This window comes from Mercenaria mercenaria, chromosome 2 (assembly GCF_021730395.1).
Source record: "Mercenaria mercenaria strain notata chromosome 2, MADL_Memer_1, whole genome shotgun sequence".
NCBI lineage: Eukaryota > Metazoa > Mollusca > Bivalvia > Venerida > Veneridae > Mercenaria > Mercenaria mercenaria.
Genome location: NC_069362.1, coordinates 44,395,532 through 44,683,889, shown reverse-complemented (window position 1 = coordinate 44,683,889; position 288,358 = coordinate 44,395,532). Strand labels below are relative to the sequence as shown.

Below are 288,358 nucleotides of genomic sequence, written 5' to 3'. Positions count from 1 at the left end.
AGCTGCCATTCTGTGATAATTTATTTCTCTTTTGCTAAAACCTTCCAGGATGTCAATTTTGTGAATTAAGCTTTTCTACATGCATTCAGACTAAAAAAACTGGTCCGCTTTTTTAGATTGAATGATATAAGCCCGAATTACTATGGTTTGTAATATGGTGTGGTGAGGTCCTCATTTGTTTTGGAGTCCTATACGAATGAGACTTGTGAAAGCTGAACGAAACCACCCAGTACCATATATTTTTTCATATGCATGCAACGTATGGTAACATTGGCTCTGTAAATATTAAATTTTACTCCAAACTGATACCGTCACACTGTCCTAACCAATAAACCGAATCGGCAGTGAAACCCTTAAAATTGTAGAATACAATCTTAATTTTAAAGATATATCTTCAATAATAGAGATGGACAAACACATAAGTCACAGTGTCACGATATTACAAAGGCTTATAATATCATGTGCACGCGGTTGCTACCTGCGTTGAGTCGTATACGGATGCGTTTCGTGAAAGGTGAAACAATAACTAGTGAAATATTTCTTTCATATGCAACCTGTCGTAACATTTGCTTTGTAAATATTAATTTTTTACTCCAAATTGATACCGCCATCCTCCTCTAAACACTAAACCGATTTTGCAGTAAAGCCCCTCCAATAGTAGATCAAAAGCTTCATACACAATGATATGTTTTCAAGGCCAGATAAGGACAAAAACTTAGGTCATAGTAGCCGGAATTACTAAGGCTTGTAATATCGTATGAGGTCCTCATTTGCGTCCTATATGGATGAGTTTTGTGAAAGCTGAAAGAAATCACCCAGTACCATATATTTTTCATATGCATGTAACGTATAGTAACATTTGCTCAGTAAATATTAAATTTTACTCCACATTGATACCGTCACCCTGTCCTAACTAATATACCGATTCGGCAGTGAAACCCCTCAAATAGTAGATCACAATCTTAACTTCAAAGATACATATTCAAGACCAGAGAGGGACAAACACATATGTCACAGTAGCCCGATATTACAAAGGCTTGTAATGCCGTTTGCACGCGGTTCCTACCTGCGTTGAGTCGTAAACGGATGCATTTTGTGAAAGCTGAAAAAAATAACTAGTGAAATATATCTTTCATATGCAACCTATAGTAACATTTGCTCTGTAAATATCCATTTCTTACTCCAAATTCCTTTCGCCATTTTCCTTAAACACTAAACCAACTCGGCAGTAAAGCTTCTCAAATGGTAGAGCAAAAGCTTAATACGCACAGGTAATTACTTGTGTTTTCAAGGCCAGAACAGGACAAATACTTAGGTCACAGTAACCCGAATTACTATGGCTTGTAATATCGTATGAGGTCCTCATTTGCGTTGAGTCCTATACGGATGAGTTTTGTGAAAGAAATCACTCAGTACCATATATTTTTCATATGCATGCAACGTATAGAAACATTTGCTCTGTAAATATTAATTTTTACTCCAAATTGATACCGCCATATTGCCCTAACCAATGAACCGAATTGGCAGTGAAACTCCTCATATTGTAGATCAAAATCCTAATATCAAAGATATATATTCAATAATAGAGAGGGACAGACACATAAGTCACAGTTGCGCGATTTTACAAAGACTTGTAATGCCGTGTGCACGCAGTTCCTACCTGCGCTGAGTCGTATACGGATGCGTTTTGTAAAAGCTGAAAAAATACTAGTGAAATATATCTTTCGTATGCAACCAATAGTTACATTTCTTCTGTAAATAGTAATTTGTTACTCTAACTTTGATACCGCCATCCTCCCCTAAACACTAAACCGATTCGGCTGTAAAGCCCCTCAAATAGTAGATCAAAAGCTTCATACACAGATATGTTTTCAAGGCCAGATAAGGACAAAATCATAGGTCATATTAGCCCGAATTACTAAGGCCTGTAATACCGTATGAGGTCCTCATTTGCGTTGAGTTTTGTGAAAGCTGAAAGAAATCACCAAGTACCATATATTTTCTGTATGCATGCAACGTATAGTAACATCTGCTATGTAAATATTAAATTTTACTCCAAATTAATACCGTAACTCTGTCCTAACCAATGAACCTACAGGTACATAAAACAATTTCAAATGTGTCTATCATGAAAAAGGCCCATATGAATCTGGTGTAATATATATTGATCGTGCATTTTGCATTTAAGCTGAACACTTAAAATAGCAGTGTTCAAGACTGATCGTGCATTTTGCATTTAAGCTGAACACTTAAAATAGCAGTGTTCAAGACTATGGTCATTTGATAACTATGTTATATTAAATATATTTGGCGCTTGGCAAACTATATTTCAGTATTGATGAAGCAATTAAGAATGCATTAGAAATGTTTAATAATACAGTAAACAAATAAACAACTTTTTTCATGTTACTATTTTAGCTACCATTTCAATTTTTTGTCTGTACTTAACGCATACACTATATTGATGACAGTAACGTTTAGTTAACAGCAGTTTGTAGTATATTTGCATTCATTATATGTTTTGTATAGAAAAAAAAAAAACGTTTACTTTCGTATAAACAACATTGTTGCAATAATATCAAGAGTGACCCATTCCATGAGACTGCACGCACGATCTGAGGTCATTCACAAAACATTTGAACGAAATGGCGTCTTTCGAAAAAATCTCAAAATATTCTAATAGGACATGAAACAAGAGATCACAGACTGACCTTGGCGCCCACCATTGAGCTATTTTTGAATGCTCCAAGTTTAAAGACTAGCTCAAATTCAAAATCAAGGTCAAAGTTCATTTCGGTACACAAAACTCTGCATGTGGCGCATGCATGTGGTCCAAATTAAGAAGTTGTAGCTTGAGAAATGTGAAAATATGTTACTAGATCAATTTCAAGGTCAAAGTTCATTTCGGTACACAAAACTATGCATGTGCTTCAAATTTGAAGACTGTAGCTTGAGAAATGTGAAAGTAGGTACTTGGTAAAAATCAAGGTCAAATTTCATTTCAGAACACAAACTATACATGTGGTCCAAATTTGAAGCCTGTACCTTCAAAAATATAAAAGTAGGTCACTATGTCAATGTCAAGGTCAAAGTTTATTTCGGTACACAAACCTATGCATGTGGTCCAAATTTGAAGGCTTTAGGTACAGAAATGCGAAAGTAGGTCACTAGGTCAAGATCAAGGTCAACTCATGTCAAGGTTCATCTAGCCACACAAAACTATACATGTGGTCCAAATTTGAATTTGAAGGGACAAGAAGATTTTTAAAGTTTTTCCCTATATAAGTCTCACTAAAACATGTGACCCTGGGGCGGGGCCATATTTGACCCTAGGGGGATTATTTGAACAAACTTGGTAGAGAACCACTAGATGATGCTACATTATAAATATCAAAGCCTAGGCTTTGCAGTTTTGGACAAAGTTTTTCCCTATATAAGTCTATGTAAACCATGTTACCCCCAGGGCTGGGCCATATTTGACCCTAGGGGAATAATTTGAACAATCTTAGATTGTTAGGACTACTAGATGATGTCGCATACAAAATATCAAAGCCCTAGGCTCTGTGGTTTTGGACAAACAGATTTTCAAAGTTTTTCCCTATGTAAGTTGGAACTACAAGAAGGCCAGGTGGACCTTTTTACCAAAGTCTGAGTGATGAGCTCTTTAAAACATCAGAGTGGAAGGCAGAGACATCAACCGGGTTGTCAAAGACTTCAACGCCAGTATACTTAAGGCTGCTTACAGCGGCATTCCAAGGGGAGTAAGAAAGGACTATAAGCCATACTGGAGTGATGAGTTGGAGAATCTACAGGCAAAATTATCAGAAGCCAGGGAGGAAGCAGAAAACAACTCCTCACAAGAAAATAACCTCTCTCTACAGCAAGCCAAGGCCAAATTCCTCAGGCACAAACGGGAAGTACAGAGGAAGAGCTGGAGAAACAAAACAGCCTCGCTCAACCTAGAGCGAGATGGCCAAAAGCTGCGGAGATTGACGAGACAGCTGAACGATGAAGAAACAGGAAGAGGCTCAGTAACTTTGGAAGAGAATGGTGAACTGTTGACGGGTAAACAAGCGGCAAACACTTTTGCCTCTAACTACAAAGATGTTTCCAACATCCCCATCAACAGGGAACGGCAAAGGGAAGCCCGAAGAGAAAAAAGGGAAAGGCAGAAAAGCCAAGTGACACCAGAATGCATGAAGCAGGGTCTTAAACTGGATGAGCTACAGACAGCTCTTAGGCAGTTGAAGCCAAAGAAGTCTCCTGGAACAGATGGTGTCACAAATGAAATGCTGACCCATCTAGGCACTGAAGCAATTTGCAAACTCCTGGAAATTTACAACTACAGCTGGACACAGGAACTGCTTCCACAGATATGGAAAGAGGCAGTCATGATCCCCATCCACAAGAAAGGGAAGGATCCAAAGAAGGCTGCAAGCTACCGCCCAATCAGCCTAACCAGCTATGTTGGAAAGACCATGGAGAGGATTGTGAATGCACGCCTGAGGTGGTACGTGGAGACTAACAACCTATTTGCAATGCAACAAGCTTGCTTCAGACAATTCCGCTCCACTGAGGACCAGACCACTTATCTATCGCAAGAGATAAAGGACGCCTTCCAAGAGCAGAAAGTCGTGCTTACAGCGTGGATTGATCTGCAGAGGGCGTTTGACAAAGTCTGGACTGATGGACTCCTCGTCAAGCTGATGAGGACTGGAGTAGGAGGTCACATGCTGAGGTGGATTAAGTCATACCTCCACAACAGGAGAGCAAGAGTCAGTTTAGAACATGCCAGCAGTAGGAAGTTCCTGTTGCGTCATGGTGTCCCACAAGGCGGAGTCTTATCCCCTACACTCTTGCTTTTCATCAATGATCTGGTGTCTGAACTGCCGAAAGGAGTTAAGGCTGCTCTCTACGCTGACGATCTGGTGTTATGGTGTAAGGAAGAACATGCCACTACAGCCACATACAGGATGCAAGAAGTCATCAACAAGCTTTCAGCTTGGGCTGAAGATTGGTGTGTATCGATCAAAACAGAGAAATCGTCCACCACACTATTCTCCCTGTCGTCAAAGCAGAGGGTGGGTAAAATCAAGATGGGAAATACTTCGCTGATTGAAGCAGACGAGGCAAAATACCTCGGAGTGACCTTTGACAAACGGCTAACATGGAAGCCCCACATTAGTCAAGCAGAAAGGAAGGCCCGTAGGGAGGTTGCCATGATGCGCAAACTTGCTGTAACAACGTGGGAAGCAAATGAGCAAATACTCAAGACAGTATATCAGGGAACAGTGAGACCCCATTTAGAGTATAGCTCAACTGCCTGGTCCACTACTGCCAAAACTAACCAACAGGCTTTAGACAAGGTCCAGAACCAAGCATTGCGGATCATGACAGCTGCTACAAAGTCTACACCAATCTCCTTCATGGAGAAGCTAACAGGCACACAGCCGTTACAAGACAGAAGACATGCAAAGGTTCTGCTTCAAGCAGAGAAGTTCAGGTCTTTTCAAGGCCATGAAAGACAAGCTAGATGGCTACACAAAGAATCGGCTCAAACGTAGCAGCTTCGTACATGAGGCAAAGAAACTCAACCGAGAGTTCACAACTGAGCTGAGCATACCAACGACTCCCCTAGGTAGTGAAGACATCATAAACCCAATAGCGAATGATCTGTCCTCAGTGACTGTGAGACTTGCTGTTCCTCGTCTTGACAGCAGGAAGCAAGAGGATGAAGGCAAAAGTAGCACTTCAGTGGATTCCATTGTGGACTTGCAGGCAATGAAGAGGCAGACAAACTGGCTAAGCTAGGAGCTCAGTCAGAACAACCAACAGAACCCGTGAGTTACAAGGAGAAAGTCACCATCATCAAGGCACTAACGAGACCAAGGATGGAGGAAGATGCTTTTTATCTCCTTGATCGGTCTGAACAAGTGATGATGGTCAGGCTCCGATCAGTGCACAACAACCTCAGTGCTCACATGTACAAGAAATACAGACTGACATCATCGCCAACTTGTCCATGTGGTGAAGAAGATCAGACTGCGGAGCATATACTTCAGAGATGTAAAAGGCATGACCAGGAGCGAGCTGCGACTTGGCCGATAGATACCTCAATCCACCAGAAACTGTATGGAGGCATTGAGGATCTTCGGCAAACCACAAGTTTCATCGAGGCTACTGGTCTGACAGTGTAGACGCGAACGACAAGAAGAAGAAGAAGGACAAGAAGATTTTCAAAGTTTTTCCCTATATAAATCTAAGTAAATTATAAAAATAAAGAAAGGGCAATAACTCACTCAAAAATTGTTGAACCAACTAGGGTACCAATACATCATTCTGACAAAGTTTAGTCAAAATCCCCCCAGTAGTTTCTGAGGAGATGCGATAACGATAAATTGTTAACGGACGGAAGGATGGAAGGACGACGGACCACGGACCATGGACGCAGAGTGATTTGAATAGCCCACCATCATGATGGTGGACTAATTATAGTTAACGTTTTGTTTGTTTTTTCTGGCGGTAAATGTAAAAAATTTATCACTTTTCCCTTAACATATCTTAAATAAAACTCATTAACTGTTTTCATCATAGGGCGAATTACAATTATTCAAAGAAGATAGGTCTTCTTTCGCTACTCTATTTAGATCGATTTTGTCTCTCAGATACTCATGGAAAGTAAACCACTTTTATAACAATTTACAATAATGATTGAATGCTGTTTTCTGCGTTTATACTGGTATAAATTTTATTAGGTCTTTTTGCTGGCGCGATTCGTGGTTTTGAAATAAGTCTCATTGAAGTTTAAACCCATCTAAACGTCTAAAAAAATAGCATTTAATTCTTTAAAAAAAACTTTTAATCACGTATAAACGTATTTTTGTAATTATAAATTGTACCAGATTTTTGAATTTATCTAATGGGATAGTGTTGATGCATTCTTTCAAAATGTCTAAATGTTTTGTTTTGTTTTGTTTTATACTTTTACACTTTAAGGTGTGTATTCAGTTGGTTTTAATTAAACCAGCTGCCCAAGATTATGGAAATTAATTATACCAAGTTCTTTGCGTTCAATTAATATTAATGTAAAAACGTCAAAAATGGCGTTTGTCTAATCTACCTTGCAATTTATATTACAATATATGATATGTAATGTTTCGATTTCAATTTACATGTTCTTATATGCGGTCATGTAGTGAGTCCGTATTAATTTTTTAACACGCATCTGCAAAACTGTCGGATAAATACCGGTAAAAGGAATGGCACTTGTATATGTACGGGTTCTGTACACATGTTGAAATGGTAAAATAGGGGCTTTAATAGTGTCTCATAAATGTATACAACTACATTAAATTCACATTAATGCAATTGCATTCAAAATTTAAATGCCATTTTGCATTAAATGAACTAAACGGACGTGCATTCGTATCTTTGGCATGTAACATTACCCGGTTTTTGTTATGATAGGTTTGTGTACAGCTTCAATAGCTCGTTGTTCAAGCTTAAATTAATTTGTATAGTCAAATCAAAATATACGAAAGTATTACAATGTACAGCTTCTAGAATAGTGAAAATGTTTTATGCAAAATTTAATGTCTTGATCAAAATAAATTGTCTTGCAAAGGTATTATAGCTTGTAGCGTACATATTTAAATGGTTTAGGTAAATTTATTTCATATGCATTATCTCAGTACAAAGAACATATTCAACCAAACAAGATGTAGCGAGCCAAAATGTTCTCCAGGGCGATTTTGTCATTAAACTCTATAAACTTCCATCACTTTATTTACATGATATAACAAATGAGTATTTATACGGAATCCGGGACACCTGGTTAAATAGTTAAATAATTTGAGCTCCATTACATTGCTAAGAGAGAGAGAGAGAGAGAGAGAGGGAGAGAGACAGAGAGAGGGGTGGAGAGAGAGAGAGAGATGAAAAATTGTATGACTGCCAAACAAACGAAAAAGAAAGAATGTAATCAAACGAAAAAAAACGAATACGCAGAACAGATATGTTTTTACTCTGAATGTGTATAAAAATAGAGGATATCAGTAAGCTGTAAAGCAATGTCGTAATGATAAAATGAGTATTTTAAATACATTGCTTCATAATAGCTGCCCAAACATCATTCATCTGAGTAACACTTTCAGTAACTTGGTATATATAACTGCAATTTGGCTTTCCCTGTTTCCAACTTCCGCAAGTTCCAATTTCTTTTCCTTTTATCTGTCTGTATTTCAGTGCAGGTATAAGATTCGTGATACCATTTACTACGTTTACCTCTTAAAATAATAGCTCGGGTATGACGTAGGCAATGCACATGATTCCGGTTCAAAGCCATCACGTGAATATCACTTTTGAATACTCGGAACATATTTATTACTATATCGTCGTCTGTTTTGATAACATATTTAGCATTTCTACATCGTTCAGTTGCCCATTTGTAGCCCATAACAGATTTGTGAGACAAGTTGTGATAAGAATCTATAAACGAACCCTGTACAATATCTCCAAAGAGCTTAAACTCTTTCTCAATGTTACCTTGAACTTTAGAATCATTAATGATGCCAAGAAGAAAGATAACTTTAATTGTTCCATACGAAGAATAAAGGCTTTCATTTGCCCAGGTTTCTCTGATTGTAATTCTTCTTTGAACGTTTTTAGTGCAGATAAAACCATAACAAGAATTGTTAAATTTGACACAGATGAGCAGTGGTTCTTATTTTCAAGAACATAAGATCCATTTACTATGAGAGCAAATTTCGGATTTGACGGATTTACAAGTTTCATTAAATCTGGCTTCATTTTCACTTTAAAAATGTCTTTCGATTCTAACGGAGATATACGCGTTGTTAAATTGATATTTTGTGATACCTCTGATTTCATTGTAATTTTATTAATTTCCTTGGATGCATCATATGTCATCCTAGATTTGAAACGTTTAGCTATATATTCTTTCACTTTGATCCTAAACGTGTAAACTTGTTCCTGTGATAAAATAGTTATAATGGCGACAAAATTTAATACAAGTAACATATATGACACAAACAATTTGGATTTATTACAACGAAATCCAGAATTCATATTGTCAATAATGTCGTTTTTGGTACGTTATCTTCCTTATGTAAGTGTTAATATCCATTTCCCTTTTATGAAAATTGTCCCTAGCTAGATAAATTTTATATCCCTAATGCAAGTATTAATGTATGTTTCCCTTGCATAAAAAACTGTCTCAAAACCAGAACGGTAGTATTGATGCCTAGTTCTTTTGATATAAAACTATTTCCATAAAAACGCTAGTATTAATGTTTATTTCCCTTGTATGAAAAACTGTCTCCATAAAAAAACGCTAATATTAATGTCTATTTCCCTTGTGTGAAAAAATGTCTCCATAAAAAACGCTAGTATTGGTGTTTATTTAATTCCCTTGTATGAAAAACTGTCTCCATATAAAACGCTAATAATAATGTTTATTTCCCTTGTGTGAAAATCTGTTTGCATAAAAACGCTAGTGTTGAAGTCTATATATATCCCTTGTATGAAAAACTGTCTACATAAAAACGGCCACTAGTTTTAATGTCCATTTCTTTCGTGTGAGACCTGTCTTCATCTGTCGAAATATTCGAACATGTTAAGTATATTTTCTCTGTAACGTACGTACTGACCGGTTGAAAGTATATAGTTGTGTTATTCTTGCAATACTATTAAATTGAATGTTTTAATTCAGTAAAAGCACATATATGAAATTTACCTGGAATAGCACTGTTAATGACACTTTGTTAAACCTTATTTCATATAACTCATTCTCCGTGTAAAACATATTTTGGCATATCCTCATAATTTTAGACTTGTTAACACTAAATCCCTGTCAGTTGCTTGTACAACTTTATATAATCTTTTTCTCTAGTCATTCAGAGTATTGTAAGTACATGTAGTATCCATATGTATATTCTACTTACTGTCAAATGTTACCTTTCTAGTCATTAAAGTAAATATAAGTATTTGCAACTATTGTAAAACTTACTTATTCCTATTATGAACTTTATAACAACCAACTATATGCATTCCACACTGATGTTTTATTTGTTATGTTATACCGTTATAGTCTCATGCATGTAATATGCCATGACTAAATGAATAAACTAAACTAAAACTAAACTAAAACCTTTCAAGTGCAACGGCTGAACTAGATATGAAAATTATTTCACGCCTGAAAGAATTGTGCGTTTATACCTTTATATAGATAGATAGATAGATTTATTCAGGTATAAGATCAAATACACGATTTAAAAATACAAATACAAGTATCGCATTATGTAAGATAAGGTTTGTAAGATATATAAAACTATGCAAACATTTCCTAAATCTAACATGTGATTCATACTTACATACATGTAGTATTGCATAACAAAGATAAAAACCATGAATAAATAGTTTTAATAAAAGTGATGAAAATGGACAATGATTTAATAATATATATATAATAATTATAAGTCATTTCAAGTTTGGTTCTGTTTCATAAATATTCTCTGCTGATCTTATACCAAGGATAACCCATGAAAGTAGCTTGAAAAGCACTTATTTCCAATGGGGTCCTCGACTCGTACAAGTAAGTAAAAAGAAAAAATCAAACAATGAAAATCTAACACACGAATGAAGAATAAACAAACAAAAAAAGCAGTAAAGAGAGTGTATTTTTAGTAAATACCTCAGTAATAACAATTAATAACAACTGAATTTGAAAATTACATACAAAATGTATTAATATCGTATGGTTTCGCTTTCCTCTAGTGATTTGCCTTCTTTAAAAAGATGTGCTTCTAAAGCAGATTTAAAATTTGATTTACTTGTTATATAATTTAGGCTGCTTGGCAGAGCATTCCAATCTGAAATTGCCTGATAGAAGAATGTCCTTAACTCAAAGGATGAAATTTTAGGAACTACAAAAATTGTTTTTACTGAATCTTGTCTTTGAATGTATCTCTTGACACTTTCGTCAAGTTTTGTTTCAAATAGTTTGGGCATTTATCGTGAAAAATATTGAATGCATGATTCAGACGGAGTTGCTTCGCTCTGTCACATACTTTGAGAGTACTGATTTTTTCTAAAACATAACTATGTCTCCCCCAGGAGACATATTCCGAGCAATAACTGGAGAACCACTTGACCTAGAACCTTCAAACTTCATAGGATTGTAGGGCTGCTGGAGTAGACGACCCCTATTGTTTTTGGGGTCACTCCGTCAAAGGTCAAGGTCACAGGGGCCTGAACATTGAAAACCATTTCCGATCAATAACTAGAGAACCACTTGACCCAAAATGTTGAAACTTAATAGGATGATTGGTCATGAAGAGTAGATGACCCCTGTTGATTTTGGGATCACTCCGTCAAAGGTCAAGGTCACAGGGGCCTGAACATTGAAAACCATTTCCGATCAATAACTAGAGAACCACTTGACCCAGAATGTTGAAACTTCATAGGATGATTGGTCATGAAGAATAAATGACCCCTATTGATTTTGAGGTCACTCCGTCAAAGGTCAAGGTCACAGGGGCCTGAACATTGAAAACCATTTCCGATCAATAACTAGAGAACCATTTGACCCAGAATGTTGAAACTTAATAGGATGATTGTACATGCAAAGTAGATGATCCCTATCGATTTTGGGGTCACTCCTAAAGGTCAAGGTCACAGGGGCCTGAACATTGAAAATTATTTCCGATCAATAACTAGAGAACCACTTGACCCAGAATGTTGAAACTTTATAGGATGATTGTACATGCAAAGTAGATGATCCCTACGATTTTGGTATCACTCATTGAAAGGTCAAGGTCACAGGGGCCGAACATTGAAAACTATTTCCATCAGTAACTTGAGAACCACTTGACCCAGGATGTATGAAACTTCATAGGATGATTGGTCATGCAGAGTAGATGACCCCTAACGATTTTGGGTCACTCTTTAAAGGTCAAGGTCACAGGGGCCTGAACATTGAAAACCATTTCCATCATAACTTGAGAACCACTTGACCCAGGATGTTGAAACTTCATAGGATGATTGGTTCATGCAGAGTAATGACCCTATTGTTTTGGGGTCACTCTGTCAAAGGTCAAGGTCACAGGGGCCTGAACATGGAAACCATTTCCATCAATAACTTGAGAACCACTTGACCCAGAATGTTGAAACTTCATAGGATGATTGAACATGCAGAGTAGATGATCTCTATTGATTTTGGGGTCAGTCTATTAAAGGTCAAGGTCACAGTGGCCTGTTCATGTAAAATCATTTTTTGGAAATAACTTGAGAACCACTTGACCTACAATGTTGAAACTTAATAGGATGATTGGACTTGCAGAGTAGATGACCCCTATTTATTATGAGGTCACTTGATCAAAGGTCAAGGTCACAGGAGTCTGAACAGTGACTTGAGAACCACTAGGCCAAGAGTGTTGAAATTTAGCGGGATGACTGGACATGCCAAGTAGATGATCCCTATTGCAGCCAACCATCAGTGTCTATTTGACTTTCGCTCCTGACCCCTATTGACTTCTTGCCTATAGGACTTTGCATTGGGGGAGACATGCGCTTTTTTACAAAAGCCTTTTCTAGTTAATACTGGATCTAGTGGGTAAGTCTAAAACAAATCTAGGTATTCTGTTTTGTGAAGCTTGTAGTATTGATTCAATTTCTTATTCAGACCGAAATACCAAGATAAACAAGAATAATCTAAATTGCATTGAACAAGGGCAGACGCTAAGGTCATGTTTGTTTTTTTGACTAAAGCACTGGTAATTTCTGTACAAATGCCTCACGTGTTAAAATTTATCAATCATTAGTAAAACCAAGATAAGTAACAGATTCTTTAGCAGATATAACACGATTGTTGCAAGCTACATGAAATTATTTAATGTTGTGTAATTTTCATGATGATCCGAATAGCATACAGTCTGTTTTGCCTGAATGTAATGATAATTTATTATCAATTAACCGTGATGAACAAGACTCCATAACATGTCCTAATTGATTTGATACAACGTCGGGATTTTTATGAGCAAAAAGTATTGCACTGTTATCCGCATACAATATGAGTTTACAGGATGGATCAATGCAGGTCGGCATATCATTCACATAACACGGAAAAAGGGGGGTCCTAAGATACTACCCTGAGGAACTCCACACGACATATTCATAGGTTCTGATAAACAATTGTTGATTTTAACAATTTGTTGTCGATTTGCCAAGTATGACTTAAACCAACTTGTACATAAAACGCCCATTTCTGATAACTTTTCACATAAAATTTTGGGATCTATGGTATCAAATGCCTTCTGCAGATCTAACATGACCATCCCATGCAATATAACGACCGTTTGCATTATTTTCACGTGTGTTTTACACTGGCAGGTATCACAAGTAACCGATTTGCTTGTTGCTATGACACCTTTCGAGAAGATTGTGCAGGGAAACTTTGGCGTTCAAGATTTACCATTCTGATTGGCAGCGTTGTCCTGCCCTGGATTTAACTGAATGTCACCAATTTGTAGGAGGAAGAGTAGTAACACACATTTTGCGCATGTTCATAAATACATTTTCACATTAAGTGACACATTCGTCCGTTCCATACTTTCGTAATTGTTATAACTGGATATGACGTGTGGCTTCAAGTTCATAAGTACATAATTTGACCTTTTTTGTTTAAAGTTTTGTATGTACGGTGTTCCGTTAGTGCCATTTTTGCTTCTACAGTACAAATCGAAGACACATAGATAAGATATAATTACGCCATATTATAAATACGGTGCGAAGACGTGAAAACACGATGCGAATATGCAATATCGTGTTTTTACATCAGATTATCGCAATATCACTCCCTTATGGTGGCTTATTTCTGCCTTTTCATCCTGGTGTGTGGGCGCGTTTGAAGAGCACAAAATCGCCGACACGCTAAAATGTCAAACCTACAAACCAGCTCGCCAGTACGAAAAAAGCCGTATTTGTCGTATCGGTGCGTTAACTTAGTTGTCGTTTTTGGCGTGTTGTCGTGTTTACGCGTTTGAAAGGCACAAACCCGTCAGAACGACAAATAGCGCGCCAATTCGACAAACCATATATTTTTCATATTGGGGCACTCATTGTCGTTTGGCGTATGGCCAAAGAGCGCCGACACGACGGAACGACAAAAAGGTGTTTTTATACGGTAAAGCTATGAATATACCTTCCCGGTCAGAAGGCTGCGAGGCGCCCCCACTCCCCCCAAAAGTTATAGCCGAAACGCTCAGTAAAGATTATTTAATTCATTATTTAATTGTGAACCAAAATCATGTACATTCATTACGTGTATGTCTTCCAGAATATCATTCAATAGACGTAAAATAATATGACTTCTGCTTATTAATTATAATGAAAATATGATATAAATCGTTTTTGCACCTAAGTTTGGGTATAATGAATCTATTCACGGCACGAAAACGTAACTGTTTATTTTCAACACATGAATTAATGCATCGTTCAGTGGTTTTTCACTCTGTAATAGAATTCTTTATAGGAAATGTAAATCCGAAGAAACTCTAGGTATTACCGTAACAGTATGTCTAGAAGATCTCTACGTTTCTTGAAATGAACTCTGAAAAATATCAACTAATAAGAACGATTATCAACATTTGTCACCAGACATGCGACTCTGTATCAAAATTAACTTGATTGTTTCCAAGAATCATATCGAGATACAATTGATGGTAATTGTAAGTTTTTGCTTATAGAAATGTTCATGTCAAGGACGTGGATGTAATGCAACACGTGGCAGATAATTTAGCAGTTACCTTCCTGATACTAGACTCAAAGATCATATTCGAAAATAAAATAATCTTATTTTGATTTAAACTTAATGTTATGTTAATCACTTTCTAATTGATAAAACAATGAGCACGTTACCTATTGTCTTCATCGCTTAAAACGTTCATTGCAAAGAGAAATAAGGTATGACTCTAGATCATATGTAAAATGTACACATAAAAAGTAATAGTCCACATCTTCGAAATGAAACCCACAGGTACAGTTACATGTAGAATTATCAAGTAAATTACTGTAATGCATTAAGACTGCTACAACTGATAGATCTACAGGTTCTCATGCATATTTATTAGGCATAGGAAATAGAGATCAATATAATTGCACCTTTACTAATCTTACCAGGTGTTCTGTATTACAAAAGTGCTTCTGTTGTGACATTTTGATACAAGCAAAACTGCATTATCTGCACTATTAATTACTTACTGGTATTTCATTTTATTATTGGCTTGTTAAAACTAATTTTTTACCATATGTAAGCTGACAGAATCATAGGAACCATGTTTTGAGGGGTAAATCAAACAAAAATGAATAAATCCTAAATGTTTTGTTGTGGAAAAAAGTATGATATTGTGTCTAAAACAGTTTTCATTTTCCACTCAGTTGTGTAATTGCAAGGGAAATAAACTAATATAAATATCTCTGCTTATAAGTATTAGCCCAAGGCAAGAGTTGTCATTCCTTGTGGATCATGACTTTAAATTAAAAATTAAAACTTCTGTAACTGATATTAGCAAAACTATCATAACCTTCACATTTGTGAAATCATTTGTGGTTATTTCAAGCAGGAAGGTCTAATACGGGGAGTAGAAACTCCGTATAAATCAATACATTTATCTGTATTATGCTGTCGTCCATACCTGTAAATATCGACCAGTCGTTAGCGATCGATATTTTGTTTTCGCCACTATCGATTAGCGTGTAATTAGCATATTACCTCATGTTAATCATGGAGCTATAACACTTATTGTTCAAAGGGTTTACCAGTCACATGTTAAGTGGCGATAATTAGATGATCAGAGATTGATCTAAAGGGATTCCAGCTGAAGCAAAAACAGCATGCGACTGCATGTGCTGATATGCTTAATTATTATGAATTATCTCGAGCTCACTTCCCTGAAGAAATATTTTACCACGTAACTTCAAACCTTTATCAAAGGGTCGATTTTTGTTGGATTTGAATAAAAAAAAAGGAAAATAACAGAAAGCTGACACTTTTCTTAATCTTGTAGGCCATAATTATAATTATTGTTTACTTTTCTCCCTGTGAAAATGGCTAAATCTAGACTTGTGTTCCGCCGAGAACTTTACCTCCGGAACTTTTGTAGAATGGGGAATCTAAGAAAATATATAGAAGAAAGATCAATCCTCTTTTCCAGCAAGTTTTATTTTATTATTTTCCTTCATAAGAAAGTTGGCAGAATGATCTCCTACATATTAAAATATATGTATGTCTGATAATAAACATAAACATATTTTGAATATACATATAATCCAACAGAAATTACTACTGATTTCTAGAATTAAATTTGCATGATATTTGCATAAGCAAAGTCACTAAGGTTACCCTTGTTATTTCATGATCTAATTATAAATAAGCAAAATATAAAATGAGACGGATAATTAAGACTTTTAGTTAACAAATGTTTGAACTGTAATTTTGTACCAAATCATTCACTTAACAATATTACCTTATAGATAATGAAATATTGTCAAAATTCAAGATATAAAGTTCTTTCAGGAACTTCAAGTTAACATACCATTATTACATAAATCTCAAGAAATCATAAAATGATATCTAGAAAAATATATATTCACTATCCATGAAATGACATATTAACCAAATTCAAGATATTTAAAGTTCAATCAGGAACTTTAAATTTATGTACAAACAACTTATTTACACCTTATTGCTTCTAACAAAAATGGTCAGAGCAATGTCAGATAACAACTTAATTTAATTTTCATTCTGACTTCTAATTTTAATTATTTTTCAAATATCAAAAACTCAAAGAGATACATAAGAACTCACTTACCTAAGAAAATATATAGAAGAAAGATCAATCCTCTTTTCCAGCAAGTTTTATTTTATTATTTTCCTTCATAAGAAAGTTGGCAGAATGATGTCTGCCTGCTGGAAAAGGGATCTTTTGAGGGTTCCTCTCGTTGGCCATTGGTCCTCGGATCTTGACCAATCCAAACGCAAAATTTCACATAATTTACATAAGGCGGAGATGTTAAATCTTTAGTTAAGTAGTAGAAAAAACTGTGAAAATCTTTAAGATGTTGTACATGTCAAGCCAGACAAACTATCACCTATGTTTTTAGAACAATACAGCTTAACATTTGCTAAAACAGCAAACATTTGATCACTTCCTTTGAAAGTAAGGGAAGTGTTAAGTGGCTTCATACCTAGCTACAGATGTCAGGATATTGAGACTTCTTAGTGTGATTACAAAAATTTAGCAAAGTAGTGCTTTTCTAAAAGATTACATTCCTGACTGTGGGAATATTAAGAAATATTAAAAGTGTAAAATATTTGTGGCCAAAAAGTAATATAGACCAAAGTTCAGAAACAAAGTATTTTACTAATAATAAATGAAAAATAAAATATAAGAAATTTACACAAAAATCACAGCATAACACCATCTCTTCTTTCTGCGGCCAACAGTTTTACAATCTAGCACTATAATCAGGAACAGGAACTGACAGAGAAAAGTAGAAGGAAAGATAACTTTTATTCACTCACATACAGAACACATACACACGCCTTGCAAATCAGACCTGAACCTTAAATTTATTGTTGACATCCCCGCATACAATTTCTTAGAACACAACATGATATGTATGATGTGTAAGAAAAATGGATACAAGTCTGCTTAGTATACTTATTAGAGTGAACAATCATAAGCTACACTGTGACCTGTCTTTATTCATTATGTCCCATTACAAGTTTTGTAAACAAAAGACTGATTAAGACATATAAGTATCTGTGAGTTCATAACAGCAACTAAAAAGTGTATACTGTAACAACGCTTTCTTTAACACCATTCCATTAAGACAATTTAGTTTTAACTTTATCAATCCACCTTAACACCTGGAATCAATATGGTTCCTTATTCATCCCTTCTTTTAAGATACCTCAGTTTCTTTTGTTTGTTTTTCTTGCGATTTTTCTTACGTGCCTTGCCTGTTGTTGTATGAGTTTTATAAAATGCATCTTTTAAAGCCTGTGAGACATCATCTTCTGCTTCCCATGAGCGTGGTATGTTGGGGTTTTTCCATTCAATATAAAATTGCTTTACATTGCCCCTAATTCTTTGTCTAATGATCTTGTTTGCCTCGTGCCATTTACCATCATAGTCGTTGCTATTGTTATTATTGTCATTGGTACTCTGATCTTCATTATCATTTTGAATATCACTGTGCTGGGACGTGTTTTCCCTTGCCCTTGACCTTGTGTTTGACCATAACCTGATGTGTCCGTATCATTTTGATTGGTATTGGCTTCAGGATTTTGGACCTCGTTTGAAGTTGGATTTGGTCTTACTTGAGATAGACCAGAACTTGGCCCTGGTTGGGGAATTGAACTGCCAGAATTTTGTGTGCTGCTTCAGGGAATTGTCGATAGTTTCTAGGATCATGGTACCTTTTGAGGTTCTTTGCATTAACCATACCTTTAACAAGTTTGTTAGTCTTGTTGTCTGCTATGCGGAAGGTATTTGGAGCTGACCCTTTCTCAGTGATGTGATATGGCCCCTTCCATTTATCTTCTAGTTTATTTGACAAACCTGGGGTGTGCTTGTTATTCTTTAACAGAACTCTATCCCCAATGTCTAAATCTGAATTCTTTGCTTTGACATCATGCTTTTGCTTGCTTTCCTTCTGTGTTAACTCTGAGTTGGTTTTTGCCTGACCATGTACCATTTTAAGGTTTTCAAGCATTTTGTTCTACAAAGGTCTTTGCTTCGGGGTTTAGTGTTTCTCTAGGAACTAAGGAGGTATCAAAGGGAAGTCGCATTTCAGTACCAAATAACATTTTGTAGGGAGAGTAACCAGAAGTTTCAGTGTTTGGTGCTGACCTAATAGCCATAAGGACAGTGGGTATGATAAGATTCCAGTTGTCTTGTCTTTTGTTAATATACATTCTTAAGGTTTGTGCTATAATGGCATTTTGACGCTCCACGCAGCCATTTGCTTGGGGATGATAGCTGGCGGTTTTATGCCTGGAAACTTCATAAATTTCACAAACGGCATTGACAAGTTTTGAGAGGAAGTTGCGACCCCTATCGGTTACTAAGGACAAACAAGCCCCATAGCGACAGAAGATCTCATCATGAAGAACTCTTGCAATTTCACTAGCAGACTGAGTAAACAGAGGAAAGGCCTCAACCCACCTACTGAAACTATCGACACAGACGAGAATGTATTCATGACCAGATTTTGTTTTCGTTAGAGGGCCCAGGATATCAACATGCATCCGTTCAAAGACCTTGACAATAGGCAATGGATTCAATGGCAATGAATGAGGATGTGAATTCTTCTTGGCCATTTGACACCTATCACATGATTTTATGAAATCAGTAACATCTTGAAGCATTCTAGGCCAGTAATATTTGTTTTGTAATGCACCAAAAGTTTTCTTTATGCCAAAATGACCATTAAAGTCATGATATGATTGCATCGCCTGTAAACGAAGTTTGGCAGGAAGAGCTATCTGGAAAATAAACTTTTCATGATCTGGCTTTTTCTTAGACCTAGGTTGATATTTATGCATGAGAATTCCATCAACAATGTCATAAAAATCTTGGTTGTAAACAACAAATTTAGAAGATTTTTCTTCGGATGGAAGTACACCAGAAGCCAAATAATTATAAATGTTTTTGAAGTCAGGGCACTCTTTCTGTAATTGTATCAATTCAATGTCATTTTCAATTTTTTCAGTGACTGGTGATTCTACATCTACAGATAAGACTGGGGCAAATTTAGAGTACTCAAAGGTTACTTCTAACATTTCATTTTCAGGAATTTCTCCTTTGTTTTCAGTCACAGGACTGGTTAAGTTAGTCACATTTTTATTTTCAGAATAATTTGGTAAGACTTGAGCTTCTGCTGAGTGTACATTTTCAGCCATTATATCTAGCGGATTCTCAGACTTAGAACTTTGGTTCAAATCTTCGTTATGACTTGTTTGTCCTGTTTGTGCCTCAATAGTAAGTCTTGATAAGGCATCAGCACTATTTTGTTTGCCTTTAATGTATTCAACTTTATACTGAAAGCCTTGTAAAAAGAGTGCCCATCTAGCAATTCGACCATTTGTTGACTCATTCATGGAATTTAAACATTTCAGTGCTTTGTGATCAGTAAATATAGTAAAACGGTGGCCTGTAGAAAGATATGATTTGTATGTCTTTACCCCAGAAACTATAGCTAAACATTCCAACTCAGATACTGAATAATTTTTCTCTGCTCCATGCAACGCTCGGCCACCATATTCAATAACTCGCTCTTTGCCATTTTCATCGAGCTGACCTAATATATAACCTAAGCCTGCAGTACTTGCATCACATGTGAGTATAAAAGGTTTGTTCATATTTGGAAATGCTAGAATAGGCGCAGATGAGAGAGCATTTTTCAAAGTTCTTAGTGCTTGTTCACACTCTTTTGACCATTCAAAGCGTATACCCTTTTTTAGTAGTTCAAAAATTGGGGCACAAAGTTTACTATACCCCGCGATAAATTTTTTATAATAGTTAGTTAAACCGAGAAGGCTTTTTACCCCTTTTTGATCTTTTGGAGCTGTTAAATTCTTAATTTTTTCAACTTTTCTCTCATCTGGCTCTACCCCTTCCTTACTGAACACATGACCCAAATAATTAAGTTTTTTCTGAGCAAAGTAGCACTTATGTGGGGAAAGTTTCAAACCTGCTTCCCTAAGACGCTTAAAGACCTCTGAAATGTGTGTCAAATGTTTCTGAGAAGGTACGAGAGAAAATTATCACGTCATCGACATAGCACAAGACGTATTTCCAACTGATACCACGTAAGACTGTCATCATTAGACTTTGGAAAGTTGCAGGCGCTCCTGATAAACCGAAAGGCATATTTCGAAAAGAAAAAATTCCATCATACGTGATAAAGGCACATTTTTCTTTACTTTCCTCATCAAGTGGGACCTGCCAAAAAGCCTTTCCCAAATCTAGTGATGTAAAATATTGGGCATTCGACTCCCCTACTGCATCTAAAATATCTGTGAGCCTAGGTATTGGGAAGTCTTGTTGCTTGCAAATTTTGTTCAACCTACGGTAATCGACCGCGAACCTGTACTCGTCTGAGTTGGCTTTACGGACGAGAACCACAGGTGAATGCCAGTTAGAATTGCTTTTCCTCTATATGACCTGTTTTTTAGCATTTCGTCAGTAAGCTCTTTAGTTTTGCGCCTCATTTGTGGTGATTGTTTGTAAAAAGGCAGTTTCACTGGTCGGGCATCTCCTGTATCTACCTTATGTGTAACTAAATGCGTCCTACCTAGATCATGTAAACCCTCAGAGAAGATATCAGAGTTTTCATTTACAATTTTAACAATCTCTCTTTTCATCAGGTGTCAGATCGGAATCATCTAAATTAAAAGACCACTTTTTTGTTTTAGGCCTATCTGAATCTGTTTACTTTGTCTTCAGTTAGAGGTTCTGAAAGTGCAAATATGTGGTTGTGGCTAATTTCAGAAGCTATTGCCAAAATCCTGTTTTCTTTTAAAGTAACATCATTTTCAGTTGGGTTAATCAGTCGAAAAAATGCCCTTCCATTTTTAACCTTTACTAAGCACTTAGCACCCATAACATTTTGATTTACTAGACTAGCTACAGGCTCTAACAGGACCTGTTCACCTGAATTTACTCTTGCAATCTTAACTTGAATGTCTGTTTCAGAATTTGCAGGTAAAATAACAGATTTCATAGTCCTAGCATATCCTGTGTTATGTACTAAGGTTACAAACAATGATGTCCCTGTTATTGTCATCCTGAAGATGTAGTTGTTTTGTCCTATAATCTATATTTGCACTGTAATCTTCAAGAAAATTATTTCCTAAAATCACTGAGTGATGTAGATCCTTTATGATATAAAAACGATAAGGAATTATTAAACCCTTAAACTTTACGTCTAAATGAACTAATCCATCAACTACATGGTATGTACCGCCTACACCTTTAATATGTTTTAGGGAGCAATTTTCAATAGTTGGTGCATTTTTGGGGAAAGCGTTATCAAAAAGGTTTTGCCAATACATGAAATTGCTGCACCAGTATCTATTAAAGCACTTGTTTTCCTTCCATTAATAGACACGTTTACTGTATTTTTGGTCATGTATGCAGTAAAATTAGCATTGATTTCCTCACAGTTTTCAATATCATTAGACTTTGAAGCACTACTTTTTTCACCTTTTTGTTGAGCAAACCTAACTTGCTTACATTTATTGTCATTATGAACATTCTTTGAAAATTTAGTGTTAAGGATACCTTTAGTCCTATCTCTGTGCCCATCTACATGATCGATTTTCTCGGTCTTGCAGACAGGCGCGAGTCCCTATTGCCTGCGCCCAAAAGAACGGTCCCTCCTACCCGAAGAACGACCCTTCTCGAGTAGGAAGAATCCCTTCTAGCATTTGATTGACCATTTTTTGGAGTAGGACAGACATTTGAAAGATGGCCACGGCCTTGACAATTATAACAAATCGTATTTTGCATTTGCATTGCCCTACAATGAGAAATAGAAGAGCACCTACTTTTACAACGTGAACAAGTGTCCTCTGCTCGCCTGTCATCATAGTGTTGTCTGTTCTGGTACTTGGGTTGTGGAGGCTGATGTTGGTTGGTCTCCATGGCGACTGTAAGTTTTGCTACGTTTGCAGTAAGAGTCTCCAGGGAGTTTTCCAGTTTGGAATTGGTGGTTATGACATTTACTTCTGGCTGTCTGAGTTGGCCCATTCTCGACACAAGTTTTCGCACATCATCCAGGTTGGCCGGAGCATGCGTTGAAATGGCTGCTCCGAGGGAACGTTCCATCCCATTCAATGCTATTTGAACCTGCACATTAGCTGGTACTCTTCCCTGAATACACTGAGCTTCAAGTCTATTTAAAAATGCATCTACTGACCCTAAAGTCCCTTGTTTTGTGTTATACACATTTAAGTCTATTGGCTGACTCCTCTTATATTTGTTTGTCAATAAAGTCTTTAGCTGATTAAGAGTGGTTGGCAAAGTTTCTAAATTCTCAAACCATATGCGAGCATTTCCATCAAGGTGAAGGGCTAAAGTGCCTAGAGTACGTTCATCAGGTATTCCAGAATATGAAAGATACTGGTCAAATCGTTTTAAATACGCGACAATGTCTTGGGAGCCGTCTCCGACGAAACTCTCAAGTCTGAAGTGTCCCACAGACATACCTGTTGGTGTGGTCACAGGAACTGTTGGCTGCTGATTTTGCTCGACAGGTGGTGTCGGATGCTGATTTGTTCTGTAACTGGTGCTTCTGCCTGCTGCTGGTCCTCTTGTGAGCTGTCCCACCTCTACGCAGATTATAGTTTGATGGTCTTGAAGTCAACACCATTTCATCACGCTTGGCTTAAGTGAAAGGTTCAGGATCTTTCGGTACCCACCACGTGTTCCGCCGAGAACTTTACCTCCGGAACTTTTGTAGAATGGGGAATCTAAGAAAATATATAGAAGAAAGATCGATCCTCTTTTCCAGCAAGTTTTATTTTATTATTTTCCTTCATAAGAAAGTTGGCAGAATGATCTCCTACATATTAAAATATATGTATGTCTGATAATAAACATAAACATATTTTGAATATACATATAATCCAACAGAAATTACTACTGATTTCTAGAATTAAATTTGCATGATATTTGCATAAGCAAAGTCACTAAGGTTACCCTTGTTATTTCATGATCTAATTATAAATAAGCAAAATATAAAATGAGACGGATAATTAAGACTTTAGTTAACAAATGTTTGAACTGTAATTTTGTACCAAATCATTCACTTAACAATATTACCTTATAGATAATGAAATATTGTCAAAATTCAAGATATAAAGTTCTTTCAGGAACTTTCAAGTTAACATACCATTATTACATAAATCTCAAGAAATCATAAAATGATATCTAGAAAAATATATATTCACTATCCATGAAATGACATATTAACCAAATTCAAGATATTTAAAGTTCAATCAGGAACTTTAAATTTATGTACAAACAACTTATTTACACCTATTGCTTCTAACAAAAATGGTCAGAGCAATGTCAGATAACAACTTAATTTTAATTTTCATTCTGACTTCTAATTTTAATTATTTTCAAATATCAAAAACTCAAAGAGATACATAAGAACTCACTTACCTAAGAAAATATATAGAAGAAAGATCAATCCTCTTTTCCAGCAAGTTTTATTTTATTATTTTCCTTCATAAGAAAGTTGGCAGAATGATGTCTGCCTGCTGGAAAAGGGATCTTTTGAGGGTTCCTCTCGTTGGCCATTGGTCCTCGGATCTTGACCAATCCAAACGCAAAATTTCACATAATTTACATAAGGCGGAGATGTTAAATCTTTAGTTAAGTAGTAGAAAAAACTGTGAAAATCTTTAAGATGTTGTACATGTCAAGCCAGACAAACTATCACCTATGTTTTTAGAACAATACAGCTTAACATTTGCTAAAACAGCAAACATTTGATCACTTCCTTTGAAAGTAAGGGAAGTGTTAAGTGGCTTCATACCTAGCTACAGATGTCAGGATATTGAGACTTCTTAGTGTGATTACAAAAATTTAGCAAAGTAGTGCTTTTCTAAAAGATTACATTCCTGACTGTGGGAATATTAAGAAATATTAAAAGTGTAAAATATTTGTGGCCAAAAAGTAATATAGACCAAAGTTCAGAAACAAAGTATTTTACTAATAATAAATGAAAAATAAAATATAAGAAATTTACACAAAAATCACAGCATAACACTTGTCTTACCCAGAGGGAAAGATGTCCTTTTTTACATGATATTTGCCTTGTTGATTCAGAGTATTTAGAACAAAAAAATTAGGACATATTTTAATGAAAATAGCAAGTCAAAACTGTAAACTGTTGCCTGAAAATATTTGTTTATGATATTGCTCTGTTCTTCACCATTTAAATGCGTGTTAAACCTAGATGATTTTCTGCAGTTTTATCTAAAAGTTCGGAATACTAAATGTAACTTCGTTGTCGGCCTTTTTTTTTTAAAAAAATATTGTTATTTTAATTTAAATACATTGTATTTTTCACACATCAGTTTTAAGATTAAATTTATTAAACTAATTTTTGGAGTTTAAACAACAATTTCGTTTGAAACATTCCCTACGTTCAAGAAGAATGTTTGTTTCTGTATGTAGAAATCTGACATTATAAACAATAATTATAATTATGGCTCTACAAAATTAAGAAAAGTGTCAGCTTTCTGTTATTTTCCAATTTTTTTATTCAAATCCAAAAAAAATCTGCCCTTTGATAAAGGTTTGAAGTTACGTGGTAAAATATTTCTTCAAGGAAGTGAGCTCGAGTTAATTCGTAATAATTAAGCATATCACCACATGCAGTCGCATGCTGTTTTTGCTTCAGAATCCCTTTAGATCAATCTCTGATCATCTAATTATCGCCACTTAACATGTGACTGGTAAACCCTTTGAACAATAAGTGTTATAGCTCCATGATTAACATGAGGTAATATGCTAATTATACGCTAATCGATAGTGGCGAAAACAAAATATCGATCGCTAACGACTGGTCGATATTTACAGGTATGGACGACAGCATAATACAGATAAATGTATTGATTTATACGGAGTTTCTACTCCCCGTATTAGACCTTCCTGAACGTAGGGAGTGTTTCAAACGAAATTGTTGTTTAAACTCCAAAAATTAGTTTAATAAATTTAATCTTAAAACTGATGTGTGAAAATTACAATGTATTTAAATTAAAATAACAATTTTTTTTGTAAAGGCCGACAGCGAAGTTACATTTAGTATTCCGAACTTTTAGATAAAACTGCAGAAAATCATCTAGGTTTAACACGCATTTAAATGGTAAAGAACAGAGCAATATCATAAACAAATATTTTCAGGCAACAGTTTACAGTTTTGACTTGCTATTTTCATTAAAATATGTCCTAATTTTTTTGTTCTAAATACTCTGAATCAACAAGGCAAATATCATGTAAAAAACGACATCTTTCTCTCTGGGTAAGACAAGTCTAGAATTAGCCATTTTCACAGGGCGAAAAGTAACATTAATTAGATATTTTCCATTTAAAAACAGATGCAGGCAATAATTTCATGGCAGAACTTTTGTTTTCAACAAAAAATTCAACAAATGCTTTCCCAGATTTTCACTGAAAGGACGAGTTAAACTGTAAGGCGTAAGTGTTTGAGTAATAGCAGAATAACCTACGGCATACGCTTCGATTCGACGGCAGCATAAGATAAGATAAATGCCTGTTTCAAGTCCCCGTATCAGTTGTTCCAGTTTCAAGGACTTGGAAATAAATTTCTAGACCTTACTTATGTATAACTATCATTGAAAATTTTAGGGTCTATTTCTCTGCATATTATGTATTTGAAGAAATCTGTCGCCAAGAAGTTCAAGAAGAACGGCTAAAAGTTTGTGGCGATTTATATTTGCATTTAACGATCTAAAGTGTTTGTTTTTAGTTCCTCTGCGTGTACGTAACATCGTTGTGCAACATGTTGCTCACAGTTTGTTGGAAGTGATTTCCCTTGAATGACGTCACATGGTTTCACAAATTGTTTCAAGATGGCGAACTATGCAGAGTCCGGAGGATTTTGGAATGCACCAAAGGTGCAGTACAGTCAGCAGACACATAATCTGTTGAAAGGTAAGTGCTATCTGTAAGGGGAATTTAGTTTTCAAAATAGTTTTAACTTCATTTTAAGATTTGTGTTTTACTTCAAGAGCCAGCTAATTTGTTGCCAAAAAATCGTGTTTCGTACTCAAAATTTATCGAAAACAATACTTAGAAAAAGTGTAGATTTTTGTATATGACAAATTGAACTTGCAGAACAACTGCAGTATCAGTCATGTTCAGAATGAGATACAATAATAAGTAATGTCAAGCATTGACCGAGTCCAAATAATTGTACTCGAGAATTGAATATCGTTATATTATTTTGACTTGTCGATATCCGCCTCCGAGTACAAACCAGAAAAGGTAAAGAATGTGGTAGCACTGTCCTCTTCTTTGCATAAGTAACACCCAATGGAATCCGTTGGGCGGGAATTATGTTATAATAATGCAATGGATAAAAAAAAGAAATACATACATAGAAAGCCTGTAATTTTTCCTTTTCAATGATGTATATATTACCGAGATTTCTTGAGAAAAATTCAAACTATGGCAGTTAAAAAAATGCCAAGGTTTAACACGAGTGTACTACATATTGGAAAATGGCCGATCACCGGTAAACACATTACTACACGAAGCGTTTTCATTGGTCACGCCTCCGACCGCCATTACATGAAGACGATTGAAACATTAGAGGTTTAAATTTTTTACAACAGAAATTCTTGATAAATATGTCCTGTTCTTATGTTTCTTATTTACTATTTATGATTTAAAACAACAGGTAAGCAGTTAGGACTAAAGAAAAATCATGACTACTGATAAATCGTAATTTCAATTGACCACAGTTTCCACCACAGTTTTGATTGTTTCTGGTTGAGACCTCTAGGTAGACAATGTAAAATATCAAAATGTAAAATCGGTCTGCCCGAGGTCTCATTATTTAGACTAGCATTGACCATATCGACATTATTGATAAATCCCGTTTTCTGGTATTTCCGTACATAGGGTCAGGGGGATTGGCGAGATTAACCGATATAAAGACCGTGTACAATATTCTACATCTACATCTACATCTTTCACCCAACCGTCGATTTCCGACTATCACTGGGCGGCGTTGTCAGAGAAACAGTTGTTAAAGAAATGATATGTTACAATGTTAAAATAATAAAAGCTAAAAAAGACAGTATGCTACAGTTAAAATGGGGCAGAGGCAATAGAATTACATACTGACCACCGCCAGCCTCTCTCTAAAGATACCGAGACTGGGGCTAAATTTAACATAAGTTGGTAGGGAGTTCCAGAGACGGATGGTCCTTGGGAAGTAGGAGTTAGAGAAGTACTGAGTGTGAGACATGGGGATTAAGTAATTTAGGTTTCTAGTTGGAATAAGATGAGATTGATCGACTGCAACTGTCTGGGTCCTTATTTTATAAAACATTACTAATGAGTGGTGTAACCTTCTATATTGGAGTGTATTCCATTCTAAAGTTTTCAGCATTTGTGTAACACTACTGGTGTAACTGTAGTCGTACATGACGTACCTAGCAGCTGACCTTTGGACATTTTCGACTTTGCTAGTGAGGGTTTTTTGCCAAGGATGCCAGATGCTTGAACAGTACTCAAGTTGAGGGCGGACATAGGTGTTATAGGCAGCAATTTTGACCTTTTTATTGTCAGTTTTCACATTCCGTTTAGCGATTATTTTTGCCAGAAGATAAGAATTTATGAAAGATCTTACTTTCTCACAATGGAAATACTATTCTACGACTTCGGCAACATTTTTTTTTCAAAAATAGTCTGTTTATCTTGAAAAATGCAAATAATTTCACACCTTCGGTATCGAGCCACAGAAGCGGCAGTGTAGAATAAAAGGTAAAATTTCAAAAATAAAGTAAACTTCGAGTATATTTTGGCTATATCTTAATTACAACAATATTTAATGATAATCTGCAATACTTTTTTTATTCATTTTCTTTGTTTAAAACTTTAAAAAAGGATAATCTAAACCAAAGAAGTATAAAATAAACAGAATGGCAACTCGCTGTAATCTCGCAAGAGCTCGTGTCAGAGTATGATTCGGCGTTATCTTACTAAAAACAAACATCGGCGAGCATGGAGTTACAATTTGTACCTTTAAAACTACATTTAAAAACATGTTAGCTTCTAAAACAAAATTAGTTTAATGTGAAATGGTCTTAATTAAGACACAAAGTACACGTTTTTGTTTTGCCACCGAAAGACACGTGGTCATACGGTGATAATTATTTTACCGATGAATAATTGCGTTTGCATACAAAATGGCGCGTGGAGAAACGAGATCTCGTTTTTTTGTCACGGGAGGTTGGCGAGATTTGCTCTATATGCCTTTCAAGTTGCAAATCTATTTATTTTTATAGCTCTTTCTCTAAACACTACCGCCATGTAGCGTAATGGCCGATACCCCCCTCACCGTGAAAACGGGAACGGGCGTTTATTAGTGGTTAATACCGGAAAACGGGATTTTATCCATAATGTCGATATCGAGAATTCTACATCTAAATCTACTGTGTACTGCCCAACAATCAATTCTGATTATAACTGGGAACAATATTATTGTATCAAAAGTATAATTTTACTGTAAATTATGGATTTAAGATGACTGGAAAACAGCTACAGTCTCGCCTGTCTTCAAGAAAGGAAACCGCTCTTCTGCATCCAACTATCGCCCTATCTCTTTGACTTCTGTCTCCTGTAAAATTCTCCAACACATCATCTTCAGCAACATCATGCCGCACTTTGATGCTCATCACATTCTCACTGACTGTCAGCATGGCTTCAGGAAGAGACATTCTTGCGACACTGCGACACAGGGTTGGCTGGAATTTCCCGGGGGCGGGAATTCCCAGCGGTATTTACCGGGAATTCCCGTACTGGAAAATACGCCAAAAATTGTAAAAAGTGGGAAATACTGGGAAAAAGTGGGAAATACTGCAAAAATGACTCCAAATTCAAAGAAAATTCTGCTTTAAGTTTTTTTGTGACTAAAACATCAAATATCTAAGTGACAGTGCGACACCCAACTAATCAACACCATCAACGACCTCGCCAAAGGCTTAGACAACAACGAACAAATTGATGTTATCCTACTAGACTTTTTCCATTCTCGACTTCTCCAGAAACTGGACCACTATGGCATCCGCAGTAACATCCATGCCTGGATCGAAGACTTTCTGTCATCCAGAACTCAACAAGTTGTCCTCCAGGGCACTTGTTCCTCTATCTCTCCTGTCACTTCTGGCGTCCCCCAGGGCAGTGTTCTTTCTGGCCAATATAAATGACCTAACTTCCAAGGTCAAATCCAGCACCAGTCTATTTGCCAATGATTCCATGCTGTACAAGAACATTCGGTCTCAGGATGACGGACACCAGCTTCAAACAGATCTTGATAGTCTCAGTACTTACGAGAAGGACTGGCAGATGGACTTTAATCCAGAGAAGTGTGAAGTCATCCACATTACAAAGAAGAGAAACCCTATCATCACAACCTATAGTCTACATGGAACAAACCTGAAAACTACACCTAGTGCAAAGTATCTTGGCATCACTCTTTCAGACGACCGCTCCTGGAAAAAACATGTTGACAATATCTCCAAGAAAGCAAATTCAACCATATCTTTTCTCCGTAGAAACATCCGTTCCAGTCCGGTCAGTGCTAAAGCCAATGCATACAAGACCTATGTCTTCACCAGCTTGGTGTCCCTTCTCCGAAAATCACATCCATCAACTTGAAATGGTTCAGTGAAGAGCCGCTAGATTTGTGTTCAACAACTATGCTCGGACTAGCAGTGTCACCAGCATGTTACAAGACATGAAATGGGACACTCTACAACACCCGCGAAACACTGGAAGAACAACCATCTTAGTGGACATCACGCCAGACCCACCACTTGTTCCTGCCAGATCCACCAGAGGGCACAACCAACGTCTTTGCCAAATCCGAGCTTGCACATCGACCTACCAGCATAGCTTCTATCCCACTACTGTCATTCTTTGGAACTCACTGCCTCAAGTCGCTGTTGACCAGACAACCCTTGAAGGCTTCAAGTCAGTGTTGGCCAACCAGTACAACAACTAAACTCCAACTACTTTTTTACCAGTTTTTAACTTGATGTAACATAGAGAACTCTTACTACACGGACCAAGCTAGAAACTTGACTGTATACTATAGGGAATCACCATCATACCAAACTACAGCGTTGTGTATGCATTAAATGTTGGCCAAGTAATGCGCGTGTGGACAGGTCGTACAGCTTACAAGGCCGGCATCTTAATGTACAGGGATATAAACTAGCTATTTTTACTTAGGGGCCCAGACTGTCAAAAATAATTTTTTAACATTAGGTAAATATATATGGGCATTTTCTCCAACAACTTAGGGGCCCAGCCCAAAATCTAGGAGCCATGGGCTACTGGGCCCCTTCTAATTTATATCCCTGATATACTGTACATGCTGCATCTTTTCCAATGTAAATACTTACCGATAGCTTTATGCCAGTCCAGCTGTACATAGAGACACTTTTGCTCCGGGCCAAGTCAGTCTTGCCTGCTACGCATGTGTACATTTAAAGTTTTAACCAAATTGCGAGTATGCTCTCGTAGAGTGAGGCAATTACTTAAGATGATGATGATGAAGTGATTACAGATGATAACACTAGACATTGTAATCATTTGTGAAGCAAGAATTTTGGACAATTTCAGCCGCTTCCATTTTTGAATGAGATAAATATATCTTGGGCAGAAAAATATTAAATTTGTATCATTATCCTGCCAATAAATCAAAGTATAAAACTGATATTATTTTAGAAGTCTAATGAAAATACAAGCTAGCTACCATTCAGTGATAATTTAGTTCTTTGTTGTTAAAACCTTGCAGGATTTTAGTTTTTGTGAATTGAACTTTTCTACATGCATTCAGACTAAATGTTTGTCCGCTTTTTTAGATTAAATGAAATTTATTAATTAAAATTATTAAAATTCTCATCTGTATATTTATTCAGAAACTTTATTTAGATATATGCCATAAAGTTTTACCGCTTCTACTTGCAGAGGCCATACAGCTGATATCATAATCTAGTAATCTTTGCTGACCATTCTGTAGCTTTTATGTTCTTAAAAACCTGTCATCTAAAGTCCATGGTAATATGTGTGGATTTATGTTACAGAAATGATGCAAGAGTCCAAACTTACAAATTTCCAGCAGAGACATCTAGAAAAGCAGCTAAGAGGTATAACTAAATATGATCAGTATAACTTTCATTGTTTTAAGTAGACTGTAATTGGTAATAGATTTGGCATTTTGGCCATAAATGGCCTTTACTATAATGAAAGATGTCATTAATAATTTATATATATTATGTATATGTCTATAATATGAAGAGAAGTATTACCGTTGAGTCGTTGACTTGATTCTAAGAGGCCAGTACTGGTTCTTCCAGGGAGATGGCTTCACTTGTATCGATGCTATATACCAGACATGTTAAAGAACTGCAGACTGTCTTTTCGCAAAGAGCTTGGTTAAGTTAGCCAGATAGGCTTGTATCAGATTCTAATGGATTTTTTCTGTCTCTGTTCTAGGGGCTATCTCTTACTAACACTGTCCCTCAGGTCAGGTTGCTTTGTCAGACTCTGTGTCCGTACAAGTAGAGTGACTGCCTTAGTATGTAAAACAACTTCAAACATGTCTTTCACCAAAAGGGTGCTATATGAACATGGTGTAATATAATACATGATCATGCATTATGCATTTATGCTGGATACTTATGTATGAAGTAGCAGTTGCTAGCAGGTTGGGTTCAAGACTAAGACTATTTTATAACTATGCTATATTTTATGATTAACTAATTCATTGTAACAGTTGTAGAATTCCTTCTCAAGCAAAACTTTGTATATTGGCCAGTTTTCAAAGTGAGAACAAGCTTCTTCTTTAATAATAAAGGAGAGCATTATTTGCAAGTAAATACTGGTAATAAAATACCACCAAGAATAATGTTGTTAAATATTAGTTTCTTTGATCTATTTGGTACTTTGACATTTTTTTTTCAACTTGCTTTATAATGTCTTTAATATTGCTGCTCTCCTGTAGTTTTAAGTTCCCCAAAGTCTGTGCAATCAACACAAATGCTAAAATTTAATGTCAGTAAAAAAAATTAAAAATTAGATGAACTCTTTTTTAAAGAATGTCGAAATGTAGCATTTCCATTGCAGGTGGGGGAAGTTTGCCAACCCAGTGCAATCCTACAACTAGTGCCAAAAAGAAACAACCAGCAGCTCCTGCAAAACCTCCAAAATACCTGACACCTAAGTAAGTTATAAATGTATGATGGAATACAGACAAAATCCCCACAGCCTGGACAAAATCCCTCTGCTCAATTTGACCAAGGTGGACAAAACCCAACATTTGATGTTTTTCAATTATTACCAGATTTTCACATCATTCTGTTTAAATATTGTTAATTGTCACCTTAAAATTGTAATTTTTAGCTCGACTATACAAAGTATGGAGAGCTGACTTCTTGACCTGGCATCAGTGTCCTTCAGCATCAGCACTTTTGTTAATGTTTTGATGCACTTTCTCTTTATCTCTGTGATTACTAGATGGATTTGTTTCAACTTAAAATAGTTATTCCACATCATGACACAAGGGGCATAACTCTCGCACCAATATTTCATGAATTATCCCCCCCCCCCCCCCACCTTTTTACTTAGAATTTCAGGTTAAAGTTTTGGTGCACTTTCACTGTATCTCAGTTGTTACTAAATGGATTTGCTTCAAACTTAAAACAGTTGCTCAACATCATCATCCACATCATATGACACAAGGTTCATAACTCTTGCACCAAAGGTTAATTTTGATGCATTTTCACTATACCTCTGTTATTACAGAAAGGATTTGATTCAAACTTAAAATAGTTGATCCGCATCATCACCCGCATCATATGACACAATGGCCATAACTCTTTACCAATATTTTATGAATTATGTCCCTTTTTACCCAAAATTTCAGGTTAAATTTTTGATGCACTTTCACTCTATCTCTGTTATAACCAGATTGATTTGATTCAAACTTAAAAAATAGTTGTTCCGCTTCATCATGTACATCATATGACATAAGGGCCATAACTCTTGCACCAATATTTAATGAATTATGCCCCCTTTTTACTTAGAATTTCAGTTTAATTTTGATGCTTTTTCACCATATCTCTGTTTTTAGCTCGACTATTCATAGAATAGTGAGCTATTGCACTCGCCCATGCGTCGGCGTCGGCGTCCGCGTCCCGATTTTGGTTAAGGTTTTGTATGTAAGCTGGTATCTCAGTAACCACTTGTGGGAATGGATTGAAACTTCACACACTTATTCACTGTGACAAACTGACTTACATTGCACAGGTTCCATAACTCTATTTTGCTTTTTTACAAAATTATGCCCCTTTTTCGACTTAGAAATTTTTGGTTAAGGTTTTGTATGTAAGCTTGTAACTCAGTAACCACTTGTGGGAATGGATTGAAACTTCACACACTTATTCACTGTGATGAACTGATCTACATTGCACAGGTTCCATAACTCTATTTTGCTTTTTTACAAAATTATGCCCCTTTTTCGACTTAGAAATTTTTGGTTAAGGTTTTGTATGTAAGCTGGTATCTCAGTACTTACTAATGGGAATGGATTGAAACTTCACATACTTGTTCACTATTATGATCTAACATGCACTAAGCAAGTCCCATAACTCTACTCTCTTTTTTTTCAAAATTATGCCCCTTTTTCGACTTAGCAGTTTTTGGTTAAATTTTTGTATGTAATCTGATATCTCAGTATCCACTAATTGGAATGGATTGAAACTTCACACACTTGTTCACTGTCATGATCTAACATGCACTGTGAAGGTCCCATAACTCTACTTGGCATTTTTACAAAATTATGCCCCTTTGACTTAGCAGTTTTTTGTTAAGTTTTTGTATGTAAGCTGGTATCTCAGTATCCACAAATTGGAAAGGATTGAAACTTCACACACCTGTTCACTGTCATGATATGATATGCAGTACAGAGGTTCAATACCTCTACTTTGCATTTTACAAAATTATGCCCCTTTTTCAACTTTTGTATTCATTCAATTGACAAGGCTGTTGAATAGTCGAGCGTTGCTGTCCTCCGACAGCTCTTGTTACTAAATGTATTTGATTCAAGCTTGTATACGGTGGTTGTTCCACTTCATCACCCACACCATATGACACAAGGTCCATAATGCTGGCACCAGTATGTTATGACTTATGCCCTTTTTTATGCCCCCCCCCCCCCCCCACGAAGGTGGGCATATTAAAATTGCACTGTCCTGTGTGTCTGTGCGTCCTTCTGTGTAAATTCTTGCCCAGGCTGTAACTCTGCCATCCATAAAGGGATTTTGAAATTACTTGGTATAAAATTTATGTTCATCATAATGCGACCCAGACCCCTAGCTCCAAGGTCAAGGTCACACTTAGAAGTCAACGGTTAACAGGGCTTGTTTCGTGTCCGGTCCATAACTCTGCCATTGATGAAGGGATTTCGAAATTACTTGGCATAAATGTTCCCCACAATGAGACGATGTGTCATGCCCAAGATCCAGACCCCTAGCTTAAAGGTGAAGGTCACACTTAGAGGTTAAAGGTTAACATGATCTGTTTCTTGTCTGGTCCGTAACTGCCATTGATGAAGGGATTTTAAAATTACATGGCATAAATGTTCCCTATATTGTGATGACATGTCATGCGCAAGACATAGATCCCTAGCTCCAAGGTCAAGGTCACACTTGGAAGTCAAAGGTGTTTCATGTCTGGTCAATAACTCTGCCCTTTCTCAAGGGCTTTGAAAATAATTTGACACAAATGTTAACCATATTGAGAAGGTGTGTCATGCTTATGACTCAATTATTTCTTTGAACTATGCAGTTAAGCATGTTTCTGATTCATTTGACACTATGATTCCAATGTTAAATTTTAACTGTCGTAAATTCCATTTTTTTTTTCTCACATGAATTTCATATACTTCACTGAAGGCTCACTAGTGACAAGAGATCTCTGATACATAATAGGTTATGTTTATAAATCTGAGTTATTTTAAAATGTTAAATAAGTTTTAAATGTTGTAATTTGTCTTTCAGGAACTACAACAGTAAGGTGAGGACGAAAGATACTATAGAAGCCTCGGGAGCATATGAAAGACCACAGTATGAACCTGGCCCGTCACATTGTAAGTAACTTTATTGTACCACTACATTACATGTTTTATTCATCACATTCTGTAGAATTATTTCTTCTTTGCTTCTTTTATAATAACATGGCATAAACCATTAGGTGTATGCTGTATCCTGTCAGGTAGAAGCCATAGTATGAACAGCCATAGTAGTACAGTATAGTATTTGATGGCTCAAGGGGTCCTTATGGCTGAGTGGTCAAGGCTGCTGACTGAATCGCCTTACATTGATACGGATTTGAAACCTTGCTTTGGGTGTAGAATTCTTCCTGTGAGGAATTCATCCAGCTGGTTTATGGAATGTTTGTAGTTCTAACCAGGTGCCTGCCCATGCCTGAAACAAGGCATAAAGGGGCACCTGGGGTCTTCCTCCAACTTCAAAAGCTGGAAATCAAAAGCTGGAAAAGTTGCCATATTACCTAAATTGTGTTGGTGTTCTGTCATCAATAGATAAGCACTGATTGTGATGAAACTTTGCATGAATGGGCATGCTGCAAATTGCAAATGGCTCAACAAAATTTCATTTGTATATATAACAATCTACATTGTATAGAAATGATGGCAATTAAATATTTGATGCTGTCAAGTCTAAATTTCCCTGGCCATGTTCTTTATACCTTTTTCTTGCACACTAGACTAGCGTTTCCAGTGATTTAACCCATGCCGGCAAAACCCATCTGGCACCCCCCATGCCAGATGCCTCTCATGCTGTTAATGACAACTAGTGGTTCATGCACTGATAATAAATTGTTTATGTAAAATACGAAAAAAGTAGGTACCTTGATAGTTTCTCTCCGTTCCTTATAGTATATTTCTCGATTCAAAATACGTTAGTTTATTGTAAAAACATAACGTTATGCTACAAACGATAAAACTAAAGTGGGGATCTTGTTGTTGTGCGTAACGCAAAACATCATGACGTCACTTCTGCTTACGGATGTTAATTTCCCGCGCTTTGTGTTCATTCTCTACTATAAGAAAGAGTGCTAAAAAGAAAGTATTTCTACCTTTTTTAAAATACGGTATGCAAGAAAAATAATCTGCCCGAATAAAATGGTAACATGTCTACGATATGCAAGAAAAAATATCAGTCATGTGTTTACGAATCGGATGGAAATATCCGTCCCTCGGCCACCTGCGCATGGGCGGTAATTCGGCAAGCCTCATTACCGCCCAATGTGCAGGTGCCCTCGGGACGGATATTTCTATCCGATTCGTAAACACATGACAGATATTATTAATGTTTAGATCACTTGAAACCCTTAAATAACAAGCAAGTATTTTACTCCATGTACTTTATATTTAGATCACTTGAAACCCTTAAAATAACAAATGAATATTTTACTCAACACCTTTTGCAACCTTGAGCAAGTAGTGTTTTACTGTGATTGGCATACTTCACTTTCAGGGTATAGAAATTCAGGGAAAGAAAAACAGAAACTGGCAAACATCATGGCATTTGGTCAGGACATTGATCCAAATGAAGAAAGACTGAAACGGCGGGCTCAACCAGTAGAATATGAAGAGGAATCTGAACCCGACAGATTTGATGAACGTAAGATTGTGTAGTATTTTTAGCCCAACAAGCAAAACTTTTTTAAACTGATGCACACGGTATTATGATTGGAATCTGCATGCACCATTAGGGCTTCGGCTGTCTGTCAAATTGCTAGGGCTACTGATATTGAAGTGGACATGTTTTCTGCCATTATTTAGCTGCAATTCAGCTGGCTAACAGAAATTGAGAGGAACCCATTCTTCCTCCCATTCCTAAAATATCAGTGAGACTGGTACCAGCTGGGTCTTTGTCCCAAATGAAAGGTGGGAAGTTGCAGCAATAATTAGAGGTTATTATACAGGACTGAAGCAATACTGGCATACTAGGAGAGGTATTGACCTCTTGTGTCAGTCTAATATAACCACACTAGAAGAGGAAGCTAGCAAAATTATGTAAAATAGAGGTTGATTCCTGCCTCAGCCATGCTGATTCAAAGTAGATAGTTACCTTTCCGAGGCTTTTTGTCGAGACTTTCGACTCCATCTCGGAGTCTTCTTCAGGACTGTGATGTCACGTGACAAAACCTTCTGATAGACTGGAGGAAGGTCGTAACCTGTATTTTCATTCGAATCGGGGGCCCCTTCCATGATTTCAATTGCTTCTTTGATATTCTGGAAGGTTGTGTCACATGACCACCATCGTCACGTGACATCACAGTCCTGAAGAAGACTCCCGAGATGGAGTCGAAAGTCTCGACAAAAAGATAAAGTTAAGCCTCAGAAAGATAACTATCTACTTTGGAATAGCAAAATTATGTTGTTTTAGTTTTATCGTTATAAAATTGGATGTTTTGTACACCTATAAGTGTGCCTGGTATCGTTGGAAGTGTGCAAAATCTCGATATCTGGCACACCCGGTCAAACAAACATTGTCATTGGCCTTGTGCTGCTCATATATCTTTAATTGCAGTGCAAATTTGTTACTATATTTAGTTAACATAATTATGCAGTAACACTACAAAACGATGCAGTCGGCTTGACAAATCACTCAGCAGTTACAAAGCAGACCATACTGTTGATTCAACTAGGACAGAACAACTGAAAAAAAAATGTCTTTAATTAATTTGCAACAATGACATATCTAATAATAAAGCCATGCATATTCAAAAATCGTAATTCATGTAACAGTCGGTATATATTAGTATTATAGGGAATAAAGTGCAGAGTAGACAGTTTCAAGTGTATTAAAGAGTAATTAATTTATTTCAGTACAACAAGAAATAGATGAAAGACGGGAGTTTTTACGACAAATGGAAGCAGTAGGACAAGGAGATAAACACAGACCACTCATAGAAACTCAAATATCTCAGGTAAGTTGATTATAAACATACCACTCTGTCCATTTATATACCATCTACATTTTTAGGCATACATTTATTACATTAGCACATCTGTTTCAGCTGTAACTTTTAAACATTTGAAGGGATCCCAATGAAACTTTACACAAATGTTGAGCAAGGTTATACATATCTCTTGCAAGAGTAACGGCAATACCTTCAAGGTCAAGGTCACAGACATGGACACATATGTAAGGGTTAGAATGCAACATTTGTTACTTATTGAAGAATGACTGCTTTTATTTCAATATTTTCTGTCCTAGGTAAAAATATACTTAATATTGATCAAGCAATTTCTTATAATAACCAGAGAATATACTCCAGATTTAAATGTCTATGGATTTCATAAATCTGTTCTACTTTTTACAAAGTCAGCATGGCAGATTGCATTCGAAGCTGTATAGCTAAATTTTTGTACCATAAAAAAGAACTTTGAAAAAAAGAATTGAAATAATAAAAAAAATTAGTTTATTTGTTATACACTTTAATAAGATTAAATTATCTTTCAATTGAGGAACCAGGTTCAACTTTCAGCCTATCACTTGTGTATTGTATGTAGCGTTTACTCGGTGAAGAATATTTCAGTTTTCCACTGAGACAAACCAATATCCTGTAATAGTTTCATCTTATATCATGTATATCGGGAAAGAAAATTTAATAATGGTAAATATGGTTTTGTGTTTTACAGCTTATCAGAGAAATGGAAGTGATAGACAAAAAGAGGACAAAGGAGCTGGAACAGTTGATAGCTAGAGAGGAAGCAAAGAAAATGAACAAATAACAGACTGTCAGTGATAGCTTGATACAGTATTAGACAAAAATCATAGTGTCCACTTGGGAATTGAACAAAACCCTTCCCAGACAAAACCCTTCCTGCCAATATTTCACATAATGGACCAAACCTCTCCTACACATTTAAGAAAATAAAGACAATTTAGCAAAGAATTCATAAAAAATATTGTATATTTCAGCATCAACGACTATTTTTTAACTCCTGAATTTAGTTAAATTGTCCTTGAAAATATTTTGAAATAAGAAACTGTGGAAAATTCATGGGAGTGGCTTTGTGCTTGAAGGGTTTTGTCCTGCATATGAAGTGTGAACAATTACAGAAACAGATCTGTGTGAACAATTACAGAAACAGATCTTGTTTTTTTTACACTCAAGATCTGTGTAACGTAATTTTTTTTTGAAAAACTAACTTACTAGGCTTGTTGATTTAGAAAACCACAGTTTTTGAAACTGGGACAAATAATTACCCAGTGTTCGAAATTCGCGGTAGTCCAATAGCCCGAGGCTACCAAATTTCAGCTCAGGCTACCAATTTTTCGCAGATACAACCCCGACCAGGCTACCGAATTTTCCTAATTTGATTAAAATTCTTGCTAAATAAACGAGTATAGCATCGTAATTTCATACGATCTCCATTAATAAACGCTAAGAAGGCATCACGCATCCTCCAGACTGAGGAACGCTTATTGAATTATTGTTCTTTTTTGCACTCTCGTGTTGACAATCAAAAGCAAAGTGTCAAAGACATAACTGCAACGCTAATTGGCTGAATACAATTACCTCTAGTGTAACGGATAATTTGATTAGCTTTCACACTTCTTGCGAAAGTCTCGCAAGTACCTGAAGTAGGCGGAGTTTAAATTATGCTATCAGCTTTTGTGTGTGTATTCAGCACTCATTTTGACATCTTCCAAATTGTCCGTCAGAGTAACAGTAATTGGTGAGTGCGGATCCTAAAAAAATCGGGCGTTTGAGTTTAGATTTCATTTGGCAAGGAGTGTCATGTCCGGTGCTTTTGGACTCTGGCGATGCTGATCTGGACTGGAGTATTTAGAGTTAAATTTTTTCCAAAACATAGCAGACATGTATGTCTTTTTTATTCCTTCAAACATGCATAGGAATGTCTGTAAAACAAAATGTCATATGATGCAAAACTTAAGTATCTTAAGGTGTTAAAGTTCGGGCTAGTGAAATTGGTGTCGGGCTTGGAAAATTCCCTATCTGGTAGCCCGAACAGGCTAGTGGATTCAGATCTGAATTTCGTACACTGATTACCTTCGAGTTTTGAGCTTAACATTGCTTTTAAAAAGGGGTGTGGCTTACTTTCTTTGTTATAATGAAGAGCAGTACAGTACAATTTTTATAAGTCAGTGAATATTATATGAACTGGAAACATTAGCTATGTAAATGTATAGCTATTTATTGGCATAGCCTTTATGCTACACACAAATATGGGTTTATTAATATAAAGAGTATAAAATATTATGATGCAATACCCTTTATATTTCATGTTTGCCGAATTTGTAATATGTAGTGTTGCATATCGAGTGAATACTTTAAATATCACAATGCAGAATTTTAATTACATGTATGGAAAGGGGATGCCTCTGAATATGTTGAATTGTTAAAAAATTTGGAAGAAGAAATCTACTGTCATTATTTTTTGTTAGCTATTGTAAATGAACATAATTATGTCTCCCACCTCACAGTGGTGTGGGAGACATATTGATTTACTCCTGTCTGTGTGTCTGTCACAAATCTTGTCTGCACTCTAAGTCAAACATTTCTCATCCGATCTTCACCAAACTTGAACAAAATGTGTTTGCCAATAAGTCCTCGGCCAAGTTCGTTAACTAGCCAAATTGGCCCAGTCACTTCGGAATTATGGCCCTTGAAACTTGCTTTTAATAATCAAAGCACTGAAAGTCTGATAAGGCAGTTGAGGTCTTGGTGCATGGCTGACTGATATACTACTATTCAGATGATTAGGCAGTTGTGGGAGACATGCGCTTTTCTCAAAGCAGCTCTAGTTTTAGAATAAAAAGGTCTGGTGAGATCTAGTGTTTATCTACATAACTCGTTTGTCTATGGAAGTATGTAGAAAATTCTCACAAGTGTTAGTGCACAGAACTATTGTGGCGTAAAATAGAAGGAATTTCATTGTTTTTTTAATACCATACTCGTATACTATCAAACTAAACAATACGGGTTTATGATTTTTGACTTACTGTTAAATCATTTGTATTCCTAAGGGACTAAATTTTCATTGATTAGGCGGTTGTGTCAATCAGTGATATTAAATTTCAACAAACAAATGAATTTGCAGTCTACAAATTTAAATCTCCATGAAATAGTCATTTTGAACAAAACTCTGGAATTTCATGACCACAAAATTATATGATTTTACAGTATTATATTTACGTTGCTTTTCGAAATTGTGATTTTTATCTAGAGGCATGCGCTTTTAAATATCAAGAAGAAATGTAATGTTTTTGGTGTTTATTATTATCCTACTTGTATGTTATGTGTTCATATAGTCACTTTACTTGTTAAAGGGGACATTTAGACACATGTCTGTATTATTTCATTTTACATTCCACCTATGCAAATTCACTGTATCTAAACTATAATTTTGTAAATTTAATCAACCCTTTGTACAGGTTACTGGGTTTGTGATGTTGGTCTCTTGTCTGCACACAGTAAAGTGTGTTGTTGTTTTTCTTGCATTGTTGAACGTTTTTATTGTCTATTAATTGCCCGTTTCTGATGGTAACTTGTCCGCAGTTGGAATGGAAAATTTGAATACATGTTTCTTAATTTGATCTTCATTTAATTTTTCTCTTAATTTTTTAATTTTGGTTTTATGGCACACCCAACACAGTATAGGTTATATGGCGCCAAACAGGACTGAAAATTTTGGTTTCACATCGCATTTACATCAGAATGAATGTATGAGGTATAAAATCAAAACTTGTATACCTGTTGGAATCACAGAGGTACAGCAAAACCAAGTGTTTAGCCTTTATCATGCTGGACACGATTAATTCTGCCTTTGTGACCAGTGTAGATCTTCATCAGCCTGCACATCTGTGCAGTCTGATCAAGATCTGCACTGTTTGCCATTCAGTCAGTATATTTTTGGTAAGCACAGAGACTGATAGAAATAGTTAAAACTGAGAAATAACAGAAGTGAAAATAGGCATGAAATATTTGTAAAAACTTGTTTAGCAAGTTAATTTGTTCTTCACTTCATATGCATCTAAGGTTTTTACTCCCCCTGAACCTTAACATTACAGGGTCAGTTTTCCAAGAAATATGTAAGAAAATTAAAGCTTAATTGCCATGTTTAAATCCAGTTTTAACAAATCTGTACTAAAAATTATGAACATATCACTTTAAACATCAATTTTCCATTCGTTTTCTGTACAAAAGTGTACTGGTTTTACTTTTAGCATGATACAATTTCCGTCCTGATTTTAAAATTTGTGTGTATGTTATGGTTGACTTTTACATGAAAATACCTCATAATTCAGTGAGAAAGCACCTTACTGAATATTAAAGGTAGTCCTATACATTTGATTAAACTAGAATTAATGGTGTAATGTTATTTCTTAGGAAAGTGCAAAATAAAGCCTTGACTTGGTGTAAGGAAACGATAATCATTTTATGATTAATGGCACTTTATGTGTCAATTTATTAAAATGACAATAAAATTTGATTTTTAATTATTTTAAAATGAGTTTTTAAAAATTCCTTAAATGTGCAGAACTACGTAAAACAAAACATACTCTTAATTTTGGCCAGGCAGTAAGCCTGTATAAAGTTATATGGACTGACGCAGAGCTGAGTTTAGATTAAATATTCGATGGTCTCCATTATCGGTGAAGATACATTTCGAAATAACACTGCAAACAAACAGATATCCTCTGTTTGTCATCCACTGAAAGGTAACACCACTCTGCTGCTCTTTCAGATACTTACTTGTAGTGTGTATGTCAACCGATATTTTTTACGCACAAAAATGCATAGAAATTCCACCTTGTATAATTATCTACCTATAATATATTTTTTCAACTTAAAATGTTTGATAAATTTTAGAAAATGTTGAAACAGGATTTTGCTCTACAGCCTGTAGAAAAGGCTACTACATTTTGTATTTTGTTGTCCATAGTATTTGGTTGTGATAAACTTTATTTGGTTGATCAGTCTCCATGTAAGAAACTTCGTTGTTGCACTGATAAGAGGTTTTATTGCAACAATTTTTTTTTTTTTTAAAAATGTGATAATATATCTATATGTGTTTCATATTTTTTTCTTTTATTACTTGTGATATTTTATGTGAAATAAATATGAGAAAAGTAAAAAAACAATCTTTTCATTTGTTTTCTCTTTTCAATAATTATGTCTGCTACCTTCTTCTTAATTCTCAGGTGCAAATGTTACAATATACACAAGAAATAACATATTGGTTTAATATCAGTATCTAATTAGAAAAAAAAGATTTTAGTTTGTCTTGTACATGTATTGTAATGAAAGTTGATCTGCAAGGAGAATTTATAATAGATCGTATGTGTATGTAAAAACTGAATCTGTTTTCCTGAAAACAAAACAACTTATCCAGCAGTATAGAACGGACAGAAAAGGCAATTTTTTAAAAAGCATAATGTTTGGGAAGATAGTTTGCTTCAATGGACCAAAACAATCTTGTACTAAAAAAGAGTTTAAGATTACCTGTGAAGATAAACTGATTGCTAAACTATTTGATCTGATCATTCATCACATGTATTGGAAAAGTTTGTGAATATAACCTATAATTGTATGAATGCTAGTTATTGGAGAGGGCCAAATTTATAGATATAATTTATGATGGCAATGACCATATACGGTTTGTGTCTGCAAAAAGAAGTAGCTAAACAGTCGCTGATGTGAAAAAATTCACGTTTCGTTCCAAACTTATTTGTCCTTGTGTTTCTAGGAAATTGATCATTTGCCACTAAATTTAGCATGGGTATGTTCATAAGATGCATCTTCACCCCACTACTTTCCCTGATTTTTGACAGAATGGTCCTACAGGAACAAAATGACAAAAAATCACTCTCTGATCTCCCTTGTTTTGTAAACATTGTCGAAGTACCTGCAGTACTGGAATCTAAGTGCCTTCAATCTTCGTCGGCACAGGTGGTACCGCACGCACTGTTTAGTACCCGTGTCTGTATCTCCTAAACCTCTTGAAGGATTTTAATATGACTTGGCTGTAATATTACCTTTATCAAGACAATGTGCAGAATTCAAAATTCACCCCTGCCAGCTTAAGGTCAAGGTCACAACTCGATTGTTTAATGTTTCCATCCAATACCATAAACCCTTTCACTATCCGTAATGATGGCAGGGATATAGCTGTCTTTCAGTCTGCCTTGTTTACTTTTGTTTTGGTGCACTTTCACTCTATCTCAGTTATTACTAAATGGATTTGATTCAAACTTAAATTACTGTTCCATATCATGACTCACATCATATGACACAAGGCCCATAACTGGCACCAATTTTGTATGAATTATGCCCCCTTTTTCCTTACAATTTTAGGTTAATTTTGATGCATTTTCACTATATTTGTTATTACAGAAGGGATTTGATTCAAACCTAGAAACAATTGTTCGACATCAACCAAATCATATGATGCAAGGGTCCCAACTCTGGCACCAATATTTTATGAATTATGTCCCCTTTAATGTCCCCGTAAAATTTCAGGTTTGTTTTGATGCATGTTCACTTTATATCTGTTATTATCAAACTCATTTGATTCAAACTTAAAATAGTTGTACCACAAGGGCCATACCTCTGGCACCAATATTTCATGAATTATGCCTCCTTTTTACAATTACCATTTCACTTCAAAAAAATAATTTACTTAACAAATTTCATTCAAACTTAAAAAGTTGTTCCACATTGTCATCCTAATCATATAACACAAGTTCCATAACTCTGGCACAAATATTTAGTGACTTATGTCCCCTTTTTACTTAGAGAGTTTCAGTTTGATTTTTATGCTTTTTCAATATACATGTATCTCTTTGTTTCTAAATGGAAATGGTTGTTCTACATCAGGTCACCCACCTCTCTGTGGAAGGAATCCCAGTATGCTCCAATGGGCATGATATCAGCACCAAGGTTGCCCTGGGGTCCGGTTCATTTCACGCCAAGTAGAAAATCGACCTTTGTTAAGACCTGGAATGTACAGTATCTGGGAGAGCTAGTACAACCATAACCACTTGGTGATAGAGCTACATTCTGACAAAATTTCAAATAGCAAACGAAAAATGAATTATTTCCCTATAAGGTCAGTCCAATTAAAAGAAGGTGAATAAACCAGGTTTTCCATTAGGTCAGTCTAATTAAAAGGTGGTGAATAACCAGGTTTTTCAATAGGTCAGTAATTAAAAGTTGGCAAATAAACCAGGTTTTTGACTAGTCAGTCTAATTAAAAGGTGGCAGATAAACCAGGTTTTTCACTAGGTCAGTCTAATTAAAAGGTGGCAAATAAACCAGGATTTTCACTAGGTCAGTCTAATTAAAAGGTGGCAAATAAACCAGGTTTTTCATTAGGTCAGTCTAATTAAAAGATGGTGAATAAACCAGGTTTTTCATCACCTCCCATACTTCATGAAACCAGAGTTTGCCGTTAGTCTTCTTGGTAGTGTTCTATGCTTCCAATTTAGGATTTTGTTTTACTAATTAACTATCACAACAGCAACTTCAAGTGCAGGTTGGCTGCGACAAAGAGTTGCCAAATAAATGTATTTATGTTATATCATTTCTAATGTTAAAGATCATGGAGTCCATTGAATATTCTCTTATTATAATAAATTAAGAGTTCAATAGAAGCCAGTGCTATATAGTGGGCAAGAGGAGTGTCACACTTTTCATTAACTCCTATTAACAGACTCAAATCAAGTCCTCTGGATTTTGCTTGGTTGCATGTTATACTTCCAAAGGATCTGACTGATTTAATTTACTTATCTTGATCAAAACACAAGCTGTCACAGGAATGACAAATTATACCCCCAAATACGGCTTTGTCACAGAGGTAAGCCAATGTCAAAGTCAAACCTCAAAATCAATAGGAGTCGACTGCTGGTCATGATAAACCTCTCTATTAAGTTTCGTGATCTTAGGCCCAAGCATTTCAAGTTATCCTCCAGAAACGATCAACTGTTCCTCGTCTCTGTGACCTTGACCTTTGACCCCAAAATCAATAGGTGTCATCAGCTGGTCATGACCAACATTCCTATCAACTTTCAGGATGCTAGGCCTAATTTAGCGTTCTCAAGTTATTGTCCAGAAACTAACTGTTCTGAGTCACTGTGACCTTGACCTACTGACCTCAAAGTTGAACTTGACCTGTATTTTATGATGTTACACCGGTGTACCAAAATTTATGATCCTTGGCCCAAACGTTGCTAAGATATCATTGGGAAACCATTTAACTGTTCCAGGTCATTGTGACCTTGACCTTTGACCTATATTTTATAATGTTACACCTATATACCAAAAGTTATTTAAACCTATCAAGCCTTTCACGAGTTACTGTCTGGAAACTATGAAAACCAACGGACCGACCGACCAACAAGCTAACTCCTATAAGATCTTCACCCCACAACCCCCACCCGCCTCACCCCCACAAAAAAAATAATATAATTAATAAAGCAACCAACTCACCAGGATTCTGTATACAAATTGAAAATACAAACACATAGTCAATGATAATAAAACTTTTAATAACAATGAGATTGTGCAATTTCAAAATAATATTTAAAATATTAAAAGCATGATTTGGATATATACAAGCTGGTATCACAGTAAAGAAATCTTTCTCGTGAAAAAAAGGAGACAAACTTGACCAAAAATTACCATTAAACACCTACATCACACTCATCAGTTTTTCATATCAGTTAGGTCTTTGTTTTTATCTCAGTAGGTGAATATTCTGTCTTTTAATGAAATATGTTTTCAAAATCGAAGCCTCTCTTCTGATAACAATGGTACACTGAATAGATTTATTCCGGTAACTGGTGTACTGGACCCAAATTGTAAAGCTTACTTCAGTTAAATTTTATGATAATTGTTTTACAAATTTTACACACCACTTTCTATGGTTTCTCTTGAAAAAAATGTGGATGATCGACAGATGTATATTCCATTTTACTGTTGAAAAACTATAAAACAGGTTTAAATTAAAATTGAAAAATTTAAGAAAATTTTTAATGTTATCTTATAATAAAGATATTTTCTACTAAGATGCTTCATGAATTTAGGGCCCTTCACTATTATACTGGATAACACATAATGTGCTGCACTGATAGTAATATAAATAAATATGATAAAAAAAATATCACCAAAAAAGAGAAAAAGAAAAATTAACCACATATAATGATATTAAACAGAATCATAACTGTTTTCTGGTAAAATCACATGTCTACCTGATCAGTTTATCAATACTTATTAAGTACAATGCAAAGAAAGCACGTATATCTATTAACAAGATCTCACTTGGTTATCACGAAGTTCAGCAAGATTTCACTAAAGGTTAACTTTATTTACAGTCACTCAGTAGAGCTTTTGAGCGACCCTATTTCAAGAACAGTTAAAACCAATTTTACCGTAACCCCCAGCAATTTGCTGGTACCGTTTTATAGCTGGGTTGACTGAGGCAACCGTGACAAAGTGCCTTGCCTAAGGACACAACACAATGGGAGTAGCCAGGAATCAAACCCGGGGCCTTCACCTCTAAAGGAAAGCATCTTAACCCTCTCGACCAATGCCTCCACATTATGCGGTCTTATAATAGTTTCAGATCCTATTTATTTTATGAATCTTTGATCATGAGCTCTGAACTGGTACATAGTAACAGTATTCAAATTCAATGTATTTCATTCATGTATTCTACGTTTCATTAACTTGGAATGATTAGATAGTATAATAATTTTTGTAAAAAAAATGACCGATAGAAATAATTAAACTGAAAAAAAAAGGTTTTCTTCCAGCTGGAATGACTACTGAAATTAGCATATATTTAACAAAAATAATTTAGATCACTGAATATGTGAAAACACACTGTGATATAAACTTTAAACAAGGCTTTGAACTGGAAAACAAAACATAGAACAGTGTTGTGAAAACTATGAATAACTGAACAGATAGTTACAGAAAACTGCCAATAATACATTTCAAAGCAAAAATGATATGTCTGTACAAGGTAGATCAAGAATACAATCTGGTTATGAGACAAAAAGAAATCTTGTAAGATCACAGAAAAAAAAGATAAATATATAAGTATTTCTCCTCATATTACATATACAAAGATCCTTATACATATATTTTTTTAATCTCTTGTACATTAAAAAATTGAAATATATTTTTATATAATTATGGCACATAATGAAGCATGAAGCATAAAAATATAATTTTGTTTGTAAAATAACAGACAGTTACTGATAAGGTCAATATCAAAGTTTACGAATCTGGGCCCAGTTTCATGAAAATACTTAAGTTATTGCTTAGTTAAGTCTGTTATTTCAAATACTTGTTTTTGCCATCATGCATCTTCAATGTTGACTTTTTCATCTATATCAGAAACGTATTATGAACTATTTCATAGATCAAAACACAACAATTCTGAATGTTACAGAAAATGAAGTATAGAAATAAGAAATATACTTAAGCAAATACCTAAGTTTGTTATATTGTGCTTAAACAGAAATATCATATTTGTGTGATGGAAATAAGTACTGCAGACAAATACTACTAACCATGGTATCATTTAGCTATAAAAAGTAAATTATTACAGAAAAAAATCAACATTAAATAACAATAACTTAAACAATAGCACAATTTTAAAATAACAAACTTAGCTAAGTAATTACTAGTTCTTTCATGAAATTGGGGCCTGATCAAGGTAAATTATAATCACAGAGGCCAATCGGTCAAGCTGAATTTCAACTTGGTCAAGTCCAAAGATTTCGATATTCACCGATACTGTCATACAGTTAAGTATTTCATTTTAATGACAACACTAAGAAAATTAATGCTAGATTCCCTACAAGAAAAAAATATTTACAGATAGTCAACCCTGTTCTACTAAAATGCTTGTAATGTACTTAAAATGCAAAACAAGAGCTGTCGGAGGACAGAAACGCTTGACTATTCAACAGCCTGTCACTAAATTAAGTTAAATTTATGAATTAATACAGAGTCGAAAACAGGGACAAGTCTGGTTAAAATGTAAAATAACAGTTATGGAACTTGAGCAATGCATGTCAGCTCATCAAAGTTGACAAGTTTGTGAAGTTTCCATCCATTTCAATTGATTGGTACTGAGATACAACCTTACATACCCAAAAATTGCTAAGTCTTAAAAGGGGAAAAATTTTGTTAAAAAGCAAAACAAGAGTTATGGAACCTGTGCACTGCAAGTCAGTTTATCACAATAAGTACAAGAAGTTTCAATCCATTCCCATATTATTAAGTGGTTACTTGGTTACCACCTTTACATACAAAACCAAAAACTAAATTTGGACTCCGATACCGACCCTGACAAATGGGTGAGCGCAATAACTAGTAACTTTTCTTGGATAAGTCTAGCTAAAAATACAGCCAAAAAATATGTATCACCACACTGAGAGGTGTATTTTATCCCTATACATGCCATTATATGCAAATATAATTTCCATGTGAAATAAACCTATATTTAGTATAGTGCACAGGTTTCTGTATACGAATATCATTTTTTGCAATGAATATCACTTTCGATGGACCTCCATGTAACCAATTACTGACCAATGAGATAAAGTGGAATTTATGAGTAATAATGCCAATAAGAGACAGAAAGCACATAAAAAACAAGAGCTGTCTCCATAGGATGACATATGCCCCCGATGGCACTTTGAATGAGTAGTTATGGCCGATGTTAGAGTTTAGGACCTTTGACCTACGGAGCTGGGTCTTGCGCGCGACACGTCGTCTTACTGTGCCACACATTCATGGGTAGTTATTTTAAAATCCATGCATGAATGACAAAGATATGGACCGGACACGCCCATCAATGCACTATCATGAAAAATGACCTTTAACATCTAAGTGTGACCTTGACCTTTGAGCTACGGACCTGGGTCTTGCGCGCGACACATCGTTTTACTGTGGTACACATTCATGCCAAGTTATTTGAAAATCCATCCATGGTTGACAAAGATATGGACCGGACACGCCCATCAATGCACTATCCTTTAATGTCTAAGTGTGACCTTGACCTTTGAGCTACGGACCTGGGTCTTGCGCGCGACACGTCGTCTTACTGTGGTACACATTCATGCCAAGTTATTTGAAAATCCATCCATCGATGACAAAGATATGGACCGGACACGCCCATCAATGCACTATCCTTTAATGTCTAAGTGTGACCTTGACCTTTGAGCTACGGACCTGGGTCTTGCGCGCGACACGTCGTCTTACTGTGGTACACATTCATGCCAAGTTATTTGAAAATCCATCCATCGATGACAAAGATATGGACCGGACACGCCCATCAATGCACTATCCTTTAATGTCTAAGTGTGACCTTGACCTTTGAGCTACGGACCTGGGTCTTGCGCGCGACACGTCGTCTTACTGTGGTACACATTCATGCCAAGTTATTTGAAAATCCATCCATCGATGACAAAGATATGGACCGGACACGAAAATTGCGGACAGACTGACAGACTGACAGACCGACAGACTGACAGACCGACAGACTGACAGACCGACAGACCGACAGACTGACAGACGGACAGACGGTTCAAAAACTATATGCCTCCCTTCGGGGGCATAAAAATATAAAACCTAGCCTACTGCAGATAAAAGCATTTTTTAAAAGCTTTAACATGTGGAAGTGCATTTTGTTTGCGTTTAAATATCACATACAGCAAGTTAACTGCATGCTCCTCAAACACATTAACACATACTCAATATAGAAATAGATATGTAAGTTAAAAGTATCATCAGTGCATAGCTGGGAATAAAATAAAATTGTAAAATCATGGAATGTTTTTGTAAAAATTTTCTATGGTCCCTATATCAGTTCCAACTGGTTCTTGTGCTATAAACCAAGGTGGGGGACCAGTCTCGAAATCAAACCTTCCTATTGGTCAGTTTCATGATTGGCTCAGAATCAACCAATCAGCAGCTAGATTTTCTAGACTGGCCTTCAAATCTTAGTTTTACAGTTTTGGGACCAGCAGACTTCTCCACAACTTGAGCACATTTACTGTCCTGTTTAATGATTTCCTCCTTCAGGAAGTTCACTATTTGTTAATCAGTTCAGAATTAAATTTAGCAGTCCAAAGGAACACTATATAATATGTGACTTAATTAATCTCTCTTTCAAAAACTGTTTGCACATCATTTTATTGACATATTTCATCCATTAAAAACGTTAAATTGCAACTACTTGCTAACACAATAATTCTGATGTTACAGAAAATATAAGTAAGAAATAAAAATCTTGCATATACCATTTTTTAATTGTGCTTAAAAAATCATATGTTTGATATCTAACTAATAGTTATTTACTAGTTTTACAGAACACATTAAATAACAATAATTAACAACACAATTTTTTTTATTTCATTCTTCATGAATGGGCTGATGAAGGTTATTATTTCACGGTCCAACCACTGATTCAACTCGGTCCCTATTTTCGATTTCACCATCTTATAACACCATTTGTATTTCAAAACACACTGAAAATACATACATTGTATTAAAATTATGCAATTTACAATATTTACAGATATAAGCCTTCCTATAACTAAGTCTGTATTATTACCATAAAAAGACTTCACAGAGAGCTTGACTATTCACATATACACGAAATAGAAATTAGAAAAACAGAGTGGCAGAGGCCTAATACTGTAACTGTTATACATTTCACTTGAGCAAGCATGTCCTCAAAAGACAAGTTTCTAAGTCCAATCCATCCAATGGGTAAGATCAATTACAACCAAAAAAATGCTAAGTTCTTAAAAGGTACAAATTTGTCTAAAAACAAACAAATTGGAACTGTACCACTGCAAGTGTTACACAAAAGTACAGAGTTTTTCCTTCCCAATATAAACACACCTTACTAAAAACAAACTATTTACTCTGTAACGTGAAAAGGGAAGGCAATAAATAAATTATTGTAAATTTGAACAGAAAGAATGATCAGCCAAATAAATTCCTGTTGACCATAAATGCAAATTATTTCAGTCATAACTACATTTAGTATATGCACGGTTGTATAGTATCCATTTTTTTGAAATGGAATATTCACCTTTGATTGGCCCCAGTCCAAACAAATGTCAATAATGGAATTTATGATAATAATCCATAAGAGACGAACTGCACATAAATATATATTACAATCTAGCTATTCAGATAAAAGCTTTTAAACCTAACCTTGGAATCATTTGTTGGAATCCAAGAATTAATTGTAATGTTTCAACACTTCATATCAATATAAAATAAATGAAGTTTATATGCAGGGCAAAGCTGAAAAAAATTAAATCATAATTTTGGTACCATTTATGGGCCCTAACTCATGGAATTCCGTGCTATAAACCAAGTGGGCCAGTTCAAAACAGAACCTTCCTTGTGGGTACAAGTTTTGCATGTTGGCTCAAAATCAACCGATTAAGAAAGCTGCTATTGATGCCTCAAATCTATTATAGCATTTTGGCCCTTCAGGGTCTCCAAACTCGAAGCCATTTACTGCCGTTAATGATTCAAATCTTATTCAAAATTGTGCAATTTGATTAAATTCAAAATAAAATTAGCTGAGTCACAAGGTCACAAAATAACTTAATTCTTGACCCTTTCAGGCAGAACTCTGGAACCCATTATTGCAACTTTTCCAGTTCATAAAAAATCAAGATCCTATTGTATCCAATTTTATTTTCATGAACTTGATTAAATTTAAATCTAAATAAGCATGTTTGTGCAGAACAAGGTATATACTAATTTCTGACTATTTCAGGCCATAATTGAATCCCATATTGTTTTGTTCAGTTCAGAATGTACTGAATCTTGATTGGTCACACTTGTGTCCAGTTTTTTGTTTTTTATAAACACATCTTGTAATCCCTTCAAACTGAAATAAATTGTTGGAACTGGACAGCATTAGAACTAAGCTTCCTAATACACGTACGAGGTATTTCAAAAAAGCTTACGGGGTCATTTCACTATAACGAATGGACTAAAAAACAAGTGACCAGTATTGCAGTGGCAATACAGAAGTCCCCTAACGGTATAAAACTTTGTTAGTGTTTGTCCCTTGTGGTTGTTGGCAAAAGCATTAAGACTAAAACTGCTTAAAGGCATTCAGAAGCTAAGTAACAAAAACTATTTTTACTTAAATTTCAATAGTGACCTTGACCTACAAGCATGGATCATGTACATGACACATTGTCTCATCATGGGGAACATTTGTGTGCAGTATTAAGATAATCCATCAATGCACATAAAAGTTAGGGAGTGGAAACAAATTTTCACTTCAAACAGTGACCTTGACCTTTAACTGACAAGCATAGATCATGTGTTGATATATTGTCTCATCATGGGGAACATTTGTGTGTACCACTATTAAAGATAATCCATCAATGCATACAAAAGTTATGAAGAAAAAACAATTTTTACTTGACCTTCAATAGTGATCTTGACCTTTGACCTACAAGCATAATTCATGTACATGCATTATCTACATATTGCACTCTATACACATACCAAGTTTTATAAACCTAGCTTGAACACATTTCGAGTAACTGCAGGATCCAGATTTGCTGATGGACAGATGGAGGGACGGAGGGCATTCCTATAGTCCCCTCTGGCGTTCCACCGGTAGGGGACTAATAAGTATGCATAATGACTGGTGGGCCATTTCAGATTGAAATCCTAGTTGGGTTATCAAATTTGTTCCAAATAGGTGAAAAAAGTTATATTTTTTCATTAGTAAAATGTAATGTCATTTTTGTCTTTGCTAATGCAAAACGTGAGTTTAAAATCATCCAGGACCCTCAGGCAATTCCTAAACAAGCTTGTAATATTCTCCAAATTTGTCTCTGTGTTTATGATTTATATGTAGCCATTTTCTTCTCCAAAGGCAACTTTGGTATTTTTGTGTTATTAAAATCCAAGCAATAACATATCATTATCACCCACATTTGAGTGATTTAACATATGTTTCTATTGATTATGCTATGCTTCTACACATTTTTACCCAGAGATTCAGATCAAAATTCTGAATGTATGCAAAAACCCATTGGTTTCGTTTCAATTACAGTTAGGTGTATATGTGAAATGGCCTTAAATGTTATTTATCCTCCAAAATGATGGTCTCAGGTTATAGAACTGCCAGAACTTTATTAATTGAACTTTCATTAATTCAAAACAATTGGAAAACCTGAAATATAAAACATAAACCTTACACTGTTTCTAACATATGATTGTAACTGATGTTTACCAAGTTGCTAACCCAATAACAGGGCATGCACACATTCTCAATAAAAAGGTCAAAAGTTTCAAAACAAACAGTAGCATTCATTAAATATTTTTAAAAAACTATAAATTAATATTATACAAGTCATAAATTTCTACTGTTTTACAGCACCAATTTTTGCATTCCTATCATACATTTTCAAGAGTACACAAGAATTTTAATAAAACATCAATGGATGAGAATTTCTAAAGCTATTGAATATACTTCAGCAATCTATTCATTTCTACTTTTGGGCTTTTATCTTCTAAAAAAAAGAAAATGAAATGAAAATAAAACTATTTGTAGGATGTATATAAGTATCTGAACAGGCATGCAAAATGATCAAACAAGTACAAGAAACAGCATGCATTGTGAATAACAAGCTATTAATACAAAATGTAATATCAATTTATCAATGTGCTTTAACAAATCACTTTAGTGCAGGACTCCTTATAAAAAATCAACAATCCATAATATGACCTGTCTGAAGGTAACACACTTCTTGGGCTTAAGTCAAAATTTGAGAGAAAAATCTGTGAAACTATATTCTGATGTCATGTAATGAAACAACCTATTGAATGTCTTGTCAGTAAACAGTCACAGTTATTGACTGGCAATAACTTTTTTTATAAAATAAACTGCTGGGCTTGACAAATCTACTTGTCCACTCAAATATGAGTAGAAATGGCTCCAGGAAAATGGAACTTGCTGTAGTGCTTCTTCTGCAAGACAAGGGCAATTTTAACCAAAAATATTATATTCAATGAAAAGTAAGCCTTGGAGAAGCTGCAACACGTTAACAATTGTAAAGATGATTCATTTTTCGAAATACTAAAATCTGTCCTGTTCTGATACATTACCATGTTATGATCACACATATTGTTTTCACAAAACGTCAAAACAGACGCTGCAGAAAATTTTTTATCTACAGTGAATTGCAGGATTAGTACAAATTGTAGCTCGACAAGTCAAAATTCTAAGCAGCTTTCAAACAACTTGTCAAGCCATAATACAATCCATAAGTAGTTTTTTTTGCTTTCTCTCAACTTGCAAACATACAATCCATAAGCAGTTTTTTTGCTTTCTTTCAACTTGCAAACATACAATCCATAAGTAGTGTTTTGCTTTCTTTCAACTTGCAAACATACAATCCATAAGTAGTGTTTTGCTTTCTTTCAACTTGCAAACATACAACCCATAAGTAGTGTTTTTGCTTTCTTTCAACTTGCAAACATACAATCCATAAGTAGTTTTTTTTGCTTTCTTTCAACTTGCAAACATACAACCCATAAGTAGTGTTTTTGCTTTCTTTCAACTTGCAAACATACAACCCATAAGTAGTGTTTTTGCTTTCTTTCAACTTGCAAAAATACAACCCATAAGTATTTTTTTTGCTTTCTTTCAACATGCAAACATACAACCCATAAGTATTTTTTTTGCTACCTTTCAACTTGCAAACATGCAATCCATAAGTAGCCTTTTTTTGCTTTCTTTCAACTTGCAAACATACAATCTATAAGTAGTTTTTGTTGCTTTCACTCAACTTGAAAACATACAATCTGTACTGGTAGGTAGTTTTCACTGCATTCTTTCAACCTGCAAACATACAATTGGTTTTAAAGCAGTTTTTATTGCTTTTTTCAACTTGCAAGTACACAAGCAATAGGCAGCTAACGCATTTGGCACATCAAAGCTTTACTGTCTGACACTTGGCACATCTAACATATAATAACTAAACACTGGAAGTAACAAAATTAATAAAACAAGAGTTGTCACTATTAGTAACAAATGCCCCTGAAGGGTGCCCAAGAATGCTTCAGTTGTCTGCGAAAAATATGCCAGAATAGTTTAATGTTCAAAGGTGACCTTGACCTTGGAGCTAGGGGTCTGGGTCTTGCATATGATAAATTAACTCATTATGTGGAACATTTGTGCCAAGTAATTTTAAAATCCCTTGATAAATGGCAGAGTTATGGACCAGACAAGAAACAGACCATGTTAACCTTTGACTTCTAACTGTGACCTTGAACTTGGAGCTAGGGCTCTTGGTATTGCACATAACATGTCATCTCATTATAGGGAACATTTTATGTTAAGTTATTTTAAAATCCCTTCATCAATGGCAGAGTTATACACTGGACAAGAAACAGACCATGTTAACCTTTAACCTCTAAGTGTGACCTTGACCTTAGAGCTATGGGTCTGGGTCTTGCGCATCACATGTTGTCTCATTATGGGGAACATTTATGCCAAGTAATTTCAAAATCCCTTAATGAATGGCAGTCATGAACCAAACACGAAACAGACAGTGTTAACCTTTGACTTCTAAGTGTGACCTTGACCCAGGAGATAGGGGTCTGGGTCTTGCGCATGACACATCCTCTCATTATGTTTAACATTTATGCCAAGTTATTTCAAAACCCCTTCTTGGATGGCAGAGTTATGGACCCCGACACAAATTTACACAGATGCACGGACGGACGGACAATGCGATTTTATTATGCCCACCTTCGGGGGGCATAAAAAGTATAAACAAGAGGACCATGATGGTCCTGAATCGCTCACCTCTTCCCACATGATCCAGTTTTGAGTATGACGTCGTTTTTTCTATTATTTGACATAGTGACCTAGTTTTTGAGCCCATGTGACCCAGTTTTGAACTTGATCTAGATATTATCAAGATAAAAATTCTGACCAATTTTCATGAAGATCCATTGAAAAATATTGTCTCTAGAGAGGTCACAAGGTTTTTCTATTATTTGACCTATTGACCTAGTTTTTTAAGGCTCGTGACCCAGTTTCAAACCTGACCTAAATATCATCAAGGTGAACATTCTGACCAATTTTCATGAAGATCCATTCAGGGGTATGGCCTCTAGAGAGGTCACAAGGTTTTTCTATTTCAAGACCTACTGACCTAGTTTTTGATCGCAGTTGACCCAGTTTCAAACTTGATCTAGATATCATCAAGATAAACATTCAGACCAACTTTCATACAGATCCTATGAAAAATATGGCCTCTAGAGAGGTCACAACGTTTTTTCATTATATGACCTACTGACCTACTTTGAGGGCACGTGACCCACTTTCGAACTTGACCTAGATATCATCTAGGTGAACTTTCTGACTAATTTTTATGGAGATCCATTCACAAGTATGGCCTCTAGAGAGGTCACAAGGTTTTTCTACTTTTTAGACCTACTGACCTAGTTTTTGACCGCACAAGACCCTGTTTCGAACTTGACCTAGATATCATCAAGATGAACATTCTGACCAACTTTCATGAAGATCCATTGAAAAATATGGCCTTTAGAGAGGTCACAAGGTTTTTCTATTATTTGACCTACTGACCTAGTTTTTGACGGCACGTGACCCATTTTCGAACTTGACCTAGATATTATCAAGATGAACATTCAGATCAACTTTCATAATGATCCCATGGAACATATGGCCTCTAGAGAGGTCACAAGGTTTTTCTATTATTTGACCTACTGACCTAGTTTTTGAAGGCACGTGACCCACTTTCAAACTTGACTTAGATATCATCAAGGTGAACATTCTGACCAATTTTCATGCAGATTTCATGAAATATATGGCCTCTAGAGGGGTAACAAGGTTTTTCTATTTTTAGACCTACTGACCTAGTTTTTGACTGCACGTGACCCAGTTTCGACTTTGGCCTAGATATCATCAAGATGAACATTCAGACCAACTTTCATACAGATCCCATGAAAAATATGGCCTTTAGAGATGTCACAAGGTTTTTCTATTATTTGACCTACTGACCTAGTTTTTGACTGCACGTGACCCAGTTTCGAACTTGACCTAGATATCATCAAGGTGAACGTTCTGACCAATTTTCATGAAGATCTTGTGAAATATATCGTCTCTAGAAAGGTCACAAGGTTTTTCTATTTTTAGACCTACTGACCTAGTTTTTGAGCGCACGTGACCCAGTCTCGAACTTGACCTAGATATCATCAAGATGAACATTCTGACCAATTTTCATGAAGATCTTGTGAAATATATGGCCTCTAGAGAGGTCACAAGGTTTTTCTATTTTTAGACCTCCTGACCTAGTTTTTGACCGCACGTGACCCAGTTTCGAACTTGACCTAGATATCATCAAGGTGAACATTCTGACTAATTTTCATGAAGATCCATTGAAAATTTTGGCCTCTAGAGAGGTCACAAGGTTTTTCTATTTTTAGATTTTTAGAATTTACCAAGATGAACACTCTGACCCATTTTCATAAAGATCCCATAAAAAATGTGACCTCTAGAGATGTCACAAGGAAAAGTTTACGCACGGACGGACGTACGGACGACGGACACCACCGATCACAAAAGCTCACCTTGTCACTTTGTGACAGGTGAGCTAAAAATAAAGAAAGCATGCAAACTGACGTTGGTGAACAGGAAATGGACTATCTGAAATATAAGCTACTCAACCACGTATGATACATTACTAATCTATAACACATCTTCAATCATTTCGCATTTCGTTTTATTAAAAGTTAGAATGGTCAGACATTTCAGAATTTTATGCAAGTCTATTCCCTGGTAGTGGGAATGGGACCAAATTTCAACTTCCGAAATGCATTGAACGAGTGCCATGTGTGCATTTATATTAAACAGTAATGAAAATCATTCAAAAAGATGGAACGCATGCATTATTATCGTGCTTTAAAGAAACATACTACATAAATGGTGTGTGTAAACATGGTGTGTAAACACAAAGGAAAAGGAAGATAGGTATACCTGAGTAAGCTACATAGAAGCATTACAATATCCTCACCTAATTTTTTCTTTTTCTTAGGCTTTTTGTACTGCTTACTAAATGCTTTAATACAAATAAAACACATGTATAAACAGATCAGATATGTGAGCAGCTAATATGGAGTCAGTACACAAGCACTTGTGCATAAATTTTCTCTTCTTCTGGTGTTGAGTACTTATGCTTAGATTTTTCACATCATAAGGTGCTTTTCCTTTCAATACAAACGTTCCAAGTTTGCTCTACAAGGTAATTCTTGAAGTAAGACGGGAACATAATTTTGTATTTCCTATTCATGAACTTAGTTTCATTTTCATTTACTCTATCCAATTAAACACTGCAAAAGGATTTCAAGGGTATCAGAAAGACATATTCAGACAAATTAAGTAAATAAGTATAGAAATTATTTCTTCTTTGGCATAATCTTACATATAAATTGAGTTTTATTTCATCACTTTTTCAAACAAAATTGGCACACTTCCCAAAAATATGGAAGTATACTAATCAAAACTTCTAATGCCCCACTAAGTCGTTATATCTGGTGATATCTTTCTAAAAGTGCATTTATCATGTTTATCAAATAACTCATTTAGACAAATATTTCCTTAATTAATAATGTATTTAGTTCAACAAAATTCAAATTGTGCAGTCATCATTTCATTCATTTTATGACCTCTACCATTTTTCAAATAATCACACAAAAAAAACACATAAAAGTAGTGTTTTTAAAAAACAAGCAAATATCATTTATAAGGATACAGAGGTGTAGATACAGAGGTGTAGATATTGATTTTTCACTGATATGTGGTCAAGTTTCAAATCAACTTTAGATTTATTCCCAAGATATGGCAAGATAAAGAAGTTGTTTTGTTCCTGTCAACATATTGTACATATTTATGTGCATTTTTGTGATTTATAAATTTAAATCGGTTGAGGACGCAAAATAAATAAAATAATACCAATATATCACCTGACTTTAATGAAATTTTCAAATACATATTTAACGTATTTTGGCTAAATATGTGAGAAATTTCAAAAATGTACTATTAGTAATATGAAAGATATTGACAAAGATATTGAAAGGATGTTATGAGTTTTGTTAAGTGTACTTAATGATATGAAACTTTTCAAAATATGGAGAAAAGTAATTTTTTTCTGTTATATGATCTGCATTTTGGGGCATATAATTATTGCCTTTTATCATACAGTCGAAACACGGTATCTTGAACTCCAAGGGATCGAGCGTTTTACTTCAAGATAACCGAAATTTGATTTAAAATGATATTTTGTGCACATGTTTTCGGGACAGGACTTGAAAATGTCTTTGAGATGACCAGAATTTTAGGTATTTTTATAAAGCGAGTTCGAAATATCACGTTTCAACTGTATAAGAAATAAGAAATTTATGGTTTCCGTTTATGAAAGAAGCAATCTTTTACAAACTGAAAAATAAACAATAATTTCAACTGAAACAGTATTACGCAAACCTACTCCCTACCACAACAAACTGATAATATCTGGTACACAACAGCCAATATGGTGTAAAGCTGTGCAGTAATGTAGCACAATATATAATGTATACCGTACCTTTCTGCTGCAGCATTGCTTCAATATGACTGTCTTCGTCCATATATCTGAATAACAGATTAATATCTCATCAAATCTTTCATATTATATTGTAAAGATGAATTTACAACTATTATAAGATTCTTTCACTGGTTGTAGGTGCAGATGGGAATTTCCGGCCTCGAGGGAAACTGTTTAGGCGGTAACAAGGCTCCTGTCAAGTTACCGCGTAAACAGTTACCCGAGAGCCGGATATTCCCATCTGCAGGTTCAGCCAGTGATGGAATCTTTTTCTTGCATACCGTATTCAAGAAATAGATTCTAATACCGGTAATAAAAATAAAATCAAATGAACAGATTTTTTGTTAGAACTATTTCTTATAACTGCGTATTAAAACAAAGCGTGGAAAACCAACGTCCGTAAACAGGAAAGACGTCATGACATTTCAATGACGAACAACAATGTTTAGTTCCGGTTCAGTTTTATCAGTTGCAGCGTAACATTACGAATTTTTGATAAAATAACGCTTTTTGAATCGAGAAATATACAATCAGGAACAAAGAGGAATTGTCAAGGTATTTGATTTTTCATTCCGTTTTATGAAATAAAATATTAATTACTACATGAATCTTCAACATACAGTAGATTTCCGCTATTAAGACCACCCATGGTTCTTTGTAAAACTGGTCTTATTAGCGGTCTGGTCTGATTAGTGGACAAGGCTATACGGGGAAGGTCTGGCAGATAATAACACATTGGAATACAATCAAGACGCAATAATGGCAAACACAGTGTTCAATTTATATGTAGCTTTATTTTCTTTAATTTCTTTAGCCTTAAATACTTGATCACTGTGTTAATCAAAGAATTACGGATCAAACTGTGTATTAATTAAGGACTCACTTAACTGATAATGATTTGAATTTTGTTCAATTAAAGACAATTACAACAATATCAAACCTTTTCAAACTTCACTCTCCGCTGAAATCCCAAACGTATTTACATTAATAACTAGAGCTATCACTAAAGGTGATGAATGTACCCCCCGCATGCACTGACAGTACATTGCAATTTGACGCACACAAGATTGCATAATTATGTGGACTGTATGTATATAGAAGGTATGTATACAGTATAGTAACAAAAAACAAAGTCCCATAACTATGCAGAATATTTATCTAAAAGAATGTAACATGCACCATGCACAACTAGGGTTGGTACTGATCACTTGTGTGAAGTTTCATTAAATTGTGTCAAGGGGATGAGGAGATATGGTGCGCACAAGATTGTGTCTATGTATATAGTATAGTAACAAAAAAAAAAACAAAGTCCCATAACTCAGCAAATTTTTTTTCTGAAAGAACCTAACATGCCCCATGCACAACTACTGTTGTTACTGATCACTTGTGTGAAGTTTCATTAAATTGTGTCAAGGGGATGAGGAGAGATGGTGTGCACACGATTGTGTCTATGTATATAGTATAGTAACAAAAAAACAAAGTCCCATAACTCCGCAAATCTTTTTTCTAAAAGAACCTAACATGCCCCATGCACAACTACTGTTGGTACTGATCACTTTTGTGAAGTTTCATTAAATTGTGTCAAGGGGATGAGGAGAGATTGTGCGCACAAGATTGTGTCTATGTATATAGTATAGTAACAAAAAAACAAAGTCCCATAACCATGCAAATTTTTTTTCTAAAAGAACCTAACATGCCCCATGCACAACTACTGTTGGTACTGATCACTTGTGTGAAGTTTCATTAAATTCTGTCAAGGGGATAAGGAGAGATGGTGCGCACAAGATTGCGTCTACGGACAGACAGACGGACAGACAGACAGACAGACAACCTGAAACCAGTATACCCCCCCTTACAACTTTGTTGTCGGGTGGTACAATAACAAACAAACACCGTTTAGATCTAATTAAATCCGTTTTAATCCAGTCAATTCGATCAGCGGGCATTCGTCTAATTACAAACAAATTAATTATTTCAACAATTTCTTACGTTAAAATAGCGATGTAAAACACCAAACATCTTTAAATAACAATTTCAGACAATCAAACAGTTTGATACGTTGTTTTGATAACGTTTAAAAGACTTGTTAGTTAATGGATAAATACACAATGTACTCGCTTAACGTGTTAACACGATGTCGCAAGTATTAATTCCCGCGGCGATTTGCGGTAACATACAGAAAAATTTGAGTGGTCGTAATAGCGGTGATTAATTAAGTGTTAAAAAATCGAACAGTTCTGAAATTGGTGGTCGAATTAGTGGATTAGCGGTCTGGTCGCATTTTCGGACAAACGACCACTGGTTTTAAGAAGGAGATATTCCGTTCTTTGCAAAATCGGTCGTATTAGCGGTGCGGTCGTAATTTCAGCGTGGTCGTAAGTAGGAATTTTACTGTATATAGTTCGTAATACGTCATCTACAGCACGAGAGTCATCTTACACCCAGGGATGTAAGATGGATTTTTCTAGCACCAGTAAAAATACTGGAAATCCCTGTACAGTTAAATCTGTATTAAGCTGCCAAAGGAGCAACACAATCAGGCTGCTTTAGACAGGTGGCTGCTTTAGACTGTAAAATTCTTTCACTGGTGGTAGGTGCAGATGGGAATATCCGGCTCGAGGGTAACTGTTTACGGCTGTAACGAGGCTCCTGGCGAGTTACCGCTTAAACAGTTACCTGAGAGCCGGATATTTCCATCTGCATCTACCACTAGTGATTGAATCTTTTTCTTGCATGCCATATTCAACAAATAATAGTAAAATTCAAACAAATGATTTTCTTATAGCACTTTTTTCTTAAAGTAGCGTATCAACAAAGCGCGGGAACTTTACGTCCGTAAACAGTAAGTACGTCATGACGTTACAAAGACGGAAACAACGTAATAGTTCCGCTTTTGTTTTATCATCTGCAGTGAAACATTATGTTTTTTTTTCGTAAAATGACATTTTTTGAATCGAGAAATATGTTATAAGGAACAAAGAGAAACTATCAAGGTATTTGATTTTTATTTCGTTTTTCGTAAAACGTTATTATTACTACACAAATCTACTATACAGATGTAGTTCCTTATACGTCATTTACAGCACGAGAGTAATCATACACCCCGGGGTGTAAGATGGAGTTTTCCAGCACCAGTGAAATTACCAGAAATTCCAGTCCGGTATGCAAGAAAAGTTGAAATTAGAACAATAAATTATTTTGGGAAGTTAGCTGACTGGTGTTTAAGGCAAGTGGCAGCTTGATACAGGTGGCCGCTATGTGTATGTACATCACATATTAAAGGTTGAAGATTGCAATTTTCTACTGAAACTGTTGGCAGAATAAGGACCAGATGAGTAAATCTTTATTGTGAAGAATGCACAGAACACATGTATAATTGTGAAAGCAATCTTTATAAAATAGATGAAAAAGCCTTCTTCAGGTGAAGTACTTAGAAGGTGAAGTACTTACTAGATAAACTGTGGATATACAGGTAGCAAAAAAAAATATTAATTGCGATATTATTAAAGAACAAAAATTTTTATGCAGTGGTTGCATGTTCAAATTCTGTCTGACAACAGTTCGCTAGTCTACTTAAAATGTGTGATAACTTCACAGAAAGTAGAAAATTAATGTTGAAGAACAACAGTTTTATCAAAATGCTTAGTCCTGTAATCTATTCTAAGTTAAATAGGTTCAAACTAAATATAGACAGACCTGATTCTATCTTCATCAATACTGTCTACAATTTTACTCCTCTGGTTGACCACATCCATTAACTTCTCCATCAAGTGTTCCTCTTCTTTAATATCTTCTTCTGTCTTTTCTATTAACAATTTTATACAGTCTTGTTACATATTTATTAACCTTCAGTCTGCCGGCGGCAAGTGACTTTGCCTTTGCGACCAGGGCAGACCAAGATCAGCCTGCACGGACATGGTCTGCACTGTTTGCTATTCAGTCAGTAAATTTTCAGTGAACACCCCTTTGAATAATAAATGGAACTACCCAAATTGAATGATAGACCACTCCATTTTACAAATACAGCTGGGTAAAGGTTAATTCAATTAACTGTAAGGTTAGACTGATAATTCATACTTGAAAGGATTGACATATATTCCAACAAGAGCTCGTAGAACACGAAATGTCCCCCTTGATGCATTCAGTAATTGCACGATGAACAGAAATTATTTGGTCACTGTACACAAAAGTTCTAATGTTTCAGGCCAATGTAACCTTGACCTTTGACCTATTGATCTAAAAAGCAATAGGGGTCATCTGCTGGTCATGACCAACTTCCCTATTAAGTTTCGTGATCCTAGGCCCAAGCGTTTTCAAGTTATCATCCGGAAACCATTTAACTATTCCAGGTCAATGTGACCTTGACCTTTGACCTACTGACCTCAAAATCAATAGGGGTCATCTGCTGGTCATGATCAACCTCCCTATCAACTTTCATGATCCTAGGCCCAAGTGTTCTTGAGTTATCATCTGGAAACCATTTAACTGTTCCTGGTCACTATGACCTTGACCTTTGACTTACTGACCTAAATATCAAGAGGGTCATCATCTGCTAGTCATGACCAACCTCCCTATCAAATTTCATGATTCTAGGCCCAAGCATTCTTGAGTTACAATCCAGAAACTGTTAACTGTTTCGGGTCAATGTGACCTTGATCTTTAGCCTACTGACCTCAAAATCAATATGGGTAATCTGCTGATCATGACAAACTTCCCTATCAAGTATTGTGATCCTAGGCCAAAGCATTCTCAAGTTATCGTCCGGAAACCCTGTAACTTTTCTGGGTCCCTGTGACGTTGACCTTCGACTTACTGACCTCAAAATCAATAAGGGTCATCTACTGGTCATGATTAACCTCCCTATCAATATTCATGATCCTAGGCCAAAGCGTTCTTGAGTTATTGTCCAGAAACCATTTAACTGTTCCGGGTCACAGTGACCTTGACCTTTGACCTACTGACCTAAAAATCAATAGGGGTCATCTGCTGGTCATGACCAATCTCCCTGTCAATTTTCATGATCCTAGGCCAAAGCGTTCTTGAGTTATCATATGGAAACTGTCTAACTGTTCCGGGTCACTGTGACCTTGACCTTTGATCTACTGATTTCAAAATCAATAGGGGTCATTTGCTGGTCATGACCAACCTCCCTATCAATTTTCATGATCCTAGGCCCAAGCATTCTTGAGTTATCATCCAGAAACCGTTTAACTGATCCGAGTCACTGTGACCTTGACCTTTGACCTATTGATCTCAAAATCAACAGGGGTCATCTACTTGTTATGACCAACCTCCCTATCAACTTTCATGATCCTAGGCTTAAGCGTTTTTGAGTTATCATCCGGAAACGCACTGGTCTACATACCGACCAACCGACCAGACATCTGCAAAACAATATACCCCTCCTTCTTTGAAGTGGGGGCATAATAAAGCATCTGAGGTGCTACAAATCAGTCCATGGAAAATTTAGGAAATTAGACATTTATAAAACACATGTAACACCTATTTTCAAAATAATCTACATTGTGCAGTGAGACACCAAATTAATTTATCAGTGATTTATCACTTGCTTTTAATACTACATAACTTATGCATGTATAATGAACTATCAACCTCTTCTGATTTTGTTTAATGTGGGAATAATCAATTCTACACTGGCACTAACCTGGTTTGTCTGCAAGTTCCCTCAACTGTTGAACAATCTGTTGTTGTTCCAACTCGAGTTCCTGTTCACGAGAACTGAAAATACAATAACTTATGCCAGTCTTTCTATATTTAGGTTATTTAATATCTTTATGTACAATACAACAACATATTTGAAAGAGTACGCATTTGGAGAAACATACCGTAAAATCTGACAGGCGAGTCCAATGCGTTTTCTGGATAAGAATGAGTCCAAATATATCCAGGATTGAACAAGACAATATTAAATAATCTTTTTATTCTATGCATATTTTTCTTTCAGGAAAAAAGGATAAACAACAAGATGGACACGCTTTTGTCTTCTGAATGTATATAGAAACATTGCATCGAACAATAACTGATGTTGATATTCATGCAGATACTTTTATCAGTCAATGACTTTTATCTCCTTTTTTTTTGGAGATCTGAATCAAAATTGTTGCAACATCCAATATGGAAATATACTGAACAGTCAGAAGGTACAAATGCAAATTGCAGGTTGGACAAGAAAAATTGGTATAAATAAATTAATAATAACAGAATGTTAAATGTCTGAACCCAAGACTTTCTCATGTCACAACCACACACAGGCTTTATGTAGAATGCAACAAAACAAGATAGCAGCAGACTAAAGGTTTGATTGCATCTCTTCATGAGAGGTAATGAAATGAGACGCGCCATGAGAAAACCAACATAGTGCGTTTGCGGCCAGCATGGATCCAGACCAGCCTGCGCATCCGAGCAGTCTGGTCAGAATCCACGCTGTTCGCTTTCAAAGCTTATAGTAATTAGAGAAACTGTTAGTGAACAGCATGGATCCTGACCAGACTGCGCAGATGCGCAGGCTGGTCTGGATCCATGCTGGTTGCAAAGTCACTATGTTGGTTTTGTCATGGCACGGCTCAAATGTGTAATACCTCTAGAAATAACTTACACATAGATATAATCACACTCTGTCCTGACAAGATTGTTTTTCTCGTTGACGAGTTGGAACCAGGCAATCATCAGGTCATCTTCTTCCTCGTCTTTAGCTGTAATACAGAAATATAATGTACTTTAACATTGCAGAACAGGTTAAATCAAAGACTATACCAAGACATTATTATTACATAGTTATTATAATTTATATTAAATACATTATGCTAAACAAAGGCATTCTATACAGGCAAGCTATGCCATGCAAAATGTATATGTCTGATAAATTGATGATATGTGTATATTTGACTGGTTACCATTATTTCCATCATTCTATTCAGCATCCAAGATAATAAAACTAAGATTTCAGACCAGTCTAAAAATGCAAGCATCTGATTGGTTGTTTCTAAGCACAATTTTGAAATTGTCCAATGGCAACATTTCATTCTAAGACTGGTCTCCAAATTCAGTTTTATAGTCTTTATAACCTGATTTAAGTTGATATATAAATGTATGAACTAATATCAGCTGTGCAGCAGTGTGGTTTTTTCTCGTTTTATTTATTCTATGAAACGTTATCTCCTTCAATTTAAAATGTAATCATGGATAAATTCTAAACGAATACTTCAGTAAGACAGCATATTTTTCATGTATGAAGTAGCATTCTGTTTTGTATACTTTTAGGATTTCTTGTAGTCGTTAAAAGTGAAAATTCTTGCTAAACAACCATAGCACTTTTTCAAATGTTGATCATGTGACCTGAAGCTACAATAGTAAATATTTCTTGTAAAATAAAATTATAGTAACATTAACATGGTTAAGCTGTGCTAGCAGTGAAACAATGTTTTGTTAAAAAGCAATGAAAAGCATTAAATGGCATTATAAGAACAAAGCATTATATATATAGCTGAATATAAGCAACTAATGGTACACTGATTTCCTTTACAACTCATAAAACATTATAATTTGAACAAAATAATATTTAAAATGTGCACTAATATTTAGAATGGCTGTGTATATACATTATTCATGTGTAAATACATTATTTGTATGTGTATGTTAACATAACTAATTCAAAATTTACCTTCTTGAGGTAACTGCTGGTATCCTAGTGCATAGATTATAATGAGTTTGACAACCAGTCTCAACATCTAGTTTTTGATTGGTTGTTTCGGAGCACAATTTTGAAATTGACCAATGGAAAGGTTGCGTTCCAAGAATAGTTACATATGTCAACCAAACTTATCTTGTTAATGATTGTCAGCAAAATGTAAATATCAAATAAATCCTGTAAGGTTTCTCTAAATGATATAGTACTGGGTATGTTTGGCAAGAAGCTAGTTCAGTTGCTATTTCACAAGGGCTAATACTGTCTATATCTGGCATATGTCTGGCATGAATGCTGCAGCATAAAATGTGAGGAACAGGATTACATCTGGTGTAAATTAAAATTATTTCAAATGAATTTTTTTTAATATAAGGACTAGCAGAATATAAGAGCTAACTATGCTTGAGCAACAAACAATTTTGTAAAGATTAGTACACTTAAAGCTGAAATTTCCTGTAAACATACACTGGGAGAAGGGTGAGTTTTTTTCTTCAGGTATAAGACTGATGGTTGTTAAATAAAACACCTACTTTCTTCTTCTAATTCTTCCTCTGTCTCTTCAGCAAGTGCTTCAAGGTTATAAATACTTCTTAATCACATTTTATTCTTATTGATATTACAATATGGAAGAAATATAGCATATAGCTGTAGAATCAAAGCAAAACTGTTGAAATGTATCTACATCTCCCGCAAGCTTGTTAAGGAAGGCAATGAATACATAATGGCAATTGGTAATTTCCATGTGATTACTAATTCTTGAATTGCATTTCCGCATTCTTTGGATGATGATGTAGTTTAAATGAGCACATGGCTTTCTGGTATAATGGAGAATGCAGAAATCACATGCGGTGATTAAATAAATAAATTTAATGGAGACTGACTGTAATGGAATGGACATTTACTAACTGTCATACAGGTCCACTACCTTAAACATGATAGTGCATATATTATCATGGATTTGTTGGTTTGTTTTGGGTTTAGATCCACATTTCAACAGTATTTCAGTTATTTAACAGTGGCAATTAAACCTAATCAGTGTTCCTGGATTCTGTACCAGTACTAACCTGTTCTCCACAAGTAACTGCCAACTTCTCCACATGAATCAGAGATGGAAGAAGGCTGATTTCAGACACAATATCTTTCATCAAATTGTCACAGAGAACATACACCTCACCTGGGGATCGAACTCGTGAACGTGCGCTCTGTAGACCTGAGATCTTCATATTGAGCTACGTTGAAGGGCTGATATCAAGAGAGCTGAGACTGATTTTAATTACCGTATAACCCCGTTTAAACGCCCCCGGGGGCGATGCATTTTACGAAAAATTTGATCCAAACAATGTCAGTAACTCGTATAAACGCCCCCCTATTCATCCCAATTCATGCACTGACATAACCCGATACGTGTGTAAAGTCGCGCGCTGAGTGACGTGATCCGAGTTAAATTCGATCAATACTTACACACAGTAGATTTATTTGTGCCATGCCTGTTGACATGTTTAAAAGTTTGTGTTAATAAAGTGTGTTTTTTTTTAAATTCATTTGTATTGTTATGGAATTGTTATTATCTGGATATTATTGTGTTGGATCTAGGACCAATTTTTGAAAGTAAGAATTTTTTATTTTCCCCAAAAAACATGGGGGGGGGGCGTTAATTAGAGGGGGGCGTTAATACGGGGTTATACGGTACATTATGAACTTTGTGAAATTAATAATCAAATTTTCTTCAATCTTCAATCTGAAAACTAGAAAGCCACTGCTTGTGAAAAAGCTATAATTCTTATCTTATCCGTACTAAGATTTTACATTATTAATCAGTATTTGAGATTTCTCTCATTTTTTAATGGTCTTGCCTATAATCTCTAACATTAACCAAGGTGATTCATCAGTTTAGTTAATAATATTATAAAATCTGAAAACTTTTAATCTATAATTCAGAAAATTCATCATTTAATGTATAAAAGTAAATAAAAGTATCTTCACTAAAGGTTTTAAATAAATTAAAATTTGGCAAAAAATTCTACCCTATATAAGGCAATGAAAAAATTAATTAGCAAGCATAAATCTACTGTACTGTACCGTTTCTATCTGAAATGCCCAGACTTTGTGAACTCAACAAATGATGTTGATTTTACATGCTTTGGCTATTTTAATGATGAATTCATACATACATCCCTATTTGCTCAGAATAACTATATCATATGCAGTTCTTGTTAATAACTGGCAAACTGATCTCTCAATATGAAGCAGGAAAAGTGATGGCAGGGGGCAAAACCTTCAGTTTATTACATTGCTAAAATATGAAAATTTTTTTGTGGGATAAGACTTGATTTTGCCAAAGCAGCTTTGTTACAGTCATGTCTTAATTTTGAATTCCTACAGTTCATTTCAGAACTGACTCATTTTCTGCAACTCCTCCACAAGTTCCCAACATGAAAACAAGGTGGAGAGGCTGAGCAACTGACTTTACTTGTTATATTTTCACTGTAAGCTTTAGGTATATTCGTTGTCAGCTAGTGATTTTGAGGAATTATTTTCAAATGATAAACACCTAGGGTGCAGGCCAACTTTGATCACTTTGTTTCTAGCGAGACCTGGCATGTCAAATAAAAACGACACAGTGTAATATTTACAAAAACTGCTACCAAAAAAATCTGAAGTTCTAAACCCTTTTTCTACCATTATTACAAAGTTACATACACAGTCAACTGAAGTGTGGGTTCAGTTAAAAGCAGGACACCTTCCCCTTTGAACAAATATTAAGATAGACTACTAGAGCCTTAAACAACACTTCTAAGAAGACAACAGGATTAATGCACAAGAGCTCTTTTTAACCTTCGTGAGTTTATACTAAAATCTGTGTAAGAATTTTTTCCAGGGTATCGATATCACAAACTGTCTGTTGCTAACAAGTAAACTGTTGAAATAAAATTATGACTCAAGTGTGACAGTTGGGATACTGAATAAAATTTAGTGCCTCGACTTATGTCAAGGCCGACTTATCTGCACACTGTACACCAGGTATCAGATTATTAAACCATTCTGGCCGACTAATCCATGAGTTTATACCTGGTGATAGATTTTTTAACCATTTTGGGTGATCTAAAAGTAGGAGTTGTTTAAGAAGTTCTAGCTGTTGTGAAAAAAGGGTTAGGCCAACTGCTTTTAAATCAGCTATTATCTTAATAACTTCAAAAGACTGTGCTTCGATAATTATAGTTTGTTATAAAGTCACAATTTCTAAACACATTGATAAAAACAGAATACCATTTCATGAAAGTCAGTACCAGATTTTCTTATATTTGTTCTTTCCTTGTGCCCTAGGGTAATAGTCAATAAAATACTGCTATGATATAAAATATTAATTCATTCCCTATAAAAAAAATCTTTAATTTGAAGGTGTTTTGTTTAATCATATACAGATACTCTTAGTGAATAAAAAAAATGACACATGACAAAAACAAATATCTTATTGGAGCTGTTCGTAAAACACATACACCCATCCCCCATGATGGCCTGTTGGACATAACTAAGAGAGTAATTTTTCAGTCTTAGGTATGCTGGGACCTTGAACTCTGGCCAACTAACAATAAGAATCACCTACTGACCATATATAGACAAGTTTGATGGCCAAAAGGTCCAATCATTTTCCAGCCATTGATCAGTAACTAATTTTTTCAGTCTTGACCTTGAACTTTGACCTACTGATACTAACAATAAGGGTCATTAGCTGACCACAGGCACTCATCTATTAAATTTGACAGTCATAAGCCCAAACATTCTTCTCCTATTGATTTGTAACATGTTTTCAATTCTGGCATCATTGTGACCTTGACCTTTGATCTACTGACCACAGGCAATCCTCATGTAAAAGCTGACCACTATAAGCCCAAACCTTATCCAGTTCTTGAACAAAACCTGTTGTCAGTTTTGAAATTTATGTGACTTTGACTTTTGAATTACTGACCCAAAAACTCATAAGGGTCATCTTCTGATCACAGGCATTCATTCCATCAAGCCTGAGGACTGTACGTCATAGTCTCTTCAATTATTCAGAATAAACTCTTTTCAGGCTGAAGGCCACTGTGACCTTGACCTACTAGTCTCTAAAATCACAGGGGTCTTCTACTGACAACAGGCAATCACCCTATGAAGTTTGAACACTTCAGGCACAGCCTTCTCTTCTTGAAAAGTCACTTTGACCATGACCTTCACCTACAAACCCTTTAAAACAAAAGTAGTCATCCACTGACATGCCATAATCCTGCAAAGTTCTACCACTATAAAATTAAAGTCTTCTGCAGTTAATATTCAGAAAGTGTTTTTTAGCCCAAAGGTCACTGTGACCTTGACCGTTCAACTACTGACCCCTTAAATAATGGAGATAACTTTCGAACCACATGTAATTATCCTATAAAATTTGACCATTGTTCTTTAGCTATTGATCAGAAACAAATGTGTCTAACAACCAACGGAACAACAGGCCAACAAACATGAGCGAAACAAAATACACCCCTCTTCTTGGAAGGGGGTAGAAAAAAGTGATTTATCTGTGATACAAGTGAAAATAAATGGTGTTGGGGAGATTTTCTGCCTCCATGCAGTTCAGGGGAAACTAAAAAGTACCCTTCACAATCACCTTATATCCTCCTCTATATCGCAGTCTTTAAAAATAAATATATGACAAAAGAAATAATATTTTATGAGACTTTTTTAATATAACCCTTTTATCAATATATGCAAAAAACTGACATGTTCATAACAGAAAAGATTTTTTTTATAGAAATTTTTAATTCATCAATATGCTAAATAAAGAAGCTAGCACAAAGTTGAAGAGGATGCCTGGAAGTACTTTGTTTTTAAGGGATTTTTTCTGCTAGAAAGAGAAACATTTCCTTGCTGTTAAATATATTTTCAAATTCCTTACAATTTATAGCATGTTAAAAGTTGGCTGTGAAAATGATCTTTGTACAGTATAAATGAGCAGCAAAAGAGCAAAACAAATGAAAGAATGCAACTGAAAGAGCAGAAAGAGTAACTGGAAGAAACACCCACCATTTCTAATAGAGTCCTCTAGTGTACGTCCCTTCAATTCAAGTTGCGTCAGCTTCCTGTCAATCTGCTGTAACTGTGTCTGTATCTGATATGCCGAGATGTGATGCCTGCCTGGTTTAAACTGGAAAACAGATCACAAATATTCTCATTTGTTTTTTATTTTCTCTCTGACATTAAGGTAATTTGCTTCACTATTTTCATAGTAAACTGGTGTCCTGTAAGTAGACTGCTATGACCCTAACTAGACATTCTTTTGTTTGCTTTTGTTGCTGTTCGATATTTGTCACATAGACACCTTTAAGCTTATATGGTGATTTTCCAGCCTTCCGTGGTGGAGAAAGACCTGAGAGGTCTTGCTTGGGCTATATTCACGAAAATAGAAATTTAAGGAAAAACTTAATATCTTAGAAATTTAAGGAAAAACTTAATATCTTAGAAATTTAAGGAAAAACTTAATATCTTAGAAATAATTACTATATCTTAGATGCTTCATGAATTTGGTCCCTGGTCATTATTTAACACACAAGCATGTACCTGGCAGTATAAAACAACCAACTTTCTAGAAACCATCTAGACAGCTTCTTCATGTGGAACAAAATGAGCCACACCATGAGAAAACCAACATAGTGCATTTGCGACCAGCATGGATCAAGACCAGCCTGCGCATCCACGCAGTCTGGTCAGGATCCATGCTGTTCGCTAACAGTTTCTCTAATTGCAATAGGCTTTGAAAGCGAACAGCATAGATCCTGACCAGACTGCGCGTATGCACAGGCTGGTCTGGATCTATGCTGGTCGCAAATGCACTATGTTGGTTTTCTCATGGTGCAGCTCAAATGCAATCCTAATTCTTAATTAGCAAAAATAACCTTACCTGTTCACCCTGAAATATTCTAATAATTTAACAATCAGGGGTGTAACTGTTTTAAGTTATGTAACCTATTTCAGTTACTTTTTCAAGCATTTTATAACCTGTATTAGTTATAAAATATAGTTTACTCAGGTAAGTTATTCAAAAAAAGTCTTTTTGCTGTTCTCACAAAGTGACCTTTGAAGTCAAATTAGTAGCAAACTATGGTTAATCAAATTCTCTTTTAGTCTGAGCATGACCTGATAAGCATAATGGGATAATAATGAGATATTAAGAGTTTTATAACTTTAAAGCTTTTGCATAAAACTTTATCAGCCTTGTGTAAAAAAATTTACTGCAAAGCTGGAAAGATAAAAGGTCAAGGATTCAGGAAATAATTGCATTAGTCTCATTCAAAATGAGGAATTGGCACAGGAGCGCTTTGTAATATTTTATGATAACTGAAACAAGTTATCAAAGTTTAACCAATAACTCAAATGGGTTATAAACTGCGATAACTTGAAACAGTTACACCCCTGACTGTTTAATGGCAAAGAAAAACTAGAAAATGCTTTTGTAAAAAAGCGCATGTCTCCCCAAATGCAAAGTCCTATAGGCAAGAAGTCAATAGGGGTCAGGAGCGAAAGTCAAAGAGACACTGATGGTTGGCTGCAATAGGGATCATCTACTTGGCATGTCCAGTCATCCCGCTAAATTTCAACACTCTTGGCCTAGTGGTTCTCAATTCACTGTTCAGGCTCCTGTGACCTTGACCTTTGATCAAGTGACCTCAAAATAAATAGGGGTCATCTACTCTGCATGTCCAATCATCCTATTAAGTTTCAACATTGTAGGTCAAGTGGTTCTCAAGTTATTTCCAAACAAGAGCACCGCCTTGCGGGTGCTGACGCTCATCTGATTTTTTTTGTATAATAGAAATATTGTCCTACCCATGATTTTCTTAGTCTAAAAAGGGCCATCATTCTTGCAAAAAGCAGGATAGAGTTATGTTTCTTGATGTACAGTGTCCACTTATGATGGTGAAAAACTGTTGCAAGTTTTAAAGCCATAGCTTTGATAGTTTATGAGAAAAGTATACTTAAACATAATACTCCACCAAGAAAATGATTTTCTAAGTCCAAAAGGGGCAATAGTTATTGCAAAAAGCAGGATGGAGTTATGTTGCTTGCTGTACAGGGTCAGCTTATGATGGTGAACAAGTGTTGCAAGTTTCAAAGCAATAGCTTTGATAGTTTAAGAGAAAAAGTTGGCCTAAACATAAAACTTAACCAAGAAATCTGATATTTTCTAAGTCCAAAAGGGGCCATAAATCTTGCAAAAAGCAGGATGGAGTTATGTTTCTTGCTGTACAGGGTCAGCTTATGATGGTGAGCAAGTGTTGCAAGTTTTAAAGCAATAGCTTTGATAGTTTAGGATAAAAGCTGACCTAAACATAAAACTTAACCAAGAAAACTGATTTTCTAAGTCCAAAAGGGGCAATAATTCTTGCAAAAAGCAAGATGGAGTTATGTTTCTTTATGTACAGGGTCTGCTTATGATGGTAAACAAGTATTCCAAGTTTCAAAGCAATAGCTTTGATAGTTTAGGAGAAAAGTTGACCTAAACATAAATCTTAACCAAGAAATCTGATATTTTCTAAGTACAAAAGGGGCCATAAATCTTGCAAAAAGCAAGATGGAGTTATGTTTCTTGCTATACAGGGTCAGCTTATGATGGGGAACAAGTATTCCAAGTTTCAAAGCAATAGCTTTGATAGTTTAGGAGAAAAGCTGACCTAAACATAAAACTTAACCAGGCAACGCCGACGCAGACGCCAACGCCGACAACCGCTCAAGTGATGACAATAACTCATCATTTTTTTTCAAAAAATCAGATGAGCTAAAAATGATTTTACATGAACAGGCCACTGTGACCTTGACCTTTAACTGAGTGACTCCAAAATCAATAGGGGTCATCTACTCTGCATGTTCAATTATCCTATGAAGTTTCAACATTCTGGGTCAAGTGGTTCTCAAGTTATTGATCGGAACTGGTTATCAATGTTCAGGCCCCTGTGACCTTGACCTTTAATGGAGTGACCCCAAAAACAATAGGGGTCATTTACTCTGTATGAACAATCATCCTATGAAGTTTAAACATTCTGGTTCGAGAGGTTCTCAAGTTATTGATTGGAAATGGTTTTCCATGTTCAGGCCCCTGTGGCCTTGACCTTTAACAGAGTGACCCCAAAATCGTTAGTGGTCATCTACTCTGCATGACCAATCATCCTATGAAGTTTCATCATTCTGGGTCAAGTGGTTCTCAAGTTACTGACTGGAAATGGTTTTCAATGTTCAGGCCCCTGTGGCCTTGACCTTTCACAGAGTGACCCCAAAATCGTTAGGGGTCATCTACTCTGCATGTCCAATCATCCTATTAAGTTTCAACATTCTGGGTCAAGTGGTTCTCAAGTTACTGACCGGAAATGGTTTTCAATGTTCAGGCCCCTGTGACCTTGACCTTTAATGGAGTGACCCCAAAATCGATAGGGGTCATCTACTGTGCATGTACAATCATCCTATGAAGTTTCAACATTCTGGGTCAAGTGGTTCTCTAGTTATTGATCGGAAATGGTTTTCAATGTTCAGGCCCCTGTGACCTTGAACTTTGACGGAGTGACCCCAAAATCAATAGGGGTCATCTACTCCTCATGACCAATCCTCCTATGAAGTTTCAACATTCTGGGTCAAGTGGTTCTCTAGTTATTGATCGGAAATGGTTTTCAATGTTCAGGCCCCTGTGACCTTGACCTTTGACAGAGTGACCCCAAAAACAATAGGGGTCGTCTACTCCAGCAGCCCTACAACCCTATAAAGTTTGAAGGTTCTAGGTCAAATGGTTCTCCAGTTATTGCTCGGAAATGAAGTGTGACGTACGGACGGAAGGACGGACGGACAGGGCAAAAACAATATGTCTCCTGTGGGAGACATAATAATTATAACTTACCCCTTCAGTTTTTGGAGGTGGTGGTCTGACTGGCCCATGACTAGTTGGAGATTTTGGACTCGATGGCTGAGTAGCTGGCCTTGGTGGCTTCTTAGGTGCTGGTTTCAATTCTATATCCTCAAATTTAAACTTATGATCAACTGTAATTTTCTTTTTATGAACTTCAGCTGGCTTTTGATTTTCATCAATTTTATCACCTTTGTATTCAATCTTATGTCTTTGTGGTAACTCTATTTTCTGTTCGGCTATGGGTGGCACATACTTATCTGAGATATCTTCTTTTTTCCTTCCAACAGGTGATAAAGCTCGAGACAGATCTAGTGCTGCGTTATTCCTATTTTCATCTCTGCCACGTTTTACTTTTTCTGGATCTACATACCCACCTTGTCTCGCTTCTTTACGTTTATCAGCCTCAATCTTCCATTGTGGAACATTCCCAATATCCGACTTTTCACTCAAAATATCTGCAGACTTAGGTCTTTGCTGATCTTTTTTTCTTTGTTCTAAAGCTCTTTTCCATTCAGGAACATCATCCTCTACTTTAGTAGCAGTCGTAACACTCTTAGTCTCTTCGCCTTTCGTTTTATCACCTATATGGTAAGTCACTACCGTAGTTTTAGTAGTCGTTTTCTTAGTAATATCAACTTTCACATTAGATTCTCTTTTCCCTTCTGAATCAAACAAACTTGAACTCTGGGACACAAATGATGACTTAGGTCTCTGAGGCACTTGTCTACCTTTATTCAAGTCCTTTATCTCCGGCTCGTTTATTTTATCCAACTTCTGTCTTAACCCGTGTTCTTCATGTATAGCACCATTTATTTTAACCATACTTTTGTTTTCTTTATCAGAATTAGCACCAGTAAGTTTACCTTTATTATCACTCTCAACATCGTACTTTTGCCTAACACCTGCCAAACTCTTGAGCAGACCACCAAATACTTCTCTATTCTTTTCCTCATCTTGAGGTCTATTGGGAACAACTATTGCAGCGGTATATTCTGTTTTAGGTCCTTTTATATTAGCCTTTGGAGCTACATGCATTTCACTTGTATCCATTGGACTTGTACTTCTGCCTTTATCTGCAAATTTTGATATTCGATCTTTATGAACCGGGCTTGGGCTTCTAGGTTTTTCTTCAACTAAAGTTCTTGGTGGTTTTGAAGGGGGTATATTTGATTTTATAATTGGTTTATCTTTATCAGTTGCTTTATTTTGTTTATTTGCTGTTCTAGGTGATGTAACAGGTGAAGAGTCCATAGACTGGTTTGAAAAGGGCTGTTTTGGAGGAGAGGATTTCGGCAATCTTGGTGGAGAATTTGCTGGCAAAGGTGGAGGAGATGATGGAGAATCTACCTTGTGTGCACTTACTGATTTACCTACATTGTTTGTTAAATTTAAACTAAACTCAGTTTTGTGTTTATTTGGAGGAGTTTTAGGCCTTGTTAAGTCATTCTTTTTAGTAGTTGGTGGAGATTTTGATTTATGATCAATTTTTCTTGGAGATGCTTTAGGCGAAAGCTTCTCATCTTTTTTCTGAAATCTTTGGACTGGCTTTGGTACATGAGATTCATTATTATCAGTATCCATTTTTTCAATTCTATTTAGTACATTCTGCCTTGGTTTTGCAACTGGAGACACCACTTTATTATCTACAGGCTTACTCTCAAACTTCTTCTTTGTATCACTTATATCCTTTTTATCTCTTTCTTTAATTTTATCAACATTTTTCACATGATCTGTATCACTTAAACTTTTCAAATTCCGTTGATCTAATTCTTTAAATTTATCTGCTAAACCTGTTTTGATTTTTGGCTCTTCTTTCTCTTTAGCACCACCACCATCAAATAATTTATCCTTCTTCTCTAAACCCCTTTTCCAAATTGGAACATCACTATTTACAGCTTGTGTAGTCACTTTTGGTTCAGGTTTAGATTCAGTTTTTACCACAGGTGTCTCGTTAGTTCTTTTACTTTCACTTTCCTTAGCTTTCTGCTGAGCTCGTCTTTGCCAAAAGTCTAAACCATCTTCCTTCGGCACATTTTTATCACCAGCAGAGTCGATTTTTCTATGTTTCGTACTTATTAAATCATTTTTTTCCTCAGCAAGAGGGCTATATGGCTGTCTCTTGAACACTTTACTGGTGGGTGAAAGTTCGCTCTTTCTAAAGCAAGACCTATGGTATAGTTTAGAGTTTTCTATATGTCGTTCAAGGAGGTAGACTTTCTCATGACAAATTGTACACTTATCTCCAATAGATTCCTGTCTCTCTGTCTTAAGCTGTAAACACAAGAGCACCGCCTTGCGGGTGCTGACGCTCATCTGATTTTTTTTGTATAATAGAAATATTGTCCTACCCATGATTTTCTAAGTCTAAAAAGGGCCATCACTCTTGCAAAAAGCAGGATAGAGTTATGTTTCTTGATGTACAGTGTCCACTTATGATGGTGAAAAACTGTTGCAAGTTTTAAAGCAATAGCTTTGATAGTTTATGAGAAAAGTTGACTTAAACATAATATTCAACCAAGAAAATGATTTTTCTAAGTCCAAAAAGGGCAATAATTATTGCAAAAAGCAGGATGGAGTTATGTTGCTTGCTGTACAGGGTCAGCTTATGATGGTGAACAAGAGTTGCAAGTTTTAAAGCAATAGCTTCGATAGTTTAAGAGAAAAAGTTGACCTAAACATAAAACTTAACCAAGAAATCTGATATTTTTTTAAGTCCAAAAGGGGCCATAAATCTTGCAAAAAGCAGGATGGAGTTATGTTTCTTGCTGTACAGGGTCAGCTTATGATGGTGAACAAGTGTTGCAAGTTTTAAAGGAATAGCTTTGATAGTTTAGGATAAAAGCTGACCTAAACATAAAACTTAACCAAGAAAACTGATTTTCTAAGTCCAAAAGGGGCAATAATTCTTGCAAAAAGCAAGATGGAGTTACGTTTCTTGATGTACAGGGTCTGCTTATGATAGTGAACAAGTATTCCAAGTTTCAAAGCAATAGCTTTGATAGTTTAGAAGAAAAGTTGACCTAAACATAAAACTTAACCAAGAAATCTGATATTTTCTAAGTACAAAAGGGGCCATAAATCTTGCAAAAAGCAAGATGGAGTTATGTTTCTTGCTATACAGGGTCAGCTTATGATGGTGAACAAGTATTCCAAGTTTCAAAGCAATAGCTTTGATAGTTTAGGAGAAAAGCTGACCTAAACATAAAACTTAACCAGGCAACGCCGACGCAGACGCCGACGCCGACACCGACGCCGACGCCGACGCCGACAACCGCTCAAGTGATGACAATAACTCATCATTTTTTTTCAAAAAATCAGATGAGCTAAAAATGGAATCAATTTAAAGGTATAACAATAATAAGAGTGGCCAAAGCTAGGGTTAACATACATTATTTATGGTCAGTTTACCGTTATGATTCTTAATGATTCTTAATGCATTTTTTTACATTAAGCACATACAAACTGGATATACTGAAGATTGGATAACATTCTTGTTGGTTTTAGTTTTGCTTATATTTGCTAACAGAGTGAAGGGCCAATCCACATAAATATTTAGCAGCATTAAGTTAAAACCCAACATGAAAATATACAATTTACAGTACACCAATAGTATATGCTGCATCTCTTCAGAAAAGTGGTATGTCTATGCTGTGATATTGATTACAGCCAGGCTGAATAACAGACAAATGAAGCTCATGATCATCAACAAAAATCCTCCATATAGATATTATTCTGTAACTGATCTTTCACAAAAATTCCTTGCAGAAAAATTCCTTGCAGAAAAAAGCACTCAGTAAATTTATCAATCTGAATGAATACTCAAATCAAACAATCCTAAATGAATATTACCTTATTCACATGTTCCTTTTTCAAATTCTGGTCGCTGCTGCTTTTCACGAGTATTTAAAATATATAACAGAAGTCACTTAACCTAACCAGTGTTCCGTGACATTTGTAGCAGTACAGACTTGTTCTCTACAGGTAACTGACAACTTCTCCTCATAAATCAGAGGTAAAGGACGAACGAGTTAGGACTTCAGACATACTGTCTTCTGTCAAATTGACATGAAGAATATACACCTCGCCTAGGAATGGACCTTGCAACCTGACTCATGGCCTAAAACTCTACCTTGTGAGTTAAGTGGGACCAGACCTTTAGTCAGCATCAGCAAACTATTTTACATACCTTTAGAACGAACATACATTATTCTGTCAAATTAAGCAAATAAGAAACACAAATACCTGAGCATTTCCAAGATTTGTTTTTGCAGGAGTAAGTGACTTGTTCACTGGTTGGGTTACGTTGCCTTTTGTCTTTGCAGATTTGTTAAATTTGTTCACTCCAGGTCCACCCACTAAAATGTGAAAAATTATGGGTAAATAATAAGAATTTTGTCGAGTGCAATATGGAAACTTATAACAAGAGTTGTTAAAGGAGATACAGAATAATTCATGAAATGCTGGTGTGAGAGTTATTGCCCTTGTGTCATATGATGTGGGTAATGATGAGCAACAACTATATTAAGCTTGAGCAAATCCATCGAGTAATAACACAAAGTGAAAGAACAAATTAAAACTTAAACCAAGGTTTAAAGGTGTGGATGTGGGCAACGATGCACCTAGGACAGCTCTCTATATACTTTGTATAGTGCGGCTGAAAACAATCAAATTTTAACCAGTTAGCAAAACCAAATTGTTTAACTGGTTAAGAATTATTACGTGTTTCTTTTCTGATTTTAATTTAATATTGATTAATATGGAAGATAATTCCTGTAATACATACACTGTGGTTTATCGTGGAAATAGTTGTAATACTGTGATACGTATGTAACAACGCTCAGTTTATCTGGAACTCTTATTGCTACCATATCTGCTGCCTCAAGGAATGCTGGGATATTCAACTGCTTTTCTGCTACCTCAAAAGCCTGAAAAAGATAAAACAATTTATTTTACTGTTGCTTCAAAGGCCTAAAAATGTATATGATTCTTACACTATGACATATCTTTGCAAAAAACATGTTCCACACTTCAAACTGAAAATGGTAAGTATATAACTTGAAACACGGTAGCTCGAAATCTCAAACTTGATTGTGTCGGAATTCCAGTTATCTCTAACAAAATGTCAAGTCTGTACAGAATTAACATTAGGTGCAAATATGTCCAATTTCTTTTTCTGCATTTATAACTTCAATATCTTTACATTTTGATTTTAATGTTAACCTTTAGCCTACTGGCGGCAAGTGATTTTGCCTTTGTGACACTGGTCGCTATTCAGTCAGTAAATTTTTTTTCTGAACATCCCTTTAAATAATAAGTGGTACTGCCAAAATTGAATGAGGGATCAGTCCATTTTTGAAGTTTAGCAGGGTAAAGGTTAAAGTCAAATTAGACGTACTGATCGAGACTACAGTTATGTAGAAACAAATATTGAAGTTCCATTCAGGTAAAATCAGCTGGTTTTATCTCTCAATTGTTTATGTGGAAAAAATAGTTATAATGCATATAAAAAAAATTGATTTCTTTAAGTACTATTCTTTGAATACAAAAATATGAAAAGTACCTTTCAAATTACTTATTTCTTTCAAAATGTGTTGTCATAATTTTATATACATGTTCATGAATAGCAAGCTATGACAGCACATTAATTAAGTGTAAGTACCAACACAAAGTTACATATTGAAGTCAGATTTCTGTTACCTCAAAGTAAATTGAATGGTCCCTTGGAATTCGGGATACAGAATTTCAACTGTACTCAGCATTATTTTTATCATCATATTTGCTTTCCTAACACAGTAATGCAATGATCATTATTATGTTCCAATTTACAGTTAGGTATTAAATCCATAGTTCTTGGAAAATTTGAAAACTTTTTTATATAGACAGACATTATATAGCTTAAATATACTAACCAGCTGATTGTTGTCAAACACATTTTCCTTCGACAAAGAGTCATAGTCACTGAAAATAAAATGACCAAAATATTATCAATATTGGCAAACTTTGCTCCTAAAACAGAGGATAGATGTATCATGTTACCTTGTCTAGCAGTCACTATTTCATCGGATTGGATTGGGTATCACACCATTTTTCAACAATATTTCATTTATGTCACAATAGTAACTTAACCTAAACGAGTTCTCCTTGATTCTGCACCAGAACAGAACTTGTTCTCTACAAGCAAAAGACAACTTCTTCTTAACATGAATCAAAGGTGCAGACACAACGTCTGTCAAATAGTCATGGAAAAAACACGCCTGTTGATCAAACTTGCAACCCCTCAGTTCATAGCCTTGTGCTCTACCTACTGCAGTAAAACTGTACAAATGCATTTGCAAATAAACAGGCAGCTGGGATGATAAAGAAAGAATTGATTTTATGTGGCCTTACAACTGAACAGCTGTTGGAATAAAAACATGTTATATATAATACAAATTAATATATATTAATAGTGTAAAAACATGACTATTAGCATGTACGCAGAATTTTAGAAATAACTGATAATTAGAATTCTAAAACTTTAAATTGTTTCATTCTGTCAATTCGACAGAGACTAAATTGTCTTTAACTTTTACCCTGCTAAAAAAATTGCATTAATGAACTTGTCCATCTTTCAATTTGGACAGTACCATTAACTGTTAAAAGGGGTGCTTACCAAAAAGATACTGACTGAATGGCGAACAGCGAAGATCATGATCAGACTGTATGGATGTGCAGGCTGATCATGATCTACTCAGGTCACAAAGGCAGAATCAGTCGTGTCCAGCATGATAAGAGTTAAAGGGCTGTAGATTATAATAACCGCTATTTCATGTACTGTGAAATCGTTACATTTTGTGGGCAAACAATCTATGGTTTGGGCCAAAATGGCTATTTCCTGGAGACATGAATTCAGGGATATCAAATGTTAAAGCAAATATACTATAGTTATATCAAGTTAAATCAATGTTCAACCTTTTTAACTTCTTAAATAGAGGATATTTATTTGTTTCAGTGTAAGATTGAAATATCTTTCACAAGTGAACACCAGACGCAATATTTTCACAAGTGGTATAGCCATGAGTAAAAATGTAACTGTAAGGTATGGTTTTCACTTGTGATATTTTTATCTTACATGCAAAACAAACAAATTTTCTTCTTATTTCATGTTTTGACTAAATTTATCCATTTTATAGTTTCTTACCAGTGAAAAATATACTCTACATAATTTTTCACTAACACTAGATATAGATCACTCTAATATTTCAATAATTCACTGAAAAACATGTAATGCACTAGAGCTGCTTCTGAGAAAAACGCATGTTTCCCACAACTGCCTAATCATTTAAATAGTAAGTCAGTCTTGATATACTGTTATACCTTTGAAGAGTAAAAAGGCTGATTCTGGGTAATTCAAGGGCCATAATTCTGAAGTGCCTAGGCCGATTTGGCTAGTTATCTAACTTGGGCTCCTATACTACAAGTATATATGTACATTCATCAAGCCAAAAGACCCCTATACTACTCATGTACTACTAGAGCGCATGCACATTCACGAAGACAAAAGGACCCCTATACTACTCTGAGTAGTAAAGAGGTCCTTTTGGCTTCGTGAATGCGCCTAAAATCAGAGTGTTTTTCGGTAATTCAAGGGCCATAGTTCCGAATTGCCAGGGCCAATTTGGTTAGTTATCGAACTTGGCCGAAGTCTTATGGTCAAACACATTTTGTTCAAGTTTGGTGAAGATCGGATGAGAAATGTTCGACTTAAGAGTGCGGACAAGATTTGTGACAGACACACAGACTGGAGTAAATCAATATGTCTCCCTCACCACTGTGTGGTGGGAAACATAATAAGGATATTAATAATGTTATCATCGGACACAAACAGGAAATGAATGGAACACTTTCTTTTTATCTCATGAGTTTGTAAATTATGTTTGTTTCCGGATAAGAAACTATCTCAACAATTTCTTTCGATTGGCAAAAATGTTGAATTTCTTCATCTTGACTTGTGATAAAACATAATGTTTGCAAGTAAATGAAATATTTAACTTGCCATATTTCCTCAGATAAATGTGCCCCTAAATTCTAGCATTTTTCAATGGGGTGGAGGGCATTATATGTCCTTATTTGACAAAATAACCAATTTTATCCATATTGTAGTTTCTTACCTGTGAAAAATAATTATATACTCAATATTTTTCACGATAAAAACACTAGATATAGCATTTCTTAAATCTCTTATTTTCTTACATTATTTAACTCTTTTATTTGGATGTGTATTAAATACAGGAATGATTTCAACATCTATTTTGTGTAACAAATATCAAGACAAATTAATAATTAGTAATAATTTTTTTTCTAAGAAAAAGCATTTATTAATAAGGGGGCTTTATTTGAACTTCTACAGTAGATTAAAACATCACAACAGTGGAATATTATGCTGATCAACTAAAATATTTCAAAAGTGTTGATAACCATGTATCAAAAGCATGTGAACATTTTTCTCATGAATATTTCAGCAATGTTTGGTAAAACGTCCAGTACGTTCTACAAACTGCGACAAAGACTAAAATTATTCATGTCGAAATTAGCATAAAATTTACTGTATTTAAAATTTTGAATCATTCATGACCGTCAATGAATTGCCAAACATTGGTATGAGATGAGTAATTCTGTAATTGTTTATTCATCTTTGTTTGTTCAATGGAATGATAAGTGGATACGGGAAAACAAAGGTCAAAACAATGTGCACAGGCTATATCATTTAAGCCTTTATTGACAAACAATTGACGTGCTATCAATTTGTGTCTATGTATGCATCGAAAAAAGATAAAATTAGATTAAAGCTTTGTCAAGTTCAACAATTTGACGACTTTACGATCACTGAATTTTAGAGTACTTAAGTAATACAACACCATAATATGTATAAATTGGTGGCCATTAAACTTAAATATTACACTAAATTATGCATTTCTACCCACACTTAAGATTCGAATATTGCTGAATAAACTTTATAAATTATGTGCATTTAAATTTAATTTTTGTAAATTTTTCTTATAACATTCCAATGTTGCAATCTTACAAATTCATTACAATTCAGCATATGTAGACAGACAGTAAGAAATATTTAAAATATTTATGTCGGATTTGCTTTGTTGTATTCAATGTCATTTATCGGCAGTATTTCAGAATAAATATTAAGCGAGTCAGTTAATCTAAATACATGCATATTTTTAGCAACAGGATCTCGAACCATACCCGATTCACTGTTCTCCTGTTTTCGTGGATTATTGCATCCAAGAAACACCTACAACACCCGTTATTGTATGTATTTTAACCCTTACCTTGCTAAATTTCTATAATGAACTTGTCCAGCTTTCAATTTGGACAGTACCATTAACTGTTAAAAGGGATGCTTACCAAAAAGATACTGACTGAATGGCGAACAGTGCAGATCATGATCAGACTGCACAGATGTGCAGGCTGATCATGATCAACACTGGTCGCAAAGGCAGAATCAATCGTGTCCAGCATGATAAGAGTTAATAGAACATGCCGAAGTCAAAACATTTTAATGTAGTGTATGCTTGGAATACCAAATTCTCATTTCATTGAAAAGGGTGTATTTAAGTTATAAATAAACTTCCAAATACACTGGCAAGAGATTTATAATAATGACTGTCAGGATAATGCTTACAATGTGATACAACAGAAATTACACGAGTCAATAACATTAATTACTACAATCGTCGTAGGCGATGGAAGAATCCTCAGATCCTCGGAGTCATCAGTTGACTGTTACACCGTCCCTTTCAACAAGCGAAAAACTTTTAGTGATAGAAGCTTTAGTACTATAGGGCCAAAGTTGTGGAACAATTTACCGCTGAACATCAGACAAAGTTCTTCAATTGACTGCTTTAAGAAAAAGATGAAAACGCATTTCTTCAGAGCCTACTTTGCATTAAGCTAGTTTTGACTGAGTTTTAAAACAGTGATGCTAGTGACAGTGATAGAAATTTAATGTTTGTCTGTGATAATTATATGTTAGTAATGTTTTAAAATATAGTATTATCATTAACTTTAAATTAATAATTGCTATTTTAATTCGTTTTAATTAATCTTATTTAAAATACTTTATATTTAATATTTTATTTCAACTTGTATTGTACAATGCCATTGAATATGTTTTAAATGTAGAAATAGGCGTTTAAGCAAATAAACCAGTTTCAGTTTCAGTTTCAGAAGAAGAAAAATTAGATTGGAAAAGGCATTGTTTAACAAATCAGCTGCCTACGCAGAAAAAAAGCAAGGCCTAAAGAAACAATGATAAAACAATGTTAAATGTATGCGAAATGAACGTTGAGAATCTTCGCATGACATGCAAACTGTTCATACATAAACCATCCTCAGCTGTTACGAACAATAACTTTTATTCACGATCAGTCACAAGTAACAATGTATATATCCTTCCTATCGGAAATGTATCAAATAATCTCAAAGTAACATATTTGCAACAAAATACCTTACTTCATTGTTTTTTATAGCAAAACAGATTTTATTTCTATATACATGTCATTGCTCTTTGTTCATTTTTAAAAATAAAAATAAAACAAACCAAGATTAAAATACATTGGTAAACCAACACTGTTATAGATCGTCTTTGTTTAATTTTCATTTAAATTTGGAAAATTTTTGGAAAACCAACATGTGCATCAATTTTATGACTTAAGTAAGCCTCTAATGGGAAACTTGTTCTATATACAGAATCTGACTTAAGATGAAAATAAAAAGTAAATGCTAAATTCCACCTCATAGTTTATTCGGAGAAGTTGTATGTGGAGAATCATAGAAAAATGTCAAATAAACTCAACATGAATGATAGATTGAAATACTACTAAATTCAAAGAATTACAGCCAGCTGCAGTTTGAAACAGCTGGACAGGACCCACTGCAATATTAGGGGTACTACAAACCAAAACTTATTCCTAATTATTTTCAGTATCTCGCAGCAATTTTAGGTGTCAAAATTTTACATGTTAAATGTTAATTTCAGGAATCAGCACAATAAAATGTTTAAAATTCTAAAGATACATGTCATATTTATATCAACATAAGAATACTGAGACAAAACCTTTATTACAGTCAAACCTGTGTAAGCGGTCACCTCTACTGGGCAACCACATGTCTTAAGTTAAGAAGCCAAATTTGCTATTTCCAAACTTTCAGAGCAAATTAACCTGTATTAAACAATAACTTATGTTAAAAGACCACTTTTGTTCCGTCTTGACTGACTGCTTAAGACAGGTTTGACTAAATTAGTTTTTGCGTATTCCACAGTGGCCTCAATCAATGATATCAATAAACCAATAAGGTGATAAATTTTGTTTCCTCTTAATTAATCAAATTTATAATCAACAAATCTATTTCTTTCAAAATTGCAATTTGAGTCATAATGCTAAATTTATGCCCCTGAAATTTTCATCTGTATAAAACAGAGTTCCACAACATAATGTGAGATCTTATTTCTAATCCACAAAAATCTGATATAAAGGCAGCAGCCAGGGGAGATAATATGAAAGCAACCAGGGAAGATAATCTGTGACAGTTGAAAAAAAGTGTCTATTACTGCAACAGCTTGATGTATGTGACATTGGGCATTTCCATATAGGTGTTAATACATAAAAGTCTTAAAATGCCAAAATAAATTAGTAATTACTTTCAAAATCAAACACTGCTTTTTAGCAGTGTGTAAATATCAACACTGAGCTAACAAACTCTTGAAATGTTACCAAAGTCAACATGCTGTGTACCTTATAAATGTCCGCAGTATAAACAGATTATCGAACTGTAATGTTCAGCTTATTTTGTTTTGATCGGTTTTACCTTGTTTTTCAAAGAGTTATTTCTTCAGTTATGTAAATGACAATTAACTAACCGGTGTTGCTGGATTCTGTACGAGTACTAACTTCTCCACCACTAACTGACAACTTCTCCACTTAACCTTTAGCTTGCTGGTGGCAAGTGATTCTGCCTTTCTGCTTTCTGATCAAGATCTGCACTGTTTGCCATTCAGTATCCTTTTTGGTATGCACCCCTTTTAACAGTTAATGGTACTGTCCAAATTGAAAGATGGACCTGTCCATTTTAGAAATTTAGCAGGGTAAGGCTTAAATCAGAGGCTGAGGACATATGACTGATGCACAGGAAACATACAACAGCACACTCAGGGATCAAACTATCAACCTCTCAATTTTCATTGTTTTGTTACCTACTGAACTACAAATGGGGCCGCAGTTACAAAAACAAACTATTATAACAATCTCATAAAAAATCCTAATCAATGTTTCACATAAGTGTCTTCATAATTAATGACTTGGGCCAGAAATAATCAATATGCTTGTAACCATATTTTCATTAGCAGATGTAACATACCGCAATCCTTTCATCTATCAGAAATCTTCATTAGAAATTCTCTATTGTTATCTGATTGTCTTCTAGTTTTGCAGCACACTCAACATGTGAGAACACACATAACGCTTCTAGTTTAGTTTAAAGCCTTTTATTTTACATAGTCATGTAGTTGAAAAAGTTATCTCGACTTAAATTTTGTTTACTATGTCTGGTGGCTACTTTGTGGAATTCTAGACTGCTTGCACCTTGGTAAAGGAGATTGTGAAAAGCGCCTTCAAATTCTGCTCTCACCAAGATTCAAACCCACAAACTCAGGCCAAGGAACTCTAGCATCATGTACAGTTCAGTCTGAGCCTTAATGTGTTTGCTGAGCAACTAGGTAATGTATCCCTAAATCAAGCTACCAAGTTTCACTACAGAAGCAAGTCCTTTACCGCTGCACTTTGTGAAATCCATCTCACTTTAAACAACTGTCACCAGACTTGTTCTTCCATATTATAAAGTTACAATTGTTCCTCAGCACAATGTAATACATTGATGTAGCTGTAGAGATACCACCAACAATGAAACTGTTCTTTTGTATGTTATAATGAACTTTCAAAACACAAACCTGTCTAGAGCATCCTTAAGAGAGTGAACAGATCTTTATTTGCAGGTTGTTTTCAGTTTAAACCAGAAATGAAACTAATGGCCTTTAAGTTAACCCTTATCATGCTGAACACTATTGATTTTGCCTTTGTGACCAGTGTAGATCATGATCAGCCTGCACATTCATGCAGTCTGATCAAGAGCTGCACTGTTCATCATTCAGTCAATATCTTTTTGTTAATTTGGTAAGCATCCCTTTTAACAGTGAATGGTACTGTCCAAATTGAAAGATGGACCAGTTCATTATAGAAATTTAGCAGGCCACAGATTAACAGAGATACTCTGTTCAAAGGTGGTCTCAAGCACCTGTTTGGTTGTAGAACAATATAAATCTTCCTTTAGAATTCAATGGTACTTACATCAAATCTGGCCTGAACCTATGTATGATAGCACAGAATGCCAGTCCACTCTTCCACGAGGCTGCCATATCTCGAACCTCCACATCCCGATAGCCATCCGCCATCTTTTTACACCATAACTGCAGTGCTTTCACTTTTGTCATCGCCATCGTGAATTTATTTATTTTTCTTGTCTTGTGTTACATATAAAAAAGTTAATTCCTTTTCTAGGTTAATGCCGATTTACCGGTAATCTCGTATACATACTTTTTTCCATCGTCAATTGTGACAGATTCAGCAGTGGCACAAATCTGTAACGGAAACAACGCAACAAAAGGTGAATCAATATGTATTACATTATAAAACAGACAAATTGAATAAGTAGTACTTGATGTCACACAGCATTATAGATTTACGACACTTAAAAAAGTCCAATATTAACAGTGAATTTCCAGCAAAACAAACTGATGACATGAAAACAGGCGAGGTTAAAATCCACATTTAGTACCTTGCATTTATGTTCATCATATATTTTGTTTTCTCAGCACCAAAAAAAAAAACTTGGTAAGTTATCAATATATGATCATGTCAGGGTGTGAGGAAGGGTGTGAGGAAACTAGTTTAAACCAACCACTGCCATACATTGTATTCAACTAAATGGGCATTAACCTTGAGAAACTTATTGAGGGACTTTATCTTTTCATTCCTACATCATCTTTAGATGGAATTAAGGACTTGCATGACACTTTCAAAATAAAGATACAATATATTAGAAGTTCAAACTTATACTGTGCAATCATTAATACCAGTACATGTGAGGGACTGATTTTGGTGAAATTAGCAGTTGCATTAATCCACACATTTTTAATTAAATCCCAATGAATGCATTAACTTCCCATTCATTTCATCTTCAATACATGAAATCCATGAATATATATACCTAAAAAATTGCTGTTTTGGTGTAAAAACCTTAAAATTTCTTGCCTACAAAATTAAATGATTCTAAAGTAAACTGTATTCAAAGTTTCATAAAGTTTCTTAAGTACTGGAATAATTCTGATAACAGTTCCTGGAAGAAAAGAGTTTTCTACATGTTCTAAGTGTCTGGGAATTTATTCTTATGTAGACACATTTTTTGTAACACATCTTACAACTACATATTTACACATACAATATACCATGCTTTAAAGCTGATGTTAAGCCATTGTAGTTAATACATATTAACACAAATTTGATTCATACCTTTTGATATTTCTATCAAAATTTTATCTTCCATAATATTTCCCTTGAAGTTATTTCAAGTTTTATTACACAACATACATTAAATTCAACTTTTATTACACATTAACATGCCTTTATATTCAAAATTTTATTTTCAATGCAACCACAAATATTTATAATATCATAAATAATTTCAAACTTTTTACTTCTCTGTACTCTACCGGTAATCGCTATTTAATTAATATCAACGACACATATAAATATTTAATTTAATATATTATTAAACTCACTCCAGCATATGATTATGAGACTATAGTGTATCCTGTTTACCATAAATATATCCTGAAAGTTTCTATTTTTACACAATGCATATTATAGTATCCCTTCCTGGTTTTCCCATGACAATAATCATGTACAACACCGTATTCATAAACAACCCGTAAAACGACATTACCAAATTCCTAGTCTGTATTAAGCAAACACATGACTAAGTAAGATGTGACAATATATATTTCCCGCCTCGTTTAATCCCTCAACTATTTCTACCTGACATGGGTTGTATGCGGTATCTTTATTTAAGTCTATTCTATTTACACCAGTTATTGACGCAACGCTTTAGGCCAATACAGTTAAACCCTGGTCTATGTTATCAAAATGTCAACAAATAATTAATTTAAACGTTGGTTTCTGGACAATGTCTTAAACTGATAATTATTTCAACATCTGTCACAAAATTTATCTTGTAATATTTTAAACTGATTTTATAAACATATAAATAATCATTTTGAAATTTCATGTGCATTGTAACCACAGTTTTTTTCCTTTTTCTGGGGAATGGTGGGCAAGAACCATTAACTGGGAAAAGTCAGATCATAATATATTAAGTAAAGTGGGAGTGGGGATGGGGGTGGGGGGTTGCGTGGAATTGCAAAATATGAAAGTTGATTTTTTTTTATAAATATATTATGCACAGGAAAAAAAATTACATAAATGCACGTTATCTTGTTTTTTAAATGGTATATGGAGGGGAATACTGCTCAGAAATGGTGGAAAAAAGTACTTCTTGTAGCAGGAAATGAATTTCAACCCTAACAATAAACCTAAAAACACTTCTACCATATTAAACTTTTTGAGGGGATGTCGACAGAACAAAAAGAAACCTGTGAAAACATACTTAGGTAGTTTAATCATTCTTTATGTCATGCCTTTTAGTGCTGAACTAAAATCTGACATTGGCAATGGTAAAAATGCGGAAAAAAATTTGGTAAAAATGCAAAATTTTTTTTAGTAAAAATTACTTTACGTTTTACAAGTAAAGTATAACTATCTTTCACACCAGGTTTTGCACTTACTTTTTATTACAGAAATTATTACATTTGGTGTTCACTCCACTGAAAAAAAAAATATCCTGGGATCATTGGCAGATATTACTATAATTGTATCACACAGAAATCAATTTTTGATATGAAAAATTCAAATTTCTTTTTATTACACTTCAAGTACTTAAAAGTTTAATATTATACTGTATCAATAAATTTGATAAAATTCTGTTTTAAAGGGAGATGTACATTAGCTTTTGAACAGGAATTTGTGAGTGTTGGGGTGGAGGTGGAAATGTTACAAAATAATCCATTTAAAAAAACTGACAATCAAAATAGAAAGAAGCGATATCTAAGGGGAAAATAACGGGAGACAACATTCCTACAAAATGTTGAATCTATATTTATCCACTTTTTCACATTGTGATTAAGGAGTTCTGTTAGTTTCTTTTATCATGGTCTTTAGCACATCAATTTTTAACATGTGTTAGTACCAGGGATCATGTGCCTAATTATAATTGTAATTTAATTAATTATAATTAATTACAAATTTTGATCTAATAATTAGGAATGTACAGAAAACCTGATATTGACAGGTCCAGGCTTACAGACAAAAATTTTGAGGCACTCGTGTTCTTAAAGTGCAATAAACCTTTATGAGTTGCAGGATACTGTCTCATATGAATGTCAGTGTGTACATTTGCATATACGAACTGAATGACTGAATTTCAATATGTTTTCTTGCTGACATTTGCTGATATTAACATGCATGTATTAAGTAAATGATTTGATTTGCTGTTTTTATGCACATTTTGTCAAAAAAGCTTTGAATTGTAAATAATTATGTTGAATAATAAAAACTGTTTTGCAAATGACTGAATTGTTACAGATAAAATAATTAATTATAATTAATTACTTTTGGCAAAATAATTGTAATTAATAATTAATTACTTTTTGAAAATGGCTTGTAATTTAATTTAATTAGCAATTTTCTCAATGTAATTGGAATTATTTTTGAAAATAATTAGGCACATCCCTAGTTAGTACATTTTTGTACTTGGAGTTGAAAGGTGACAGAACAGGGGAGATAATTTTGAATTGCATTAACATTGAAATTTCTATGTTAAATTTGATGAAACAACCTGCAAAATGCTTCTGATGTTCCATAGATATCACCTTAATCAAAAGCACTGAAATTGTTTTCAAGATAATTCTATGTTGATACTGCCAAGTATTGAAGGCATACGATAATGTATTGTACATTTGGTGACAGATAGAAATGTGACCTCACAAGACTGTTATCAATGTTTTGCATAAGACTTAGGTCCAGGTTATGGAAAAAAAAAATCATAGACAGAAAGAGTGGAAAATTAAACAGCATATAAAACATATATATAAGTTTACAAAAAGCATCATCAATTTGCTCACATATGTATTGAATGCTGGAAAGGAACTGCATGAAGAGGACCATACCTCTCGACAGTTCAACGCCTTTATACACTCGATCACCGATTTTAAAGAACTGTTACATTTCTTTGTTTTGATGCAATTGCGATAATGTACCAGTGCTTAAACTTCACATAACTAGCGTTAAACGTCGATCTGAACAACTGTTCACTTTTATTTCTTTACAAATGGCATTCTTTTATAAAGAGGGACAACTTATTTTTAGTATCCATTGGTACAGGACAGTATAAGACAAAAAGGCGAAAATCCAAATTTTGAAACCAAGTCATTAGATTTTCATGATAACAGGCACAGTAAAATTTGCAAGAACTGATGCCAATGTACTTACGAATTTGGCACCTGATGTGAAGTAAGCCTAACATAATTACCAGTCGTAACAGCTGTGCAAGTTCTAAACTTAAAGCAACGTGGGGTTTTTGGTAAAATAATTCATAATGCATCTTAAGAAATATTTTCTTTAAATTCATTAAAGGGAAAATACAACAATATTAGGGGAAAATGTAGCTATTTTTAATTTTTTAGCTAAAGGAAACAGCCTGTATTCTGCTGTAAAAAATCGCAAAAGAATCGCTGCAAGGGCAATAATTTAAATTGATTTTTTAAAAAGTTCTCTAACTTTGGTACATGTACAAGTATGTTTGATGAGTAAGGTTTCTTGTGTGAAGGCTCAATCCAACAATCCTATATATGTAGCTGTTATCAAAGTACAGATTGACTGTTGGACACAAAACTTCAGCCAGATTTTCTAAGAAGAAAAAGGGGCATAAGTTTTAAATGAATTGAACAAAGCAATGTCTATGTAGGTTTGATGACTTGGAAGCATTGTGTAAAGTTTCAATCCGATTAATATAGTTGTTACTTAGATACAGCTTGATAGCTGCCTGTTAAACGTTAACCCTTACCTTGCTAAATTTCTATAATGAACTTGTCCATCTTTTAATTTGGACAGTACCATTAACTGTTAAAAGGGGTGCTTACCAAAAAGATACTGACTGAATGGCGAACAGTGCAGATCATGATCAGACTGCATGGATGTGCAGGCTGATCATGATCTACACTGGCCGCAAAGGCAGAATCAATTGTGTCCAGTGTGATAAGGGTTAATCAAATATTGTTAACATTGCAATTAACTGAATTAAGTTCAACCACGAGTTATCTAACTGGATTATTTCAGGTCTGATGGAATAGTGATGATTTGAAACATTGTGTGAAGTTTCCAATACAGTTGTCATTGTATTAAGAGACCACCCAAGGGACTGCTAAAAAGTGGTCTCTTAATGGAATGGTTTCTTAATGAATTTTAGTCAGGTGAAGAGAACAGTTATTTTTTACTGTTAATATAGCTGTAATTATTATGAGCATACATATATCATATATGTATATATATTTCACAAACTGTGAACATTATAGCTGGATTGTTCGTCAGTTCGACTGTTACAAAAGTTAATTGCATTTAGGCAGGTGCAAAACGTACTCGCTAATTACACAGGTGAAGAATTGCCCGGCGGGAATTTGGTACCAGGTTGCTTAATAGATACTTTTGTTGAATATTGCACCAGTTGGACTACATTAATGTGGTTGCTAGTCGTTTAATAAAAATACCGTTTAATGGAATGAATTTATGTACCGAAAACGTTCGAGAGGGATTTTGACCGGTCGTTTAATACAAAAATCGCTTAAAAGAGGTGGTTGCAAGTACAATGTCGACTGTACATGCAATGGTTACTGAGATATTAACTTGTAGCAAATTTTTAACCTACACATGTGACATCGATGGCAAAACCGTCACCCTGGTGACTAGATCAACTCTTTCAATTCTTTGGAAAGTCAACCTAACAAGTGCTGTCACAGGAGACAGCACACTCAACTATTTCGATGCGAGATAGTGAAATTGGGCACATCTGAGGAAGCTGAAACTGTCACTGGTGTCTTTAATTACTCTAATGTGGATGAAGATATTGAATAGCTTAGGTCTGTCAAATTATGTATTTAGCAAAACGTTAAATAAGTATAAAAGGGACAAAATTCATGGAACATTTCTGCAAGAGTAATGCACCATGAGTCAAATCATGTTGCTAATAATATGGAACAGCAATTTAAAGTTTGAATCAAATCTACCTAGTAAAAACTAAGGTAGAGCAAAAGTGCTCGAAATTCTTAGTACAAGAGGGTCGTGATGACCCTGAATCGCTCACCTGAGTAATATCAGCCACATGTTTAAAATGGCAAACTGATGCTAAAATATTAGAAAGTAGGTCAGTAGGTCACATTCATGGTCACTGAAAGTCACTTTTAAGATTGGTGTTGTAAACTACACTAACGAGATATGAAAACACAACAAACATATGCCTGGATATATTTTTACTACAAAAAGCACCACCTTGAAATGTTCAACACATACACATCTCGGTTTAAATCATCACAACAGACTGTAAAATTAACACAATTTGTATAGAGTATCGAGATGTGTATGTGTTGAACATTTCAAGGTGATGCTTTTGTAGTAAAAATATATTCAGGCATATGTGTGTTGCGTTTTCATTTCTCGTCAGTGTATATGTCATCCAAATTTCAAGGCTGAAAGTAGGTCAGTAGGTCAAGGTCAAAGTCAAGTGACCCCTAATCGCCCAAATGGGGTCATCAGGTAATTATAATTAAACAGTCTAGGCAATATGATCTGATAATTTTTGAAGTATTTATTCCTATATAACTCATAAACAAGTGACCTCCAGGGAGGTGCCTCTTTTCACCCCAGGGGCATAACTTGAACATTCTTATTAGAGATCCACTAGGCAATGCTACATACTAAATATCAAAGGCCTAGGCCTTAAACTTTCAGACGAGAAGATTTTTATATTTTTTCCCTATATAAGTCTATCTTAAATTTGGGACCCCCAGGGCAGGACCTCTTTCCACCTCAGGGGCATAATTTGAACAATTTTGGTAGAGGACCACAAGGCGATGCAACATACCAAATATCAAAAGCCTAGGCCCTGCAGTTTCAGGCAAGAAGACTTTTAAAGTTTTTTCCTATATAAGTCTATGCAAAACTTGTGACCCATGGGGCAGGGCCTCTTCACCCCAGGATCACAATATGAATAATCTTCATACAGGACCATTAGATGATGTCACATGCAAAATATCAAGGCTCTATGCCTGCTCTATACCTGCGGTTTTGGACAAGAAGTTTTTTAAAGTTTTTCCTTTCGGTTGCCATGGCAACCAGAGTTCTGCATGGAATTCAATTCTTTGAATAATTTTGAAAGGGGGCCGCCCAAGGATTATTCCTGTGAAGTTTAGTGTAATTCTGCCCAGTGGTTTTCAAGAAGATCTTTTTAGAAAATGTTGATGGAAGGACGAAGCACAACGGACATCGAGTGGTCACAAAAGCTCACCATGAGCCTATCACTTTGGACACCTTATGTACCACATATATGACACTTAGTGGGTTATCATTTTTCATGATCATGTTGTGTTATATAATATGTTAAATTTACAAGATTTAATTGTCAATTAGGCAAATGAACAGTATGTAAATAAATTGTATGCAATTTCTATGTTGAGCTGATTAAATCAAAGCCGTTTTCACAGGTAATTATCACCTATTCAAGAAGATCTTTTTAGAAAATGTTGATGGAAGGACGAAGCACAACGGACCATGAGTGGTCACAAAAGCTCACCATGAGCCTATCACTTTGGACACCTTATGTACCACATATATGACACTTAGTGGGTTATCATTTTTCATGATCATGTTGTGTTATATAATATGTTAAATTTACAAGATTTAATTGTCAATTAGGCAAATGAACAGTATGTAAATAAATTGTATGCAATTTCTATGTTGAGCTGATTAAATCAAAGCCGTTTTCACAGGTAATTATCACCTATTCACAATGCTACACTACAAGATACAGTTACTATATAATATATAGGTGGTACATTAGGTGTCAAAGTGGTACATAAAAGACCTGATACATAAATGGACTGGTACATAAATGGCCACATGGGTTTTGAAGTAAACTGTTAACAAAATAAAAGCACCTTTTTAACTATACATAAATATTCAAATATAAGATTTTTTTTTTCAATTCAGTAAAACGTAGATTTTAAAAAGTACACTAGCGTTTAGGGACTTGGCAAGGACAAAAAACAAGTTGGCGATTTTTTTTTTTTTGCTCTGCAGTGCAGACGAAGTTTTGACTGTCCGAAACGGAGACACTGCAGAACCGCAAGAACTTAAAATTTGACAAAAAGATAAGGCTTGTTCTGTAACTATGGAATATAGGTCGGTGACTTCATACCTAACAGTATTTGCGCCATAAAAATTCAAAGGAACGAAAACTAAACTACTGAAAAAGATATGTGTGTGTGTTTACCACTTTCTTCTCCTTTCACACGTACAAAATTGGGACTTTCCTTTTGGCTATCCCTCTACCGTATACAATTATGGCTAGCGGTGAAAGGGTTCGGTTGTGTACCACTAAATTGAAATCTTCATACTATACTAAACTATGAGGCTTAGTTAATCCCCCGCCACGACAGGCTACGGGGGAGGGAAAGCAATGTTCTCTGTCCATCTGTCCGTACAATCTGTAACACTTTGATACTGATGATATAAAACAAATTCATGTGGCATTTTACCGTTTCTATCCATGGCATGTGAAATATCAAACAAAGCCATATTGCGTTTTACTATGTCTATCTGCGGCCTGTAAAATACTTCGATATTGATGATATCCTATAAATTCATTCTCTATAAAATCGCCTGTAATACGCTTCAATATTGTGATATGCATCTCTATTAATGATATAAAATGAAGTCGTATGTCGTCTTTCTACGGGTATTCATGGCCTGTAGTTTACTGGACACAACGAGCACAGCCATAGAACATATCACTGTGTCTATTCTTTTCACGGTAATATACATCCTAAGTGACGATATAAGGCAAAGAGATATGTTATTTCACTGTGGATATCCATGGCCTGTCAAAACGCTTATATATTGGTGAAATCAAATAAAGTAAAGTGTTATTTCACTGTGGCTATCCTTGGCCCGTTGTATAGAATATATTGGACAAATAGAAACAAAGTAAAGTGCCCTTTCACTGCGGCTATCCCTGGTCTGTTGTATAATGATATATTGGACAAATCGAACAATGTAAAGCGTCATTTCACTGTGGCTATCCCTGGTCTGTAATATACTTAAATATTGGACAAATCGAACAAAGTAAAGTGCCCTTTCACTGTGGCTATCCATGGCCTGTCATACGCTTATATATTAGTGAAATCAAATAAAGTAAAGTGTTATTTCACTGTGGCTATCCTTGGCCCGTTGTATAAGAATATATTGGACAAATCGAACAAAGTAAAGTGCCCTTTCACTGTGGCTATCCCTGGTCTGTTGTAAAATGATATATTGGACAAATCGAACAATGTAAAGCGTCATTTCACTGTGGCTATCCCTGGTCTGTAATATACTTAAATATTGGACAAATCGAACAAAGTAAAGTGCCCTTTCACTGTGGCTATCCATGGCCTGTCTACGCTTATATATTGGGGAAATCAAAACAAAGTAAAGTGTTATTTCACTGTGGCTATCCTTGGCCCGTTGTATAAGAATATATTGGACAAATAGAACAAAGTAAAGTTCCCTTTCACTGTGGCTATCCCTGGTCTGTTGTATAATGATATACTGGACAAATCGAACAATGTAAAGCGTCATTTCACTGTGGCTATCCCTGGTCTGTAATATACTTAAATATTGGACAAATCGCACAAAGTAAAGTGCCCTTTCACTGTGGCTATCCATGGCCTGTCATACGCTTATATATTGGGGAAATCAAATAAAGTAAAGTGTTATTTCACTGTGGCTATCCTTGGCCCGTTGTATAAGAATATATTGGACAAATAGAACAAAGTAAAGTGCCCTTTCACTGCGGCTATTCCGGGTCTGTTGTATAATGATATATTGGACAAATCGAACAATGTAAAGCGTCATTTCACTGTGGCTATCCCTGGTCTGTAATATACTTAAATATTGGACAAATCGAACAAAGTAAAGTGCCCTTTCACTGTGGCTATCCATGCCCTGTCATACGCTTATATATTGGGGAAATCAAACAAAGTAAAGTGTTATTTCACTGTGGCTATCCTTGGCCCGTTGTATAAGAATATATGGACAAATAGAACAAAGTAAAGTGCCCTTTCACTGTGGCTATCCTGGTCTGTTGTATAATGATATATTGGACAAATCGAACAATGTAAAGCGTCATTTCACTGTGGCTATCCCTGGTCTGTAATATACTTAAATATTGGACAAATCGAACAAAGTAAAGTGCCCTTTCACTGTGGCTATCCATGGCCTGTCATACGCTTATATATTAGTGAAATCAAATAAAGTAAAGTGTTATTTCACTGTGGCTATCCTTGGCCCGTTGTATAAGAATATATTGGACAAATCGAACAAAGTAAAGTGCCCTTTCACTGTGGCTATCCCTGGTCTGTTGTAAAATGATATATTGGACAAATCGAACAATGTAAAGCGTCATTTCACTGTGGCTATCCCTGGTCTGTAATATACTTAAATATTGGACAAATCGAACAAAGTAAAGTGCCCTTTCACTGTGGCTATCCATGGCCTGTCATACGCTTATATATTGGGGAAATCAAACAAAGTAAAGTGTTATTTCACTGTGGCTATCCTTGGCCCGTTGTATAAGAATATATTGGACAAATAGAACAAAGTAAAGTTCCCTTTCACTGTGGCTATCCCTGGTCTGTTGTATAATGATATACTGGACAAATCGAACAATGTAAAGCGTCATTTCACTGTGGCTATCCCTGGTCTGTAATATACTTAAATATTGGACAAATCGCACAAAGTAAAGTGCCCTTTCACTGTGGCTATCCATGGCCTGTCATACGCTTATATATTGGGGAAATCAAATAAAGTAAAGTGTTATTTCACTGTGGCTATCCTTGGCCCGTTGTATAAGAATATATTGGACAAATAGAACAAAGTAAAGTGCCCTTTCACTGCGGCTATTCCTGGTCTGTTGTATAATGATATATTGGACAAATCGAACAATGTAAAGCGTCATTTCACTGTGGCTATCCCTGGTCTGTAATATACTTAAATATTGGACAAATCGAACAAAGTAAAGTGCCCTTTCACTGTGGCTATCCATGCCCTGTCATACGCTTATATATTGGGGAAATCAAACAAAGTAAAGTGTTATTTCACTGTGGCTATCCTTGGCCCGTTGTATAAGAATATATTGGACAAATAGAACAAAGTAAAGTGCCCTTTCACTGTGGCTATCCCTGGTCTGTTGTAAAATGATATATTGGACAAATCGAACAATGTAAAGCGTCATTTCACTGTGGCTATCCCTGGTCTGTAATATACTTAAATATTGGACAAATCGAACAAAGTAAAGTGCCCTTTCACTGGGGCTATCCATGGCCTGTCATACGCTTATATATTAGTGAAATCAAATAAAGTAAAGTGTTATTTCACTGTGGCTATCCTTGGCCCGTTGTATAAGAATATATTGGACAAATCGAACAAAGTAAAGTGCCCTTTCACTGTGGCTATCCCTGGTCTGTTGTAAAATGATATATTGGACAAATCGAACAATGTAAAGCGTCATTTCACTGTGGCTATCCCTGGTCTGTAATATACTTAAATATTGGACAAATCGAACAAAGTAAAGTGCCCTTTCACTGTGGCTATCCATGGCCTGTCATACGCTTATATATTGGGGAAATCAAACAAAGTAAAGTGTTATTTCACTGTGGCTATCCTTGGCCCGTTGTATAAGAATATATTGGACAAATAGAACAAAGTAAAGTTCCCTTTCACTGTGGCTATCCCTGGTCTGTTGTATAATGATATACTGGACAAATCGAACAATGTAAGCGTCATTTCACTGTGGCTATCCCTGGTCTGTAATATACTTAAATATTGGACAAATCGCACAAAGTAAAGTGCCCTTTCACTGTGGCTATCCATGGCCTGTCATACGCTTATATATTGGGGAAATCAAATAAAGTAAAGTGTTATTTCACTGTGGCTATCCTTGGCCCGTTGTATAAGAAAAATATTGGACAAATCGAACAAAGTAAAGTGCCCTTTCACTGTGGCTATCCCTGGTCTGTTGTATAATGATATATTGGACAAATCGAACAATGTAAAGCATCATTTCACTGTGGCTATCCCTGGTCTGTAATATACTTAAATATTGGACAAATCGTACAAAGTAAAGTGCCCTTTCACTGTGGCTATCCATGGCCTGTCATACCTTATATATTGGGGAAATCAAACAAAGTAAAGTGTTATTTCACTGTGGCTATCCTTGGCCCGTTGTATAAGAATATACTGGACAAATAGAACAAAGTAAAGTGCCCTTTCACTGTGGCTATCCCTGGTCTGTTGTATAATGATATATTGGACAAATCGAACAATGTAAAGCTTCATTTCACTGTGGCTATCCCTGGTCTGTAATATACTTAAATACTGGGCAAATCGAACAAAGTAAAGTGCCCTTTCACTGTGGCTATCCCTGGTCTGTTGTATAATGATATATTGGACAAATCGAACAATGTAAAGCGTCATTTCACTGTGGCTATCCCTGGTCTGTAATATACTTAAATATTGGACAAATCGCACAAAGTGAAGTGCCCTTTCACTGTGGCTATCCATGGCCTGTCATACGCTTATGTATTCTTGAAATCAAACAAAGTAAAGTGTTATTTCACTGTGGCTATCCTTGGCCCGTTGTATAAGAATATATTGGACAAATAGAACAAAGTAAGTGCCCTTTCACTGCGGCTATCCCTGGTCTGTTGTATAATGATATATGACAAACGAACAATGTAAAGCGTCATTTCACTGTGGCTATCCCTGGTCTGTAATATACTTAAATATTGGACAAATCGCACAAAGTAAAGTGCCCTTTCACTGTGGCTATCCATGCCCTGTCATACGCTTATATATTGGGGAAATCAAACAAAGTAAAGTGTTATTTCACTGTGGCTATCCTTGGCCCGTTGTATAAGAATATATTGGACAAATAGAACAAAGTAAAGTGCCCTTTCACTGTGGCTATCCCTGGTCTGTTGTATAATGATATACTGGACAAATCGAACAATGTAAAGCGTCATTTCACTGTGGCTATCCCTGGTCTGTAATATACTTAAATATTGGACAAATCGAACAAAGTAAAGTGCCCTTTCACTGTGGCTATCCATGGCCTGTCATACGCTTATGTATTCTTGAAATCAAACAAAGTAAAGTGTTATTTCACTGTGGCTATCCTTGGCCCGTTGTATAAGAATATATTGGACAAATAGAACAAAGTAAAGTGCCCTTTCACTGCGGCTATCCCTGGTCTGTTGTATAATGATATATTGGACAAATCGAACAATGTAAAGCGTCATTTCACTGTGGCTATCCCTGGTCTGTAATATACTTAAATATTGGACAAATCGAACAAAGTAAAGTGCCCTTTCACTGTGGCTATCCATGGCCTGTCATACGCTTATGTATTCTTGAAATCAAACAAAGTAAAGTGTTATTTCACTGTGGCTATCCTTGGCCCGTTGTATAAGAATATATTGGACATACAGAACAAAGTAAAGCGTCATTTCACTGTGGCTATCCCTGGTCCGTTCTTCACTTATATATCGGTCATAACTAGTAAATTGAAGTTATATAGTTCACTGCAGCTATCAGTGGCCTGTAGTATATTTCCTTATTGGACAGATCGAACGAATTAGATGTTATTTAACTGTGTCCATCCTTGATTCCTAATATACTTCTATAATGAACAAATCGAAAAAAAAACAAAAGTGTTAGTACCCTGCAGCCGGTAATTTACTCATATCTTCGACAGAGAGAACAAAGTAAAATGTTAGTTTACTGTGGCTATCCTTGGCTTGTGATGTACTAACATACTGGTCTGATTGGATACTGTCATATGTCAGTTTAATGGCTCAAACTACAAGGAAATATGTATTGTCAAACCATGTCTATCTGGTAAGAAATGACAGTTTCAAGTGCCGCACCCACAAGGTAGAATCTGACAATATTTGACTTTTATATGATATAAAATTAATAAATCCACTGGCTCAAACCTCAAGGAAATGTATTAACCAAAACAAATCTATATGATAGTAAATGACGGGTTCTGGCGCAAGCCACAAGGAATAATATAAATGAATATTCAAGATCAATGGCGAAAGCCCAGTGTAGAATTCGACACAATTCCACACTAATATGAAATAAAATCATTAGTTCAACTTGCTCAAACTTCGAGGAAATGTATAAAGTAATAGCATATTTATATCATAATTAATAGTTTCCACTGGCTCAAACTTCGGGACATTTTCTTAACTGCTTTTTTAAAATCGATTCGTATTATATTTAAAATGGCATAACTTTTCCTTATCTTTAAGATGTAGGGACATTGATATGTTCTTTGATGAAAGTGAATGAATATCGAAGAAAGCTGTTGAAGTGTTCGTTTTTCAAATTTATTTGTCAGATAGTAAAGGCAATTAATAATCGAACTGACATGCATGTATATTCAAAGGGACATACACCTTTTAACAATTGACAGATAAGTCTAAAACATGTTTTGTACATTTACATATCATGTTTAAATACAGTATAAAAGTTTAATTTTATTTCTATATGGAGTAGGATATCGGTTTAAAGTAAGCTTCCAAATCTTACTTCTGCAGGGCATTTGCAAAAATATGTTTACAAATAACCCATATGCAAACTGGACTGCCTTACTATACAAACCATATAAAAATTTCAGATGTTATATTGGCAACAAAAATGCTGTTAATTGGGAATTCCCAAAATAACTAGAGCTATCACTAAAGGTGATGAATGTACCCCCCCCCATGCACTGACCACAGTACATTGCAATTTGACGCACACAAGATTGCATAATTATGTGGACTGTATATATATATAGACTGTATGTATACAGTATAGTAACAAAAAACAAAGTCCCATAACTATGCAGAATATTTATCTAAAAGAATGTAACATGCACCATGCACAACTAGGGTTCAGGTACTGATCACTTGTGTGAAGTTTCATTAAATTGTGTGCAAGGGTTTGGTAGATTAGGCATGCACAAGATTGCATATGCAGACTGTATGTAACATAGTATGTTAACAAGATACAAAGTCCCAAACTCTGCAATTTTTGTCACTGAAAGAACCTAACATGCCCCGTGCACAACTACTGTTGTTACTGATCACTTGTGTGAAGTTTCATTAAATTTTGTCAAGGAGATGAGGAGAGATGGTGCGCACAACATTGTGTCTATATATATAGTATAGTAACAAAAAAAAAAAAGTCCCATAACTCTGCAAATTTTTTTTCTAAAAGAAGCTAACATGCCCCATGCACAACTACGTTGGTACTGATCACTTGTGTGAAGTTTCGTTAAACTGTGTCAAGGGGATGAGGAGAGATGGTGCGCACAAGATTGTGTCTATGTATATAGTATAGTAACAAAAAAAAAAAAGTCCCATAACTCTGCAAATTTTTTTTCTAAAAGAAGCTAACATGCCCCATGCACAACTACGTTGGTACTGATCACTTGTGTGAAGTTTCGTTAAACTGTGTCAAGGGGATGAGGAGAGATGGTGCGCACAAGATTGTGTCTATGTATATAGTATAGTAACAAAAAAAACAAAGTCCCATAACTCTGCAAATTTTTTTTCTAAAAGAACCTAACATGCCCCATGCACAACTACTGTTGGTACTGATCACTTGTGTGAAGTTTCATTAAATTGTGTCAAGGGGATGAGGAGAGATGGTGCGCACAAGATTGTGTCTATGTATATAGTATAGTAACAAAAAACAAAGTCCCATAACTCTGCAAATTTTTTTTCTAAAAGAACCTAACATGCCCCATGCACAACTACTGTTGGTACTGATCACTTGTGTGAAGTGTCATTAAATTCTGTCAAGGGGATAAGGAGAGATGGTGCGCACAAGATTGCGTCTACGGACAGATGGACAGACAGACGGACAGACAGACAGACAGACAACCTGAAACCAGTATACACCCCCTTACAACTTTGCTGTCGGGGGTACAATAAGAGTTAATCAGAAATGACTGCAATACATATAAAAAACTTTATATTAATATCAGCCGTGCAGAAAAGTTACAATCATATCCAATTCTAAACATTTATTTGAATATGAATTTAATCCAAGGAACACCCATGCAAATTGTCACGACAGTCCATGCAGTAGTTAAATGGTGCACTTGAAATGAGGAATATAATTCTGCAAATAACTTATTTCCAATCAACACACTTGCATGATCACGCACAATCATGAAGAACATATGGTGTAACATCTTTCAACTGCATGGTCACGTGAAATAAATCTTTCAACATATTAGACAATGTAGAGCAATTGTTACAGCAGGGAAAATAAAAGTCCTGGGTACTTGACTTTAACGACCTCTAGTCGTATGAATTCAGATCAATATAGTGTCACAAATAACTTGTAATGGAGCAGATCATGCATTAATTCCTCTTGTGTAATTGGATGTACTTTTCTCTGTCGTTCATGATATCTGAATATAAATAAAAATGCACATTTCTTATATCTGAATAAAAATAAACATGCACATTTCTCACATAATCAGAATCACATAGAATATGTATATTCATAGAGATACATTTTTTCAAATTGATCACATTAATTGAATACGATAAACAGTGTGTACTAAAAGGGAATTGAAGTAAAAGATAAAAAATTTTTTTTTTTAATGTTTTCAGGTTTTACTTAGAAACTGACTGCACTTCAGGAAAGACATATATGTTTGATTTTGCTTATTTTTTGGATTTCTTTTTGTTTCTGGATTTAAAACCATTTCCACACAAGTATTTCAGTTATGTATCAGCAGAAACCAGTGTTTCTAGATTCTGTACCAGTACAAACCTTTTCTCCGCAAGTAACTTCCAAGTTACCCACAAGAATTATCAGAGGTTGAGGAAGAATGATTTCAGACACAATGTATTTTTCAAATAGAGCATATGCCCAAGCCGGGAATCGAAGTCACGACCCTGCTCTCCATGTTAAGCAAAGTGGGAGGACTACATTTCTGCATGAGTTTTATAAATGTGGTTTACTTACAATTCAACAGAAGTGAATTGGATTTATTTGTAGTTTTCCCCTCTGTTTTCCGCAGCTCCACGTCCACATTTTCATATTCGTCACCTATGGCCTAACAATGGAACAAAACTTTAATATACAATCCAATGTTCATTTTTTAAAAATTTTTTTGGTCACTAATAACTGAACTTAACGCAATTTTTAAATTATATGGTAGTGCATTCCAAAATTATCATAATGTGCTCCATGTTAATATATGGTAACTTGTTCTAGAAAATGCAAATCTCCTAACGCTAAATACACAAAGAGGTGGAGGTATGTAAATGATTTATCTATCAAAATATGAAATATTTATTGTAAATTGTCTTATAAAATACAAATATGTCTTTGTTCAAGTCTAATAGACCTCTCACCTCCTGCATTATTGTTATCATTGCCTCCTTCACCATCACTTTATAAATATAGTTCTCCGATTGACTGAAACAAAGTAATGTTACATTTCTGTATATATTCATAAAAGAATATAACCTGAAAAGTAGATCCACAGAAAAGCACAAAGAACAAGGTAAACTGTGAAAATAGAAGACTTTATTTGATTGATTTTGTTCATGAGCAGTAATGAAAATTGCAATACTGCCAACACCCCCTATCACCCACTTAAGCGGTATTCAATCTTGAAATCTAAATGAGTTGAAATCAATGATCCCAAATGACCAGAAAATACAGCAACACTGAAATGAAGTTGGGGTGACTTTTTATGGCCACAACACAGCACTTAACACCCGCTGTTATGAAGTAAATGTAATAGGAAAAGTATATCTTTCTTTTTCTCATAAAATGCTGTAAAGTAATAAATTGTCACTTCAAGAAGTCTTTAAATAACACACTGAAATAAAGGTATTGCTGCGTTTTAATTAATAGTAATATTAAATAATAAATCTGCTTACCCTGTTTCCTCTTCGAAAAAAGATTTCAAATCCTCATTTGCAACAGACGGTATCACATAATGCACTGAATAGATTGAACTGGAACTGGAAAAAGAAAAAAAAAAACAATTTATCATTTCTCCGTGGCTGGCCATGTAAATCACACACACACGCACACACACACACACACACACACACACACACACACATATATATATATAAATAATATTAAACATTATACTGACTGAAATTATTATTATAATCTAGAAACCTTTGACTGATTAACATACTGCTAAAATTCACTTCATACAAGATGAGTATTTAAAACACTGCAACATTTCTGGTGTAAAACAATGGGCATGACTAACCTCTATACCAAGAACTAACTAACAATGGCAAGGAAAGAGGGCATAAAAATACTTTGAAAAAACTAATAGTTCACTTACTCTTTCAACTTTTGGAATCTTTTCTTAAATTCACCTTATCATACAAATGGCCTGTAAAAGAATTTTGCAGTAAAGTGAAACATGAGAGATACACCAAATTATTTAACCAATCATTACTTAAAATGAATACAAAATTAACAACAGCTGTCAAAGGAGACAGGGGAGTGGTGGTCTAGTGGATAAGGTGTTGGCCGCTCAATCCTTGGGTCATGGGTTCGAGCCCCACTGGTGTCACGTCCATGACTTCTCATATGACACCAGTACTGGTTTTTCCAGAAGCGGATAGTTGTTAATATTAAATAAAACAAATTAGTAAAAACTAAAGGAGACAGCGTGCTCAACTTTTCGAAGCTGGATAGTGAAATTGGGCATATTGATAAAGCTGTAGCTGTCACTAGAGTGTTTATTGATTCTCATTTGTGGGTGAAGCTATTGTACAATAGCCCAAGTCTGTACAAAAAATATTAAGTAATAAGAGAGGTAAAGATAATTTATGTATTTATTTGGGTTTTACGGCGCACCAACACAGTATAGGTTATATAGGGCCAAACAGGACTATAAAATTTGGTTCCACATCTCATTTACATTGAAATAAAATTTGCATACCTGGAAGCGCAGAGTTACTGCAAAACCAAGTGATAAGACCCTATTATTCGCCTCTTACGATCCTGCAAGGGTAAGGCAGGGAAAGATAAAGTGTATCAAAACACTATACAAGTCAATGGTGTGGCTGATGATGTTGATCAACTATTTAAAGTTTGAATCGATCCATTCAGTAATAATAGAGACAGAATGAAAGTGCAATAAAAACTTTAACCTGAAATTTCCCCCAAGTTCATATGTATAAAATAAGAGGATAAAATTAGGATCTATTTATTATGGCCTTCCTTCTACACAATGGAAGGACATTTTCAACCGAATGAGTGACACTCAATTCTCTTTAAGAATTAGTTATCCTACCTGTGGACTGAACAAAGCTTCCCCAAATCCTTGTGAATGTGGTAAGCCTCTCTGTTTTGTGAACATTATGTGTCGCTTCATCCAAGGCATGTAGCTGAAATCAAATTACATCCAAGTCTGTTTAGGATGCAAGACATGTGTTAAATATTTGTTTGAAATTCGTTGATTATGATAATACTTCCATTAGAAAAAGTCTATATACATGTAAGATTGCGTTCATCACTATATAAACATATCAAACCAGGTATGAGCAGTTATTACATACTCATTTCTATTTCCGGTTAAGTTGCAGTGATACAGGAATGGACCATAATTCTGGCAAAAAAATTGTAGAGCTACAGTACTGGATGGGGCATCTAGTCAGCTTTTAATGGCGAATAACTGCTCTGACTTTTAAAGCAATACCTTTGACCATTCAGGAGAAAAGTTTACCTAAATACTAAACTTAAACTAGAAATCTGATATTGACTAAGTCCATAATGGGCCATAATTCTTGCAAAAAGCAGGATAGAGTTATGTTTTTTGCTGAACAGTGTTAGCTTATGATGGTGAACAAGTATTACAAGTTTAAAAATAATATCTTTGATAGTTAAGGATAAAACTTTACCTAAATGGGCCATCATTCTTGCAAAAAGCAGGATGTAGTTATGTTTCTTGCTGTAATGGTTCAGCTATTGATGGTGAACAAGTGTGGCAAGTTTCAAAGCACTAGCTTTGATACTTTAGGAGAAAAGATGACCTAAACATGAAACTTAACACGTAAGGTGAAACTCATCATTTTTCTTTTTGTTCAATAAATCAGATGAGCTAAATATGACAATAAAGTTGATAGATGCCTTTCTTACTTATTGTCTCCAAAAGGTTCAGAATATTTCAACATTAACATTTCATCTTTTTATGGGCTGAATACAGCGTGAAATTTACCGTAAATGTGGGGAACCTGCATATTTCCCTAAATACACATCTCGCAGGGCAACCAATTTTCTTAGAGTCTTGCATCAAAAACTTCTTTCCTTTTGTGTACCTGTGGTCTTCATCTCTCTAAAATAAGCATTACATGCTAAATCAGGACAGTTAACACTACAGTATTACTTGCTAGTTTACATTGAAATAAATGTATTTCATAACTCTACAGTACTATACTTCTTCCATTACAAAATAAACTTTTTTAACTAATATTAAATAGTTACTGATATGTAGAAGATCAATTGTTACATAGGTTAAGCAGTTCTAACAATTTATAAATACTGTCAATTTTTTTTAAAATTGTCATAAAGTTTTATAAAATTTAATGTGAAAATATATTCTAACGAAGTTGTTGCTTCTAACTATACATGTAAAGGATATACAAGAAAATTACCCTTTCAAGATCTTTTTGCAATTTACGTTTTTCTTTCCTGTTTTTACCAAACTGGCAGTCAAATATTTTCCTTCCGAGTATTACAAATGGTGTACCACTGAAATTAATTCTCCCATGCAACACCTCGGAAGGGTCTTCCCAAAACACTTTCTTAGCTGTCTCCAAACCTTTAAATAAAGAAAACAGATATTATTATTAGAAGAACCAGAGCCCGGCTAATAATGTTCTACAAAATTGTCCACCACGTTGTAGCTATTTTTCCATAAATGAACTTACTAATACCAGCTCATTCAAGAACATGGCATGGACATGGTAACCTATACAGCTTTAGACACATTGGCACATCAAATGATTCCTATATGTACATTTTTTCATAGGACAATAGGTCAGTGGAACATGTTGCCGACTGTCGCACATACAGCAGCCGCAGTGGACTGCTTCAGAACTCTTGTCACTGTGCCTGTCCTTATCTCTTCTCTAAATCTTTAAATACTGACCAATGTACAAAGTTTTATTAATGTAAAAAATTGGAACAGTTTTAATGTTTTAGCACATGTATAAATCTGTTGTAAAAACACGATCAAATTTTAATCACCACCTGAACATAATCTTCAGTTATGAAGGAATGTAGTAATTTTAAGAAGAAGGATCTGTTGATTTGACAGCGATCGATCAAGTTGGCAAATGCTTTGAAATAAAGCAAGGCGCAAACACAAGCTAATTAGAGATTACAGATCCGTACCCCTAGACACTTCCATAAATATAATGTAACAGATCTATGCAAGTAAATATCTACACATCCAGAATCTGTTTTTTCTTCTTCTTAAACATTTGGCAGCTAATGACACTAAACTAAAGAAACAAAACACAAAATATGCAACATTCCAAACGAATTTCGTTCGAGATTTCCTAACAGAACATATATTTTGGACATGAAGCCAGTAGAGGCTTTTCAAATATTTTTTCTTAATCAGCTAAGTCAATTTTTCTGATATAAGTAGACCATACTCATGATAAAAGTAAGACACATGTCATGTATCGCAGCATAATTTTATCCGGAAATATGTTCTATCCAGCTGCTACTAAACTTTTCAAACATGGGGAACGGAATGTAAGTGATACTTCATAATAAAACGAAAAAATTCAAATACGAACCAATCTTTCCGAAATCCTTTGTAACCTTAGAAGAAGCATATCTGCTGTTGGTCTGCAACTCGTGTTGCCTTAAATTTTCGTATGCATCTTGCACATTACTAAATTCCGCCATTTTTCAGGGGAAGTAATCCAGTTAGCTCAAAACAGAATTTGGTGGTACGAAACCGTACCCGTTCACCGATAGCCATAATGCATGCGGTAGCCGTCTAGCCAAAAGGCGTGTCCCAAAATTGAATCGTACACTCGGTCAATGGTTATTGACACGTACGTACTGGGGGCCTTGTTACATCGTGTGCAATGCTGTATGTCGGTAAATAGCTATACATAGCTAATGTTTTCATGTATATATATATATGCACCGACTTTAAATAACATTTGTATTGTATTGTATTGTATTTAGGATTCTCTTTTATTTAATATTTCTTTGTCTGCTTTTGACTTTAGATATTTCTAGAAATCATAAATCCATAACTTTTGTGGCGAGATGCCTCTATCAGGATGTTTGATATAATTTAGTCACCGCATACCTTATGATTCGTACCTAGAATAGTTAGACCCAATCATATTCGAACCGCCGATGATCCGTCATAATTCAATATTTTAGATGATAGACTAAATGAAATAAGCACTAATCTTTCATGAATTCCTAGAAAAGAAAGTTCTATCTACTGACACGTTAATTACGATAGTTTGAGGCTCTGATTACGGAAAATACACAAATTAAGGACAAATTACGCACTTCCATTATCAATGTACTAAGGAGCTTGATTTTGTCATAATCTTTGAGCGCTCATTAATTACAATTGGATAAAAGCTTATAAATACCGGGACAGCGCCCCGAAGAGATCAGAACCTGCCTGGCTACCGAGGAGTCAACAACGTCAAAGTAAATATATTATATGAATCTGCCAAGCTGCCGAGCGATAATAAATAAGAAATAATTACCATATACTATTGGGTTCTTGACCTCCTGTCATAGTCTGAGTTCTTACTCAAAACATTGCGTTTCGTTTAAGAGCCACGACGACAGGAACTTGACATCTAGTAGTATTTTGGTAAAATCTTAATGTATGGTATTCACCTCAGGCATAGTTTGTTGTGAATCGCCATACTACAAGAGATCCCATCCACTAATTTTGAGTGCTCGTCATCAGTAAAATTGAGATAGATTGATTAGCATTAATTATTTTATATTTCACCAATCATTTTAAGAATCATTTGTTTTCCAATCATTCGGCAAGGAAGCCCATAGGAAAATTATATTATATTTAATATACTGAGCTAGACCGTGCACGCTACAAAATTTGGCGCCCAACGGGGGACAATTCATAGCTTCATATAGGCTATCTTATCCACGCTAAAAGATGGCTGAGCACACTTTTGGGTTACCTCATCACGACGAAACCATGGTTGAAGAGGTTGATAGGTTGAGAAGACAAAATAGGATTTTGATACTTGAACGAGAGATTTCAAAGTTACAACAAGAAATAGATAAGACCTTGAGTGATATTGGCACCTCAACCCCAATACAGAGTGATAAAAAGTATGTCTTTAAAATGATACCACCAGGCAGACCTGACGAAGGGTTATTTACGATACATAAAGGACCATTGAAGCCTAGACGTCTGTTACCAGAAACACCTACATCAAAAGATAAAGGGGAGTCATTAAAACCAGATAGATTTGTGACGGTGCGCATAAAAAAGGTTGCCCATCCACCAAAAATCGAGGATAAGCAAACCTTAGATTCAAGTGATGGAACAAAAATATCAAGCTCCAGTAAGACGACTTTGGTGAAACCAGCCACATACGACGGGACAAGTGCATCGACAGATTATAAGGCACACTTTGATGCATGTGCTACTTTAAATGGCTGGGATGACAACAAGAAAGGCTTATATCTATCCCTATCACTACGAGGACAAGCCCAGGGAGTTTTTGGCAACCTTAATTCAAAGACTACGGATTATCATGAATTAATAAAAGCTTTAGAAGATAGGTTTTCACCGAGAAATCAAACCGAGTTATATAGGGTTCAGTTGAGAGACAGACAACAGAAAGCTACAGAGTCAATGGCCGAACTGGGACAGGATATCCGGCGTTTAACTAACTTGGCCTATCCTAATGCCCCAGCCGACGTTCGTGAGACCCTGGGTAAGGAACAATTCATCGACGCCCTTGTGAATTCAGAAATGCGTCTCAAGATTAAGCAGGCCAGGCCTACGGATCTAAACGATGCCGTCAGACATGCAGTGGAGTTGGAGGCCTTCTATCGAGCAGAAAAGAAAGAAGAGGGAATCTTTAGAAGCGCAGTAAATGAGGGACAGTCAAAAGAAATTGAAGATCTTAAACACGTAGTTTTGAATCTTAAACATAGCGTAGATAGTTTGATACGCCAAGGACAATACAATAAGACTGAAAATAGATCCATGCATAGACCATACGGTTATGATAGACGACGAGTACAACAAGGTAAATACAGACAAGCACCTTATCACCGATCAAATGATGATAGATTGAAAAGACGATACCATCATTCAAATTCGGGTGTTACAAACTCTCCTCCCAAGTATAGAAAACGAGAGTTCCATTATAACTTTAAACCAGGCAGCTCAGAACTAAGATCGGAGGCAGACAAATATAGAAATGACCGCAGATGCAATGAACCAAGCATGCGAAAATCAGGTTTATATGTCACAGCAAGTATTGACAGGAAGTCAGTAGATTGTTTGATAGATACGGGAGCAACTTTGACTCTCATATCCGACAAATTGTGGAGCTCAATTCAGCATAATCACACTTTGAAAGAATTTGACTTCCAAGTTTCATCAACGAGTGTGCATTATTTGAAAGTCAAAGGACAGACAGAGCTGTCAATTTTATTTGGTAACAACAGATATTGGCGTACTACTGTCATAGTTGCAGAGATCGACATGGACGTGGTACTGGGCCTTGATTTTATGCGGATGTATGATGTAAGCATAGACATTGTACAAAATACCATCCAAATCCGTGGACAAACTTTCAACTTGTTCTGTACAGGAAGAATAGGTTGTTACCAAGTTGGTCAGCCAGGACAAGTTGATGAACCGAATAAAAGACGGACACGCCGTAGGAAAAGAAAGGTTCATACAGACAGCGACAGTAAAGTCCAAAACGTAGACTCCTTACAAAATACAGATGTTTGCAAAGATATTAGCATGGCGGACAAGATGAAGAAACGTCAACTTTTGCCAATATGCCCAGTGTGCAGGACACATATACCAGAAGGTATAAGGTTTGAAACCCATATTGTCGAGTGTTCAAAGAAGAATGATTTAGAGAGGACATGTAACATATGTAATAAAGTTATGTTAAAACTTGCATACTTGAAAAAGCATATGAAAATGCAACATAGTAAAACTATTTATGAACCTTATTCATCAAGTATCAAATTTTACGTTGACGATAATGGCTAGATCTCAGTGGAAGTGCTGATGAACATGTGATTCTGATTATCATCTTTGAAATATGATGACAGTCTGAGATTTAGATAAACTGACTTTCAATATGCTATGTGATTGATAACAACTTAAGATTAAAGGAAAGATATTGTCTTATGTATGCATTGTTTCAGAGAGAAACATTTAAACAATGCCTCGATATACTCTGCATTTTTCAGTTTGTCGTAATTTATGAATACGAAGTTATGTTTCTAAATGTCATGCGGGGCGCATGAACTCGGAGGAGAGGGTAATGTGGCGAGATGCCTCTATCAGGATGTTTGATATAATTTAGTCACCGCATACCTTATGATTCGTACCTAGAATAGTTAGACCCAATCATATTCGAACCGCCGATGATCCGTCATAATTCAATATTTTAGATGATAGACTAAATGAAATAAGCACTAATCTTTCATGAATTCCTAGAAAAGAAAGTTCTATCTACTGACACGTTAATTACGATAGTTTGAGGCTCTGATTACGGAAAATACACAAATTAAGGACAAATTACGCACTTCCATTATCAATGTACTAAGGAGCTTGATTTTGTCATAATCATTGAGCGCTCATTAATTACAATTGGATAAAAGCTTATAAATACCGGGACAGCGCCACGAAGAGATCAGAACCTGCCTGGCTACCGAGGAGTCAACAACGTCAAAGTAAATATATTATATGAATCTGCCAAGCTGCCGAGCGATAATAAATAAGAAATAATTACCATATACTATTGGGTTCTTGACCTCCTGTCATAGTCTGAGTTCTTACTCAAAACATTGCGTTTCGTTTAAGAGCCACGACGACAGGAACTTGACATCTAGTAGTATTTTGGTAAAATCTTAATGTATGGTATTCACCTCAGGCATAGTTTGTTGTGAATCGCCATACTACAAGAGATCCCATCCACTAATTTTGAGTGCTCGTCATCAGTAAAATTGAGATAGATTGATTAGCATTAATTATTTTATATTTCACCAATCATTTTAAGAATCATTTGTTTTCCAATCATTCGGCAAGGAAGCCCATAGGAAACTTATATTATATTTGATATACTGAGCTAGACCGTGCACGCTACACTTTTAAATAAATATTTTATGGAGAAGCCTTAAAACCAGTCACAAATGCAAAATATCTAGGGGTGGACATTTAAAGACTTAATCATATTGGAATACAAACATCAATAAAGGCAGCACAACAAGCAAAAAACATTGAGGTGCATCCACAGAAACACAGTTACGGAAAATGAACATCCCCGATTCTTGCTTAAAAAACCCTTGTACTTCTTTTAGTATGCATCCACCATTTTGTAAGCTTACACTACACAGCACCGACTCCAAATAAATCTTATCTTAGCACGCAAGCCTATCTTGGCAAATGTGCCATACGGGGCCAATCTGGGACCCATTACGATATTGTAAGAAATCGCCCATATCGGACCCATTTGGGACCCATATGTATACAATATCTCAAATGATACTAAGTAAATCACTCAACACTGAATACTAGTCAGGATATCAGCCGCGACCGGAAATCGAATTCAGATTGATGGCCAAGCATTGTAATCCAATGAGCCAACTACTACATCATCGACGATTTAGAACGAACAAGTACGTACTTTGCTGCCTCGACTACCAAATGCCTAAAAGACTTTAGTAAGGTCAAATGTAGAATTTGCATCCCAAATTTGGAAACTTCTAAAAAAAAAATAAGTTTTTTTGTTACAAATGGTGCAAAGATGTTGTGAGCGTTACAAGAGATAAGATACACGAATTTCTACTTTAATTATAAGTCTAAGCTATTTTGATCGATTGAACGTTGACCAGTACCATGGAAGCGTCAGACATAATACAACATATCAACATTAGCTCATGATGTAATGTGTGAGACTCCATGACAAGCAGTTTAGATATCCAACCGGAACTGAGCTGTTTCGGTATCGGTCTTCTGGCCTGTTTTGTCTAGCCTTTCAAGGTATTTCTCTTGACGCTCTGTCTTCTGCAAAGGCGTTGAGTTTATGCATTTTTTCTTAAGTATTTTTTATATGAATTTACAAGAGCATTTGTGTGTTTAACATGTGATACCTTCTAGATATTGCCATCGCATGTGTTTAAGATTTAATAGTAATTTAAAGATACTTTTACGAGAAAATATCTCAAAACACGAATTTTATGGGGATATGATTTACAAACATCGTACTAGTTTGGGATGGCAATTGTCCAGTTGTAGTTCGTACAGTTATTAAACGTTTTATTAAAAGAGGTTATGACCCAGCTGTTTTGAGACACACCGCATGTTTAGTGTTAACCCTTTTGCAATTGGACATTGAATTTTGTCTGGCAGAAGAGGCGGATTACTCTATGATAAGTAGTTCTTAAATCCTAACGGGCCTGAGCTATTTCGATTTCTGTCTTCTGGTTTCCCTTGAAGGATGTTTCCCTTGTTGCTCTGTCTTCTGCAAAGCCATTGAGTACAAGCGCTTTTGGTTCTGTAAGATTGTTTTTATATGAATTTAAAATGTTTGTTTTGTGTGTGTGTGTGTGTGTGTGTGTGTGTGTTTAACATAACATGTCTGTTGCATTCGCGTTTGTTAGGGATAACTTTTATTTACACTGTCCTGTGGATAAGGGACATGAAGGGGTTAAGAATGGAGTTAGGTAAACAATAAACCGGTTAAAGCTACCCAGTGGTGTTTTTGCCACTGAACGTTCCAAGGCGGTGCCCCAATGTGTTCCTTTAGTTGTTTGTTTTGTCCTCTGAGAACAGATTTGTACTGGTACAGAATCCAGGAACACTGGTTAGGTTAACTGCCTGCCGTCACATAATTGAAATACTGTTGAAAATGGCATTAAACCCAGTTAAGGTATGGCCCATGTAATACTATACCTCCTTTTGAAGAGTATTCCTACAATAAAATCTGAAAAGTAGATCCCTCGGAAGCATCGAGAACAAGGCAAACAGTGAAAATTGCAGACTCGGTTTGATGGACTTACTTTGAATTACATTTTTTCAGGGAACATAGGTTCAAGTCCAACTGGGGCCAATTTTTTCCCTTTAATATTCCTTTTGTCTACTAAGTTTTTACTTTTTTAAGACTTTTTATTGATTTGTTGTACAAAAGTGAAAATTTTTCATTTGATAAGTGATTTCTTGCTGTTCAAAATGAGGGCAGAGTTAGACATCTTTAAAAATACTGAGTTACATGCGGTAAAAGTTCTCTATTTTGCCTTCATTCTTTAGGCTACATATTGTGGAAGAAATGTAGGTAGGTTTTACTTCTATCCCAAGGTTATTTTGAATGAAGTGAGCAAAATTTAAAACAGTCCCACAGGACTCGACCTTAATTTTTCAATGTTAAGAGTCAGAATTCTGTCTTATTAAATCCTTTTACTTGAGGCACCCTAGAAAAAATGATATTCACAGTTTTATTTTGTGTTTTATAATTGTTTACTAATAGTTTGCCGTTTCTTTTATCAAAATTAATGTTATAATGAATTCTCTGTTAACAGTGGCCATCACTTTGCATTTTGTCTCTACTTGAGCTTGAGGAAATATCATGAATTATACAATTCATAAAAAAACGGCACGGTAAAGGTTGTTTAAATTTTGCATACAGGTCTCTCACTGGATACAATATATTGCTGTAACAATGTTTTGAACATCTGAAATAGTCACCATTAGGTGGGTCATACCTTAAAACAAAAATAAAAAAACAACAACATATTTATCCTTGTTTCTTTAGGGGTTCACCAGGCGGGGATTGCTCTTATTTACACAGACCTGAGACCTTGGAACATGGTGAGGGTAAGAGTGAGGTAAAGTATGCACCATAAAACCGGTATAAGCTCCCAGACTGACCATTCCAAGGCAGTAACCCACTGTATTCATTTGTTCATTTGTCCTCGTGTGTTTGCTTTGATTTTGCCTGTGCGTGTGCTTGTTTATGTACCTGTGCACAACTGCTTGATCTATGTTGCGCTTTGGGAAGGCTGCGTTTTTGGAACTCGACTTTCGTCATTTTATTTTTATTTTCGGATAAACAGAAATGAACAAAGATAAAGCGGTTGAAAATGGTATAAGCTTGGGCTTGGGCAAATTTAAATATTGCAATGATCTAAATGTTAAGAATTATTAATTTGATTTTGTAAGCACATAAGAGGAACACATACAAATATGATACACATTAATTTACAAGAGAATAAATGCATGCACGTACAGTGCGCAGTGATTTGTTTTCCTCAGATGTAGTATCAAAGATATTAGATGTTCATGTAGAATCAACCTATTGATCCTTCAATCTATCTCCCAGTCTGTCTGTCTGTCTCTGTTTGTATGTTTGTCGATCGATCGATGGTCGGTTTGTCGGGCAGTCGGTTGGTTGGTTGGTCAGTCTGCCTGCCTGCTTGCTTGAATCCCCACTCTTCGCAGTAAGGATGTTTTGTAAGAATGTAATTTTGTAAGTGATGAAATGTAAAAGTGATGGAATTTATTGATCTGTTATAGCCTGTTCATGCATTCTTAAAAAGATCTTACAACTCGTGCACATACTGAAAGAGATTGTAAGTAATTCTTACAGTATGTAGGTTCCTGGCAAACTGGACAGAAAATGGGTCATATATGCATGCTTGCCTGTCCGTCCGTCTATCTGTCTGCCTATTTTAAAAGATGAAAATACATTTCGTATTGCTTTTTGGTCTGATACTTGAAGGTTGCCACACTCACATTGAAAGCATCAAGGTCAGTGTTGGTAAATGTATGGCCAGGCAGGGTGGGTGAAGTAAGGAGGAGAATTAATGGTAATCAGAGGTAACAGGTACTTGTCTTAAGCTAAGTGGATGCATTTACTTGGTTAATCTCAGCTGCATTTGAACGAAGGATTAGAACTTGATAGCAACAAACTGATTGTAGATTTTGTAAAACATTATCAGGCATATTAAGTCTATCTGTCTGCTTGCTAGTCTGCTTGCCCTTCTGCCCTTCTGCCAACAGGCCTGTCTGCTTTCATTTTCTGTTTAACTTAAATTATTAGCAGAGTGCAGTCAGTGCAAGAGAACGATTTATTATATTTATTACAGATCTGTTATATTTTGATCTCTTCAGATCATTCAGCTGGACATTTATGTTGTTTTAATGTACTGTTTAATTTTTCAGCTTTCAAGAACATTTCGGCCTGGTTGGTGCCAATACTCCCGCTTTATTAGCCTTGGGTATTGTTTAATCACCTCTTGGATATTGCGCCTGCTTTTTAATATTGTCGTTTGGCAGTTTCCGTGATATGCAGGCTCCATAACCTCAATTCCAGTTTGTTATAATAATAATAAGTTCCTCGTTTAGGACAAACCCATTATCTTATCTGGGGACCATACGCCGCTTTACATGGAATTGCATTCGATGTATCATTGAAGTTTCTATTCACACCGCCGTATGACAGGTGCGAGTGTTTTGGTACTACCGTCTATGAACGGCGCAATCAAACCGAGCCTGCAACATTTTCATTTTCGTCGTGTTGGGCGACCTGTGGTTTTTTACTATTTTCTCTATTTTAAAATTGCAAAACTGTTCACACCAAATTCACAGCAAATCTGATTTAAGCTGATATCCGCTTAAAGACATTTATTAATTAGCAAACAGTATATAGTGTCTTTTTCACTTGTCAGTTTCTTAAATAATCAATCTACTTTAAATTCGTTTTTAGATCAATTTTCTTGATCAGCCACATTTCCTCATCTCTTGGTATACTTAGTAAATATACATACAGTCGTAGCGGTATGAAATGTGCTATAAATCTGCTCTTCAGTGTAATTGTTCTTTGTGTATGTGGTATATGACTATGATTTAACCATTTCAAATTTCATTTCGTATTTAACTTGTATTCTTTTTGTCTGCAGGTTAAAGGACATTTTTGTCGGAAATATAGCTTCCGCTTTCTTGAGTTACTCTTACTATAACTGACATTAACTTAACATTATCTTATCTTATCTTACAGCCAGACGTCACAGTAAAAAGGTGAGGCTTAAAATAGTTATAAGCGTTAGATATACAGACAAAAGTAGTTCAGTTTTACAGGTTAAACAATCTTAATTTGCTGCAACTTTATAGCCGATTATAAATGGAATTTAATTTCTTGTTTCTTGTATCTAAAAATTGCATGTATGCTGTCATACTGCCTACTTGAAAGATTCAAGCATGTGAAGGAGAACATCTTCGGGTGGGCACTTGCTGTATAAGAATAAATAAGTTCTTGGAAAAAGTAAACTATATAATAATTGGAATCAGTTTGAATGTGTCTGTAGTCTAGGGTGTGTGTTTGTATGTGATGAGTTACTCTCCTGGGTTTTTCAAAACACGTTAGGACAGGAATAGCTACTAATGAATGGACAATTCAAGAGAATGTCAATCCAGACTTTCTGGCATGTCTATATAATAGTCTAGCTGGAAAATCTGGAAAAAAATTCTTTTGATCCATCGATTTCATCTTCAGACTTTGACAAATATAAGTTAATCTATACAAAGACCGTCGTATTCTTTATTTGTATTATACTTAAACTTGAATGAATAACTTGTCATTTTTTGTATTTAGTTTATTTAAGTAGATCTTTTACTATTAAACATGTATAAAGATTAACTCTAACACGTCATTTTAGTACGTGTCAATAGCAATGTTATATTTGTTGTTATCTCCCTTGCATTCTGACGTGGCTAATGGAGGGCTACCATTTTCTTGCAATTGACATAGCGTAGTGATAGTAAATCCAGCTCCATCGGCGTAAAATATATTCCATTTTTCTTGGAAGTTGTAAGATTTGAAGATGAAATTCGTAGCTATATGCATCGTTCTTCTGTATTCGGCAGAAGTTGCGCATACGGATGAACACAATCATATTGTAAGTTCTATTTACGGTTGTTTGACAACGTCAACAAACCTGTCATTTTTTTTATTTGTTTGAAATTTAATGTTTATGCAGAGTTTAGACCTATACGTTTAATATCAGTAGAGTAGTCATCAATTACAGCTTACAAACGAGAAAACCGCAACATTAAAAATTAATGATTTGGACGAAAAATTACAGGATTTTACTTGAGCCAAGATCAAGACACAGAAAAAATGACGAATTATCAATGTGCAGCAGTGGGTATACTAGTTTATAAAAAGATATGGAACTTTCATCAGTGTATATTTGGTGCACATGTATTCCTGGATACCATTTAGCTCATATTTAGAGTACCATAACATCAGGAAGTAAAGCACGAAACCCTCCAGTCAGAAGGGGGTTACAGAAGCCAGTACCAGCTGACTTTCATCAACGCTAAGACGTGGTCAATGGTAAATTAGTTTTACGTGGATGACAAGACAAAATATCACATTTTCTTTATTAATTGTTTTATGAAGGCTGTTTATACTGAAAATTTTGTGACAACCGACTATCTGAAAAGACAAAGAAAACAGTAGTGACAGAGTCAGAAAGCAGATTCCAGCTTATCTGATCAGCTCATGTGAGCTATTGGGGCCTGTGGACTGGTTTTATATTCTTTAGATTGCCAGTAATGTTGAAAAATAAAAGCAACACGTTAATTTGATTACAGAATTAGCAGATAATTTGATTTTATGACTTTGAAATCGAAACTTTCCTAACAAAACAAAAAAGATGGAAGTGTTTATTGGCACGACCGTCATGCCGATTATTTTTCTTATTCGTACGACAGTCATGCCGATTAGTATTCTTATCTGCACGACGGGTGTTTCGTTAGCATTCCTATTTTTGGCGTAATATCTTAGTTTAAAGAAAAACTAGCTATTTAAGCATCATGTTCATTGTTTAAGATATTAAATCAATAAACTTTAATTAGATGTTAAAACAACATGGCAACAAATACCGTTATTCAATAAATCGTGCGTACGTAATTCAACATAATGCGAGGAGGTGCATGCTAAAATTGTCAAATAATTTAATCGCCACTTTATGGAGATCTGATAAGCAGGGAAAACTTAGAAAAGATTGAAATGTTACATATGTATACAGTATTTTTAGTCGTATCAATAACAGAAATAATCGACATGACTTTCCAGACATGATAGTCGTGCAAGTAATGAAAATAATCGGTACGATGGTCATGCAGATGAGGAAAATTATCAGCACGACCATCGTGCGGATAGCCTCTGCCAAAAAAGATTGTTGAATGTTAATCTGTCTGCAGGAGATCCTCAAACAAATTTTAAATTTAGCTTGACTATACGAATTATATGGAGAGCTATCCTCAGTCGACGTCTGTGTCTTTCCGCATCCCCACCTTGGTTAAAAATTTTTTTTACACTTTTATCTTTTTTCTCCATATCTCTGTGATTACTGGATTGATTTGCTTTAAACTTAAAATATTTATTCCTCATCATTATCCTCATCATATGGCATAATAGCAATAACTCTCACACCAATATTATATGAATTATCCCCCTTTTTTACTTAGAATTTCAGGTTAAAGTTTTGATGCACTTTCACTCTACCTCAGTTATTACCAAATACTTAAAACAGTTGTTCCACATCATCTCCCACATCATATGACACAAGGTTCATAACTCTGGCACCAATATTTCATGAATTATGCCCCTTTTTACTTAGAATTTCGGGTTAAAGTTTTGATGCACTATATCTCAGTTATACCTAAATGGATTTGATTCAAACTGAAAGTAGTTGTTCTGAATCATCTCCCGCATCATATAACACAAGACCCATAACTCTGGTACCAATATTTAATGAATTATCCCCCCCCCCATTTTACTTAGAATTTCAGGTTAAAGTTTTGATGTACTTTCACTATATCTCAGTTATTACTAAATGGATTTGATTCAGACTTAAAATAGTTGTTCAACATCATCACTCACATCATATGACACAAGGGCCATAACTCTTGCACCAATATTTCATGAATTATCCCCCCTTTTTACTTAGAATTTAAGGTAAATTTTGATGCATTTTCACTGTATCTCAGTTATTACGAAATGCATTTGATTCAAACTTGTAGTTGTTCCACATCATCACCCACATATAACACAAGGTGCATAACTCTTGCACCAATATTTTATGAATAATGCCCCCTTTTTGCTTACTATTATATAGTGTTTTGATACACTTTATTATACGCCCATCTCTGAAAGAGCGGGGCGTATTATGTGAATAACCATGGTGGGCAGTGTCCAAAGCATGTTCGCTCTCTAAGTCGAACAGTTTTCATCAGATCTTCACCGAACTTGCTGACAATGCTTGTGGGCATAATATCTCAGTCAAGTTTGATAACCAGCCAAATCGCCCCAGGGACTTTTGGATTATGGCCCTTGAATTACTCGAAAAACAGCAAATTTAGCCTTGTCTGGTCTCAGTCAAACAATTTTCATCCGATCTTCACCAAACTTGCTGACAATGTTTGTGGGCATAATATCTCAGCCAAGGCACTCTTGGATTATGCCCCTTGAATTAGGCCAATTTGAAGAGGGGCGTATTTTGTGACAGTCTGGCACTCTTGTCTTTACCTCTCTTCTTACTTAATATTTTTGACACAGACTCAAGCTATTGTGCAATATCTTCATCCACATCGGAGTCATTAAACACTCCAGTGACAGCTCCAGTTTTCTCAGATGTGCTCAGTTTCACTATCCAGCATCGAAATAGTCGAGCACACTGTCTCCTGTGACAGCTCTTGTTGTATCTTGTTATGCTACATAGAAATGACACTTAATGATGTGAATTGACAAGTTCCCAATATATCAGATAAATTTCCCATGATTATACTTCAAATAAGTAAAAATCCTGAACTGTCCTATTACCAAAACAAGTTCAAAATATGACCATTTATTTGAAAGTTGACAGAAGTAGTAAATTTCGAAATGTTGCTTACCATTTCTGTGACATTAAGGAAACTGGATTAAAATTAAATGCGTTTATGGGAAGAAAGAGTAGAAAACCACTGATTATTTTAATAATTACATGGTAAGATTTCTTTTGAGTCAGCAAGACTACCACAAATTAACATAAGTTCTTGTGACTTTTTACAACCGACTAAACATATGGTGTCTAAAAAAGAAAATGATAAATAATGATGAAATTCAATTAGCATCCCTAGTGTCTCTGACTAGGATTCTTTGTTTAAAATACACATTATGACATCGGTCTAAGAGTCCAAAATTACAATTTTTGTAGGTTTTTATATAAAAAGTTGGCATTTAGTGGAGTTGGAAATATTAACAGCGAAAAAGCAGTTTTAGATTTATATAAAAACTTCATTCTGCTAAAAGTCATGGCTAACTTCTTTGTTGTAGTATGAAGATGCAGAAGAGGTTGTGTTGTGGATGAACACGGTAGGGCCATATCATAACAGACAGGAAACATATTCTTATTTCTCCCTGCCATTCTGTGCTGGACCAAAAGAGAGCATAAGTCACTACCATGAGACACTTGGGGAGGCCCTGCAGGGGACAGAACTCGAGTTCAGTGGTTTGGATATTGATTACAAAAGTAAGTACCAGAGCAGGCTTGTTGGTTGGTAGATTTCATACATTGTGTTGATTTGATGATTGCCAAAATGAACCTAACTGTGTTATATGAAGTGTTGAAGGTTTTAATAAAACTTAAGACATCAAGTTTTATACAGGTCTGGTTTCAAACGCCAATATGATGTGGTTTCTTCGAAGTTCATTAACCCGTGAGAAAAGGGAAGTGCAGATCTATATCCCAACTTTAGTTAGAGTAACTCTGTAGTACAAAAAAATTCAGGAACAGTATTGTTGTTCTGCCTTGGACAAGGTTGGAAGTCTGCACAATTACAAATAAAAAAAAAAATACTACATGACCTTCAAGGTCATAACCTTACAGATATTTTATCAATGTTCAGTCTTGAGAGTAATCAGACACCATAGATTGTAGTGTTAATCCATGTGAAGTTGCCCTTGATTTAGTGAAATATATACTTAAAAGGCCTGAAAGTTTGTGTCGCTCATATCTGTATATTTCATTACCTAGTTTTGAACCCAGATTGAATGAATTCTAACTTTATCTAGTCATAACATATTAGAAATATATATTGATGGAAAAAAGTTTGGAGCCACAAGGCGACAGCATTTTATTGAAAAACATGTTAATCAGTCCGAATGCAGTGTATTGTTCATGACAGTTTTTACAGATTTGATTTATTGATCAGTGCCTTTATGTATATTTACTTCATGTTTGCTTGATTTTGTTTTATTTGTTTATGGAAGAACTATTTTGTCAATTGCTTGTCTATAGAATTTTGGAGACAGCTGTTGTATTCTTTCTTGTAACAAACTGCTTTCTTATTGTAACTTAAGAAAATCATCGATACTTCATTATAATGTCTTTATGCTTGCCTTGATCCAGAAAAAGGACATGAAAAGGAGGGGTTGTGAAGGGAATAAGGTGCTAGTCATTCAAGGTGAATGTCACAGGTTTGAAACTTGCAGTGTCAAGATAGTACCGGTGTTCCATTTAGGACCAGTGAATGACAGACTAGTCTAGTGATAGTCCATTAAAGAAAAAATTTCCCAAAAGTAATTAATGTAATGACAGACTAAAAAGACACTCTTGTTTAGAAGTGATGAAGTAGACAAAACTTTGCAGTTTGTGCAAGAATATGATTGTCCGACCAAAAACGGTTTACGATCTGTTAGATAAGTTAGTTCATATTAAGGTTTGACAGAATGTTCTAAAGTATACTTGAAATAAGGAAGCATTTACCCATATTTTGTGCTGAGGGGATGATTTTATTCCATATCCACACAAAACATACAAATACTCTTTTATTTATAACTGAAAAAAAACAACAATGTTTGTTACAGGTGATCAGAAGCAAACAAAATACTGCACAGTGAAGCTGACAGAGGAGAATTACAAAGATTTTGTGTATGCTGTGAAGAATCATTACTGGTACCAGATGTACATTGATGATTTACCAATTTGGGGTAGGTTATTATACATGTGATTTTATTTGCTTACGATAGGAAGTTTCGCCTGGAATGCAGTAAAATGGGGCCGACAGAACTTATCAGTTCAATAAAATACTGTTGAATTATTATTTATAAATCATTTGAATTCGGAGAACATTTCGGTTATACTACTATCATTACAAATAGCCTGTATAAAACATTCCTGATTGCTCAAGTTCCCCCAGAATGGCACTTGCCCTATTCCCCCAGAGAAGAGAGGGTTTTAAATCCTCGTGCAACCCCCTACCCCCCCCCATTTATCAGTAAGTTGTTACATGGTTGTGAATTCTGCATCAGTCAGATTGAAAGTGGTCATTCATTCCTAGTTCTATACACCAGCTTGTATTTTGTTTATTCCTTCATACATAAATGGAGAAATCGTGCTGTGAACATACTGTCTGCTCATGTAAGGCATAGGGCCAAAGTGAAAATTTCTTGAATACTTATTTAATTTATTTGTAGAAAAAGGTAAGAGTTTATGAGGAAACTTCATTTTCATAATACACCTTGTAATTATGAGCATTTGTGTTGTAAGGCAGAAACTTACAAATACTTGGTTTTACCAGTCAGGAGTATCAGCAACAGAATTGGCAAAGTTGAAGCTGTCGGAACAGAAGTTTGTTAATCATTTTAAGTCATTCAAGGGTATATGAAACGTTGAAATACCAAGGTTTTAAAGAGGCTTTTCCCTGACGACTCCCACTAGGGCACACCTTTAAATTTTCAGCTGATTAGGCACTTTTACTAATCACAGGTGTGGTTGTTTGGATTTTTAAATACAGGAAAGAAGTATAAACATTTTTCCTATCAATACAATCTGTTACATGACTTGTCTCAACAATGAATGTTATTGTCAGATTGCTGAGATAAATTCAATGAGTTCACTGTTTACTATATTGTTATTTGGTGTGTGATTGCCTGTTTTGTGTAACATATTTTTGCAACGTGTTTCTGAAATGTCTTTAAGGCCAGCTGAAATGTCTAAATGAGATATTAAATGGATCTTCACCTGATCATAATGTATATGAAATGAGAAAATCCTTTGATAATTTTCCCAGAATGTGATAGATTTCCAGATATCCCTACTTGGTTAATGAAATTTAAAAGAAAGAGAAAGTCTGTAGACATTTTCAGACAGTCAGATACCATTTTTTAGCTATCAGCTACATTTAGCTCTGATAAATAATACAAAATTCTTGATTTGAAGTCGACAAGCTGACACTTCGCCATTGAGGCTCCTGGTATTGTATATTAGTATTTGTTGTTCTTTAGGTATTGTTGGAGAGATTAGCGAGGATGGGAAAGATTATTTCATCTGGACCCATAAAAAGTTTGATATTGGATTCAATGGCAAACAAATTGTTGATGTAAATCTTACAAGTGACAATAAAGTGAAGCTGGAAATTGGAGCAGATATTGGTTTCTCATATGAGGTAGGGGAAGATTTACATAAGTAATGAAAGTATCTCCATCTGCTTGTAGAATTAAAAATGGGATTACATATAACATGATTATAAATGAAAAAATAATAATCTGTAGATTTTCAAAAGAACAAGATTCGCTTTTTTATTGCCATGATTAAAGTAGGAGACCTTATATATGGAGTTGTTGAAATACTGATATAAAATCTCTTGTCTTTTACTGCCATTAACCTCTTGTATTTAGGTCAGATATTTTCATGGAATACTGCAGGTTCCTACAATAATTAAATTTCATTGCATTCTTTCAGCTTAAATGGCATCCATCTAAAGTGAAGTTTGAGGACAGATTTGACAAATATCTGGATCCAAATTTCTTCCAACACAGAGTAAGTAATCCCTATTGCCTCAGAATCTGGTTTGCTCTATTTTGTTAGATTGTTGCATACTGATACACAACAGTACCATAAGCAGCTGAGCTAAGGGTATGGATCAGTTACAATGACTGCCGTATATGATTTTAAATTATATGGCAAAAAAAAGAAAGATATATTATTCTCTTGCATCATTACTGATAAGGATGTCTCAGCATTAATTTCTTTTGCTTCATCAACAAATTCTCTCTTAGCAATATAAATTGATCTATAGTGAAATGTGTTGACTGCTTAGCCTGAAGGTCAGTGACCCAAACCCTTCTAGGTCATACCTAAAACGACATGGGTTTTGTTTTTTTCCTGAAATTCAAACAGTGAACCCATCAAGTGTTTCAAATATTACTTAGCTTCACAATTCTTCTGCCAACTAGAATAAATTAAGTGTATGATTATTTTGATTGTAGATTCATTGGTTCAGCATCTTCAATTCGTTTATGATGGTTATATTCCTGGTTGGCCTTGTCTCTATGATTCTGATGAGGACTTTGAGAAAGGACTACGCCAGATACAGCAAGGAAGACGACATGGATGATATGGTCAGTTGATATTTTAATCTTATTCACATCCATAATTATGGTTCTAAGGGCTGTAGAATCTGAGTAGATATAGCGCATTGTATTTTGATACATGCTTTGGCTCCTCCGTTATAAAGCATGATAATGGAGACTGGTCTGTAAATAGAATCTTACCATTGGTCAGTTTCGAGTTAGTGTTTTGAAGCAACCAGTGAGATGATGGAATAAGAGACTGGTCTTCAAAATTCACCCAGGATAACTATAGATGGGGAGAGCTTCAGACTCAATTTTCTAAATTAGTGGTGGCAAGTTTTCTTTTCCCAGCTGTGGCAGATTTTTCCTGCGACTCCTTAACATAAAAAATGATATTCTCATATTCTTATATCTTTGTTTCATGTGCAGTCAGTTATTATTGATTCAAAAGCTGTAAGAAATTAAGGCTTAAAGCGGAGATTTTAAGTATTGTAAACAGTGTTTAGCACAGTAAAAAAAAAAAATGGACAGGACAAAAAAAACTTTCTGTCAGTTCTTGAGAAATCAAGATACTTCCAAGAATTGTGTGAGAAAATCAGAAACTTGCTATAACCATTGATTATATGTTTGTGACTGCAATTTTCTTCTTAAAGTTTCCACAAAACAGACTCTCCTGCTTTAAGAACAGATGGTCTTAATTCAGTAGCAAGGAAAATAAACTGAAAGTGTTTTCTGATGCAGCAAAATCTTGATTGATATTTTCCTATTGATAAATTCTCCTTACATGAAAAAGACTGTTGAGGGACAATCTAAAATTTTGAAGGAAGTGTTTGAGATAGTACGATATTCTTTAATAAAGATTTGGTTCACTCTTTAAAATTGTCTGATTAAGATTCTAGCCATGAACAATTTTTTGTAAAAAATTGTATTGTCATTCATGGAAGTGAATTATTCTGAGGATTCATTGTTGAACTGTTTGATCAACCCTCACTCTAACATAAGAAAAACTGTAATATGTGAAAGTGAAAAATAACTTTATTTTTGTATTTTAGGAAAAAGATTTGGGAGATGAGTATGGCTGGAAACAAGTTCATGGAGATGTATTCCGGCCTGCTACACAGCCTATGTTGTTCTCAGCTCTGATAGGGACCGGGTACCATATAACAGTTGTCTCCCTTTGTGTTATTCTGTTTGCTATTATGGGAGAACTGTACACAGAGTAAGCTTAAGTTGATTTCACATTGAAACTAGAATAGAATGACTTTGAATCATTTGCCCTACAATGATGTAGGTTCTAGCATATAAGGAATCCATCCAGCTGGCTTACGGAATGTCAGTGGTTCTACCCAGGTGCCTGCCCGTGATGAAATAATGCATGGAGGGATACCTGTATTCTTCCTCCACCATCAAAAGCTGAAAAGTCACCACATGACTTGATCGTGTCGATGTTATGATAAACCCAGCAAAAAAACAAACAGAAAACTCTTAGTTTATAGGACTTATTTTAATGCAAAATTTACAGATATTTACTTACTTTACTTGGTCTGTAGAATCTTGACACGGTCCTCTCACAATTTTTCCAATTATAATTCAAGAAGGTTTTTGTTAACAGTTTTTGATTATGAAAAAAGGAGACAAAGAATTGTGACAGGATTCTTCAAGTTAAAAGGATACTTCTTTGTATAACAGATGTATTTAATACATTACAGACGAGGGTCATTATTGAGTACAGCTATATTTGTTTATGCAGCAACATCACCAGTAAATGGCTACTTTGGGGGAAGCCTGTATGCACGAATGGGAGGTTTGTTGATATGTTGAAATTTTACGTAAAAATGTGAGAAAACTTGTATTAAAAATGAAGTTTAAGCTTTAGCTTGCTGCCTCTGTGACCGCTATTCAGTCAGTAAGTCAGTAAATTTTCAATGAACTTCTTTTTGAATAATAAATGGTACTGCCCAAATTGAATAATAGACCAGTCCATTTTAGAAATTTAACAAGGTAAGAATAAAAAAAAACCTTTTGCAATTTGGTGTTTATAAACATTACACTTGAATGACAAACACTTGAAAGGTGAAACATTGATGACATAAAACTGGCTTATGTATTGTCTAGATAAACAAAATGTATTTCTGTTTTGCAGGTAAAGTTTGGATAAAGCAGATGTTATTGAGTGCCTTCTTGTTGCCAAGTCTAGTGTGTGGTACAGCATTCTTTATCAACTTCATAGCTATCTACTACCATGCTTCAAGAGCTATACCTTTTGGAACTATGGTAAATTCTTCACCTGCATTACTAAATTTTGTGTTTGTTATTTGATGCGATAGTTAAGCTTGATTTACAAGAAAGATATTTTATGGTTTAAATTCTGTTGGGAAAAGCTGCCTCCAGGTTAGAATCTAACTCGCTTTGAAAAAGGACTAGAAAGTTTTGTCTAAAAGTTGTGTCATTTTACCCAAGACTTTCTGGTCCGACTGCTTGGCTCAATAGGGAGAGCACAGGTGTACTGATCATGGGGTCATGAGTGAATCAACAAGGAAGGCGTATGTTCTCCGTGGCGATTTGCTAAAAGACAGTGTCTGAAGGTAATTTCCTCCTCTTACTCTGATTCGCGTGAAGTTGACAGTTGCAGACCTCAGTTTGACCTTGACCTCGTTTTGGACATAGGTTGCTTTATATGGGCCAGCTCTTGGTTAACCAAATGGGACCGTTTCGTCTAGCATCAGTACCCCTTACTAGAATGAATTTATACTAATGCAGATGTAACCTTTGACCATTCCTCATCTTCAGACATCAGTTTGACCTTGACCTCATTTTGGACTTGGGGGCACTTTATATGGGCCATCTCTTGGTTAACCAAATGGGACTGTTTCGTCTAGCATCAATACCCCTTACTAGAATGACTTAATACTATTGCAGATGTAACCTGTGACCATTCCTCATCTTCAAACATCACCTGACCTCGTTTTGGACTTGGGTGCAAAATCTATCGACAAGGATGCCACCAGGGGCATCAAGCATTTATTGAACGCAGCTCCTTGTTTAAACCATGTATGATTTTATGTTTGCAGGTAGCTGTAACATGTATATGTATATTTGTGATATTGCCATTGAACCTGGTTGGTACAGTACTAGGACGTAACTTGTCAGGCCAACCAGATTATCCATGTAGAATTAATGCGGTTCCACGTCCTATACCAGAGAAAAAATGGTTAGTATTCTTTGAACGTAAACATAAATATTCCATGATTTAATCATGTTCTTCCCTCTCTTAAATAATGTATGTCTGTGCAGTTAAGGCTGCTAACGTAGGATCAGTTGCCCTACACTGATATGACTTTGGAATAGCATTCTTCATATTTGGAAGTCGGACGGTTCTACCCAGGTTTCTGACAGACCCGAAATAATGCCAGGAGGGGCACTTGGGTCTTCCTCTACCATCAAAGCTGAAAAAGTCACAATATGATCTACATTGTGTTGATGTGACTCTAAATCTTAACAGAAACAGCTTTCTTTCATTCATTTGAGAATAGAGCTCCACTTTAAATATTCCTAAAATTAATTTATAAAACTGCTAGAACTAATATCATGTAAGTTAATAAACTGAATTGTATCTTAATTAGGTAGCATTTGATATATTATGAAAATACTGTCTTGAAATCATTGATTGCAGTGATATAATTATATTGAAATGGTAGGTAATGTTCACCTGTGATGATTATACTAGGATTTTGTATATTACAGGTTTATGGAACCAAGTGTTATCATTGTGCTAGGAGGTGTATTGCCATTTGGCTCTATCTTCATTGAAATGTAAGTGTCGTGTATTAAAGTGTATAGATAATTTTTTCTTCCTACAGTGTCCAGTAATGATTTGGTTTTGTTTGTAGATCTGAGGGGCAGAAAGAGGTTAATTTTCAAAAGAAGATTGGTCATGTTTCATTACAATTTCTCTTGCTGTCTCTCGGACATTAGGATACACAATTGAATACCTTATGTCATTCAAATTCTCCAGCCTTGTAGTTAATACTTACTTAAATTTTATGACTTTGGATTGTTAGATGTTGGTTTCAGTGGTTGACCAATCTCCAAAATTTTCAAACGTGGTTCTGCTTGTTATACAATTCTGAACCAAAGAGGAATGTTAATTTAAGTCCCAATACAGATTGAAATTTTATGTTTTCAGGTATTTCATTTTCACATCATTCTGGGCGTACAAGATCTACTATGTGTACGGATTCATGCTTCTAGTATTCCTTATCTTAGCCGTGGTAACCGTGTGTGTGACCATAGTGTGTACGTACTTCCTTCTCAATGCAGAAGACTACCGCTGGTAAGTTTCTTAAAGGGGCACAGCACTAGATTTATGCATAAAATCTAGGAAATCATAAAGTACTATATTCATTGGTAAATTTGAATAGAAGTAAAAACAGCGATTCATTGAATCTAGGAAGTACCCACATACTGTATGATAAATGCTCAGAAGTATTTAAAAGACTGAAAAATGTTAGAGAAACTGTAAAAATATAGCATTGAATGTACGTCAGCCTAGAAGGGGTTACGGTTGGGGTTGTTGACATTGAATCATTTGGCCTGTTGGAAACCTCACAGTGTGAAATTGTTCATAATTATGAGGGAGCCAATCCAGTTGGCTTACTGAAGTTTGGAGGTTCTCCCCAGGTGCCTACCTTTGCCTGAAATAATGCCTGGACAGCAATTGGACTTCCTTTTCTCACATGATGCCTCTCATCAAAACATAATACATGGTTTACACCAAACAAGAAAACCTGTAAGTGTATATGGATTCACGGAGACAAATTTTCACAGAACGGTTCATTTTCGGTATCATAGATATATTGGCGCAATTTTTAATTCGCGGAGACATAGGCTTTAAATCATAAATTCGCGCACGGCAAAATATCCACTTAAGGGAGGCTACTACAAGAGTTTTAGTTTGTATAAAACACAGACAAATTTGGGACAATGGCTTGGATAAGTCATAGGTATATAACGGTAGTTAGCCGAGCCGTGACATGCTATACGCCTCTGAAGTTTATAGACATAACAAATGTGTTTCAATCAACACCTACATATACAAACAATGAAAGGGGTATTGATTATAGTCAACATCTGTCGAGCATCATCAAAAAATATGCAAACAAAAATACCTGGGCAGTTAATAAAAGGATTGAATTGAAAACCGATTAAATCAACAATAAAAATTATATCTGAATAGCGAATGTTTTCACAGCTGATAGAAAGTGATCTAATGAATGCGGTGTTTGATACTTTTATTTGTGCATGTTCGCAAGTGTTTTGGTAAAACAACACGAAACAACAGTTGTTGTTTTTTATGCCCCCAAAGGGAGGCATATTAGTTTTCAACTGTCCGTCCGTTCGTTAGTTCGTTAGTCACAACGTTAGGTTGTTTATATATTCTTTATATACATGAAGGTACAAATGACAGCTCATGTATACTTTTAAAGACTAGATTGAGATGGTTCACATTTGCATAAAAATATGACTTATAAGAAGAAATTTGTGTAGAAATAATTGTAGTAATGATGAATTCGCGGACTGCCGATCACCGCGAATATCACGAAAACTTGAAACCTGTGAATATTTCTAACTTACAGTATATGTTTAAAGCCCTGCTCCGCGGCTATTCAAATTCTATTGTGTGTATGCAACCCATGATTACAATAGGTAACAGTTAACGGCCACGCGCCACACTTTAACACACAAAACCACAGGTATTTTATATAGAATTTTATATAAAATAGACTCTATTTTGACAGGCATCACTGTTTATAGTCAGGATTTTCATGCTTTTTCAGTGACAATTTAAGGTTAAAAGGTAGGACTGGAGCAGGTCTTTAAGTAAGGACATGTTGGTTTATTATCAATATGATCTTGCCAGAGATTATGTCTGTATCACATATCTATGTACATGATTGTATGGTTTATTACAGGCAGTGGACGAGTTTCCTGTCAGCAGCATCCACAGCTGGTTATGTGTATCTCTACTCATTTTACTACTTCTTCTTTAAAACAAAGTAAGTGTCAATGTTTTATTTATTTGGCACATGTAGTTTAAAAAATTTGATAGGAAATAAAAACATGGTAGAACAAGTGAATGGATTCCGTTGCTGAATGGTAAAGGTTGCTGGTATTTTCCCACTTTCGCATTTTGGTGGAATTCATTCCATTTTGGAGTATACTGGAGAATATTGCTTTAAATAACATTAGAATACCTTTATAATCATTTTAATTTAATAATTTCTATGATGGAAAATACATTTTGAGATACTTAGTTTTGTGTATTGTCAGCTGTCAATTTTTCTTCGCAGAATGTATGGGTTGTTCCAGACAATGTTTTACTTTGGTTATATGGCCTTATTCAGTTTAGCCCTTGGAATCATGTGTGGTAAGTACTGCATACATATATCTCTTAAACAGTCAGTTTGGTTTATTACCATTTTTAAATTACATAGATAGGCTTATAAAAATACCTAACATTGTTCATATAGTTGATCTGTGACATTAAATTGGCTAAAATCTCGAGAATATTGGATAATTCTTGTTTACACTTGTAACTGATGATACATGGTCACATTCTACTCAGAACAGTTAAATTTAGGGGCCTTTATGGCCCAGCTGTCAAGGTTACTGACTTGAAGCTCTTTGTTCTAACTCCTTGACACTATTGGTTTGAAACTTTGCCTGGATTGTAACATTCTATTGTGTGAGGAAGCCATCCAGCCGGCTTACGGAAGGTCGAGGTTCTACCCAAGTGCCAGCTTATGCCTGAAATAATGTTAGGACGGGCACTGGAATTCTTCCTCCATCATCAAAAATTGGAAAGCAATTATATGACCTGAATTTGTGTTGTTGTGAACGTACACCCAGAAGAAATCTACTGAAATACCAATAACATCAATATTTCTGAAGTTCTAAGTTACTGTTCAAAGAGCAGAATTGTAGCAAAAAGTGTAGTCTGTTTTGTATTAATTTATCAACTCTAGAAAAATGAGGTACAATAATTCATACGCTTTTCTTACCAGTATACTTCTGAAGGCATTTTTTTTTTTTTTGGCTAAGTGGATGAAAGCTAAATGTTTATTCATTTCTCTTTTTCTTCCCATCACAGGAACTCTTGGCTACCAGGGTACCAGTGCATTTGTGAGGAAAATCTACTCGACAGTGAAGATAGATTAAAAAAATGTGCATATCTTAATGTGATAAAAGATGACTGTGTAAAGACATTATTTGCCGTAAGGGTGATAGGTAGTCAATACTGTGGGAGAAAGACCTAGCATGTCCAGACATTGTTAAACAATGCAACAGGGGAAGTAACTAGGCTGGTGTTGCCTAATTCTGCAAACTTAAGCAGTTTTATTCTATGTTTTTGTGTATCTCAGTAGAAAGACTTTGATCCATTTTTTTGTCCAGTATCATAATTTCGTTAACTGTTAGGCTAGCTGGTGAAATGGAATGGAACCTTAAGTTTGTTAGTATTATATATAGCATTGCTTGTGTAATTATGTATTAAACAAGCGGTTAGTTAAAGTACGTAGATTGCTTATTTGTTAAGAAAGATGTGGTGAACTGTGTGTTGCAGGATGCCAAATCTGGCTACGGGGTTTTCTTGATGGTTTACATTCAAGAATAGAGAGAAAAACGACTAACTTCCATGGAAACATTAGTTTTTTTTTGTGAGATGGGCATATTTCAACCACACAAGTAGTCAAGCAGAGTAATTTAAACATTTCTTTCTGGGGGGAAAACATGCATGCATATTTAAGAGTTTTTTTTACTCTACCTGCATAATATTTGTAACGCTAAAAGTATATAGGTTAAAGACCTTCTAATGAAATCAAGTTTTGCTGTAACAGAGCGCAGCCATGTGAAAGCAATAACTTAATTGATAAGGTCAGTAAATGATCTATAACTTATTTATAGTTAAATAGGTCAATCTGAAAGTAACCAGTAGCAACCCCAATATTTGCCCTTTAATCTACTTAATGGTTTCACTTAATAGGTACTACATAATCTGACATAATAAATCAGGAAGTGTGACAGAAAATTGAAAATGTCTGATGTTATTATAAGAAGGCAGTATTCCATGCATACACTGTTGCCTCTGTACACCATTGTCCATATTCTAAATAATTTGCAATACCAATTGATTATTCTGAAATTTTGCTGGGCTTTCTGATTTTCTTTGCAGTATGTGTTAATCTGACAATGTCACTGAATTTCAGATTTAAACAGAGTGTATTACATGAGTGTCTTTTCATATTGAATTTATCAAACAAGTTGAATGAAATACTAAAATGCGAGGCTATGCCAAGCATTTCATCAATTTTATTAGACGAGTTTGATAATATTTTATGTGGAAAGACGCAAATGTAATATTCTTTTAATCACATACGAGCTTTTCCTGCTTAAACATCAAAATTTCGTCTTTCTTTAGGTATTATAGACAACATCATTTCGACCAACGCTCTGTTACTTAAATGACATCGGCATCGCAGCTTTATTACACTTCAGTAATACCAAACTTATAACAATGGCTTTATTTCACTCCCACGACCTCAAACATGACAAAAGATAATTAAGTGAGCCAACTGTATGGCAGTTATAAAAAATGTTGAATTTTGAAAGTATATGTTAGTGTAAGCAAATGAGCCGTGCCATGAGAAAACCAACATAGTGGGTTTTTATGACCAGAATGGATCCAGACCAGCCTGCGCATCCGCGCAGTCTGGTCAGGATCCTTGCTGTTCGCTTTTAAAGCCTACTGCAATTAGAGAAAAGTTAGCAAACAGCATGGATCCTGACCAGACTGCGCGGATGCGCAGGCTGGTCTGGATCCATGCTGGTCGCAAAGCCTATATGTTGGTTTTCCCTTGGCGCGACTCAAATATTTTTATCACTGCTGACATGTAATTTTTAGTTGCAGTATTTTCATTTGGAGGATATGTATTTCCAGTGTTAAGTGCAAAACTGTTCTAAACTCTTCTGCATTTGATATCAAGTTAGGACAGTATTGTGTCTGATCCTCAATTTAGAAGGAAACTATCACCTATTTGTCAGACGTTTTCTTTATATATAATTGTGAAAGTATGTAATAGATGTTAAATGTAGCACTCTGGTTTGAAAGTATTTAATGAATGTATAATTCAGCATTTATCTAGAAATCAGGGGTTGGATGGAAAACTGTGGTAACTCTTAATAAATAAAGAAGTTACAACAGTTTTGTATTTAACCCTGGAAAGTGTAAATGTTATATTTAGTAAATGATTAATGTGAGTGATGATGGTATACACGTATTTATGTAAATTGCTGTTAAAGTTATTTATTAAGAATTTTATTTCTGTATCTGTAAATATGTATATAGTGTATATATATATATATAAAGGATTCGTAAAATCATTTAATAGTGTTTGAATGAATGTGTAGCAGGTAACAAAATGGTCTTGTGAAAAAAGTTCCCGACTAAAGAACATATTTATTTAAAAAAAAGAGTTGCTTTGAGGGAGAAAGTTACATCAAAAACATGTTTATAAATTTGAGTCTGAAATATTTTAAATTTTGTTCTTTGAAATTCTGTATTGCAAATCTGTAAATATTTCACTCAATTTAAAGTGTGCTTTCAAGCTAAGTATTACATTGAAATCCTGCATTGTGTAATTCATACTAGTTAAATTAAGAGATGCTGCAAGTTCTCACTTGTATGGGTAGAGGATTTCAGTAATCCGGTGGTGTGCCAGAATTCAAAACGTTGCAAGTTGTTCTCGCAGTTCAGATGTACATGTTCAAAATGTGTTTGTGAAAGCAAAATCTGAAGTTTTAAAGATGTAGATTTTCATGTAAAGGAGCATTTTATGTTAAAAAAGAAGTACCATACATATTTTAGCAGACACGTGTTGTTATTTAGGGGCATTCACTTTGCATACTCATACAAATTCATGATGGTTATATGTCAGAAAAAATATATATACATGTATATGCCAAAGTAAACTGCTCCTATTTTAAAAGACAGTGATATTCACAAAAAGCTGTTTTGTTGACATAGTTCGTAATATCATAAGCAGTTCCATTTTTCACTTTAGATGTGTCTGAAGTGGTATGTCAACAATTAGCAAAACTTGGTGCATGTATTTTAAATCCATTCTGTTGTTCATGTGATTTTAAATGTGGTGGGGAATATAAAAGTGAGTATATCTTTAAACACTGCAGTAAAGCACAAAGTATAGCCTGTTGTATATTTCTGGGATGTATTGCCTTGTTGCCTCAAATCATTGTGAAGACCAGCCCACACATTTTGCTTTAACCAGTTGCATTGGCATGTTTTTTATAACATTGGATATTTAAGTATTTTGATATAGGGAATTTCTTTCATCTATTGACTATTCTATACAAAGGATATTGTTTGGCGTTTAAGAGGGTATCGAACACTATAAACTGTAAAAAAAAAAATCTTTCTTTTTTCTTTTTTTTTAATAAAAAGCCTTGAAAGTGACAAATAATTATCAACTGCTGATGTATAGCAGTGAATAGTTAAAAAATAAAATGTCCTATGTCTTGTAGATATACTGTACTACATGTATTCCTTAAATTAGTATATGACATCAAATGTAAAGTAGTTGAGACATTCCAATCATTTTTTCGTTAGTCTTTTCATTGTATTACACTGGGTGCATACATGTTGTTTAGTCATTCTCAAGTTAGACATTTTATCATACATTTATTTCCCCTCCCCAAGTTTGTATATAGGTACAAGAAATCATATATCCCTGTATTGTACATGAATTTCATTTTAATATATTTTCGCACACTAAGGTGGCGAAATTTGGGGTCCTGCTTATGGAAATAGTTTTTGCTTTTTTGATGATGTTTTAAATGATTGCACTAATGTGTGGCATCATTTGTATCTTATGACATTTGATGTATTGTATTTCTCTCGGAATTGAAGAGGAGATCTTATTATTATGAAAGTAATAAAAACATAAAACACCAGTGAAGTTGTGGTTTATAGTATAAACCCGGTCTATTTTCTAAGATCTTCAATGATTACAAGTGTTTCATTTCGCTGTCACAGAAAATACATTGCCAGAAATCTTTGGTATTGGTAATATTAAGTTTTAAAGCCTGTGATGCATCAGTTTTAAGAATTGTAGTGCATTTTTAGCTCACCTGTCACAAAGTGACAAGGTGAGCTTTTGTGATCGTGCGGTGTCCGTCGTCCGTCCGTGCGTCCGTCCGTAAACTTTTGCTTGTGACCACTCTAGAGGTCACATTTTTCATGGGATCTTTATGAAAGTTGGTCAGAATGTTCATCTTGATGATATCTAGGTCAAGTTCGAAACTGGGTCACGTGCCATCAAAAACTAGGTCAGTAGGTCTAAAAATAGAAAAACCTTGTGACCTCTCTAGAGGCCATATATTTCACAAGATCTTCATGAAAATTGGTCAGAATGTTCACCTTGATAATATCTAGGTCAAGTTCGAAACTGGGTCACGTTCCATCAAAAACTAGGTCAGTAGGTCTAAAAATAGAAAAACCTTGTGACCTCTCTAGAGGCCATATATTTCACAAGATCTTCATGAAAATTGGTCAGAATGTTCACCTTGATGATATCTAGGTCAAGTTCGAAACTGGGTCACGTGCCATCAAAAACTAGGTCAGTAGGTCAAATAATAGAAAAACCTTGTGACCTCTCTAGGGGCCATATATTTCATGAGATCTTCATGAAAATTGGTCAGAATGTTCATCTTGATGATATTTAGGTCAAGTTCGAAAGTGGGTCACGTGCCATCAAAAACTAGGTCAGTAGGTCAAATAATAGAAAAACCTTGTGACCTCTCTAGAGGCCATATTTTTCATGGGATCTGTATGAAAGTTGGTCAGAATGTTCATCTTGATGATATCTAGGTCAAGTTCGAAAGTGGGTCACGTGCCATCAAAAACTAGGTCAGTAGGTCAAATAATAGAAAAACCTTGTGACTTCTCTAAAGGCCATATTTTTCATGGGATCTGTATGAAAATTGGTCTGAATGTTCATCTTGATGATATCTAGGTCAAGTTCGAAACAGGGTCATGTGCGGTCAAAAACTAGGTCAGTAGGTCTAAAAATAGAAAAACCTTGTGACCTCTCTAGAGGCCATACTTGTGAATGGATCTCCATAAAAATTGGTCAGAATGTTCACCTTGATGATATCTAGGTCAAGTTTGAAACTGGGTCATGTGCCTTAAAAAACTAGGTCAGTAGGTCAAATAATAAAAAAACCTTGTGACCTCTCTAGAGGACATACTTTTCATGGGATCTGTATGAAAGTTGGTCTGAATGTTCATCTTGATAATATCTAGGTCAAGTTTGAAACTGGGTCAACTGCTCTCAAAAACTAGGTCAGTAGGTCTAAAATTATTAAAATCTTTTGACCTCTCTAGAGGCCATATTTTTCAATGGATCTTCATGAAAATTAATCTGAATATTCACCTTGACGATATCTAGGTCAGTTTCGAAACTGGGTCACGTGCGGTCAAAAACTAGGCCAGTAGGTATAAAAATAGAAAAACCTTGTGACCTCTCTAGAGGCCATATTTTTCATGAGATCTTCATGAAAATTAGTGAGAATGTTCACCTTGATGATATCTATGTAAAGTTCAAAACCGGGTCACGTTCCTTCGAAAACTAGGTCAATAGGTCAAATAATAGAAAAACCTTGTGACCTCTCTAGAGACCATATTTTTCAATGGATCTTCATGAAAATTGGTCAGAATTTTTATCTTGATAATATCTAGGTCAAGTTCAAAACTGGGTCACATGAGCTCAAAAACTAGGTCACTATGTCAAATAATAGAAAAAACGACGTCATACTCAAAACTGGGTCATGTGGGAAGAGGTGAGCGATTCAGGACCATCATGGTCCTCTTGTTTCTTTAGTAAATTTTGAGCTTGACTACAAAGTATATGGAAAATTATCCTACGCACCCGTTGGGTCTGTTAAGATTCCAGGTTCAACTTCAATGCTCTTTATTAGTACCACCGGTGTCTGGGGAAATGCAGGATTACTCTTTCTGTCAGTCAGTCCACAACGCTGCCATTCCAAGGGATTTTAATATTTTTTTGCATTGATGTTCCCCCATAATAGTGTCATGCACAACATCTATACACCTAGCTCAAAGAGTAAGTTGAAACTGAGGTAAAAGATTTTAGGTGATATTTCTTGTCCAGTTATTAACTTTGCCATTTGTGCATTGATATTCAAATAAATTGACAAAACTTTCTTTTAACAATACAATGTACTATGACCCAGACCCCTAGCTTAAAGGTCAATGTCACTTGGAAAGATTAGCAGGCTCTGCCTTGTGTCCTCTCGGTAGCTGTGCCATCCATGAAGGGATTCAAATGTTACTTTGCACAAAATTAATATGCTTGAACAGCTTCCCATATTGAGATGATATACCACATGCAAGACCCAGACCCCTAGCTCACAGGTCAAGGTCATACTTGGGGTGTCATTTTTTTCTCATCGAGCCCGAAGTCTTCTCGTGTACGCATAGATATGCAAATAACATTCAGCATAACAAGCTGATGTGTGGTGTCAAATAGACTAGTAAAACAAAAGTACTTATCTTTACTATGATGAAGTATTTACGCCCGTTTTGAAAACAATCGGGACGTAGTTTGGAATGTTTTGTGTCTTTTAGACTGAAAATGGTTTCAGGATTTATAAAGTAGAACAGTTGCAGCTTACAGAAACTAAACACAATGACAGAGTTCCACTGGAGGAAGATCCCTATTGACACTTGGTCAGTGGATCAAAGGTCACAGGGAACTGACTTGATTTCTTGTAATTTTTAATTCCCGGAATCTAGGAAAGTATAATAGTTACAACTTTCAAGATATGCGTGATAAATTAGAACCACAGGGGGTCAAAGGTCAAGGTCAAAGTGACCTGGAGACTGAAAAGTGTTTCAAGAAGTCTTACAGTATAAAGCTACAGCATTCAAACTCGAGACAATGAGTAAGTACCACTAGAAAAAGACCCCTTTTGTTATTTGGCTCAATGGTTTAAAGGTCAAGGTCACATGGACCTGACTTAGTATCTGGTAATTTTTAGCTCCACTACCGCGAAAGCTGTTCTGGACGTCTGAAGGGTTGCACTTTGGTTACATTTTTGCTTGGATGTTCTTATCGCAGTACTTCAGCATTACCATGTATTGGACTGAAACTTTACACCATGTTTCCTAAAGCTACGCCTAAGAATAACCTTCCACACGTAAAAATGGAATTTTCTAGCACTGCTGTAAAAGTGGAAACTCGAGTCCGGTATGCAACAGTTAAGATTATGGCCTGTATTCATCATTCAACATTGCTAGCCGAAGATTTAGTAATAGACCATTCACAAACTTTGACCCCGTTACAAGAAGTTCAGCAATTGGGCGTATTAGTATCAAGAGCGTTACTTTGGTTCTACAATGGCATCCAAATAGCAAAACTAGCTGTTCTATGAGCGATAGTAGACAGATTTTTCACTGTCTTGGGACTTCAGGCCACACATCAAGTATGTTAAATCAGAATGCACCTTATGGAGAAGGTTTTCAAATATCAAATTATAATTGCATGGAAAGTTGTATTCAACCTGACGTTGAGAATATACAATTTATTCACTCGTTGCAGTTGCAAATGAGAATAACCAAATTGGTGGGAGTTCGTTACGGCTGAGACTCGTTATCGCCAGAACAATAACTCCAGAACCGGTTGTTCCAATCTGCACCTAGAGCCAGCAGTAGAATTTTTTGTATGTCAGATGCAATAAAACCACCAGCCATTAGATAAAGGTATTCAATTCTGCATTGCTGCATTTCACGCCGCCCCATAAGAATCAGTGTACGGCTATTCTTTTAGAAAAAAAGGCAAACTTCTGCGAGCCTATTTGTTTCTTGTTCTGTAACCTAACATAATACTCCCAGCTGTTGTTCAAATTATTGTTACACGCCCGAAGGTATACCCCGTAGTCCGTCTGTCCGTCCGTTAGCAATTTCGTGTATGCTCTGTAAATCTTGAACCCCTTGAGGATTTCCAAGAAACCTGACACAAATGTTCACCACATCGGGACGACGTGTAGAGCACATGTTCTGGATGGCTAGCTTCAAGGTCAAGGTCACACTTGGGGATCAAAGGTCATATGAGTGTGTTTCGTGCCCGCTCTGTAACTCTTGACCCCCTTGAAGGATGTCAAAGAAACGTGACACAAATGTTCACCACATCGAGACGACGTGCAAAGTACATGTTCTGGGTGGCTCGCTTCAAGGTCAAGGTCACACTTAGGGGTCAATAGTCATAGGAGTGTGTTTCGTGTCCGCTCTGTAACTCTTGAACTGCATGAAGGATTGTAAAGAAACTTTGCACAAATGTTCACCACATGGAGACGACGTGCAGAGCGCATGTTCTGGATGTCTCGCTTCAAGGTCATGGTCACACTTGGGGGTCAAATGTCATCGCTCTGTAACTCTTGAACCCCTTGAAGGATTTCGAAGAAACTTGACACAAATGTTCACCACACCGAGCTCATGTTCTATATGGTTAGCTACAAAGTCAAGGTCACACTTAGGGGTCAAAGTTCATACCTTCGGGCGTATGTTATTCTGCATTGAGGAGCTGTTGTTTTATTTACTCAGCGATTAATATGCTTTTCGGGCAAATTAGATCTAAATCAAAAGGGAAATTACCGTAAATAAATGCTATACAAAAGTGGTTTATAAAAATAATGTACTATCTATTACTTCCTTAGTTACTTCAGTTTTCTGATAAAAGCACGAAATTGGACATAAATGCTGAGTTCGGTTGCGATATGGACTAAACGCTTGGCTTGGCATAAATGTAAAGTACCTCAAGAAATAAAACGAAAACACCATTTTAATCTTTTTTTTCAAATGTTTATTTCTGTAAATAGGTAGATCATTATATTATACGTAAACTATAACAAGAATCTGTAAACCAGCATATTCAAAAACACTTTAAAAACATGTACATTTGCATTGTCAAAGACACACCTTCTTGTTAAATAAATCTGTATTGCTTTTAGATTTTATTTTGACTTGGAGGAACGCATTATTTATAAGAATTACACGACTTCTTGTATAAATCACCAGGTGATAGCTTTTGCTGTTGACAGGTATATAGTTCAACACTAGATATTGCTAGGCTAAAGTCAAATCTTGAAGATAAACAAGTATGAAAATATATTTCTTATATCATGTAATAAAACACTTATTGGATGGCGTGCTGGTCAATATTCAAAACTATTTGACCAAGACCCTTCAGACATCGGGCAACAGTTTTGACTACTGATCGGCAAGTCATTAAATAAGTGTATACTTTGTCAAGAAATATATCATCCTGCTCCTAAAATAACGGCCGTGTTTCATCTTTCATATTATTTTTTATCTTCATGTCTTTTTGCAAAAATTTACTTATCTCAACACATTTTTAAAGTAGTATTTTGACAAATGGCCTTTGGTGTATGCACTTACTGAGATTAATATTTTCGAAGTGAGATCCGTGGGTTTCTTCTCTAAATTGCTAATACATTGCTTGTGGGTTTAATCAAGGTAGTTCTGCACGTCAGATAAACTGGAAGTAATGACATAACGTCATTAATTTTGTCTGGATAACGTAGAATCACGGGTGGTAAACGCGCAATCCAATTCCCGCCGGGAATACGCTTAAAATGGATTGCGCAACGTCCGGTGTTGGTGTTGCGCGTAAAAAAAGACGAAATTGAGGTATGTGAAGTTATAATTTTGCTTAGTATGAGACAAGAATAAATTTTCTCGAAAAAAGCAAAATGCTATTCGACACAGATATGATAATACATCATATGTGTAAAATATCTGGTTTGTAATTTATGATTCGGCTCTATTATCACAAAAACTCTGGCGTCACGAAACGTGAAAAAAGTATGAAATCAACAAAAATGGCAGTTTCTGACCTCATATGCCTAATCTGAGGACATCTGATGCTTTGTATGATAACTCAACTGTTATAAAGTAACGAATATCAAAATTATTTGTTTCAAATCCTGCTTACGAGGACATAATTGACAAAATAATCATCGGGAATGGGGTTGCGCACCGGGAATGGAGTTGCTCATATACATCATAATGTGTATAATGTATACGCGCAACTCTATTCCCGGGGAGCAACCCCATTCCCGATTATTTTTTTGCCAATCTTTCCCCCAAAAGCAACATTTCATTCAAGTGTATGTAATATTCATGACTGTTTTACATGTGTTTGATCATTCGAAGCGTCACATTTCCAGAAAGAAGGCACAAGAGTTCGAAAATTTGCATTTTTCATGATTCCATGCTTTTTTGACAGCTCGAGCCATCAGAGTTTTCGTGATAACAGAGCCGATTCTTAAATTAATAAATTGGTATTTCATACATATGATCCTTATTCATTTTTGTGTCGAATAGCATTTTGCTTTTTTTTCGAAAGCACTCGTAAATGTGTAATTATTTACAAAAACAAAAACCCACCTACCTCGATTTTGTATATATTGATGCGCAACACCAGCACCGGAAGTCGCGCAACCCATTTTTAGCGTATTCCCAGTGGGAATTGGATTGCGCGTTTACCACCCGTGAGAATAAAATCTGGACTCGGTATACGGAAATAAAAACCGTTAAACCGTGTGAGTGAATTTATTAAAACAGCAGTTACTATCTTTCTAAAGATAAAATATGATATAAAAACGTTAACACGTTAAATGTTCCCAAAAAAACAAGCACGTGGGACTATACATTTTATTTCACATTATTTATTATAGACCATGTACTTAATAAAGACTATTAAAAGTTTCATTAAAATCTACATTGTAGAAAAAGTTATATTTGCGAAAATGTTATCAAATTAAGTGATTTTCCCATACATGCCCATTACGAAAATTTGTTTGAAGTCTATTTTTTTTTCAAATATAAGTATTCATAATATCAATATAATTTTATATATATTCAATATACTTAGTATAAAGATAATTTCAAGTGTATTCTGAAGTTTAGAAAAATCAGGATATAATTAAATTCTAAATGGTTGAAAAACTGTTGATCCAAACGGCAAACGTGAAGAACTACCTCAAAATGCTAAAAACGTGAATTTGAGTAATGAATAAAATATAGCTCCGCCCATTTGCTTATATAACCCGTCATCTATGTGTTACGTATGTTGTCATTTGTTCAAAGGCAACAAAATATGATTAAACTAAATAATCAGCTGCAAAATCACTATTCTGCATGTCCAGGGTACTTACATATATATTAATACTGATTTTAACTTTTATTTGGTATTTCATCTTGGATGATAAATAATTTACCTACAAGAATACTGAAATTGTTAACATTATCTATGAATGAGTATTTTTTTTACAATTTTTTCCATTTTCATCTGAAAATAGCGCACCAAGATGCGGCTCAGACATCAACCTATTCAAACATCCATTTAAACGTAGCATATGCCCAAGTTTCAACTTGCATATTGTTTTGTACAGACAGAAATTTGAGAAAATTGTTATTGCGTTCTATTACAATCTACTATTACGATTTATCTCCCTTTGATTAAATAATTATTTAAACGTATGGACAATTTGCTTCCTGAATCAAATGCATCAGTTGCTTGTAAGTTTATCACGAGACACTACAATTGAGAAGTTGATATTTGAAACCTGTACGTATATATGACTGTACGCGCACGGGTACATGTGAACTGTCTACTTAGACGCCCGTGTTATACAGATTTCCATTAAAATACTGGTACAGATTTCCATTAAAGTACTGGGCATTTTTTAGGGTCGCCTATTGCTATGCATGAAAATATTTTACATGTACCCGTTCGCGTACGCGTATCAAAATGTCGACCTCTATATTTAACCGTAACATTTTACACAAACAACACATTCGACCAATTTTGTGATATAAATCACACTTGTCGGGTATATCTCCCTACAAATAAATAAATATACACAATCATTCACTAACCACTCAGTGTTTGTAACAATAACAATTATGACTATACAAATATTTTTTTACAAACGTCCACGATCTATTTCTCAGAGCATGTGCCAGTCGTCTGCAATTTGTGAGATTCGCGCGCTGCACTTCCGCTCCACTTGATTCAAAGGCAGAACACTCCTCGTCTGCATCTAATTTCAATATTATTTTTTTCAGAAAACAGATATTTTCTGATTCCCTTAGGTTTGGAACGGCAAAGGTAGGCCTACAGTTTTTACATTGTTACTGTGCGGGTAAGCACGATCTCCTTCCAAATAGACGGCAGAAAATCCTTTCCAGTTAATCGTGTCGTCAGATCGAAATCTGACCAATAAAAACTGTCCAGTGGAAGAAATTTCTGGAGGTAGCTGTAAGTAAAAAATTGTAATTCAATGATAACTAAAAGCAAACATTTTAAGATAAGTTACTGAATTATCAATCCTCGATTTTGATTGCTTCTCCATACGTATTTCAGCTCAAAACATCCACTGTCAGCTATTTCTATGCGTATGCAATTTATTATTATGCCAAACCGTTTCCGCGCAGCGGTCCCTTTATTCTGTTTTCAAACCAGTTAAAGTTTTACGTGAAATTAACCATCACGTTATATCTAAGTAACGTCTACATTTGTAGCACTGAAGCTTCACATAAGACACCAAGTAATAATTTAAATTATGGCCTTTATTTGATATAGAAAATTTGGTTGAAATTTTACATGAAAGTGTAATAAAATAACTAAGTTCCATAAGTCATGCGAAGTCTGTTTGTTTGGAGTTTAACACCGTTTTTCAACAGTATTTCAGTTATATATATGTAACAGCAGGCAGTTAACCTAAACAGTGGTCCTTGATTCTGTACCAGTACAAACCTGTTCTCCACAAGTAACTGCCAACTTCCACACATGAATCAGAGGCGGAGGACGATGATTCCAGACACAACGTCTTTTATCAAATCGTCATGGAAAACATACGGCCCGCCCGGGGATCGAACTCGCGACCCCTCGATCCGCGCTCTCCCTATTGAGCTAAGCGGGGTCATCCGAAGTAATGACCTTTGTTCAACTTAGAAGTTGTCGAACAGTTGAGCGCACTGTCTTATAGACAACTGTTGTTTTGTTTAGTCTGTACTTTTTATATGCATAGAAGAATATTCAAATAAGAGAGAATAAACTTTCACCATAACAAGCCGATGTAATATCTAATCATTTAAAGGTGAAATAAATATGTACGCTCATTTTCCTTTTCCAGTCCGTAACACCAGTTTCTGGTTCTATCGTCAGTGTCATTCCTCACAGGTCCTTCCATCAAACAGCGTGGGTACCCGTGTCCTGTGAAGACATTTCTAGTCTGTTCTAACGTTTCACAAAGTAAAGCTTTATGCGCAATGTCAAAAGTATTTGCCAAATAGAAAACATGGACTATATAATCTTTGTAACTTTTTGAACACCCCCATACTTACAGTGCTTCCGCAATAACGACCAATCAGCGTGTCTGTATCGTGCTGTCCGTCAAAAACTTCTACATTGTCATATCTGAAAGCAATTGTTGTTGTTGTTATTGTCAATATTGTTCTCAACTTTATTCTTCTTTTTTTTTCAGAATAAAATCTTGTAAGGGATGCAATAAAAACATTTTTCAACACAAATTAAAGTGTAGGCTGAAGACAAGTCTAGAAAAGTAGCATTTGACAAACCGAGTCGGTAGTGAGTTAGTCTATATTGTTTAGTTAGCAGTGCAAAGGATTATATATCATGTCCCCGCCTTGTAATCTTTTACCGAAAGTGCTCGCGTGATACTCTGCAACTATTTAGACTTCTGGCTGGTCCAACACTATTCAATATCAGTAACTCTGTAATTGATTTACTCGAAGTGCTCGCGTGATACCCTGCTACTATTTAGACTTCTGGCTGGTCCAACCCTATTCAATATCAGTAACTCTGTAATTGATTTACTCAGTTTTATCAATTATACATACCCGCAGTCTGTTTCATCTTCGATCTCGAAGGCATTGAAATAAAAGTCAATTTTGTACCCATCTCTGGCTTCTATGATCCAGTCACATTCCAGCTTATTATCGTAATTCTGGTCGCCATATCGAGCATGAGAGAACAACTGATTTTGTCGTTCTGTCGCTTCCAATTTACCACCACACACTGTAATTTTAGATCAACCATTTAGAACATAGGAAAAAAGAAACGTATCGTTGGCAGTGCACGCTTCGAAACAAGATTTTTTTTTGCAACAAAAATTGTTATTTATGATAAGAAGTAAAAACATATTGTGGAAATTATAACATGCACTATAATATAAATATAAAGAATCGAACGTAATTAGTTCTCAACTATTGGCACAATACCCATCGCAATGTAAATCACGTGCGTAAACCCTGAAGCAAATATACACAAAAACCATCCCTATATTTAGTTAACTGATTATACTGCATCAGAAGAATTTTTTTGCACCAACCTGTAGTGTGTGTTGCATGGAATCCTTTTCGTTGTACCGATGCATCGGAGTAGAACACGATATAGAGTTCATTTCCGGTGGAGATCACCTGATGTGGAATTTTGGCGCCGCAGAATCGTCCGAGGCTCGTCGCGTAGTTGTTACTTCCGTCAAAGACTTCTATATGATCGTATGTACATTCCTGATGTTGTTCAAGTTCGAAGTTTTCGAATATTATTTTGACCCTATGTCCATTTACTGTGGAGAAATGCCACACACAATCTTTCCGACTTGGATAAAAGTCTGGCCAATTTGGACTGCTGATTTCACCAGAGGGCGCTGTAATTTCATGCTGACATCCGCCTGAAATGGTAATAGACACATTCGTATCTGACAATGAAAAGAAAAGTAACGTCCTTACAACTACATTTTTGTATAAAATGAATTCCCGAAAAACAATAAGGCTTTATAGCAAAAATATGAAACTGAACGCTTCTCTAAGTCCACTACATGTTGTAGAACATTCTGACATAATTTTCGTATCCGGACTACACCGTTAAAAAGCAAACATTTTATAAAGCATATATTATATTTATTTGCCTCAAAGATATCAATCTCTCTACAACGATGCCCACTTTAAAGTTATATTTATAAGCTGATTAAAGCGATCCTGTTTAAAAGTACATTTTTATAATGTTTATTTCCATAGAAAATGTATGAACCTGTTTAACACTAGTATAGCTTTACCTTCTTTGCAGTCATGTTTATTTTCATGAAGTGTGAACCCATTGTGACAGGCACATTCGTAGCTTCCTACAGTATTCTTACATATATGCTGACATCCGCCGTTGTTCACTGCACACTCGTCTTTGTCTGAAACAAACAAAGGGACACGTATAGACTATGAAATTGCTGCTGAGCAAAACATGCAGACGTGTTTGAACTGTCTGTGTTGTCAAGCCTGCCTTAAGCAGACAACCAAGGCAGCACACAGGCACTGACTGCTGAGACAAGTTGAAAGTAGAACGATAAGTATGTTTTTTTGAAAGTTGACTTGCTGCTTAAGGCAAGTGGCCGCTTAATACAGGTGGCTGCCAGGTCAGGTTCAACAGTATTGAGATTAAACAAAATGCCGATAATATGACAATATTTGTTCGCCAAACAGGCGATATGGATGAAGACAATGAAAGAAAAACCTTTCCAAGGTCGATTTTCTTTGGTTCTAGTCTGCTACATTTACGACACATGAGCTTGAAATATAATGCCCATCGGAATATTTGAGCAAGCCTGAAAGTCTTCATATGACAATAGCAGATGCTGGGAATAAGTAGCCAACAAAAGAATGACAATGTATAATTATGATGTTAATGGTATTTTCAGGCGAATTGCAGTTACGCAAGAAGGTGACTTAAAATGGACGTAATATTGAGAAATATATGCACTTGCTTACTGAAGGCCGATGTTTCTATCCGGGTGCCCGCCCGTGATGAAATGATGTCCGGAGGGGCACCTGAGGTCTATCCGATTTGATAATCTGAGTATTCTTGATGTTACCTGTAAAGAATGAAGCAAAGAAACCGGTCTTCTGGACGGAGTTGTCCGAGTTGAACTCTATGGTGAGTGTGTTGCTCTCTGACGTTATTGGCATAGGAAGTGTGGAGCCACAGTACATACCATTGACCACAGACTCTGGTCCGGTACCGCTCGTTATCTTCACGGAGTCGTACTCGCAATTTTGCTATATTTAAATACATAAATATACATTACATGAAAATTCGAGAAAAGTTAACACCATCTTGAAACAACTATTTTTCTGTAAATGTTTGAAATGAAGAACACTGAAGAAATATCAGCGATTTTTGTGTCTGTGACGAGGACCCTATTTTCAATGATTTGAGCGCCGCTATGTGAAAACCAACGTTAGAACTTTGCTACCAGTATGGATCCAGATCAGCCTGCACATCCGTGCATTATGAACTGGATCCAATCTGTTCTCTTATCTGTTGTATACACGTGATTAAATGAGCCGCGCCATGGGAAAACCAACATAGTGGCTTTGCGACCAGCATGGATCCAGACCAGCCTGCGCATCCGTGCATTTTGAACTGGATCCAATTTGTTCCCTTATCTGTTGTATACACGTGATTTAAAGGAGCCGCGCCATGGGAAAACCAACATAGTGCCTTTGCGACCAGCATGGATCCAGACCAGCCTGCGCATCCGCGCAGTCTTGTCAGGATCCATGCTGTTAAATAACGGTTTCTCTAATTGCTATAGGCTTTGAAAGCGAATAGCATGGATCCTGACCAGACTGCGCGGATGCGCAGGCTGGTCTCGATCCATGCTGGTCGCAATGCCACTATGTTGGTTTTCTCATGGCGCGGCTCAAATTGATAAACGAACAGCACTGATGTGCACTTATCAGCATGTTTGCTGGCCCAAAAGTCCTAACGTTGGTTTTGCGCACAGCGGTGCGTATTGATGAGCTAACTGAGCAGTTTTAACGTTATTTGAGAGGTAACAGACCTGTGTGTCATTAATAAATAATAACTTAACAACAAATGCTATGGAGATAGATCTACTTCCCTGTAATATGTAAGAAAAATTATCTTATCTCTTAAAATTAAATTGCTTGTCATCACGTTAAAAGGGACCATCATGCATTACTGTTTAAACTTTCGATCATAACAGATTACCAAATAATGATATTTCTGTTGAATAAGGATTAATATGAAATTGGTCTGAAGTTATGATAAAGGTACAACAAAATGCATGAGATGAAACCTAAGTTGAATGACGTCATTTCTTGACGTAACTCTACAAGATGGCCCTTTTTACATGACGACTCACATTCAAACTAACGTTATTTCCTTCCAGCTCAAAGTGAGAGAAGTTAAGCGTTATCCTGTACTGTTCCGGTGCCTCTATCTGCCAAACACAGTTCTTGTTGGGAGGATATAGTTCCGGGAATGATGGACTCTGTACCGTACCGTTCGTATTGTCTATATATCCACCGCAAGCATCTGGAAGAAAAAAGAAATGCCAGGATTATCATAAAAATATTAAAACGTGTTTTAAGAGCAGATGTTTTCCGTCCATAAGGTTGTTGTTTTCATGGAAGTAATATTAGTGTGCTTGTCTGATGATAATTAATAAATACTTTTATTGATGTTTGCCTCTTTTCCATTTCAAATTTATCTTTTTTATTTCTCAGCGTATCAGTACTGAATGAAATAATAATTTTTTTTGAAGTTTTACAATTTAGTTTATCTGTAGGTGAAGACTGATTATGGCAATCCTAATCAGTCATAAAAAAATAGAAAATAAAGTAGACTGGATTTAATAATCAAACACGTGATATCTTTTCGTGTCGGTCGATATAAGCATTTATTGACCCTGGGAAAGTGATATCAATCTCGGGCTACTTCCTCGGCCGATCTCACTTTCTCTGGTAGATATCTTGGCCAGTATCACTTTTCCCAGATGAATAATACTTATATAATTTACCTTCTCAAGAATCTAAGATCCTCTATGTATACGTCACATGAATGTTTTGAATGAAGTCGAAAAGTGTTTCTTTTTTGGTATCAGTACAATGATTTTTGTTTTTGCAATATAATACGAGAGGCGAAAAATTGATGGGGATTGTGTACTCTTTGCAATGAAAATTAAACTATGGAATTTTGATAGTGATAATTTTAACATCTGTTTAATGATTTTTTATCCTAAATAAATCCAAAAGACGTTCTGTTCCCAGTTAAATTGTCTGACCATCGACATTCAGAATTTTATACATTACCTTCGCATTTCTTTCCATCCGAATGCAACTCGTATCCGATCTTGCATTCACATTTGAAGCTGCCCAACGTATTGACACATTCGTGGTCACATCCGTGTTTGTTAGTCGCACATTCGTCATATTCTGAAATATAATAGAATACTCATGTGCTTATCAGCTATTTATATAAATGTCCATAACTGTAGTGATTTTTTGTGTTATAACATTTGCAGAAAATATTATATATATAACAAGAAACAAACATGGTTTACGTTATTCTAGTACTTAACTTTTAAAAAGCTAGAATGACTATTATTCGATCAGCGTCATTAAATGTCCATGAAAAATGTGCGAGAACGTCAGCTTTGTCTGATAAGGTCCGTAGTACCTTCAGTACGTTATACAGAAAAAAAAATCGTCACTGAAGGCCCTGTTACTGTACTAAACTAAAATAACGTAAGTTTTAACAAAATTTTAAGTTTTTACTTGGTAACAGTGACGAGTCTAACCGTGTAGAATTCTTCAAAAGATAAGTATTGTATTTAGAAACATCACTCATCTATAAGTAATTAAATTGGAAATAACCTGCAGATTTTCCTTGGTGTGAGAGATGACTGATATGTGGTATATGATTTAAACAGGTCGCAAGTTTCCCATTTTTTAAATCTTACGTGCTTCATACATATGATTTTGCTTGTAGTTTGTATGATTGTCTGCACAGACATTGTCGACAAAATATAGAAGAGATGCGTTCTTCTGCAATTTGTCTGGCTAATTGAAAATAGTCGTATAGTCTTATTCCTTTTTACGGGTTTTTGACCTTAATGACCTATTCTAAGAGGGGACTTCGGACAACCCAGGGATCAACTGTTCAAATTTTGGCCAAAGCGTTTACGTCAATGAGTTGGCCTTTTGAAACGGTATGGTTTGTAACTATTATACATGTAGGGAAGTGTGGAGAATACAGTATTGATAAGATATTTTGAAAACAGTTCTAACAAAAGCTTGTGTAATCCTGAAAGCATTTTGTAAAAAAATAATGTAAAAATAATGCGAAAACAAGACAAATCTGACTACTTGTACTTTATATCGTATAGGGCAGTCTATTAAGGTTTAGTCGACAAATTAAATAATGAATCACATATATGTGTATTGACATACGACCCGTCTTATCGACGAAAATGTGCAAAATATTTCTCATAGCGCTTTAGTAAGTGGCTCAAACAATCGTGTATATATAATCTCCATAAAATTGCCACAAAAAATTAGATGTCTTATAAATAAAGACACATAATCCATATTTACCCTTGACAAAGCTTGCAGCAAAGCCGGCTTTCTGCACCGACCCGTCGGACACAAACTTCACATATAATTTGTTAGTCTTGGACTTAATGTCCTCTGGGATTTTATAGCCGCAGTATTTTCCGATGACCGGAGAAGTGTCCTCATGACCGTCTCTGATCTCGAGGTAGTCGTACACACAATTATCGTGATTTTCAATCTGTGAAAGAAATAAAAAAGACCCATATATATACGCTCTTTATTTGCTTCTATTACAAGTAAAGAGTTTTATATGAGGCCATCTATTGTTAATTTCAGAGAAACAATTTTCCCCTCGAAGTTATAGACAGGCAACTGATCTAGTTTTGGCAGTGACCATTCACTTTATGTTATACTTTGAAATCATTATATTGGTGTGGGACTAATTTTCGTAAATTTCATGATTGCGATAATCAAATTTAATCCGTACTAACAAATTAACTTCCTATACAATTTATCTTTTAAAGTTAAAATCAACGAATCAATGTCTCCACAAATTTGTCGTTTTTGGCCAAATCCACGAAATTTCATGCCCACGAAATTAAGGCTTACGTTTAGGTAACTATACAAATATGAAAATAAAAAGAACCTTAAAACGAAAATTGAACAGCAAATAAAAATGTGGTTATAATGTTAACAAAGAAGTGTTATTTCATCGACATGTAGAAAATGACTCCAGGGAGGAATCACAATTTCGGATAGTTGAAAGTTTTAAATACGACAATGTTCTAGTACATTTTTACACTGCCCGAACCCTAAGATGATAAATAAGTAAGTTTTTCGTTGATTTAATTATTTTGACTATTAGTTCGGCATATGCAATATTTGACAGATTGCCATTTGCAATTAAATATAAGGGAAACAACAATTGTAAACAGACATTAATATACGATTTTCATGAAATCGACATAATTCAGTCATAAAAAGAAGATTATAATTTCACAAGTCTTTGTATACGAACGACATATTTAACGAACAACATTCTAACCAACCATTTACCTGACAGTACATGTTTTACCATACCGCCCCGTACTGTCCCATATTACAGGATACTTTAATTATTTTTAGAAGTTGTCTCCTTTTAAGATTGAAAATAAACAATTTTTTTAACAATTTTCAAAATTTCTGGAGACGTTAAACCAAAAACGGATATTTTCAATGATGAGGTTTCAAAGGTGTTACACTATCCGAAAGTGTGGTGTCTCTATGTAGTCTTTTTCTGAAATTCCAGGAATATGGCAGTGAACTGGCAATCGTATTGTACAATTATTTACCCGTTTTATATGCTGTTCAATTTTCATGCAAAACAGTTCTTACTTTCAATGGTTTGATGAAGTTCAAAATTCTTGTAACACATGTGGACCTATTTGTTGAATAATTCCACAGAATTTCATATCTTTCGTATTTTATATATCAAATTCACTGAGGTGACTTAATTAAATTATGATTGCGCTTGGTTATCATTTCACACCATTAAATCAAGAACATATGTTATATGTATTTTCTAAAATCTGCTGTTTAAATCATCTGGTTTAGTTTTATACTGGGTTATAACCACAAATTTAAACTGATACGGTCGCGGTTTGTCCCTTCTTCCTTCCCCACCCTTATATTTTATTTCATCAGCGAAGGTGCAAAGCAATCACAATATCAATATCTGTATATGATATGCTTTTCTAGAAAATAAACGGCTTTGCCTAGATTTGTATCACATCTACTCTTGCATGTTTTGTTTTTCGAATTAGATCCACAGAATATATAACCGGTGTTTAACATTAAATCTCCGTGGTGTAACGTCTGGCGCGGCGTGATTCCACGATAATCTCGTGATTCGTAGACCAGATTCATGTTAATAGGTAATAAAATAAGTAATGATAAACGCTATCGGATAGAACGCCAAACTAAATAATTATCAAATTGATACGGCAGTTTTTAAAATCAAGGTTTTTGTATCCTATAAACTAATTTCGTGAAGAGAAGAGCAACACAATTCTGAATGCAATGTATTGAATGTGCACGTGCAATGCACGAGTTGCCATTAAAATAAAAATCTTTGCAAGATCAGTACATCTGGTGCAACATGAAGATTGTCTATAAAATGAAGTTTCAATGGTTTTGCTCATATCTTGTGTTATATTTGGGTGCTGTGGTTTTCTATCATGAAAGAACGATAACATCTGATTTTCAGAAAAGAAAGACTGAAACAATCTTTACTTTATACTAATGATAATCTTCGTTTTGATCTCAAGTGAAAAAAATGCAGATTGCATAGTGCATATTTTAATTACTCTCAAAGACTATTCCTTGACAAAGCAGCTGCTTCAATATTATTTGCAGCGTGTTGTATACTTTGGACAACCATGGCAGGCAAATATTTGATTGGTGTGATATCAAACATGCAATGTCATGCACCTTGTTTCTGGTATGTTTAGTTTTATTCATGTAACTGAGTAGAACTTGAGCTTAAATACTTACGAGTCGAAATACTTTTATTGTTAAACCATTGTTCTGATATAGAAGAAGTTCAATATTCTCTATGAAAATGTAACGATACAAGTACGAACGCTGTAACCAAGGTATATATACCTCAAATGACTGGAATTTAACGGCTACGGAGTAATCTTCAGGTACGGTTATTTTCCAGACGCATTCTTTGTTCGGTTTATAGTCATCCGGGTAGTTTGGACTCGTCAACTGACCTTGTTCTTTGTGTATTTCACCGCCGCAAATGGCTGAAAGAAATTCAGGTCAAACAATAGATTCCATTATTAAGTTAGGCAATGCAGCACTAGCCTGAGTAATCAAACAAACAAAAAACGTTATTTAGACAGTAATACTTTGAAGCTGCTGACCGATGTGCAATAACAACTCCGTAGAATTAATACTCGCTTAAATGTCATGTTATGTCAATAAATGAGCCGTGCCATGAGAAAATCAACATAGTGGCTTTGAGACCAGCATGGATCCAGACCAGCCTGCGCATCCGCCCAGTCTGGTCAGGATCCATGCTGTTCGCTTTCAAAGTCTATAAGAATTACAGATACTGTTAGCGAACAGCATGGATCCTGACGAGACTACGGGATGCGCAGGCTGGTCTGGATCCATGCTGGTCGCAAAGCCACTATGTTGGTTTTCTCATGGCACGGCTCAAATATTTAAATCATCAACACTTTTTTTATAGATCATTAGTAGTTTTTTTATTAGCATACTCAGTGAAAAGTACCGTCAAAAACGCCATCCTTTGAAGGACGGATAAGCAGAACGACTTAATTGTACCTTGGTACAGAATTCCGAAATGTCAGAACCGTGAATGGCCGACAAAGTAAGGATTTAATAAATCATAAGTTAGGCTTGCTTATATCACAAAATATAATTACATTTCCCCTTTAACTTACAGGGACTCATAATATAAACTTACCTTCGTATTTAGCTTCAAAGCCTTTACCACCTCCCGAGCTAGTCCTGTACTCCACCCACATGCGACTGTCTGTTGAGATCAATGTACCTGGAAGTTTATCGCCACAAAAACGTCCTGAAAGTTTGCAAGAAAATGTTATAGAACACCTCTTTTTATAATTTATAACCTTTATGACATAATGCTGCGTCTATTCTTGCATTCGATGTCCTATTAAAACACGTACGGACTGACTCTCTACCTGAGGGGTTAATATTAGCTTCTTGTGACATCGATTGACAGACAGTATGCATGTCTCTCGTGCACGTCAAGTCAATTATTAAATAACAAATAGTTTGGCATGACATAATATCCGTCTCTAGTCTCGGCATATTCTCAAAATTTTGAATTCATTTAATGGTCGACATTTGGTCTTGTTGAACTTTTAACTTACCAATACGATTTAAAATGACTTAATATCCGTATTTCGGTCTAGCGGCACTCTCTTAACATACCAATTTGTTTTAACATGGCATAATGTACGTCGGTGAAATAACGTACCAATAAGTTTTGACATGACATAATGCATGCCAGTGATATAAAGTACTAATAAGTTTTGACATGACATAATGCCTGTCAGTGATATAACGTACCAATAAGTTTTGACATGACGTAATGTCATTCGGTGATATAAAGTACCTAACAAGTTTTAACATGACATAATGCATGTCGGTGATATAACGTACCAATAAGTTTTGTCTGTTTGTTTGTTTGTTTTGGGTTTAACGCCGTTTTTCAACAGTATTTCAGTCATGTAACGGCGGGCAGTTAATCTAACCAGCGTTCCTGGATTCTGTACCAGTACAAACCTGTTCTCCGCAAGTAACTGCCAACTTCCCCACATTAATCAGAGGTGGAGGACTAATGATTTCAGACACAATGTCGTTTATCAAATAGTCACGGAGAACATACGCACCGCCCGAGGATCGAACTCACGATCCCGCGATCCGTAGACCAACGCTCTAACCTACTGAGCTAAGCGGGCGGGGAATAAGTTTTGACATGACGTAATGTCCGACGGTGATATAAAGCACCTAACAAGTTTTAACATGGCACAATGTATGTCGGTGATATAACGTACCAATAAGTTTTGACATGACGTAATGTCCGTCCCTGATCTCGAGGTAGTCTGTATCACATTGATCACCCTCTGAATGACGACCCGGGCTCTCAGTATGACGGCCCGTCACTGCTATGTCAAGGGCGGTTATATTAAGGACGATCTTTTCTCCGTGTGTGGCGGAGATTCTCCACTGGCACTGCTCCTCCTTTTCTGGTGTTGGGGCATGAGAAAACTGACCAATCGAGTCTTGTAATGTACGACCACAAGCTGGAAAAGACCGAAATTTTAATAATCAGGAAATCGGTACCTCGGATAAAGTCGTAAAACAATTTGGAATAAATACAGATCTAAATTTAAAGACAACAGCTTCGTTTCAATAAACTGTTCAATTCTTGTTAACCAGACATAAACATTTCAATTGCTGTGTGTCAAATATTTTTACCGTGTTTAATTTGTGCGGGAAAAGAAAGATTGAAACTAAAATGAAATAAGAAAATTATACATTTTAAAAGATTTGTCCATGGGAATTTTTACTTGAGAGTAAACAAGATTTGGAGGTCTAGTTCATTACGTTTCTTTATCTCTTTATTTCACAATTTAACTGCTTTGCTCTCAGACTTCCGTGCCAAGGGCAAAGAAGATGCAATTGTGGAGGAGTTAAATAGCTTTAGAAACGATAAGAAGGTACTGCCAATCCCTTCACATTTTTTTCTGTGCTCGCTCTCTACCTTTTTAACAGTTTTCGCTGCGATGCAAATTTCGTTTGGTTCACTGCTCCAGTTCTAAATTGCAGATTACATAAAAAAAATCAAGCAATTTTGCGCCTGATGAGGAAACCGTCATGACTCATTCTTAATATAATTAGACGCCCTTGTGATGCTTTCAGATACCTTTCCAAATGTTACAAGCTCTCTTGTGTAAAACTCTTTGGTTCATTTCTGCCAAAAACATCAAGAATGTAATATTGAAATTATCAAAAATGATGTTTTATGATTATTATGATGTATTTTACAACGCTCTACGGTCATTAAATCTGTAAAAACGCTTCGGTGGCGTTCAGGGTATGTTGTTCTCTGAAGAATCCGCGCACACGTATTGTATATAACAAGTTTGGCACAAGCTAAGCGAGAAAATTACATGATATGTTTACGGCGTTAATTTTCTGTTTTGAAATGTTGATTACGTCTGCAAGCCACGTGCACTTTTAGAAGGCAGACAGCGGCTACCTGTTGCAGAGCTGAGCATTGCAGAAATTATTTATCTGTCATTTGGCGATGAATTAGTTCAAGTAAATATAACAGGTTCGTTTTTTGTTTCGTTGAGATAAGCGACAGTTTTTTTTTTCAATGCTGGCAGCACTTGACTCGCCAATGAATGTTGGTAACATCAAGTTAGTTCAAGTTAGTTACAACTTCTCAACATGGAAAAGCTGGATTACTACAGGTACGATGTCCTCACTCTCGTGGGGCGAAAGTTGTATCTGCCTTTATTTAAACAAAAGAGGGAATAGATATATAATAAACAAGATGTAACACTTACAAGGGCATCTGTATAATTTGTTAGCCTGGGCTATATCTCCAGGGCTCAGCCTCACACGTTGTCCTATCTCAGGTCGAACTTCTATATTTGGCTTTTTTCTTGGTAAGATAGTATCTACATACGTTGCACGGGCAAAAGTATTTCGTGCGTAGTGCATAATACTACCATAATCGTAAGTTTCTCCGAGTGAATTTACTTCCAGTGATGTCAACTTGTTGAAATTATATTGCTGACCTGAAAAAGCATGTAATTTTGTGAATAAGTTCAATCACTTTTTGAGAGAACACACTGTTTTGACAGTTTTCAGGTACTAGGATTTATGACTTATATTTCTGTAAATTATTGAAATATTAGTATAAAATATATCCAGTATTTTCACAAAGAAAATATAACAAGAGGGTCATGATGACGCTGAATCGATCACCTGAGTAATATGTTTCAAATGGCAAACTGATGCTAAAATATTAAGAAAGTAGGTCAGTAGGTCGCATTCATGGCCACTGAAAGCCAGTTTAAAGACCGGTGTGCAAAACTGTACATGTCATCCAAATTTCAAGGCTGTATCTTAAAAAACAAGAAAGTAGGTCAGTAGTTCAAGGTCACAGTCAAGTGACCCCTAATCACTTGGGGACATCAGGTAATTATTATTAAACAGTCTAGGAAATATGATCTGATATTTTTCCTATATAACTCATATAACAAATGACCCCCAGGGCGGGGCCTCTTTTCACCCAAGGGGCATAATTTGAACAATTTTGTTAGAGATCCACTAGGCAATGCTACATACCTAATATCAAAGTCCTATGCCTTGAACTTTCAGACAAGAAGATTTTTATTTATTTTTTCCTTTATAAGTCTATGTTAAAATTGGGACCCCCAGGCAGGGCCTCTTTTCACCCAAGAGGCATAATTTGAATACTTCTGGTAGAGGAACACTAGGCTAAGCAACATACTAAATATCAAAAGCCTATGCCTTGCAGTTTCAGGCAAGAACATTTTAAAGGTGTTTCCTATATATTAAGTCTATGTAAAACTCGAGACAACCCACACTCCTCCAAAAGTGGCAGGGCCTCTTTTCACCCCAGGGTTATACGTTGAACAATTTTGGTAGAGGACCACAAGGTAATGCTACATACCAAATATTAATGGCCAAGGTCCTGTGGTTTTAGACAAGAAGATTAAAAAAAATCCTATATAAGTTTATGTAAAACTTGTGACCCCCGGACAGGGCCTCTTTTCACCCCAGGGGCACAATTTGAAAAATCATAGAGGACCATTGGATGATGTCACATGCCAAATATCAAGGCTATGCCTTGCCATTTTGGACAAGAAGATTTTTAAAGTTTTTCCTTTCGGTTGCCAAGGCAACCAGAGTTCTGAATGGAATTCAATTTTTTGAAAACTTTTGAAAGGAGGCCACCTAAGAATCATTCCCGTGAAGTTTGGTGTAATTCTGCCCAGTGGTTTTCAAGAAAGATTCTTTTTAGAAAATGTTGACGGATGGACGACGCACGACTGACGACGGGTGACGGACATTGAGATGTCACAAAACCTCACCATGAGCCTTTGGCTCAGGTGAGCTAACATATGTCTTTCAGTAGAATGTAACTACAAAATGGGTAAAATTTATTTTTTGTAACAACATGAAAGGAATATATTTTAAAGTAAGATAAAATTTCTTTTTACTTGTGAACACCAGATCTTAAAGTACTCGGCGAAAAATATTTCGATCTTGCACTGAAACAAACACATATCCCATATATCATCCATTCCCATGAAAAGGAAGGAGGCAAAGACACTTAACAAACGTCAGTTTTTTTTAAATAAAAACGTTTCGTGACGTCATCTAATTAAGCCATAACGTGTATTCTTACCTTTTATTTCAGAAAAAGTAAAATAAAAAAGTAGATAAGGACATTATACTACATATCTCTTATTTCCTCTTTTTCAGGAGAGTACTTATTAAAAATAAATTTTATGTGCACCCTAAAAGCATACTTGAAAGTCAGCCACCAGTCCACTTGTTGTGACAGGTGAAACACTCAACATTGTTTAGACGGAAAGACTTTTTCATAATGACGTGTTCAAGTATTCGCAAACACCAGTAAGAGCCTTGGCACAACTCAAACAACACTATTTTGTAAATAACAAAGTTATTTTAGGTAAAATAAGATAGCGAACAACATTTTATTTAGTAGGTTTATGCTATTCATGTGCAGTATGCATTGAATATTTGTGATTCGAAATGGGAAAGACCTAAAAAGTGATTTTGAGGACTAGTCTAAATACTCCAGTATCTGACTGGTTACTTCTAAGCACATGTTGGAATTGACCGATGGCAAGGTTGCATTTTGAGACTGGTCTCCAAACTCAGTTTTTTTTATTTGAGTCAAAAGATTCTGCGAAAATGTTTTACTGCTGAAACAATGGATTGTCGTGCAATTGTTTTTTTTTTCTTTAACGAATGGTATATATTTTATTTTGCCGTATATCTATTAAGCATTTCAAATGCTCTTCTGTTCTTGATATCATAATGAAACAAAACTGTGTGCACGAACAAAGTATGTATGCCCATCGAAACAAAATGTTCAACTCTAAATCTGACTGATTACTTGAACCCTTACGATGTATGTAACTGCTAAAGATAATGAACCTTTTCACCTGAACTCAATGATTGCACTTAAGCTGAAGTACATGTATCATAAACTACAAACTCTTTCGCTTCTGTTAATAATTCCCGGAAAGTGCTCTTAGTACATTCACAATGACGTAAAACACGGAAAGTTCTTTTGTGATAAAGTAATACTTGATAATGGAACACTTCTTAAAAGAGGTAATCAAAGAGGAAAATTTTGTATGCCTTTGTTACCCAGTGTCTGAACCTTACATATGATGTACGAATTCTCATCACGTTTTATGAGACATAAAAGTGGTGTTAACTAATTATCTAGGATGTTAATAATACGACTCTCATAATTTTCTTTCTGAAGACCACTGACTTATGGATATGCCATAAAGAAGTAATAATTTCTCACCTTGCTCATCAATGCAGAAATGACATAAGCCAATGTTTCTCTCGGGTCTATAACTATTTATGACTGGTGTATGTGCTCTAATGGCAGTTAAGCACTGTGGTTTAAAGAAGTGTGGTGTTATAGCTTGGATTAAGTCACGTTTCAAAAACAATAATATGATTTCTTTTTTTGAAAATATGTTTGATAATTTATGCGTATGAAGGGCCTTTATTTGAAAAACATGTTATGCGCTGACGAGAAGGTACAACACAAAATTATACCACATGTTACGTATGTTATCTAATGTATACATATCAATCTTGCGAGTTGCAGAACTTTTAAAAGAAAATCTGATTATAGTGTATGCATTGACAAACGCATTCCGATTACTGTTTTTAAATCCGCAGATCAAAAATCAATACACTTACTTCCTTTAACAGTACGGTTAAAGACCAATGATAGGTTAGATTCCTTAACTTGCAGAACCGTTTGCAGAACCTTCAATCGGCATCAACATATGATACATCGCTCATATTCTTGTTACTAGCAGAACAATTAGTGCGGAGGACTTAGTTAATACTAAATGCCATAAAGGGTCCTCATTTAACACTAAAGTAAGAAAAGCGTCGTAATGACCTACAGGTCGAGTATATAAGAACCATCTCCAATAATTCCTCTTAATTTCTTAACCAAAAATATGTATAAATTATTTCTTGAACAAAGAAATGAATTACAGTTTTATTAGCAAAGTCAATGAGGTGTTCTGACATAGTGGCACTTAAATGTCTTTCGGTGCTTTAGGTTTTATTTTGCGCATGCGCATGATGGTATCCATACCGCTTTGTACTTAAAAGAAAATGGCATTTCTGCAAACTTTTTAGACGATAATGATTTTGTTCCAAGCATTAAATGAGGTGGGAGGCAATAAATTATCTGCCTATTAATGCAGTTCAGACATGTAATTACGCGTGTACTGGATATAGCCTACATCCCGTAAGCTGATAGTTACTTATTTCATGTAATAATGTAATGTTCAGTTTGTTTTACGGTATCAAAACTGCACCGATGTCAAATGAGTAGGCACGACCAAAACTTATATCGTAGAAACAGCCTTCGCCCACTAACATTTTCATTAAATCACTCCATAACATATACACTCAAAATATCTTCTGCTTAGATTTCGGAATGATGCTTTATGAATTTTGATTTTATTCTCAGATTTATAAATAAGCTTTCGGGTAGGACTATTTGAAAGAAGTAATACAATATGCTGAGTTAAACACCCTCTTTTGAATAGCTGTAAAGACCAGATATGCAACTGTGCTACTGAAAAATTATAGACATTCATACCAACTGCCTTGTCCACCTTATCTTTGATACCAGTTTCTTTAAGGCTTTGATTTAGTAGTTGATAAAAAAGAGATGGCATTTCAGAATTTGTCTATTTGATAACTTGATAACCGACTGGCAATGATATGAAACCTTTCTTACAGTGTCATCATGACAATTCTGCGACTTAAACCTTTATCTATCCGGAATTTTTGAGTGAATGGTATTTTTGCAAAACGAGACGTCAGCGATTTATGGACTGGGCTTGTCTCATTCTTTGTTTGAGCTGGTCAAGTATAGATGTAATGTTCAGATGAATCATTTTGTCTATATCTAGACCGATACTACATATGTTAACAGGACATGCGCAGTGGAACAGCGTAAATGGTTTTGAATAATAGACGGGTTAACAGCTTTACAGTGACCGGTTAATTGCCTTTTCTCAGGCACAATCACGATTAATTTTTGCAGAAGGAACCAAAGATGGTATCGTATGGAGACAAATATATCATATTTGTACATCTCCGTCAGAAATTAGAGATGAATAAAAATGGATGGGTGTGTTTTAATACTTTTGTCTGCCCGAGAAGATGCTATATCCGACAAATGAGCTATTTTATGTTCTGTTTTTTAAGATAAAGTGTCTTAAGAAGTGAACAGACACAATAAAAATGAAACGTTTTATTTCATACTTTATAATGGATGTCCAGAAATAAATTTAGCGTTAAACTAAGGCTGCTTTAAAACCACTTCCTGTCTATTGTAGTCCGGTCTTATCTTCTTTTTTTATCAGAACAGAACAGAACATATATTAAAGAGATAAGTCTGTTTATAAAGTGTACAATGTTCACAATGGTGTTACATTTAGTTAGGCCCAATTTCAGATAACAAATCCTTAACTTATTTTAAAGAGTAATCATAAAACTGATATAAAAGATGACGAAAAAAGTTGGGGCCGTTTATCTTCTAAAGGATATTTTAGCTGTTGTATCTGTTTATAACCGAACAATAACGGAATTAACACAGCGACATAGTATTACTACTCGTACTGAAATTTCTCTTGTCTCTTATACATGACTGTATGGCTCAAGATCTACTAACACAATTTGGGCGCTATTACGCGACCATATGTTCTCCACGCTGGTTCCTGTCTAATTAGTAAAATACGTTTCATATTTTAAAAAAAAATCCTAAAATCTGTGCTTCAACACTTGTCCACTCTTTTCTCTATTTTTATGCCTAAAAGTAAGAATTGTCTGAAAACATACATGTATCGTTAAGTCGAGATTTAAGTACAGGCCTATATGAAAATAACGCTGACTTAAAACGGATATATTTTTTGCAATCAGGTTTCTGTTTCTGATGTAATTGGATCAAAATACAATAAAATGCTGATACTATCTTGTTCTCCCGTACTGACGTCAGTAAAAAGTTATTTACAGATATATTTTATCAAATGCATTTCTGTGGTTTACTGAAATATAGCTATAGATCATATCCAAAATGTTTCCGGCTAAAAAGATCATAACCAAATTTATACGTTCGCTGTCATTGATCATAATTCAATACAGCTTTAGATGCCCTTTGTTTCTTTTTAGAATAGGACACTTTACAAAGTATCGCGAGTTATTCAATTTAAAATGCAGAACAATCTTAAGTTTAATTGTTGACGTAAATATGGTGACGTCATGACGTTCACGTGACGTTGTACGGACACAATGGGCATATCACTGAAAAAACTTATAGTTCCCTTTCGTGTAAACTTGTGAACAACGAATATTAAAATCGTGAAAATATTATGTGCATCTGGTGTTCATTCGATGGAAGATATTTCGATCTTACATTGAAATAAACAACTTTCTACTTAATACAATTTACACTTATAATGAAAAAAATTCAATCTGTTTTTGAGTTGGGGCATTTAACACATGTATAAGGGCAGCAATACTGTGGTGCGAGATGGCAAACTTACTTACTTCAAGAGGAAACAAGCAAACGATGTTTTTGGAACGCTGGCACTGTCTTTTGTAATCATAAGAAACGTGGTTCATCATAATATAATAAAAACACACATGATATTATATTTGCATAGCTATAAAAGATAGTGCCGGGGTTCCATAATGGTGCATGACCTAAATAGATTGGTAATATATTAATAACAGCTAGTTTACTGCCTTCTTACCTGGCATTATATTTTTGTAAATGATTTTCACGTGCTCATCTCGATCAGGTCTCGTGTGCTCGTGCCAGAATCCTATCACGTGACCTAACTCGTGCACAACTATACCAAATTTATCACAGTTTTTCCCAATACTGATTGCTTGATTACCATTTCCGCGTTTTCCAACGAAGGAACAGCACCTGTAAAAATTAAAAAATACAGTAATTAATAGAATGTATTTCATAAAAACGTGCCTCGTAAAAGCAGAAAAACATCTGGTTGAAAATTAAGATGTCTTCACAGGTTTTCAAAATTATAGTAGATTTCATTGAAGAAAGTAATATAGTAGATTTCGTTGAAGAAAGTAGCGCTAAATAATTCAAACATAAATGTACATCTACTCAACATGTCCCCTTGTTTTAAAGGGGGTGCGTAAATAACGCATAAGCATTTGCTCCGTCTTAATACAAAGAAATAATTAACAGCAAAATTGAAACTGGCAGTTTCCTCGTGAAATCACGTATCATTGTGATCCAAACATCAAACACTAGACGCTTATTAAGTAAAGTGCAAAGAAAGCGTCTTCATTGATAAATACACTCTATGTACTTTGGAATATTTCAGATCTGTTTTATTTTGTAAATCTTATTTTAAAACTGTTTGCTTAGTTCCTGTGTAAGTAAAATTATCGGTATTACTTCCTAGTACTTATAACTCTGCAATTTGGACTTGAATGAATAGGTATTGCCGGAAGTTCTTTCCACAATAATTGCAGCAGCAGATATTTTACCTTGTAGGAATAAACAGTCTGACATGGAAAGAAGGGAAGTACAAAACAGCAAATAAAATGGAAGCAGTAGGTGCGTTTTTTTTTTTTGACGTCATGAGAAATTAAACTGGTATATTGAAGGAATCATTTCTGTGTGCACGCTAAATTCACTTACCCACACGGCCGCTCCGTAAACACGATGTAGTTCATATGTTCCGGTGTACGTTCTACAAAGGTGACACATGTGTAGTTCTCCCAATGCCGCATGGCCAACTTGAACAACGCCTTATGTGCACCTAGTCACCAAAAATAATAATACAGGTATAGACATTCATAGTTTGCACACGATACCAATGGTTTACAGTGCTTCATGTTCAAAAGAAATGCAGCTGAACTAGAAAAATATGCTGCCACTTATTTTTGTATGGTCACCAAATGATACATTTACAACTAAAATATATTACGTGCATGTACGACCAAAATATATACTGATACATGTACGACCAAAATTTGTTATGATACTTGTACGACCAAGATATAGTACGGTACTTGTACGACCAAGATATGGTACGAAAATTGCACGACCAAGATACATGTATAGTACGATACTTGTACGACCAAGATATAGTACGATACTTGTACGACCAAGATATATTATGATTCTTGTACGACCAAGATATAGTACGATACTTGTACGACCAGAATATAATTTTATTATGATACAATGTCATGTCCGACTAAAATATATTACGATACTTATACGACCAGAATATATTATGATACTTGTACGACCAAATATATTATGTCGGCATGTTGACATTTTAACTGAATAACAAGTTTCTGGTAATCGCTATCTGAAGATTTCAGTTTATAATGTTCTTTTGCAATTTCTAGCATTATTCTATTAGTCTATAAATTAACTTTAACATATTTAATGCTAAAGTTTTTATATTATTTTTTTTAAATCTGCACCTCTATCAGTAGAGTGTTCTCCCCGCCGAAGTAAACAACACTGGCTATAGCGTATATTTTAAAACATGCGAATGTCTTCTTCAACAGGAAATTGTTGACTTTTTAAGTAAGCCAATAACATGATCAAAATACTAATGCACGTGCTAGCTGCGGATTATTCTTAGAGGTTATCTGTTTGCTAACCGTATGCTTGCATACTAATGACCGCTGGAACTGGCCAAATAAGGAAATATGTTGCAAGTTGTTTACTTTTTGATACATTATTAGCAAGATATGTGGTAAATGTTGACTGTTTTCGGATATGTTCTGCTAATAGCCATAGAACTGAACGTTTATGGTCGAATAAGGAAATATTTTGCAAACTGTTTGTTTATTATCATCAAAATACGTGACTTGTGCAGAATGTTTTTGAGTACGATTTGTTTACTAGCCGTGCCATTGTTGTTGAACGCTCAGGAAAAGCGAACAGCATGTACTGTCAGAGACAAAAGAATATAAGCTCGCACCACATGATGTTCTCTCCATGAAGAATCATGACTATGCTAATAATGTATCATTGTTTTGGAACCAATACCCAGATTGTTCTATAAACGGAACATTTAATAAGTAAATATTGGGTATGACATGTTTATACCAGAAACAGATATTTCTAAATATACAATGAACTGTGTATGATCTTTGCAGATAAATAAGTTCAACAACTAATGCAGTGTAACTATGTTGATTATATAAAACTATTCTGGAAGAATTAAGTTCGTTTACTGATATGTTTTGATTACGGGGTGTAAGACGGTGGCTAAAATGAAGACTTGGGCAAAAATATATATCTTAAAACCCCAAGATAAACAATTGTGGATTTTATAACTTGGCAGCATTTTCAAAATTAGAAATACGTTTTAACCTAAGTTTTCAAAATGGTTTACATTTTATGAAAACCAGTTTGCAAAGCATTTAAAAACATAATATCAACATATTTTGAGCTGTCTTTTGAGCTATCTATAGCTTGTGTTTTGATCAAGGACTTTCAGAACGAACATATTGCTGTCGTATATTAATAGCAGGAAAATATTACAAATCTGCTTGCAAAAGGAATGATGCATGGGGGGCTTTGTTGAGGCAGCAAGTACTTGTAATAAGTTAATCACAATACAACATTCTTCTTCGTTTGAAAAGTGCCGCAAATTCTGCGATGAAAGGGTCTATTAATAAATTGGAATGCAGTCAGCAATGTTCATACGTGCCGTAAAAAAGTTGTACCTGTGGAAATTACACGTGCAAACACTGCACGAATGTCTTTGGTATGGAAAGATTTCTTATGTCTGTCACTTCGTACTTAAGAATTCGTATAACTCATATATCAAGTACTTGATGATAATATAGTAAATGCGAATGTTGGCGAAAATGTATGGAAATATTTTGTCAGCACTGAGTCATACTGAACATAAAAGAATATTGCCGCTTTTTCACTTATGTATTTAGAGTTGTATGTTGCTTTTGGCAATAAGTGAACTCTGTTTGTCCAAAGTAACTATTTATAGCAACATGTCGCCTATTGACTTAAGAAATGCCCTTAGTTAGGCATCAGTTATGCTATAAATATAATAAAAATTAAATATAAATAAAATGTTCAGCTGGAATCCGAATAGCATTTAGCATAATCATTTTTACAAGCTTCAAACACTTTACTTTTCTTTGTTTTATTCATTGTCAGACTGGGCACTATACATTGGAGAAGTCAAGGGGCATGCTTATATAAGAGTTCAAATGGGTTCAGAAGTTACTTATTATGCTATAAAACATACTAACTAAATACCGATTAGGTACAATCATGGTTTTAGGCATTATCTGTGTTAAATCATTGGAAAAAGATAGCATTTGAGGTTTCATTTGCAAAACCCTAGCAGTAGTGTTCCCTGCAAACTGATTTCCGATGTGAATATCAGACAACAACTGCATGATGTCGATAAAGACCGAGTATATCCAAATCAACAGAAGGAACCGGAAACAACTCACCGCTGAAGTTTGCCTCAATCTCGTATGGAATGACACCGTAATCCCAAATTCTTTCTGGACGCGCCGTTGCTGCTCTTTTTGTTCTTACTGTCTTTTTATGTTTAGTAAGAGGTTTATAGAATGCCTTTTCTTTTTTCTCTTTCTTATACATATCATTGTCTTTCTTTTTGTGTTCTGGTATGTCTTTTGAATTTTCTTTTCTCTTCTTTAGTTTCATCGCTTTTGTTTTTTCTTTCCTTTCTTTTCGTCTCTCTTTTCTTAGTCGTCTTTCTTCCTCTTTTTGAAGTTTCTTTATTTCACGTGCCTTTTTCCTTTTCTGTTTCTCTTTCTTTCGCATTTCTTTGCACAAGGTGTCGCTAAATATATTATACAAAATGATAATGTAACATGAAGCAAATTATGTAGACAGAAAGCAAAATAAATATATGTCTGACCGTTTCTAAGTCATATTTAGACCTTTGAGAAATAAAAGACAAATCTAAGGCTTGGTACTAAGTACTATACTTCGAAAGACAAAAACGTAGGTTTACCATTTATTTATTTCTATGTAAGTAGCGGCGTGGTCTAGTGGTTAGCACGTATCATTTATAAGCTTACGGTGCTGGTTCGAATACAGGACGAGCTGCTTTTATTCAAGCATTTTTTTTACATGGGGAAGGAATACAGGTAAAACTATTTGTATCATGACTTTTTAATGCACTTATACTGAGTACTTATTGACATTTTCCAGAGGATCTCGTATTAGAATAGACACTGAATCTATTAACATTGCAAAATGAATAAAGAAAACTCTTGCAAGGAAAATGAAACCAAAGTTGCGATCGTTAAAAAACATTATAAAGGTTAATAAAAATGAAGGGCTCGAACCTGCACCATACAAACATAAAAAGAATAGAGAACCGACATACTATCCACTAGATTACAAATCTGTTATAAAACATCGCATCGTATTTAGAGTTAAGAATACTACAATATACAAATTAATACCACTTATCGGATAATACACCTGCTTTACCTGCTTTTGGATTTTACCAAGTACCGTTAAAATAAAATTATCGCGATCCATTAATAGGACAAGAAATATTTTTAAAAATGATAGTCGGCGAAATGTAATAAGGAAAGAAGTTTATGAATTTTTCATCTAACATTCATCTTTCATCTAACATTTTTCAAATTGCAAAACTAAACACCGCACTTTAACAATTTAAATGGTTCTCTTTTAATTTTTCGCAAAGGTTTCGTAGGGTTGCAATTTTGTTTCGTTTATTCTTAGACGAATAATTACAGCAGTAGTTTGATGAAGATTCATGAAGCGGTTCATGAGAAGAGGTCATTAAACGTGTTTATATTTTTAGCTAAATTGGTCCCTATCCCCATTTGTAACAAAATAGCAGGAGACCTTACGATATTGTTACACATCGAGTTTGATAAAAACCCATTACATTTTAGTGGTTAATGCGAAGAAAGGCATATCTACTTTTAGCTGTAGTGGTCCCTTACAGGGCCCAAGTTCCTATATAAATAAATTTGGAAGAGGACCTTATAATGATGCTCCAGACCAAGTATGACAAAGATCCACCAAGCTGTTCATGAGACGCTGTATAAATAAAATCTGGAAAGTAGATCCCTCGGAAGCACCGAAAACAAGGCAAACAGTGAAAATTGCAGACTCGGTTTGATTGAGTCTGTTCATGAGCAGTAATGGAAAATGCAACACTGCCCACGCCCCCTAGCACCGGCTTAAGCGGTATTCAATCTTCAAATCTAAATGAATTGACATCAATGATCCCGAAGAACCAGAAAATATTACAACACTGAGATGAAGTCAAAGGCATTTCTAGTTTTAGCTCTAGCAGCCCCTAAAAGGGGTCAAATGTCCCAGCTGAACAAAGTTGGCTGCGGGCCTAATAAAGATGCTACAAATCAAGTTTGATTAGAATGCATGAGAAAAAATCAATTAAAGGATTTTTTTATTTATTATTTTTATTTATTTCTAAAATAGGCCAACTGATCCCGCTTTAACAAATGCATATTCGCTATTCATGAATCTTTGGACAATGACGTCACACCTATAAAAAAGTGAAGGTCAAGCAAAACATACAATTATTTCTGTTTCATAAGCAAAGTTTGACCGTAGTCATATCACATAACTGTATGCAGCGTACCTTCGTTTCAGTGTACTGAGATTCAGTCATTATATAGCATATATATAATGAAACAGATTTCAACTGAATTCAATATTTGCATACCATACTAAAGAAAAATATTCATATATAATAAATCAGTTAAATAATTTATAACAAATATGTCAAAGCAAACAAGTACTCATTTTAATATGCAATCTGAATAAGTCACAAAAGCAAGAAACCTTTTCATATACAAACGACAATTGTAACAAGGAAAATCTTTTAAAAAAGCACTTCTCTACATAAAAGACTCTTATCACACCCTTATTCATGTGATACGCAGACCGTATTAAGCTCTTTCTTTAATTTGATATATGATGGTATTTGAACAGGTTTTTATCATATTTATTAAACTTACTTATCATTTTGAGATATATCAATATTCTTGCTAAATATACTAAGCCAAAGTTAGCTTTAAAACTGTGAACAGCGTCGTTTAGGATAAACGCTTTGTCTACATTTCACTCAGCGTAGCACAATCAACAGAGTGAAAGAAATCGACACTCTCGTCCAATCAGGCAGAGTGTTGCATAAATCTTCCATTTTGATAAATTATCTATAATGCGTTATCAAGCAGTTTGATTTGCAAACTGAAGTCACGTGGCATAGGTAGCGAAAACGAATTTAGACGGCGTCGCCGAATAAACCACGATTGGGAACTTATTATTTCTTAAATAAAGCAAACTTTAAAAAAAATGAAATAATGCATCAATATCAATTTACAGTACATATTCGTAACAAACATGTATTTCGTCCTATAAAAAATCTCAGCTTTTACAAAATAACCTAGAAAAACACACACAAACATAGTTTACCTAACAAACTGTCAAATAATCTTAGATAATTTTGAACAGATCTTTATTACTGTTGTAAAACAACCTGATGTAAAAACGTTTCCCTAATTGCAGCAGACTCCCATTTGTTTTACTGCTTGTACTTGATTGCATAAACAATTTTAAAAGCAAAGTTTGCCAAAAGACATTTTATGAGCAAGGTACTAGCTGCTAAAACCACGGGCAATAAAATCTAATCTTCTGGATTTTCAACTTCGTACGTATTTGCGATTTCAAACGTGATGTAGCGTACACTCATCACATGTGCACGTGCTTTCTTTGCCTGGCCTTTTTTACGGAGCTGTGCTTCAATTTTCTTTGACGGCACAGTTTTATTACAGATTCGTTTATTTTCCTCTTTTATATATCTAATCAAAACGAACTTAATGCCAATAGCAGACATATGTGTTTTTGTTCTTTTTGGCCATATGGTTGAGAGAGAACAAAAACAAAACAAAACAAAAAAAAGAATAATAGAATTAAAAAAAAAACAAACAACAAAAAAAAAAAACAACAGAAACATACGAATACAAATTCAGAACGAAGTCAAATCATAATTCCCATATTTCTACTACAGCGGAGTCTGTAAAAAAAGACAGAAACGAAACTACTGAAATAGAAATAATATTCTAAAAGAACACAAAACCAAGCAATTTAGAATTTACACTATATTTGAGCCGCGCCATGAGAAAACCAACATAGTGGTTTTGCGACCAGCATGGATCCAGACCAGACTGCGCATCCGCACAATAAGCTTTGAAAGCGAACAGCATGGATCCTGATGCGTCAATGCTGGTCGCAAAGCCACTATGTTGGTTTTCTCATTGTGCGGCTCATTTTATTATTGGGTCATAATAAATACATGATTACTGTCGGTTTACGTGTATACATGAATATTTTTGGTAAATTTCTTTCATCGCGTTTATACTTTCAAAATGAATACCCACTTAACAAAGATTGTATAATGGACTTACTAGTTCACTATTAACACCTCAGCTTGTAAGTACGCATACATTCAGTCTGAATGTACTTTCGTGAGCCTTTTGTTCTATGACGTAATTCATTATAATTATGAAACCTACTTTAGTTCGCTATTAACCTTCGCCTGTAAGTACGCATACATTCAGTTTGAATGTACTTTCGTCAGCCTTTTGTTCTATGATGTAATTCATTATAATTATGAAACCTACTTTAGTTCGCTATTAACCTTCGCTTGTAAGTACGCATACATTCAGTTTGAATGTACTTTCGTCAGCCTTTTGTTCTATGATGTAATTCATTATGAACCATAGTTATTGTAATATATAGTTATTCAAAAGATATCCATGTAAACAAATATTATATTGCAATAAGGAATAGGAAACACCGCTGAATATGTGATAAATATTTTTTTCACAAAAGCTTTTCGTGTATGAACAAGGGCAATAACCCATTTAATGAACAAAACGATTACATACCCTTTCTTACATCTTCTTCTCGTTTTCTTCTTTTTCTTGTTATCTTTATGATATTTACTAAGTTTCTTTTCACGATCTTCTTTTTCTGTGAGTTGATCTAAATGCGAATATGGTCCTTTCCCCCCACCATACATTATTGAAGGATCTTCAATTTGAAGATCATAAATAGACGTCTCCATCTTTTCTTCTAAATATTCTTGATTTTTAAATTCATTGTATTCTTCTTCAGACATTGCAATGTCTCCCCAGAAACTATCTGAAAAATACAAAAAAGAAAATATATATAATATGGAAACTTTCATGATAAAGTCTTAGCTCATTTGGGATAAGTTAAACCCAGATATACTGATCGCGGGGCGGTGAGTTCAAACCCCGTATAGGGCGTATGTTCTCCGTGACGATTTGATAAAAGACATTATGTCCGAAATCATTCGTCCTCCACCTCTGATTCATTTGGGGGAAGTTGGCAGTTACTTGCGAAGAAGAGGTTTGTACTGGTACAGATCAAGCAACTCTGGTTAGGTTAACTGCCCGCCGTTATATAACTAAAATACTGTTGAGAAACGGCGACAAACAAAACATACATGACAAATACGTTTTACAAGACATATTCCGTTTTTATCTAGCCCATCAATATCGGAACCTGTGCCCCTAACCTTTGATGTTCAATCTGCAAATGTTAAAAATCTTAGTTATGAGGATTTCTTGCACAAAATATGTCTACACCCTTCATTTTTGTTTTATTTATAAATGGACGTCTCTTCTTTAAACAGTACCTTCAGTTCTAACTTACGCCTGTCTAATAAAACTCTGACATTTCGTTTCCGAATCATATTCATAAAACGTATCTATGTACGAGTGTAATTATACCGGATCTGTTTTATTAGTAGATGGAATTATAATTGACAGATATACAGCAGAAATGTGGTACAGTGGAGCACATCTAACAAGACTGCGCACATGTTTGTTGTGTCTGTTGTGTCTTGTGAACTAAGCGCACAGGTAGCAAAATGGAATCGTTATAGGAATACCGAACTACTTTGAATGATAAATTATGTGAACATGTTGACTTGAAGGTCTACAAGCAAGTTTTAAAAACGCTTTCTCATCATCCGAAGAGAAGTGAAGCGGTTAACATAAAACCCAACAGCAAAAAAGAAAAAAGTATACATATATAAAACACCAGACAAAAAACACTTGTCATGCGTTAACAAAAATCAGACAGTTCTACTATTGCAGAAAGTTAAACTGCAATCATTCAGGAAAACAGTTCCTATTGCAAAAACAATTTTAAACAGAAGTCATATAGGGTACCAATAACTTAGCTGTATATCTGCAAATACATTATGAATTCCGGGTGTTAAGTTTTCATTTTTGGTCTGAAAGGAGTAACACTTTACGGAACAGCTTATTTAATATTTTATGGGATATGATAGTGTTAAGTCCTTTTTATACGCGATTTAAAGAAGCATTATTCGTTACAGATAACGTTATTCAAATAAAGGTTTGGAACTGTTAGTTAACATTTAACTACATGACACCTAAGACTGATTCCAGACGTGCGAAGTGATTGCTTTTTCATCAACTCCAATTACAGCTTCTGTTTGATTTCAATTGGCCATGGAAAAATGATGGTAAACCACAGCATCTGCTGGGAACCAAACGGATCTTATCATTTTGATATTAAGTTTAATCTTTTTCTTGGTTCACTTTTATAGTAGTTTTATAATCAGCAGCTGTCCATTTACACTGACAGATGCCCCCAATGTGTATGTGTGATACTGAATAGGCCGTCTACCTATATTTCAGCATATGATATAAAATGGCCCTAAATACTTGTTAAAATTTGACATTCCCTATCAGTTACAACGGAAAACCTTAATCCTAAAGCTATCTTCATACCAAGTTTTATCGCAATGTTATTGTATAACCATAGTATACTGAGAAATTAGCTGGAAAAGGGGACAGCCTAGAGATACCGTTCTTGCGAACGACACACCTCATTTCCATCTACCTATGTTTCAAGTATGAGGTCGATCCCTAGCATAGATCTTAAGGTATGCTCTGGACAAGCAAAGTACAAGGAAAAATGAAAAAGGGACATTACTCAACAAATACTGATATTAGAGTTATGGTTGTTGTGTACTGCCCTCCTGGTTCTTGTCATCTGCCCATACTCAAAGTTTGAAATCAATTCTTTGCCAACTTTTCAAATTGTGTTCCGGACAAGCAAAGTTGCGACGGACAGAAAGACGGACGGACTGACAGACGATTCTGTCCCGGGTAAGAAAAATAATGGTGTAACCCAAAATGAACTTTAAGGGATCGGTAATGGAGGGGTAAGGTCATCGAAATGTCGCAAACTTTGATGAAAAATATATTTATTACCGTGTGAATGTGTCTAGATAACGCGTACAATTCTATTGATCTATATTTTTAAATTAAGGTTTTATCTTTTCTTAAGTCCTCATCAAACTTAAGATGATTCGGCTCATGTGAAGTTTTATGTTTCAATAGAGAAAGCTTTAATGATAAATGTAAATTGATATTGTTTCATTCAATTAGGAAAAAGGTTTCGATCACGACAATTTAGAATATTGCCTCTTTTAAACCTTTTAAAGGTAGAAATGTGATACAACGAAATAAACAACTTGAAGGGTAAATGGTGTCAGACAGCTTATTTAGTTATAAAAGGCATCAAAATCTTTTGCAAATTACTTGCGTTTTCTGTGTGTCGTGGGAGGAAAATATGATTCCGCATGGGAAATGATTTTAGCATGTTATACGAAAACTCGTTGGAAATTAAAAATATTTAATATTCCGTCCTTCGCTAAGTGCTTCCTCAATGCGTTTGCCTTTGAATATTGCACACGCACACAATAGGAAGCGTAGTGAAGGAATTGAACTTCTAACTCCTAACTCTGAGGTTTCCTGGTTCAAATCCAGGCGTGAGTTAAATTTGACGTCTGAAAGGTGTGAACGTTAGTTAGAAAACTAGGAAAAATTACAACCAGTAAAAGCTGTCTACAATCAATAAAGCACTCCTTATATAAATTACCGGTCAATAGTTTGTGCTATCGACTGGTCTCTAGTTTAACCATTGTTTGCTGGGCTAAAGACAAAACTTTACAAAAAAAAAACTTTTTGAAATTTATTTTTGATTATGAACACTTATACCCCAGTCACACATACGGCGCGGATAGCTACGTCTAGCTACGGATAGAAACGTAGTAATTCGTATCGGTCCGTTTCGATCCGTACCTGAGCCGTATCTTAATGTAGTAACCCGTATCAATCCGCACCAGTCCGTACGGCTCAAGTACGGATCGATACGGATTACTACGTGTTTATCCGTAGTTAAACGTAGCTATTCGCGCCGTATGTGTGACTGTGGTATTATTGAATGACTTGCCGACCGATAAGTCAAAGCTATTAGCTATTGGTCTTTCGTATTGCAGGCAAATAGTGTTGACTATCGACCACCAAACCACAGTAAGTGTACATTTGTGTATTAAGTATTTCGACTCAGATAAAGGCAATGGGTACCGGGTCAGACTCGGTTTAACAGAATATTTGCAGGGTTTCACATGAACGGAATGTACAGACCTGTCTGGCTTAAGAATACTACATGCAAATTTGGTCACTCAAAATTAAATCTTTGTGTATAACTGTTTCATGTTGTTGAGGAAGTGAATATAAGTGGAAATAACTCAACACGTATGGTGCACCTGGACCACATAATAGGAAATGATACATTCAGCTTTTGTTTTCATTCTGCAATTTCATTTGGTTTACCCCTTTGAAATAAGAGACAAGTTTAAAAATGGGCAATATGATAATGAGCTACCGTAACCAGTAAAATAAACCTAATTGCGTAATGATCAAACGAAATGATCAACATTTATTATCCACTCATGATTTTCATGATGAATTTGTAACCTATGCAATTTATGTTTTGGATTCTAAACTGGATTGAAAATGCTGCATGCATAATAAATAAACCTTTAATTTAATTGCCTATTTGTTTATGGTTGTAAATCTTTATTCAAAGAGATAATGAAAACTGTGAGAAGCGTCCTACGCTTCCAGACGCTGTCAGAATGTCGTCTGCGGGGAAATTTCGTCTGCGAGGGAAAAATATAATTAAGCTACCAGAGTTAATCGGCGTCTACACAGAGGCTGTACCATTTGTTTTCAACTTAAGATGATAACGGAAATTTAGAGAAAGGAAACCAAAAAAAAAAAAGAACTACTAATTTCAGTAAAAATGCTATTACTGTATTAGGCAAGCCAGCAAGTAAAATAAATGAATGTGAGCGTGCATTGAACCGCATCGTGGAACTTTCGTTATAAATATCTTTCTTTAGGTTATGCAAAACTAATACATGAATGTTCACATTTGAGAAGATAATCAATCAGATATATACTACAGTCATTTAGAAGAGCGAGGTAACCTTGCGCTTTCTGGTTTGTTTTCAATCAACTCTGCACTCAAAAGGCATCGTACAGTTGCGAATAGACTCTGTTACATGTTATATTAGCACTGTTTCTTGACGTATCTTTCTCTAATCAAATGTCAGAGCAGTCGTTGAACATCAACGATCCATTAAGTGCAAATGTGAGACAGGTTTTGAATATTTAAAATGTTTCAGGGCATAAACTTTTGAAATTCTTTTAACAAGACCAGATGCGTAGGTTCATTAATTCCGAATTCATGAAATATTAACGTACGTTGGAAAACTGGAAATATGCCTGGCACAAGTAATAAATGAGATGCATTAGAATAAAATAAACATTTCACATTAATTAACATCAAGTTTAACCAGTAAATTGTTCCTTGTGGTAGGTTAAGACAACGAAGTATTTTTATAGCTCTTTGGTTAAGATAAATTTTAAGGCAGCAAGAATTAAAGAATCTTAATAGTAAGCACTTGGATCTTATTTTGGTCTTATTTTAATCGAATCACTCAGTAAAATTCAAACCGCTTACATTAAAATTAACTTGATTTATTGTCTTTTGCTGAATGAATCCAAATGTCTTGTAACACAACAGTCTTATTTTAATCGAGTCACTAACAGCAAAATTCACTGAAATAGCTTAAATTAAAAGTAACTTGATTTTTGTTTGTTTGTTTATAACATCTTGTAATATGAATAGAAAAGAAGCATGCTCTCATATTTTAATCGAGTCACTGACAGTCACATTCAAGATTACTTGAATAATAAGTAATCTTATTTTTCTTCTGTTGATTCAATTCAAGCATCTTGTAAGTGAAACAGAAAAGAAGTAAGCGTAGACTACTAGTACAAAAGACCCGTGGTGACATTTCAACTTCATTATTTCACGATTTCTGCTTCCTGATTTCACGATTTCCACTTCATGAATTCACGATTTCACGATTTCCACTTCATGAATTCACGATTTCACGAATTCACGATTTCACGAAAAAACTTCACGATTTCTTGATTTCACGATTTCACGATTTCTTGATTTCACAATTTCCACTTCATGAATTCACGATTTCACGATTTCTGCTTCCTGAATTCACGATTTCCACTTCTTGAATTCACGATTTCACGATTTCCACTTCATGAATTCACGATTTCCACATCACGATTTCAACTTCACGAATTCACGATTTTACGATTTCAACTTCATGAATTCACGATTTCCACTTCACGAATTCACGATTTCACGATTTCCACTTCACGAATTCACGATTCCACGATCTCCACTTCACGAATTCACGATTTCCACTTCACGAATTCACGATTTCACGATTTCAACTTCATGAATTCACGATTTCCACTTCACGAATTCACGAATTCACGATTTCCACTTCACGAATTCACGATTTCACGATTTCCACTTCACGAATTCACGATTTCCACTTCACGAATTCACGATTTCACGATTTCAACTTCATGAATTCACGATTCCCACTTCACGAATTCACGATTTCACGATTTCCACTTCACGAATTCACGATTCCACGATCTCCACTTCACGAATTCACGATTTCCACTTCACGAATTCACGATTTCACGATTTCAACTTCATGAATTCACGATTTCCACTTCACGAATTCACGATTTCACGATTTCCACTTCACGAATTCACGATTCCACGATCTCCACTTCACGAATTCACGATTTCCACTTCACGAATTCACGATTTAAACGATTCATTTGAATTCACGATTTCACTTCACACATTCATGAATTCACGATTTCCACTTCACGAATTCACGATTTCACGATTTCAACTTCATGAATTCACGATTTCCACTTCACGAATTCACGATTTCACTTCAATTCAGATTCACGATTTCCACTTCACGAATTCACGATTTCCACTTCACGAATTCACGATTTCCGATTTCAAACTTCATAAATTCACGATTCCACTTCACGAATTCACGATTTCCACTTCACGAATTCACGATTTCACTCGATTTCCACTTCATGACATTCACGATTCACGATTTCACTTCAGAATTCACGATTTCCACTTCATGAATTCACGATTTCACGATTTCAACTTCATGAATTCACGATTTCCACTTCACGAATTACGATTTTCACGATTTCAACTTCATGAATTCACGATTTCCACTTCACGATTCACGATTTCACTTCTAATTCACGATTTCACTCACATCAGATTTCCACTTCACTTGAATTCACGATTTCACGATTTCAACTTCATGAATTCACGATTTCCACTTAACGATTTCATGATTTCCACTTCACGAATTCACGATTTCAACTACACGAATTCACGATTTCCAGTTCACGAATTCACGATTTCACGATTTCAACTTCATGAATTCACGATTTCACCATCGTGAAATCGTGAAGTGGAAATCGAGAATTCGTGAAGTGGAAATCGTGAATTCATGAAGTGGAAATCGTGAAATCGTGAATTCAAGAAGTGGAAATCGTAAAAACATGAAGCAGAAATCGTGAAATGATGAAGTTGAAATGTCACCACGGGTCTTTAAAAATGGACAGAAAAAATGTCTGTCAAACAGAACGCACAGATCGACAGAGTGAACTAATTAATATACTTCTTGGCCTTATTTGAAAACAAAAAAACTGAACTCTTTGACCGACCTTTGATGTAGAACTCATTTCGTATGCTTAATAACATTTAAAACCGCCCTATTTTATAGAGAAAAGAGGTAGCGGATAATGGCTTCATAAAACTTCCATCAACGTTTATGAAGATTTACGTACGTAAGTACCTAAAATTAAATCACCTGTCTTGATGTGTGCACGTGTATGCGGTAATTTAATAGAAATATTTACCAGGATATGTAATTAATACGAGATTTTTTTATATGAATCCATTTATTTGAATCGTCTTATAGTTAGATATGTTTATGATGTGCTGGGTCACTCAGTATAATGAGAAAGGCAGTGGTAATGACTCGCTTCAATATTTAATGTAAAAACCTTCTCGTCTGGGAACTGGTATCTTATCTTATCTTACTTATCTTATGTTTATCTTTATTTCATATACACAGAAAAAAAAAAAGGAAATTACATCGATCGCGTACAAAGAGATGGATATAGAAGGGCGCTGTGATAGACCGTCGGAAGACGGCGTGGAGGGCCTGATATGCGGTGGGAACCGTTTCATACTGCGGTGTGCGAGTACGTTTTTAGCTAAACACAAAAGCCGGTTTAAATCTAATAAAATGAAAAGTACTTTTTTTATAAAGCTGTATTTATCAGGTAAAGCATTAGTCTGGCTACCGGCTAGATCATCTTTTTTTTCGATCTTTTCCCTTACAGTGTAATTACGATTCGAACCTTGGGCAAATAGTTTTGACTATTGACCGGCAAGTCGTTATATAACTATTTACAATAAAATATAATATTAGAAATAGAAGAGCTGTAAAGTATTTTTTTTCTGGACGCCACAGAGTTAGAACTGTAAGAACCTAATTACAATTCTTAAAACAGTAATGGCCAGTTCTTAAGATTGCAAACAATTTATTTTAACTTTCGTTTGTCGAATGAATACTTAGGAAATCAAAAACATCCCAATACTTTAAACATTTAATACTATAATATTTAACTTAAGAGTCATCGGACTTCACAACGGTTTGATGGTGAAAATTATAGCATGTCTGTTTTAAATTATTACACAGAGAGAAAGTGCACACATGCAGAAAATTTCATTTTCCAGCTTTACCAAGGTGTTCTTTTTTTCCCAATAAATGCGGGTTATTTGAGTAAGGGTTCGTGGTCAATTCTTCAAGAATTCCCCTACTTCTTTATAAATTTCTACAACAGTCAAAACGAAGTTATAAACGAACTTTATCAAACTTCTAGAAAGTGATTTGTGGATAAATCTACTGATATTGACAATCCATACTAAACTATGAGAGAGAATTGTTTGTCCATATTTATGTTTTAAACTTGAATAAGTGAGAGTCGAACATTTAATACACCACGGTTAAATAGATAAGAATCATATTGCAAGTATTATATACAATGTTGACTGTATAATAACTTCCTTATTCCATTTATAAACAATACATTTCAATTACTTACATGCTTTGCATGGATCCATATAATGGTCATTTGAGCTTTTATGCGGATAACTTCCATACTTTGGTGCATTTTCTATTAATCCTACAGAAGCACGTTTTATATCACAACTTATAAATGAAACTCCAAAAATTTGCAAAAATATATATATCCCTGTCCGTAACTCCATGTTTATCCGAATAGAAAAGTGACGCTGTTACTTCATTTGTCTCAATTTACAATAAAAATCTGGTTTCTCCTTTAATCCGTTCTCACTGTCTGGTAAAATGGACGGAATAAAGAAAGTTGTTTGAAGTTAAACCCTAAAAATAAGCTCTTACAATAACACTAACAATTTATAAACTGAAAGTAGGGTATAAATATAGCTCTTATTTAAACTTCAATAGCCTAGCGTAATTGATAAAAGCAAGTATTGCCGGATGGTTTATATAGTGATCGAGAGCCGTGTTTCACAATACTATACGCACATGGTGAACTAGTATAAAATAATAGTGGATAAATTGCCGCGACGTGACGCGCTGACTGTAACAGAATTATCGATTCTTTACCGAGAGCACAGGTGAATCAGACGCTATGTTGTCGCGGGGGTAGATGCTGGGTACCCCACGTGGTAAAATGTCATTTTAGAATGAGGAGTATAAATCTATTAATGACATGAGCTGAATTTAAAATCCGTCAAACCATTGGGTTCCGGCTGTGTGATAAAAAATAACCTACAATGCACTGGGTATACGCGCGGAAATATATGCCAAATATTTAATCCTGCAAGCTAAGGTAATGTAAGCACTATCAGTTAAAATCATGTGTCAGCTTTAGGAATTCACTGAATCAGTGGGCTGTCATTTACGCATACCAGAAATCCGTTGTGGTACGCAGGTTCGTCTTTGGACTATGTTGAACCACTTATTGATCAGAATGTATGGTCGTTCAGAGATTTACCGACATCAAAGACTGCGTAGGGCGTGTGTCAATTTTAGGAATCTTCAAACGAAAGACGTGCCTGTGTTCGGTGATCAATTGCCGTGCGGATGAAAGTACAGGTCTATGATTTCGGGACCAGTGTTGATTATTGAAGTTTTATTGTAGTTTCGCAGTCTACATTTGATGCGTGATCTTGATCTTTCATTCTAGTTTTGCGATCTACTTTTTATTAAGATATTTGTCAAAGACAACCGTAGGTTTGTATACAGGTCAACCAATGAAACAGATGACTCGTGATTTGTTTCAGAAAATACTGTGGTTATGACACCCGTCAAAATAGGAAAAGACAGACCAATGACTATTTGTTTGCATACAGTTTCATGAAAACAAAATATGAAGTGAATAATAAAGCAGCAAGATTTTAAAAAAGAACTCCGCCCTGTCACATCCTGGTTGGTGAGGGATCTTATTTGTGTAAACAAGAAAAAACACAGACACAATACAAAATCCGGGAAATGTTTCAGGGCGTCTATTTTGATTACGCCTATGTCTGGAATTCCTATTATATATTTTGAAATAAATAAAAAAAAACTGAATTGACGTTATACCATGCCAGTATGTCAGAGGCTTGTGTGAAAACAGGTCATTTTCATCATAAGCTATACCCTGCCAAACATTCAAGTCTTACTTTGAAATGCAACGGAGGTTTCATGAAATACATACGGGAAGAAAGCGTAATTTTCTATTGGAAAAAATATTCACGACCCCGTTCCATACTCTGACCCTTATTACGTTCTAAAATGTGTTACCCTGCCTGTTCCAACCCCGAATTCGGCCCTCTTACATAATCGTCATTCCACCTCATCGCTTCGCAACGACTTGCGTAGGAGAGCACACAATGGGCAGTCATTTGGGATAGTACGACCAATTAATAAGTACAATGTGAACACAAAATGAGACATGCATAATGCGCAGCTAGGCGTGTATTATCAAAATCACAGAATGATAATACAAAACAAATATAATAAATTAGATAAACACAGTTTCTCTGCGGGTAATGTGTCTTACGCATAAACGCAATGACGTCACATAAAAAGCATCAACTATATTAAACAGGTGTTGATATTACGATTTCCTATCATAAAATAGCAGTATTATGAATGAGAACCAATTAACTGAATAATTAGGTGCTACTGAAATTCAGCACGCTGGTGCATTAGGCATAACTGTAAAAATGCAAGTTTTGGCTTTGGACATTACCATACGCACCGGACGTTGTGCATGTTTTGGCATGATGCCCTAGAACCATACGTTTTGCAACTATATGGCGTTGCCTAGCCCGCAAGCAGTATGGGGATCAAATTTTGATTTTGTTTTGCGCTACTTCGACCAATCAAATCTTTGACTTATTATGCCACCAAACCCATGTGCCGTGTGCGAATCAAAGCTTTGACGAAGTGCGTTACCTCGCGTATGTGGATCAAGTTATGACCAAGTGCTTCATCTAACTATCGTGCCGTCGTGGGATTCTATCAATTTGGATATTTGTCGCTGTGGTCAATTATTAATAAACTAAATTACGAAAACTTACATTATTAACTTAATTCACCCACACTAAATCATTTTCTAAAATACTCACTGAGTGAAATATCTTTTCCTTTTTTTCTCGACAATATTTAGTCTTTACAATTTATAATGGATTGTCTCTTGGTAGCATTGGAAGTACCTTTTATCGTGACAAGATTCAAGTATTTTCCTAAACAACATTTTACACAATCAAAACTGTATTACATGTAAATGATATTCCTTATGATATATTCTCACTGTACAAACTGCTTTTATGTTAATACTCATAAATTGCATCAACTCCCAGCGCGAATCTAATAATGAAATCTACAGGAGAACTTCTAGCTGGTTACTGCACTAAGAAATCATTGAAAGAAAGGAGTTTGTACGTTGTGATGGAATTAAAAGCGAAAATACGCTTATGATTTGAAACTGTAATCAAGATTTATCATGTGGAGTGATCTATCAAGCAGTTTCCCTACATTTATGTAAATATTATTGTTTGTGTCTTTTTAACTAATATATATTACATTTTATCTGTTTTAACTTTTGCATGTCTGTTGATATTGTTACAGTCGGACCTCCAGGCTTTACCGGACTTAGTGGTCCACATCAGGCGTGTTTTCACAATCAGGATGCGAAGGAGCATCCTGATTGAGCCGCCATTCTTTCGGACTAACTCAAGTTTTAATGTGAATGAACTTTACCCATATTTGGCTGGACGAGGTAGTGGCGACAGCTGATTCTAAATTAGCCCAATGGAGATGATTAATTTTTCTGCGGCATGAAAACAACATGATGCAATGTATATTAGTCTAGCCTTTACACTTCCAGACAACATACTTCTGTTTTAAACATTCAAGTTAGACTCATACTGGGTTTTGATTTTGAACTAGGTAAAACCGATGAGTTAAGTTCTAAACCGTTTACGTCCAACGTATTTATCCCGACAAAGGAAGTCTGGGACACACTGGACGAAGTACTTTTCGACCGAGTTGAAGATCTGCAGGTGTCGCGGCAAGACACTATCGTAAGGAATCGACAGTGCTTTGCCAAATTCAGTGTTTTTCGCCTAAGGAAATCTAAAATAAATCTCCAGAATCGCTAGAAAGCAGTTCTAATAATTTTTATATCGTCAAATGCGCAAGTCTATCTAACTGCATCATTAGTGCATTACTTGCTACTTTAGAAAATATTTCAGTCAAAAATTTACATAACTGGGCGGACAATGCTAGTTCGTTCATTAAATCTCAGAACATTAAACATTTTTCATTGTGTACACTTCGATATCATTTCGCATTTTGAAAAGCATGTATCAGCAAATCTATGAAATTCAATCTGGGGATCGGGAGTTCGATCCCCGGCGCATGCTTTCAAAGAACAGAAAACATTTTTCATTGTGTACACTTTGAATAAATGATAACCCTCGATATAATTTCGCATTACGAAAAGGAAGTATCGGCAAATCTACGAATCTGGGTATCGTGAGTTCGACCCCCGGCGCATGCTTTCCATGACGATTTGATAAAAAACATTATTACTGAAATTTCTTGTTCTTCATATCTCATTCATGTAGAGAAGTTAATAGTTACTTGCGGAGAACATGATTATTGAGCCGTGCCATGGGAAACCCAACATAGTGGCTTTGCGACCAGCCTGGATCTAGACCAGCCTGCGCATCCGCGCAGTCTGGTCAGGATTCATGTTGTTCGCTTTCAAAGCCTATTACAATTAGAGAAACGGTTAGTTAACAGCATGGATCCTGACCAGACTGCGCGGATGCGCAGGCTGGTCTGAATCCATGCTGGTCACAAAGCCACTATGTTGGTTTTCTCATGGCGTGGCTCAATTATTACTGGTACAGGAACCAGGAACATTCGTTAGGTTAACTGTTTGCTGTTACGTTGTATCCAAACCAAATCAGCAATAAAGTTTTCGGTCTCTTCAATATAAGACTCATGCCAGAGCTAGTCGGGCGGGCTCTTTAGTAGCTGGAGCTCAAACTTGAAAAACATTTAATTATAATTTTCGTAGTTCATTAATACTGTTAAAGTGCATGTTTTGCGGTTGTTTCATAATACGAAATGATGGCATGTTTAGACGGAAATTAAAAGAAGAGTAAGTGTTGGAGGGTTCACTTTTGCCAACGGTAAAGGGACAGAGGGAGCCCAGTATCTTAATAGGATTTCTTTCTTACACAACGCTACATTCAAACGGCTAATTTATAGAACAGAAATCTTCCTGACTGTAGCAAACATTTACGAGCTTTTACTGAATTTTGCAGTAACCCATAACGAGACCTCTGTCAGACCATTCCTCACATATCTCGTGGTATATTTGTCTCCAAGGAAAACGTTTTGACACTATTGCTCCAACGGGATGTCAATAAATGTGAAAATTAACTTAAGCGTAACTGAAACAACCTCAGTATTACTGGCAATTACGGACAATTACTGACAATTACCGCCCTGAGAGTATGCCGTTGGTACTTATCTCTTACTTACATATGTCCAGATCGGCTATAAACGCTGGTCATAATAGGAAGTCAATATAATGGAACGGTGTCTCAGTATTAACAGTTATTGTTTTAACTCGCTCTAACCTAATAAAATTCGGTTTCAGAAAGAGCAAGAAATGGCAGTTTGGGAAAAGTCATGCCTAAAAGTTGAGTTTGTTAGGACCATTCTTCCTGTTTAAGAGGAACTGTATTAAATATAAGTGAGAAACGATTAAAGCCAAGTCTATTGTTATATTTTTTGTCTTAGATGTACACCGATGGAAAAGTGATAAAACTGAAATGTTTGAAATATATTTGGGTATATGTCTTGTTTTCACTGACTAATATATATAAAGTACAAATAATTTGTTCAAATAAGTTATTTCTATATCTGTAAATACCATATGCATGCCATGTGTGCCCTTGTCACTTATGGTGTTTTTTTTCACTGACTCGTATATATAGGGTACCACAGAGGGTTTTGTATATTGACAAATTCAAAATGCATGCCAGGTGTGCACTTGTCAGTTATGGTTTCAAAGGACAGTCAAAAAAGTAGATAACACTTTGCCTTACAGCTCTTTTAACAATTTATGGAATATAACTTCGTCATGTCCTTATTGTAAGCGATCTCGTAAAACAACACACTTATTTTAGATATTGCCGTTCAATTAAAGTGTTCGAAATGTTATCAAAACGTTTCTTCTGTCAAAATAACAAGGTCTAATTAAGTCTCAACAATCGCTTCATGCCACATTTGAATACTCTCGCATGTTATCGCAAATTAAATTGTTCCGATTGTTAAACTGCGTTGACGTGTGTACTTCATTTCACGCTTTCGAAAATCCGAATGAAACCGTTCCGTTCTGATGAGCAATTTGATTAGTTTAACTGATCATATACCTGTCTAGGACCCTGGTATTGACGGCCAAAGCATCCGCATCATTGAAAATCATGAAGAAGAACTTGTAAATGACCGTTTAAACAAAATGAATAACACAAAAGTGTAAAATAAGTTTTCCGGTCATACGTTAATGAAGGATGCAATATAACTCTATTTGCAAACCGCTATAGCGCTTGAATTTTCTTAGTGGTTAAGTAATAAACTCCGGAGATATATTTGAAACGGGCAGTAAAACGAACCACTGCTAACAATAAGTTGTAAGTTTAAGACGAAAGTGCAGAAAAGGGTTAAATAAACTAAAAACCGCAACGCAAGTTTCATGTGCATTGAAAAGTACAAAAATCAAGCCAACAAAGTGGTGACTCTTCTCTAGTCTTGAAAACTGACGAAATGTCTTGCATGTAAGTATCACTGCACCTTGCGTGACAAAACAGACGTCTGATAACCGCAGAAAATCCATCTTAAATAGATATATCATCAGAAATGTTTGAAAAATTACATAACATTTATGACTGAATCCAGAATTCCTGGCTTTCGCGATGATTTCATTTTTTTCTTTTTTAATTTTGATTTCAATAGGGCAAGACGAAAAAGTAAACCACAACATCATTAGGAACATCACTGGCCATAACGTTTTGATATTAAATCACCACTTGCTTTACAAAATACGTTTTATAACGTACATTCAAGATCCTAAAAATGTAAGCAACTGCAATAGCTTCCTTGCATACAATTATTATTATTATTGTTATACCAGATTTATATAGCGCCCTTTTCATAATGAACACGTTCAAAGGCGCTTTACATATAGCTAACGCAGCCACACAGGGCGCGAAATTCATCTTCTACAAGTACAGACACAAAGCGATCTGACCAGAGGGACACAGTGAGATATAGCACCCAGAACAGATAGAGAGAAATCCTTTTTAGATACAGACCTTTCCGGCTAACTTAGCCTAGCTCATTGCGAATAGATAGTTTGGTTTTTTAACGTGCCCGGTGTATAGCAACGATACACGTGAAGCCGTCTTTCCTGGGAAGAACCAGTACAGGCCTCTTAGTTACGTGGGAGACACTCAAGATACAATAGCTGGAGAATGGAGTTAAGACTTGATTCCAGTAGTCCTGTACATAGGAAACGTTTGACTTACATATATAGGGACCGATTTCAAAATCTTTGGTTAGACCGGAGGAATCTTTTCATGTTGACCGTTCTCAGTAATACTTTTACATGTGTCGAATATCATTAGGTTGTCGAAATTACTAGGCTATTAGCCAACTTTTGATTGCAAATCAGGAACTCCGGCTAGTCGAGCGGGATTCTTTAGTTGTTGGAGCTCAAACTTGGATATCGTTGAATCATCGTCTGAGCTCATTTGTCTGATTTTTATCATAAGAAAATGTATAACAATAAATATAAGTCAGGGGAGTTTTAGGGTGGTAGTGTGCGCAGTTTTGAAGGGATGTGGTGCAGATTGCTAATAGGTATGTCAATGGTTCGAATTCCTTACTTAAATTACTAAGGTACGAGTACTGTTGAAAATATGAAGAATAGTTAACGGAAGTTCAACAACTGATGTTAATAAATAAAAAGTTGACTATCCATTTCAACGCTTTTAGAATTTTGAAAATGAAGCTTCTTTTACATTAGCTTTAAACTAGATACAATTATCTTGTAATGACATTGGCCTGTGGTAAACTTTGATGGAAGATATATATACCACCGTGTGAATGCCTTAAGACCATATCTTTATTTCAGTCTTTTATCTTTTCTTAAGTTTTTCATCTAACTTGTGATGTTTAAATAAAAGAGGATTTGATGACAATGTAAATTGTTTCATACAATTAGCAAAATGTCTCGGTTCAGATAATTTAGAATCTATTCTCTTTTGAATTGTTTAAAGGTAGAAATGCGATACAACTTGGCTGGTATTATGCAATAAACAAGACTGTGTGGTGTCGGCAGGTAATTCTGATTCGTAAGAGGCAAAATAGGTTTGAGGTTGTTGACATAAAAAGAAAATTAGTTTCGCCCTGCATGGTCATAAATAAAAGATTTGACTAACATTCTGTCGACATTGTGCCTTTTCTCCTTTGTACTGCTCTCGAATATTACACATGCTTATCTGAGGATCTGTTGTTTAGGTACTGAGTGTGCAACTCCTATTTCGGAGACTGCGGGTTCAAATCCCAGTGTGAGGGGAATTTTATATAGACATATGACCAGAAGCTTGGTGTGTTTCTTTTGTTTTTGTTGTCTACTTTATGTCTGTCGTTTAAATATTATTTATAAACATAATTATTTATGCTGCTGTCTGAAAGTGACTGTTCCTGTTGGATCTTTGCTTGTTTTTGTTCTTTTTACTTTAGGCGCAATTCTTGTTATAAACAAACAAACACTCATAACGAAAACCTTCCATTAAGCCATTTAAATAACCATGGATTATGATGAATAAATCAAGTATTTCGCTTATAATATTTTCAGCAGGTATTGTGTCTGACTCAAGTGCACATGTAAGGGTGTGTTTGCTTCTGTCACAGAGGTACAATATAAATTTGTAGATGTAAAGCATGCATAATGGTAAATTATAAAATATAGACAATATTTATTTTACGACCATGGTATGCCTCATTATATATAGGAAGTGAAAGGAGGGGAAAACTTTGTGAGGAAGCGCAATGAAACTAGACCACACACAAAAGGAAAGGGGACACTCATTTTTTCTCGTTCAGTAATTCCAGTTGCTTTTCCTCTTTGAAATAAGAGATGCGTTTAATAACGGGCAATATGATATGGAGCTACCGTAACCTGGAATATAAAACTGATTGCATGATGATCAAGCGTCGTATACAACCTTTATGTTTCTCTCATACATTTTAAAATTGTTAGAGCGATAAAATAAACTCATGAATTCCATACTACCCATTGTCGAAATCAAATTGCAGCTGAAGTGCATCTTTATTACGCCTTTTGTCGCCTAGTGTTACCTATAAATCATGAACAGGTGTAAAACGCATTGTCTTCGGTCTTAGTTTTTTGCTTACTTTTCAATGAAAGAAAAAATGATTATAACTGGTATAATATCCTTGTAGCCTTGATTTCATGTCTGAATTGATTTAACCGTTTATTATTTCAACTTTTTCAGTTATGTTAGTACCGATGATATGTTATACTAACCAGTGGAAATGGATGCAAAACTATTAAAAAATTCTGGCAACTTCCCCATTACGGTGTCCAATATGAGTTTAAACCTATTGTATTTCGCATTTGCCATCTCTTGGTTCGTAGAATTTTGTCTCCCCTCTGAGCTAACAAAGAAGGCCCCTATACCACAATGCCTGCGTTATTCACGGTCATATTCAATTTCTCAAGTTTTTACGAAGTGTCAGTAGAAGTTGGTGCAGTGATGCTTAAACATTATGTACATTTAGATGGCGAAATATTAAAAATGCATAGAACACTTAGTTTAACTTGGATAAGAGACTTGATTTTTATCATTTACAAATGGCTTATTAGTGTCTGGCCATTTTCATTTTCAGTTTGTGTATATTTCAAACGTATAGACACAACATGTTTTTAATCGCGCTATATATATTTTTGTCTGCCACTATTATATATAACAGTATCATCTTAAATGAATTTTTGAAACTGAAAACGGACCAATTACGAATGTTGAAGAGTGTATATAATGTGATCACTGGCATATAGACAGACAAAAACGCCAGACTCTACCCTAATTGGAACTGGCACTAGCTTGTCAGTTGATGCTGTTAACAGAATTCCATCACAATCATCTGGTATATGCTTGGTCTATAATTCCTACATACACAGTGTTTCACAGTGACCGGAGAAATCAGTGTATTCCTGAGGGAGTAGGAAAGACTCTCAGAATTCAATAAATGATAATTGGAAGGGACAGTAAAATAATGAAACATCTCGTAGTTGTGATGATTATGAACGGATATGCCAATATCAAGACATGTGAAAAGATTGTGTCTGTATAAAATACCGCAAGAAAATCAATTACAGTTAAGCTGCTTCTATTTTACTTTTTATTTGCACTGCGTAATTAACTTCGTAGAGATAAATATGAATAAATCACGTTATGAAAATCGATTTCTGACGATATGTGGAGTCGCGAAAATATATGACAAAATGTAAAAATCTGACCCTCGAATCTTAATTACTCTTTCTTAGTTTATGGCAAAACATATGTAAAGTAAGAAAAAACCTGAAATGGACTGTTACATTCAACAGCAATTTTAGGGTCATAATCTAATCTTACGTACGGAGAAAGTTCCTACAAACTGCGCACGCACGTCACCACACTATAAAATTATATCACTCTAAACAGCAAAAATGTTGCAGAATAACTACATGAATATAAACACTAAACTAATTATTCTACCTAAATATCCCTTTAATATAGTCATGCGTTAATGGTCAGAGACCACCAATTCAAAAAAGTACAAGGAACTTACTGGGAATGAGGTAAGTGTATACCTGGGAATAAGGTAGCATCTGTGCGTTCTGATTGGTCAGTCATGTAAACAAACCCGAGAAGTGATTATTTTTTTCAAAATGGAATATTTTTACTGCATTTACAGTATTTCATTATACATTTTGACAAAATTTGCTACATTTTATGTGTATTGAAAAAAAGTTTCATCAAATGAATTTCTCCCGCCATGACAACGATGTAAACAGGGGGTCATCTCATTCACACGAAAATTACTTAAATAAAGTATCACTATTCATATGTTTTTCGTCCGATATTTTGGTGGAACTAAGATAGTTCTTGAAAAAAATGTGATTGGATATACATGTTTCGATTTATGGAAGGCCGTACACGCCACAATGTTATAATGGAAGTCTATGGGAAAACAATTGGTGTTCTCTACCCTAATAAGCTTTCTGTCATAGAGAACATGAAGGTAACTCGAAAAGCATGACTGTTTGAAAATGAAGAAATAATGTCGATATTTTATTCCGTCGTGATAATTAAATTGCCATTATATTAATAATGCATATTATTAGTTGAAGCACAGGAGAGTTATCAAGGATGCTCGTAGCGGACTCTTATGGCAATAAATGCATGTCTACATAGTGAATTATTATACTGTATTAACTAAAATAAGTATTACTTAATGTGCTAGCATTTCTTACTAAGTAAAGGATGTTTTTCCAAATTTCTACAGCCATAAAAAAATCTTTAGGTCGAGGGTACCTAAGAATGAAGACTACAATATGTACTGTCACACATTTCGATTGTGTCACGTATATTAGAAGATTGCTTACAGCTTTTATAAATCAAAACCCTGAATGCAATACACCTGTTGTCTTAAATTTCCCGGTTACTTGAGTAAATGCACTTTCAAGACATTCTAAGACAGTTGTAAAATTGTCGATCTTAAAGCTTTATATCCCGTATAGTCATATCTACTGGAAGGCCTTCTTTGGCCACAAAGCCAAGAACTGTGTTTGGAGGCCATACTGTGTCCAGACCAATGTACAAGTATAGACCAAAAGCCATCTGGTTTTACTTAACCATGAGCACTAAGTCGATCACTGCTTTGTTATAATTTCACTACTCTGAGCTTAGAAAAAAACAGTTTTATTTAATGCAATTAAAATGATAATCCATCCTGACTATGACCCGCTTGCTTGCACAGAAAAAGGTATGTTTTAGTACCCTGATTATTTGAACAAAGTGTTTATAGATGAATGCATATATCAAAATTAAAATTTATTAGATGTAAATCGTGTAAATGCGGAGCCTGAGTGAAAATATCAGAATTGTCTCCCTTATCGGTGATGATATATTTCGATATCTCACTGCAAACAAACAAATTTTCTTTTTATTTTATGCTAGCTTGTGAAGATCAACGAATTTTCTGTTTATTACGTGCATAAATGTTCATATAAATCCAGTATTTCATGACGAAATTCGGATTTATTTAAGCTACCGTGTTACATATGATACAACCGCTAAATTTCCATGGACACTTAGGCACATTAATAGCGAGCTCGAAGAGCAGGCCCGAAGGGCCTGCTCGAGAAGCGAGCTTTACGGTAACGCAAGTATACTTGCACACTCGGTGATGGATTTGAAAAGTTTCGTCGGAAGTTTTTAAAAAGCGCACCCTAGCGGATAGGTGCTCACAGGAAGTACTTCTTTCCGGAGTGAATACAGAACTTCATTCAATTGCTAAAAAATATTCATCACTCAACAATAATGAAAGAATGATTTCCAATTGTTTGAAAAAAATATTGTTTTCATTTAAAAGATCAAGCATCGGCCAGAAAATGGAAAAAAATGTCATTAATAAGCAGAAAGAAACGGGAACGCGGTAATGACGTCACCGTAACACCGGCTTCCCATAAATTTTGCAACGTATGATATTCACTGTTACAGGTATGGTGACACTAAATGTAGACTTTTTCAAGTGAATAGGTTGTCCCGAATTCTTGTGACTAGTGAATAGTTTCTTTATGACAAATAAATGATGCATAGTATTTTTAGCTAAATCCGATTTCTTTGAGCTCGCTTTGAGGCTTTGCCTTATTTCATATTATTGAATATTGTTGAATAGGTTCATTAAATCAACACGACGCCATGTTGTTTTTAAAAACAAAAACTGCATTTAAATATTTTGTGTAAAAATACACAGTCCGCGGCTAAAAGAGACATTGACAAATGCCGGTAGTTAAGTAGAAGCATATTTAAAACTTTTCGGGTCAATCCGTCAGTTCGTTGAATAACCGGAAGCTTGCTTTGTTTACCAAAACACGCTGAAGGTCAGATTAAAAAACAACACGAAAAATCTAAACAACTGAGGAATATGCGTAAGTCCTTGGAAAATCAAGCTGCAGAATTAAATATCATAATGGATTCAATAGAAATAGCTAGGAAATATTGATCTAAGAGCTGCATAGCATAACAAAATGGATGGAAGTTGGAACACAACTGGCTGGAGTTGGAGTGGGAAAGCACTTCGACGAAAATGCTGGCATATTACGTAAGGTTGAGTTGATGTCTTGTGATAATTAACTAAGACAACAACCAACTAAATGTGCTGTCGCCAGTAAAATCTACCAGACAATAGTGAACCAATGGAAAAAAGTAGAGGAAACGCACAATATATCTGTAGCTACATGAATGGCAAGGCCTAGCAACCAAGCTGACAAAGGTAACATTATTTCTTTTGCAAATTTAATTATATAGCTAGCCTGTTCTAAATAGGATTGTCTAGCAGTTCATGACTCGTGTATGGCTTGAGTATTAGTATAATCCAGTAATTTTAAACGATGTAACTCATTGCAGACTTGGAGCGGTCTTCTGCGCATGCCCGAAAGTGATTATCAATTGTAGCGCACGGCAAAAATATGCATATTTTTGCATGTCCGCATGCATTTAGTGTACAATATGCATAAAATACTGACTAAAGGTTAGGGTTAGTATCACCATGGTTACAAAATATATACATTTAAGATATTTTCGTTCAAATTTAGTTAATCCGGTATGTACCGGAGTCTGTAATTTATACCGGCGCTCCAAGTCTGCATTGAGTCACAGTCAATTTTAAAGGCAGCAAAGGGAGAAAATTGAAGAATATATTTCAAGGGAGATAATTTATCTGGAAAAAAAGAAGTTCGGCACAGTGAGTGATATCGATTTATATCTCACTGCTATTTTCCAGTATTTCACCAATAAGCATAAAATAAATACGGATATTTAAAATGCTTTGGTATATCCCGTGATCTTAATAACTTTATACGACGACTTGTTTCATCTATGTCTATGATCATATTTCCAGGAATTTCTCTTTCATAAATAAAAAAGGATAAACAGAAAATCGTTACACCCATAACGGAACAAAACTATCGGCTAAAGAATCAGGATTACAAGCTTACAGATAACGGAAGCAAAGGCTTTGAGACCAGTTTGCGTCTCATGCAGCTACCAGTAATACATACGTAGTTGCAAAATAGATTTTACTAAGATCACATCTACTGAGCTGTTACTTGGAATGGCAATATGTTCATGCTGATGTCAAAGTCTTAAAGACAAACAAACGTCCTTGTAATATGATACTAAATTTTTTTTCTGCTTTCTTTCGTACGTAAAAGCATATTTCAGAATTCTTTATTCTTCGAATTACAAATAATGACATTTCCAACAAAACAATTCTTTAATACATATGCATCCTCAAATTCATACAAAAATCTATTAACATGTTCCTTTGTTTATATGTTTACATTTAACACAGTGATAATGTAAACAGTGAAGAGCATTCTAGCAGATATAACTACATTGCAAGACATGAATGTGTCTAGAAAAAAAAACGTTTATAGGAACGCTATAAACAGACTGCTACAGCGAACAAGGTTTTTCTTGAATATACTGTCGTAAGATTTTAAAATAAAATCACTGCATACAGCAAAATTCATATATATTTTATATATAGTCCGGGATGACAAATATTAATTACGTATTCTACGTATGTGATTTCGGCATTCTCCGGTTTTTACCGAAAGCAATATTCTCGTTGAGCTGTATTTTGTCCAAAGAATGCCGAAATAGCAAATAAGAATACGTATTGACACGAACATTGCCGATTTTCAACATGGGTCCACTATTTATCTGCTTACTGTTGCAGAGACAATGAACACGGATGCCCCCACATACTGCGCCATCTTCTAATTAGCTTTTTTTTTTAGTAAATACCATCTTCACATGTACGGACGTTCGGACGTGCATATGGATGCACGGACAGCAGCAACGCTACATGTCCCATCCCGCATAAATGTGGGGTCATAATAACGGTGTCTGATGTAGACTGTAACCTAGGAGGAAAAACCTACAAAAGCATGTTGCTAGAGTTAATCGTCATCGCTTGAATACCTCTTCCCTTGAGTAAATTGAACTCTGTTGTATTATGACACTGTTTATTTAAATTTAATGCTGTCAAAAATAACTCAAAAACATCCCTGATAAAAAGTTGACTTTTTGTGATTGCAGATGGAACAAGCGAAACCAAAAAGAGATTAAGTTCAGAACAGAAATTACACGCCGGTTACAGTAAATATGCAAGTAACTTTACAGCAACACTTAAGTATTGTTTATAATTGTGAGGCAAGGAGCAAAGATCGCGTATTCGTTATATACATTCCAACCAGATAGATCACTGATTAATTAGTTCCGCTTTCAGGTAAACAAATGAAACAGAAAAAGTTTGTTTTATCAAATCAATTTTTTACGACAATCGCAATAAGACTGAATGTGGTGTCGTGAAAACATGTGAAAAATTATCAAATCAATAAGATGACTATGAGATTCTAATTATCTTACCTTGTCCGACATTAAAATAAAATACATAAAAGGAAAGCAAAATCATGACAAGTACATACCAATGTCGTCAAAGTAAGAAATTAACTTAGTATGTCAGTATTTCAACAATTAAAAGGCATTTTTCATCATTATTCCACCCGAGTATCCCTTTAAAACTGAGTCTACTCCACTGAAAGCGAAGCAGCCTGATGCTTAGCTGTTTGATTACTCATAGAGAATTTTCGTATGCTAGAGTGCCTATATTTATAGACTCTGTAACATGCTTTATTGGCACTGTTTCTTGACGTATCGTTCTCTAATCAAATGTCAGAGAAATCGTTGGACATCAACGAACCGTTGAGTGCAAATATAAGAAAGGTTTTGAATATTTTTGAAAAATGTTTTAAGGCATAAACTTTTGAAATTCTTTTAATATATAAACAGCCAGATGAGGAGCGAGGGTTCATTAATTCCGAACTCATTAAATATTAACCAATGTTATTCTTAAAATGTCTGCAGCTGGCATATTTTCAACCATCTTGCTTTATCGGCTATTAATTTCATGCATTAGAAATAAAATAAATATTTGACATTAATTAGCCTCCAATTAAATTCTAAAAAAAGTCATTCCTGGTCGTAGATTAAGATAAACAGAATAATGCAGCAGGAATTTAGAAATCATATGGCTTGCTCGTAGCCGAGTCAAACAGTAAAATTTGGAAATGCTTGAATTTAATGTAACCGGATCTACTTTTAGAAATAATTCGTTGAATTGATTTTAGCATATTGAAGGGTGAACTAAAACACAATTATGACAATAAAATTACTTTAAACTTATTTAATTTAAGTTTTAAATCAAAGGGTCATACATTTACAAATACTGAAGTAGTATTTATTGTATGTGCTAGCGGTTTGTAAAACAGAGATGAAGTTACTGGATTCTCTTTTCAGTGCAAATAAGAAAAATAGGAGGGACAGAAAAATTAATATAGCTCTATCGACATTTCATCGATACGCTCAGCCCTAGTTTAGGGAAAATTCTAGACATGATGTCATACGAGGAAGTACGCAGTCGTGCCCCTGTATAATTTGCTTTCATGACCTCCAAATATTACGTTTTACATCAAATGCCTTAATTACAAATAGCATTAACAATGCATACATAATGTTTTATTTTTATATATTATGATATAAATGTTGTTTTTTTTGGCATTCATAATCGGCAGGTAGCATATATACAAACACATTATTTCAATTTTTGTGCCCAAAATATAACTCACAGACCGACCTCGCAATTTCTAGGTTCAAAAACGATCCATGATAAGATGAAAAATATATTTCTTGACCGACCCTTATTTTTTATAATGTGGACTCTTTGACCGACCCTCAGTAAACTCATTTTGCAGGAATACCGGAAATAACATACAAAACACACATTTGACAGAAAAAAAAGATGGCGGATAATAGTTTTTAATTATTTCAATCAGAACTTATCAAGTGAAATGAAGATTTAATCACGTAGGTATCTTAATAGAATCACCTGTCTTGAAATGAGCACGCGCTTAAGATGATATAATGGAACTATCTGCACGTGTATGTAGTAAAATAATGTAACTGTTTCCAAGGGAATGTAATTAACATTAGTTTTTCATATGAATCTATTCATATGACTTATAGTAAGATATGTCTATGATATCCCAGTGAATTTGTACTGGGTCACTCGGTATGATGAGAAAAGCAGTGGTAATGACGCGCTTCAATACTTAATGTAAAGTTCTTCTCGTCTTGGAAACTCAGATCGAACCGACATCTGAGATAATTTTTTATCTTTATTTTATTCTGACAAAAAGAAGAAATTATATGGTCAACGGACGCATATTTACAAGTGACAGAATTTACAAAGAGATGATTAAAGAAGTCCTAGTCAGACTCTGATAATCAGGTTATAGCTGCGTAGCTTGCCAATAGTTTGCGAGGGTCCATCAACCCCCACCCCTCCTCACAGAAGACAAAATATAGGATAAAACATAAAAATTTTCTCAAACATATATACAGAAAACACATTAAAACATATATTTCTACACATTACAAAATGCATGAATTATAAGTTCGATTAATGGTGAGGGGATTGTTGCTGTCGTATTCAAAGTTTTTTAAAAATTGTTTTCACGAGGAATTTGTACCTTTAGTAAATTTAGTTGTTAGCCAATGTATACGAACTATTTTAAAATCTGTGCTTTAATTGTCTTAAAAATACAATTTTGGGTGTTTTTATTTATTTTTTTTTTTTGAGGTGGGGGGGGGGGGGTGTAAACGAAATTTCTTATTTCAGCTTGTAACAAAACACGATATAAATAAAATCAAGGTAAACGGGCTTTTAGTAATCTTTATTCTTAAAAAGGGTTTGGTTTACATCGTGAACGATTGTAATGCATTTATAGACATTGAAGATACGATCTTGTAACCATAATGATATAATCTAGTAACTGTAAAAATACAATATTCGTAACGATAAGATCTAGTTGTGTTAGCATTTTGTCTGAGCACTTGCAAGCCTTGAAGCGGTTGATTACAAATCTTAAAGCAATAACAGTCGGTAAATAAATACTTGCAATACCTTATTTTAGTTTTTTGTCAATAAATAAAAAAATCAAACTAATTCCCACAACTTGAAAAATACTTTTTGAAACATCACACCATGTATGTTTTAAACTAGAATAAAGAAGAAAAAATGCACTATGATCTAAAGTTACTGTGCATTAAAGAAAATGCACACATGCAGATATTTCATTTTCAGTACCAATGTGTTATTTAAAGGGCAATTAAGTGATGATGAGGTACAGGGAAATTAGACTAATTTATTTAACATTTCAAGTTATAAATTAACAAGATGCTAGTAATCAAATTATCTTAAAGTGTACTATTTTAAAAGAATTTTGCAATAAAAATAAATGTAGAGAAAAACTTTATTTATATCGTAAACGTATGAACCATACGTACAACTTGCAAAGAGAAGAATCATAATTATAGTTTAATAACTTCCTTACTACATTCATTTGCATAGATTTCATTACTTACATGCTTTGCATGGATCCATATAGTGGTCATTTGAGCTTTTATGCGGATAAGTTCCATACTTTGGTGCATTTTCAATTAATCCAACAGAAGCGCGTTTAATATCACAATTAATAAATGATATTCCAAAACCTTGCAAAAATATATATATTCCTATCAGTAACTCCATGTTTATCCGAACAAAAAAGTGACGCTGTTACTACATTTATCTTAATTTACAATAAAAATCTGGTTTCTCCTTTAATCCGTTCTCACTGTCTGGTAAAATTGACGGAATAAAGAAAGTTGTTTGAAGTTAAACCTTAAAAAAATAAGCTCTTACAATAACACTAACAATTTACAAACTGAAAGTAGGGTATAAATATCGCTCCTTTTTAAACTTCAAGAACCTAGCGTAATTGATAAAAGCAAGTCTTGTCGGTTGATTATATAGTGACCGAGAGCCGTGTTTCATAATACCGGTTCTACACGCACATGGTGAACGAGTATAAAAATCATAGCAGATAAGTTGCCGCGACGTGACCCGCTGACTATAATGAAGTTATTGATTATTTACCGTGAGCACAGGTGAATCAGACACCTATGTTGTCGCGCGGGTAAAATATATCGATAGACACGCGGGGTACCTCACGTGGTAAAATGTTTGAGAATAGGGAGTATAAATCTAATAAAGACATACGCTGAATTTAAAATCCGTCGAACCATTGGGTTCATGTGTGATAAAAGAATAACTATAACACACTGGGTATACGCGCGTATATATATGCCAAAAATTTAATCCTGCGACCTACGGGGATGTTTTCAATATCAGATCAAATGCCGGCATTTGGAATTCATTGAATCAGTGGGCTGTCGTTTACGCATACCAGAGTTCCGTTGGTACGCAGGTTCGTCTTTGGACTATGTTGAACCTCTTATTGATCAGAATGTATGGTTGTTAAGAGATTTACCGACATTAAAGACAGCGTAGGGCGTGCGTCAATTTTAGGAATCTTCAAACCAATGACTTGCCTGTGTTAGTCCATCGACTGCCGTGTGGATGAAAGTACAGGTTTATGATCTCGGGACCAGTATTGATTATTGAACTTTTATTGTAGTTTCGCAATCTACATTTGATGAGTGGTCTTGATATATTGTTCTATTTTTGCGATCCACATCTTAAAGAAAGTGGCAGTTTTATGTTTGTTAAAGACAATCGTAGGGTCCGATACAGGCCAACCAATGAAACAAATGATTTGTGATTTGATTTAGAAAAATGGTGGTTATGACACCCATCAAAATAGCAAAAGGCAGACCAATGGCTATTCGTTTGATTTCAGGAAAACAAAATATTAATTGAATGATAAAGCAGCGGGATTTAAAAAACTTCCCCCTTGCACATCCTGGCTGGTGAGGAATCTTAGTTGCGAAAACAAGGGAAAAAAACACACACAGAGGAATACAAATTCCAGTATTTCTGCAATAAAAAATAATGTTAGGGTATCTATTTTGATTATGCCATTGTCTGGAATTCCTATTAATCTATATTGAATGGCATTATACCATATTATGTCAGAGGCTTGTTTGAAAAAAGTTCATTTTCATCAGACGAATACTTAATTCTTACTTTCAAATGTGAGGGAGGTTTTATGAAATGTGTACGTGCAGAACATGTTTTTCTTTGAAAAAAAAAACAACACGTAAAATGCTTTTCATGACCCCGTTCAATGCTCCGATCCTAACTGCGTTTTAAAATCCGCTATACTACCGAATTCGGTCCTCTTACATAATCTTCTTTCCATCCCATTGTTTCACAACGACTTGCGCAGGAGAGCACAATACGAACAGGCATTCGGGATAGATCGACCAATACAAGATGCATACTTGCACATCTAGGTGTGTCTAATCAAAATAACAGAATAACATTCAAAACAAATAAACATATAAATTAAATCAACAAAGTTTTACACATAAACGCTATGACGTCTCATAAAAAGTATCAAACGTATTAAACAGGTGTTGATATTACGATTTCCTATCATAGAATAGCAATATTTTGAATGATATCCGCTTAACTGACTATTTAGATGCTACTGAAATTCAGAATGTTGGTGCATTAGGTATAACTGTAAAAAGTTTTAACTTTGAGCACTACCTTACGTACCGGATTGAGTACAAGTTTTGACAAGATGCGCTTCCTAAACCTACAACGAAAAGTTTTGCAAAATTTAACCACGTGTTGATGCTAACGAAGATGTTGTATGTGGATCAAGTTTTGTCTATGTGCGTGACTTTACCCACGCACTGTAAGGGGATTAAATTTTGACTTAGTGCGTTACCTCACCCACGTGCCATATGTGAATCAAAATTTTGACAAAGTGACTACATGCCTTTTGTAACCAACTTGCCGCCTTAGGATCTACCATCTGGATATTTGCCACTTACGGCAACTACCCGGTATTAATAATCTCAATTTAGAAAACTCACATTATTTATTTAGTGCATTTCATTACACCAAATCATTTCTAAGAATACTAATTGAAAATAAGTTTGAATTTTATATCTTTCCTTTTTGTTTCGAACACATTTAAACAAAATTTACAACTGCAATAAACTGTGTCTTGGTAGCACATTTTACACAATTAAAACTTTATTACATGTAAATATAATGATGCTGCTTATGATATAGTCTTACCAGGTAGTTTATATCAAGGTATTTTTATATAGTTTGCACTCATAAATAGCATCACCTCTCAGCGTGAATCTAATAATGGAATCTGCAGGATAACTTCTAGCTGGTTATTGCACTAAGAAACCATTGAAAGAAAGGAGTTTGTACGTTGTGATGGAATCAAAAGAGAAAAATCGCGTACATCAAGTTTATCATGTGGAGCGATCTATCAAGCAGTTTTTCTACATTTATGTTAACATGGTTGTTTTTGTCTGTTGAACAAATATATATTATCATTTTTCTGTTTTAACTTTTGCATGTCTGTTGAATTTGCTGCAGTGGCCCCCAGGCTTTATCAGAGAAGAAAGACTTACGGTTCAACAACCAGTGCGTGTTCAAGGAAATAAGGCGTACCTTGATTGAGTCGCCATTATTTCGAACTAATGCAAGCCGCTAACTCAAGTTTTAATGTAAATGGACTTTACCCATTTCGGACTGGACCAGGAAGTGGCGACAGTGAATTAGCTAAAGGAGATGATTTTTCTTTCTGCGGCATGTATATTTTAGTCTAACAATTACACTTCCAGGCAACAAACTCCTGTTTTAAACATTAAAGTTGGACTCATACGGGGCTTTGATTTTGAATAAGATGGAACCTATGAGCTAAGTTCTAAACGTTTACGTCCAACGTATTTATCGCGACAATGGAAGTCTTGGACACACTGGACGAAGTACTTTTCGAGCACGAGTTGAAGATCCACAGGAGTCGCGACAAGACACAAGCGTTTATTATTTCAGCTAAGGAATCGATAGTGCTTTGCCCAGCTCGCAGGAGAGAACTTAAAATAAATCTTATCTGAAAGCCTGGCTCTCTTGAGTTTTCGGAATCGCTAGAAAACAGTTCTAAACATCTTCATAATTATCGTCAAATGCGCAAGTCTATCCGACTGCATCATTAGTGCGTTACTTGTTACTTTTAGTAAAAAAAATACATGACTGGGCGGACTATCCTAGTTCATTCGTTAAATCTCAGAACAGTAACCATATTTCCTTGTGTGCATTTTTGAATGAAAGATAACCCTTGATATTATTTCACATTTTGAAACGCGTGTATGTGCGCGTATCTACGAGTCTAGTGATCGTGAGTTCGATCCCCTGCGTATGCTTTCCATGACGATTTGATTAAAGGCATTATTACTGAAATCATTTGTTCTTCGCATTTCATTCATTACGGAGATGTTGGTAACTTGATATTACTGGTACAGGAACCAGGAGCACTCGTTATGTTAACTGTCCACTGTTACGTAACTGAAATACTGTTGTATCAAAAACACATAAACAATAAAGTTTCCGGTCTCTTACAGATAAGACTCATGTCCGAACTAGCCCGACGTGCTCTTTAGTAGCTAGAGATCAAACTTGAACAACACTGAATTATCTTTTCCTTGGTTTATTTTCAAGGTTTTTTAATCGTGTTTAATTTCATTTTTGCTGTTGCTTACAATACGAAATGATGGCATATTTAGAAGGAAATTATGGAAAGGGTGCTTGAGTGTTGGAGGATTCACATTTGCCAACGGTAAAGATGCAGAGAGTGTCCAGTATCTTAATAGGATTTCATTCTAACATAACGCTACATTCAAACGGTTTATTTATAGAACAGAAATCGTATTAAATCTAGCAAACCATTTATGAGTATTTACTGAATTTTGCAGTAACCCGTAACGAGACCTCTGTCAGACTAATACACTCATATCTCTCCGTATATTTGTCTCCAAGGAAAACATTTCGGTACTATCGCTCCATCGGGATGTCAATAAATGTGAAAATAAAGTTTAATGAAACATCTTCAATACTGCTGGCAATTACGGACAATTACTGACAATTGCTGGCAATCGATGACAATTATCGCCCTGAACGTATGCCGTTGGTACTTATCTCTTACTTACATATGGCCAGATGGGCTATAAACGCTGGTGATAATAGGAAGTCAGTATAATGGAAAGGCGTCTGTGTATTAACACTTATTGTTTTAACTCACTACAACCTTATAAATTCGGTTGCTAAAGAATCAAGCGATGACCGTTTGGTAGAAATCATAACTAAACTTCTCCTTCCTAGTTCCATAGAAGAATGTGGAAATACTGGTATGTTTCTTTAAAAGTTATGTCTTTTAAGAGGAATTGTACCATTATTTATATAATTATGATAATAACTATGTGAGAATTAGATATAAATAAGGAACGATTAAAGCAATGTCTATTCTATTATTTTGTCTTAGATGGACACCGATGGATAATTGATAAAATTAAAATGTTTAAAATATATTTGTGTATATGTCTTGTTTTCGCTGAAAAGTATAAAAGGTACCAATAATTTGTTCATATAGGTTATTTCTATATATGTAAATACCATATGCATGCCAGATGTGCCCTTGTCAGTTATGTTTTATATTTTTCTTGATTTTTCTGACCGTATATGTAGGGTACCACAGAGGGTTTTGTATATCTGTAAATTCCAAATGCATGCAAGGTGTGCACTTGTCAGTTATGTTTTCAAAGGTCCGTCAAAAAAGAAGACAAAACTTCTAACAATTTATGGAATATAACTGTGTCATGACCTTATTGTAAACGATCTCATGAAACAAAATACTGGCTACAGACATTGTCATTCAAATAAAGGATCTGAAATGTTATCTGAAAAATTCTTCTGTCAAAATAACAAGGTCTAATTAAGTCTTAACAATCGCTGCATGCCACATTTGAATATTCTCGCATGTTATCGCAAATAAAATTGTTCCGACTGTTCCGATGTTGACGTGTGTACTTCATTTCACGCTTTCGGAAATCCGAATGAAACCGTTCTGTTCTGATGAGCAATTTGATTTGTTAACTGATCATATATCTGTCTAAGACCCTGGTATTGACGGTCAAAGCATTCGCATCGTTGAAAATCATGAAGCAAAACTTGTAAATGATCGTTTATACTGTCACAATTCAAAATAAAGAACGAACCAAAGAGTTAAATAACTATTCTGACCATACGTTAATGAAGGCTAAATATAACTCTATTCGCAAACCACTATAGTTCTTTAATTTCCTTCGTGGTTTAGTAGTCCAGAGACATATTTGAAAACTGCAGTAAAAAGAGCAGTTGCTAACAATAATTACCTTTGTTAAAAAGATTAAATTGTAAGTTGAAGCCGAAAGTGCAGAAAATGGTTGAAGAAACTGAAAACCGCACGTGTCATTATGGACAGCGGTATGTGTATTGAAATTATCAAAAGTAAAACGAATAAGGTGATGACTCGCTTCTCTAGTCATGAAGTCTGACAAAATGTCTTGCATGTAACCGCAGCAAAATCTCTCTTACCGAGGTATCTAAAAATTCAGAATTCAGAAATGTTTTGAAAAAAGTACTTGGCATTTATGACTGATTAAAGACTTTCGAGATGATTTCTTTTTCATTTTTAAAGATCTTGCTCAATTACAAAACTTTCGTTTGATTTTCCGTTGGGCACGACGAAAAAGTAAACCACAACATCTGTAAGAACAACACTGACCTTAACTTTTTTATATCAAACTTAACACTGGCTATACCAAATACTCTTTATAACGCACATTCAAAAACCTCCAAACGAAAGTAACAACAACAGCTTTCTAGCATAACATAGGTGGGAAATAGACGTATTACTTCCATCAGTCCTTTAGATAGTGAACATTTGGCATACCTAGGTATTGAAGGGCGGGGTCCTATCATGATGGCATTTCCGGCATATTTATTTTTAATATACTACTAGTAGTTGAATTTCATCAAGTTGTCAAACATTAGGCCAACTGGCAACAAGATTTTACGACCTATGGATTGCGGATCCGAGACTCGAGCTCTTGAGAGATCTTAAGTTGTTGGAGTTTACACTTAACTTTTATTTCATAGGAAAGTGTATAACAATAAATATCATATAACGGAAGGGCAGAGTAGGATGGTAGTGTGCGCAGTTGAGAAGGGATGCGGTGCAGATTACTAACCAAAACTGTCGCGGCTTCGAATTCTTTACTAAAGTTACTAAGACATAACTACCGTAGAAAGTATGAAGAGTAGTTAACGGAAGTTCAACAATTGTTGTTAATAAATAAAGAGTTGACAATATCCATTTCAACGCTTTGGAATTTTGAAAATGAAGCTTTTTTTACATTAGCTTTAAACCAGATGCAGTCACCTAGTAATGACATCGACCTGTGGTAAACTTTGATGGAAGATTTTCTACCACCGTGTGAATGCCTTCAAATTATGCGAAGACCATATCTTTATTTGTGATTTATCTTTTCGTAAGTTTTTCATCTAACTTTGTTGTTTCAATCAAGTAAGATTTGATGACGATGTAAATTGTTTCATACAATTAGCAAAATTTATCGGTATCGGTTCAGAGATTTAGAATATTTCCTCTTTTGAACTGAACTGTTTAAAGGTAGAAATGCGATACAACATGGCTTGTATTATGCAATAAACAAGGGTGTACGGTGTCAGACAGGTAATTCAGGTTTGTAAGAGGCAAGATAGGTTTGAGGTTGTTGACATAAAGAGAAAATTAGTTTTGCCATGCATGGCCATCAATAAAGGATTTGACTAACATTCTGTCGTTCCCTCAACATTGTGCCCTTCTCCTTTGTGCTGCTCTCGAATATTACACATGCTTATCTGAGGATCTGTTGTTGCCTTCTATTTCGGAGACTGCGGGTTCAAATCCCGATGTAAGAGAACTTTTATATAGACATAAGACCAGAGTCTTGATGTGTTTCTTTTGTTCTTTTTGTCTTTGTTTAACTTTTTCTATTTTTCGATATCTATGTCTGTCGTTTAAACATAATTATATAATAATGCTGCTGTAGGAACGCGACTTTTCCTGTTGGATCGTTGCTTGTTTTAGTTCTTTTTATCTTAGGAGCAAGTCTTGTTAGAAATAAACAAATGTTCATTTGGTAAAACTGCTAACAATCGATAGAAATAACTAATAAACCAAGTATTTCGCTTTTAATATTTTAACGGATGCTGTGTCAAACTCAAGTGCATATGTAATGGTTTATTTGCTTCTGTTATAGAGAAAAAATGTATTTTTGTAGACGTAAATGCATACATAATGGTATAGACTTACAAAACGCCATCAAACATAGACAATATTTATTATACGACCAAGCTCTGCCTCATTTTGTTAAGGAGGGGAAAAAACTTGTTAGGAACCGCAATGCAACTAGACCACACACAAAAGGAAAGGCAACACTCATTTTTCTCGTTCAATAATTTCAATTGCTTTACCGATTTGAAATAATAGATGCGTTTAATAACATGCAATATGATAAGGAGCTACCTAACCTGAATATATAACTGATGACATAATGATCAAAGGAAGTATGCAACCTTTATGTTCCTCTCATACATTTTAACATTGGTAGAGCGATAAAATAAACTCATGATATATTTCATACTACCCGCTATCGAAACCAAATTGCAGTTGAAGTGCATCTTTATTACGCCTTTTGTCGCCTAGTGTTACCTATAAATCATGAACAGGTGTAAAACGCATTGTCTTCGGTCTTAGTTTTTTGCTTTTCAATTTTTACACAGTAACTGAAAACAATTATGATGTTTACTGGTAATTTATCCGTTTTTTTTTCAACTTTTTTTTTCATTTTAAACGTAACGATGATATTTAATCTAAACCAGTCGTAATGGATGCAATACTGATAACAAATTCAGGCAATTCCTCATAACGAGGTCACATTTGAGTTTAAACCTTTTGTATTCCGCACTTGCTCTTGGTTCGTAGAACTTAGTCAGGCTCATGTACCGCGGTCATATTTAAGTTTTTATGCAGTGTCGGTAGAAGTTGGTGCAGTGATGCTTTAACATTATATGAAGTCTGAACTATATTTAAATGGAGAAATACTAAAATTGTTTAACTTAGATCAAAGACTTGATTTTTATCATTTACGAATGGATCGCGCTTTAATACTAAATAGTAAAATTGTTCCAGCAAAGATCTAGTTGTAAGAGAACAAAAACAGCTGATGCAGTCCTCAGCAACTGTAATTTCAAACTTATTTTATATAAAAGGGAGCTAATTTGTAAATCAGTGAAATGTCCTAGTGTGTTTTAGTGAAATGTTATGTTTTTCTTCTAGTCTGACAATTGACTTTCTTCATATTACAACGGAAACCTGCATATATCATACATCAGCCAGGTAAATTATTGACAGTTTTCAATTTCAAAATAACAGGCGATAACTCTAACAATGAATAAGATTTCAACTTGTAAATGATACGAATGAGGACGTTAAGCACTGATATGATATTATACATACAGACAAACCGAATATTTGAAACTGAAAACGGACCATTTAGGAAGTTTGTTTAGTGTATGTATATAATGTGATCACTGGCATACAGACAGATATAAACGCCAGACTCCCATAACCAAAATTTACTCTAACTGGAACTGACACGAACCCTATCAGTTAATGCTGTTAACAGAATTCAATCATTATCATCTGGTATATGCTTGGTCTATATAATTTCTACACGCACAGTTTTGACAGTGACTGGAGAAATCAGTGTATTCCTGAGGGAGTTGGAAAGACTCGCAGAATTCAATAAATGATAATTGGAAGGGACAGTAAAATAATGAAACAGCACGTAGTTGTGGTGGTTATGAACGGATATGCCAATATCAAGACATGTGAAAAAATAAATGGAAACAGTGAAAGATATGAGGTTCGAACAATAAGGATCAATGTTTGCAAAAATGTGGAATATTAAATACCAAAAGTAGTTTCTTTTAGTGACGAACAGAAAAGCATGTCTACAGATATACAGTACAATATAAAACCGTTCAAGCATCTATAAAAAAAACCCATAAGAAATCATATATCTGTTTCGTTTCAGTTATCTTCAGTTATACTTCATTAGTATGAAATAAATTCCTTCTACTTACTACTTCTATTTTTCATTTTATTTGCCCTGTGTGACTAACTTAGTAGAGATAAATATCAATGAATCACGTTATGAAAATCGCTTTCAATCGTGTTTTTTTTTAGATATCAGGAAATTATTGCTATATATTTCTGAAGAAAGCTTTGAAACTTACTTATTGACAGATCATAAATTATGGAAACACATAAGAATTAGTTGTTTTTACTAATTTTTCCATTCAAAACTGAAAAGCTTTTGAAATCGGGCATCGGAGGTAAAGTGCGTTAATTATAAAACTTTATATCTAACGACCGTTTAGTATTTATTCCAGTCCGTGGTGTATTGGTTAAGACTGCAAGAAAATATTTATTGCCCGGTTTCGATTCCCGACTTGGGCTTGACATTTTTCTTTCCTTGATTTTGCATATTTAAGTTTTTAGAACCAAAAAATCATGTTATAATTATCACCAAACTTCAATCTTAAAGATTGATCATTTTTAGCCAAATTCTGAAGGTCAGTATCTTAAATATTTTTTTTAATAAATAAACCTGAAACATGATTTTCCTTTAAAACTGAAGGTTTTGACATATTATGAACATTATAACATGATAGTTTATTTCTATTTTAAAAAATTCCACATGGTGCTGTATGCATTTGACCTTGGTCATGCAGTTTAATTAGGAAATAGATTATGAAAATTCATGTACAAAAGTAAATAATTTCTTTATATTTTCAGATGACCTAGAATATCAAACTCTGCTTAATTAGAAAATACAAAATGCATAAGATATACAATAAGTTTTCATTTGCCACGCTTTTGAACTATAAACAACCACATCACAATGTATCACTATTGTGATGACCTGAACTCTACAGGGGCCAGGAATTTTACTGCTATAGTGACAAGGTTAATTGCTTTACAAGTAAGCAGGAGCCCTCGTAGTTTCAACTAGGAAAACTGGGAAAAAGAACATACTGTATAAGGCAACACTTCAACCTTACATACGGAGAAAGATCCTGCAAACTGCGCATGTACGTCACCATACTATATACACATTTTTGTCTAAAATGTAAAAATGTTGCAAAGTAATTAGACGAATTAAATACTCCTACAATAGTTCTACATAAATAACCTTTTGATACAAACATGTGTTAATAAGAGAAGATGCAGGTGCATGACCGTTTGAAACTTTAGAAATTATGTCGCTGTTTTATTGAGTGATGATAATTAAATTGCCGTTATGTTTATAATGCATCGTATTAATTGAAGCGCAGAAGCGTTAACAAGCATGCTCGTAGCAGACTCTGTTCTTATAGGAATAAATGCATGTCTACATAGTGAAGCTTTACATTGTATTAACTAAGGTAAGTACTTAATGAATATACTGTGATAGCATTTCTAAATGAGTAAAGGATGTCTTTCCGAATTCCTACAGCCATAAAAGAAAGAAATTAGTTTTAGGTCGAGAGTGCTTTAGATCAAACTCCGTTTTAAAAACATTTCTAAAACAGTTGTAAAAATTGACGATCTGAAAGCTTGCTATCTTTCCAGAAAATTCATATCTATAGAAGTCTTTCTTTGGCAGTGACAAGGCCAAGAACTGTGTTTAGAGGCCATATACTGTGTCCAGACTAAAGAACAGACCAAAAGACACCTGGGTTTATTTAACCACTTGGATCCGTGAGTCGATCAGCACTTTGTAATAATTTTACTTCTATGAGCATAGAAAAAAACAACAACACATTTTAAGTAAGTTTAAAGTGAATGTATATCTCATGCTGTTAGAATGATAATCCATAGGGACTAAAACTTACTTGCTTGCACAGAAAAAAAAGATGTTTAGGCTCCCCGAATGTTAGAAATAAGTGTTAGTAGATTCTTGCAAAAATGAAAATTAAAATTCATTAGATGTAAATCATGTTAAAGCTTTGGTCAAGGCCGTGATTTAAATAACTGTACTGATAAGCAGGTCTGATGATTTATTTTATCAATGTTTATGAACATATTTCCTGGAATTTCTCCTTCATAAATAAAAGGGATAAATAGAAAATCGTTACACCCACAACGGAACAAAACTATCGGCTAAAGACTCTGGATTATAGTATCCGAGACCAGATTGGGTTTTATACAGCTACTAGTAATATATTTGCAAAAATACTTTAATAACATGACATCTACTAAGCTATTATCGTGGTATGCAAATACATTTGTATATTCAACTTATGTCAAAGTCTTTAAAACAAAACAAAAAAATCTTCCTTTTCATGGTTTACTATAACTTTGTCTATCTTTTTACTTACGTAAGGAAATATTATCTATTCTTCAAAGAATATACATTTGTAATGACATTTCATAGGAAACAATATTTTAATGCATATGCATCATCATATACATTCAAAAAGCTATTTACTTGATCCTTTGTATATGTGTTTACATTTAACACAATGATAATGTAAACAGTGAAGAACATTCTACCAGATGTAACTACAATGCCAGACATGAATGTTTCTAGAAAACAAAAACGTTCATAGTAAAACTCTACGCACACTGTTACAGTTTACAAGGTTTTCTTGAATACACTGTCGCAAAATTTTGAAATGAAAACACTGCATACAGCAAAATTCATATATGAGCCGCGCCATGAGAAAACCAACATAGTAGCTTTGCGACCAGCATGGATCCAGACCAGCCTGCGCATCCGCACAGTCTGGTCAGGATCCATGATGTTCGCTAACGGTTTCTCTAATGACAATAGGCTTTAAAAGAGAACAGCATGGATCCTGACCAGACTGCGCGGATGCGCAGGCTGGTCTGGATCTATGCTGGTCGCAAAGCCACTATGTTGGTTTTCTCATGGCACGACTCATAATTATGTTTTATATATGGTCCGAAATAACAAACATTGATTACGTATTCTGACTTCGGCATTCTCCGTTTTTTTACGGAAAGTAATATTCCCGTTGAGCTATATTTCCGAAGAAAGGCGAAATAGCAAATAAGAATACGCCGCACTGACACGAAAATTGCCGATTTTCATTACGGGTACATTACCTTAATTGCTTGTTTGTGTACTATTGCCGAGATAATAAATTAATTAATGTTAAAAGCGATGTCTGACATAGACTGTCACCTGGATGGAAAATGTACACAAGTACATTGCTAGAGTTAATTGTCTTCGCTTGTTATAATTATGACACAATCTGAATTGAACTTTAAATGTTGTCAAAAATATTCTCTCTGAACATATAAACATCCCTGATAAAAAGCTGATTTTGTTTTGTTTGTTTTTGTTGACTGCAGATGGTAATAAGAATTGGAGAAGCGAAAACAAAAAGAGATTACGTTTAGTACAGAAATTATATACTGGTAACAAAAAATGTGCCAGACTAAACAAATAATTAACTTTATAAGCAAAACTTAAGTATTGTTTATCTTTGCGAAGCAACAAGCAAAATACAACGTATTCGTTATATGCATTCCAACAGGTAGTGCGAAACTACATTCAAATATGTTAAAGTCGTTTCTGTGAGCATGCGTGATTGAATAAATAGATATGTATGATCGGGTATATATGTCAGGCGTTATAAGTACACACAGGTTTGTTCTCAAAAAATATATATCAATGATTTATCAGTTCGGCTTTACACAGTCAAACAAAGACAACAAAACAGGCTGTTTTATCAATCTGAAAATAAAATATTGTTATGACAGCCTCAATACGACTTGATGCGAAGTCGTGAAAACATGCGAAAAATTATCAAATTGAAATTCTAATTATCTGACCTTGTCCGTCATCAAAAATAAAATACATAAAAGGAAAGTGGAATATGTCATTTAAAAGAAATTTTTACTTGTTTCCCTAACCTAGCATAGCACAGCCTAGCCAAGTTAGCCAAATTATGAAAGATACCCAACGATTTCGTTAAAGTAAGAACGTATCCAATTAAAATGTTTTTCATTTTTATCCATTATTCCACCTGGGTATCCCTTTAAAATTGAGTCGACGATACCAAACTGAAAGCAAGATTGTCTGAAGCTTTCTGTTCGATTTCAATCAACTATGCTCTAATAGAGACTTTTTTGTACGCTAGAGTACATATGTTAGTAGATTATGTAACTGGCTATACTGGCACTGTTTCTTGACTTATCTTTCTCTAATCAAATGTCAGAGAAGTTGTTGAACATCAACGATCCATTAAGTGCAAATGTGAGACAGGTTTTGAATATTTAAAATGTTTCAGGGCATCAACTTTTGAAATTCTTTCAGCCAGACCAGAAGCACGGGTTCATTAACTCCTTATTCATTAAATATTAACCAATGCTATTCTAAAAATATTTGCAACTGGCATATTATCGTCATCTTTCTTTATCAGATATTAGTTTATTGCATTCGAATGAAATAAATATTTTACATTAACATCCAATTTAATTTTGCTTTCAACAAATAGTCATTCCTGGTCGTAGATCAAAGGCGTACGCTAGAATTCCCTGTATATGAGATGGGCGAAATTTCTCCCAATAAAAGAATTTCTTCAAACTTAGGATACTGAAGGACAATCATCTAAGAAACAAAAATATGCAACAAAAATCATATGTCACTGGTATTGAAAAAAGAGTTATCTGACCTTGAAAACGGCATTTTCCCAAAAAATAAAACAATTTAATACAGCATGAAATAAAAAATAAAGAAGTGTTTTGATATTTTATTCGAGTCGCTAACAGTAAAATTTTAGATTGCCAGTTCGGATTAAAAGAAACTGTAGATAATCTTAGAAACATTTGATTGAATTAGTTCGAGCATATTGTAAGATGAACTAAAACATAAATTATGGCAATTTAAATACTTTTTAAGTTATTATTAATAACTTTTTAAACAATGGACCATAAATTTACAGATACAGAATTAACACTTATTAAAAAAAAACAAAACAGTTTACAATATGGAAAATGGGTTGAATGCCAATGATCAGTTCATTCTTTCAACTTTTTTTGTTTGTTTTGTCGATGTATATGAAGAAAATGAAAGGGATTGATAAAAAAATATATGATTTATTTTCTAATATTTCAATAGAAATGGTTTTCCGCGTCATTCATCATCGGCAGCTATGCAAATACACAAACAGATGTATTCAGTTTATGGTATTCTTACAGATACACTTTGACATTTCTGGGTGCCTAAATGGACCATAATAAGAAGAAAAATATATTTATTGACCGACCCTTACCTTTGTATCAAGTAGACTCTTTGACCGACCCTCAATGAATTTATTTTGCAGAAATAATAACATACAAAAACACATTAGGTAGAAAAACAAGATGGCTGATAATAGTTTTAAATAATTTCCATCGATATTTATTAAGTAAAATGAAGATTCAAGCATGTAATTATCTTAATAGAATCACATACGTGCTTGAGATGATATAATGGAACTATCTGCACGTGTATGCAGTTATATAATGTAACTCTTTGCAATGGTATATATATATATCTCTCTCGTCAATGATAATGACGCGCTTCAATGCTTAATGTAAAGTTCTCGTGATCGAACTGGCATCGCAGATAAATGTTTATCGTTATTTCATAGAACAAAAGAATATATGTGGACAAAAGACGCAGACGTTTTAATAAAGAGATGAATATAAAAGTCAAAACACAACAAAATTAATATACATAATTAAACGTAGAAATGATATCAAAATGGTCAGATGAATAGACCGTATTTAAAATTCTAATATTACATTAAAAGGAAGTTTTCTGCACACGTATATATATCTGTATGTATATCTGTATATATTATGCCTATGATTGTACCTAACAGCTTAATGGAGTTTCATAAGGTAACAAAGCGAATGTTCGCTTTAATTATCTTTAAATTTCTATTATTTTTTGTGTGCGTTTTTTTTTTTCTTTGGGTGAACACGTCTTTTTATTCTCGAGGTACGAGAATTTCAGCTTAAAACAAAATTTGATAAAAGTTAAATCAAATTAAAGAAGTTTTTTTGGTATTCCAGGTTTTAGATACTGTTTGGTTTATATCGTAGACGATTGTAAAATATTTACAGACAGACATCAAATCAAAGATATGATCTTGTAGCAATAATGATCTGATCTGGTAACTGTAAAAATACAACATTCCTAATGATAAGATCTAGTAGTATTAACCTTATGTCTGAACACTTAATAACCTTGAAACAGTTAACGAATCATAAAGCAATAACGCTCGGTTAATAAATGCTTGCAGTCCATTATTTTAGTTTTCCATTTTCCATTCTTAAAACTTAAAAAAAAGTTTTTGAAACGACATACAATTTCTTTTTTTAAATTAGAATAAAGAACGTTCAATTTATTTCTAAAATGAACTCCACTGTGATCGTAAGTTACTGTGCACTAAAGAAAATGCACACATGCAGAAATTTCATTTTCAGTCCCAATTTGTTATCAAAACAGCCATTTAACAGGAAATACACGTAACACAGAGCCATTTATCTAACATTCATTTCTAGTTATAAATCACCAAGATGCTAGTAAGCAATTGGTCTTTACGTGCACTATTATAGAAGAATTTTGCAATATAAATAAATGAAGAGATAAGCGTTTTTAATTATATTGTAAACATACGATGAGTGGAAACCAAACAATAAGTACAATTTGAACAGATAAGAATCATAATTATATCTGTTAACCAAATTTGATAATTTCCTTACTACGTTCATTTACATAGATTTCATTACTTACATGCTTTGCACGGATCCATATAGTGGTCATTTGAGCTTTTATGCGGATAAGTTCCATACTTTGGAGCATTTTCAATTAATCCAACAGAAGCGCGTTTAATATCACAACTTATAAATGATACTCCAAACCCTTGCAAAAAGATATATATTCCTATCAAAAAGTCCATGTTTATTCGAATAAAAAGTGACACTATTTCTTCGTTAAAAATGTTGTCTTAATTTACAATAAAAACTCTGTGTTTTATTCCGTTCTCATTGTCTGGTAAAATGGACGGAATAAAGGTTGTTCTAAGTTAAACCCAAAATATAAACCGTAGCAGAAATACAAACAATTTATAAACTGAAAGTAGGGTATGATGAACTTCAATAACCTAGCGTAGCGAAGTAATAGCAAGCATTGTCGGATTGTTTATATAGTAATGATCGAGAGCCGTGTTTCACAATACAATACGCACATGGTGAACGAGTATAAAGTAATAGTGGCTAGCTGCCGCGACGTCACGCGCCAACTGATAATGGAGTTATCGATTCTTTACTGTGAGACGCCGACTAAATTTTTGTCTACAGAGGACATGCGAGATACTACGCGTGGTTAACTATTACTTGTCAAAGATTTACTTTGATTTTAGAACAGGTAATATTCCAATGACATGTGCTGAATTTTAGAATCAGTTTAAATAATAATAATATCTAGGCTGCCCTGTGGTAAACGATGGGTTGCCCGATGCTCTGTTCCAAAAAGAAAACTATCAAAGAATGCGCTAATCAGTACCTGAATTGTCTGAATGTAAAATATAACAAAGTCTTTAGGAATCAGTCAACCAACGAGATAATAAACAATATCGACCAAAGACACGGCAGATATTGGAAGTGGCTGAATACGAAATGTACATAGGATCTGTAAGAAGATCCCCTTGAAGCACAGAACGCAACCAAACCAAAAAAAAAAAACAGACTTGGTTTGAATGAGTCAGACAACATTATAATGATAAGGCATATTTAGTGATAAAGACAGGGTTCTTTCTTGGATAAAAATACATCTAAAAAATAATTAAAACTCAGTTCCATAGCCAAGCTTTGACTTGTTCTAACATCGACTCCTATCCTACCATTAAGGAGTTTTATCCATCAACATTATCTCCATTCTATCCCATGTTAATGCGAATAGTTGCGTAATAGATCACTTTGGATAGGTCTTTCGGATAACTCGAACAAAAGCATTCAGTACGATGAGAACATGCATGAAATGAGGCATGCGTCGAAACTCGTATTATCAAAATACAAAAACTGTAAATCCTTAATTTAAAAAGTTGTCTGGCGCATAGACTCAATGACGTCATATGAAAATTATAAAAAGCAAAGCATTAAACATGTGTTGATATAATAAATCGAGTCATAAAATAGCAATATTATAAATGATATTTCCAATTCACACAATAATAAGGGTTACTCAGTTTTAACATGTGGGTGTATTAACAAAAGTTGTGAAGGAAAACACAAGTTTCGGCTATGTGCATTACTTGTACATGTGCTGGATGAAGACACAACTTTTGGGCATTATCTCACCCAAGCACCGTATTAAGACAAATTTTGCCCACCTGGGAGTTGAAATATGGACAGTCGACAATAACTAATTAAGTGAAGTAGGAAAAACAACACTAAAATTATTGACCCACTTTCCCAGAAATATCTTAAAGTTAGAACTATATATTCCTTTTTCTTTTCTCGAAAAAGGTTTTCCTGTACAACTTCTATGAAATGTATTTTGGTAGCCATGAAAGTACATTGATCATGACAGATCCAAATATAATTACATATAGGTCAAGCGGTTTATATGTTCTTATCGGGTAGATTATTTCAAGATTTTTTTCCAGTTTACCCTCATACAAAGCATCAACTCCCAGCTTGAATCTAATATTTTAGATTACTTCTACCTTGTTAATGCACTAAGAAACTATCAAAACAAATGAGTTTGAACGTAGATATGAAATTAAAAAGAGGAAAACCACGAAAGTTTAGTAATTATAATTACTATCTATGATGTTGAGCATCATGTGTAGCAGCTTTAGATAAATTGCAGGATACTTTGTTTCAAGTAAACCTTTGTTTATTTCAACGAATAAGTACGTTTGCATATTTCCTGTTTTTGTCAAGGTCACTTTGAGAAAGACACAGGGCTCCATATAAGGTGTGCTTTCAGATGCAAAGAATCACTTTAACAGTCATCGGCTTTTCGTATCAATGTCACTCGTTTACATCTTACAGTTTGTGTATCACTGAATAAGTCAGTCTAGCAAAAAATACTTATAGACAACATACTCGAGATCCGCAACAGGTACGACTGTAATGCTAGTTTAAGACACCAGAGGGTTATTTTCATTTTTCTTTGCAGGTCAGGAGTCGACAGTGCTTTTGGTAGCTTCTAGCTTTCGTTAAAGGCAATTTAAAACAACTCATCTTACAGTTGGTTCGCTCGAGGTTTCAGAATCGGAACTTGAGTTAATTTCTGCTGGGAAACTTCGTATAATTGCTTGCACATGTCCTTATCAAGCTGCACAATCAGTGCATGAAGTAGTAATGTTTTTAAAAAGTGATAGCTATCAATTTACGTGATTCTATCAAATGTATTGGGCGGACAAGTCTCGTCCTTTCATTTTTTTTTTGTATTTAGATTGTGTAATAAATGGGCTTAAAATAAACAAAGAGTTAAGCACTGTTCACGTCGAGTCTGTGAGAGTCTTAAGTTGTAATTTGTGGCTTTTTTTTTATTCGTTACATGTTACATGTTAATGCACTTTTGAAATAATGATGCATCATTCAAAAATAGATATACTATGAGTTATTACTCCTTCTGCCTGCAAATGCAGCAATGAAAACAAAGCAAGAAGTAAACGGTGGCAACTGATCACATCTCAAACTGGTAGACTTTCTGCAGAGAAACATTTATACCAAAGAAATTTAAAAAAAAACTTTTCTAAGTTATACGTTGCGACATGTGTTGGGATACTTTGACCCGCCGAAGGCAGTCATGTTTTTTCTTTTTACAAATCAAGAAGGCTTTCAATTTTTCATACAGTGCCACCCAAGGGACATTTCTGTGAATATTTTTCAAAACTGGACCAGTGGCTTAGAAGAAGATGGTGTCCGACGAGTTCTGGCGGCCAAGAGTTTCTACAAATTGAAATAATATGTACAGTCTTGGTAGTCCGTCACCTAAAGAACATTTCCGTAAAACTATTTTGAAATCAGCCCAATCTTTTTCGATGAGATGTTTTTTTAGTCTTTTTTTTCTATTTTTAGTTCAAGCAGCTATTTTGTGTCAAATATTTTGTGACATAATTTTGCGTAATCGGGCAAGTAATTTAAGATATGAAGGTTTTTTACTATAAACATATAGCGAAAAGAGTTTTACAAGTCGGAATAATTTGAACAATGTTGATAGAAGGTTGCGCAATGAGTTTGTGTGTCACATTACTACGAAACTTGTCAAACGGTGAAGAAGACGAGGTCGTATACATTGTTAACTTTGGAACACTTTCTAAACTTTTAAGACAGCATGTGTCAACACTTTGTTAACTATGTTTAATGAGATGTGCCTTTAGACGTACATCTCAATATGCAGTTTTACATTCCTATGTAATATCACAATCAGAAGGTTTAAAAGAAGTTCGTCGAGGTTGAGCAATTAGTTACATCTTTTTACTGAGATGCAACACAAGTTAAAAAGGTACTGTATTTACCTACATTTATTTATGGAATACATGTAATTTGGTGAAAGTTTGCCTTTTTACATAGAACACTGGGTTATTGATTTTAGGTGGCGGATGGTGTAGGCTTCTTACAGACTTAACATCAAATATATGTTGCAATATATTTGGAAGTCAATTGTTTCGTTTTACATTAGAGTAGTTGAGTACAATAATCAAAGACCTTATATAAATGTCGTTGTAGGAATCAATTAAAGAAATATTGCTTGTTAGTTTTTAAAAGTTGTTTTTTCTGAATTTTGTGTATAGACTTTTTTTCTCCAAAACAAAAACTGAACTAAACCATATTTCTGTAAGAGTAATATGTCGACATATCAGGACTGAATAAATATGAGCCATGCCATGGGAAAACCAACATAGTGGGTGTGCGACCAGCATGGATCCAGACCAGCCTGCGCATCCGCGCAGTCTGGTCAGGATCCATGCTGTTCGCTAACAGTTTCTCCAATTCCAATAGGCTTTAAAAGCGAACAGCATGGAGCCTGACCAGACTGCGCGGATGCGCAGGCTGGTCTGGATCCATGCTGGTCGCACACCCACTATGTTGGTTTTCTCATGGCATGGCTCATATATACCTGTCTTGATTCCATGTTTTTGCTATGCTGCTTTATTATTCCAATTGGAGCGAACTTCCATTACACCCTTTAGATATTATTTAGTTTTGTAGTGGATGAGTATGATAAGCAGTGGTGTCAAGCCCTTCTAATTTTCATCAATTTTGTGACTAATGCTTTTCAACAGTTGTTCTACATTTATAAACACTATAAAACTAATCGTCTTTATAAGAACACACTGCCCAATATCATTTAATCATTTTGTTCTGAAAATCAAAATAGAGAAAACGATGTTGGAATGAATCTGGATCAAACACCTGAATTTTCCTACCCATACATACTGCACAGAATCTGAGAACATGATCAGGTAACGGGAAGTATGTTAAAACATTTTACATTGGAAAACTCTTTAATTTTAATAAAATTGATTCGTCAGTTAAGAGTCAAAGAAACGAAGAAAGCATGCCTTAGATATATTTCCGAAACATATCCATTAAATGCATGCATGAGTGTAATTATGTAGAGTCTGTTTTATAAGCAATAGGAAAATATACCTGACAGATATAGGGCAGAAATGTGGCACAGTGGAACATATCTAAAACGACTGCGCACTTGTGAATGTTGGGTTGTTTTTTTAGCTGAGCGCACATGCAATACAAATAACAGCAATTCAGACACAGTGATCCTTATTGACTGTTACATTGTTACATTACATGTGAACTTGATAGAAACATTCGCCCTCATTGCGCAATGACTGTTAGATTGTACGAACTTGACAGATACACTCATCTTCATTGTGTAAACGTGTTGATTTGAAGATCTTACGCCTTCTTTAAGCCACTGAGAACTCAGCAGAATGAAACATATCATGTTGTTAACAACCAATTACCGTACAAAAATACTGGCCGTAAGGAACTTTGAACGTGGTAACAAACTCCAAGAGTCCTACGGAAAATATACAACAGCCACATAAGAAGAAATAACAAACAAATCCCAATAACAATATAATCTTTGACAAAGAATGGTCCAGACAAATTTAAGTGTCACTCAATCTTTGTAAATCTAGCATTTAACGAATCACTTTGAGTGAATATTGCGTTAACCCGTAATGAGATTCTTTCAAACTCTTACACTCTAATCGGGTCGTTTATTTGTCTCCAAGGAAAGCGTATGGACACTATAACCACAATGGGACGTCGATAAACGTGGAAATAAACTTAAGAGTAAATGAAACGACCTCAGTTTTGCTGACAATTGCTGGCAATCGATGTCAATTATCGCCCTGAGAGTATGCCGTTGGTACTTATCTGTTACTTACTTATGTCCAGATGGGCTATAAACGCAGGACATAATAGGAAGTCAATATAATGGAACGGTGTCTGAGTATGAACAATGGCTTAACAATGGTTCGGTTTAACCTAATCAACTTAAGATGGTTAGAAGTTATGTGTCCTTTAGGAAGCAGTTGTATTATATCAAAAACATAAAAATTCCCCATAGAAGGATTTGCAAATATTGTATTGGCTTTTATAAAAGGAGTATGCTTAGCAGTGTGCCCAATCACGTGATCGCGCTACGTGAAACTGGAAATGTAAACAAAAATTATAAATCAGGGCGTAAGTTTTTTATTCAATATATTGTGTTAATATCATGCACATGATTCGAAACCTATTTGAAAGTGCTACCCCCGGTACTACGACTTCCCCACCAAAACCTTCTCGTTTTAACGCTATTCCTGTTCAATTGACTTGCAGTGAAAACACCTCAAAGCGCACAATGTCGAAAGTGGTTGAACAGAAATAGCGTTAAAACGAGAAAGTTTTGGTGGGGAAATCGTAGTCCAGTTGGTGGACAAAGCCTCTGCTTTGATGAAAATCACGAAGCAGAACTAGTAAATGATAGGTAATACTGTCATAATACAAAATAAAAACGCATCAGTCAGTTAAATGACTATTCTGACCCCTAATGGACGATGCACTATAATTTATTCGAAAACCACTGTAGCTCTTTAATTTTCTTAGCAGTTAAGTTATAAACTCCCGAAACATATTTAAAATGGACAATAAAAGGTACCATTGCTTACAATAATTACCTTTGCTAACAATAATTTGTAAGGTGAAGACCAAAGTGCAGAAAAAACATGATTAAATCAACTGAAAACCACAAGTGTCCTCACAAACTGTGGCATGTGAAGAGAACAGTACAAAAGTCAAGTTGTTAGTGGTGACTCGCTCTTTTCTATGAAATGTCTTGCATGTGCCACTGCACACTGAGTGACAAAACAGATGTCGGATAACCACAGAAAATCTCTCTTACGTAGATATGTTACATTCGGAATTCAGATATGATTAAAAACAGTAAATGACATTTTTGACTGATTCCAGATGATCTCTATTTTTTTAATGGATCTTGCTCTATTAGGAAAAACACTGGCCTTATCGTTTTGATATTAAATTTAACACTTGCTATACGAAATACTCTTTTCATAACGTACATTCGAGATCCTCAAAATGTAAGCTACAGCTACAGCCTTTTAGCATAAAACAGATGGAAAATGATACGGGAACATTTGTAGATACGAGAACATTTGTCTTAAATAGGGATCGATTTCGAAACCTTTGGTTTGGTAGGAGGTTTTTTGATGGTGGTCTTTCTGGTTTACATATTTACACGAGTTGAATTTCATTAGGTAGTCCAAAAGTAGAATTGTAACAGGATTTTACAACATTATGATTGCAATACCGAAAAGCTAAAACTTGAATAACATTTAATCATCTTCTGAGTTCATTTGTATAATAGTTTTATCATAAGAAAGTGTATAACCATAAATGGAAGGCCAGCGGAGGAAGGTAGACTAAGTATTTGTGAAGGGATGCGCTGCGGGTTCTTTACATGAAGGTCACTGGTTCTAATTCCTTACTTAAATTACTAAGGCTCGAGTACTGTAGAAGACAGGAAGCGTCTACAATCAACATAGATAAATAAAAAGTTGACAAAATCCCTAATACGCTTTAGAATTTTGAAAACGGAAGCGTTTTTATATTAGATTTAAACAATGTGCAATTGCCTTGTTAGGTCATCGACCTTTTGCAAAATTTGGAGGAAGATATATTTACCACCATGTGAATACCTTCAAATTACATGAAGTTCATATTTTTAACTAAGGTTTTATCTTATCTCGTCTAACTTGTGATGTTTCAATAAAGCAGGATTTGACGATGAATGTAAATTGATATTGTTTCATACAATTAACAACATCTCGGTCAAGATAATTTAGTTTATTACCTCTTTTAAACTATTTAAAGGTAGAAAGGCGATACAACAGGATGGTATTATGCAATAAACAAGGATGTACAGTGTCGTGTCAGGCAGCCTATTCAGCTGTGTAAGAGGCGCCATCTTGCGTACATTCTTAAGATTTGAAGTTAATATGTTTTCCTTCTTAATTAATAAAAATTAAAAGCTTTAATGTACATGTCATCAATGAAAGAAATCATAAGAAATTTGATGATATCCAATTGTTCAATACATAATGGAACTGTCTTACTAAACGTCATAAAACATCGACGATACTTACCACATGAGCAAGGTATATCTCATTTTGTTAAGGAAGTGAAAACTTAGGGTGCTGGTGTGGCCGAATATGAGGTGACGCGATGAAACTGGACCATACACAGAAGGATAGGAAACATTTTTCTCGTTCAGAAATTTTCATTTGCTTTACCAATGCGTTTAATAACGGACAATATGATAAGTAGCTTCCGTAACCTTGAATATAGAAATGATGACATAATGATCAAACATAGTATGCGACATTAATATTCCTCTCATACAATTTAACACTGGTATATCAAAAAAACAACAAAAATAGCTCATGATGAATGTCATACTACACGCTATCGAAACCAAATTGAAGCTGAAGTGCATCTTTATATCCTTTTTGTGCCGTCTAGTGTTACCTATGAATCATGAACACGTGTCAAACGCATTGTCTTCGGTTTAAGTTGTTTGTTCCTTTTCATTTTTTAACAAAAACTGAAAAATGTGACGATGACTGGTAAAATATCTTTTTCAAGTCTTGATTGCGTGTTCTTGTTTTTTAAACTTTCATGTTTTCAGTTATCTACGTAACGATGGTATGTTATCCTAACCAATGGTAATGGAGGTAATGCCAGCAAAAAATACAGACAAGTTCCCCAGTGTCCGGCTATTTTGAGTTCCTGAATATTTGAAACGCTTAGAAAAAATATATTTTGAGTTGTTTTTTTATTAATCAGTAAAGTTGCTCCAACAGAGATTTTGTTTTAAGAGAATAACATTCATTTTAACGTGAAGCTTGTGCTGTAAAGCAACTGTAACTTCCAACTCATTTGTTTAATAAATAAAATAATAATTTTAATAAAATAAAACATAGTACTGTCTCAGTAAAATGTCATGTTTTTCATCTGATTTTCTTTATAATAAAATGGAAATCTGTATAATCATACACAAGCCATGTAAATTAATGGTCTTTTTTTTCCAGTTTTTATATAACAGGCGATAACTATTACAATAAATAAGAAATAAGATTTTAACTTTTAAAGTTACGAATGAGGACGCAATCAGAAAACATAAAGACTGATTCAATATTAAAAAGGAAATTTTGTAGAATATATTCAATGTGAGACAGACATAAACGCCAGACTCCCCTAACCACAATTTACCCAAATTGCAACTGGTGTGAGCTTGTCAGTTGATGCTGTTAACAGAATTCCATCATAATCATCTGGTATAATCTGGGTATATAATTCCTATATGCACAGTGTTTGACAGTGACCGGAGAAATCACGGTATTCCAGTGGGTGTTGGAAAGACTCTCGGAATTCAATAAATGATAATTGGAAGGGGCAGTAAAATAATGAAACAGGTCTCAGCTGTGGTGATTATGAATGGTTATGCCAAATATCAAGACATATTAAAACATTGGGAAAAGTTAAAGACAAGTAGTTCGAACAATAATGATTGTAACAAAAGAATGAAATATTAAAAGCGTAAAGATGAATGCAGAACAGACAAACACGTGTACAAATTTATAACACAATATCAAACGTTGAGCCTCTATAAAGTACAAAATGCACATAGATATATCTATTTTTTCAGTTATACTTTACTAGTGTGATATAAATTACAGCAAAATGTTTCGTGTGCACTGCATGGCAATGTCAGAGATAATTTCTACATAATTGACAGTCGTCTATAACTCAATAAATCAATTTATGAACATTGTTATCTGGCAGCATATCACTCCACATTGTGGGGCCGAATAGACATTTAACAAGGAGTAAAAGTATAACCCTCAAAATCTTAATTTCCCTTACTTATGTTTTGGTTAAACATTGGTAAAGTTAAAAAGAGAGAAGTAGAATATTAATATATACAAGATCAATTGTAAAGTTACAAAGATTCTTGAGGTAGTTCTTCCTGTTTTGATCATTTTTACAATGTAGAATTTGATTATTCAAAATATCAAGATATACTAAGAAAATTCAGCAACTGATAAGTCAAGATTGCTGGCTTGATTTCTTCTTCTAGACTTGCTTGAATAATTTGGACTTCTATCTAGCTTTCGTAAAGGAAGTCTGTTAGAAAATAACAACTCTAATGCCATTTTTGCGTACAGAAAAATATCTTCAATGCAGATTTTAATGAATGTTCTCATTTTGTTAGAGAAAATATAGTGGTACGTATGTTTATTTTTGAGACAATTGCCCATGTTTGAAGACAGATGATTTGTGATAAAATTTAAGATTCTAGACATGCGTCAACATTTTTGTTAATGTATTCAAATTTCAAGAAGTAAACGTTGTCGGTTTTATCAGTTAACTAACAGGTTGCTGTTATTCGTAATTTGATATCGCTTACGTCTGTCCCATCCGGGCTTTATTTTATGTTTTACGGATAAATGACTTTACGTAATCACTTCCGGTTTTTGAAATGTGCAAAATAAACTTAAAATTGAAAACACATGTCATCATACTATAAAATAATATGTTTGTCAAAACCGTGTTTGTAAATCATAATATCTCGACAAATATAAATACTCCTATAACTTCTACCTAAATATCCCTTTTATAATATATTCATGCATTAATAACCTTTCTGTCATAGAAAACATGGGGGTGAATCGAAAAACCTGACTCTTTGAAACTTGAGAAATAATGTCGCTATTTTAGACAGTCATGATATTTTATTAATATAATAAATTTGCCATTATATTTGTAATTAAATTGCCATTACATTTATAAATCATCGTGTTAACTGAAGCGCAAGAGCGTTAACAAGTATGCTCATAGCAGACTCTGTCCTTTTTATAGAAATTGAACTAGCGAGCAATAATGAGTTATAATAGTATTAAAAATGCTTAATTCTTTATATTAATAAGATAAAACCCATTATCTTTATACACAAACATACACATCTTACGTTCAATCAGTCCTTTTCAAATACTAATCAGCTCAACAGTCACGTGAGAATAGCAAAAAACACAAAGCAATCGGAAACACCGATGGCTGCTTCCCGAAGCAGATGTCCAGAAAAAGGGTCATATAGGGTTATGGTTCTTAGTTACTGCACCCCCATCCCCTCCCCCTCAGAGTGTTCAAAAATAATTTAAAGTTTGGAGAAAGTATGTATTATAGTTACGGACAGATAATCTTTACAAAATTGTTAACATAAAGGGACGTAATAAAAATGAGGCTAGCTAGAGTTATGGTTCTGAGTACTGGACCTCTTTAAATGTGTGAAGTATTGAGTCAATCAGTTATATACTTTTCAAGTAATAAGGGATGTCTTTCCGAATTGTTACAGCCATAAAAGAAGAAAATCATTTATATGTTGAGGAGATTCGTTTTATATGTAGAATGCATTGTCACAAATTTCAATTGGGTCACATAAAAGGTACAAGTTTGTACCAGAACATCAAATGCGCTACACTTAGAAACAATCGTCTTGAAAGCATTTGACTGCATGAATGAATAGAGGGACTTTTGCAGAAAGGCAGATGTATAAATGTGGATTGTAGAACCACACAATCATATCTTTAGGAATATTTTCTTTGGCAGTGACGAAGCCAAGAACTGTGCTGGTCGGTCATACTGTGTCCAGACTGACGAATATACATTTAGAGCAACAGAATCATGATTTGGTTAACCAGATGCATCCATGAACACAAGTACGAAAACACGCATTTTAAATAAGTTTTAAATAGAAACTATATCAAATGCAATTAAACTCTGTTGTTTTTTTTAAATATCTGTCGATAAATGAAAATATCAAACGTTTCATCATTCAAGATGTACATGCCGTGTGGCGGCTGTATAAGGTCTCCCCGTACTTGGATCCAGCGTTGTTATATTTTCTGGTCCATTGGGATCATGGAGTCCATTCAACGTCTGTGTAATAAAGTTCCGCTTAAGCCGGTGCTATGGGGCGTGAGAGGTGTTGCACATTTCATTACCTTTCATGAACAGACTCAGTCAAACTGAGTATGCTATTATTCTTCTTGGCTGCATTCTTTGATTCCAAAGGATCATTTACATATTTTATTACTATTTAGTATATGAAACGTATATCAATATTTAGATTGCTTTAGAAGGCCCTAATTATAATAAATGTATTAATACGCAAGACTGATATTTTTTATATCTATGTTTATGAACATATTTCCTGGAATTTCTCTTTCATAAATAAAAGGCATAAATAGAAAATCGTTACACCCACAACGAAACAAAACTATCGACTAAAGAATCAGGTTGATAGAAGTTTACAGATAACTGAGGCCGGTTTGCGTTGTATACAGCTACTAGTAATAGCTGAAAAACAGATTTTGCTGAGAGGACATCTAATGAGCTGTTACTGTGAAATGCAAGTATGCTCATGCTGATGTCAAAGTCTTAAAGACAAAAACAACTTCCTTGTCATGTGCTACCATAATTTTGTCTCCTTTCTTCGTACGTAAAAGCACATTTTATTTTTTTTTTATTCGAAGTGAATATAATGACATTTCCAACAAAACAGTACTTTAATACATATGCATCATCAACTCCATACAAAAATCTATTTACATGATCCTTTGTATATGTGTTTACATTTAACACAATGATAATGTAAACAGTGAAGAGCGTTCGAGCAGATGTAACTACAATGCCAGACATGAATTTGTCTGGAAAATACGTATACAAGAACACTATACACACTCTACTACAGTTTAAAATGAGAACACTGCATACTGTATAATTAATAATGAAATATATTTTATTTATATTCGTAGAGACAAGAATGAGCTGATGTATCGTTTACATATATTGGCATTCAATCCATTTCCACATATTGAATGAACCTTTTTTGTTTTATTACAGCAAGAAGATGTCACACAGTAAGTGTTAATTCAGTACATGTATATTTATGGCCCGTTGTTTTAAAAGCTAATCAAATACGTTTAAAGTATTTTCATTGTCATATATTTAAGTTCTTCTAACAATATCCTTTATTCAATGTAATGTTTTAAAAATAGCTACAGTTTCTTTTAATTAAAGCAATCAAAAGTTTTACTGTTTATGACTCGAAAAAATATTAAAAACCATCTGATTTCTTAATTCCCTGCTGCGATAAATTCTTTCACCAGGAACGACTTTTTGCTGAATTAACTTGGATGTTAATGTCAAATATTTATTTAATTCTAATGCGATAAAAATTATCTGATAAAGGAAGATGGTAGGAATATGCCAGATGCAAACATTTTAAGAGTAACATTGGTTAATATTTAATGAATTCGGAGTAAATGAAACCGTGCTTCTGATATAGTTAAAAGAATTTCAACATTTTATGCAATTTAAACAATTCAGATATTAAAACCCGCCTCAAATTTGCACTGAATGGTTCGTTGGTGTTCAAGGATTTAGATTGGCAATAGATACGTCAAGAAACAGTGCCAATATAACATGTTACAGACTGTACTATCATATGTACTCTACCACACAAAAAGTCCCTACGAGTGCAGAGTTGACGACTCAACTTTGACGTCTCACCTATACACATGTACACAGTGAATACATTTGTGTTTATTTTTTTTCCACATAATTATAATTACAGAGTCGGCTTTAGGATAGTTGTACGGAATAAATATTACGAATTATCCACGACCTTTTGCTCCTTTCTTCGCAGTGATAGATAACATTTCAGTTTTGCTGATAAAGTCAATTACTTGTTTAGTCGTACATAGTTATTGTTACCAGTATATCATTTATGTAATGAACTAAATCTTTTTTTGTTTTTGCTTTTTTAAATTTTTCATTATCATCTGTAGTTACCAAAAATAATAGCAAAATCATATTTTGACTGGAGAATATTTTTGACAAAATTTAACTTAAATTCAAATTAAAATTATACGAAAATCAAAAGACAATGTGTCTCTAGAATATGCTAGATTGTGTCTCTATGATGATATCTATCTTAATCCCTTGAGTAAATTGAAAGACTTTTCACTAGACGGATATTTGTCCACGGTAGTCAAACATTATCTAAAGATAATATTAACAGCGGTGTCTGACTTTAGAGGGTCACCTAGACGGAGAAGAAATCTACACAAACATGGTGCAAGTGATAATCGTCTCCGCTGCAATAAGGATATTGCAGCGAAGATGATTATCACTTGCACCTTGTTTGTGTTTCCTCTCCGTCTGTGTGACCCTCTAAAGTCAGACACCGCTGTTAATATTATATTTGAATAATGTTTGACTACAGTGGACAAATAAAAAGTTTAAGTAATGGATCCGTAATCAAAATCGACAATTTCCGTGTTATTACGTGTGCTTGCTTTCTAGTTCGACATTCTTCGGCCGAGATACAGCTCAACAAGATCATGGCTGTGTTTTTGGGGTGCTCTGTGCTCTTTTGCAAGGATGAATAATTAAAACGAGCTTTTTTATGAATCAATTTACACGAGTCATCTTATAGTTAGATATGCTTATGATATTCCAGTGAACTCCTGCCTGGTCACTCGGTATGATAAAAAAAAAACAGTGGTAATGATGCGCTTCAATATTTAATGTAAACTTCTTCTCCTCTGTGAAATCCTCAGATCGAACTGGCATCTGTAATCAAACTTTATCTTACAGAAGACGCAAAAGTTTTCACTGTTTTATGTAGAACACATCAAAACAGTGATATTGATAACTTTAATAACGACTGAAATTTAAAATGTTTTTATCATAAATATTTTTGTATAAATAGATACTATTTCTATACATAATGTTATGATTATACGTTTGTTTAATTGGTGACTAGACCGTTGCTGTCATAGTCATAGCAGCTTTATCAAAACAACATCAGTGGTGAATTAGATGGGGAAGTTGCACTTTTAATTAATTTAGTTTTGAGCCAATATTTATGAAACATTTTAAAGCTGCACACCTCCAGGTTTAATTCATTCTTTTTGTTTTGAAACTTAGAAGTTAATAATTGAAATAAAGGAACTATAAAGCGATTCTGTCCATTGTAGAAATTTTTATCTATGGAAACACTCTCTTGATGAGCAATAATATAGATATAGAAAAGTCTCAAAAGCGTCCGTCACACTATTGAAATATGATGCAAAATAGGAGGAATTTAGCTTTTTATACGATACACATTAAAATATCTACTTAAACAACACTGGTTTAATATCTTCTATATCTATTATCAATTGCAATACGATTAAAAAATCTGGACGCATGTCCCTTTAACATGTTTGCTTTAATTGTATTTAAATTACAATATTAGCAATTTTGGGGTGTTTTGGGATGAACACCGTTTCATACCGCAGTGCAAGAATTCCAGTTGAACACAAAATGCGATAAAAATTTAATCAAAATTAATGGAGCTTTTGGTATTTTTTGTTTTCAAACACGCGTTGCTTTATATTGTAAACGATTGTAAAGCATTTATAGACATCAAACATACGATCTTGTTACAATAATAGCATGATCTAGTAGCTGCAAATACGTTAAGATCTAGTTGATTTAGCACTTTGTCTGAACCATGAAGCAGTCGTATACAAATTTTAAAGCAGTAGTGGCCGGTTAATAAATGCATGCAGTCCATTATTTAGGATTTACATTTTATCCGTACACCCTTTTGTTTGCCAACAGATAAAAATCAAACGCATTCGCATAGTTTAAAAATTATTTGGTGATACCAAATACCATGTTAGTTTTAAATTAGAATAAAGAACAATTGAATTGTTTCAAAAATAAAAGCCACTGTGATCTTAAGTTACTGTACATAAAAGAAAATGCACACAGGCTGAAACTTCATTTTTCAATACCAAGGTATTATCAAAACAGCAATTAGATCACGAGGAGATACAGGGAAATCAGTGTCATTTATTTAGCATTTCTGGTTATAACTTACCAATATGCTAGTAGGCAAACTGACTTTAAGTGCATTATTTTATAAGAATTTTGCAATACAAAATAAATAAAGGGATAAACGGGCTTTATTTATATTAAACATAACTATGATGTATCGAATCCAAACATTACGCACGGTTTGAACCGATAAAAATCATAATTATATCTGTTATAGAAAGTTTGATATCACCCATACTGCATTCGATTACACAGATGTCTTTAACTTACATGCTTTGCATGGATCCATATAGTGGTCATTTGAGCTTTTATGCGGATAAGTTCCATACTTAGGTGCATTCTCAATTAATCCAACAGAAGCGCGTTTAATATCACAATTTATAAATGATACTCCAAACCCTTGCAAAAAGATATATATCCCTATCAGTAACTCCATGTTTATTCGAATAAAAAGCGGCACTATTTCCTTCCAATATAAAATCTATTTTTCTGTTTTCACTGTCCAGTAAAATGGGTTGAATAAAAGTATTTTAGGAAAACCCCTATAAATAAATAAATTATAAACTAAAAGTAGGGTAAAAATTTCACTAGTGAGGTAACATCAAGCATTGCTGGGATGACCGAGAGCCGTGTTTCACAATACAATACGGACATGGTGAACGAGTACAGAATAATAGTGGTTAGCTGCCGCGACGTCACGCGCTGACTATAATGAAGTTATCGATTCTTTACTGTGAGCACAGGTGAATCGGACGCCTATCTTGTCGCGTGGATTAAATTTTCGTCTGCAAAAGATATGCGGGGTACCTCGCGTGCTTAATTATTACTTGTCAAAAATATACGTTTGTTTTAGAACGGGTAGCAAGAACTAATATTCTAATGACATGCATCAGTTAAGCTCATAAGTTGTCCAGGTTGCCTTGTGGTAAAATGAACTTGTCAGATATTAAATGAGGGCTTGCCCGATGCAATGTTGTAAACAGAAAACTATCAAGTGGGTTTTAACGATGTAAAATATTATAAAGACCATAGGAATTACTCAGCCAAAGAGATAGTGATACCGACCAAAAACACGGGTGTATTTGGTATCCGATATTGGAGGTGGTTGAATACGAAATTTACATAAGACCTGTTAGACGATCCCCTGGAAGCATAGAACGCAACCAAGCAAAATAAAAGCAAACTTGGTTTGACTGAGTCTGATAACATTATTACGATAAGTCATAGTAAGTTTTGAGTGAAACAGTCAGGGTTCTTTCTTGGATAAAAATACATCTAACATGATTTTTAAGACCAAGTTAATAGCCTGAGCTTTGACCTGTTCTGACATTGACCCTTGGACCCTTCCATCAACGAATTTTGTCGAACAACATTTCCTCGATTCCATGTTTTCGCAACGAATTGCATAGAAGGTCACACATGAAAGTACATTTATCGTTACAGATCGAAATATATTCTAAAACTTGAATTACATTTAAATGATATTGGTTATAATATGGTTTTACGTTTTAAGTTTAGAAATTGTAAATACTATTTATTATGTGGAGCACCATGTGTTGCAGCTTTATATAGATTGCAAGATACTTTGTTTGAAGTAAACTATTGTTTATTTCAACGCATATTAGCTGTTTTGTCAAGGTTATTCGGATAAAAAAGACCTAAGACTCCACATTGGGGGTGCTTTCAGATGCGAACATTGCCAGCTTTATTAGCCAAATCCCTGGCTTATCGATGAAATTGTCTCCCTTGAAAATACGCTATCGGCGTTACCGATTTCTCGATGCGATTGATTTTGCTCTTATAGAGATTCGGAATCACGTCAACAGTCTTCGTATTTTCGTATCAATGTCACTCATTAACAGCTGACATTTTTTATATCACTGAATACGTCAGTCTAAGACGAAACACTTTTAGACAACATATCGATATCCGCAACAGGCACGACAGTAATGCTCGTTCAAGACACCAAAAGATTATTTTCAGGGTTTTTTTTTCAGTAAAGGAGTCGATAATGCTTCGTTAAAAGTAATTAAAAATAACTGATCGCTCGAGTTTTCAGAATCGCAAGTTGAACTAAGCATTTCTGCAGAGAAGCCTCGTATAATTGTTTGCACAAGTCCTTATTAAGCTGCACAATCAATGTATTAAGTAGTAATGTGCTGGTTATCAATTTAAGTGATTATATTTAATGTATTTGGCCTACAAGTCTCGTTCTTTCAATTATTTTTTTGTATTTTTGTATTTAGATTTTGTAATAAATGGCCATTGAAATAAACAAATAGTTAAGCACTGTTCACGTCGCGCCTGTCAAAGTCTTGAATAGTAAACACAATTGCATTTTTGGCTTATTTTCTTATTCGATACATGTTATAGCTTTTGAAATAATGACGAGTCTCTCAAAAAAAAAAGATATATTATTAGTTGTTTCTCCTGAAAATGCAGCAACAAAAACAAAACAAGCAATTTTCATTTTTAATCACATAGGAAAAAGTTATCATGCTCTCTGCGGCAAAGAGTTTTACAAGTCGGAATAATTTGAACCATCTTGATAAAGGATTACACAAGGAATATGTGTGTGGCATCACTACGAAACTGGACAAGCGGTGTAGAAGACAATGTCCTATGAAGATTTTTTTTTCTTTAGCTATGTCTGTCCTTGCAGCGGAGCAAACCTATTCTAACAGCCTCAAACGAGGAACACTCAAAAATTTTCTGTGAAGTTTCTGTGAAGTTTGAGTTATTTAGGACTTTTCAAAACAAAACTGAACTAAAGCAAATTGCTATAAGAGCGACATGTCAGCATTGAAGCTTGATTTCTATGTGTTTGCAATGCTGCTGTACTTTTTCTCTATTGGATGAGTATAAGCAGTGCTGTCAATATTCTTCTAATTTTCATCAACTTTGTGACTAACCCATCAAAACACACTTAGAAATATTTGATAAATGAACAACATCTGAAGCAATAATCTACCTGAAGCAACAATTCTGCCGTACTGTCCTTTATGATGGATACTTTAAATATTCTGAAAAGGTTGCCCCCCCCCCCCCCCCCCCGCCCCCCACCCCTTTAAAAACTTGTTAAGAAATAAAATGCTGAAAACTATGTTCCAACTAGTTATGTGAAATTTCAACACTGAGAAATTATTGCAAGTGCATCAAAACGAACATACAGTTCTTTAAAAAATGCTACGTTTTTAAAGGCGTTTAACTGTCCGATAATGTGGCCCTTTTATGCAGTTCGGAATTCAATGTATATGTCAGTAAACTAACAATTGTTTTGTAGAGTAATATAAATGTTTTATATGCTGTTTAATTTTCAAGATAAACAACCCTTTCTTTCTATGATTTGGTGTCGTTTGAAATTTTCTCGCAAAAAGTAAGGCTAAGCGTTGACACACATTTAATGTTTTTATAAATAAACACTGTCCAAAATTCATTAAAATCATTTTTACTTCTTACCTGAAAAAGGCGGGAAAACCTTTGCACGAGTTTGGAGGTAAAAAACATTAATTTTCATACCCATTAATAGTGCACAGGATCAGAGACGGGATGCATGTTAATACATACGTGGCACATTGGAAAACGCTTTCATAGCACTGATTTGTCTGTTTTGAATCAAAGAAAACATGCTTAAAATTCATTTCCGAAACATATTCATAAAATACATGCATGAGTGCAATTATATACAGTCTGTTTTATTAATGATATTAAAATATAATTGGCAGATATAGATCAGAAATGTGGCACAGTGGAGCATATCTAAAATGACTGCGCACATGCGAATGTTGTGGGATTTTTTTTAGCTGAGCGAACTTGCAATAAAAATGACATCAATACAGACAATGTCATCCTTATTGACTGTTACATTGTGTGACCTTGAATGTATTATTTATTTATTTTGTTGGGTTTAATGTCGCACCGACACTGTTATAGGTCATATGGCGACTTTCAAGCTTTGATGGTGGAAGACGACCCCAGGCACCCCTTCGTGTATTATTTCATCACGAGCGGGCACCTGGGTAGAACCACCGACCTTCCGTAATCCAGCTGGATGGCTTCCCTACATGACGAATTCAATGCCACGGGTGACGCACGAACACACATCGATGAGGGACAAGTGATTTGAGGTCAGCGATCATAACCACTCGGCCATGGAGGCCCCCGAACTTGAATGTAACATTAAATGTGAACTTGATAGTAACGTTCATCATAATTGAAAATAACAAGGTACAAACTTAATAGAAACACTCACCCTTAATGTATGTTAGATTGTGTGAACTTGTTAATATGAAGATTTTACACCTTCTTAAAGCCGTTGAGAACTTAACAAACAACTAGCATACAAAAATACTGCTCTCAAAGGAACTTTGAATGCGACAAGAAAATCAACAATCAGACAGAATCAGTGCTGTGGAAAACATAAGCAGCCACAGAAGGAATATCAATCCAGACACAGTTTAAGTGGAACTGAAATCTTGGTTTCTAGCATTAAACAAGGCACCTTTAGTGAATATTGTGTTAACCCGTAACGTGATTCTCCCTGATTATTATACTCAAATCTTGTCTAGGAAATCGTATGGACACCATAACTGCAATGGGACTTCCATAAATATAGAAATAAACTTAAGAGTAAATGAAACGAATTCAGTATTGCTGACAATTACTGGCAATCGACTGTAATTATCGCCCTGAAAGTATGCCGTTGGTACTTATCTCTCACTTACGTTTGTCCAGATGGGCTATAAACGCTGATCATTATAGGAAGACAATATAATGGAACGGTGCCTGGGTATTCACAATAGCTCGCTTTAACCTCATCAACTTTGGATGGTAAGAAGTTAAGTGTCCCTAAAGCAAGCAGTTGTATTATAGCAAAAGTCATAACATTTCCTCATAAAAGGATTTGCAAATATTGTATTGGCTTTTATCAATGAAGTATGCTTAGCCTACTTAAGGTCTTGTTCTGTTAATATGTTAATTAACAAGAATTTGTCTTGTCTTTACTTAAAAGGGAGGTAAAAATCTGGGAGGGGGGTGGGGGCGTTCAGTGACCCGGGCATACATAAAGGGTACCAATATTTTGCTCATATAGGTTGATTCTGACCGACAATTCTATATCTATAAATTCCATATATGTATTCCAGATGCTCACTTGTCAGTTTTGTTTTCAATGGTAAACAAAAAATAGAAGCCAATGCTTTGTGTAATAACTCATGATTGGGCCATGTCCTTATTGTCAACTTCACTCAGTACAGATAAGGTCATTCAAATAAACACTTAAAATGTTATCAAAACGTGTCTTCTGTCAAAATAACAATATCTTAACATTTTCTTTATGCCGCATTTGAATACTTTCGCATGTTATCGCAGAATGAAATATTTCCGATTGTCAAACTCCGTTGACGAGTTCACTTTATTTCATGCTTTCGGAATTCCAAATGAATCCGTTTCGTTCTAATGAGCAATTTGATTGGTTAACTGATCATATATCTGTCTGGGATCATGTTATGATGGTCAAAATATCCGCATCATTAAAAACCATCAAGTAAAACTCCTCTGTGGTCGCTTACATTGTAACAATGCCAAATAAAAAAACGCACCAAGGAGTTAAATAACTATTCTGGCCACACTTTAATGAAACGTTACAACATGATAAATTGCAAAAAGCTAAACGTTGATTGAGTAATAAACTTTGGAGTTAAAGTTTCAAATTGAAACGAATCGTTGCAAACAATAACTTGTAACTTGAAGAAGAAAGTTCAGAAAAAGTGTTGATGATATTGATAACGGACGTAAAAACCACAAGTGTTATTACCAGCTGAAGCACGTAAAGTATAATGCACGAAAGTAAAGATGATGTGGTGCCCTCCGCCTTTTATTTCCCTACATTTATGAAACGCTCCACCTTGCCTGACATAACAGATGTCTTACAAAGGAAAACCACATCCATTTGGATATCATTTAGACACAAAAAAGGTTTATCGGTGAATAATAAATTTAAAAAGTGTTTTATAGCGCACATTCAAGATCCTGTGGGTTTGAATTCTCAACTTCAATTACTTATGCGGGAGTATTGCAGAATTTACGAAGAGTAGTTGCCATATTTTGTGAAAATGATGATGTTGTGAAAATGATTTTTTACAACCGAGGTTTAAAATATGAAAAAGTACAAACTACCGTCTCGCGAACCCATTAATGCTTTGACATTGTAAATAGAATTCACTCAATGTGATTTATTTGTGCGAAATGGTACATTTTTGTTTATTATACCTCTCTTTTGCCTACAATGATAAAATCCCATTACCCGAAAAAGAGATATTTTGACTATCAAAAACATTGTCAACCTTTTTGACACGTGACCAAGCGAAACTGACTGTCAGGTCATGTGACCGCGCTTATATTTTGAATGTCATATAAGGGCAATTAATTCCTTCAATTTTTCAGCTATATGATTGCATCTCTTGTACACATATAGTAGTGACTCACTTTTTAATGTGCACACAGGCGATTACCGCGCTTAAGATTAAACTGTTAAATTTAATGAATTATAATCATTTTTAAACATTTTATGTACTAAATTTTGTTCAGTATAATAAAATAAATATCATATAGCAGCGTGTGGGACATTGATATTGTCAACCCTCGAAACAGAATGTCACCACTCTGCCACTTCGCCTGGGGTGACATTCTACCCTCGGGTTGACAATATCAGTGTCACACACGCTGCCATATGATATTTATATAATGTCATATATATTTATGGATACAATATTTTACATAAAATTGTTGAATGAGAAATTTTAAACTAAGTACAAGTACCTTGTAAGGACAATGAACTATTGTACATATTGATGGAAGATAAAGTCATGTTTTCCTCCGAATACGCATACAATTGTATTGATTCGAAAACTAGTCCATGTTTTAATTAAGGTTTTATTTTTTGTCATTTAACTTGTAATTATTCGACTCAGGTGGAGGTAAGAAAAAGCTTTAATGATAAATGTAAATTGATATTGTTTCATTCAATTCACAAAATGTCTCCATCAGAGTAATTGACAATAATATACCTTTTTGAACCCTTACATCTTGAAATTTGACACAACGCGTCTGGTATCAGGTCGATGGGATTAGGCAATAAACAAGGGTATACGGTGTCAGGCAACTTATTTAGTTATCAACGTATTATCCGTCACTACTATATGTGAACAAGAGATGCAATCATATAGCTGGGAAAGAGAGATATATTTTCAGTCTTATCAAGTAAAAGGGAAATTATTTTTTGGCCATGAAATGGCCATCCGTACAATAACACTAGAAATTTAAAGAGATTCTGAATTCCGTCATCCGCTCATCAGTGTGCCTCCTCCAAAAGTTCATATGTTTGTTGGAAGTGCAGTGGTGTAGGGACTGGGCATGCGACTCCTGACTGAGAGGTGGCGGGTTCAGATCCCACTGTGAGCGAAGTTTGACTAGATTCTTAACCTTTACTCTTTTGAATTTCTAAAATAGACTCGTCAATCATTCAATTTAATCAGTACCATTTATAATTTAAAGGTGTGTCCACAACAGATACACAATTTGATGAATACATCAAGTATTTCTCTTGCAATCCTTTTACGCTGATAAAGGAAATCTTTGTTGGGTTAATTGTGTGTTGCTGATATTTGCTTCCTTTTATCAGAGGATTCAACATGAACATTTCATATTTCTACATACAGCCTCGCAAATCGTAAAAATAAGCTCAACATAGACTTGCCTGGCTAAGAATACTTTTTTTAGAAAGTTACAAGATGGAGATAAAAAAACTCGATGCGTATGTGGGTGGAGGAATGGTAGGGTGGTGCAGCATTTATTCCTAAGTCCCCTAAATATGTTACACAAGTGCTAAAGGAAGTTTTTTCTGAATTCCAGACGTACTGATAATAATTCCTTCCTAGAATGTAAAGTATAAAATAAAAAAATACGAAAATGACCCAAATGAGAGTCAGTAGCAAAAAAACACTCAGTGAAAGTTAAATGTACGAGATTGCTGATACATAGATAATCGTAACGCGAGACCACCTTATCCGTAATTTACACAAATTGTACAATTTACACAATTTTAGCAATTTTGAGGTGTTTTAGGATGAACACAGTTTCTTACCGCGGAGCGAGAATTTCAGCTGAACATAAACTGCGATAAAAATTTAAATCAAACTAAAGGTGCTTCTGATATTCTTTGTTTCCAAACATGCTTTGCTTTATATCGATAATGATTGTACAGCATTTTAGACATCAAAAATACGATCTTGCAACAATAATGACATGATCTAGTAACTGTAAATCGAGGGCTTGGTGCAAAAGTATTGTAAGTGTATATAAATAAAGAACAAGATACAATAATTTTGCGCCAAGCCCTCGAAATACGGTAAGATCTAGTTGATTTAGCACTTTGTCTGAACCATGAATCAGTTGTATACACATTTTAAAGCAGTAGTGGTTGGTTAATGATATCATCCTTATTGCATTCAATCACATAGATTTCATTACTTACATGCTTTGCACGGATCCATATAGTAGTCATTTGAGCTTTTATGCGGATAAGTTCCATACTTAGGTGCATTTTCAATTAATCCAACAGAAGCGCGTTTAATATCACAATTTATAAATGATACTCCAAATCCTTGCAATAAGATATATATTCCTATCAGTAACTCCATGTTTATCCGAAAACAAATGTGGCACTATTTCTTTACAATATAAAAGCTATTTTTCGTTTTTCTGTTCCCACTCTATGGTAAAATGGGTTGAATAAAAGTTGTTTTAAGAAATAAAAGCCTAAAATAAACACTTACAATAACACTAACAATTTATAAACTGAAAGTAGGGTATAAATTTCACTCTTGTTTGAACTTGAACTTCAAGAACCTAGCGTAATTGATAAAAGCAAGTCTTGTCTGTTGGTTATATAGTGATCGAGAGCCATGTTGCACGTAGCGAAGTAACAGCAAGTATTGCCGTTTTCTTTATAGAGTAATGATCGAGAGCCGTGTTTCACAATACAATACGCACATGGTTAACGAGTATTAAATAATAGTGGCTAGCTTCCGCAACGTCACGCGCTGACTGTAATGAAGTGATCGTTTCTTAACTGTGAGTACAGGTGAATCGGACACCTATGTTGTCGCGTGGATTAAATTTTTTGTCTGCAAAAGACATGAGGAGTACCTCGCGTGGTTAATTATTACTTGTCAAAAATATACGTCGATTATAGAACGGGTAGCAAGAACTAATATTTCAATGATAAGTGCTGAATTGAAGAATCAATTTAACTAATAAGTTGTCCAGGGTCCAGTTGTTCGAAACTTTAACAGGCGATTAAGCTAACGGTTGATTTTTAGGGTTACTTTTCGGCATTATAAAACACTTAGAAAAACAAATGTATGAGATAAGAATTATGAACTTTGAAAGCTCTTTACAATAAAATCAAAACATCATACTAGTTTCTCCCATCAAGACCAGTGTTTTGAATCATAATTTAACCAGCGGTTAGTTTAACAGCCGGTTAAAGTTTCGAACAACTGGGCCCAGGTTGCCGTGTGGTAAAAAGAACTTGTAAAATATTAAATGAGAGGTTGTCCGATGCCATGTTGTAAAAAGAAAACAAATAAAGATATGCCCTACGTGGGTTTTCTCAATGTAAAAGATAATAAAGACTGTAGGAATTACTCAACCAAAGATATAGTAATACCGACCAAAAACACGGGTGTATTTGGTATCCGATATTGGATGTGGTTGAATACGAAATTTACATAAGATCTGTAAGAAGATCCCCTGGAAGCATAGAAAGCAACCAAGCAAAATAAAAGCAAACTTGGTTTGACTGAGTCTGATAACATTATTACGATAAGTCATAGTAAGTTTTGAGTGAAACAGACAGAGTTCTTTTTTGGATAAAAATACAGCTTACATGATTTTTAAGACCAAGTCAATGGCCAGAGATCATCGACTCCTACCCTACCATCAACGAATTTTGTCAAGCAGCATTTCCTCCATTCCATAACATGTTTTCGCAACGCATTGCGTAGGAGAGCACATTTTGGATAGAAGATAGTTCGAACAAAAACCCTTAGTACAATGAGGACATCCGTGAAATCAGGCATGCTCATCAAAATGTGTATTATCAAAATATAAAAACATGCATAGACTCAAAGACGTCATATGAAATGTATCAAAAGCAAAGCATTTAAACATGTGTTGATATAATTAATCCAGTCATAAAATAGCGATTTCTTATTCACTTAACAATTATGTGCTACACAATTTTAACATGTGGGTGTATTAAGTACAGCTGTCTAGGAAAACACGGGCTTCAGCTATGTGCGTTACCTCTACATATGCAAGAAATATATTTCAAAGTTTGAACTATATATTCCTTTTTCTTTTCTCGAATAATTAATTGCCCTAGCAACTCACATGACATGTGTCTTGGTTACCATGAAAGTACATTTATCATTACAGATCCCAATTTATTCTAAAACTTGAATTACGTGTAAATGATATTGGTTATAATATGGTTTACCAGATACTTTATTTAAGTATTTTCCCCGACGTTTTCAAAGACGTCATATGAAATGTATCAAAAGCAAAGCATTTAAACATGTGTTGATATAATTAATCCAGTCATGAAATAGCGATTTCTTATTCACTTAACAATTATGTGCAACACAATTTTAACATGTGCGTGTCTAGGAAAACACGGGCTTCAGCTATGTGCGTTACCTCTGCCAGAAATATATTTTAAAGTTTGAACAATATATTCCTTCTTCTTTCCTCGAATAATTAATTACCCTAACAACTCGCATGAAATGTGTCTTGTTTACAATGAAAATACATTTATCGTTACAGATCCCAATATGTTCTTAAATTTGAATTACGTGTAAATGGTATTGGTTATAATATGGTTTACCAGATACCTTATTTAAGTATTTTCCCCGATTAACACTCATAAATAGCATCAACTCCAAGTGTTAATGTAATAATGTAATTTACAGGATAACCTCTACCTGGTTTCTAAACTAAAGTTTGGAAATTATGAAAACCAATTTATCACTATTGTTTATTATGTGAAGCATCATGTGTAGCAGCTTTATATAAATTGCAGGATACTTTGTTATTAATTTCAACGCATATTTGCTGTTTTTGCCAAGGTTATCTGGAGAAAGACCAAAGACTCCATTTGGGAGTGCTTTCAGATGCGAAGAATCACGTCAACAGTCATCGTCTTTTCGCATCAATGCCACTCGTCAACATCTTACAGTTTTTGTATCACTGAATACGTCAGTCTAGACGAAACATGTTTAGACAACATACTCGATGTCCGCAACATGCACGACTGTAATGCTCGTTCAAGACACCACAAGGTTATTTTCAGTTTGTTTTTTCAGTAATGGATTCGACAGTGTTTAGTTAAAAGCAATTAAAAAACTGATCTTACAGTTTGGCTCGCTCAAGTTTGCAAATCACAAGTTGAACTACGCATTTCTGCAGAGAAGCCTCGTATAACTGCTTGCACTAGTCTTAATCAAGCTGCATAATCGGTGCATTAAGTAGTAAGTTTTTAAAAAGTCCTAGTTATCAATTTACGTGATAACATATAATGTATTGGGCGGACAAGTCTCCTTCTTTCAATTATTTATCTGTGTATTTATAGTGTATAATAAATGGCCTTGCAATAAACAAACATTTAAGCACTGTTCACGTCGCGCCTGTCAAAGTCTTGAATAGCAAACACAATTGCATTTTTGGCTTATTTTCTTATTTGATGCATGTTACTGCTTCTGAAATAATGACGAATCTCTCAAGAGAGATATATTTTTAGTTTTTACTCCTGAAAATTCAGCAACAAACATAAAACAAGCAGTTTTCATTTTATACCGGAGGGAAACGTTATCATGCTCTCTGCGGCAAAGTTGTTTACAAGTCGGAATAATTTGAACAATCTTGATAAAGAGTTACACATGGAATATGTATGTGGCATCACTACGAAAATGGACAAGCGGTGTAGAAGACGATGTCGTAAGAAGCAAAACTATTCTAACAGACTCAAACGAGTACCACTCAAACATATTTCTGTAAAGTTTGGTTATATTGAAAGAGTTGCTTAGGAGAATGTCGAACCACGAGCACTTTATACTCTTGTGAGTTAAACAATAGCATACATCCTATGCACGTAAGAGGACTTTCAGAAAAAAAACATCAATTTTTTTTTACGTGACTTATGCAGTAAACATTGCTACGAGCCAGTGACAATCTTTTAAACAAAACCAAAATTCATTAAAAATTACAAATAAAATATGACAGACACTGGTTACCACTCCATATGTTTCAGTCTATTACAGTTTTGATTAAACTTTATAGTGTCCTATTTTTACGTCAGCTGTATCCATTGCTGGCCATGTCCTTCAAAGAGAAAATTTGCTCCGCTATCAGATAAAACTCACAACCCTTGCATTGTTTAGTATGGAGCACTTTCTAAACTTGCAACATAGCATAGGTCAACACAGCTGTAAACTATCTTTAATGGGGTGTGCATTTAGAAAGACATCACAATATGCAGGTTTAAATGCCCATGAAATATCTCAATGTTAAGTAAATGGTGCAAAAGAAGTTCGTTCCTTATATCATTCTACTGAGATGAAACTCACGGTAAAAATGTCCATATTACCTAAAATTATTCATGGAATGTATATAATTCGATGAAAATTTTCCTTTTCTCATAGAACATTGGGTTATTGTTTTTGGTGGCGGGTAGGGTAGGCTATTTTCAGAATTATCAACAAATATATGTTCTAATACTGAATTAAGTGAATAGAATAAATTGTGTTAAACAAAACAAAACAAAAAGAATTGAACTAAAACAAATTTCTGTAAGAGCGATATATCAGTACTGAGGCTTGATTTCCATGTTTTTGCGATGCTGATGTACTTTATCTCTATATGAGTATGATAAGCAGTCCTGTCAATATCCGTCTAATTTTCATCAACTGTGTGACTTACGATTTTCAATAGTTATTCTTTATTTAAGGTTTAGGAGTATGCCATCAAAACACAGAAATATTTGATGTTTTGATAAGAGCAACAATCTACCTTACCATTATATGTTCTGGCGTACTCTCCCGTATGATAGATACTTTAAATATTCTGACGAAATTGCCCACCCTCCCCTTTAAAAATGAATGCCACTTGTAAAGAAATAGAATTAAACAATTACTGAAAACTACGATCCATTTAGTTATGTGAAACAGTTCTTTAAAAATGGTGAGTTTTGAAAGGCGTTAAACTGTCCGAAAATGTGGCCCCTTTATGCAGTCCGGAATTTAATGTATATATCACTAAACTAACAATTGTTTTGTAGAGTAATATATATGTTTTACATGCTGTTCACTTTTCATGCGAAACAACCCTTTCTTTCTATGATTTGGTGTCGTTTGATTTTTTCTCTCAAAAATGTAAGGCTTAGCGTTAACACACTTTTGACGTTTCTAAAAGTATGCACTGCCCAAAATTCATTAAAATAATTTTTACTTCTTATCTGAAAAAAGTGCGAAAACTTTGGCACGAGTTTGGAGGCAAGCCGCATGAATTTTCCTACCCACAAATATTGCACATAATCAGAGAACATGATCAAGAAACGGGATGCATGTTAAAACATACATGGCACCTTGGAAAACTCTTTCATAAAATTGATTTGTCTGTTTTGATTAAAAAAAAAAAACATGCCTAAAAATCATTTCCGAAACATATTCATAAAATGCATGCATGAGTGCAATTATATACAGTCTGTTTTATCAGCAATAGGAAAATATAATTGACAGATATAGATCAGAAATGTGGCACAGTGGAGCATATCTAAAATGACTGCGCACATGTGAATGTTGTGTTCCTTTTTGAGCAGAGCGAACTTGCAATAAAAATGACATCAGTACTGACAAAGTCATCCTTATTGACTGTTACGTTGTGTGAACTTGAATGTCATATTATATGTGAACTTTATAGAAACTTTCACGCGCATTGAAAGTAACTTGGTAACAAACTTGATAGAAACACATCTTTATTGCATGTTACATTGTATGAACTTGATAGAAACACTCATCCTATTGACTCTTACATTGTGTTAACTTGTTAATATGAAAATCTTACGCTTTCTTAAAGCCGTTGAGAACCCAGCAGAATGAACCCTATGTTGTTAACAAACAACTAGCATACAAAAATACTGCTCTCTAAGGAACTTTGAATGCGGCAAGAAAATCAACAATCAGACAAAATCAGTTCTGCGGAAAACATAAGCAGCCACAGAAGGAATATCATTCTAATTTAAAACAAAGCAATGTCCAGAAATACATTAGTGGAAGTAAAATCTTTGTTTCTAGTATTAAACGAAGCACCTTTAGTGAATGTTGTGTTAACCCGTAACGAGATTCTCCCTGACTAGTATACTTAAATCTCGTCTAGGAAATCGTATGGACACTTTAGTAACAACGGGACGTCCATAAATGTGGAAATAAACGTAAGAGTAAATGAAACGACTTCAGTATTGCTGACAATTACTGGCAATCAATGAGAATTATCGCCCTGAGAGTATGCTGTTGGTACTTATCTCTCACTTACATATATCCAGATGGAATATAAACGCAGGACATAATAGGAAGTCAATATAATGGAACGGTGTCTGAGTATTAACAATAGCTTATCAATTGCTCGCTTTAACCTAATCAACTTTGGATGGTGAGAGGTAATGTGTCCCTAAAGCTAACTGTTGTATTATAGCAAAGGTCATAACATTTCCTCACAAAAGGATTTGCAAATACTGTATTGGCTTTTATCAATGGAGTATGCTTAGCTTACATAATGTATTGTTTTGCTTACTAGGGAGACGTTTTATATGTTAATTAACAAGGATTTCTCTTTTCTTTGCTTAAAAGGGAGGTAAAAATTTGGGTTTATTTTACTGACCCGGGCATTTATAAATGGTACCAATATTTTGCTCATATAGGTTGATTCTGACCGACAATTCTATATCTTCAAATTCCATATGCATTCCATATGTGCACTTGTCAGTTTTGTTTTCAATGGTAAACAAAAAATAGAAACCAAGGCTTTGTAAAATAACTGATGACTGGGTCATGTCCTTACTGTCAACTTCACTCAATACAGATAAGGTCATTCAATTAAACGCTTAAAATGTTATCAAAACGTGTCTTTTGTCAAAATAATAATGTCTTAACATTTTCTTTATGCCGCATTTGAATACTCCCGCATGTTATCGCAGAATAAAATATTTCCGATTGTCAAACTGCGTCTACGTGTGCAGTTTATTTGACTTTATTTCGCGCTTCCGGAATTCGAAATGAATCCGTTTCGTTCTGATGAGCAATTTGATTGGTTAACTGATCATAAATCTGTCTGGGACCATGTTATGACGGTCAAAATATCCGCATCATTAAAGACCATCAAGTAAAACTTCTCAGTGGTCGCTTACATTGAAACAATGCCAAATAAGAAAAACGCATCATTGAGTTGAATAACTATTCTGGCCACACTTTAATGAAACGTTACAACAAAGTTGCAAACCGCGAAAGTTTGTTTAGTAATAAACTTTCAAGTCAAAATTCCAAATTGAAACTAATCTTTGCAAACAATTACTTGTAACTTGAAGAAGAAAGTGCAGAAAATGTGCTGATGATATTGATAACAAACGTAAAAACTACAAGAGTTTTTACCAATTGAAGCACGTAAAATATAATGCACGAAAGTAAAGATTGTAATATGATGTGATGCCCTCCGCCTTTTATTTCTTAAATTTATGAAACGCCGCACCTGGCCTGACATGACAGATGTCTCGCCACAGAAAACCACATCCATTTGGATATCATTAGACATAAAAAGCTGAACCACAGCATCTGTAAGTGACACAGAAGCCTTATCGGTGAATGATAAATTTAATTTGATTACTGCAGAATTTAGAAAGAGTAGTTGTCATTGTTCTGAAAATGATACTGCTTTTACAACCGAGGTTTAAAATATGAAAAAGGACAATTTACTGTCTCGCGAACTCCTTAATGCTTTGGCATTTTAAATAAAATTCACTAATGTGATTTCTTTGTGCGAAATAGTACATTTCTTTTTGTATGTCATATATATTAATGGGTACAATATTTTACCTAAAATTGATGAATGAGAAGCTTTAAACTAAGTACAAGTACCTTGTAAGGGGGCACTGAATTATTGTAAACATTGATGGAAGATAAATTCATGTTTGCCTCCAAATACGCGTACAATTGCATTGATTCTTAAACTAGTCCATGTTTTTAATTAAGGTTTTATCTTTTGTCATTTAACTTGTAATGATTCGGCTCAGGTGGAGGTAAGAAAATGCTTTAATGATTAATGTAAATTGATATTGTTTCATTCAATTCGCAAAATGTCTCCATCAGAGTAATTGACAATAATATACCTTTTTGAACCCTTACAAGCTGAAATATGACACAGCGCGTCTGGTATCAGGTCGATGGGATTAGGCAATAAACAAGGGTATACGGTGTCAGGCAACTTATTTAGTTATCAACGTATTTTCAGATACGTTGATTTATGTTTGCTGTGAGAGGGTCTTATCAAGTAAAAGGGAAATTATTTTTTCCATACAGTGGTCACCCATAAAATAACAGAAATGATTTAAAGAAATTTGAATTCAGCCATCCTCATAATCATCAGTTTGCCTCCTCCAATAATTCATTTGTTCGTTTGATGCGCAGTGGTGTATGGACTGGGCATGTGACTCCTGACTGAGAGGTTGTGGGTTCAAATCCCACTGTGACCGAAGTTTGACTAGATTTTTAATATTGTTGCAAAAGCTTGTAAGAAAACCACGAAGTGTTCATCGAAAACTGACAATTATCGGCTTTTGAACAGATACTGTAAAAACATATATTTTCGCTGGGTCAAAATTTCGTTTGAACTTTTGAGTATGTTCGCGAGGTTTAACTTTCGCGAAATTGTAAAAATGGTATCTTACTTTGATTTGAATTATACTAAAGGTGAATATTTCCTCGAGGATTAATTTTAGTGAATGAAGAGCCTCGCGAATATAGCGAACATTAAACCCTCGCGAAAATTACTGTTCTGCAGTGTACAATTTGATGAATACGTATTTCGCTTAACTATCCTTTTACGCTGATAAAGGAAATCTTTATTGGGATAAATATGTGTAGCAGACATTTGTTTTCTTTTATCAGAGGATTCAAAATGAACATTTTATATTTTTTACATACAGCCTCGCGAAATGTAAAAATAAGCTCAACATAGACTTGCCTGGGTAAGAAAACTTATGTCATGACCATGATTAAAACTTTTTTTATATAATTGTCTTTTTGAGAAAGTTACTAGATGGAGAGAAAAAACTCGATGCGTATGTGGGTGGAGGAATGGTAGGGTGGTGCAGCATTTATTTCTAAGTCCCCTAAATACGTTACACAAGTGCTAAAGGTAGTTTTTCTGAATTCCAGACGTACTGATAATAATTCCTTTCTAGAATGTAAAAGTACAAAATAAAAAAAATACGAAAATGACCCAAATTAGTGTCAGTAGCAAAAAAACATTCAGTGAAAGTCAAATGTACGAGATTGCTGATACATAGATAATTAAAAAAACGCGAGACCACCCTATCCGAAATTTACACAAATTGTACAATTTACACAATTTTAGCAATTTTGAGGTGTTTTGGGATGAACACAGTTTCTTACCGCGGAGCGAGACTTTCAGCTGAACACAAAATGCGATAAAAATTTAAATCAAATTAAAGGTGCTTTTGGTATTCTTTGTTTTCAAACATGCTTTGCTTTATATGGATAACGATTGTACAGCATTTATAGACATCAAAAATACGGTCTTGTAACAATAATGACATGATCTAGTAATTGTAAATACGATAAGATCTAGTTGATTTAGCACTTTGTCTGAACCATGAAGAAGTTGTTTAAAAATCTTAAAGTTAATAAATACCTGCATTCCATTATTTACGATATATATTTTATCCGTAAACTCTTTTGTTTGCCAACAGAAAAAAAAATCAAACGCATTCGCATAGTTTAAAAATGATTTGGTGTTACCACATACCATATCTGTTTTAAATTAGAATAAAGAACAATTGAATTGTTTCAAAAATAAAATCCACTATGATCTTAAGTTACTGTACATAAAAGAAAATGCACATACGCCAAGGTACTATCAAAACAGCAATTAAATAACACGGATACACGGAAATCAGTGTCGTTTATTTAGCATTTCTGCTTATAACGTATAAATATGCTAGTAAGCAAACTGACTTTAAAAACATTATTTTATAAGAAAAAAATTTGCAATACCAAATAATGAAGTGATAAACAGTCTTTATTTATATTAAACATAATTATGATGAGTGGAATCCAAACATTACGGTTTGAACCGACAAGATTCATAATAATATCTGTTATAGGAAGTTTGATATCATCCTTACTGCATTCATTCACATAGATTTCATTACTTACATGCTTTGCAAGGATCCATATAGTGGTCATTTGAGCTTTTATGTGGATAAGTTCCATATTTAGGTGCATTTTCAATTAATCCAACAGAAGCGCGTTTAATATCACAATTTATAAATGATACTCCAAATCCTTGCAATAAGATATATATTCCTATCAGTAACTCCATGTTTATCCGAATAAAAAGTGGCACTATTTCTTTTCAATATAAAATCTGTTTTTCGTTTTTCTGTTCCCACTGTATAGTGAAACGGGTTGAATAAAAGTTGTTTTAAGAAAAAAACATAAAACAAACCCTTACAATAACACTAAAGATTTATGAACTGAAAGTAGGGTATAAATTTCACTCTTATTTGAACTTCAATGGCCTAGCGTAGTGAAGTAACAGCAAGCATTGCCGGGTTGTTTATAGTGCAATGATCGGGAGCCGTGTTTCACAATACAATACGCATAAGGTTAACAAGTATTAAATAATAGTGGCTGGCTTCCGCGACGTCACGCGCTGACTATAATGAAGTAATATAATCGATTATTTACTGTGAGCACAGGCGAATCGGACACCTATGTCGTCGCGTGGATAAAATTTTTGTCTGCAAAAGACATGTGGGGTACCTCTCTTAGTTAATAATGAGATGTTAAAAATATACGCCGAATACAGAACGGGTAGTTAGAACTAATATTTCAATGACATGTTCTGAATTGAAGAATCAGTTAAACTAATAAGTTGTCCAGATTGCCGTGTGGTAAAATGAACATGTGAGATATTAAATGTGGGACTGCGCGTTCCCGTGTTGTAAAAAGAAAACAATCAAGGATATGTCCTACGTGGGTTTTCTCAGTTTAAAATATAATCAAGACTATAGGCGTTACTCAACCAACGAGATAGTGATACCGACCAAAAACATGGGGAGGTTTGGTTTCCGATATCGATGGTGGTTGAATATGAAATTTACATAAGATCTGTATCCCCTGGAAACATAGAACGCAACCAAGGAAAATAATAGCCGATTTGGTTTTGAACATTTTTACGATACGTCATAGTAAGTTTTGAAGCAAACAGACAGCAACAAGAGCGCCGCCAAGCGGGAAAATATACGCCTGAAAGGTTACATCAGAGGATGGAAGCAAAATTTAAAGAACTTGACTGTCGAAGCCCAAAGGACAGGTACAACAAAAAGGAGAAATTCCACAAAAAATTCTTACCAGGTTATGTCAAAATACATCTAAAAATTGGATGTACCATCCATGTTGTACCACAGAAAAGTGGTCGCGAGTTTTTCCCTACAAAAACAAAAAAGAATCTGCCAAATAAAAAACAAGAGCACTGCAATGCAGAGTAATATACACAAAGGAAAGTCATACATAACCTTTGACCCCTAAGTGTGACCTTGATCTTGAAGTGAATCATCCAAAACATGCGCCCTGTACGTCGTCTCAGTGTGGTTAACATTTGTGTCAAGTTTCTTTGAAATCCTTCAAGCAGTTCAAGAGTTACAGAGTGGACATAGCAAAGTATTATGACCTTTCACTTCTAAGTTTGACCTTGACCTTGAAGCTAGTCATTTGAAACAAGCTCTCTGCACATCTTCTCAGTGTGGTGAACAGTTGTGCCAAGTTTCTTTGAAATCATTTAAGCAGTTCAAGAGTTACAATGCGAACACAAAAAACACTCATATGACATTTGACCCATAAGTGTGACCTTGACCTTGAAATGAGACATCCAAACGATGCGCTCTGCGCGTCGTCTTAGTGTGGTGAACATTTGTGTCAAGTTTCTTTGAAATCCTTCAAGGGGTTCAAGAGTTACAGAGTGGACACAGCGATGTATTATGACCTTTCACTTCTAAGTTTGACCTTGACCTTGAAGCTAGTCATCTGAAACAAGCTCTCTGCACATCGTCTCAGTATGGTGAACAGTTGTGCCAAGTTTCTTCGAAATCCTTCGAGCAGTTCAAGAGTTACAGCGCGAACACGAAACACACTCATAAGACCTTTGACCCATAAGTGTGACCTTGACCTTGAAGCGAGACATCCAAACGATGCGCTCTGCACGTCGTTTCAGTGTGGTGAACATTTATGTCAAGTTTCTTTGAAATCCTTTAAGGGGTTCAAGAGTTACAGAGCGGACACGAAATTGCTAATGGACGGACGGACGGACGGACAGACGGACACCTGGGGTATAACATAATACGTCCCTTCGGGCGTATAAAAATACATCTACACTAATTTTTAAGACTCAGTTCCATAGCCTGAGCTTTGACTTATTCTGACATCGACTTACCATACCATTAAGGGGTTTTATCCATCAACATTTTCTCCATTCTATCCCATGTTTTGGCAAGGAATTGCATTGGGGAGCACATTTTGGATAGAGCACATTTCGAACAAAAACACTAAGTACAGTGAGGACATGCGTGAAATCAGGCATGCTCATCAAAATGTATATTATCAAAATATAAAAATATGCATAGACTCAAAGACGTCATATGAAATGTATCAAAAGCAAAGCATTTAAACATGTGTTGATATAACTAATCCAGTCATGAAATAGCGATTTCTTATTCACTTAACAATTATGTGCAACACAATTTTAACATGTGCGTGTCTAGGAAAACACGGGCTTCAGCTATGTGCGTTACCTCTGCCAGAAATATATTTTAAAGTTTGAACAATATATTCCTTCTTCTTTCCTCGAATAATTAATTACCCTAACAACTCGCATGAAATGTGTCTTGTTTACAATGAAAATACATTTATCGTTACAGATCCCAATATGTTCTTAAACTTGAATAACGTGTAAATGGTATTGGTTATAATATGGTTTACCAGATACCTTATTTAAGTATTTTCCCCGATTTACACTCATAAATAGCATCAACTCCCAGTGTTAATCTAATAATATAGTTTTCATGATAACCTCTACCTGGTTTCTAAACTAAAGTTTAGAAATTATAAAAACTATTTATTACTATTGTTTATTATGTGGAGCATGTGTAGCAGCTTTATATAAATTGCAGGATACTTTGCTATTAATTTCAACGCATATTTGCTGTTTTTGCCAAGGTTATATGGAGAGAGACCCAAGCCTCCATTTGGGAGTGCTTTCAGATGCGAAGAATCACGTCAACAGTCATCGTCTTTTCGCATCAATGCCACTCGTCAACATCTTACAGTTTTTGTATCACTGAATACGTCAGTCTAGACGAAACATTTTTAGACAACATACTCGATGTCCGCAACATGCACGACTGTAATGCTCGTTCAAGACACCAAAAGGTTATTTTCAGTTTGTTTTTGTTCAGTAATGGATTCGACAGTATTTCGTTAAAAGCAATTAAAAAACTGACCTTACAGTTTGGCTCGCTCGAGTTTTCAGAATCACAAGTTGAACTAAGCATTTCTGCAGAGAAGCCTCGTATAACTGCTTGCACTAGTCTTAATCAAGCTGCACAATCGGTGCATTAAGTAGTAATGTTTTTAAAAAGTGCTAGTTATCACTTTACGTGATAACATATAATGTATTGGGTGGACAAGTCTCGTTCTTTCAATTATTTATCTGTGTATTTACATTATATAATAAATGGCCTTGCAATAAACAAACATTTAAGCACTGTTCACGTCGCGTCTGTCAAAATCTTGAATAGCAAACACAATTGCATTTTTGGACTTATTTTCTTATTCGATACATGTTATTGCTTCTGAAATAATGACTAGTCTCTCGAAAAGAGATATATTATTAGATTTTACTCCTGAAAATTCAGCAACAAACACAACAAAACAAGCAGTTTTCATTTTATACCGGACGGAAAAGTTATCATGCTCTCTGCGACAAAGATGTTTACAAGTCGGAATAATTTGAACAATCTTGATCAAGTGTTACACAAGGAATATGTGTGTTGCATCACTACGAAAATGGACAAGCGGTGTAGAAGACGATGTCGTAAGAAGCAAAACTATTCTAACAGTCTCAAACGAGGACCAATCAAAAAAGTTTCTGTAAATTTTGGTTATATTGAACGAGCTGTTTAGGAGAATGTCGAACCACGAGCGCTTTATACTCTTGTGAGTTAAACAATAGCATACATCCTATGCACGTAAGAGGGCTTCCAGAAGAAAAAAGCATCAAAATTTTTATTACGTGACTTATGCAATAAACATTGCTACGAGCCAGGGACAATCTTTTAAACAAAAGCAAAATTCATTAAAAATTACAAATAAAATATGACAGACAAACACCGGTTACCACTCCATATGTTTCAGTCTATTACAATGTTGATTAACCTTTACAGTGTCCTTTTTTACGTCAGCTGTATCCATTGCTGGCCATGTTCTTCAAAGAAAAAATTTGCTCCGCTGTCAGATAAAACTCACAACCCTTGCATTGTTTAGTATGGAGCACTTTCTAAACTTGCAACATAACATAGGTCAAAACAGCTGTAAACTATCTTTAATGGGGTGTGCATTTAGAAGGACATCACAATATGCAGGTTTAAATGCCCATGAAATATCTCAATGTTAAGTAAATGGTGCAAAAGAAGTTCGTTCCTTATATCATTTTACTGAAATGAAACTCACGATAAAAATGTCCATATTACCTAAAATTATTCATGGAATGCATATAATTCGATAAAAAAATTTCCTTTTCTCATAGAACATTGGGTTATTGTTTTTGGTGGCGGGTACGGTAGGCTATTTTCAGAATTATCAACAAATATATGTTCCAATACTGAATTAAGTGAATAGAATAAATTGTGTTAAACAAATTAAAACAAAAAGAATTGAACTAAAACAAATTTCTGTAAGAGCGATATATCAGTACTGAGGCTTGATTTCCATGTTTTTGCGATGCTGATGTACTTTTTCTCTATATGAGTATGATAAGCAGTCCTGTCAATATCCGTCTAATTTTCATCAACTGTGTGACTAACGTTTTTCAATAGTTATTCTTTATTTAAGGTTTAGGAGTATGCCATCAAAACACAGAAATATTTGATGATTTGATGAGAGCAACAATCTACCTTACCATTACATGTTCTGCCGTACTCTCCCGTATGATAGATACTTTAAATATTCTGAAGAAATTGCCCACCCTCCCCTTTAAAAATGAATGCCACTTGAAAAGAAATAGAATTAAACAATTACTGAAAACTACGTTCCATCTAGTTATGTGAAACATTCCTTTAAAAATAGTGAGTTTTGAAAGGCGTTTAACTGTCGGAAAATGTGGCCCCTTCATGCAGTCATGAATTTAATGTATATATCACTAAACTAACCATTGTTTTGTAGAGTAATATACATGTTTTACATGCTGTTCAATTTTCATGTGAAACAACCCTTTCTTTCTATGATTTGGTGTCGTTTGATTTTTCTCTCAAAAATGTAAGGCTAAGCGTTAACACACTTTTAACGTTTTTAAAAGTATGCACTGCCCAAAATTCATTAAAATAATTTTTACTTCTTATCTGAAAAAAGTGCGAAAACTTTGGCACGAGTTTGGAGGCAAGCCGCATGCATTTTCCTACCCACAAATATTGCACATCAGAGAACATGATCAAGAAACGGGACGCATGTTAAAACATACATGGCACATTGGAAAACTTTCATAAAATTGATTTGTCTGTTTTGATTAAAAAATAAACATGCCTAAAATTCATTTCCGAAACATATTCATAAAATGCATGCACGAGTGCAATTATATACAGTCTGTTTTATTAGCGATATGAAAATATAATTGGCAGATATAGATCAGAAATGTGGCACAGTGGAGCATATCTAAAATGACTGCGCACATGTGAATGTTGTGTTCCTTTTTGAGCAGAGCGAACTTGCAATAAAAATGACATCAATACAAAAAAAGTCATCCTTATTGACTGTTTCATTGTGTGAACTTGAATGTTACATTACATGTGAACTTAATAGAAACTTTCACCCTCATTGAAAGTAACTTGGTAACAAACTTGATAGAAACACTCGATCATCCTTATTGAATGTTACATTGTATGAACTTGATAGAAACACTCATTATAATTGTATGTAACATTGTGATAACTTGTTAATATATGAAAATCTTACGCCTTCTTAAAGCCGTTGAGAACTCAGCAGAATGAAACCTATATTGTTAACATACAACTAGCATACAAAAAATACTGCTCTCAAAGGAACTTTGAATGCGACAAGAAAATCAACAATCAGACAAAATCAGTACTGTGGAAAACATAAGTAGCCACAGAAGGAACATCACTCTAATTTGTAACAAAGCGACTTCCAGACACATTTTAGTGGAAGTAAAATCTTTGTTTCTAGCATTAAAAGAAGCGCCTTTAGTGAATGTTGTGTTAACCCGTAACGAGATTCTCCCTGACTAGTATTCTTAAATCTCGTCTAGGAAATCGTATGGACACTATAGTAACAACGGGACGTCCATAAAAGTGGAAATAAACGTAAGAGTAAATGAAACGACTTCAGTATTGCTGACAATTACTGGCAATCAATGAGAATTATCGCCCTGAGAGTATGCCGTTGGTACTTATCTTTCACTTACATATATCCAGATGGAATATAAACGCAGGACATAATATGAAGTCAATATAATGTAACGGTGTCTGAGTATTAACAATAGCTTATCAATTGCTCGCTTTAACCTAATCAACTTTGGATGATGAGAGGTTATGTGTGCCTAAAGCTAACTGTTGTATTATAGCAAAGGTCATAACATTTCCTCACAAAAGGATTTGCAAATATTGTATTGGCTTTTATCAATGGAGTATGCTTAGCTTACATAAGGTCTTGTTCTGCTTACTAGGAAGACGTTTTATATGTTAATTAACAAGGATTTATCTTGTCTTTGCTAAAAAGGGAGGTAAAATCTGTTTTTTTACTGACCCGGGCATTTATAAATGGTACCAATATTTTGCTCATATAGGTTGATTCTGACCGACAATTCTATTTCTATAAATTCCATATGCATTCCATATGTGCACTTGCCAGTTTGGTTTTCAATGGTAAACAAAAAATAGAAGCCAGGGCTCTGTAAAATAAATCATGACTGGGTCAAGTCCTTATTGTCAACTTCACTCAATACAGATAAGGACATTCAAAAAATCGCTTAAATGTTATCAAAACGTGTCTTTTGTCAAAATAACAATGTCTTAACATTTTCTATATGCCGCATTTGAATATTCTCGCATGTTATCGCAGAATGAAATATTTCCGATTGTCAAACTGCGTTGACGTGTGCACTTTATTTCACGCTTTCGGGATTCCAAATGAATCTGTTACGTTCTGGTGAGCAATTTGATTGGTTAACTGATCATATATCTGTCTCGGACCATGTTATGACGGTCAAAATATCTGCATCATTAAAGCCCATCAAGTAAAACTTCTCTGTGGTCGCTTACATTGTAAAATGCCAAATAAAAAAAACGCTTCAAGGAGTTAAATAACTATTCTGGACACACTTTAATGAAACGTTACAACATAGTAAGTTGCAGTTTAGTAATAAACTTTCGAGTCAAAGTTTCAAACTGATACGAATCTTTGCAAACAATTACTTGTAACTTGAAGAAGAAAGTGCAGAAAAAGTGTTGATGATAATGATAACAGATGTAAAAACCACAAGTGTTATTACCAGCTGAAGTGTAATGTATGAAAGTAAAGATTGTAAGATGATGCGGTGCCCTCCTCCTTTTATTTCTTACATTTATGAAACGCTGCACCTTGCCTGACATGACAGATGTCTCACCACAGAAAACCACATCCATTTCATTTAGGCATAAAAAGGTAAACCACAGCATCTGTAAGTACCACAGAAGCCTTATCGGTGAATAACAAATTTAAAATATGTTTTACAGCGCACTTTCAAGATCCTGTGGGTTTGAATACTTATACGCGAGTATTGCAGAAATAACAAAGAGTGATTGCCATATGTTGTAAAAATGATTTTTACAACCGAGGTTTATAATATGAAAAAGTACAAACTACGTCTTGCGAAACCATTAATGCTTTGACATTGTAAATAGAATTCACTCAATGTGATTTATTTGTGCGAAATAGCACATTTTTGTATGTCATATATATATTTATGGATACAATATTTTACATAATATTGTTGAATGACAAGCTTTAAACAGAGTTTAATTACCTTGTAAGGGGGCCCTGAACTATTGTAAACATTGATGGAAGATAAAGTCATGTTTGCCTCCAAATACGCGAACAATTTTATTGATTCTAAAACTAGTCCATGTTTTTAATTAAGGTTTTATCTTTTGTCGTTTTATCTGTAATGATTCGGCTCAGGTGGAGGTAAGAAAAAGGCTTTAATGACAAATATAAATTGATATTGTTTCATTCAATTCGCAAAATGTCTCGATTAGAGTAATTGACAATAATATACCTTTTTGAACCCTTACAAGCTGAAATATGACACAAGGCGTCTGGTATCAGGTCGATGGGATTAGGCAATAAACAAGGGTATACGGTGTCAGGCAGCTTATTTAGTTATCGACGTCTTTTCAGATACGTTGATTTATGTTTGCTGTGAGAGGTAGATATCTTTATCGTCTTATCAAGTAAAAGGGAAATTATTGTTTCCATACAATGGTCACCCATAAAATAACATAAGAAATTTAAAGTGATTCTGAACTCCGTCGTCCGCTCATCAGTGTGCCTCAAATAGTTCCTATGTTCGTTTTATTTGCATGGTGTAGGGACTGGGCATGTGACTCCTGACTGAGAGGTTGTGAGTTCATATCCCACTTTGACCGAAGTTTGACTAGATTCTTAATTTCGTTGCAAAAGCTTGTTAGAAAACCACGACGTGTTCATAGAAAGCTGACAATTATCGGCTTTTGAACAGATATACAATTTGATGAATATATCAAGTATTTCGCCTGCAATCTTTTTACGCTGATAAAGGAAATCTTTATTGGGTTAAAGGTCCATTACTAAGGGAAAGTGAGTAGGCAATTTTTTTCATAGCCAGTGCATAGACTTCTGCAAGACACTAAATAATGAAGATTGGCAGGTCAAAATTTACAGAAGGTCTTTGGAACTCAAAGAAATGTATGTGTATTATGTTGAAATTTCAATGAATCAACAGAATGACCCCCAGGTCTTTTTAACTTTCTTCATACTTCACAGAAAAATAATTGTACATATACTGCGATTTATTTCGTATTTCTACATACCAACTTTCATTTTCCAATAAAATGAAATAGTTTCCGTGCTTTTTAAAAGAAATTTAAATGTTCACTTTCCTTAGTATTGGACCTTTAAATATGTGTAGCAGACATTTGTTTTCATTTATCAGAGGATTCAAAATGAACATTTACTATTTTCTACATACAGCCTCGCGAAACGTAAAAGTAAGCTCTGGCTAAGAATACTTATGTCACGACAATGATTAAAACTTTCTTCATGTAACTGTCTTCCTTAGAAAGTTACTAGATGGAGAGAAAAACTCGATGCATTTGTGGGTGGAGGAATTGTGGAGTAGTGCAGCATCTATTTCTAAGTCACCTAAATACGTTACACAAGTGAAGGTAGTTTTTTTTCTGAATTTCAGACGTACTGATAAACAGATAATAATTCCTTCCTAGAATGTAAAAGTACAAAATAAAAAATTACGAAATTGACCCAAATACGTGTCAGTAGTTAGAAATATTCAGTGAAAGTCAGATGTGTGAGATCGCTGGTACATAGATAATCGTAACGCCATACCACCCTATCCGAAATTTACACAAATTGGAACTGAAACGAAACTAGACGACTTAATATGCTGTTAATAGAATTTCATTAAAAATACCTGGTACATATTGTGCATGCTCATTTTTTGCCAGAGATAGGAGATTGAAGCGGACCAGCAAGCTCGGTATTCAGCAGGGAGTTAGAAAGGCTATCATAATTCAATAAATGATAGTTTGGAGGGACAGTAAGCTGAAATAGTGGAAGAATGTACAGCTTTCACATGTACGTTCGTGGTGATTATGCATTAACATTCATGCTGGTATCAAGACATAGGTAACATTGGGAAAGGTGAAGTATATGTATTTGGAACAATAGTAAAACGACATTCATGACAGTCTGAAGCGGGGAAATAAAATATTCATGAAATTTTTTCAATAATTCCATGATTGTTTTCAATAAGAATTGTAAAAGAAGTAATTTTATCAAATACCCAGGTTTTAGTTCAATAACCATTTTAAAACGTATAATCGCTGAAACAGCTGAACCCGGATTAAGGTATAGTCATTTTGATACCTTTAATCGCTGAAACAGTTGAAACCGGTTTAAGTTCAATATCACCTTTTTGATACCTTTAACCGCTGAAGCAATTCAACAAGTCCATATAGAGTTTACAAAGAAGAATGTTCGCTGTAATTATTTGCATTTTTGAACTGAGGATATATTTTACAATTCCATGTTATTTATTACGTATGCCCGACGATTTGAACTTATTAAGTGTAACAATACACAAATAATCTTTTAATCACATAAAATCTTTAGATTTATGTACGTGCATCCTGGTATTTCAAAACTCTTTATTCTACGAAGTTGTTATTGAAATTTCCAGAAATGCACTTGATAAGCTGATTGATTTTATCCAAGAAAACAGTATACAAAATGTTTATAATTATCAGGAATGTATTAATGGAATAAGCTATTCACATAAATCGTTATTTATTTACATTTTACGCAATGATAGCGTAAACAGCGAAAAGCGTTTTAGCAGATACAACAACCTTGCCAGACATGGATTTGTCTGGAAAATCTACGGTAAAAGTATAAACACGCCATTACAGATAATCGCGTTTTGAAACAAGCTTTTCTTCGTCGTAAAATAGGTGCAAGTTTATGAAAATGAATACATTGCATAAATAATTAATATGAACCGTTTGCATCTTGTTTATTTGTGTAAAAGAGAACAGTAAGTGTGAAATATCAACAGGCAGGAATCATCGCTATAAGTGAATACGTTGCAAACATAAATTGCTTTTCGTTTTTATAATCTGAACACCATATTTCCTTAATTTTTATTTATTAAACTTTGACTTAACTTGTTACTCAAAGTCAAATTATATGATCTAATACATCACTATTTTTAAAATGTGATTTTGTTATTGTTCTCGTAGCTTCAGTTGATACTGACTTGTAGAAGGGAAAACAAAAATAAGCTAAATTCACTATCAAGATTTTATTCGGGTATTTGTCAACACCAAACAATAAGTTACACAGCAGGCGATATATATCAGGCGATATATATCTGGACGATATATATAAGGGCAATATCTGACAGATACGGTTACATCAGATTTGCAAAGTTGCCATTATATCGGTGTGATATTGTTTACGACAGAAAGCAGTTGTTATCATTTGAATGTCGGACTGATGCCATAAATAGATATCGTTTAGCCGATATTGGTCCAGTTTATCAACTAATGTATATAGTGGTGCAAGTTCACTAACAAGACCACTGAAAATTAATTAGATGTTCCAACAGATAGTGTTAAATGCGTACAAATATGTTTAACTGTAGAAAGATAAGCACATAATATATTCTGTAAATCTAAAATGCGAGTGAGCAATATAGCTCGGTGCTAACCTGCTGGAATTTAATCAACTCTGCGGCTATGAATCCTTGTTTGTGTGCTAGAGTACAGATGTTAGTAGACATTGTAACATGTTATCTTGGCACTGTTTCTTGACATATCTTTCTCTAATCAAATGTCAGAGAAGTTATTAAGCACCATCGACCCGTTGAGTGCAAATGTTAGAACTCTCTCAACCAAAATAGGTACATGGGTTCAGTTGATTCGAACTCATTAAATATCAACCGCTGAAATTCTTCAGTTGCTGGCAAACTGGAAGTACTCATAGCACACAGTTGATCTAATACATCAGAATGAAAAGAATATTTGAATATTTGATATTTATACCCAATGTAACAGTGGTTCGCAGGTAAAGTGCCTTCATACAAAAAGTTAACATTGTCCCCTGTGACCTTGACCTTTGACCTGGTGACAAGTCAGCATGTGAAGTTTGAAGGTCCTGGGTGCAGTGGTTCGCGAGTAAAGTGCCTTCATGCGTAAAGTTAACATTGGCCCCTGTGACCTTGACCTTGAATTATGATTCTTGATTGATTTCGGATTAGGTTATAAAACAATTAATGAATTACGAATTAAAAGACACAATGTTTTTGCCGGATTTACGTACGTTATTGAATCAGTGATTTATTAAATTCTTGAAATCGTTGAAGCAGTTTGAGTACCCCTAGCTTATACATACATTTTCACGGAAAAGCCCATAATAAAAAGTCAATAATGAGTTAAACTGACATTTCAAACAATAGACAGAAAGCAGTATATTACAATCTTTACAGATACACAGTGAAGCACGTTTTTCGAAAGACTAAATGTTTGGATTACATTATCATTACCTTTTCGAAGTAGTTACCATATTAATTCTGAATTATGTGCCATTGATATGGCACAGCACCCATACACCGACCCCGACATTTCTTGTTCCTTGATGGGCCATAATAAGATAATACATATATTCATTGGCCGACCCTGATTTTTCTTCACTACTGATTCCGACTCATTTTTTGGGCTTTATCACATACAAAATATAACATTTTCATCAACATTTATTAACCTTCAGCTGCCGGCATATGATTCTGCCTTTGCGACCAGTGCAGACCAAGATCGGCCTGCACATCCGTGCAGTCTGATCATGATCTGCACTGTTTGCCATTCAGTCTATATCTTTTTGGTAAGCACCCCTTTTAACAGTTAATGGTACTGTCCCAATTGAAAAATGGACAAATACATTATAGAAATTTAGCAGGGTAAGGGTTAAGTGAAAAGAAGATTCAAGTACGTAGTATCTTTATCACTTGCCTTTGATGTGTGCGCATGTACGCGCTGATATAAATGCAAATAATAATATGGATATAAAATTAATGTGTTTTTCATTTGAATCTCTTTATCCAAGTCATCTTTATAGTTCAAATTCGATCCACCTTTTCAGCATTTTTTCTAGATTTCTCTTGTAATATAAGATAATATCATTCATAAAAACATCATTACTACATCTGTCTAAAGAAGTCCGAGAATGGTAGTAGGAACCTTTTTAAATATAACGATTTGAAAGGCTATTTTTCATTGCTTTCAGGCACTTTTGGACACCACTGTACTGTCAATTTTGAAATTATTGCTACAAGGATTATTTCAAGACATCGTAAGTAACATAACCGTGACGTTAATATGAACATTTATGTACAATTTCGAAAAAAAGTTTTTTCAAAATTTTCTTAAGCCAGAATTTTACACAGGAAGAAATAAGTTTTAGCCACACATTAATTAAGAAAGCTAAAGCCTTGAATATTCTACTTTCAGCCCTGGAGACATATAGTATAATTATAATATATATCTAGATCTTGTAAAACAAAGCTGCCATTCACGAAAAAAAAAACATTGTTACGGATATAGTGGATGAAAAAGTAGATATTATAAGATATCCCAGTGATTTTGTATCAGGTCGCTCGGTATGATGAGAAAAGCAGTTGTAATGATGCGCTTCAATACTTAATGTAAAGTTCTTCTCGTCTGGGAAATCTCAGATCGAACCGGCACCTTATCTATGAAAAATGTTCATCTATGTTTCGTTCCAACAAAAATGAAAAAAAAAAAAAAAAAAAAAAAAAAACAGAAAATAAATGGTATGGACAAGAGGCAAAGTGTTTTACATGCTTCCAAAGGATCTTAAATATAACGATTTGAAAGGCTATTTTTCATTGCTTTCAGGCACTTTTGGACACCACTGTACTGTCAATTTTGAAATTATTGCTACAAGGATTATTTCAAGACATCGTAAGTAACATAACCGTGACGTATATGAACATTTATGTACAATTTCGAAAAAAAGTTTTTCAAAATTTTCTTAAGCCAGAATTTTACACAGGAAGAAATAAGTTTAGCCACACATTAATTAAGAAAGCTAAGCCTTGAATATTCTACTTTCAGCCTGGAGACATATAGTATAATTATAATATTATCTAGATCTGTAAACAAAGCTGCATTCACGAAAAAAAAACATTGTTACGGATATAGTGGATGAAAAAGTAGATATTATAAGATATCCCAGTGATTTTGTATCAGGTCGCTCGGTATGATGAGAAAAGCAGTTGTAATGATGCGCTTCAATACTTAATGTAAAGTTCTTCTCGTCTGGGAAATCTCAGATCGAACCGGCACCTTATCTATGAAAAATGTTCATCTATGTTTCGTTCCAACAAAAATGAAAAAAAAAAAATAACAAAGACAGAAAATAAATGGTATGGACAAGAGGCAAAGTGTTTTACATGCTTCCAAAGGATCTTTTCACAGACTTTATTAACTATCACAACACCAGTCTTTAAGAAGTGCCGTGTGACGGCAGAAAAAAGTCTCCCCGTACTTGGATTCAGTGTTGTTATATTTTCCGATTCTTTGGGATCATTGAGTACATTCATGTTTTCTGTTAAGCTTGTACTAGGAAGGGGGGGGGGGGGGGGGGGGGGGCTTTAGGAGTGTTGCACATTTCGTAACCTCTCATAAACAAACTCAATCAAACTGAATCTGCTATTATATTGCTTGGTAAATTTGGGGGAGGGGGGACTTTAGGAGTGTTGTACATTTCGTAACCTCTCATAAACAAACTCAATAAAACCGAATCTGCTATTTTATTGCTTGGTAAATTTGGGGGAGTGGGGACTTTAGGAGTGTTGCACATTTCGTAACTTCTCATAAACAAACTCAATCAAACCGAATCTGCTATTATACTGCTTGGTAAATTTATAAGCTATCAAAGAATCTCTTCACAGACTGTATTACATATTGGTGAAAAATTAACAAAAATGAAGTCTCTCAGTTGTAATCAACACGGTCTCGAATTCTGCAAGTGAATGAGTACGTGGGTTTGAAATCAGCCAGCGGCGAACCCTGTTTGTAGTGGCCGCAATTTCTTACTGAGCTGTAAGATTTGATAGGAATTTCAGGAGGCAAACTCTTCCGAAAACTAAGGCTAAGATATAAAACAACTCATAAACGATGTATAACAAAGTGTTTGCTATAACCAGTCATAGACCGTAAAGATTTGATCTTGTAACAGTAGTGATATGATCTAGTAACTGTTACAATGCCGTACAATACTCGTATTGCTAAGGAGAAAGATCTGATAAATGAAAGGTTTAAGTTACCTTCTGACAACAGAACTATATGTTACACTTTGTACAACATGTAGCCTCAACTATAATAATAGAAATCAAAATGTCTCTTTAATTAAAATTTCAAAGTATTACTTAACTGTAGAACAATGCAGTATGAAAAATAATTTCTGTTTCAATAAGTAAATTTAAACATATATATATGTAAATGCATACAGTCAAATTCATTTTTTTCTCTTTCTTTAGGTGTTCTTATTCACTTTACAATTTTGACAAGAGGGAATTTTGACCCATTTATACAAGGGTTTGGGGCCAATTACGCATTTTTGCTGAAAGAAGTGAGCGATCGCAAGTCAAATACTGAATAACTAAAGTTTAAATAGATATGAATCATATTTCAGTTACAGTACAGCAAGTTGGAGTAATCAATTCACAAAATTTCAACAACTTACATGCTTTGCACGGATCCATATAGTGGTCATTTGAGCTTTTATGCGGATAAGTTCCATACGTTGGTGCATTTTCTATTAATCCAACAGAAGCGCGTTTGATATCACAACTTACAAATGAAACTCCAAAAATTTGCAAAATGATATATATCCCTGTCCGTAACTCCATATCTATCTGAATAAAAATTTAACGCTGTTAAAATTAACTTATTTGCAATACAATATCCAGCTTTCTATTTCATCCGTTGTTACTGTGTGATAAAATGAATGGAGAATAAAATTCCACAGTTATTCTATAACTAAGGTTTGAAATAACACCAACCAACGGGGTATAATTTTCGCTTTTTTTAACTTCAATAGCTAACTTTAACTGACAAAAGCAAGCAGTGTCGGGCGGGTTATATAGCCGTGTTTTACAATACAATAAGTACATGATGAACTAGCATATTAAACTAATAGCAAATAGTTCCCGCGACGTCACGCGCCGACTATAATGAAGTTTTCTGACTGACTGTTTCGATTCCTGACTGTGAACGCAGGCATCGAACAGCTCTGTTGTCGCGCGGGTAGAATTCAAAGAAACGTAGGATACCTCATGTGGTAAAATATTTGTAAAAGGTAGGTTTTAAATTTTAGAACATGGAGTAAACTAAGTTAAAATATCTGGTCCGAGATGCGTGTGTGTGTACGTGTTTGGATCACATTCGACGGTTCTACTTGAATCAGCGCTGCTACTCTGGAATATCACGCAGAAGACACGTTACGTGATGCTCCATCCAGTTACATTACCCAGCAAAAAATGACTAAATACAAATGTTTAATATATATTTTATTTAATTAAAGATTGGCACTAAATTGTCATGACTGGATTAAGATTACTAGTAAATATATAGCTTAATAAATGCAGTTGAGTAAAAACTTGAATTGAAATTATTCAATATGAATCAACGTTGCTTCTTGTCCCGTCCACGATCGCAAGAGTTTTATGATATTTAAAACGCTGAAACACAACTTTGTCCCGACACCGGCGACAAATGTTTAAAACAGTCTTTTTGTATTTGTGCTTTGTTCGTCATTAGGATTCAAAGCATCTGGTTGCAAACCCAAATGTTTCAGTTCTCTCCAGTCACGACGATGGGTGATATCCTGCAAATATAAAACAAACACGAGAAAAACGGGCAGGGCTGGGAGGAAAGTTTTTGAACTAAAATATTTGTTTAAAGTATCAATGACTCTACCTCGTTCAGTGGACTCAGAATCGAAAAGACTGGAATCTGGTGAGACGGGCGTTTATATATCTGGCCCAGAATTCCCTGGTCACGTGAAGGTATGGTGTACAAGTGGAGTCATTTTGCCGAGTAAAGAGTTTAACCTTAATTCGGTTAAACTGAACATTATACTGAAACCGGGCTGACTAGTTCTAGAACTATCCTCCCAATGCTATCACCAAGCAAGGAAGCTATGGTGCATTTTTTACGTCGTTGGTATGACAGTACCAAAGAGGGAACCCATGGCCTCCTGCACTCAAGGCTGGAAGATTGTTAATGACTTCTGTTGGTCAAAAAGACTGTCCAAATTTAAAAAAAATTAAAATCAGCGAGCTGTCATGTAGACATCATTAAGCTAGAGCTATCGTGCTGCGCAGATTTTACCTTCAATGAATCCGAGAATAGTGTGTCTCAGTTTTCGCGATGTGTAATACTTTATTCGCCAAGAATATTATTTTATTTTTAATCAGCTGGAAAACAAATGTAGTACCTCTCGTGGTTGTCGTTAGGTTGCCGAATAACCAATAAATACTTACATATCAGAAATCAGAAATATCCGGCTTCAGACAAGATAGTAAGTGATTGGTGAAGCTACTTAGTACCGATGCATCCTGGTTGGTGAGAGATCTTGATTGTGAAAACAAGAAAAAAGAATAGAATAGTATAAAATTACGGAATATCTTCGACATGATGTTAAGATACGCCTGTGCCGGGAAATTCTTTGTTTTTTTTTTTGTTTTTTTTTTTATATAAAACTGATTTGAAATAAGAACAAATCGTCACAAAAAGTGCAGATTAATAATTTGTTCCATCTAAATATAGGGTTTCGCAGGAAAAAAAATCCCCTGAGAAGTACTTGAGTAGTGTAACTTCTATTTAATGTATCTTAAAATAGACACGTGGACAAATCTAAGGACAAATGATATAAAATAGTGACGGTCATGGTGAAGCAGACATGATTCTTATCTTGGCAAAATTAAGCAAAGATAAATGATTCCAGTTCCATACCCTTTATGATCAACACTCCGTTATGATGTGGACTCCATATCCACATCATCCGCAAGTTTCGTCCCCTCACATAATCTCCAATCAGTTCAAAGCTTTCTCACCGCTTTATGTAAAAGAGTTCTCACCGCTTTGTGTACGAGAGTTCTCACCGCTTTGTGTAAGAGAGTTCGCATCGCTTTGTGTAAGAGAGTTCTCACCGCTTTGTGTAAGAAAGTTCTCACTGCTTTGTGTAAGAGAGTCCTCATCAATTTGTGTAAGAGAGCATTCTTTGGATGAGACTTTAATCTTTGGGATAACATAGCCAACGTATTTGCTACAAAAACACACACACACACACACATAAAATGGGACAAGTGAACTCACAAGTGTGTATAGTGTGTGCATATTATCAAAATAACCAAGTGATAATCCTGAGTTACAAATTAAAAGTTGGAATCGTCTTATGCATGATACCAGTGAAAAGTAAATGATATGATATTACACATGTATAATGATGTTATAACCTGATAGTTTATTACAATTTCATAAATAACAACTCTTAGCGTGCATGTGACATTTAAATTGGCAGGATAACATCTAGCTTGTTGCCATGCAAAGAAATCAGTTTGTACTTAGATATAAAACTAAATCGCGAACGTTTTTGATTTGTTATTTGGATTTATTGTGGGGCATCGTATCATGCAGATTGTTCTCAACATTTAAGTAAACAGGATTGTTTGTTTCAAATAAAGCAGAGTATGTGTAAGTCAACTTTGTCTGTTTTAATGATTGTTGATCTGTTATTGCTTCTATTACAGTGACTTACATGTTTTAGTGGGGAAGGAAGACCTTGGGTTTCACGCCAGGGTTGTTTCATACAGCTTGATTCAACGCATATCTCAGAATAACCCTAGCATGTTCAGGGATTATCTAAACGAATTGTCTGGGGCTCCGGTTTTGAACTGAATGGAGTCGAGAAGTTCAGCGTAACAGTTTACCTCTATGATGTTTATCTGACAACTGAATAATGAAATGCGGCGCATTTTCACAGGTGGTGTTCGAAATCCACATAGATCATGACTGTAATCGACTTTTAAAACACCAGCGTGGCTTTTTTTCTAGGAAAGAAATCAAAAGTGCCTCAGTCGGCTTCGCGCTATCGCTAAAAGCAATTTGAAAAATCGCATGGATCGCTCGAGTTTTCAGATCGTGCTGAAAGCAGCTTTGTATCATCTCGTTCTCAAACTTTTATCAAACTGCATCATTAGTGCATTACAAGTAATTGTTAAAAAGTGTTAGTTATCTATTTACGTGATCACCAAATGTAATGGGCGGACATGTTTCGGTCTTTAAATTATTATTCTTTATCTAGATTGCGTAATAAGCGGCCAATGGCCGTAAAGTAAACAACTTTATTAATGTATTGCCTGCCAAAATCTTAGACTAATTTCTGTCTTTTTTTCCTTATGTACATGTTAATGTACTTTTGAACATATGATGCGTCTCACAGAAAGAATAATGATTCGATATTATTTCATATCTGGAAATAGCACCTGTTTTTTCCAAACATTAAGATATTATTTTAAAACTGGCAGTAAGATAAGAATCTTGTAAGAGCTAATCGGACGGGATCTTGAGTCGCTGGTATTCATCTTGAATAACAGAAGCAGTTTTAATTAGAAAACTGTAAAGGGACAAAACAAGTCTTACAGAACCAATATTAATGATATGTCATTCTTCCTAGGGATAATCTTAGAAATCTCAAAATTCTTAACATTACATCTCTAGTGAATCTTGCATCCTCTGTTAGACTAATACTCACAAATTGTCTCGTATATTTATCTTGAATAAAATCGTTGGGATACTCCCGATATAATTGAACGGCAATAAACGTTGTAATGACTTGAACGTAAAAGGAACGACCTTAGTGCTGCCCATTGCTGGAAATTGATGACAATCACCGCCCTGAGAGTATGCTGTTGACCAGTATGGTACTTATTTCTTACTTACCTAAGTCCAGGCAGGTTATAAAAGCTGGTCATAATAGGAACGCAATATAATGGAACGAGGTCTGTGTGTTAACCATTATACGCTTTATCTTAATTAATTCTGGATAGTGGGAAATAATAGATTTAGTCTTTTTAAGGTTTTGTTTTGTTTATAATTGTTTATATTCGTTGCAAAAGTATGAAATAATTATCATTATTATATGAAAGGCCTTACATGTAAAATGAATAAGTGATTCATTACATGTCTCTGTTGCTATGATTACCCACTGGTAAAACAGTAAACATTTTTAAGACACGAGTAAGTTTGTCTTGTTTTTTTCTGAGTCGGCCAAATGGCAACAAAAAAGGTGTTTGCTTAGGTTGGTCTTACTGTAATTTTCTAATTCGAATATACATAACTGGATACTTGTATAGGATAACAAACAATTGTTCACTTAGGTTGGGTTTAACCAACATGTGTACATTTATAAATTCCATTCTCATTTCAGAAGTAGCTGTCGGGTTTGCTTTCAACGGTAAACCAGGCAAGGAGGAAATACAATGTCTAACATCTTATATAATATTTCATGGAATATGTCTGGGCCATGTCTGTTTTGTAGGCGATTCAAAACAACATCACATTTTGCAAATAATGGCATTCAAATAAAATATTTGAGATGTTATCTAAACGTTCCTTCTGTCTAAGTAGCAAGGTCTATAATTTTGTTTTATCAATCGCTTGGTGCCGCATTTGAATACAAAGGCATATCTCCTCAAATAAAATTGTTCCGATTGTCAAACTGCGTTGACTTGTGTACTTGATTTCACGCTTTCGGAAATCCGAATGAATCAGTTCCGTTCTTATGCGCATGATAGTTCAACTGATGATATATGTGTCTAGAACCCTTGTTATGATGGTCAAAGATTCTGCTTCGATGAAAATCATGAAGCCGTCATTTACACTGTCACAATGTCAAATACTTGACTGCCTCCCCGTCTGGTACGATTTATACAGCACTCGTGAAACGTCAAAAATAAGTTTTGCCGGTATTATTTTAAATTGATGTATAACTATCGAAACACATGACTTTTTACTTTATCACTGATTCCAGACATATGAGCAAATCGGTTTTCTTTCTTTGTATTGACCCAGAAAAATTACGACTTCCGTTTGATTTAAATTGGCCATGAAAAAAATGATGGTAAGCCACAGTATCAGGTTGGCCATATCTTGCTGGTCTGATGTTTAGTATGAAAACATTTCATAACGTAAACTAGATATTCCTCAATAGTAATCACGAGTTTACTCTATATATATTTGGTCCTATATATACGGCGCAAACGCCTTACCATTAGTTTGGTTGACCTGCGAAATCTATCTACGACATTGACTGTAATGTGTTAACATACATTTTTACAAGAACTGTTTTTTGAAAGTATATATTAACTGGTAACAAGATTTCACGAGCGTTAAACTGATATGATAGTTTGAATCTTTAAGTGCTAGGCTGCCTTGACATGACCGTGAATAGCTGGAGCTCAAACTTGAACAACAGTTAAATTAATGTTCTTAGTTCATTTACCAAGTTGTTGAAATTGGAACATAAGATTAGGTCAATTGAGGGATTTTGCGTGCACAGTACCTGAAGGCAGCTGGTTAGAATTTCTTGCTTATGTATGAATTCTTGTAAAAGGGTAAAGGAAAAAGTTATGAAAGTTGTGAGAAAATGTTACCAATTAAAACGACTTAAAACGGACTCGTTTATACTTTTCTGTCTTTAAGATAAAATTATGCCAATCCGAATGTTGTTAAATTTGGTTAACATTAAAACTGGCAAACCGTTGTTTCGGACATCTCTAACACGTTGCAACGCGTATGAGTACTTCAAGTTTCAAGTTTTATTCAACAAATTCTCAATTTGTATATATACAAAAACATGAGACAAATACAAGTAATTAAAGAAAACATTACATATAGTCACGCAAATCAATGAGGGCAACACACACACTCTACATTAATTTTATCGAATTACAGAATCTATAAGTTCTATTTATAGCAAATTAAGACGGGTTACAGGTTAAAAATAGGTCAGATTATGTCATTCAGAAAAGCGTGTCGATAATGTGTAATTGATGGTAGGCACATGTGCTTGCTTGACCATTTATTCGTAACGGGATAACCGTTTTGTTCATAACGGAATTACACGTGGGGAAATAAGGAGTTAAATGATTAAAGTAATTTTACTAGAATTACGTTGTTTAATAAGAACTTTATGATACAAGCCATGTAGAAGAAATTTGTTTCAAAATGTGTAAGGAAAAAAGCGGAAGTAAGATTCTTGATAAGTGCCACAAATTCTGTGTAGTTGTCACTGTGAAATAATATTATTATTATATATTCTTGAAATGGATTTAAAGTGTATGGCTTTGGATATAAGAATCATGGTTGTGGCAGCTACTGTAGTTTGTGAGTATTTTAGATTTTTTTTTTTTTTTTAAGTTTATATTTATTATTAAGAAGCTCTACTCAGTAAAATAAGGCCTTCAGTAGTAAAAATTACATCCAGTAGATAACCTTGGATGGTGAAGATTTGTGTTTAAGCCATATATTTAAGCCCTGTACTGGAATGTGTATTAACTATTTTTAAAGACCATCAAATTTATTGTAAAATTTGCCGAAAGTGATGCCTGAATGGTACACTGTTTGCAGTACAGTGCCATATTTTCAATATGCTCTTAAAAATAATTTAAGAGCATATTGTATGGGAGTACTACCAGATATATTTTGTGACTGCAGATGTAGCGGCTCTTAACGAAACGAAAAATAAGAGCAATATTTCTATGCTACTTGCAATTTGTTTATGAACGATGGTATGATTTGTGTGCCCTCATTGCTTAGACTTTATATCGTAGTTGAAATTAAAATAATTTTCAGTATAAATACTAGAAACTGATATTATGCCATATTTTCGTAAAGATTTGTAAACCCTGTGCGTTGTGACATGGTTTACGGTACTTTATTGTTCATGCATCTAGAGCAGTAAACTGAAGTATATATTTTTATATATAAATTATGGTAAATAGCAATGATAACTCACTATTGTTTTTATAGCAGTGAGTTAGACTAAACTCTTTATGAAATATAAGTGCTATTATAAACAATTAGAGATTAAACATGGTATTTAATAATGGCCTTAATGTTCTTACAACATCATTACTTGGCATAGTGATGTTTTTAGCATTAATTAGGTGCTCAAATATAGCATGATAATGGTTGTAGCATTTATACAGTAAATAGACATAGCAGCAGCATAATAACATTTCAGTCATAGAATAAATGCGATAACATATAATGATTCTAGGTTTAGGTTAATATTAAAAACAATCAAATAAAAGACACACACATTCAGTTATCACACACAAAGTAGAACAACAACACTAATGGTTCTAGCATGAACATATCTACAGCATTATCATGAATCTAGCATATCGTTATCATGAATCTAGCATACAAATGGTAAACAAACTTAGCATAGTTTTAATTTTAGCATAAATGGTAAACAAACCAACATAATGGTTGTAGTAGCACAGTGCTGTAAATGAACACAGACTAAGAAATTAAATAAAGAATTGATAAAGTATTAGCACTTTAATATATACTAACATAGCATAATAGCGATTCAAGTTTAAACGAAGAAAGATAATAATCATATATTTAATAAAAATAAAAGTTACATATAAATTTGGCTTAATGTTAATGGTTAATTCTTATAGTTTTCATAATAATATCCAAAAATTTGCATAGTCTAATTAATTCATTTTTGTTTTCAGTATTCAACAGCTGTGAGAATTTTATAACATTTGGATTTCTGTAATAATATTGTTTAACAAATTGCTTCCTTTTATCATTAAAAAAGTTACAACAAAGCAAATAATGAAATTCATCTCCAAGTTCATTAAGTCTGCAAAGAGAACATTTCCTTTCAGCTAGTGGTACACCAGTCCATCTTCCTGTTTCAACAGGAAGTCTATGATTTCTTGTTCGAAAAGCTGTAATAACTTTACATAAATAATTAGGAAGAGAGTAAAAATACTTGTTCATTTCAAAACTACCTTTAAATAATTTGTAGTTATAACTGCTAGTTGTTTTTGATATTAAATTGTTCCATTCCTGTAAATATTGATCATGAATCCTTTGTTTAAAAGCCAGAGGAAACCATTTTCTGTTCATTTCGGTTTGGTTTTCCCATATTTCCATATCCGTTTTTCATTATTATATTTTTAATATATATTAGCCATTTTGATCTTAATTTCCCTTGTTCCTGGAGTCCATTTAAAATTATATACATATTATTTGATAATTTATTACTTGTAAAATCAGTAAGTTTACTCCAAAAACTAACCATTCTGGTATCAATATCTAGCTGGAGGGTTTGACTCCTAATTCACCATAAACCATATGTGATGGTGTTGACCGTTTTAAGTTAAGTATAAGTTTTAGATATTTAAGTTGTATTTTTTCCATGTCATTATTATTGGAAATCCCCATATTTCACATCCGTATAACAAGATTGGTTTAATTACTTTATTAAATAAATCAATTTGCAAATCATAGGATAAATTTAGTGCTCTAGTTTTTTTTCTTAATGAAAACATTGCCTTATTTGCTTGTTCTGCAATCTGTTTTTTAGTTTTGACAAAACTTTTTGTTCTTGATAGCAGTAGACCAAGATATTATATTCTGTTGTTGGTTTCTATTGTTTTACCATCATACTTAAGAAATTGTCATAGACTTTGGCCCTTGATCCAAAAATTAGTACTTTTGTTTTTTCTATGTTTACTTCCAGTTTCCATTGTTGGCAATATTCATGAAATATATTAAGACTTTTCTGCAGATCTTCACTAGTCTCGCTTAGTAGCACTGTGTCATCTGCATACAATATAATAAATAATTTGAAGTACATTCCAATATCATTGAGACTTACATTACATTTAATACCATTAATATTTTCAGTACTTAAATAATTTTCAAGATCATTTAGATAAATTGCAAATAATAAAGGGGAAAGATTTTCTCCTTGCCTTACACGGATAAACAAGGGAAAAAAAAGTGAACAACCCATATTTGTTTTTATCCTTGATTTTATATTTAGGTACATATTTTTAATGATGTTAAAACATTTCCCATTTATGTTATATTTAAGTAATTTTGACCAAAGTCCCTGGCGCCATACAGTATCAAATGCTTGCTTAAAGTCAATAAAAACACAGAAAAGTTTCTTTTTTTGTGCTCCTAACATATCCAGAAGACAGTGTATTATAAATAAGTTATCAATTGTAGAGTGATCCTTTCTAAAACCAGATTGACAGTTTCTTATTAAATCGCTTTCCTCTGCAAAAGTATTAAGTCGGTTATTTATAATTGCGGTAAATAATTTTCCAAAGCAACTTAGAAGAGTGATTGGCCTATAATTTTCCGGTGCCTCAATATTTCCTTTATTTTATATATCGGCATGATATTTCCTTCTGTCCAGCTTTCTGGAATAATCCTCGAGTCAAATATAACATTGAATAAGTTTACATATATTGGTAGCATTATATCTAAAGTGCTTTTAATATGTTCATATAGAATGTTATCTACTCCCGGACTTTTGTTGTTTTTTAACGTTTTTACGGTTTTAATTATTTCATCTTCTGTTATTTCAATATTTATTTCTTCATTTAACTCATTAATTGACTCTTGTTCAGTATAGCTGATATTGTTATCAGTGTTTTCTGATTTGCCTGAATTTACTTCTTTAAAATAATCATACAAATCATCAAGTTTTACTTGTTGTTTCTGATTAGTTTTATTTATACTATTTATAGTTTTCCAAAACTCTTTTGGGTTATTGCCCTTTATATTTCTCAAATATTCTATTTTATTACTCTTATACAGTTTATATGTTTTATTGATTTTATATTTATATTGTTTACTAATGTCCTTTAGAAAAATTTTATTTCTCTCAGTTCTATTTTTATTATATGTTTTACGTGCAATATGATACTGGTTTCTAATTCTAAAACACTCGTTATTGAACCAAGGTTGAAATTTATTTGTCCTTTTCTTAACTTTACTGTTTACCTGTTTTTTCCCAAAAGTTGATTCACAGCTTTCCATGAAAATGCCATTTATATTATAAACAACTTCATTAATGTCTTTCTGGGTTACTATAGAGGTGTCTCTCAGTGAATTAAGATCTTCTAATACTGTTTCTACCTTAGAAAGGTCAATGTTGTTTTTAAAATTATTGCTATTGTTGGTATAGTCCCATAATTTAATTATGGTTTCCTCTCTATTGTTTTTGCTTATATTCATTTGACTAGTGATACTATTTTTTAAACCAATTGTTAAAATAACAGGGTTATGTACATCAGAGATCAAGCTAGAAAATTCATCAATTTCTATATTTTTGATAAATTCAAAATTATTTACTGTACAAATAAAGTAATCTATTGTGCTTTTACCCTTACATGTAGTGCCTACATTTTCATAGTCTGAACCAATTCTGCCATTTACAATAAGCAAATCATTGCTAACACAAAAGTCAATAAGCATATTACCATACTCATTTATTGTTTTATCTGCTGTTTTTCTTTCTAAAGGCACATTGAATCGGTATAATGAATTTAAAATGTCTTTATTATCTGATATAATATCATCATTGCCATGAGAGTGAAATATAAACTCGTCATATTGTACAAAATCACTTTTATTGCCAATACGTGAGTTAAAGTCTCCAAACAGAAGTAAAGGCTGGTTAGCAAACTTATCAATCTCAGTTTGCAACTCTAGGTATGGGTCAATATTAGCATATTTAGTTCTGATAGGTGGGATATATATAACTCCACAAATCACATGCTTATTTTCCTGTTGATGTTTAAAATCAAGTCTAAACCATAATACTAGCTTGCTTTCACTATTTATAATTTTGACTTTAGATACTAGTTCATTTTTAACCATAACACAAATTCCTCCAGATCTGTATCTTGAATTCTCATGTCTATTGTGCATGTAAACTTGATATCCAGCAATTGTAATTGTATCAATATCATCCAATTTACTTTCTTGAATTCCTATGATGTCATATTTATTTATAAATTCAATGAATTCAGGATAATTAAGTCTGGATTTTAGACCACATACATTTATTGAACAAAATTTAATATCTTGTATATCTTGTATACTAAACTGTTCATGGTTTAAATACTGGTTGCCCTCTTCGTCCCGCTAAAATTCACTATTTTCTTGGCCTTGCTCATATATTGAAAACTTTGAGGTATTTTCATTTTCATTTTCACTTAATACTAATTGTTCTGTTTGGTCCCCATGAGATGTTCCAACATACTCAACCTCAATACTTTCATCTGATTCTCTATTCGGTGAGCATTCCCTATGCTTTTTAGTATCTATATCTGTATCTATGGGTGATTTTGCCACTCTCTTACCAGCATAGTTAAATGCTTTTTCATTTTGTGTTTCTTCCATGTTTGTTAATACTTGAAATCTGTTTGCTATTGGGGTCTGTTCTGTTGTTTGTTTAGTACTTATTGGTGTTGAGGGGTTATGGTACATTCCATTATATCTATTTTCATTTTCCTATAGTATACTTTAGATTGGGTATACTCCTGGTATCTTCTTTGTGGGAAGTTTCTTTTATGATTGGCTCTATTGACCCCTATGCCTGTTGTATACTCATTTTCATCTTCACTTGGTATATATCTTTCATTCTCAATATATAGTTTGTCTCTGACTAATCTAACTTTCTGACCTTCTTCCTTTGCTTCCTTCATTCTTGGGTATAATGTCTTTCTGCGGTTTTCTATTTCTTGTGGGAATTGTTCCCGGACACCAAAGTCAGTATTTCTTAAAACATTTGGGGCTGCAAATCTTACTAAGTCTCTGTCTTTTCCATCTTTAAATTTAGCAATAATAGGTCTTGGCTTAACTTGATCTCTCCTTCTCCTTCCAATTCTGTGTACTTTATGAAATGTGATGTCCTTTTGTATATTCATTTCCTTTTTAAAGAATTCTGTCAGGGTTTCTTCTGTGTTTTCATATTGACCTTTTTGTAATTCAGCTTCCTGAATCCCATAAAATATTAAGTTTTCTTGCATGCTTCTACATTGAAGGTCTAATATTGTTTCATTTTGTTGTTTTTGTTTTTCTTCCAGGTCATTTAGGCTACCTTCAAGTTTTCTAAACTGTTCTTGTAGTGCATCCATTCTTTTACTTATCAGATTTTTTTCAAAGTTTGTGTTTTCATAGAGTTCACTAATTGTTTCTATACTATCCTGGTATTCATTCAGTTGTTTTGTTTGACATTTTACTTTTTCATCAATTAGGTTCACTTTCTGGCCAGCTTTTATTACTGCACTTTTAAATTGACTCAAGTCTTGTACCTGGTGTTCTATAGAAGATATTCTTGTACTTTGTGTTTTTAATATGTTTTCTAAACTCTGCCATTGGGTGCCTTGACTTTGCAACTGATTTTCAATCCCATTTAGTCTCATATCTAGTCTGTATTCTAGTCCTTGTAAAATGCTCACCCATGGAGGAATTTCATTTGAGTCTTGTCTTGAGAGTGGGGGTGGTTGTGGGCTAGGCTGGATATGTGGTTGGGATTGTTGTTGTTGTGGTTGTTGAACCCTCATATTTCCACCATTATTATTTATATTGTTTCTATCATACATATTGCTCCTATCGAACATATCGTTCATTTGATTATTCTGTGCAGAAGTATATAGTTGAGGATATGTCATACTTTGCATACTTGAATTTGATTGCATTGTGGGTGGGGTATTGTATAGCACCTGTCGTGCCTGTTGAAGATGATGTACAGCAGAAGATTGTTCCACATTGTATTTATTACGCTCATAGTTATTTGCGACAGTTATATCATTTGATTCATTTTGTTCATTATTCGCCGCCATACTTTTGTTTACAGCGGGACTCTTTTGTCTGTTCGGCTTTTTTCCCTGTAAGGATGTGGGTGGGGTATTGCCGCTCTTTAAAGTATCGCCTTTTTTACCACCTTTAGATATTTCTCATCTCATACTCGGTTCGAGGTACTTTCTATATGACTAGCTTAATTAGCAATACATCAGATACAGTCTTTACACTTCGACTTCAACGTACAGCCCATTTATAGTGAGCATGCTATATGTTTGAAATCGGAGTCGACTAATTTATGTGATTTCTGTTTGAAATAAAATACATTTTTCACGTACGTTATGTATTTAAGGAAATTAAAAAATGTTGCATCATCTGTAAATGAGAAGATATAAGCTAAATACAGAGTACCTTGTTTGATAATCCAACTGTTGCAAATGTTGATTGAAGATATGCGTGCAATATTGCATTGATTTTAAAATAAGTCCATATTTTAAACGAAGGTTTTAACGTTCTTTAAATCGCTCGTCCAACTTGTGATTCGTGGTGCTTTATGCTTCAATAAAAAAGGCTTAAATGATAAATGCAAATTCAATTAGAAAAAGTTTCAATCGAAATAACTTAGAAATATTACCTCATTTTACATTGAAATATAGAAATATGACACAACAGGTCAATAGGATTAGGCAATAAACAAAGGTATACGGTTTAGTTATCAACGTTTTATGAAGATTTCTTGCATTTACTGTGTCCTGAGGAAAAGATATCTTTGTTGTCTTAAATAATAAGAACATGGATTCAAAGATATTTAATATTCCGATATTACTTTCCTGTGATGCTCACGAACATTCACATGTTCATTAGACACTCGGAGGTTTCGGGTTCAAATCTTGGTGTGAGGTGAATATGATCTAAGTCATAAATCAGATACACGTTTTTGTTAAAAAAAATACATGTAATTGTCTACAATAAATACTAGATAAATGTGAAATTTTGGTCAAGATATCAAGTAGTTTACTTACATTTTCATACAGATAAAAATCTAGTATTGTGTCAGTGTGGACAACACAGTCACAATGTTTCTGGTGCGATGATTTGTTTTTTCATTTTGTCACAGGGTTCAGTATGAACATTTTATATTTTTGTAAAAAAATACCCAGAACCAAAAATAAAGCCTTTCTTTATCAAACTGTCACGTGAAAAAAGAGAAAGGAAATCTGACAAGTTTGGTCCGCTAAAAAACTTGACCACACACAAAAGAAAGAGGAACAAGAAATATCTTTAAAAATGATAGTCGGCGAATTGTAATAAGGAAAGAAGTTTATGAATTTTTCATCTAACATTCATCTTTCATCTAGCATATTTCAAATTGCAAAACTAAACACCGCACTTTTACAATTTAAATGGTTCTCTTTTAATTTTTTCGCAAAGGTTTCGTAGGGTTGCAATTTTGTTTCGTTTATCCTTAGACGAATAATTACAACAGTAGTTTGATGAAGATTCATGAAGCGGTTCATGAGAAGAGGTCATTAAATGTATTTATATTTTTAGCTAAATTGGTCTCTATCCCCATTTGTAACAAAATAGCAGGAGACCTTACAATATTGTTACACATCGAGTTTGATAAAAATCCATTACATTTTAGTGGTTAATGCGAGGAAAGGCATATCTACTTTTAGCTATAGTGGTCCCTAGTAGGGCACAAGTTCCTATATAAATAAATTTGGAAGAGGACCTTATAATGATGCTCAAGACCAAGTATGACAAAGATCCACCAAGCTGTTTATGAGACGCTGTATAAAGGCATTTCTCGTTTTAGCTCTAGCAGCCCCTAAAAGGGGTCAAATGTCCCAGCTGAACAAAGTTGGCTGCGGGCCTAATAAAGATGCTACAAATCAAGTTTGATTAGAATACATGAGAAAAAAATCAATTAAAGGATTTTTTTATTTATTTCTAAAATAGGCCAACTGATCCCGCTTTAACAAATAGCATATTCGCTATTCATGAATCTTTGGACAATGACGTCACACCTATAAAAAAGTGAAGGTCAAGCAAAACATAGAAGCAACGTTTGACCGTAGTCGTATCACATAGATAAACTGTATGCAGCGTACCTTCATATCAGTGTGATGAGATTTAGTCATTATATATCATATATATAATAAAACAGATTTCAACTGAGTTCAATATTTGCATAGCATACTAAAGAAAAATATTCATGTATAATAAATCAGTTAAATAATATATAACAAATATATCAAAGCAAACAAGTACTCATTTTAATATGCAATCTGAATACGTCACAAATGCAAGAAACATTTTCATATACAGACGACAATTGTAACAAGGAAAATCTTTTAATGTGCACTTCTCTACATAAAAGACTCTTATCACACCCTTATTCATGTGATACGCAGACCGTATTCAGCTTTTTCTTTAATTTGATATATGTTGGTATTTAAATAGGTTTTTATCATATTTATTCAACTTACTTATCATTTTGAGATATATCAATATTCTTGCTAAATATACTGAGCCAAAGTTAGCTTTAAAACTGTGAACAGCGTCGTTTAGGATAAACGCTTTGTCTACATTTCACTCAGCGTAGCACATTCAACAGAGTGAAATAATTTGACACTCTCGTCCAATCAGGCAGAGTGTTACATAAATCTTCCACTTTGATAAATTATCTATAATGCGTTATCAAGTAATTTGATTCGCAAACTGAAGTCACGTGGCATAGGTAACGAAAACGAAATTAGACGGCGTCGCCGAAAAACAATTTGCTTGTTCACAAATTTCATTTGCTTTATTTAATTTACCCTACCCTTTGAAATAAGAGTTCTTTTTAAGCAGTATGATAAAAACCTATCGTAACATGGAATATAAAAGTGATGGCATAATGACAATCGCTATATACAACTTTAACATCCCCTACATGCATTTTTCATTGGCGTGCAATAAATCAACTCATGATGAATTTGGTATTACCTACTCCCGAAACTTAACTGCATTTGAAGTGTATTTTATGATTATCTTTTTCTTCATGTGTTTCCTATAAATCATAATCATGTACAGAACGTGTTGTTTTCATAAGTCTTCCCGTACTTGGATTCAGTTTTATTAACTATCACAACAGCAAACTTAGTGCCATATAAGGTCTCCACGTACTTGGATTATTATTAAGTGTTGTTTTACTTTCTGGTTCTTTGGGGTCATGGATTCCATT

The 288,358-nt window shown here is 34.7% G+C and overlaps 4 protein-coding genes and 1 long non-coding RNA gene across 18 annotated transcripts; 2 read left to right on the top strand and 3 right to left on the bottom strand.

Moving 5' to 3' along the window:
* Nucleotides 1-26,669: 26,669 nt before the first annotated feature.
* On the top strand, nt 26,670-44,071 carry LOC123563832 (UPF0193 protein EVG1-like). The gene is made up of 7 exons (XM_045356882.2): nt 26,670-26,774; nt 31,943-32,005; nt 32,985-33,081; nt 35,918-36,006; nt 37,418-37,564; nt 38,776-38,876; nt 39,592-44,071. The coding sequence occupies exons 1-7, from the start codon at nt 26,693-26,695 to the stop codon at nt 39,682-39,684; spliced, it is 672 nt and encodes a 223-aa protein (XP_045212817.2). The 5' UTR covers nt 26,670-26,692; the 3' UTR covers nt 39,685-44,071.
* A 15,565-nt stretch (nt 44,072-59,636) lies between these two features.
* Nucleotides 59,637-100,025, bottom strand: LOC123563834 (MICAL-like protein 1). Of its 7 annotated transcripts, none has more exons than XM_053536461.1 (12): nt 99,994-100,025; nt 91,629-91,918; nt 84,138-84,186; nt 83,012-83,153; nt 82,471-82,583; nt 78,220-80,499; nt 74,364-74,484; nt 68,220-68,316; nt 67,269-67,342; nt 65,300-65,408; nt 61,604-61,650; nt 59,640-60,082 (listed from the first exon to the last, which is right to left on the bottom strand). In XM_053536461.1, exons 2-12 carry the CDS (start codon nt 91,775-91,777, stop codon nt 59,916-59,918), a joined length of 3,348 nt encoding a protein of 1,115 aa, XP_053392436.1. In that variant the 5' UTR covers nt 91,778-91,918; nt 99,994-100,025; the 3' UTR covers nt 59,640-59,915. The 7 variants fall into 7 exon arrangements, 6 of the variants coding, with proteins under 6 accessions (XP_053392438.1, XP_053392436.1, XP_053392437.1 ...); XM_053536462.1 differs by having other exon boundaries at nt 99,919-100,013; XM_053536459.1 differs by lacking the exon at nt 99,994-100,025 and adding an exon at nt 93,283-93,428.
* Nucleotides 100,026-107,931: 7,906 nt separating this feature from the next.
* LOC128555078 (uncharacterized) lies at nt 107,932-110,168 on the bottom strand. Its single transcript, XR_008369785.1, has 5 exons — nt 110,146-110,168; nt 109,721-109,804; nt 109,187-109,250; nt 108,795-108,885; nt 107,932-108,231 (listed from the first exon to the last, which is right to left on the bottom strand). It is a non-coding gene; the product is annotated as an uncharacterized LOC128555078 (long non-coding RNA).
* Nucleotides 110,169-123,790: 13,622 nt separating this feature from the next.
* LOC123563835 (transmembrane 9 superfamily member 3-like) lies at nt 123,791-142,456 on the top strand. Its single transcript, XM_045356891.2, has 15 exons — nt 123,791-123,986; nt 127,412-127,607; nt 128,945-129,067; nt 130,364-130,524; nt 130,821-130,898; nt 131,348-131,479; nt 132,484-132,650; nt 133,141-133,235; nt 133,575-133,705; nt 134,503-134,642; nt 135,176-135,244; nt 135,618-135,764; nt 137,404-137,487; nt 137,782-137,858; nt 138,582-142,456. The coding sequence occupies exons 1-15, from the start codon at nt 123,912-123,914 to the stop codon at nt 138,647-138,649; spliced, it is 1,743 nt and encodes a 580-aa protein (XP_045212826.1). The 5' UTR covers nt 123,791-123,911; the 3' UTR covers nt 138,650-142,456.
* A 6,658-nt stretch (nt 142,457-149,114) lies between these two features.
* LOC123563836 (tolloid-like protein 1) lies at nt 149,115-272,295 on the bottom strand. 8 transcript variants are annotated; one of them, XM_053536456.1, is made up of 18 exons: nt 271,958-272,295; nt 178,830-179,085; nt 174,354-174,709; nt 171,544-171,664; nt 170,621-170,799; nt 164,096-164,329; nt 162,575-162,823; nt 161,458-161,571; nt 160,626-160,771; nt 158,025-158,220; nt 156,741-156,863; nt 155,792-155,964; nt 154,496-154,679; nt 153,689-153,814; nt 152,963-153,304; nt 152,472-152,649; nt 151,956-152,028; nt 149,115-150,865 (listed from the first exon to the last, which is right to left on the bottom strand). In XM_053536456.1, exons 1-18 carry the CDS (start codon nt 272,121-272,123, stop codon nt 150,698-150,700), a joined length of 3,384 nt encoding a protein of 1,127 aa, XP_053392431.1. In that variant the 5' UTR covers nt 272,124-272,295; the 3' UTR covers nt 149,115-150,697. The 8 variants fall into 8 exon arrangements, with proteins under 8 accessions (XP_053392431.1, XP_053392428.1, XP_053392430.1 ...); XM_053536453.1 differs by lacking the exon at nt 271,958-272,295 and adding an exon at nt 256,307-256,715; XM_053536455.1 differs by lacking the exon at nt 271,958-272,295 and adding an exon at nt 246,277-246,457.
* Between the last annotated feature and the right edge of the window lie 16,063 nt (nt 272,296-288,358).

What these genes read in the sequence shown, in the direction of transcription:
- LOC123563832 (XM_045356882.2), top strand. Translation starts at nt 26,693, where the DNA reads ATGGCGAACTATGCAGAGTCCGGAGGATTTTGGAATGCACCAAAGGTG. An exon ending in GACACATAATCTGTTGAAAG is followed by an intron (nt 26,775 to 31,942) that starts GTAAGTGCTATC and finishes TTTATGTTACAG; the next exon opens with AAATGATGCAAGAGTCCAAA. An exon ending in TCTAGAAAAGCAGCTAAGAG is followed by an intron (nt 32,006 to 32,984) that starts GTATAACTAAAT and finishes TTTCCATTGCAG; the next exon opens with GTGGGGGAAGTTTGCCAACC.
- LOC123563836 (XM_053536456.1), bottom strand. Translation starts at nt 272,123, where the DNA reads ATGGAGTTACGGACAGGGATATATATCATTTTGCAAATTTTTGGAGTT. An exon ending in TTTACGGAGCGGCCGTGTGG is followed by an intron (nt 170,800 to 171,543) that starts GTAAGTGAATTT and finishes TAATTTTTACAG; the next exon opens with GTGCTGTTCCTTCGTTGGAA. An exon ending in GAAGATGAAACAGACTGCGG is followed by an intron (nt 152,029 to 152,471) that starts GTATGTATAATT and finishes AATTGCTTTCAG; the next exon opens with ATATGACAATGTAGAAGTTT.
- LOC123563835 (XM_045356891.2), top strand. Translation starts at nt 123,912, where the DNA reads ATGAAATTCGTAGCTATATGCATCGTTCTTCTGTATTCGGCAGAAGTT. An exon ending in ATATTGGTTTCTCATATGAG is followed by an intron (nt 130,525 to 130,820) that starts GTAGGGGAAGAT and finishes GCATTCTTTCAG; the next exon opens with CTTAAATGGCATCCATCTAA. An exon ending in ATGGGAGAACTGTACACAGA is followed by an intron (nt 132,651 to 133,140) that starts GTAAGCTTAAGT and finishes AATACATTACAG; the next exon opens with ACGAGGGTCATTATTGAGTA.
- LOC123563834 (XM_053536461.1), bottom strand. Translation starts at nt 91,777, where the DNA reads ATGGCGATGACAAAAGTGAAAGCACTGCAGTTATGGTGTAAAAAGATG. An exon ending in TGTTTGACAACAATCAGCTG is followed by an intron (nt 83,154 to 84,137) that starts GTTAGTATATTT and finishes TATCTTTTTCAG; the next exon opens with GCTTTTGAGGTAGCAGAAAA. An exon ending in GAGTGTGATTATATCTATGT is followed by an intron (nt 67,343 to 68,219) that starts GTAAGTTATTTC and finishes TTGTATTTTCAG; the next exon opens with TTCTCGTGAACAGGAACTCG.